The sequence below is a fragment of the Salvelinus fontinalis genome, chromosome 5 (assembly GCF_029448725.1).
Source record: "Salvelinus fontinalis isolate EN_2023a chromosome 5, ASM2944872v1, whole genome shotgun sequence".
NCBI lineage: Eukaryota > Metazoa > Chordata > Actinopteri > Salmoniformes > Salmonidae > Salvelinus > Salvelinus fontinalis.
The window spans coordinates 16,490,432-16,722,931 of record NC_074669.1 but is presented as its reverse complement, the minus strand read 5'-3'; the positions used below and the strand labels follow the sequence as shown (position 1 = coordinate 16,722,931).

At 43.1% G+C, this 232,500-nt stretch overlaps 3 protein-coding genes, 3 long non-coding RNA genes and 1 pseudogene across 10 annotated transcripts in view; 5 read left to right on the top strand and 2 right to left on the bottom strand.

The window, feature by feature from the left end:
* Positions 1–38,090: 38,090 nt before the first annotated feature.
* LOC129855216 (uncharacterized) lies at positions 38,091–59,515 on the top strand. 3 transcript variants are annotated; one of them, XR_008759447.1, is made up of 3 exons: positions 38,091–38,510; positions 56,462–56,521; positions 57,153–59,515. It is a non-coding gene; the product is annotated as an uncharacterized LOC129855216 (long non-coding RNA). The 3 variants fall into 3 exon arrangements; XR_008759448.1 differs by lacking the exon at positions 38,091–38,510 and adding an exon at positions 54,463–55,099; XR_008759446.1 differs by lacking the exon at positions 38,091–38,510 and having other exon boundaries at positions 54,462–56,521.
* Positions 59,516–82,475: 22,960 nt separating this feature from the next.
* Positions 82,476–83,643, bottom strand: LOC129855218 (uncharacterized). The gene is made up of 2 exons (XR_008759449.1): positions 83,496–83,643; positions 82,476–83,279 (listed from the first exon to the last, which is right to left on the bottom strand). It is a non-coding gene; the product is annotated as an uncharacterized LOC129855218 (long non-coding RNA).
* Positions 83,274–112,339, top strand: LOC129855215 (uncharacterized). 2 transcript variants are annotated; one of them, XR_008759445.1, is made up of 3 exons: positions 83,274–83,400; positions 83,643–86,779; positions 99,871–109,457. It is a non-coding gene; the product is annotated as an uncharacterized LOC129855215 (long non-coding RNA). The 2 variants fall into 2 exon arrangements; XR_008759444.1 differs by lacking the exon at positions 83,274–83,400 and adding an exon at positions 110,999–112,339 and having other exon boundaries at positions 84,915–86,779; positions 99,871–99,952.
* An 8,632-nt stretch (positions 112,340–120,971) lies between these two features.
* On the top strand, positions 120,972–174,382 carry LOC129855214 (peroxisome proliferator-activated receptor alpha-like). Of its 2 annotated transcripts, none has more exons than XM_055922629.1 (7): positions 120,972–121,146; positions 147,104–147,340; positions 150,591–150,748; positions 154,313–154,451; positions 160,533–160,732; positions 168,810–169,266; positions 169,474–174,382. In XM_055922629.1, the coding sequence occupies exons 2-7, from the start codon at positions 147,112–147,114 to the stop codon at positions 169,716–169,718; spliced, it is 1,428 nt and encodes a 475-aa protein (XP_055778604.1). In that variant the 5' UTR covers positions 120,972–121,146; positions 147,104–147,111; the 3' UTR covers positions 169,719–174,382. The 2 variants fall into 2 exon arrangements, with proteins under 2 accessions (XP_055778604.1, XP_055778603.1); XM_055922628.1 differs by having other exon boundaries at positions 120,972–121,151.
* Positions 174,383–186,051: 11,669 nt separating this feature from the next.
* On the top strand, positions 186,052–193,473 carry LOC129855213 (tyrosine--tRNA ligase, mitochondrial-like; annotated as a pseudogene).
* Positions 193,474–196,081: 2,608 nt separating this feature from the next.
* On the top strand, positions 196,082–199,680 carry LOC129855212 (cyclin-dependent kinase inhibitor 1B-like). The gene is made up of 3 exons (XM_055922627.1): positions 196,082–196,842; positions 197,283–197,412; positions 198,277–199,680. Exons 1-2 carry the CDS (start codon positions 196,392–196,394, stop codon positions 197,399–197,401), a joined length of 570 nt encoding a protein of 189 aa, XP_055778602.1. The 5' UTR covers positions 196,082–196,391; the 3' UTR covers positions 197,402–197,412; positions 198,277–199,680.
* A 16,428-nt stretch (positions 199,681–216,108) lies between these two features.
* Positions 216,109–232,500, bottom strand: part of LOC129855211 (potassium voltage-gated channel subfamily KQT member 1-like) — a 301,702-nt gene continuing 285,310 nt past the window's right edge. Inside the window, exon 19 of the mRNA XM_055922626.1 lies at positions 216,109–219,405. Within this exon, the coding sequence (XP_055778601.1) occupies positions 219,229–219,405 (177 nt within the window). The 3' untranslated portion in view covers positions 216,109–219,228. The remainder of the gene's footprint in view (positions 219,406–232,500) is intronic.

The window sequence follows — 232,500 nt, the reverse complement described above, 5'->3', positions numbered from 1 at the left end:
TCATAACCCACCATACCTCATCAATCCCACAAGACATGCCACAAGAGGTCTCTTCACAGTCCCCAAGTCCAGAACAGACTATGGGAGGCACACAGTACTACATAGAGCCATGACTACATGAAACTCTATTCCACATCAAGTAACTGACACAAGCAGTAAAAACAGAGGGGACTGTGAAGCAACACAAACATAGGCATAGACACACACACACACACACACACACGTACGCACGCACGCACGCACGCACGCACGCACGCACACACACACACACTGTAGATACTGTACTGTAGATATGTGGTAGTGGTGGAGTAGGGGCCCTGAGGGCACACAGTGTGTTGTGAAATTTGTGAATGTATTGTAATATTTTAAAATTGTATAAACTGCCTTAATTTTGCTGGACCCCAGGAAGAGTAGCTGCTAATGGGGATCCATAATGAATACAAATACAAATGCAAATCCCCATCATAACCCATCATACCCCATCATAACACAAAATATAGGCTTGTTTTACTCAAACACTATATAGCCTCAAAACATGGTTAAAACTAGATATAATGGATCATCAAAAAGAAAGGAGGACCAAGGCACTCTTCATATAATTCATTAAAATGCCTTTATTAGTATGGCATGTTCAATAGAAACAAAGTTTTTTTTAAACCGACATGTTTCAGCTGCATGACCTTCGTTGTTCCTGACTGTACTGTACTTTGATGACCAATTTACCCCTTTTACCAAAGAGCACCTTCTATCTACCAAAATCCACAATTTTTTTATTTTACCAGGTAAGTTGACTGAGAACACGTTCTCATTTGCAGCAACGACCTGGGGAATAGTTACAGGGGAGAGGAGGGGGATGAATGAGCCTGGGGATTGTAAACTGGGGATTATTAGGTGACCATGATGGTTTGAGGGCCAGATTGGGAATTTAGCCAGGACACCGGGGTTAACACCCCTACTCTTACGATAAGTGCCATGGGATCTTTAATGACCTCAGAGAGTCAGGACACCCGTTTAACGTCCCATCCGAAAGACGGCACCCTACACAGGGCAGTGTCTCCAATCACTGCCCTGGGGCATTGGGATATTTTTTAGACCAGAGGAAAGAGTGCCTCCTACTGGCCCTCCAACACCACTTCCAGCAGCATCTGGTCTCCCATCCAGGGACTGACCAGGACCAACCCTGCTTAGCTTCAGAAGCAAGCCAGCAGTGGTATGCAGGGCTGTCCTTCGTGGCTATAGTGTACCTTAGTAGCGCTTCCCTTCCTCCTCTTTCTACTAGATATAATGGATGGTCAGTCCTTGCATCCATAGCACTGTCTATGAACTGTCTATGAATTTGAGAGTGGTTGCATTTCTCCAGCCCCATCCCTCAGCTTTTTACTGAATCAGAGGCAGGGAAAACGCTTGTTATTGTTTCAATTGCTGATTGAAGCTTTAATCATACAGGTCAGCTGGAAGTCCAGCTCAGAACAACTGTACATTTGCAGAGTTTGAGTGATGATTTTCTTCCTTTGTTTAGATGTAGCATTCCCGACATGCAGAGTTAGATCAAGTACTGTGTGAATGTGTTCAGGACTTGAATGTTTTCAGCCATAACCCATTTAGTTGTCTTGAATGGAGTACTTGTGAGGTAAAGGCTTGGGTCATCTAATATAAGTTTGGATTGTTCAGAGAGCCATAGGGAAAACAGCATCACAAAGGCACAGCAGGTATATCGTTTCTGCATCTCAATCTGCCTGTCCATGCCTGGTATTCATTTTTTTTATATTGTATTGTCTACTTTCCCTCAACGTTTTACTTCTCTTAGAGCCTGTTCTGCTGGTGTAACCCACTCTGACTCCACCCCTTTTGTCCTTCGTGGCTCTGTCATTGGGGGAGACCGAGTTCCGTCTGTGATGCAAGGGCCCAGCTCAGCAGGGCAGATGTGTGATGATGATGATATAAATTATTATTATTATTATATTATGATGTCATCGCAGAGGGACACCAGAGCCTGTTTCTGTGGAGAATGAGGGAGGAGAGGGAGGGAGGAAGGGGGGCAGGGAGGGAGGAGAAGGAGGGAGGGAAGATATTTCTAGCAGGCAATGTTCTCTTAAAGAGCAACTGCCCCTAAAAAACAACTTCTCATTTAGAAAACAGCCTATGTGGCATCGATATGAGTCAGAAACAATTATTCTACTGTCAAAATAATTTACTACAAAGTGTAAATAGGACAATTTTGGTCATAAAGTCAGTCTCGTCTAAAACTGAGTTTTGTGAGACTTGTGGTCGTGACAACATCAGAACGTAAATGAAGGTTGGGTTTGTTTCAATCCTGCCCACATGCCCACAGCTGGTAGCACACAAGTAATCATCAATTGTGCAGCTGCACGCAACCCAAACATAATGCCCGTGATAAATTTGGGTTTACTTTGGATATGCATATAGGGCTAGTTATGGACCATCAGTAAATTACAAAATGTACATGGGACAATATGAAAATATTCCAATAGCTCCATGTTTCAATGACTTAAACACCTCAAACCAACTATAAATTGTAGAAATTCATATACAAATATTTTAAGCATTTAATGAGAAAACTAAAAAGTGTGTAACATGAAAATATTGTCTTAGTTACATTCTGTAATTTATTGAAGGTCCCTAACTAGCCTCGGAGATAGGCTATCCAAAGTCAAACCAATTTTGTCACGGTTGTACACCAGCCGGCTGAAGCTAATTGGCTAAATAACTCTTCCCACCTGCGAACACACACAAGAGACACCCACATCAAGCCAAACCCCGAAACCAACTCACTTTTGAATTCAGTCATGGCCTCTAGCATTTCGTACTTAACCAAATCTAAATTGAGGCCAAATCAGGAAGTGCACTTGCCCTTTAAATAGATACAGCACAGGAAAAAGTACAAATGCAACAATTAAAGAGTGAGATGGGTGCTTTGGGAATTGGTTTGGGTATTGAGAATGTTTAAGAAAGTTTAATATCTGTATCCAGATGATCTAATATAAGTAGTTTTATTAACCAAATTCATTAGCCAAAACAAATATTTTAAGTAATATGGAAATAGGAGTTTTAATTTGTTGTTTCTTATAGCATACCTACAGTATCAGAAACCAGTAATAGTCACAGCAATCTTTTTTTGAGTAAAACTTATTTTCATAATAAACATACAGTAGATGGATATGATTCTGTTGACATGATTGAGTGTCTTGAAACTCTTAAAAGTTTCTTGACCTTGCTGGACCCGTGAGTGTCTGCAGCACAAAGGAAGTGAGTGTTCTGGTTCTGCTCTTGGACAATGCATGTTTGTCATTACTGGGTGCAGAGAGGGGGTGTATGGGACATACAGTAATGTTATTGTGTGCCCATGGTGTGTCTGGCTCCATAACGTAAGTTCAGAGAGGTCATTCTTACTGTAGGGAGGGGGAATGTTGTTCTGCTACAAATCCACAGCAGGCCTAGCATAACCATTCATTACACCAGTGACATGCTGGTGTGTTTCTCTGGCAAGATTTTACTGTAAGTACAGGCAAGGATAAAACAACATTGGTCTGTTATACCACTTTAACCTAGACATTGAAAGTCCTCCTGCCTTTGAGTAATAACACGGAAAGTCCTCAAAAGGGAGTTTACAACTTTACATGAACGATCAATTAAATATAATAACAACGCTGACAAACCACAGGGCCAACACATCGGCTTGGTAAACAGAATGCTAGACATTTATCACAGGCGTCTTTGACAATGACAATGTATGACAAATGACACACAAAGTGTTGTGCAACATAACCACAGCTAGGCTGGTACCTGGCCAGACAGAGAGCCTAAATCTCGGGAGGTCTCGGGGTAGATGCTTGGAGGAACCCTGGAGTGGAGCAGATCTGAGCTGGCATAGAACAGATTTTTATTTATTTTATGTTTACCTTTATTTAACTAGGCAAGTCAGTTAAGAACAAATGCCTTCAATGAAGGCCTAGGAACAGTGGGTTAAATGCCTTGTTCAGTGGCAGAACGACAGATTTTTACCTTGTCAGCTCGGGTATTCAATCTTGCAACCTTTCGGTTAATAGCCACTAGGCTATCTGCCACCCCAACTGGTTGAGACATAAATGCCACTGGAAACAACGGATTAAGGTTGTTTAAGGTTAACAACACCATATGCCACACACACACACACACACACACACACACACACACACACACACACACACACACACACACACACACACACACACACACACACACACACACACACACACACACACACACACACACACACACACACACACACACACACACACACACACAGGACAATTTGACCCCCTCAATAATATACCATGACACATTTGATGGATTGGAAATTATTTTCCCACCGTAGCTATTGGCTTTCTGTGGCTTTACATTACACAGTACTACTCAATTCCTAATTTTATGATTGGATCCCCCTCACCCACCAATTATGCTTTTGGTTTGGCCCGTGGTTTGTAAAGGGAAAAAAAGTTGCGTACGGCTTGTAAGGAGAACTGAGCAATAGCTCCTCTCTTTATCTCTCTCTCCTCTTCTTTCTCTCCCTCCTCTTTATCTCTCTCTCCTCTTCTTTCTCTCTCTCTCTCCTCTTTCTCTCTCACTCCTCTTCTTAAAACATTTTACTGCAGTAGGCTAAATCAGGGTCACAGAGTATTTCTTGGTAGTCTTCAACAAATCTGGTTTGAAACAAAAGTATACACCTCACACACATGGTTATGGGCTTAAAAAAGGTTGGCATTTATTCAATTCTGAGTTTGCATACCAATATTACACTTTATATACTTCACAGAAGACTGAAATATGACAAAACCGCTTGACAAAGAAACACCAGATTTCCGTCAGTTTCATGAAAACAATTGTTTTTTATTAATTAGGAAATTATGAAAAATATTAATAATACTCCACCCATGAGGCCATTAGTTATTTGACTGCAGGAAAAGGATACAGAACTCATAATTCGGTGAACTAACTTGTGACAAATTAAGAAGTACAGTCCCATTTAACGCAGTAAATTCATAAGAACAAACAGGAATTATATAGAAAGGGATATTTTTCAAATGGAGAAAGATTTATTGCGAATTGAAGAGATGCACATCTCGTGTCTGACCGGTACTTCTCAAAACGAGTGATAATTCGTGGTGGTTATATTGGGCTCAATTTTGTGAGTTCAAAGACAGCTTTGGACGTATTATAAACTTGGAAACAATTGGTTTGTAGTAGGCTACAGAATTGGAGAAGAGCTGTTTCTCTGAACCTCAGGCAATACGTTCAAGCAAGCAGGTTCCTCTTCCAGTCAGACTCTGACCACCAGCAGCAACCTGTCCTCCATATTTATGATTAGAAAAAACATTTGAACGTCAAATATTGTGGGGGGTAAGCACTCATCATGTTTGTTTAACATAACAATCAACAAAATAATACTTCCAGAACCACCTATATATGTAATTTCAATTGAGAAAATCTACAAAATAAATTATCCCACCCTAGTCTTCATTGATAGGGATGCATCAAGGCTGTATCACATCCGGCCGTGATTTGGAGTCCCATAGGGCGGCGCACAATTGGCCCAGCGTCGTACGGGTTTGGCCGGGGTAGGTCGTCATTGTAAATAAGAATTTGTTCTTAACTTACTTGCCTAGTTAAATAGGTTAAATGTACAAAAATATACACCTACTCATTCAAAGATTTATTTGTACTATTTTCTACATTGTAGAATAATAGTGAAGACATCAAACCTATGCAATACCACATATGGAATCATGTAGTAACCAGAAAAGTGTTAAACAAATCAAAATATACTTTTTATTGGATATTCTTCAAACACCCACTCTTTGCCTTGATGACAGCTTTGCACTCTCTTGGCATTCTCCCAACCAGCTTCACCTGGAATGCTTTTCCAACAGTCTTGAAGGAGTTCCCATATGTGCTGAGCACTTGGGGGCTGCTTTTCATTCACTCTGCGGTCCGAATCATCGCAAACCATCTGAATTTGGTTGAGGTCTGGATTGTGGAGATCAGGTCATCTGATGCAGCACTCCATCACTCTCCTTCTTGATAAAATAGCCCTTACGCAGCCTGGAGGTGTGTTGGGTCAATGTCCTGTTGAAAAACAAATGATAGTCCCACTAAGCCCAAACCAGATGGGATGGTGTATCACTGCAGAATGCTGTGGTAGCCATGCTGGATAAGTGTGCCTTGAATTCTAAATAAATAACAGACAGTGTCACCAGCAAAGCACCCCCACACCATAACATCTCCTCCTCCATGCTTTACGGTGGGAAATACAGATGCAGAGATCCTCCGTTCACCCACACCGTGTCTCACAAAGACTCAGCATTTGGAGGTTAAAATCTCAAATTTGGACTCCAGACCAAAGGACAAATTTCCACCTGTCTAATGTCATTTGCTCATGTTTGTTGACCCAAGCAAGTCTCTTCTTATTATTGGTCTCCTTTAGTAGTTGTTTCTTTGCTGCAATTCATCCATAAAGGCCTGATTCACACAGTCTTCTCTGAACAGTTGATGTTGAGATGTGTCGGTTACTTGAACTCTGTGAAGCATTTACTTGGGCTGCAATCTGAGGCTGGTAACTCTAATGAACTTATCTTCTGCAGCAGAGGTCACTCTGGGTTCCCCTTTCCTGTGGCGGTCCTCATGAGAACCAATTTCATCATAGCGCTTGATGGTTTTTGTGATTGCACTTGAAGAACTTTTCAAAGTTTTTTTTTTTTTCAGTATGGAATAGACTTAATTTCTCAGAACAAGAATAGACTGATGAATTTCATAAGAAAGTCCTTTGTTTCTGGCCATTTTGAGCCTGTAATTGAACCCACAAATTTTGATGTTCCGGATACTCAACTAGTCTAAAGGCCAGTTTTATTGCTTATTTAATCAGTACAACAGTTTTCAGCTGTGCTAACATAATTGCAAAAGGGTTTTCTAATGATCAATTAGCCTTTTAAAATGATACACTTGGATTAGCTAACACAATGTGCCATTGGAACACAGGGGTGATGGTTGCTGATAATGGGCCTCTGTACGCCTATGTAGATATTCCATTAAAAAAGATCTGCCGTTTCCAGCTACAATAGTCATTTACAACATTAACCATGTCTACACTGTTTTTCTGATCAATTTAATGTTATTTTAATGGATAAAAAATTGCTTTTCTTTCAAAAACAAGGACATTTCTAAGTGACACCAAATTTTTGAATGATAGTGTATATATATATTTATTAATGTGACATTGCACAGCAGTTAGATGGTTTATTTTTTTCAATATAGAAGGGAATGGGGAAATTATATTTAATGGTGTTACCATCATTTTATTTTCATACATTTTGGAGTAATAATGTCACCATGAGGGTTTGGGTTGTGGGGAGGGTTTGGGTTGTGGGGAGGGTTTGGGTTGTGGGGAGGGTTTGGGTTGTGGGGAGGGTTTGGATTGTGGGTTGAAAATGCACCTCTGCCCTTCAAATACGTCACTCATTGTTTCAAGCCACACCCCGCCACACCCACCAAACGGAGCAAACGTAGGCTACCTCAAAGTCTGTTCAAGCACATTGAAGAATGTTTTTGGGAAATGTGTGGTTTAGTACAAGCCAACACGCAATGTAGCAAACGTTCAATCAAACTCAACGCACCCCAGAACTGACTCTCTCATAGTCATAGAAAAAAAGCTAACCATGTTTACTTTCTGAAATGTTCGAGTTAGACCAACAGTTAAATTATTGCAACTGTATTTCAGTTGCGGTTGCGATACTTTGACCAAATTATCAGGAATGTTTGACATTTATTTTCCCTTCAAAAATCCCCAGAAACAACCATTTCACAGCTATTTCTTCAAAAACAATCTCCTGGGGTGGCATGCCTCCAGACCCCCCTAGAAGGGTGTTGACCCTGGAACCCATTGACCCTGACCCCACCAATATGCAACACAAAAGTTACACTCTTGCACACACGCACAATTACAAACGTGTACATACACACATTACATATGCAGACAGATAGAGTGCACTCAAGTACGCACAAGCCAAGCCTAGAATTAAGTGATAAATATTTGTTTTCAGTCTAACTTTTATGGGGTCTTGTTTATGAATCTCTTCAGTCTGTACTCTCTTTTACCAATGTGAGTGCTGAGTGTTGAACCAACAGAGATTTAGCTTTGGTGAATCCCTAGGAAAACAGTTTATTTTAATGATTCGTTTACTTGAAAATAGTTTGATTTGACTGAGCTTCTACTTCCAGGGGTGAGGAAGTCCACAGAGGCCCGTGATGACCTAGAGTGACTGTTAGCTCATTTAAATGCCTGATGCTTGATAGCTTGTTAAGACACATCTGTCAACCAGCCTAAGCTTATCGATGTGTTGTGCTGCTAGTGAAAACAAACAAGAGACAGCAGAGACAGCTAGGGGAGGGAGTTAGCAGCAGCCTATGGGAGCTCATCCTTTAGAGTTAACCTTAAAATAGGTCACAGGAAGCAGAGAATAAGGATATAGAAGACAGCCCTCTGACTTGTTAGTGTGTCCAGGGTTTTGGCTGTGTGTCAACCTGAGCTATCATCCACTACATATGGGGCCAGGTTCAGCCACTGCCACATTGTGATAGTTTTTGCATGTTATTGCGCAAATTGAGTGTGAGACTGCGTTGCACAATGTGTGGGTAAGGATCCTCCATGTGTGGCCCCATGATCTCTTCTTCAACTGGGATAACCCACTCAGAGCAGGATAGATGACTCATTTATGGGAGGCTCTGCCTGTAGCTTTCATGATGTATTCTGCCAGTATGATAATGATGATAATGTAATCTGATCCACAGCACACCTTAGGGCTCAATCACTAGCTGAATGGTGTTGTTTAGCCTATAGGAGCTATACAGGCAGGTTCTATAGATCACTCTATAGATCACTGTGGTCCGTCCCTCCCTCTCTGAGGTGTAACATTTTGTGAACTTGATGAACCTGTTTGAGGAAAGTGCCTACCCAGCAAACCAGAATGTATTCTGTGAAGGTTTCTAGAACATTCGTTATGTCACGGTAAATGTTCTCATGTCACAAAAACACTCCAGTCATGGTAATGATTATACAATGTTTGTATAAAACATTCGCCTGATGTTACAAGAATGTTCCTATTACAAATTTAATCTGTTCTTTAAAGGTTCCCAGAATGTTTCATTAGGTTGTGGGAACAGTCTGGTGAGAAAATTATGGGGATATCACAAAAGATATCTTCCCAAAACACAAATGTTGTCCAGTTGTGCGGATGATTCTACAATGTTTATTTTAAAGTGCAAAAACATTCATATAATATTACAAGAACGTTCCCAGAAAACATTTTGTCTGTTCTTTAAGGGTTACCAGAATGTTTCATTAGGTTGTGGGAACATTGTGTGGACATGACAAGAGATATATTCCCAAAATACAAAGACTGTCCATTTGTGCTTAATTTTGCTGGACCCCAGGAAGGCAGCAGCTAATGGGGATCCATAATACATACAAATACAAATATGAGTTTGAAACATATTTTTTTGTGTGTCAAAATTGACTACAACGTGTAAATAGGATAATTTTGGTCATAAAATCAGTCTCGTCCAAAACGAAGGTATTGATGGGTGGGGTATGGATTACTTACATGCCCACTTTTTGCAGAGACGACAATATGTGTTCTGCCCCCAGCTGCCATGTGTTGTGGACATGTTGTCAAGTCTGCAACACATAAACACTTGCTCGGCAAAGGAGTGAAAATGGGCTTCTATAAAGTTGGTGCATACTTATAATGCATTCAACAATATTGTGCAAGATGGCAAGGAATGGGCCTCCCGAGTGGCGCAGCGGTCTAAGGCACTACATTGCAGTGCTAGAGGCGTCACTACAGACCTAGCGACTCCTTGTCTTTCGTGCTAGGCACATGCACGCTGACGTTGGTTGCCAGCTATACGGTGTTTCCTCCAACACATTGGTGCGGCTGGGTTCCTGGTTAAGCAAGCAGTGTATACAAGAAGCAGTGCGGCTTGGCAGGGTTGTGTTTCGGAGGATGTATGGATGTCGACCTTTGCCTCTCCCGAGTTCGTACGGGAGTTGAAGTGATGGGACAAGAGTGTACTTAACAACTGGATGTCCCGAAAAAGGGATAAAACGTTTTTTTTAAAGATGTCATGGAATGGATTACATACAACAAACGTACAGCATGATGGCTGTGACTGGTGTGGTGAGTAGCTAGCTATGCTACTGTGACACTGTGATGTAACTAGCTAAATACGTAACCTCTCCCTAATGTGTAATGTGATGTTATGTCATAGAGAGGAAGATTTGCATAGCTAGCATTGCACGTGATGATAAGGTTTGATAGGATTTAACATTAGCCAGCTTGCTATCAATAATGGTTCAACTTGAACTCGCTGCGATATAATTCACTTCACGTTTTTTTTCTCATTATATGTTTATTGAATGATATTTAATTTAATTCACAGGCTACTTACAAAACCTGGTGGATTTGTTGTTCAGCAGTGTCGTGGGAACCCCCCTACCAAATCAGGAGCAGAAGGCTGAGGCAGTACGTTGCCAAGCATCAGTCCCACTTCAGGTTGGTCATATTTGATCTGGTCATAGGTCAAAATACTATCACTTGTTCTTGAATTCGCCTAACAACCATTGATAATGTAGTCAGTGCTGTGTGTATCCACTCTACCTTGTTTTTCTACAGATGGAGGACAGTAGAGATGGTTTGTCATGGAGTCTCTGACTAAAAGACAGGTTGATACAGATGTCTGAACTGGGAGAGATCTTACACTCAGCATTACAATTATACAAGACACATCTATTACTTTTCATCGTCTTTTGTTATTATTGAATTGAATGGTGGGCGGTTTCCTCCTTGAAGAAGCTTGGCCAGTAGCTGCGGAGTGGTATGAGAAGAGTGGCATGTTCCTACATCTCACATCTGCCTGTATTTACTGAACTCTGCCTGCTGGACCCATGGGTCGACTCTGTCATATCCATATGGAGTGTCATGCACTTCACCACTCCTGCCACTTGACTGCATCTGTCCATAACCTGTAATACATTACATAGATGGAAGGGACTTCATCGCCCACTGGAGACTTGAAGACAGAACCTCACCCAGAGAGCTGTACATGTCAGTGTGCGGTTAGACAGCCAAATACTTAAAATAGACAATAGAAATATAATTGAATGTCATGCTAGTTCTGGGACAGCTGAAGTTGTACTCTACACACAACTTATTTACAATTTCTAGGTAAAGTGTAGGCATACTGTCTTTATAAGCAAATCAATTTGATAGCTTATTTATACTTATTTAACAAAAAATGTTTTGTCTTTGTGAAACAAACACACCCATCTTTTTTGTGTTGATAAATGTAATCTTCATTGAAGTTGGCCATGTTTGTGCAATGTCCACAGGCTGCTGATGGGAGGACAGCTCATAATAATGTCTGGAACGGAGCAAATGGAATGACATCAAACACATGGAAACCATGTGTTTATTGTATTTGATACCATTCCAGCTATTCTGCTCTAGCCATTAACACGAGCCCGTCCTTCCTAATTAAGGTGCCACAAACCTCCTGTGAATTACACCTGTAGGGATATTAGTTCTGGGATTTGTCCCCCGGGAAAGATCTGACAGGGAACGTAAGGAGAGACAAAACTAGCCAGTTATAGAATATTGTGTTGACATGACGTCGATGCAAGTTTCAACGGAAAGTATACACAGAAATATCACACAATCATATAATAAATGACGCAACATTTTGTGAAATCTGTGGCTAGGTTTCCATTCAATTAGCGACAGATTTTCATGTGAATATTTAAAAATCTGCTTAAAATCAATATGCGCATTTTCCCATCAAATTGACTTGTTGCGGATTAAAGGCTGTGCATGATGACATAGTGCACAGACGTAAAACGTATTAAAGAGCAGTGATCCTATCAAGAGCAGTGTGCGGGTATCTTATTTTTCCTCATCTTATTCAACTGTTGCCATGCACCTGCAACAAAGATAGCTCAGATGTGCGAGTGCCTTTTGAATTTTGACATTTTCAACTCAACTGATGGTTTTCTTACCAAAAATGTTGAGCGTGCCCACTCTGGTATTGGCACGTGCGCTCTAGGCAATAGCTTTCGGATATAGTGTGGTTATAGCCTACATAATACATAATAATAAGGTTATAATGAGCAAAAGAGCAAGATTATTTTTGTTTGTCAAATGGAAGCCAAGCCTGATCATGTCACCAGAATAAGTCCCTCAATATTCATTGGAGAGGAGCATCAAGCTCCTGTATATGTAATACCTGTAACATCAGGTGCATGTAATCTGCACCCTAAAAGCAACATTATAGAATCATCCGCACAACTGGACAGTTTTTGTGTTTTGGGAAAATATATTTTGTGATGTCCACACAATTTTCCCACCAGACTGTTCCCACAACCTAATTAAACATTCTGGGAACCTTTAAAGAACAGAGAAAATGTGTTCTGGGAACGTTCTTGTAACATCAGGCTAAAGTTTTATACAAACATTCCATAATCATCACCACGAATAGATAGTTTTTGTGTTATGAGAACATTTTCTGTGATTTAAAGAATGTTCTGGGAACTTTCGCAGAACCAATTCATTTTTGGGGGGATTACTGGTACATTGTGTTATTACATTACCTGGAAACCTAATGAGAACTTTTGCGGAATGTTCTGTGGTGGTTCTTACAAATGTTGTGCACAACATTTTATTGAACATTGGGAGAACGTTTACCAATCTCTGAATGTTTTTGGGATGTTATCATCCTAATGTTAGATAAAACCCTAAGTCGAACTTAATGGAAATCTTAGCTAATGTTCTGGGAATGTACCCGGTTTGATGGGTAAGCTGTGCCAACACATTTATGACACAGTGCCAATATTGCTGTGCAAAGCTCAAAGAGACTTACCCAGAAAGACTTACAGCTATAATCACTGCCAAAGGTGATTCTAACATGTATTGACTCTGGGGTGTGAATACTTAGGTTAACAAAATATTTCTGCATTTAATTTTCATGAAATTTGCAAAAATGTAAAAGAATATATTTTAGATTTGTCATTATGGGGTATTGTGTGTAGATGGGTGAGAAACATAATAGGTAACACTTTACTTGACACCCAGCGTCATAACACGTTATGAGACGATCATAACCATATTATAATATGTCATAACAGCTGACATAACTTGTCATAACCTGTCATAATATGGTTCATAACACTGTCAAGACACATATATTTAGACATGTTGTGACATATATTACATTATTTTATTGCTGGTTATGACACCTACATAAGAGTGTCAAAGCCCACAAAACCTACCACACAAGGCAAAACATTCCATTACGCCATAGCCTACTTATCAATAATATGTTTATGTCAATAAACATTTTCTGAAATTGATCATTTAAATTATCATTGTAGTTGCGCACACATTGATGTCAGACATGCACCTACCAATGCTCTGTTTCTGAAGACAGGGATGAATGCAGCAGCAGATATTAGGAGCAGGACAAAACACCTTATTTTTGACTGATGACTGACGTAAGGGCATGTATGTGACAGGTGTCAAACCCTGATTGTCTCCACAACCCTCCAGGTGTCGCCCATCTTCCCCATTATCTCCTATGCATTTATACCTGTTCCCTGTTTGTCAGTTGCTCCAGGTGCTCATTGACTCTGGCGCCGATGAGAGCTTTATCGATGCTACCTTGGTGTCGGAGCTTGGTATCTCCACTCAGTGCTGGATGGGCGCTCTATTGGCAGAGTCCCCCGCAATACAATTCCTATCGACCTACTAGTATCAGGAAATCTCAGTGAGTGTATGCAATTCCTGCTCATCGAATCTCCCTAAGTAACCGTGGTTGTGCTACTTGTGCTATCGTGGGTTGGAGCTCGTTCTGCCATGCTCATTGTCTCAAGTCGGCCTAGCCTGTCCCGGGACGTCTTCTTGTAGGCTTGAGAGAAGCCTCGGATCTCTCCACCATTCCCGCGGAGTACCTGGACCTTGGGGAGGTCTTCAAAAGGCCAGCGCTATTTCTCTCCCTCCACATCGACCCTGTGACTGCCCCACTGACCTTCTCCTGGACGCTACACCCCCTCGGGGGGCGGTTTTACTCCATGTCAGGTCCGGAGACCAAGGCTATGGAGGAGTACATTGAGAATTCGCTCGTTGCAGGGAGTATTCGCTCATCGATTATGATTATGATGGTCATAATGCTTCTTGACAGTGTCATAAAGTGTATTTTCTTAGTCCAAGTAAAGTGACGCAGGATGGTCATGATGCTTCATGACAGTGTCATAAAGTGTATTTTCTACAAGTTATTTAAAATATAATAAAAATGAAAACATGACTGTAAAGAATTAAAGAATTATTACAACAACAAAGGATTTAATAATGTATGTGATATCAACAGAGATGTATATTTTCCAGGTGATTTAAATATTGACTGGCTTCCATCAAGCTGCCCACTCAAGAAAAAGCTTCAACTGTAACCAGTGCCTGCAACCTGGTTCAGGTTATCAGTCAACCTACCATGGTAGTTACAAACAGAACAGGAATGAAATCATCAACATGTATTGATCACATCTTTACTGATGCTGCAGAAATGTGCTTGAAAGCAGTATCCAAATCCATTAGATGTAGTGATCACAATAGTGTAGCCATATCTTGGAAATCCAAAGTTCAAATGCTAGACCTAATAAAGTACATAAGAGGGCATACAAGAAGTTTTATAGTGATTCCTATGTTGTTGATGAGAAAATTATATTTGTTGGTCCGTGGTGTGTAATGAGGAGCAAACAGACATTGCACTTGACACATTTATGAAATTGCTTATCCCAGTTAATGATATGCATGCACCCATTAAGAACATGACTTTAAAAACTGTTAAATCCCCTTGAATTGTGAAATTGGAAAATGTACTGTTGTAGTCAGAAGTTTACATACGCCTTAGCCAAATACATTTAAACTCAGTTTTCACAATTCCTGACATTTAATCTGAGTAAAAATTCCATGTCTTAGGTCAGTTAGGGTCAGTTAGGATCACCACTTTATTTTAAGAATGTGAGATGTCAGAATAACAGAAGAGAGAATGATTTATTTAAGCTTTTATTTCTTTCATCACATTCCCAGTGGGTCAGAAGTTTACATACACTCAATTAGTATTTAGTAGCATTGCCTTTAAATTGTTTAACTTGGGTAAAAAGTTGCGGGCAGCCTTCCAGAAGCTTCCCACAACAAGTTGGGTGAATGTTGGCCCATTCCTCCTGACAGAGCTGGTGTAACTGAGTCAGGTTTGTAGGCCTCCTTGCTCGCACACACTTTTTCAGTTCTGCCCACACATTTTCTTTAGGATTGAAGTCAGGGCTTTGTGATGGCCACTCCAATACCTTGACTTTGTTGTCCTTAAGTCATTTTGCCACAACTTTGGAAGTATGCTTGGGGTCATTATCCATTTGGAAGACCCATTTGTGACCAAGCTTTAACTTCCTGACTGATGTCTTGAGATGTTGCTTCAATATATGATATTCCTCATGACACCATCTATTTTGTGAAGTGCACCAGTCCCTGCTGCAGCAAAGCACCCCCACAACATGATGCTGCCACCCCTGTGCTTCACAGTTGGGATGGTGTTCTTCAGCTTGCAAGTCTCCCCTTTTTTCCTCCAAACATAACAATGGTCATTATGGCCAAACAGTTCTATTTTTGTTTAATCAGACCAGAGGACATTTCTCTCAAAGTACGATCTTTGTCCCCATGTGCAGTTACAAACCGTAGCCTGGCTTTTTTAATGGCGGTTTTGGAGCAGTGGCTTCTTCCTTGCTGAGCCGCCTTTCAGGTTATGTCGATATATGACTAGTTTTACTGTGGATATAGATACTTTTGTACCTGTTTCCTCCAGTATCTTCACAGAGTCCTTTGCTGTTGTTCTGGGATTGATATGCACTTTTCGCACCAAAGTAAGTTCATCTCTAGGAGACAGAACGTGTCTCCTTGTCAAGTTTTGACCTCTTTCTTGTGCAATTCCCCACTTGAAAAGGACAATCCCTCCACATGAAGATTTTAACTGGATTTCACTCAATAAACAGCCATAGAATAAGTTGTTTGTCTTTTATTTACCATTCTTTGGTTGGCAGTAAACAGGTGAAAAAACTCAAAAAAGAGATGACAAATACAAGTTATTATTTGAGTTGAAAGACTAATTAAATACACAAAATTATCCACATTCACCTCAGATAAACACATTTCTGCCATTATAAAATACAAGGTTTCCACTTTTAAGCAAATGTTTCCCAAAATAGAAACCCACCATTTTTTATCAAATGAGCAGAATCAGTATATTTTTATCTAAATTTGCATTTTAGCCAAATGCATTCAAAATATTTTTAGTAGTAAAAAATTACATTTATTTTCTAATCAGTAGTTTTAAGCAGACAAATCTTACATTTTTTAGCCAAAGATTTTTTAGACTATACATTTGTTACTGAATTAAGAACTTGGTTTACTAAGATTTCTACAAAGTTTAAATTACTTTTAACCATTTCAAACAAGTTCTTTGTCAACAATGAATTTGGCTCTTCTTACTTTTCCTTTATACCCAACAGACATTTGAAGTTATAAAACCACTGCAAAAGTTCTATCAAAGTTAAGCGTTCAGAGTCTGTGTTTTCCAGAGTATCATTAGCAGTGCACTGTTTAAGTCAGTCTAACCAAACATGGCCAATATGGCGCTTACCGGCTGTCTTTCACAGTTTTGTGGAGGGCTTGGACTTGCACAGTCACCTTGATCACAAAGATGAAGTTTCCTTGGTCTTGTGGTTTTTCAAATGCTCCTTTCACTGCGGTCTAAAGACAACAGCAGAGCCAGGTGCTGGCACGCCCAGATTGCCTGGAAGATTTGTTCCACCTGGTTCACCACTGATTGAAGGAGGAGGAGTTTCACCACTGAGGAGCTCCCAGGCAGTTTGTCAGCACACCTCCCACTCAATCTTCCCACGGGAACCGATGGAAAGATCGTAAATCAGCACCTACATACTGCCGGTCAGCTCCGAGTTTGATCCTCAACTGGTAGCAAGACAACCAGGCGTCGAACATCTCTGTGCAGGACTGTGGTTTGCGTAGCTTCTTTCAGGACTTTGGCCGATGGTCGGTTTAGTGCGGGTTTTGTGACAGGAAGGCAGGAGCTTTGGACCACTTTGACGTTCACGTCTCGAACAATGCCCTTAGCATCTGGATTAACGCTCATCACCTGTCCTAGCTTGAATTGGCCCCTCATTGCATTTTGGTCACACAACCAGACAATATCTCCAACAGCAACGTTGCGATATGAAGTGTGCCATTTACTTCTCAGAAATAAGTTTGGGCCGGCAAGCTGGCTCCAAGACCTCCAGAATTTGTTGACCTGGTTCTGCATCGCTGAGTCTCTTGTAAGGGTAGTTCGCAAAGTCGAATGTTCTGATCTCACCGCTTGGAGAGGCCCGGCCCAGGAGAAGTGTGTTGGGTGACACATACTGCACGCTTTCTTCATGGCTCTGCACCCTGGCATCTATTGGGCATTCGTTGGCAAGGTTTGCAGCAAGTTGTAGTGTTGTCTGAAGCCCGCTGTAGCTAAGGCCAGTGTTGTTGCCCAGGCTCTGCAGTGCCTTCTTGAGAATGCAAACAGCGGCTTCAGCAGCCCCATTGCGGTGAGGTGAGTCAGCTGGGTGAATTGTCCACTCCCATTTGGTACCTTTTTGAGCCGACATCTCTTCTATTGAAGTTCTATTCTGAGCATCCAGGAACTGGTACAGCTCTCTTAGGACAGGTTTGGCGCCGATGAAGTTTGTCCCCGGGTCGGACCAGATTTTTCTTGGGTGCCCTCTAATTGCAGTAAAGCGTTGGTAAGCCATCAAGAAGCTCTGTCGACATTGTGTTGACCAGGTCTGCATGAATTGCCCTGCTGGCCATACAGCTGAAGACGACACCCCACACTTTCATTGAGGCCTGTTTCTTGATGTCATCTTTGACAAGGTACGGTCCGAAGAGGTCGACTGTAGTGAACTCGAACGGAGCTGCAGGTGTGGCTCTTTCAGCAGGTAAGTCAGCCATTACCTGTTCGCACCTTCTTGCTCTTGACTTTTTGCAGAAAAGGCAGTTATCCACTACTTTTTGGGAAATTTTCTTTCCTTGGATGACCCAGGCTTTCCTCCTCATTTTCAGCAGGGTTGCAGCCACACCTTCATGACCCTCATCGTGCGCCTCCCGTGCCAATAAAGTAGAGACCCATGCATTGAAAGGCAGAAGGGGAACTGCAGCGCCATCCTCCCTGAAGCCATGGATTCTCCCACCGCAGACTAGTAACCCAGATTCTGGCTCTCTGTACACAACCAAGCGGTCCGTAGTGGTAGTTGGGAACGTCACCCCCTCTTGAGCAGCAAGATAGATGTCTCTTATTGCCTCTTGACGTTCTGTGGCGGTGATAACTCCTTTTGTGGGAATCGCCTCCCACTTTGGATTTTCAAATGGATGGATTTTGGATTTGGATTTTGGATGGATTTTTCAATGGATTTTGTTGCAGATCTAAACTTTTTGGCGGCTCTCCAGATCAAAGCAACAGTCTTGATTAGACACTTTAGGCTACTAAAGCGCCTCTCATCCATCAAGTTTAGGACAGCTGCACCTGCAGGAAATCGTCCCACAAGACTTGGAAGACTTCTTTTCGCTTGGGCTCTGGTGAGTGCTACCACAAATGACTTCTTTTGCATATTGTTAATGCTCTGTCGAGCTGTCACAGACACATCTTTTGACGACATAATTGGCCACTCGCTCTCTGGAAGATATAGAAACTCTGGCCCTTGCTGCCACTCTGAATGGGCAGCAAGTTCCTTTGGCCCAGCTCCTCGAGTGATAATGTCGGCTATGTTGAGTGGTCCAGGGATCCACCACCAGTCCTGTAGCCGTGTGCTCTCTTGGATCTCTCCAATTCTATTAGCGAAGAAAGTCTGAAATCCATAGCTTTCTCGCTGGATAGCTCCAAGAACAGTCTGACTGTCTAACAAATGGTACCACCTTTTTATCTGGATCTGGGTATGCCGTTCAAAGTACTTTTTCAGGCGGCTTGCAAAGACTGCACCGCAAAGTTCTGCTTTGACTGCATCCCCCTTCTGGTCTAGTGGTGTCAGCTTTGCTTTTGACTCCACTAGGCGAATTGTTAATTGTTTGTTGCAGTTCCACCGCAGGTAGAGGACAGCACCATAGGAGCTTTCACTGCCATCTGAAAAAGTGACAGCGACTGGTTCAGTTGTTGCCTTTGGTGGAGTAAGAGCTCTTGGGAACATTACTTTGCTTAGCTGGACGTACTCCTCAAAAATTCCAATTGCATCTTTGCGGAGCTCATCCGACAGGGGAAGGTCCCATGTGTCCTTGACCATGCTGCACTTTGATTTTGCCTCTTGGAATGCTCTTCGGACCAAGATAGCCCCTCTTTTCTTTGATGGCGTTGTCAGGCCAACTGGGTCGTACAAACCAGCAACTTGACTCAGCAGTTCACGTCTTGTCAGTGGGTCTGGTGTCTGTGCTCGTACTTCTTCTAGTAGTAAGTCTTGCCCAAGTCTCATCTTTTTTTTCCGCCTGGAGAAGTTGACCCTCACCATGACATGCAACATGTCTTCATCCACAATGTAGCCGAGACCGAGCGCCTTGTCTTCCTCCTTAAGCTGATTTGGCAGGACAACAATATTTGGTGATGCCTTTTCGCTTTCTCCTTTATTTTGGCCTGAGAAGACCCAAGGCTTCAGTGCAAACCCTCCTGCTTTTAGAATCAGCTCCACATTTTCTGTGATGACTTCGAGTTTTTCACGGCAGTTGTGGGATGTCAAGATGTCATTGACGTCGCTGTGCTCATGTAATACTTGGCATTCATCTGTGAGGTGGCTGAATTGAGGCAGGTTAGCCGTCTCCCTCATGGCCAGTTGTGCTATGCACCCTGCTGGCTTGTCCCCAATATTCACTCTGGTTATGGCGTATTGTTCCACCTCATCGCCCCCTGAATCCCGCCACAAGAACCGGTGTAGATGGACTTCCCTCTCATCGAGCCACACAGAATTGTACATTTTTCTGACGTCTCCTAGAGCGGAGTAGGAGCCTTGGCGGAACTTGAGGAGGACAGCTCGAATCGGATTGAGAACGTCAAGGCCTTTCATCAGAAGGTCATTGAGACTTTGGCCTTTGTACTTCTGACTGCTGTTCCAGACAAGTCTTACCGGAGTTGTAACAGAGTGGGGGCTGGGTGCGATAAGATGACTAATATACCAGACAGGTCCATTCCAGTTGGTTAGATCCTCTTTGGTCAGCTTTCTTGCAGCCCGGCGGTCAACCATTTCGTGGACTTGAGCACCATAGGCTTTTTTCCACTGCGGTTCTTTGGCGAGCTGTCTCTCTGTTCTGAGAAAGGTTGCCTCTACTGCTTTTATATTGTTTGGCAATGTAGATGGGTCAATGAGCCATGGATACCTTGCATGCCAGTGTGGACTATCACTGTGGTCATCAGCACCAACATAAGTCAGGCCACCCTTAACAACTTCCAGCTCCCTTTCTTCAGCCAGAGTCATTTCTTTGCCACCAAGTTGACAACTGCCGCAGCGACATCCTCCACATTTTGGGGTGCAGGGGGCGCCAATGCTATCCCATCTCCACCACTCAATAAAATCCCGAGTGGAAATAGCAGAATAAGAAGACTTGATGGTAGGTTTGGCGCAGATATGTTCTTCATACATCAATGCTGCTGTTCTCATGGATCTGGCGAAGTGCGCTCTGGACTGGTGTGCTGTAACTGTAGCCTCTTCAAACAGACCAGGGTGTGTCCCTGCAATTGTCTTTCCCAATGGCCCATCCCATAGTACAAGGTCCCCAACGGTGCGTATTTTTTGTGGGACCAGTCGCCCTTCCTTATGGCTTATCAAAAGCTGTATCTGTCTTGGTCTAACAAGTTCATTTTGGGGGACATCTGGAAAGAATTTTTGGAGTCTTTTGGCTGTCACATGTTTGTGAATCTCTGCAATGCTGTTCAAACCATAGCAGAGGAGTTGGTGGGATCTGACATTGCCTTGCTCTGTGCGGACCCGGATCTTTAGGAGGTACCGTTTTGTGGTGACTTGAACTTTCATTCCTCCCACACCATGGACAACAAGGGTTATGGCTTCACTTCTAAGGTTCAAACGATCAGCTGCATCATGAGTTATATAGTTTGTATCCGATGCCAGGTCGATCAAAGTCCCAACTTTTTGTCCTGCATTGGCCGTGACCTCTAAGAGCATCATGATGACTGGCCACTCCACTATTCCATTCTCTGCTAGAAGACTCGGTTGGTTGGACACAAGAGAGGTTCTGGCTATAGTGTTGCAAAAGACATTGCAACACTTCTCTGCAAGTTCAGGTGAGAGACTTTTAATGAACTCTTCTTGGGCTTGGGTATAACGCTCTCTTGTGTCACCTCCCACTTTGCTGTTATTGGACCTCTGGACGACATTCCCTTTGGATGTACCAGCTCTCGGGCAAGGTAATAGTGGTGTTCTGCAGCACGCTGTTCTATGCAGTCTGGCCTCCTGCACAGAAACTTTGATTTACAATAGTCACCTTCTTTGTGAATCTCCAGGCATCTTTTGCAGGCTCCTAGCTTCCTGACAGCATCTCTTTTCTCTGACAGCTTAAGCGTGCGGAACTTTTGGCAGAAATATAGCCTTTTCTTATGCTTGCAGTCTCCGCAGACCACACATCCTTGAGCCTGGTCGTTTAGTTGGGTGGAGGTTCTGGTTCGAGCTTGCCGAGGTTCAGATTTCGGTTTTGGTTCCTCCTCTCTCAGTTGGTCCAGCTTCTCATAGATGGCTTCTTGACCTTGAAGAAACTTGTGGAGGTAGTCAAATCGCTTGTCTTCTTCAGCTTCATCACCTTTGCCAGCTACATGAAGAAGCCATTCCTTCTTCAGGCCATCAGGAAGTTTACTCTCTATTGTCTTTGTTACAAGAGGGTTCTTTATAGCACCGGTCTTGCCAAGCTCGTTCAGATCGACCAGGGCTTTTTCTACTGATTAGATGAGCTCAACAATCCTCCTGGGCTGGTTACCTTTAACTGCTTGGAGTCTTTGGAGCTCTTCTACTATCTCAAGGGCTATAGTAGTCTTATTTCCAAAGCGGTTCTCCAAGACCCGGAAAACCTCCTCAGCGGTTGTGTAAGTTGTAAGGTGAAGGTCTCGTATGGTCTTCTCATCCACACTGTCGAGAAGTTGGAACTTTTTAACCTCTCTGGATCCAGTAGGTTCTCCCTGCATCTGGAGCGCTTCCCAGTCTTTTTTCCACCGGTGAAACTCTCGCCGGATGCCAGAAAACTTTGGGAGGGCAGCAGGCTTTAATTTAATTGCTGGTTTGGCCACAGAACTGTTTGAAGTAGTACTCAATCTGCTGGTTTCTCCTCTAACATGTGCCCCTGTAAAGTCTGCTTGTCTTATTGTGAGATTTGGCAGGATAGTTTCAAGGCCTTTGATACGACTCTGGAAATGTTGTTGCTCTGCTGGGGGGGCCCAGCACTTCCAATGTTTATGCACCTCCTTCGCAGCCTTCACAAGTTTCTCTAGTTGTCCGATCATGAAGAGATATGCATCTGGGTTTTTACTTGGGTCCACAGCTCCCACGTTTTCTGCTTGCGACTCTGCTGTTGTAATTGCTTGTGTCAGTTCATATTCCCCGAAATTGGCCCACAATGTCTTTTGTATGAGGTCCTTTAGCTCTTGCAGTTTTTTCTCACACTCATTGGCTGTTTTGACCAAGTCAGACTTCTGCTGCTCGCTCAACTCCTCTGCATCAGAGTTTTCTTCAATACATTGTCCCTCTACATCATCGTTGGCTTCCAGGACTCTGCCAGCTTCTGCAGTGAGCTTCCTAAAATTGTCTCTGAGCTCCTCTTCTGACATCATTGTATGCATTCGTAGCACATTATTGGCCAGCCGGGAAAACTGACGCTTCGCTGATGTCCTTGCGGTCTTTAGCTGTTCCACCAGTAATGAATCAGCCATTTCAATCACAGCAGCAGGCGGGAACAGTCTTTACTTGTCTCTCTGGACACGTGTGGCCACTTTTCTGGTCCTTTTCCAGTCTTGAGCTGCGGTTTTTCACTGTCAAGTTTTGACCTCTTTCTTGTGCAATTCCCCACTTGAAAAGGACAATCCCGCCACATGAAGATTTTAACTGGATTTCACTCAATAAACAGCCATAGAATCAGTTGTTTGTCTTTTATTTACCATTCTTTGGTTGGCAGTAAACAGGTGAAAAACCTAAAAAAAAGAGATGACAAATACAAGTTATTATTTGAGTTGAAAGACTAATTAAATACACAAAATTATCCACATTCACCTCAGATAAACACATTTCTGCCATTATAAAATACAAGGTTTCCACTTTTAAGCAAATGTTTCCCAAAATAGAAACCCACCATTTTTTATCAAATGAGCAGAATCAGTATATTTTTATCTAAATTTGCATTTTAGCCAAATACATTCAAAATATTTTTAGTAGTAAAAAATTACATTTATTTTCTAATCAGTAGTTTTAAGCAGACAAATCTTACATTTTTTAGCCAAAGATTTTTTAGACTATACATTTGTTACTGAATTAAGAACTTGGTTTACTAAGATTTCTACAAAGTTTAAATTACTTTTAACCATTTCAAACAAGTTCTTTGTCAACAATGAATTTGGCTCTTCTTACTTTTCCTTTATACCCAACAGACATTTGAAGTTATAAAACCACTGCAAAAGTTCTATCAAAGTTAAGCGTTCAGAGTCTGTGTTTTCCAGAGTATCATTAGCAGTGCACTGCTTAAGTCAGTCTAACCAAACATGGCCAATATGGCGCTTACCGGCTGTCTTTCACAGTTTTGTGGAGGGCTTGGACTTGCACAGTCACCTTGATCACAAAGATGAAGTTTCCTTGGTCTTGTGGTTTTTCAAATGCTCCTTTCACTGCGGTCTAAAGACAACAGCAGAGCCAGGTGCTGGCACGCCCAGATTGCCTGGAAGATTTGTTCCACCTGGTTCACCACTGATTGAAGGAGGAGGAGTTTCACCACTGAGGAGCTCCCAAGCAGTTTGTCAGCACACTCCTTCCTGAGTGGGATGACGGCTGCGTGGTCCCATGGTCTTTATACTTGCGTACTTTTGTTTGTACAGATGAACGTGGTACCTTCAGGCGTTTGGAAATTGCTCCCAAGGATGAACCAGACTTGTGGAGTGTCACGCCCTGACCATAGAGAGCTTTTTATTCTCTATGTTGGTTAGGCCGGGATGTGACTAGGGTGGGTCATCTAGGTGATTATGTTTCTATGTTGGCCAGGTATGGTTCCCAATCAGAGGCAGCTGTTTGTCGTTGTCTCTGATTGGGGATCATATTTAGGCAGCCATTTCCCCTTTGTGCTTTGTAGGATCTTGACTATGTATAGTTGCCTGTTAGCACTATTGTTAGCTTCACGTTTCGTTTGAGATTTATTGTTTTTTTGTTTTGCTGTGAGTTTCACCTAGTAAATAAAAGATATGGAATCCAGATCACACTGCACTTTGGTCCACTCATTATAACGATCGCGACATGGAGGTCTACAAAAACATTTCTGAGGTCTTGGCTGATTTCTTTTGATTTTCCCATGATGTCAAGCAAAGGCACTGAGTTTGAAGGTAGGCCTTGAAATACATCCACAGGTACACCTCCAATTGACTCAAATTATGTATGTCAATTAGCCTATCAGAAGCTTCAAAAGCCATGACATAATCTTCTGGAATTTTCCAAGCTTTTCAAAGGCACAGTCAACTTAACGTATGTAAACTTCTGACCCACTGAAATTGTGATACAGTGAAATAATCTGTCTGTAAACAATTGTTGGAAAAATTACTTATGTCATGCACAAAGCAGATGTCCTAACCGACTTGCCAAAACTATAGTTTGTTAACAAGAAATTTGTGGAGTGGTTGAAAAACGAGTTTTAATGACTCCAACCTAAACTTCCGACTTCAACTGTATGTTTAAGTGGGATGAGACAAAACGAATGGCAAATAACTGTGGCTGCACAACCAATTGGCAAACATACTGCAAAATGAGAAAGCATGTGACTAACTGAATAAAATAATAAGAAACTACACTATGAAACAAAGATAAAATACATAAAGAATGATAGTAAGAAGCGTTGGAGCACAGTCAATTACATGTTGGGAAAAAAGACAAACTTAGCTCCATCATTTATTCAATCACATGGCTCATTCATTACAAAACCCGACTGATATTGCCAACTACTTTAATGATTTTTTTATTGGCAAGATTAGCAAACTTAGGCATGACATCCCAGCAACAAACACTGACACTGCATATCGAAGTATAACTGACCAAATTATGAAAGACAAGTATTGTAATTTTGAATTCCGTAAAGCGAGTGTGGAAGAGGTGAAATATTGTTGTTGTCTATCAACAATGACAAGCCACCGGCGTCTGACAACTTGGATTGAAAATTACTGAGGATAATAGAGGAGATATTGGCACTCCTATTTGCCATATCTTCAATTTAAGTCTACTAGAAAGGCCTGGAGGGAAGCAAAAGTTATTCCGCTACCTAAGAATAGTAAAGCCCCCTTTACTGGCTCAAATCGCTGACAAATCAGCCTGTTACCAACCATTAGTAAAGTTTTGGGAAAAATTGTGTTTGTGTTTGACCAGATTCAATGCTATTTTACAGTTAACAAATTGACAACAGACTTCAGCACGCTTATAAGGAAGCACTTACACAAATCACTGAGGATTGGCTAAGAGAAATTGATGATAAAAAGACTGTGGGGGCTGTTTTGTTAGACTCCAGTGCAGCTTTTGACATTATCTATCCCAGTCTGCTGCTGGAAAAATGTATGTTCTGGATTTACACCCCCTGCTATATTGTGGATAAAGAGTTACCTGTCTAATAGAACACAGAGGGTGTTCTTTAATGGAAGCCTCTCCAACATAATCCAGGTTGAAACATGAATTCCCCAGGGCAGCTGTCTAGGCCCCTTACTTTTTTCAATATTTTCTTTGAGTAAAGCCAGTGTGTGTATGTATGCAGATGGCTCAAGACTATACACGTCAGCTACTACAGCAACTGAAATGACTGCAACACTTAACAAAGAGATGCAGGTAGTTTCAGAATGGGTGGCAAGAAATAAGTTAGTCCTAAATATTTAAAAAACTAAAAGCATTGTATTTGGGACAAATCATTCACTAAACCCTAACCTCAACTACATCTTGTACTAAATAATGTCGAAATTGAGCAAGTTGAGGTGACTAAACTGCTTGGAGTAATCCTGCTTGGAGTAATCCTGAACTGATATGGTCAAAACATATTGATACAACGATAGCTAAGGGGAGATGTCTGTCAAAAGTAAAGCGCTGCTCTACCTTCTTAACAGCACTATTGTAAAAGGTCTGGGTGTAGCTGGTGCAGATGAGTCAGGCGCAGGACAGCAGAGATGAGTAATAAAAGTAACTTTACTCAAAATTACCAAATACATGTAGTAATACCAAGCCCACACAATATGACTAAAATATATAAAACAAACACGTACAAAAACCATGGGGAAAACAGAGGGTTAAATAATGAAGATGTAATTGGGGAATTGAAACCAGGTGTGTAAAACAAAGACAAAACAAATGGAAAATGAAAAGTGGATCGGCGATGGCTAGAAGGCCGGTAACGTCGACCGTCGAATGCCGCACGAACAAGGAGAGGGACCGACTTCGGCGGAAGTCGTGACAACTATCAACAAGGCAGGTCCTACAGGCTCTAGTTTTGTCGCACATGGACTACTGTTCAGTCGTATGGTTAAGTGCCACAAAGAGCCACTTGGGAAAATTGCAATTGGCTCAGAACAGGGCAGCACGGCTGGCCCTTGGATGTGCACAGAGAGCAAACATTAATAATGTGCATATCAATCTCTCCTGGCTCAAAGTAGAGGATATATTGACTACATCACTACCTGTATTTGTGAGAGGTATTGACATGTTGAACGCACCGAGCTGTCTGTTTAAACAACAAGCACACAGCTCAGACACTCATGTACACCCCACAAGACATGCCACAAGAGGTCTCTTCACAGTATATCTAGAACTATTTTCAGGTTAGCACGCAGACATTTCGTTGGTGACTTCCCATGAAAAATAACAATTGATCATAGAAAGCAGAAAATAACCACTAAGGGTTTTATTCACAATCTTTTCTGGTCCATCCTATTTTCCTGTCACTTGGCAGTTTGTTCTGGAGATCAAGAAACTCTCAAATTTTCTCTGTCCCAATTGGCAACCTATTCCCTATATAGTGCACTACTTTCACCAAAGCCCTTTGTGCGTCGGTCAAAAATAGTGAACTATATAGGGGATAGGTTGCCATTTGGATTTGGGGCAAACCTTTGACATGGCAGATTTGCAGATCCAGATCATGTGTTTCTCCAGCAGTGACAGACACACTATACCCCCCCACCCCCATACCCCCCACCCCCAGAGAAACACTCTGTTGGCATTAGGTAGTTCTGAGTGACACAGTAGTACACACAGCTCTACCATAGAAGCCCAGGCCAGGTTTATAGCTGTAAGAAGCAGCGCAGTGAAAGATTGTGTTTCTTTCCAAACACTGTCGCTCATTCAATACAGAACCAACTTCCTTTTAACATACAAACCCCTAGAACACGAGAGCCCTGTTGAAAGATTGATCATTAATATGACCAAGTTAAAGGATTTCTGGGCACTCTGAGGCCTGCGAAATTATAGTGGAATGCACGTCTATAGGGCCTGCGAGACAATTTTACCATACAGTTTAAAGTAATAAGATCTTAACTAAACTTTGGTTGTCTTAAGAGCTGACAACATGAAATTATATGTGTATCAGCAGACCATATATTAATCAACTGATGTATGGGGGGTTATCTTAATCGCCAAAATTCAATGTATTTCATCCATATTGAACTTTACCTCATGCTGTACTCTATAGACTACTCTGAGGCTGACCAACTCAGTGAGTGATGAAGTATATCTTAGAGGCCTGATAGCCAAATCCAGGGGAGTAATGGTGCTAGTGTTGGTAGTCTGCTGGTGAATAGAGCCTGGGTGTGTGTGTGCGTGTGTATGCAAAGGAACCGTGGGAAAGGTAGTGGCACGTCCACCCAACGCGACTGCCGTGAATTGAACTAATTTTATATTATGGCGGGGGGGGGGGGGGGGGGGGGGGGGTACGCCGTCCCTCCACCAGCAGATAATCCCTCATCAACTGCCATCTGGACCCAAAATGGAGGGTGCATTACAGGGAGAGACTCCCCCCAAGGAGACAGAGACACTGAGAGGAGGCACTGTTTAAATACCAGCCTGGCAACTGCCTCAGAGCTGGAGGAGTAGAGCGTAGCTTGGAGAGAGACTGTGAAGGGAGAAGGAGGAGACGGCTGGGGAGGGACAGAGAGGAGAGGGCTGCGGAAGGAGAGGGAGGAGAGGGCTGGGGTAGGAGAGGGAGGAGAGAGAGGACTGTGGAGGGAGAGGACTGGGGAGGGTGAGGGAGAAGAGAGAGAGAGGACGGGAGGGAGAGGGCTGGGGAGGGAGAGGGAGGAGAGAGGACTGGGGAGGGAGAGGGAGGAGAGAGGACTAGGGAGGGAGAGGGCTGGGGAGGAAGAGGGAGGAGAGAGAGAACTGGGGAGGGAGAGAGAGGACTAGGGAGGGAGAGGGCTGTGGAGGGAGAGAGGAGAGAGAGGACTAGGGAGGGAGAGGGAGGAGACAGAGGACTGGGGAGGGAGAGGACTGGGGAGAGAGAGGGCTGGGGAGGGGGAGGGAGAGGGAGGAGGGAGAGGACTGGGGAGGGAGAGAATGGAGAGAATTGGGAAGGAGAACGAGGAGATGTCTTTGAGATGGGGTCCTAGCCGCAGGAAGTATGGGGGCTGAGGTTGCTCCAGAACCCCCTGAAAAATCAGGAATACGATAAACTAATTAATTTTTTTAAACGATATAGCCGTCTGTAGCGGAGGCAACAACAACAAAAAATCTGCCCCTCCCTTATACATAGTTACAAAAGTAGTGCACTGTGCCTTTACTAGTTCTGTATTAGTGGACCGATTTAGCCATCTGTAGAGCGGGCAAATGCTTTTTTTCTGCACCACCCCCCATTGGGGAGGGGTAGTTGAGGGAATGCCTGCCCCCCACTCCCACAGCTATGGAAAACAAGAACAATAAGATTTTGTTTAGACTACGGGGCAGCGCGGCTTTCCCCTCAAGTTGCCCGTTGTCTCCCTGGTTCTTTCTTAAGCCTTCACAGGTTGACAAATCTAAGCACATATTTTGTCATACATGCATCTTTCATTGACAGGGGTGAGGCCCCACATAGGGACTCCTGCTAGGAGTGTAATGAGTGTGTTTTCAATAGATTATATCTCCCAGAGTTAACAAACTAGCATATCATGTGTTTCTTGATTTATGTGAGAAAGCTAAAAGCTAAGAATTTCGGAACTTGGATCGAATGCCAGTTGGTTTACGATCCTGTTCATCTTTCTGCAATCTGTTGTTAGAAAATCCCCCTGAGGGGTTTGTGTGGTCTGTGGGTGGGACCATTATTGCGTATGGATTCTTCAGGTGAAACCCCAACTGAAGATGTTTGTTATGCGACCTGTTGTATGCAGAAACCATTCCCATCAATGTGCAATTCATGCGATAGTCAGAGTTACTAAAGAAACAGAATTCCAACCTTTGCCACTTATACTGTGTCACGCGGGACTAGGTGGGTGAAAGAATCAGACGCAGAGAGAGCCGCTTGGGAAAAATATTCCTTTTTACTATTTCACAAAAAATGATAAGCCCGAACATCCAGGGCGCAGAGAAAGACTTGAAAAACCCAAAACACACACAAGTAACCAAAAGACAATCCCGCACAAAACAAGGGCGGGTCAAACTCCTAAATATAGGGAAGCTCATTTACAAAACAAAAACCACAGGTGTAACTAATAAGACAAAACAAACAGACAAACGAAAAAGGGATCGGTGGCGGCAGGGGAGCCAACTTCGGTGGAAGTCGTGACATACTGGTTAATAGTAGGCAGCAGACATGGAGCCCAAACTCAATAGAGAGTTGTAGCGTTTTTCTTGTGGCGCTGTCAATTGTCTCCTCTCCAAGGCTTAGTGTGACTGTGTATAGAGAGTCTCCAGACAGTTTGGAGTCAAAGGGGTAATTTAGACAAACATCTAACCATAGTTAGCAATAGACCACACCACTGCTCTGAGTTGGAATTCATACTGGTGACACAACCAACCCACTGGCAAAATCTGGTTTAATCAACGTTGTTTCCACGTCATTTCAACAACAAAAATGATATGCGATAAAGTTGAATCAACCTGCAAAACTGATCGGATTTCCCAAAAGTCATCAACGTAAGGGAATGTCATCTTTTTTTGACCCAACTTTTAACCTAATAACAATGACATGTTAACGTTTTTGTTTGATTTCACCAAATGCATATAAAAACTAGATTTTGAAATGATGTCTGTGCCCAGTGGGAACTCTATTGAATAGATTTTCAGGAGGAAACTCTGAGGCAGTAAGTTGTAACCCTTAAACTAAATATCTGGTGGTTTGCATCTTGATATGCAAGCCTGTTGTGTCTGACCTTTTGATTAGGCACCATAAGAAGCTCATTGTCTATAGTTAGAGCTACACAGCACATGGAACTAGGCAAAGCATGTGTCCACGCAATGGAAAGACAGGCTTTCTCTTCACCAGAATGATTGTGCTGCTGGATTAACCATAACAGATATGCATTAGACCTAAATTCACATTTATTTCCATTTCAACATCAAGGAAATCAACTAGTTGGAAATCCTAGATCTCAATCCCCTTTCATTTTGTTCCGTACTTGGCGTTCATTCGTTCCTGCAACATTGACTACAAGGCTTTAATAGTGAAATAAAGTGTAATTGAGGCTGAACTATTAACGTATAGCTGAAATCTCCTGAATATGCAACAGCATGTCCTATTGACAGCAGTGCCTTGGTCTGACAGGGCGCTCCACAGTTCTGTCTTTATTCTTCTGGATGGCTCCATGTCTGTATTGGATTGAGGGAGAGAAACGGCTGTGGGTCGGGTGGGCGCATGGTGGGGCAAAGCAAAGCCTTGTGGAGCTTCCAAAGTAGACTTTCCCTGTGGAGTCTGTGTCAGCGCTCCGTAATTCCATGCTTTCTCCCACCACATGTGTTCCTGGAGAACATGCCAGCATGGTCTAAGACTAGGGATATAGGGCTGGGAGACCTTCTTAATCCTTGCTAGTGATGATGGCAGGGTAGCCTAGTTGTTAGAGCTGGGCTAGTAACCGAAGGTTGCAAGTTCAAAGCCCTGAGCTGTCAAGGTACAAATCTGTTGTTCTGCTAACTGAACAAGGCAGTTAACCCACTGTTCCTAGGCTGTCATTGAAAACAAGAATTTGTTCTTAACTGACTTGCCTAGTTAAATAAAATAAAAACATGATGCCGCTAGTATTCCTTCCTGGTCACACCACCAAAGGACTATAGCACACCCTGCAACGTGCTTCTGAGCACGTCAACAACAACCTGACACATTCATGCAGCTCTAATAAAAAACAAAGCTATCAGCAAAGGATTTGAGAAGTTATCAGGAATTGTGGCATTGGAATGATCCTAAAGCATTTCATTATAAACACATAGAGACAGAGTGTTCCTTTTAGAATGGCACAGGGTCAGGAATCCCCAACCCTCTAGCTCTGTAAGTCCCTACAGTAATATACATGTTCTTTCTTTATACAGAGCACATGTAACTCTTGCCCTGAGTCCCTGGCCTGATGAACCCGATCACCCTGGGCCCGCCAAGTAATCCCCCACTCCTAAACTCAGTGATCTCATCACATGACCACGGGGCTGAACGACTGCCTGCTTGCGCAGTCTGGAGAAAAGACGTCACCAACAAACAGTCACACTCGGCCTGGGCACTCAATAAACCTTGTCTCTCTACATCGCTGCTAGGGTCAACAAGGTTGTTGTGTGACCTACCTTGCGACCTCGGCAAACACTGTATGGCCTACGCTAGGCCAGCAGGATCAAAATGATCATGCATTTAAGTGCAGAAACATGAGTCAGTCAGTTCAAAGCAGCTGGGCATGTTAGTATTAAAAGCATCATATAGTTTTAATAGCATCATGTTAGCTTAAATTACATCATCTTAGTATTTATAGCATCACAGTTTTAATAGCATCATGTTAGTATTAATAGCATCACATTAGTATTAAAAGCATCATGTTAGCTTTAATAGCATCATGTTAGTATTTATAGCATCACAGTTTTAATAGCATCATGTTAGCTTTAATGGCATCATGTTATTATTAATAGCATCACATTAGTATTAAAAGCATCATGTTAGTTTTAATAGCATCATGTTAGTATTAATAGCATCACATTAGTATTAAAAGCATCATGTTAGTTTTAATAGCATCATGTTAGCTTTAATAGCATCATGTTAGTATTTATAGCATCACAGTTTTAATAGCATCATGTTAGCTTTAATGGCATCATGTTATTATTTATAGCATCACAGTTTTAATAGCATCATGTTAGCTTTAATGGCATCATGTTAGTATTAATAGCATCACATTAGTATTAAAAGCATCATGTTAGTTTTAATAGCATCATGTTAGTATTTATAGGAGAATGAAGAAGCAGCCTGAGTGGGTCTACACCCACTTCACATGGGAGGAAAACATGTCCTATATTGTACACTGCTATTGAAAGTAACCATTTCAGACCTAGCCTTGGACTTGTCCTCCTGCAGAAGTCAGCTAGGGCTTGTGTTTTCTGTCTTTCAGGTCCCTGGTTAGTTTAAAGAGGCTGCTCGTGCCGCACTACAGCCAGGTGTAGGTTACTGTAGGCAAGGTGAAACTATCCGTGTGACTGTTCAAGTTTTCCTCTCAGCTCCCCTTGTCCAGATAAGAGGACCACTTGTGGTCATTTAGTGTGCAGTTTATTTGGTGTTTGAATTCAACTGAATAATATCCCGAATAATTTTAATTAAATCAATGTGGCTACTGAAAATAGAGTATTGAAACAAACAATAAATAGGCATTTTGTAAATAGTAGCAACCTTTTCAAATAAGAAGTATAACAGTTCATTTATAGTGCATGTCCTAAAAGGTTTGAGTGGAAATTGACAGTGGATATGAATCATGACAAATTAAATCTATTTGACAATAAAGTAGTCTAAAGTCACAGTAATAGTCACACAAATTATATTATCATCACTACCTGGTCTGAAATACTACTGTAGCTTACTGTGTAGTCATGGGTCATGCCCCGTTTACTTCAAAACTGTCACACCCTGATCTGTTTCACCTGTCTTGTGATTGTCTCCACCCCCCACCAAGTGTCTCTCATTTGTCCGCATTATCCCCTGTGTATTTATACCTGCGTTCTCTGTTTGTCTGTGCCAGTTCATCTTGTCTTGTCAGGTCTTACCAGCGTGATTCCCGTTTCTCCTGCTCGCAAGTTTGTTTTTCTAGACTTCCCGGATCTGACCTATCTGCCTGTCCTGACCCTGACCCTGCCTCTTTGTATAATACATATTCTGAGTATCTAACTATCCACCTCTTGTGTCTGCATCTGGGTCATAACCTGAGCCGTGATAGTATGAACTGGCCCTGACTAACCCAGCAGACTCTGACCAGCTCCGCAACGCTGTCTACTCCCAAGGAGCCACCATTGGAAGACACGAGGAGTTCCTTCAGACCTTGACGGAACACCATGACCATGCTTTCAATGCATTACTGGAGTTATTTTGCGGACTATCTACCAGGCACCAAGCCACTACGGTAACCTCCCAGACTCTCAGTAACCCCGCTACCAATGGCGTTTCTTCCCAGCCTACCTCGGCTTTCCGTGAACCTAGCTTACCTCTTCCGGAGCACTATGTTAGAGATCCAGGAACCTGCTGGGCATTCCTCTCCCAGTGCTCCATCATCCCTCGGATCGCTTGAAGATAGCTTACATGATAACGCTCACGTCCGGGAGAGAAATCGCCTGGGCTACGGCGGTGTGGAAGCAACAATCCACCATTTTCTCAGTCTGGAGGAGTTTGTGGCAGAGGTAAGGAAGGTGTCCGATTCTCCGTTGTCCGGAAAAGAGTCTGCTCGGGAAAGCTACTTCAACTGCATCAAGACTCTCGTAGTGTGGCAGACTACGCGGTGGATTTGTGCACTTTTTCCACTGAGAGTGCCTGGAACCCGGAATCCCTGTTCGACACGTTCCTTCATGATTTATCAGAGGTAGTTAAAGACAAGCTCGCAGCCCGGGAGTTGCCCATGGACCTCAACTCTCTCGTAGCCTTGACCATATGGATTGATGGGCGGCTACGGGAATGTAGGAGAGAGAGGAGGTCTGTCCCCAGTCACACTTGCTCGTCCAAGATTCCCACCACGTCTCCGAGGAATCCCGGAAGTTCCTGAAGTCTACAGGGCCGAGAGAATCCGACGGGAATCACGAGGGTAGTCGACTTGTCTCCTCCGGAGCCCATGCAACTGGGCAGGGCTAGATTGTCTCCTGTTGAACGCTTGTGCAGACTGAGCACCAAATGCTGTCTGTATTGTGGTACTACAGGACATTACATATCTACATGTCCATTAAAAGACCAGGCTTATCAGTAGGTACGAGTACACTGGTGTGCCATACGGGGAGTTTCCAATCTCCCCTTACTCGTAAACCCTTTTCATGCCATCCTGCCATCCTCCTCCAAATCTCTCCGGGTGCTCATTGACTGAGGCCGATGAGAGTTTTAATGGACACTACCCTGATGTCGGAGATTGATGTACACTACCCCTCTCCATTCCCATAGATGTCACTGCGCTGGATGGGTTCTCTATTGGCAGAGTTACCCACAATTAGATTCCAATCAACCTGCGAGTGTTAGGTAATCACAGTGAGTCTATACAGTTCCTTCTCATCGAATCCCCTTATGTACTTGTGGTTTTGATGGCTCCAGAGGCACAACTCCCTGATCAACTGGGCTAGTGGATCTATCATGGGTCTGAAGTCAGCGCAGCCTGCCCCGGAACATCTTTCTGCAGGCTTGGGTAAAGCCTTGGATCTCCTTTGTTCCTGTAGAGTACCAGGACCTCCAGGAGGTTTTCAACAAGGCTCCCGCCACATCCCTTCCTCCGCATCGACCCTACGACTGCGCCATCAACCTTCTCCCGAGCACAACACCGCCTCGGGAGGGGGATTTATTCCCTGTCGGGTACGGAGACCAAGACTGTGGAGAAGTACATTAAGGACTCTCTTGGGGCTGGGAGTATCTACCTCCACCGCCGGCGCAGTGTTCTTGTTTGTGGAGAAAAAGGACAAAACCCTGTGTCAGTGTATCGACTACCGGGGACTTAATGATATCAAGGTTAAAAAACGTTACCCGCTACCACTCATCTCCTCAGCTTTCGAGCTTCTCCAGGGGGCTACCAACTTCTCAAAGTTGGACCTTTGGAACGCCTACCATTTGGTTCGGATACGGGCGACGAATGGAAGACAGCCTTTAACACGGCTAGCGGGCACTACGTGTACCTGGTGATGCCATTCGGACTCACCAACGCTCCCGCAGTGTTCCACCTCTCCCAAGGTTCCTTTCGTGGGGTCTCCAGCAGCTGACCTGGGGTTCTCGGACCTCAAGCATCGATTCACTACAGCTCCCATCTTAATCCATCCGGACCATTCCCGGAGTGGGGTCCGTCCCAGCTTTCTACCCAGGACCAAAACCTGCATCTCTGTGCCTTCCTTTCCCATCATCTTAACCCTGCTGAGAGGAACTATGACCCTGGAAATGAAGAGCTACTCGCAGTTAAGATAGCATTGGTGGAGTGGAGGCACTGGTTAGAGGGGGCAGAACTTCCATTCTTAGTGTGGACTGACCATAAGAACCTGGAATATCTCCGCACTGTCAAGCACCTCAACTCAAGGCATGCTCGACAGTCCCTGTTATTCACACGCTTTAATTTCACTATCTCCTACCACCCTGGGTCCAAGAATGTCAAACCTGACGCGCTCTCACGCCTGTATTGCCCTGCTGCTACACCATCTGACACTGAGACCTTCCTCCCTACTTCCTGTCTGGTGGCTACACTCATCTGGGGTATAGAGGGCCGGGTCTGTAAGGCAAGCATTCCCGGCTAACCGGATGTTTGTCCCGGACTCTGCCCATTCTCCGGTCCTGGAATGGGCCCATTCCTCTACTCTCCGGCCATCCTGGTTCAGCCACCTGCACTGTGTGTGGGCAGAGTAAGACTCTTCTACTTTCTTCCCCAGTCTAACGGCCAGTCGGAGCGAGCCAATCAGGACCTGGAGACTGTGTTTCGTTGTCTCATCTCCGTCAATCCCACTACCTGTAGCCAGCAACTCGTGTGGGTGGAATATACACGCAATACCCTTCCCTGCTCGGCCACTGGCCTCTCGCCCTTTGAGTGTTCCTTGGGATATCAACCCCAGATCTTCCCTGAGCAAGAGGAAGAAGTCAGAAAACCCTCTGCCCCCTCCGCCACTGTCGCCGTACCTGGAAGAGAGCCCGGTACACTCTTCTCAAGACCACCTCCAGATATTGGCGACAGGCGGACCACCACCGGACCCTGCTCCCTGCTATAGTGTGAGGCAGAGGGTATAGCTGTCCACTTGGGATCTGCCCTTCTGGATGGAGTCCTGTAAACTTTCCCCCTGTTTTATTGGCCCCTTCCCCATCTCTAAAATCCTTAACCCCTCTGCTGTTCATCTTCTGTTGCCTCGCACCCTCCGTATACATCCCACTTTTTATGTGTCTACGATTAAACCTCTGTCTCATAGCCCTTCTGTTTCCAGGCCCACCCCTCTCCCCTGTGTTATCTATGGCCATCCAGCATACAAAATCTCAGGAAATCTCAGGACCCTTGTGAGTAAGCAAGTCCTGGTCAAAATAGTTCTATCAGAATAATTTCTCTGCAACTGCAGCAGTTTGATATGCATACCTCCACAAAACATTTTTAAAGCATTCCAACTCATAAACCACATCAAGTTATTCACTAGAGAGTTTCTGGGCACAAGGCAATGAAAATTGTGCTTTAATTTAACATAAGTGGTCTATGACATTAGGGACTATGACACCATAGTCCCTAAAACAGATGTGTTTTGAAAGGGAGAGGGATCAATAATGTGAAAAGAATCATGCATAGTCCTAAATAACAATGGTTTGGTTTATTAATGTATCAATTTGCCTAATATTGTTGAGACACATGGCAGAATTCATTTCTATTTAATTAATAGGCTAATTGTATAGCCATTGTCATTAACAACATTTTTTAGACAGGATGTAGGCCTAAGTGAATAGCCTAGATACAATCTAATGGAAAAAGCATTATGTACATATTTGATGTGTAGTGAATCCCGGAGATGTGACAGGTATCCTATTATTTTACGAAGGTATATGCATTGATGTTTTAAAAAGAAGGGAACAAGGATAAAATAAATAGTCTTGTCTGAGATAACCGACCATTTCACTGTTTACTGAAAAACATATACGGCATGGCGAACACATGCTGTGGGAGGCATGTTCTGCAAACAGGTGCAATATTCCCGCCTTTCAGTTTCACCTATAGAACACGCGTGTGCGTGCGCGCACGTAATTCTGTAATTCTGCTATTCATAGTCTATTTGGCGCGGAAACTTTGATCTAATATGTTGTGTGCAGCTTTGCAAGGGTAGACGTCTGTAGATGTCAATCAATGGCCATTGCATGGACAAACATAGAAACATAGCCTTTTCCACTAGCCCAGGCCTACCATATGCATCAATTAATATTTATATATTTAAAAAACTTTCGCTTTCATTCAGAGAAGGGCATGATCTGGCTCAGGTAGGCCACCCCACATCTCCAATGGTCTCCATTGATGATGTAAAAAATAACTTTTTTTTATCATGTGTGACTCTGTGGAGCGACCATATATTGCAGGCTATATGAAGTGACTACAGCAGTTTCAGGCTATGATTCAGTGTCGCTAGCCCGTGCTCGATTCACTGCTCGAGGGCTATTACACCGAGTCCACTCCGCTTGACAGTGCAAACAAAGCGGGATCGGAATAGCAAAAATGAGAACCTTTCCCCGGGATTAAACCCCCGTCCTTTTAAAATGTTCCATATCGTCGGTCGTCGTTAGTGGGTGTCAGTCACTTTGGTTACGTGCAGAACACACTGTTCTCCTGTGTCAAACGCGGCGAGGCAATGCCAAGGCAATACGAGGCTGTAACACAAGACTGCTTTCGTTTCTCTACCTCTACATGTGCTAAAAGTCCAACAAAGCATAACTACTTCAAAAACGAAGTAAAATGATGTCCTTTAACTTTTTCTTCCAGGACCTTTTACGCATGGGAGACCTGAAATCAACAACGGACAAATTGTAAGTCATTTTATTTTTATTTAACTTGCCATTGGACATTGATATATACTTTTGCATGTTTGCTATTTAAATAGAATAACATTTATAGGCCTACATGGATTTGAAATACAGTGTTGCAATATGTAGCAATATGTAGATCTTTAGTGCTGAACCAAAGGCTTAGATATGATGGTGGTGGAATAACCTTCTCTCCTCATTTAAAATAATGTAGGCTATTATAATATATTGCATTATGAGAATGGCAATGGCCTCTTGTTGAAGTGATTCATTAGTTGTTGAGGTCTTGCTTAATTCACTGGTGTCCAGGATTCTGTCAGTTAATGTAGCTTATAATTGTTTCCCTCACTAATTTCCTTAGTAAAATAGGCCTATAAGAAAAGAATATGGCAACATTCGAGATCTTCATAATGCTCCTTCTCTGTTAGTTTATGGTGTATAGGATATTCTGTGTAACCAAACACAATATGCTGAGGTTGGCTAACTATGCTCTGTGCAAATGTAATGTTTAAAAAGTGTGAGGTGTGCATTTAGATTATGTACAAGGCTAGTGAAATGATGCATGTATTTAATTTACTTAGTATTTCATTGTATGAAGCATGTGATGAATATATATTGTTAGAAGGACCTTCCACTTCACTTTGACCATTCCTCTGATTGAAGTACACTATACAAGTTTGATATACAGTGTACATGGTGTACCTCAGCGCCAAATTACCATATGGGCACACAGGGCACATGCCAGCGACCCCCAATGTCCAGGGAGCCCCCAACCCCCCCAGAAAAGTATCATAAAAAAATACCTTGGGTTGGCCCCCCCCAAATAGCATATGAACAAGTCATAATAAGCATTTGAACATGTCATAAGCGTTTCGCTTCACATGCGATAACATCTGCAAAGTATGTCTACTCGACCAATAAAATTTGATTTTGATTTGATAAGCAATGGCAAAATGTGTAGAATAGCAGGACATTTTCTTTACAACTGCAACAAGAAAAGCATGAGATGAGCTATAAAACAGCAGATTTGTCTCTCAGCCTCATGGCAAAATGTGTTGAAATATTTTCCTAAAAAACATTATTTAAATGTAGGGGGGTTGAGGGGGCCCATGGAGGTAGGTTCCTCGGGCCCCAAATGTGGTTGTCCGGCCCTGGTGTACCTTTGACAAACTAAAGATGAGAAGGAAACGTGTCGCATTAATATGTTACATATGGCCAAGATTGCATTGGTAGATTGTTTAATAATCTTAAGATATATGGCAAGCTGTCAGTTTCCTGAATCACACAGATGGACCTCTTTCTAAGAAAGCCTTAACACACAACAATAAACTTCCGCTGTGTATGGATTACCTGTTCTCCCCTGACACCTCTGTCCCAGCAGGCCGTGGCCAGGGGGGGAAAGGCAGGGAGGCCGCATTGGGATTTCTGTCCTGATAATATTGCTGGCTGCCAAGACATAATAATTTCAATAGCAATATTAAAACACACACATTGCATTGCAAAGGGAAATATAATCTGTTCTAAACTGTCTATTTTTACATTGTGCACTCACCCCTCTCATAATCCTCCTTTACCTTGGGAAAAGCTCTGGCAGACTCACATTTTCAAATAACATTTGACATGACATTTAATACTGTGGCAAAAGAGGAATGGGTGAGGGGAATCTGTTGCATAAAAAGTTGAACTCTTCATATAATTACAAGGATTATTCTCTCATGAGCATTAAACTCACCTATCAACTGAGGCGGGACACTCCCAGTAAAGACACATGTTGTCAAACAATTTGCAGTCACTGAATTTATTTGAGTTGATGGCTAACTAATGTTAATAACTTGGTGTGAGATATTGATATGTGTATTATTTCTACTTTGGCATTTAACTTTCATAGCCATATAATATTATTTCCAGTAATTTACATTCAACCTCTTCAGTGGAGAGCAGGGACAGACAGGCAGGCTCGCAGAGAGACAGACAGACACAGGTAGGCAGGCAGGCGATGGGCAGACAGGGAAACTTATTTTACATTTGTGTAGTTCAGTCCTTGAGCTGTTCTTGTCTAGTGATGTTCTGTATTATGTCATGTTCTGTGTTTTGTGTGGGCCCCAGGAAGAAAACAGACATACAGAGTGACGACCGAGCAGGTGAATAGTGTCAGGGAACATTGCCAGACAAGCACATAGACCAGACTCAGACTGTTGACTTTAGCTGACTGGTGGGGCACAACCTCTGTGCAGCCCGCTGTCCTTTCCTAAAGTCATCTGTCTCGTGTTGTGTAATGTTCAAGTAAAATACGTGTGGAAAGTCAATGCTCAGCACATACAGTATGACTAGTTACTGTACCGACAGTACTGGACGTTTGGATATGGCGATTAGTGTTACGTTGGCATGGTTTTTACTCTGTGTGTTTTTCTTGCTGGGTATCCTTGTGGTCTTTCCTATGACTTTGAAAATGACTTTACAAAGTAGTAAATGAGTATCTGTGTTTTATGTGTGTGATTCTGCAGCAAGCAAAGAATCTGCAGTATAGGCTTTCCTGTGTGTGTGTGTGTGTGTGTGTGTGTGTGTGTGTGTGTGTGTGTGTGTGTGTGTGTGTGTGTGTGTGTGTGTGTGTGTGTGTGTGTGTGTGTGTGTGTGTGTGTGTGTGTGTTTGTCTCCTCATCGTTTCCTTGTAGGAGCCGGCAGTGAGATGGATGAGCTACAGGACAAAATACAAACCCTCCAACTCAAAAAGGCCTGTGGTGCGGATGGTACTGTATACTAAATGAAATGATAAAATATACCGAAAGCAAATTCAAATAGACTATTCTTAAACTCTTAAACATTATACCCAGCGCTGGCATCTTCCCCAATATTTGGAACCATGGTCTGTTACTCCAATCCACAAAATTGTAGACAAATATGACCCCAATAATTACAGTGGAATCTGCGGCAACAGCAATCTTGTAAAAATCCAGCTGCAGTATCATCGACATTTGGCTTCTTACCAAAATACTGTACGACAGACCACGTATACACCCTGTACACCCTTGTTGAAAAACAAACAAAACAAAAGCAAAGTCTTCTCATGCTTCTTTGATTTAAAGAAAGCTTTTTAGCGAGCAAGCATTTTAGCCAAGTAGCCTAGGACAATAAAAACTAAAAGCGTGTACTCTATGACAGATTCACAGGCCATTTCATCAACATGAAAGAGAGGAGGATGGCATTGGCATTTCTCTACCAGTAGGTTGGGTCAATATGTCTTTTCTACTTGCACGAACGAACACACACACACACACACATACACAGAAATCGGAACCATGGACAGCCACATCATATTTAGATTATGTTGATTGGACTAAATAGTTTTTGGCATCTTTTAGTTATCACTGTATTAGACTAAGCATAAGTGATTTGATGATGTTGAAATTGAAATGGTGCTGGGGTAGAGGAAGCTCCTGTTTTCTTTGTGGTTCTAAATCAATAGTTGTTTAGTACTCCGAAACTGTCGGAAACATTAACTTGCTTGACCATGCTGTAGGTCAAGGTAACTTGTTTGTTACACGCAATATGCTTTGTGGACTTCAGAGGTTGCTCTATGGTTTTGTGATGAAACAAAGGTGTGGTTGAATGTATTCTGACACTGTGTCTTCTTATTGTCTCGGCCTTAGGCCTATGAACTAACAGGTTATAGAGCAAACAATGCAATTATCACAACACATAGGTTGTAAAATAGCTTTTTTTCTGGCTTGGCTTCCCCAGGGATTTTACACATGCAATGCTACTGGGTGTTGTGGAAAAACATATTACATTATAAAATCAATGTATACAAACAACAAGTGTGCAGTTAAAATTGGCATGAAATACACATATTTCTTTCCTCAGGGCCGTGGGGTGAGACTGGGATGTAGCTTGAGCCCCACCCTCTTCAACATATACTGTATATAAATGAATTAGTGATGGCACTAGAAGAGTCTGCAGCACCTGGCCTCACTCTAGTGGACTCGGAAATCCAATGTCTACTGTTTGCAGATAATCTGGTGCTTCTGTCCCCAACCAAGGAGGGCCTACAGAAGCACCTAGATTTTCTAAACAGATTCTGACAGACTTGGGCCCTGACTGTGAATTTCACTGAGACAAAATAATAGTGTTCCAAAAAAAGTCCAGTAGCCAGGACAACAAATACAAATGTTATCAAGACACCATTGCCCTAAAGCACATAAAGAATTATACCTTCCTCGGCCTAAACATCAACACCAAAAGTAACTTCCACAGGACTGTGAATGGTCTAATAGACAAGGCAAGAAGGGCCTTCTATGCCATCCGAAGGAACATAGAAGTCGACATCCCAGTTTGGATCTGGTTAAAACATACTTCGATCAGTTGTAGAACCCATATGGTTGTGAGGTCTGGGGTCTACTCACCAACCAAGAATTCACAAAATGTGACAAAAACTCAATTGAGACTTTGCATGCAGAGTTCTGCGAAAATAAACTTTGTGTACAACGCAAAACCCCAAACAATTCACGTAGAGCAGAATTAGGACGATACCCACTAGTTATCAAAATCCAGAAAAGAGCTGTTCAATTCTACAAATAAAGCATCTAAAAGGAAGCGATGTCCACACATTTAACCAAAAAGCCCTCACCTCCATAGAGATAGAGAAGACTCCCCTCAGCCAGCTGGTTCTACGGCTCTGTTCATAAACACAAACAAACCCCACAGAGCCCCAGGACAGCAACACATTTAGACCCTACCAAATTATGAGAAAGCCAAAACATTTGACACACTGGAAAGAATCAGCCCAGCAAACCAAAATTGTTTCTGTGAAAGTTCCCAGAACATTCGTTAAGTTGCGGTAAATGTTCTCATAACATAAAAACTGTCCAGTTTTGCGGTTGAATATACAATATTTGTATAAAACATTTGCCTGGTATTACAAGAATGTTCCTAGAACACATAAAAAAGGTTCACCGAATGTTTCATTAGATTGTGGGAACCGTCTGGTGAGAACATTGTGGGGACATTACAAAAGATACAGTGCCTTCGGAATGTATTTTTTCCCTCATAAATCTACACAAAATACCCCATAATGTCACAGAAAAAATGCTTTTTAGATTTTTTTGCAAATGTATAGAAAAAAAATGAAATATCCCATTTACATAAGTATTCAGACCCTTTAATCAGTACTTTGTTGACGCACCTTTGGCAGTGCTTACAGCCTTGAGTATGACACTACAATCTTGGCACACCTGTATTTGGGGAGTTTCTCACATTCTTCTCTGCAGATCCTCTCAATCTCTGTCAAGTTAAATGGAGAGTGTTGCTGCACAGATATTTTCCCGTCTCTCCAGAGATGTTCGATCGGGTTCAAGTCCGGGCTCTGACTGGGCCACTCAAGGACATTCAGAGACTTGTCCCGGGGCCACTCCTGCATTGTCTTGGCTGTGTGCTTGGGATCATTGTCCTATTGGAAGGTGAATGTTTGCCCCAGTCTGAGGTCCTGAGCACTCTGGAGCATAGTTTCGTCACGGATCTCTCTGTTGTCCGTTCGTCTTTGCCTCGATCCTGACTAGTCTTGCAATACCTGCCGCAGAAAACACCCCCACAGCATGATGCTGCCACCACCATGCTTCAGCATAGGGATGGTGCCAGGTTTCCTCCAGACGTGACTCTTGGCATTCAGGCCTAAGAGTTCAATCTTGGTTTCATCAGACCAGAGAATCTTGTTTCTCATGGTCTGAGAGTCTTTAGGTGCCTTTTGGCAAACTCTAAGCTGTCATGTGCCTTTTACTGAGGAGTGACTTCCATCTGGCCACTCTACCATAAAGGCCTGATTGGTGGAGAGATGCAGAGATGGTTGTCCTTCTGGAAGGTTCTCTCATCTCTACAGAACAACTTTATAGCTCTGTCAGAGTGACCATCGCGTTCTTGGTCACCTCCCTGACCAAGGCCCTTCTCCCCCGATTGCTCAGTTTGGCTGGGCGGCCAGCTCTAGGAAGAGTCTTGGTGGTTTCAAACTTCTTCCATTTAAGAATGATGGAGGCCACTGTGTTCTTGGGGACCTTCAATGCTGCAGACATTTTTTGGTACCCTTTTCGAGTTCTGTGCCTCGACTTGACTTAATCCTGACTCGAAGCTCTGCGGACAATTCCTTCGACCTCATGGCTTGGTTTTTTTCTGATATTCACTGTCAATTGTGGGTCCTTATTTAGACAGGTGTGTGCCTTTCCAAATAATGTCCAATCAATTGAATTTTCCACAGACTCCAAGTTGAGCTCAATTTCGAGTCTAATAGTAAAGGGTCTGAATACATATGTAAATAAGGCATTTCTGTTTTTTATTAGCAAAGATTTCTCAAAACCTTTTGTTGCTTTGTCATTATGGGGTATTATGTGTAGATTGTTGAGGAATTATTTTTATTTAATCCATTTTAGAATAAGGCTGTAACATAGCAAAATGTGGATTGGAAAAAGTCAAGGGATCTGAATACTTTCCAAAGCCTCTATATGTTCCCAAAACACACAAACTGTCCAGTTATGAGGTTGATTCTATAATATTGTTACAAGAACGATCCCAGAACACATTTTCTCTGTTTTTTAAAAGTTCCTAGAATGTTTCGTTAGGTTGTGGGATCAGTCTGATCAGTCTGGTGGGAACATTCTGGTGACATCACAAAATATATGTTCCCAAAACACACAAACTGTCCACTTGTGCAGATGATTCTACAATGTTTCTTTTAGGGTGGAAAAAACATTCAGCTGATGTTACAAAAAACATTCCCAGAACACATTTAGTCTGTTCTTTAAAGGTTACCAGAATGTTTTATTAGGTTATGGGAACAGTCTGGTGGGAACATTGTGGGGACATGACAAAATAAATGTTCCCAAAACATTAAAACTTTCCAGTTGTGCTGACATTACAAGAGATAGGTTCCCAAAACATATAATATTCTCAGTTGTGATGATGTTCGTAAATGTTTAAGTTAGGTTGCACAGGACATTCTTATAATGTTGTAGCAATGTTGACAGAACACCTGGTCTAAGTTCTTTAAAGGTCCCTAGAACATTTAAGTAAGTTATGGGAGTTGTCTGGGATGTTGTAAGAATATTTCTTGTGATATTCACATATGTTGCACAGAATATTCCAATGTTGCACAATGTTCCACAATTTCCAAATAAGTTTGTTTTTATGACATTCACAGCATATTTGTTTTATGTTTAACATAACATTCCATTGATGTTAACGCAATATACATTTTACCTTGGATGTCCTCAGAACATTATTTGTTTTTGACTTAATATTAACACATCATTCATACCATGCAAATTTGTAGCTCCTTAAAGCTGAAGAACACAGATAGGAATATGTCTCTCTCCAGATTTAATTGCAATTCACATATGAGGACTGTATTGTAGGCCAACTACAAAGTGACATAGACACACAGCCTTTTAACTTAACTCATAGGACATTTGAACAGCATTTAATCATACAGACACTTCAAATGTTTACAATCTGCAAATGTGTGATTTGAACCTGCAATGTTTGGTTCTCAAGCCAGGTTTTATTTCCTCTGCACCACCAGGGAAGCTCACTCACATTTTTTTTCTTCAGTATATAGCCTTGGCAGTATGGTCAATCAGGAACGCCATGCTTTCTTAGACACAACCAACCCAGGGAAATACTGGTAACTGGGTTATTCATTGTCACTTCACCAGTAGAGGCTGGTTGGAGGAGCTATCAGATGACAGGCTCATTGTAATGGCTGGAATGGAATTAATGGAGCAGAGTTAAACATGTGATTTCCATATGTTTGATACTGTTCCATTTATTCCATTCCACCTTTACAATAAGCCCGTCCTGCTACAGCTCCTCCCACCAGCCGCCACTGCACTTTACCCATCTTCTTTATACATTATGCTGCATACTTCTGGGCCCATATTTACAAGGTATCCAACACTATCAGTGCTGATTGGGATCACTTTTCAATGGCAAATCAGGAAAAATATAACAGGCGGGACCATATCAAGTGTCTCAGTTGGAATTATATTGGCTACGTTTTTTTAAAGTTCAACAGTCAATGTTAACACAATGTTTTATTTTTTTTACAGTTAGTTGAAATTGTACATTTCTGACTGGATTTATGGTTAAAGAATAAAACCTATGGGCTTCCCGAGTGGCGCAGCCGTCTAAGGCACTGAGGCGCTTTAGCAAGTCCTGTGGTGAGCTGGGCGCATGCACGCTGACAGGGGCGCCAGTTGTACTGTATTTCCTCTGATACATTGGTGCGGCTGGCTTCCGGGTTAAGCGTGCGTTTTGGCAGGCTTGTTTTTCAGAGGACGCATGGCTCTCGATCTTCGCCTCTCCCGAGTCCATGCGGGAGTTGCAGCGATGGGACAAGACTGTAACTACCAATTGGATATCACGAAAAAGGGGTACAATTTTACTGAGTTACAGTTCATTTAAGGAATTCAGTCAATTCAAATAAATGAATTATGGATTTCACATGACTGGGAATGCAAAAATGGAACTGTTGGTCACATCTCCTTTGCATAGAGTTGATCGGGCTGTTGATTGTGTCCTGGGGAATGTTGTCCCACTCCTCTTCAATGGCTGTGCGAAGTTGATGAATATTAGCGGGAACTGGAACATGCTGTCGTACACGTCGATCCAGAGTATACCAAACATGCTCAATAGGTGACATGCCTGGTTAGTATGCAGACCATGGAATAATTGGGACATTTTCGGCTTCAAGGAATTGTGTACAGATCCTTGCTACATGGGGCCATGCATTATCATGCTGAAACATGAAGTGATGGAGGCGAATGAATGGCACAACAATGGGCCTCAGGATCTCATCATGGTATCTCTGTGCATTCAAATTGCCATCAATAAAATGCAATTGTGTTTGTTGTCTGTAACTTATGCCTGCCCATACCATAATCCCACCGCCACCATGGGGCACTCTGTTCACAATGTTGACATCAGTAAACCACTCGCCCACACGACGCCATACACATGGTCTGCGGTTGTGAGGCCGGTTGGATGTACTGCCAAATTCTCTAAAACGACGTTGGAGGCGGCATATGGTAAAGAAATTAACATTCAATTATTTGGCAACAGCTTTGGTGGACATTCCTGCAGTCAGCATGCCAATTGCCAGCTCTCTCAAAACTTGAGACATCTGTGGCATTGTGTTGTGTGACAAAACTACACATTTTAGAGGGGCCTTTTATTGTCCCCAGCACAAGGTGCACCTGTGTAATGACCGTGCTGTCTAATCAGCTTCTTGATATGCCACAGCTGTCAGGGGGATGGAGAAATGCTCACTAACAGGGATGTAAACAAATTTGTGCACCAAATTAGAGAGAAATACGTTTTTTGTGTTGGAACATTCATAGCATATAAACTGTAAATGCATTAATTTACCCACATTTCAATATTCATATTTTGACACGCAATTTTATCATATTTTATTAATATCTGATATCAGTCCTCATTTAAGTAGGCCTATCTTCCATTATATGTCAATGAAGAAGACAATGTAAATTCATATATGTATATCATTTGTTTGATGATTTTAAAAGTCTATACAAATTCCAATATAACATTTGTTTACTTTAATGGGCAACTCAACCGGCTGCTTGAGATGTTTGCGATGCATTATCTATCAAAGTTTAAGTCACATAAACAAAAATTATTCATTTATAGCCTATACTGAGGCTAAATATCCATATTTTGCAGATTTCTTTCCTGACATTTTTTTCTTGGTATGACAAAACTCATCAAATACAATGTTACAATACATATGCACAGCATATGAATAGAATTGGAACATTTTAATAACTGAAAATATATATATACGTGTCCTAATTGATCATATTAGACTGAAAAATAAACTTTAAGGCCAAAGCTATGCCTTGGTGGCACAGATGATTAATTAGCTGGTTGCCAATCTGAAAATTGCAGGTTCAACCTTTTGAAGAATAAAAAACGGTGAAATTGAGGCTCAGATACACTCCACTAAAATAGAGGATGTCTATATTTCGTCCAGATTTATAAATCCAGTCAGAAATGCAGAATTTAGGTTAACTGTAAAAAAATAAACATTGTGTAAAAATGTAATATTCAATTTTTTTTTAAACGCACGCAATATAATTCCTATTTAAAGACGCTTGACATGGTCCCCCCGTCATATTTTGCATCATCTGAAAAGCAAAAGTGAATCTTGATCAGCACTCATAGTCTTGGATACTCTGTATATATGAGCCCAGTAGTTCAGCATATAAAGAGAATGGGTGAAGTGATGGTGAATAACCCAGTTACCAGTACTTCCCTGGGTTAGTTATGTCTAAGAAGGCTAAAAAGTAAGCATGGAATTCCTGATTGACCACACTGTTAAGACTATATACTGAAAAAAAACACATGTCCAGATAGTCAATGTAAATTGTGTTTATGTGATCAAGTGTCCATGAATTACATAATATGCAATCAAAATGCTGTGTGTCTATATCACCTTGTAATGGCATACAATACACTTGTCAAATCCACCCGGCTTGATTCTGTCTTTGGTAGCAACATTTGAAATTGTGTTTTTTACATTGGATAAAAGTAGAGACTCATAGCTAGAAAACGGTATATCATACACTACAGTTGAGAAACAATCGGAAAGTAATTCAAATCAAATCAAAGTTTATTTTTCACGTGTGCTGAATACAACAGGTGTAGACCTTACAGTGAAATGCTTACTTACAGGCTCTAACCAATAGTGCAAAAAAGGTATTAGGTGAACAATAGGTAAGTAAAGAAATAAAACACCAGTAAAAAGACAGGCTATATACAGTAGCGAGGCTACATACAGACATTGGTTAGTCAGGCTGATTGAGGTAGTATGTACATGTAGATATGGTTAAAGTGACTATGCATATATGATGAACAGAGAGTAGCAGTAGCGTAAAAGAGGGGTTGGGGGGGATTCGGGGGGGGGGGGGGGGGGACAATGCAAATAGTCCGGGTAGCCATTTGATTACCTGTTCAGGAGTCTTATGGCTTGGGGGTAAAAACTGTTGAGAAGCCTATTTTGTCCTAGACTTGGCACTCTGCTTGCCATGCGGTAGTAGAGAGAACAGTCTATGACAGGGGTGGCTGGAGGCTTTGACAATTTTTAGGGCCTTCTGCTTTGAAAATTGACAAACTTGTAACCTCACTTCATAAACTCAGAGAGTTGTCAGATTGTCCATTCATAAATCCAGAGCGTTTCGCTCTCGGCGCGTTTAGAGCGCACACTGGACACTTGCTGAGGAGTAGGGTTGATCTGAGCGTTCTGACCTAATAACAGCAGTAAAGCACCCAAGCTAACTGGCTAATGTTGGCTAGCTTGGTAGCTACTTCCAGACACAAATGAGAGAACAGCTCACTCTGACCATGTTACTTGCCCTAGCGAGCTGGGTAGGCTGTTTTTATGTTATCCAGAGTGTTGGTGACTGCAATTGTGCTGCTGGCAACAATTTAATTACGCCTTTTTGCCAAAGTTTACTGACACAGAGGTCGGGTGTTAAGTGTTTGTAAATTTGTAAGTTATTCTGCGTACTGACACACTCAAGATGAGAGTGCTCTGAAATCAGAGTAGATTTACCAGCTACGTCTATTGACAGTTGTCGCAGTGACATCATAAACATTCTATTGAAGTGGTTACTTGCATAGTGGAGTCTATTGTTTAGACATGTAGCTAGCTAGCTAGCTTAACAATGAACCATAATCCCAACTCATAATGTTACTACCCTGCATGAATCTACAGGTAGCTAACCAACCAGGTTCAATGTTGGCTAGCTAACATTAAACTATAACTAGTAATGCAAATGGCTCTGAGATACGAATAATATCACTACACAGATCATACACGTAACGTTAGCTAGCGAGCCAGCAAACTAACGTTAGCTAGCTAGCTAACAGTACACTTTAACTTGAAATGAAAACGACTTTCTGACAAAATTAGAAACATGTAATATCAAATTTAGCTAGCTAGAATATCTTACCCATGTACATGGATGGATGCTTCTCCCTTTCTGTCACGGATGCCATGGTTGCCCTTAGTTTGAAGATGGAATCCAGAGACAGGCGTTTTATACAACAGCCTTCTGTGTGTTCTCTTTTCGACTCCGTCTGCATATTATCAATCAAACGCCAGCATTTTCTCAATCTCCTTAGATTGAATCTCCTACAAATGTGACCCGTTTCAGGAAACTAGGCGTATGTCGCGGGTCACTACTTCACACGAGAGCCATTTGAACGTAATCTTTTTTTAAATTTTTTTAAGATTATGCGTTTTTTGCAGAAATGCCTTCTGGAACATGTGAACTTTCATGTGCCTTAATAACAAACTTGCAAGCCATCTGTTAATATGAATAAAATTGTCAAATTACGAGCCTAGTTGATTTAGCCACAGAAAAGTCAGCAACCTTCCCACTAGCCATGATTGGCTTAGATAATGAATGGGCTGGACATGCTGAGAGATGAGTTCGGATTGGTCTGCTGTATAGCACGCTTCTGTCTATTTGAGCTGGTCAGTATGTGTAGGTAATCCTGTCTAATGTAGCTTATTAAAAATATATTGCTTAGTAGAACTGCATAAGTGTTGCTCTCCACTTTCTGGAGGACCGAGTTTTGAAATCAGTAGAATTAGAGTATGTTAGCTAAGGAGATGGTGAAAACACTTTTTAAAATTATTATTTAACCTTTATTTAACTTGGCACGTCAGTATTGAACAAATAGTTTTTTTCAATGACGGCCTACCCCAGCCAAAGACATCGCTGGGCCAATTGTGCACCGCCTTATGATACAGCCTGGATTTGAACCAGGGACTGTAGTGACACCTCCTGTTCTGAGATGCAGAGCCTTAGACCACTGCACCAGTCGGCAGCTGTCTCTTGATTACATCTTCAAACAAAGGGCAACCATGGCATCCGTGACAGGGAGAAGCGTCCAACCATGATGTATACAGGTAAGATAGTCTAGCTAGTCTAGCTAAATGTTCTGGGAATGTTCTTGAAACATCAGGTGAATGTTTTGTGCACTCTAAGAGAAACATTGTATAATCGTCCGCACAACTGGGCAGTTTTTTGTGTTTTGGGGACATATCTTTTGTGATGTCCCCACAATGTTCCAACCAGACAGTTCCCGCAACCTAATGAAATATTCTGTCAACCTTTAAAGAACAGCCAAAATCTGTTCTGGGAATGTTCTTGCAACATCAGGTGAATGCTTTATACAAACATTGTATATTCATCAGCATGACTGGACAGTTTTTGTGTTATGAGAGCATTTGCATTTCTGTGAAAGTTTTGAGAACTTTCACAGAAGTCATTTTGGTTTGCTGGGAAAGCATTACTGGTACATTTCGTTATTGCATTACCTGGAATCCTAATGAGAACCTTTGGGGAATGTTCTGTGGTGGTTGTTACAGATATTGCGCACAACATTTTAGTGAATGTTAGGAGAACGTTTCAATGATATTTCATTCAAAACACGTTTTAAATGTTTTTGGGATGTTATCCTAACAAGAACTGAATTGGAATCTTAGCTAATGTTCCTGAGAATGTTCCTGGTTTGCTGGGAACCAAAAGAATAGAACATAAAAACAAACTGGAATGCTATTTGGCCCTAAATAGAGAGTACACAGTGGCAGAATACCTGACCACTGTGACTGACTCAAAATTAGGAAAATCCTTGACTATGTACAGACTCAGTGAGAATAGCCTTGCTATTGAGAGAGGCCGCCATAGGCAGAGCTGGCTCTCAAGAGAAGACAGGCTATGTGCACATTGCCCACAAAATGAGGTGGAAACTGAGCTGCATTTCCTAACCTCCTGCCAAATGTATGACCACGTTAGAGACACATACAGTATTTCCCACAGATCACACTGACCCACAAAGATGTTGAAAAAAAATCAACAATTTATAAACTCTGGTATCTTTTAGGCGAAATATTGCAATGTGCAATCACAGCAGCAACATTTGTGGCCAGTTGCCATGAGAAAATGGCAAACATTTGAGCACAAACAACATTGTAAATACTACCAATATGTATCTGTTTATATATCTTCCCCTACTATTCGTACTACAACTATTTGCACATTGCTAAAACACTGTACATAGCTGATAATATACATATCTTTATCTTTTCGAAACCTTTGTGAGTGCAGTGCAATGATTACTGTTAATTTATAATTGTTTTTATGTTGTTTTTGTTTCTTCTCACTTTTGTTTCATGTTTATTTCACTTGCTTGGCAATGTAAACAAATGTTTCCCATGGCAATAAAGCCACGTTGAATTGAATTGAAATATAGAGTGAGGGGGAGAGAGAGCACACTAAGTTCATCTGAGGACAGGGAAATGCGTTTCTTTCCAGTGTGAATCATTTTGGAAAAATGAGCCTCTGGACTGAATTGCCCCAGTTTGTCCATTCTGCTTTATTGTCTATTTTGGCTGAACTCACAGTTATTTGTTTTACTGCCCAAGAAAACTTCAGGTCCTTTAAAGATACAGCAGGCAAAGCCAGTTTCTGAGTCAACCACGCCCTGTAAACAAATAAAATACATCTCAGTAGAATGCTGCCATAGCTTCCTGTTTAGCTCTGAATTCCAAGGTAAACTATGCTAGTTCTCTGAGTCTGCATCCATCCAGAGCACAGGGAGAATTCCTGTTAGAGTTTGAGAGGCAGTTTAAAGAATACCCTTTTTTTAAAGGATTTAGATGTTGGTCAAATGGACTTTGCATGTTTAATACGTGGTGCAGGTTTTGGTTCCGATTTTTGATTTTTGATAAGTGAATTTCCACAATTAAAGACGTTGCCTTTGAATTCAGAAAGAACCTTGAGGCCATCGGTTGCTCATGTACTTATCAGTCAAGCAGTTAGGAAAACAAATGTCTGCAGTGCAGTGGGAAAAAAAGAAAGTGTGAGAAAGGAACATGGAGCGGGGCGTGGGGGGTAGAGAGACAGGGAGAGGGAGAGACAGGGAGGTAGAGAAAATCAGGGAGTGGTATGGGAGGGAGCACTGGTGGAAAAAGTACCCAATTGTCATACTTGAGTAAAATAAAAGATTCCTTAATCGAAAATGACTAGTAAAAGTGAAAGTCACCCAGTAAAATACTGCTTGAGTAAAAGTCTAAAAGTATTTGGTTTTAAATATTCTTAAGTATCAAAACAAAATGTAATTTCTAAAATATATACTTAAGTATCAAAAGTTAAATGTAAAATATAAATCATTTAAAATTCCTTATATTAAGCAAACCAGACAGCACCAATTAATTTGTATTTTATTTTTTATTTACAGATAGCCAGGGGCATACTCCAATATGTAATTTACAAACAAAGCATTTGTGTTTAGTGAGTCCGCCAGATCAGAGGCAGTAGGGATGACCAGGGATGTTCTCTTGATAAGTCTGTGAATTGGACCCTTTTCTTGTACTGCTAAGCATTCAAAATGTACTGAGCACCTTTGGGTGTCAGGGAAAATGTATGGAGTAAAAATACATTATTTTCTTTAGGAATGTAGTGATGTAAAAGTTGGCAAACATATCAATAGTAAAGTATAGGTACCCCCAAAAACTACTTAAGTAGTATTTCAAAGTATTTTTACTTAGTTACTTTACACCACAGGGAGGGGGAGACAGGGAGGTAGAGAGACAGGGAGCAATATTGGAGAGAGGAAGTAGAGAGACAGGGAGCGGAATGGGGGGGTGAGAGACAGGGAGAAGGAGGGACAGGGAGGGGAGAGAGAGGGGTAGAGGGACAGGGAGGTAGAGAGACAGGGAGCGATATGGGAGAGAGGAAGGTAGAGAGAACGGGAGAGGGAAAGACAGAGGTAGAGAGACAGGGAGCAGTATGGGAGGGGTGGGTAGAGAGAGGGAGAAGGAGGGACAGGGAGGGAGAGTTTAATTTTGCAGTCAGCCCCTTCTCCCACCACACAAACAAGGCTGCTGTCTCCCTCTCTGAGAGAGGAGAAGAGACAGAGGGAAGAGGGAGGGGAGGAGAGAGAGGGAGAGGGAGAGGGAGAGGGGAGAGAGGGAATGGCCTGTGTTGGGGTTTGGATGAGTCAGTGGTGGGCCCAGTCAGCAACAGCTGGGTCTCTAGTGTCGCTTTATCTCCCAGCCAATCCCAATGCTCTGCCTTCCAGCCTTCCAGCCTCCCAGCTTCCAGCCTCCCAACCTCCAAGCTTCCAGTCTCCCAGCTCCTAGCCTCCCAGCTCATAGCCTCTCAGCTTCCAGCCTCCCAGCCTCCAGCCTTCCAGCCTCCAGCTTTCCAGCCTCCGAGCTTCGAGCCTCCTAGCTTCCAGCCTGTCAGCCTTTCAGCCTCCTAGCCTCCAAGGCTCCCAGCTTCCAGCCCAGTCTGAGTTATGACAGCTCAGGGATGGCAAGCAGCCTAATTACAATGGCTGATTGCCTCTCTACTTGCCTCTCTATTTCTTACAAGGCGATTGTCATGTGCGTGAGCAGGTCTGGAGACCCGGAGGAATAGGAAGAGGGAGGATTTTCATTGGCTCGCCTCTCTTCCTCTCTTGGTTCAGGGCAAAGAGAAGTTTTTTTTATGACATTTGGCTGGAAGCCAGCGAGACAGGTGATTTTGTTGCACAATGGTAGATTATAGCTGTTCAGTCTTTGGCGCCATTACATTTGTGAGTTGTATCAAAGTAATGTCATGCAGGGGAGAGACTGGATTATGATTTTTTTTGCACAGTATAATTTCTGAAGTAATTGATCTTGAAACCATCTTATTTTACTGTCCTGGAAAGTTGGTGACTTCTAACCGCAAGAGATAAAGAAATATCCATAGGAAGCCTTTTAGAGGGTTTAGAAATCAGGGCAGAATTATTATTATTGAGCATATTTATTTCCAAAAGGACAGAAGTAAGGCCTTGAATTGGCCGTTTGTATGTAAGTCTGTCAGAGAGAGCACTGTGAAGTGTGATGTGTGTGTTAAGTGGGAGCTGCTTTGGGTTGGTCTGGACGGCTTTGTCTACTGCTTTGGCTTTTGTTCCTATAGTAATGAATTGTGGAGGCCTTGGCTTGAGTCGGCCTGTCTCACAGCAACTAAAGACAGAGTGCTGGCAAGGCAAAGGGAGAGAAGGGCAGAGAGGATCATGGGTGTATGTTTGTCTCTCTGGGGGCAGACAGACAAACAGACAGACAGACCACGCCGTGTCAGTCTAGCACAGTGAAGAATACTTTGTTCTGCATGCAAAGAGGATATAAACTTATTTGCTTTGTATCATATTATCTATTACCTCCAGATAACACAAAGATTGACCACGAAGATCACAATTGTTTTATTCACTATAATGAGGGATCCTGTTTTCTGCTAACAATCTCTGCAATACCGCGGTCAGCCTTGAACTTCCGTGGCTTCAGTGAGAGAGGGGCAGTTGTTCTCCCCTGAGCTAACCTGATTAAGCAGAGGTTGACGTTACTAAATCCTTTTGAACATCAAGTTCTGTTGTTGATTAATGAAAAGCCTGTTCCCCTGTATATTCATATGCAGACCGCTGCAGCCTAGCCATGTTGACCCTGTGACCCAGACACTACCTGTCTGCTGACATGGTTACAAGGATGGAGCAGGTTCAGGGGCCTGACTCCAGGGATCACTTTGCCTGCGTTAACAATCAGCATTGCACCCTCACGGCAGTAAAACAACCACCCTGCTGCCTCACGGGCCAGGAGAGACCGATCTAATCTCGAAGAGCTCTGCGAACAGTGAGCACTGGGTGTCTGACACCATTTGAAAGCGCTTCTTTGGTTTGCAATGGCCTAACGAACTGGCTCACAGTATGAAGCATTGGGCTTTGTTGTGAAGGGAAAATATCTTGTCACTTTTTCTGATGTTGTATTTCATCCGATGGATTGTTAGCACTGACTTTGTTGTTCAAAGGGCTTTGTGCTGTGACTTAGATACCATATTTAATGATATGTATTTTGTCCCCAGTGTTACATAGAGTGACCAGGATGAAGAGAGAACTGATTCAATAGACTAGAAGAAATGCAGGTGAGCGAATTATGCAAATTAGATCATTCTCGGTCTTCCTCATCCTGCTTTCATAAACAAACAATGGTTTCACCTGTTGAAAGATGTGAATTTACCCCCATTCTGTAGGAAGAACAGGGCATGCCGGCAATGTATCATTGTTTAATTAAATGTGTGTGTTAGCCTGAAACCATCAGATGGCACTAGAACCAGTTCTCTCTCCCTCTGAATGATTCACTGAGTTGGCCAAACCAGAGACCATAGCTTGGCTCTGCCTCATATCCACATATCAAACCTCGCAGTGTCACATTAGCCTATTTTTTGTAACAGGGACAGAAACTATTGCCACCCCAGGTCAAATAGAGCTTTATTTGGCACTTATGCATTGACCTGGACTGCCTGATGTTTCTTGTTGTATGGACTGGAGCAAGGTTGCCATGCCTTGTGGATATTCTTGTTACAAATTCTATGACTACTGATTGTCGTTAACATTTCTTTTACTTTGGTGACTGTACACTACTGTTTCTTCTTGCTTCATTTTCAAAGTCTGGCAAATTGGCTAGAATGCTCTGCAGTTTGAATACTCTAGGACAGATTATGGTGATCTAGTCAATTTGAAGAGGCCTCTCTCTCGCTCTCTTATTCTCTCCAGTGACTTGCACTGTTGCAGGTGTCCACCAGATGCTGCATGCAGATAGAGAGGCAAGCGAAGCCGGCAGAGAGGCAAGCAGACTGCACTGTCTCAGGTCTTGCCAGGAAATGCATTGGATGGAGATGTAACATCCACTTCTAATCAAGATCCTGTGGGCAGGATTGGAACAGCAAGTGGCTCTCCAGGGACAGTACAGACTGTAGGATCAAAAATGATTTATTTCTTTGTGCGTCATGCAAACCAATCAATTCTTGCCTCACAATTAAACATAATTAACATGAAGTGGCATGACTTGCTATGCTTTTTTTTTTTTACATGTTGGAAGTTACTGGTGTAGCCCTTCACACGTGTCTTTATACAGGTGGAAAATGGCAGATTTGGGCACTGATAAATGCCTAAATCGGAACATAATGGCTGTACAGTAACATGCTATACATGACGTCAAAGCTATTTCTCTGCGCTTCACAGTGCTGTATGGGTTTTGACTGACAAATCAAATACATTTTTATTTGTCACATGCGCCGAATACAACAGGTGTAGTAGACCTTACAGTGAAATGCTTACTTACAAGCCCTTAACCAACAATGCAGTTAAAAAAATACCCCACAAAATAAGAATAAGTAATAAAAGTAACAAATAATTTAAGAGCAGCAGTAAATAACAATAGCGAGGCTATATGCAGGGGGTACCGGAACAGAGTCAATGTGCGGGGGCACCAGTTAGTCGAGGAAATTGAGGTAATATGTACATGTAGGTAGAGTTATTAAAGTGACTATGCATAGATAATAACAGAGAGTAGCAGCAGCGTAAAAGAGAGGGGGGGGGGGGTCAATGCAAATAGTCTGGGTAGCCATTTGATTAGATGTTCAGGAGTCTTATGGCTTGGGGGTAGAAGCTGTTTAGAAGCCTCTTGTACCTAGACTTGGTGCTCCGGTACCGCTTGCCATGCGGTACCGAAAGGGTCTGTCACAGTAGAGCAACTTAAAGGCCAGTGCACTCAAAAATGACATTTCCCTATGTTTTATAGATATTTCCACACTATGAGGTTGGAATAATTCTGTAAAATTGTGAAAATTATGATAATGCCGTTTTAGTGTAAGAGCTGTTTAAAAAGATCACCTGAAATTTCAGCCTGTTTTGGTGGGATGGAGTTTTGGCCTGCCTGGCGATATCAACAGGCAGTATTAGTTAAGAGTTTCAAGCCACTCTGCCAATAACAGCAATTTGTTTAGGCTACATAACCCTCTCATTAGGCTCGTCCAATTAGGCCTTCACTCAGACCACTGCCAGACAGTCCTAGCAAAATTCCTGCTTGAGAAATTGCTCTTTGCACAGAAGCAATTTTTTATTTAAATTTTTTTAAATTAAATTTGGGGAAAAATAACAGTGAAGTACTTAATTGTTAACCAGAAATGATTTGATATTCAGATAAAAACGGCTGCATTGGGCCTTTAACAGTGAAGACAGGGACAAAGCCAGGCCTGCGCAATGCATGCTGGGAAGTTTGGCTGCCAGAGAAAGTGCCTAAGTTCCAGCCAGCGTGGCTGAAACCCTTGCTAAGGCTGAAAATGAAGTTTGAGAGTGGAAATGAGAGGAGCAACAAAAGAGAGAGAGCGAGAGAGCGAGAAAGAGAGAGAGAGCTAAAGTGCTCATGGCTGTAGGCTCAGTGTGCTCTTAAAGAGATATTACCAAAACATTCCTGAAGCATTGAGAAAGAAGGGGACAGTACAGTATAGCACAACTTAGCAGTATAGACAGCGTTTAGAATCTTGGTTTACTGCTTTTGTTGGGGAATATTTTTGACAGGGACATTTTCACTATTCAAGATTAAATAAGAATGTACAATGTACAATGTAACACATTGTTTCATAGGACTGACTACTTTTATACCTGAAGATGCACGAGGTGAAAGATTTGCACAAATAATTTACCATGTTATGTGCAATGTTAAGCATTAATGTGACAAGCTAAGGGGAAGGTTTTAGCACAGTTCATTTTGAATTAGTTTCCAAATCTAATGCTTGTATAAAATAAACAAACAGTCAACTATGTAACAACCTTTTATTCAATAGTCATATACAAGTTATTCAAATGTTCACAATAAAGTTTAAACATGTAATAATAATGTAATTCCATTTAATAATGTTTCCTATCAACAAAAAGATCCCCAAACTTTCTCTCCCACCTTCAAGATAAAAGTGGAAGTTGAACTTGAATTTGGAAGTTGAACTTCCATCACAGGTTGTGATAAAAAACAAGTCATTGAAACCATGAACAACAGATCAACTTTTTCCACATAGAATACACTGTACTGTATTATATTTTATTATCCGTATTGTATTATAATTAAAACATACTATATAGTTTTGTCTCCATTCTAAAGGGCCTTAATTTGTCTGTCAGAATAGTGTGGCCGATCCATTAGAAGGCCGTCTGTGAGTGAGTGTGGAAACGTGGACGTTGAGATGTGTGTGTAATGATGGGAGCAGCAGAGAGAGGAGGCTGAATAGAGAGACTGGCACCTCTGTGGCAGTCAGGCAAGGCAGCCTGGTAAGACTCTCGCTCTTAGTCTCCAGACTCTTTAGCCCCCCGTTTGGCTCTCACACATTGTGCCATTCAGCCCCAGACCGTATATTCACCCTGTTCTGAGACTGGGCAGCCTGCTATTGTGCCAGTGAGCTAATTTGAATAGCCTTCAGTATTTTGTGTGAGTAAGTCAGCGCTATTTGCATTTGTTCCAGTCACAAAGGTTTACAGGTCAATTGAGGCAGGCTGGAAAAATCGTACATGCCAAGGAGAGTGTTTTTCTTCTTCTTCTCTCTTTCTGTCTCTCTCTCCAACTCTCTTTTTCTCTCTCATTCTTTTTTCCTCTTCCTCATCTCCTATGGTTGTCAGGCACCTCATTATGCAAACTTCACCCCCTCCCTCCCTCCCTCCCTCAGACACAAACACAAACACACTCTCCCTCTCTCTGTTGATTATATGGTGCTAAGGGTCTGAAATACCTTTGTTGGCATCCAGAGTGCCAGCTGGGGATCAGATAGTGGAGAGAGGGGTGTGTGGTGTGCCAGCCTTTCATTCCTGCCCTGTTGACTGAACGAATGACAGACAGACAGGCAGGACAGACAGACCAGCTGGACAGACAGGACAGACAGACAGGCCGGATGGACAAACAGACAGGCAGGCAGACAGACAGCAGATGGACAGACAGAAAGGACTTACAGAAAGACAGACAGACAAAGAGACATGGTTGGTAAGGGATGCTGGTGCCAGGCCAGCAAACCAGGACAGCACTCAGACAAAACACACCTCATTACTTTAACCTACCTCTTTGGGCTCCTCATTATGGTTTTGTGTGTGTGTGTGTGTGTGTGTGTGTGTGTGTGTGTGTGTGTGTGTGTGTGTGTGTGTGTGTGTGTGTGTGTGTGTGTGTGTGTGTGTGTGTGTGTGTGTGTGTGTGTGTGTGTGTGTGTGTGTGTGTGTGTGTGTGTGTGTGTGTGTGTGTGTGTGTGTGTGTGTGTGTGTTGGTCAGTGGTTGGATGATGCTGAGAGGGTGGGCACAGCACAGGGAGGATGTGATGTCTGTGTGACAGTGGGAGCTGCCCCATCTCTTGGGAGGATAATGAGCACTTTTCTTAGAACAAAACACTCTTTACAGACTGACATGGGACCAGAATCTTCTATGTGGTAACATTCTGAAGCTCGACAGTAACTCAGTTAAAATAGAATATGTAACAGGACTGGAGGACCATTCACATGTCATACCTCCATTACCCAAAATCAAATCAAATGTTATTTTTCACATGCTTCGTAAACAACAGGTGTAGACGAACACTGAAATGCGTACTTACGGGTCCGTTTCCAATGATGCAGAGTTAAAGATGAAAAAGTAATACATTAAAAATAGAAATAGTGACACAAGGAATAAATAAACAGTGAATAACGAATAACAGTTATGAGTAAATATAAAATGGCAGTAATGATCAATTAGCTGATATAGCAACTATTTAATCTGAAACAGGGGAATCACTATCAGAACCCAAATTACTCAATCAAAGATTCTCACACTTCTATGAAGAACTGTAAACCTCTGATTGTAGATCTACACCAAGCCAGACTACTGTAAGACCTTTCTAAAATAATTAAGAACTCCTCTTTTCTCAACAGAGGAAGCCACCTCACTGGGAGGCATTGGACAGGATGAACAAAGGCAAATCAGCTGGATGGGACAGTATTCTTCCTGGAATCAATTAGGTCCACTATTGCTCAAAATGAATACTACAGCCGTTCACAAAGGTTCATTTAAGAGTCATGTGAATACAATGCTAATTTCGCTTTTATTTAAAAAAAAAAGTTAAGAATGCCACCCAGTGTTCTCACTATTGCCCCCTATCTTTGATAAACACAGATATTAAAACATTAAACTGTTTTCCAATATGTAGTCGTCCCATCTCAAGGGCTGTATTATATCTCAATGCAGAAAAATTCGGTAGGATGGTCAGTTTTACGAGGGTATGTTTGGCAGTATGAGTGAAGGATGCTTTGTTGCGAAATAGGAAGCTTGTCCACATATTCTAAGTCAGAACCGTCCAGAGTAGTGATCCTGTACGGACAGGCAGGTGCAGGCAGCGATCGGTTGAAGAGCATGCATTTAGTTTTACTTGCATTTAAGAGCAGTTGGAGGCCACGGAAGGAGAGTTGTATGGCATTGAAGCTCATCTGGAGGTTAGTTAACACAGTGTGTAAAGATGGGCCAGAGGTATACAGAATGGTGTCGTCTGCGTAGAGGTGGATCAGAGAATCACCAGCAGCAAGAGCGACATCATTGATGTATACAGAGAAGAGAGTCGGCCCGAGAATTGAACCTTGTGGCACCCCCATAGAGACTGCCAGAGGTCCGGACAACAGGCCCTCCGATTTGACGTACTGAACTCTATCAGAGAAGTAGTTGGTGAACCAGGCGAGGCAATCATTTGAGAAACCAAGGCTGTTGAGTCTGCCAATAAGAATGTTGTGATTGACAGAGTCAAAAGCCTTAGCCAGGTCGATGAATACGGCTGCACAGTAATGTCTCTAATCGATGGCGGTTATGATATCGTTTAGGACCTTGAGCGGGGCTGAGGTGCACCCATGACCAGCTCTGAAACCAGGTTGCATAGCGGAGAAGGTACGGTGGGATTCGAAATGGTCGGTAATCTTTTTGTTTACTTGGCTTTCGAAGACCTTAGAAAGGCAGGGTAGAATAGATATAGGTCTGTAGCAGTTTGGGTCTAGAGTGTCTCCCCCTTTGAAGAGGGGGATGACTGCAGCAGCTTTCCAATCTATGGGAATCTCAGACGATACGAAAGAGAGATGAAACAGGCTAGTAATAGGGGTTACAACAATTTCAGCAGATAATTTTAGAAAGAGAGGGTCCAGATAGTCTAGCCCGGCTGATTTGTAGGGGTCCAGATTTTGCAGCTCTTTCAGAACATCATCTATCTGGATTTGGGTGAAAGAGAAGTGGGGGAGGTTTGGGCGAGTTGCTGTGGGGAGCGCAGGGCTGTTGACCGGGGTAGGGGTAGCCAGGTGTAAAGCATGGCCAGCCGTAGAAAAATGCTAATTGAAATTCTCTATTATAGTGGATTTATCAGTGGTGACAGTGTTTCCTAGCCTCAGTGCAGTGGGCAGCTGGGAGGAGGTGCTCTTATTCTCCATAGACTTTACAGTTTCCCAGAACTTTTTTGAGTTTGTGCTACAGGATGCAAATTTCTGCTTGAAAAAGCTAGCCTTAGCTTTCCTAACTGCCTGTGTATATTTGTTCCTAACTTCCATTGAAAAGTTGCATATCACGGGGGCTGTTCGATGCTAATGCAGAACGCCACAGGATGTTCTTGTGCTGGTCAAGGGCAGTCAGGTCTGGAGAGAACCAAGGGCTATATCTGTTCCTGGTTCAACATTTTTTGAATTGGGTATGCTTATTTAAGATGGTGAGGAAGTCACTTTTAAAGTATAACCAGGCATCCTCTACTGACGGGATGAAGTCAATATCCTTCCAGGATACCCGGGCCAGGTCGATTAGAAGTGCTCGCTGAAGTGTTTTAGGGAGCGTTTGACAGTGATGAGGGGTGGTCGTTTAACCGCAGACCCATTGCGGATGCAGGCAATGAGGCAGTGATCGCTGAGATCTTGGTTGAAAACAGCAGAGGTGTATTTGGAGTGCAAGTTGGTTAGGATGATATCTATGAGGGTTCCCGTGTTTACGGATTTGGGGTTGTACCTGGTGGGTTCATTGATAATTTGTGTGAGATTGAGGGCATCAAGCTTAGATTGTAGGATGGTGCTAAGCATGTCACCGTTTAGGTCACCTAGCAGCTAGAGCTCTGAAGATAGATGGGGGGCAATCAATTCACATATTGTGTCCAGGGCACAGCTGGGGGCAGAGGGTGGTCTATAGCAAGTGGCAACAGTGAGATACTTGTTTCTGGAAAGATACATTTTTAAAAGTAGAAGCTCGAATTGTTTGGATACAGACCTGGATAGTAAGACAGAACTCTGCAGGCTATCTCTGCAATAGATTGCAACACCGCCCCCTTTGGCAGGTCTATCCTGTCGGAAAATGTTATAGTTAGGGATGAAAATTTCAGGGTTTTTGGTGGACTTCCTAAGCAAGGATTCAGACACGGCAAGAACATCCAGGTTGGCAGAGTGTGCTAAAGCAGTGAATAAAACAAACTTAGGGAGGAGGCTTCTAATGCTAACATGCATGAAATCAAATCAAATCAAATGTATTTATATAGCCCTTCTTACATCAGCTGATATATCAAAGTGCTGTACAGAAATCCAGCCTAAAACCCCAAACAGCAAGTAATGCAGAAGCACGGTGGCTAGGAAAAACTCCCTAGAAAGGCAAAAACCTAGGAAGAAACCTAGAGGAACCAGGCTATGAGGCGTGGCCAGTTCTCTTCTGGCTGTGCCGGGTGGAGATTATAACAGAACATGGCCAAGATGTTCAAATGTTCATAAATGACCAGCATGGTCAAATAATAATAATAGTAGTTGTCGAGGGTGCAACAAGTCAGCACCTCAGGAGTAAATGTCAATTGGCTTTTCATACCCAATCATTGAGAGTATCTCTACCGCTCCTGCTGTCTCTAGAGAGTTGAAAACAGCAGGTCTGGGACAGGTAGCACGTCCGGTGAACAGGTCAGGGTTCCATAGCCGCAGGCAGAACAATTGGACCTGGAGCAGCAGCACGGCCAGGTGGACTGGGGACAGCAAGGAGTCATCATGCCAATTAGTCCTGAGGCATGGTCCTAGGGCTCAGGTCCTCCGAGAGAGAGAAAGAAAGAAAGAAAGAAAGAGAGAAAGAGAGAATTAGAGAGAGCATACTTAAATTTACACAGGACACCGGATAAAACAGGAGAAATACTCCAGATATAACAGACTGACCCTAGCCCCCCGACACATAAACTACTGCAGCATAAATACTGGAGGCTGAGACAGGGCTGAGACAGGAGGGGTCATGAGACACTGTGGCCCCATCCGATGATACCCCCGGACAGGGGCAAACATGCAGGATATAACCCCACCCACTTTGCCAAAGCACAGCCCCCACAGCACTAGAGGGATATCTTCAACCAGGAGAAAGCCCTGCCTCCAGCTGTTTGCTTAGAAATTAGGAGGCCTGCGTCTTGTGACCGTAGCGTACGTGTAGGTATGTACGGTAGGACCAAATCGGAAAGATAGTTAGGAGCAATCCCATGTAATGCTTTGTAGGTTAGCAGTAAAACCTTGAAATCAGCCCTTGCCTTAACAGGAAGCCAGTGTAGGGAGGCCAGCACTGGAGTAATATGATTTTTTTTTTAAATTGGTTCTAGTCAGGATTCTAGCAGCCGTATTTAGCACTAACGGAATTTTATTTAGTGCTTTATCCGGGTAGCCGGAAAGTAGAGCATTGCAGTAGTCTAACCAAGAAGTAACAAAAGCATGGATAAATTTTTCTGCCTCATTTTTGGACAGAAAGTTTCTGATTTTTGCAATGTTACGTAGATGGAACAAAGCTGTCCTTGAAACAGTCTTGATATGTTCGTCAAAAGAGAGATCAGGGTCCAGAGTAACGCGGTGGTCCTTCACAGTTTTATTTGAGACGACTGGACAACCATCAAGATTAATTGTCAGATTCAACAGAAGATCTCTTTGTTTCTTGGGACCTAGAACAAGCATCTCTGTTTTGTCCGAGTTTAAAAGTAGAAAGTTTGCAGCCATCCACTTCCTTATGTCTGAAACACAGGCTTCTAGGGAGGGCAATTTTGGGGCTTCACCATGTTTCATTGAAATGTACAGCTGTGTGTCATCCGCATAGCAGTGAAAGTTAACATTATGTTTTCGAATGACATCCCCAAGAGGTAAAATATATAGTGAAAACTATAGTGGTCCTTAAACGGAACCTTGAGGAACAAAGAAATTTACAGTTGATTTGTCAGAGGACAAACTATTCACAGAGACAAATTGATATCTTTCCGACAGATAAGATCTAAACCAGGCCAGAACTTGTCCGTGAAGACCAATTTGGGTGTCCAATCTCTCCAAAAGAATGTGGTGATCGATGGTATCAAAAGCAGCACTAAGGTCTAGGTGCACGATGACAGATGCAGAGCCTCGGTCTGACGCCATTAAAAGGTAATTTACCACCTTCATAAGTGCAGTCTCAGTGCTATGATGGGGTCTAAAACCACATACATTGTTTGTATACAGGAAGGCAGTGAGTTGCAGCGCAACAGCTTTTTCTAACATTTTAGAGAGGAATGGAAGATTCGATATAGGCCGATAGTTTTTTATATTTTCTGGGTCAAGGTTTGGCTTTTTCAAGTGAAGCTTTATTACTGCCACTTTTAGTGAGTTTGGTACACATCCGGTGGATAGGGAGGAATTTATTATGTTCAACATAGGAGAGCCAAGCACAGGAAGCAGCTCTTTCAGTAGTTTAGTTGGAATAGGGTCCAGTATGCAGCTTGAAGGTTTAGAGGCCATGATTATTTTCATCATTGTGTCAAGAGATATAGTACTAAAACACTTGAGTGTCTCCCTTGATCCTATGTCCTGGCAGAGTTGTGCAGACTCAGGACAACTGAGCTTTGGAGGAATATGCAGATTTAAAGAGGAGTCCGTAATTTGCTTTCTAATGATCATGATCTTTTCCTCAAAGAAGTTCATTAATTTATTACAGCTGAAGTGAAAGCCATCCTCTCTCGGGGAATGCTGCTTTTTAGTTAGCTTTGCGACAGTATCAAAAATAAATGTTGTATTGTTCTTATTTTCCTCAATTAAGTTGGAAAAATAGGATGATCGAGCAGCAGTGAGGGCTCTTCGATACTGCACGGTACTGTCTTTCCAAGTTAGTCGGAAGACTTCCAGTTTGGTGTGGCGCCATTTCCGTTCCAATTTTCTGTAAGCTTGCTTCAGAGCTCGGGTATTTTCTGTATACCAGGGAGCTAGTTTCTTATGACAAAGGTTTTTAGTTTTTAGGGGTGGAACTGCACCTAGGGTATTGTGCAAGGTTAAATTGACTTCCTCAATTAGGTGGTTAACTGATTTTTGTCCTCTGACGTCCTTGGGTTGTCTGAGAATTTATAGCAGGACTTTTGATGCTCCTTGGTTGGGATCTGAGCAGATTATTTGTTGCGATTGCAAACGTAATAAAATGGTGGTCCGATAGTCCAGGGTTATGAGGAAAAACATTAAGATCCACATTTTTTCCCCCATAGGATAAAACTAGGTCCAGAGACATGTTGGACAAAACCCACTGAGTTGATGAAGGCTCCGAAAGCCTTTTGGAGTGGGTGTGTGGACTTTTCTATGTGAATATTAAAGTCACCAAAAATGTGAATATTATCTGCTATGACTACAAGGTCCGATAGGAATTCAGGGAACTCAGTGAGGAACGCTGTATATGGCCCAGGAGGCCTGTAAACAGTAGCTATAAAAAGTGATTGGGTAGGCTGCATAGATTTCATGTCTAGAAGCTCAAAAGACGAAAACGTCTGGGTTTTTTTTGTAAATTGAAATTTGCTATCGTAAATGTTAGCAACACCACCTTTGCGGAATGCATGGAGGATATGGTCACTAGTGTAACCAGGAGGTGAGGCCTCATTTAACACAGTAAATTCATCAGGCTTAAGCCATGTTTCAGTCAGGCCAATCAAATCAAGATTATGATCAGTGATTAGTTAATTGACTATAACTGCCTTTGAAGTGAGGGATCTAACATTAAGTAGCCCTATTTTGAGATGTGGGGTATCACGATCTCTTTCAATAATGGCAGGAATGGAGGATGTCTTTATTCTAGTGAGATTGCTAAGCCGAACACCGCCATGTTCAATTTTGCCCAACCTCGGTCGAGGCACAGACACGGTCTCAATGGTGATAGCTGAGCTGACTACACTGACTGTGCTAGTGGCAGACTCCACTAAGCTGGCAGGCTGGCTAACAGCCTGCTGCTTGGCCTGCACCCTATTTCATTGTGGAGCTAGAGGAGTTAGAGCCCTGTCTATGTTGGTAGATAAGATGAGAGCACCCCTCCAGCTAGAATGGAGTCCGTCACTCCTCAACAGGCCAGGCTTGGTCCTGTTTGTGGGAGAGTCCCAGAAATAGGGCCAATTATCTACAAATTTGATATTTTGGGAGGGGCATAAAACAGTTTTCAACCAGCGATTGAGTTGTGAGACTGCTGTTGTGAGAATCTGCTCTAGCTCATCACTCTCCCTAACTGGCAGGGGGCCAGAGACAATTACTTGATGCTGACACATCTTTCTAACTGATTTACATGCTGAAGCTATGTTGCGCTTGGTGACCTCTGACTGTTTCATCCTAACATCGTTGGTGCGTTATCTCTGTACTCTCTATACTCGCCAGTTTTAGCTTTAGCCAGCACCATCTTCAGATTAGCCTTAACGTCGGTAGCCCTGTCCCCTGGTAAACATTCTATGATCGCTGGATGATTCGTTTTAATTCTAATACTGCGGGTAATGTGTGTCGCCAATGACTAGGGTTTTCAATTTGTCAGAGCTAATGGTGGGAGCCTTCGGCGTCTCAGACCTCGTAACGGGAGGAGTAGAGACCAGAGAAGGCTCGGCCTCTGACTCCGACTCACTGCTCAATGGGGAGAACCGGTTGAAAGTTTCTGTCGGCTGAATGAGCGACACCGGTTGAGCATTCCTACCGCATTTCCCTCCAGAAGCCATGAGAAAGTTGTCCGGCTGCGAGGACCGTGCGAGGGGATTTATACTAACGTTACTATCTGTACTTACTGGTGGCACAGACACTTTTTCATCCTTTCCCATACTGAAATTACCCTTGCCTAATGATTGCATCTGATGCTGGGCTTGCAGCACAGCTATCCTCTCTGGAAGGCGATTGTTCTCCTGTATATTAATATTATGAGTACAGCGACTGCAATTAGAAGGCATCATGTTAATGTTACTACTTAGCTTCGGCTGTTGGAAGTCCTGACGAACCATGTCCAGATAAAACGTCCGAGGTGAAAAAGTTGAGTGAGGGAAAAACTAAAAATATAAACAGTAATTAAAAAGTAAAAACCGTAAAGTTGTCAGGTAGCAAAGTAAGGTTGGCAACAAAACGCACGGCAGCACGGTGCTTAGAGCCCCACCAGATGAAACCAAGGCTTTTACGGTTACAGAAGTCAACAAATGAGAGCACCTGGGGAGTAGGAGTGGAGCTAGGCACTGCAGGGCCTGGATTAACCTCTACATCGCCAGAGGAACAGAGGAGGAGTAGGATAAGGGTACGGCTAAAGGCTATCAGGACTGGTCGTTTAGTGCTTTCAGAGCAGAGAGTAAAAGGAGCAGGTTTCTGGGCGTAAGAGAATAGATTCAAGGCATAATGTACAGACAGAGGTATGGTAGATGTGAGTAAATTGGAGGTAAACCTAGGCATTGAGTAATGATGAGAGAGATATTGTCTCTAGAGACGTTTAAACCAGGTGATGTCACTGCATATGTGGGAGGTGGAACTAAATGGTAGGTTAAGGCATATTGAGCAGGGCTAGAGGCTCTACAGTGAAATAAGACAATACTCACTAACCAGGACATTAATGGACAAGGCATATTGATATTAGGGAGAGGCATGCGTAGCCGGGTGATCAATAGGGGTCCAGTGAGTGGTTGGGCTGGCTGGAGACACGGCGATTCAGACAGCTAGCAGGCCGGGGGCCGATGGGTATATATAGCTAACAGTCCAATCTGCTCTAGACAGCTAGCAGCTAGCAGGTCGCGGCTAGCGGGCATTCAGGTGTGTTCGCGATGTAGAGGCCAGTTGAGTACCCCCTTGAGCAGATTACGTCGTAGTCCAGTCATGAAGGATCGGCGGGGTTCTGTGCCCCGTACCGGCAGTAGAAGGGGTCCGGGTATTGTAGCCCAGGAGTGGCTGATGGGCCTCTTTAGCTAACCGGAAGAGAGGGCCTAGCATGGGCTAGCTTCAGGCTAATTGGTGCTTGCTCCAGGACCAACATTAGCCAGTACTCGTATAGCAGCTAGCTAACTGCGAAGATCCAGGTGAAAATGCCCAGAGCTTGCTGTAGGAATCCGGGGATATGGAGAGAAAATAGGTCCGTATGCTCTGGTTTGAGTCGCGTTATACAGACTGATGAGAGCTTTCCGAGCTAAAGGTTAGCTGATGACTACTAGCTAGTAGCTGGTGAGCTGGCTAGCTTCTGTTGGGGGATTTCGGATTCGAGGTGAATAATACTTTAGAAAAAAACAGATCCGCACCACATTGAGTGAGGCGGGTTGCAGGAGAGTGTTTTGAAGTTGAGTTTTAGAAAAAATATTTAAAAGATATGCGAAGAAAAAAATATAAAAAAATATATATACACTGGACACGACAAGATGAGGACAAAAGACGTCTGACTGCTACGCCATCTTGGACTTCCAAGGACTTACTTTATCTAGACAATGTATCTCAAACGCTCCCAAACGCATTGACGATCATAGATAAATTCGGCTTCATTTCACGATAAAATGTATCTAACCCAAACAGCCCTACTGCCTCTCAAGACCCCGATGGAGGACTCTCTTCTTATGGAATCCCAATCATTTCCCATTTTAAATATTTGGGAATAGATATATTTCCTTCTTTAGATAAAACCATTGCCAAAAACTTTAACAGAACGCTCAACTCAATTCCATCCAACCTCAGCAGAGCCGGAAAAATATCTGTTGTCAAAATGAATATATTGCTACGGCTGAACTTCTGCAGTTCAATGCTTCCCATGGCTCACCCTTCTAGCTATTGGGATACAATTCATAGTGCGTTTTCTAAATGTATATGGCAAGGTAAACAATCCTGGATAAAATGTACACATTTACAAAGAGTGAAAAACATAGGAGGACTATCCGTATCAAACTTTAAATCATATTTCCTGGCACTCGCATTTCGTCCCTTCCTAACCTGTTTTAGACATGATTATTCTGTCCCCTTGCTGAGTATAGAGAGAAATACGGTATCTCCTATTGCCCTGAAAGAGGTGGTCTTCACTGATACAGTTTAAGTCGGAAGTTTACATACACTTCGGTTGGAGTCATTTAAACTCGTTTTTCAACCACTCCACAAATTTGTTGTTAACAAACTATAGTTTTGGCAAGTCGGTTAGGACATTTAGTTTGTGCATGACACAAGTAATTTTTCCAACAATTGTTTACAGACTGATTATTTCACTTATAATTTACTGTATAACAATTCTACTGGGTCAGAAGTTTACATACACTAAGTTGACTGTGCCTTTAAACAGCTTGGAAAATTCCAGAAAATTATGTCATGGCTTCTGATAGGCTTCTGAAAGGCTAATTGACATCATTTGAGTCAATTGGATGTGTACCTTTGGATGTATTTCAAGGCCTACCTTCAAACTCAGTGCCTCTTTGCTTGACATCATGGAAAAATCAAAAGAAATCAGCCAAGACCTCATGAAAATAAATTGTAGACCTCCACAAGTCTGGTTCATCCTTGGGAGCAATTTCCAAACACTTGAAGGTACCACGTTCATCTGTACAAACAATGGTACGCAAGTATAAATTCCATGGGACCACGCAGCCGTCATACCGCTCAGGAAGGAGATGCGTTCTGTCTCCTAGAGATGAACATACTTTGGTGCGAAAAGTGCAAATCATTCCCAGAACAACAGCAAAGGACCTTGTGAAGATGCTGGAGGAAACAGGTACAAAAGTATCTATATCCACAGTAAAACAAGTCCTATATCGACATAACCTGAAAGGCGGCTCAGCTAGGAAGAAACCACTGCTCCAAAACCGGCATAATAAAGCCAGACTACGGTTTGCAACTGCACATGGGGACAAAGATCGTACTTCTTGGAGAAATGTCCTCTGGTCTGATGAAACAAAAATAGAACCTTTTGGCCATAAGGACCATCGTTATGTTTGAAGGAAAAAGGGGGATGCTTTCAAGCCGAAGAACACCATCCCAACCGTGAAGCACATGGGTGGCAGCATCATGTTGTGGGGGTGCTTTGCTGCAGCAGGGACTGGTGCAATTCACAAAATAGATGGCATCATGAGAAAGGCAAATTATGTGGATATATTGAAGCAACATCTCAAGTCATCAGTCAGGAAGTTAAAGCTTGGTCGCAAATAGGTCCTCCAAATGGACAATGACCCCAAGCATACTTCCAAAGTTGTGGCAAAATGGCTTAAGGACAACAAAGTCAAGGTATTGGAGTGGCCTTCACAAAGCCTTGACCTCAATCCTCTAGAAAATTTGTGGGCAGAATTGAAAAACCGTGTGCGAGCAAGGAGGCAAGGAGATGCCGCAGCCGTTTCGTGGGGCTCCTACGCCTCAGCCGATCGTCAATCTCCCACACCTGAGCCTGTTCGCCAGGCTCCCATGCCTCTGCCGGTTCTTCGGGCTTCTACCCCAGCCGGCTTGTCCAGCGGCCATGTCTCGGCCGGCCCGACAGGCTGGCCCAGGTGAGACGCCGAGTAGCGCCCCTAAAGGGGGGGGGGGGGTACTTTCATGCCTCCTCCCGCTCTCCCTCTCTGGTGCTCGACCAGCTGTTGTTAATAAAGAAATACACCTCCTCCTTTTGTCTTACCCGAGTCTGCCGTTCGGTCTTGACAATGCATCGAAAAACTAGCGAGATGTACAGTATATCCTTGTTTTGTTCAGGCACATGTTCGTCCAAATCGAGGTTAGTGATCGCTGTTCTGATGTCCAGAAGCTGGTGTCGGCCATAGAAAATGATGGCAGTGACATTATGTACAAAAAAGTTAAGATCAGAGTAAAAAAACACAAAACACAAAACAGCTGCTATATACTGCATCGCCATTGTCCGTAAGACACACCTCCTGCTGTGTGTGCGATCAGAGTGAATACGTGAAAGGAAAGATAGTATGATGAGTGAATATATATATGAGGTCATATGTAAAGTAGAGCATGCATGAGTCTCTACCAGTACCCTAATGTCACCCTAATAACCCCATTGTTTACCCTAATATTAACCCCAGTGTTTACCCTAATATCGCCCTACTAACCCCAGTGTTTCCCCTAATATCGCCCTACTAACCCCAGTGTTTCCCATAATATCGCCCTACTAACCCCAGTGTTTCCCCTAATATCCCCCTACTAACCCCAGTGTTACCCCTAATATCGCCCTACTAACCCCAGTGTTTCCCATAATAGCCCTCTAATAACCCCAGTGTTTCCCCTAATATTCCCTACTAACCCCAGTGTTTCCCATAATAGCCCTCTAATAACCCCAGTGTTTCCCCTAATATTCCCTACTAACCCCAGTGTTTCCCATAATAGCCCTCTAATAACCCCAGTGTTTCCCCTAATATTCCCTACTAACCCCAGTGTTTCCCATAATAGCCCTCTAATAACCCCAGTGTTACCCCTAATATCCCCTAATAACCCCAGTGATTCCTCTGTATCTGAATATCTGAACCTGACTTGGACAGGAGGGCAGGGCAACCCAGGTTGTCTTTACCACACCACCACACCCCTTCTTTTTCCCCTGGCCGACACATTGAAGGCGCTCGATACCAGATCCACCCCTTCTTCTCTCACTCCCTTACTCCTCCTCCCTCCCTTCTTCCCTCCCTCCGCCCCAGGCAGACCCAGTGGTGGGATCTCCGTTTGCGCACAAAGGAGCCTCCTCTATCTGCATACGCTGCACATAAAAGAGCCTTTTGTCATGGGCTCCGCACACATGATCGTCCGCCTTTCACCCCCTAGAAAAAAGACCACTCTGTCCCCGCCAACCAACTCCACCCCCAATCCCCCATGCTCCCCAATCCTCTCCAGCCCTCCAACCACTCCCTCCCTGCCAGAGTTTTGTCTGCGGCAGAACTTCTTAAACACTTTATTAGAAATAAAGAGAGGTATCAGTGAGCTAAACCTCACTTATTACTATTAAGTGATTTTCAACATCATCAAAATGCTAGTCAAGTCTTAATTTCTTAGTTTATGCAGCTCGAGTTTTGCTCTCTCATCCCCCCTCCCGCTCTCTCTCTCTCTCTCTGTTTCGCTCCCTCCCTCCCTCCCTCCCTCCTCTTGGCCCTTCTGTGCAGCACTCACAGTGAGTCACAGTGGACTACAGCATCTGCTGTCCTAAAATATAAATGCGCTCTCGTTTTTTGTTCTCCTCTCCCATCTCTGATATTTAAGTGAACTGAATGGGCACTAGTGGTTGGTACCATGCCATCACCCCTATTACTGTGGCAAAGGCACACTTGGGATTGCAGACTGTCTGAGAGCTGCCGGTTTTCACACTGTCATTGTGGAGCCGTCTGTCTTTTCATCCTCCTGCCTTGTAGGTCTGAGAGCAGGGGGAACAGCAAACTGGTATGAACCTGTCAGAAAGGACGACAGTTAGTGCCATTATGAGACTGCAGTCTGCACTCCTCGATTCCATGTGCTTTATTGATGAGGCTTCGACCCAGGTCTGACCTAATGAAGACCAAAGGGGTTCAAACATCCATAAAATACATCAGAGAATATCGATTGCAGTGTAAAAACATGGCCTTTCAGCAAAGGTGCTTTACTGTAGTTCTGTACTTCTGAGTGCGATGAGCTGTATTTCTCAAGAATTCAAACCAGTGGCTGCCATTTTGGCAGTGAATGATGACAGAGAGATATTCATTTGGGAAGAGTCAGAGTCGGTTGGGGAGGGGGAGAGAGCGTAAGTAAGGAGACAGGTGTACCACACACTGTCGAGTGCACGGGCCATAAAAATGCTCTCCTCAGCAGTTCCTTTGAAACACACACTGCCCTGATGCCTTCACTTTCAGTCCAAATAAGTGTAGATTTTACAACGCTCTTCCAGCCCGTCTTGCTATCGCTGCACAGCCTTTGCAGGAGTGGAAGGATAAGACTGACTTCTCCTCCGTTGTCCATACTGCACAGTGCCATGTCCTCTCCCTGACCCCTGTGGCATGACAGGTCAGGGGCTGTCATGTAGCTGGCTGGGATGGCCTGTCCACAACTCTACCCTACACCCTGATGGGAGGGCCAGGGAGTCATCTCTTTTCCATTGCAGACAGACAGACAACTCCCTGCTTTGAGGTCTATCGAGACATCAGTGGCTTAATTAACAGTGAGTGTGAGACAAGTTATAGAGTAAATTACAAATGTGTTTCTAAAAGTTTTGGGGGCGATACTCTAAAATATGGTATGGAGACTTCAACAGAGCAGCTCAGTTTACAAATGGAAATGTTGTTTAGTTTAATTTTATATTTTTGTTTTTCTCCAAATGTATGTTAATTACACCCATGTAGGTTACTGCACAGAACTTGTACACCATAGAACCGTAATGCAAAATGGTATGATATTTGAATTTACCTTTATATTATTGTACAACGATAAAATAAAATGTACTGTGATGTAATGCAATAGCACTGTTGTTAATAGTAAACATTGAACTGCTCACCAAAACATTGCCACGTTTCCTCACGTGTATTTTCATCCAACAGTATCAGTCTGTAAATCTATTGTGGTACAGAAATCAAACAGTCTGATCCATTTCAACTGCGATATTTCCTCAATGAAATGACCTCATTCTGGAGGTGTTGTTAACACTGGAGTAATGTTACTGCTGTAATTGATTCCACTGCCCCAGTAGAACCGTGCTCAGTACTGTTAGAGCAGCAGCTGGTAGAAACTTTACTGAAACAGCAGCTACATTGGACCGGCTGCTACACAGTTTCTTATGCATCTGTTACTTTCATTAGTTTCACTGGTGAGAGTGTGTCTGGGATCAGTCCTGTTCTGTGTCCCAGCCCTCTGTACTCTAATGAAGCCACGTCAGGTTGAGAGAACGGGAGTGTATCTGCCAAGACAGTGAGTGATTGAGGCTTTGTTAATGTCCTAGGGAGACAGTAAGCACAGGGTGTGTGTTACTAGATAGAGAAAGAGCATGAAGATTGTGTGCGTGTTAAGAGGTGTGTGTTATGATGCAGCGACAGCAAACAGGGAGTGTGTGTGACTGAAGTAGAGGAAAAGCACATGGAGAGTGTGTAAAGGAGAGCGAGAGAGTGTGAGGAGCGGCGATTAGGTGCGCCGGGTTCGGCTGGAGCCAGAAAATCCTCTCGCCGTCTTCTCGCCCCAGTCTGTGCCGGTAAAGGCACTGTGATGTTGCACAGAGTTGTCCTCGGCCTCGTTGGCGATGGGCAAAGGCCCCTACATCACCAGGCTAGCGCCAGGCTCGCCCGCTCTTGGCTTGGCACACAGGAATAATAAAAGTGAGTGGCCCAGGCTGTAGGCTATGTGAAGGGTGTGTTAGCAGCTAGCAGACCTCTCCTCCTCAGAGGACCACAGCGGGCAGAGGGGGAGCTCAGGTATGTAAGCCCCAGACTCACACAGGCTGGTGGTGCTGGTCAAGTGCACAGATGGGGAAAGGAGAATTGACTTGTATTGTTACGCTTCACCAGGTCAGGAGACTTTTGTCTTAGTGCTTTTCTGTTGTCGTTTCTTCTTTGAATGTATGTTACTGAAAGTTAAGGTTGGTTGATTTTTCTTTGTAAGAATGTGCATTATCTTTGAAATATGTATTTGTAAATGTGTTATATTGCATCATATCAATGATTATCACTGTTAAATGTTTACATTTAGCTGAGTATGGGCAACAAGGCCTAATATAATGGTAATTTTAAATGATTCTAAAGGCCAGTGATATTTCAAATCATATGAGCTTAGATCACATTTAAACAAAATAGAATCGGATAAAATAACAATGTTATCTTCATTGTAAAAACCTAACTCATGTCTATCCATTTAATACTACTGTAGAATTGAACATGCAACTCACGTGACAAAGGCAGTATAGGGCATTTTTCAATTAGAATTTCATGTTAACCGTTCTGCTCAAGGTCAAGATCAATTCATTTTGAACTGAACCCTGATATATTATAGCCCTTTTTATGGTGAGGAGCTCTGATTCTGACCTCTGCTGTAGTGGTGTGTCTGTACTCTCCACATAATGTCTGCTTCCTGAAGGGCCATGAGAAGAAGTCCTGACTCGTTGCAATCTGGGTGTCGCCCCGTTTATGAAGGTTGTCCATTCTGAGGCCTGATATCGGATAGGGTCCATTTTGTATTGCAAGCTCCCAAGCTTTCTCTCCCTCCCTCCCTCTCTCTCCTTCTCTCTTTCTCTCAGATTCCGGTGAGACACTGCGAGGTGAGTTTAGCGCTGATGGAATATCATATCTGTTTGTCTTGTTCTTACTTATTGAAAACCATCTACTTTACATTCAGTCACTGTGTTTATTTGTGTGTTTATATGTTTAATTATACAATAATATACCAAATCAAATCACATTTTATTGGTCACATACACGGGTTTAGCAGATGCTATTGCGGGTGTAGTGAAATGCTTGTATATGTGTAAGATATGAAGGTATGTATTAGAGCCTCCGTATTAGCTTCTGATTCAAGGTTTTGCATACAAAGGTGCCTAAACACCAGCTAAATGCTACTGAAGTTGGATGATGAATTGGCAATCGGCAATATAGTCTGCAAAATAATGTTTTTGTAATAATGTACAGGTGTAAATCTTAATTTGATCACCCTGTTGCAGGCTATCCTGCGATGTGTATTTAAGGTTTAAAAAGGCTTCTGAAGTTTGTAATTTCCACAAATTTCAAACTTGATTGTTCTATACTAAAAATGTATAAACTCCTACAAAAATGGCCATTAATTATAATTCACATAATAATTCAAATGTCCTGTTGTTGCATGATTATTTTCCTGCTGTAGCAAACTGGCTCAAATTAAGATCTTTCATATGATATAGATTTAAGTAAAATGACTTATCTTAAATATTTCCCTGAAAATAAAATGGTAAAATAGTTGAATTACTATTCCCCCGAAATACTCAATGCATAAAAAACATAACAAGATTACATTAATCTTCATGACTCTTGAATCTTGTAAGTTATTCCCACATACTTTGACCTTGACTTCTAATTCGAAACTTCACATTTATGAAAGCATCTCTGTGTGAAGAAAGCATCAATACAATAATCACATAGCTCATTGTTTAAGGACCATAGCATATTGGTTTGCTGGGATTTCACAGATCAATACATTCAGATATACAGATGTAGAGGTTAAAGTGTTAAATCTTACTGATAAAAGGTTCATACTTTTTTCATTATAAGTGAATATGTATCATTTGCAGCCTTGCTTACTGTGTCAAATGATACTGTTTCATAAATTCAATGATTATTTTCTACTTGTTAATGTATTATTTAAATTAAAGAGAGTGTTACTTGTTGCTTAGCAGGTGCATTCGAAAAGTGAAAGAGTTATTCAAAGAAAATAAGTTGGCGTGGAAGTAAATGAGTGATACTTTGCCAGAGTGGTGTGTGCGGGCTTATTTCCTTTGAATACATTTTTAATTGGAAAAATATGCTATTTTGATATTTCAAAGTCCTCTTTCAATATAATTGACATATAAATAATTTGTTCCCATCTTTTTTGAAATTCTGATCATGGGAAAATGCTTAACCTTCTTGTTGGCAGACACATTACTTATGACTTCCATTTTAGCTTTTAAAAAATGTAAATCACAATGTTTGATTGTAGATGAAGGACTTGCTATATGGCAGTTTATTATTGCATCATTTGTTACAATTACACGCAGATGCACCTGATTTGAATTCTACATGTGGTTGACACATTTTGACAGATTCTTTTGAATAGCCCAATTTAAGTTTGAAGTTATTTCTTCTTACCCGGTTGATATTCACTTTTGATTTGTAATATCAGTTATTATCTAATCAATGCACTTCCAATGATGTATTCATTCTATATTAATCATATAGTACCCCCTGTATATAGCCTCACTATTGTTATTTTACTGCTGCCATTGAATTTTTTGTTACTTTTATTTTCAATTTTTTACTCATCAATTTTTTCTTGAAGCATGGTTGGTTAAGAGCTTGTAAGTAAGCATTTCACTGTAAGGTCTACACCTGTTGTATTCGGCGCATGTGACAAATACAATTTGATTTGATTTGAAATGTAAGCTCTTTGTGGTAAAAAGTTCCACATTTTTCTATTCAGGTATGTATACAACATATTTTGTTCCAGTAACTAATTCATTATATTATTCATTGCTATAGCTACAGAGTTATTTGTTATGTATTGATATTCTTTCCAAAGGCCCTTCATTATACATATATTGAAAATGGTATTGTCATTAGAAAGACATTATATGTTCTATTTTCAATTAAATTGAATACTTTACTTTTATAATGTTATGTTGAGCTGTGAACCCATTTCTAAAAAGAAAACATATGTGACTAATAGAACATATTTCACAAATACAATTTTCTTTAAGATTGTACAATATTCAAGTGTAAATGTGTACAACAAAGCAAAATCTTAATTCTTAAACATCACCATCTCAGAAATGGATTTCCTCATACACATAATAATCACATTTCATATTTGTTTTTCAGAAGAAAATGCTATCATGACATTATGAGGTATTGCACATAACAGTACACCCAATGAAATGAAACCATGCTTGTTTAGTTTCAATAATGAATATGTAGGTGTAATCTGTCAGGAGATATAGGGTTAAGTCAGCTTCCACATTTTCACATTGACACAATTCATTTACGTCACCCACTCAATACATAAGTAATAATTGAAAATGTGTGAATAAGCATGTGCTGTTGAAAGGGTCTATCTATCATATCGTGTAATATTATCCATGATATCCACACTGCGCATGTCTTCTGTCCACCATTTTGTGATCAGAACTTTATCTAAATGCTCCCATTTTATGAAGTGCCGTGGAACACTTGCAGCTCAGTAACACGGAGGATCAATTTGAGAGAATCTATTGTTGTGTAGGGTGTAAATAAATTCCTTGACTCATGATCATTGTGAAATTAAATGTCAAAGATACACATTTGCTAATCATACATAAAAGAAAGACTTGAAATTAAACAAAATGCTCGGTATAAAGTTCAAAGGTTTCTTATATTTTGTTTCTCATGGCAATACTACTATTAAGTATTACTGTTTGTAATTCAGAATTGATACTCAGTAATTATAGTGATTGTAAAAACTTTTTTCAAGCAACGTTGCACCCATCCCTACCACCCTCTTGTAGTGTGTGTGTGTGTGTGTGTGTGTGTGTGTGTGTGTGTGTGTGTGTGTGTGTGTGTGTGTGTGTGTGTGTGTGTGTGTGTGTGTGTGTGTGTGTGTGTGTGTGTGTGTGTGTGTGTGTGTGTGTGTGTGTGTGTGCGTGCGTGCGTGCGTGCGTGTTATCCTTACACATAAACAGAGAGGGAGAGTGGCGGTCGCAGTCAGCTGCCTGAGGTGACGGGCCAGAGGTCAGGGGTGTTAATAAGACGTGATGTGTAGACCCTGTGAGTGACGTCCCTCGGGGATAATCCCCTATTCAGCATTAGTTAATGTGTTAGTCATCTTTACCTTCTTAAAGCAAACAGCACTGGGTTCCTCATTGGGCCTCCCGTATAACACTTTTGACCTCAGGGTCATGGCCTTTGTTCCCTGCTCGATGGGGAGTGCCCTCAGAGGTCAGGTGTAATAGAGAAGTTGTTTAGACACGTGCCGGGTTGAAGCAAGACCACCTCATAGACTCATTCGGCCCCTGTTCCTAGAGAGGGAGTCCAAGTCTTTCATCCCTGCGTACTTGGGGCCATCCGGCCTTGTGGGATGGTGCTATCCTCCTGATTAGCTTCCTATAAAACAGGGTCCCCAATTACGTTCAGTCACGGGACGATTTTTCCTTGAGTGGATGGTCGGGGGGCCGGAACATGGTTACAAATAATTTGTAGACTGCAAATTGAACGCAAGAATCCCAAACAGACAAAGTATTTGACAAAAACAGAATCATTTCAAACCTTGATTACATTGGGATACGATCACATACTGTATGCCTCTATTAATTTGTGGGAATACTTGGGAACAGATTTCCTAAATTAAAATCACTTTAAGCTGATTTCCTGGTGATTTTACAGTCTTTTATGTCCAACAATGAAAATTATATAGTTTTTATTTTGTATTATTATTTTTATTTATTTGTATTATTTTTGATCAGAAAAACCAAATAAAATCCCCCGAAGCTGGCCCGCAGGCCACCTGTTTTGGAACCCTGTTATAGAATATCAATTGTTTCTGTGTGATGTGTCAGCTGTATGTGCCTGGTATCCTGATTCATTGCAGTTTCTGATCCTGCACAGTCAGAAATCTGTCTTGTACTCCTGTTGGTGGTTAATGGGTAAAGGAGTGTAGATCATGTTTGCCTATGCGGTGCTACTGCCCACTGCAATTTCATATTCCTCAGCCTTCCTATCCTGGCTGTTTCCGCTATTTCTAGACACTAAAGACAAGCAAACAGGATCCTAATCATGTGTCCTTGACTCTCCTTATGTGACCTACATGGAATACCAATTGTTAGGTATGACAGCTTTGAAAAATGGTGTACAGAGACCTTGTGACTGTTACTCTGTGACTCCAAATTATGTATAAAAATGATGGAGCACAACACGTTTTAGAGTGAGACAAAAAACAACAACATTTCAATGAGATAAGTCAGAGAATGCCATGATTATGCCCCCTGTGCAGAAAATAAAGATGTAGTGTTGTACATAGATCTATCTTGTCTTTCTTTTGCAAAGATAATTTGTTGCATTTAGTTTGACCTTCCCTTGGCCAACCCTTTTATTTAGTTAATTACTCATAACACATGAGATAAGTGAGAATCCAACAGCCTACATTTTGCATGATCAGGAATTCTTATTATTCCAAAATAAACATTTGATGTATTACATATTTTTTGTTTACCATGATAAGATCCAACATGCATACTAACAAAAGTAATAATTTTCTGTAAGACCAGTTGGAGAAAATGATATTTGCATGATCTGTTTTTACCATAAATACTAGTGATATACTACTGGTTAACATTGAATGTATTTATTTATTGGTACAGCAACTACATATGAAATTGTTGGATACTATTTTAGTTGTTTTGTCATAGATTTTAAGTTATCTAAGACCACATAGCAATTTTCATATTGATTGTGCTTAATTTTTTCTGTTGAATTATGAGTTTGTTATTCCAAATAATTCCTTACAAATGTATAAGCAGCTTGTCGATTTAAGAGTTAAAAGACAAGACAGAGACAAAATGTGTGAGGATTTTTCCTGGAGTCGTTATAGTTCACTTTTTTACAAAACGTGTAGTACGGGAATACAAGGTTAAGTTTTGAATGTATCACAATACTTTACAATTCTGAATGAAGCCTGCAAATGACATGGCAGCGTCCGCCATTTTAATAAAAATGTCCTTGAATAGGACTGAATGACTGAATCGGTATTCACGTGTCGATAGCTAAGCCACATTTCCTGACGTGTTAGTTAACGTCCTACTCTGATCATTCTCTCCTTCACCATCCACTGTAGTGAGATGTGGATTTGTAGCATTTCAAAACCAGGAACATAGCTTTGACTAACAGGTTGGATATTTAATTTAAACTTTATTAACCATTTAATCTATTGTGATATTATCTAAAGATTCTACGAGTTAATGCTGATTGAGATACATAGCATTCCATAGCATATCGTCTTTATTAACAATAGGGTTAAGAAATCCCTTCAAATATACTACAGAAGGAATAGTTACATTTACCTCCCTGTCCTCCCTCCAAGCTATTTTTCTGTTGTACTAGGACATGTTTTTTTAATGGTATTGTTTGCCAAAGTTCTTATACACACCTGTGTAAGAAAGCATTCCTTAAAAAATATCTAAGTTAAAAAAAATATTAAAACGTGTCATCTTAAAATTGCTTAATTTATTATTTGAAAAGTGTTTAAAGAAAGCATGGTTAAAGTAATTTACACAACTTAAAATATAATAATTACGTATATAATTACATATATAAATACATTTTTAAATATAATTCATGACAGACAAATGCAACCAGAGTAGAGAAGAGGGGAACGAGGTAGAGGCACACAGTCGTAAAAGTTGGCATCCTCCCAAAACCAAAACCCTATCCTCAAGTGAACTTCTTGCAAATGCTGTGCTACATGCACACTAAGCTAAATTATTACTACAGACCGTTCCAAACCAACAACTAAAACAAACTCATAGTTCCATGTCCATTTCCCCCACTGTCTGTCCTCTACTGAAACTGAGCAGGATTGTGCATACAAAAATACATATTCTTAATATATATCTACAATATCCACAAACTGTATGTTTAAACCTATATGTTTCAACGCAAAGATGTGAGTTTTTCAATTGGTTAAAACGCATGGCGAGATGTGACGTGAAGCTGCAGTGCTTTGGATTGGGTTCTAGGGTTTTAGGGTTCTAGCTCATTCCAATGCAGACACATCCAACCCATTTTGTGTCACTTTTTAAAAAGAAGACTAGAGAGACTGTTAATAACGCCCGAACTTGGTTGCAACATGTCTTCAGTAAGTAAATACAAACAATGTTTTTTCCCTCTGCAGGTCCATTGAATGTGGCCACCTGTGTCTTATTGAACCTTGTCATGAAGGGTGGAGGAGAGGAGAGAGTCCTCGGAGTGAGCTAGCTGAGGAGCCTCCGGTCGGTCGGGTGTTGCTGTTCTAACGAGGGAGAGAGAAAAAGCCAGCGATGAAAGGAACCGGGTGGCTGTGTTAGGAAAAGTACCCCTCACAGACTCACTCCGCAGACAAGACGGGAACCCAGCAGCAGCAGCCATGTTGGGTAGTTTTGTCTGAGCTAACCTAACAGCATAAATGTCCTCCGCAAACCAACAGAAGGTTACACAGTAAAAGCAGCAAAATGAGAGTTTTCCCCACCTTTCCGTTCTGCTAGGGATGCAGTCCCCTGCTCTCCTCCTTTACTTCTCATGTGGCATTAAAGACACAAGGCATCAAAATAAGTCCTCAAGAGGAGACATGCAGAGATTTTACACGTTTCCTTTTTCTGGCTTTCTCTCTTTTTAGACCTCCTGATACTTCGGGGAAAGAGAGGGGGAGACGCGTGAGCCCAGCCTTTGCCGTTTTTTGGAACCAGAGCCAAAAGAGGCAGGAAGTTGTTTTACAATAGCCTTACAGTAATCTGCCACAAATGGAAAAAGCCAAATGCTGGTCGCAGAGTGGAGAAGGTGGCGGGACAGAGAGAGAGAGAAGCGGGGAGAGAGGAAAGGAGAGAAGGAGCATAAAAAACTGAGACAGGCAGACACGTGAATCAAAAGAATAATCAGTATGAACTAAGATGGAGGACTGGTCTGCCATGTTGTTTTGTAGTCCTGTAGTACATAATTGTGTGTGTGTTTGTGTGTGTGTGTGTGTGTGTGTGCGCGCACATTCACTCACACAGCAGGGTTTAGGGAGGGTGGAGCGCGTCACGATGCAGGACTCAAGACGATTCTAGGGTAAGGGATACTTTAGACCCAAAAACACTCAACAATCTTTTCCTATTGGTTTTAAATATGATACGTTTTTAGTCAGTACAGCCGTAGTTCCTGGGTTATTTGGATAAGCTATCCTCTGCCTTTATACCCAGGACAAATCAGAACCACTCGTGTTTTCTGTGAATTCACCATCACATTGTAATCACAGCAGCTGTTTTTCTTCCAGAAAAGCAGTGAGGTCTCATACAGAATGGTTATCAGGCTTTTGACTCCTTGACAAAATAGCTGTAAGGGTCGTGCAATGTTTAGCCCCTCGGAGTGATCGAGTCAGGGCAGGCGGAGGAGGGTCTTGCTGTACTGTAACTCTACAAACCCTGCTCCTACCCTGCCACGTGCTACACTACAGTATTATACGCAAGTAGCTTATGTTTTTAGTCTTCTCCATGCTGCTTCCACGCTAGCTGCTGTGTCATGCTAAAGAGTTTATACTCTGTCTTTGAGTCGTGGCTGGCTGCAGAATGTGATCCAGACAGGCTGTTGCAGCTTGACGACAGAGAGAGCGCTATAGTACTCTAATGTACGGTACCAGATAAGGTTAATCATTTAACCTGCTCTCAGAAGTGTTGCATATTTCAAGTTCCTTATCCACTCTGAGTGTTTGTCTGTTGATCTCTTTTCTCTCGCTTTTCTCCCTCTCTTTTCTCTTTTCTCTCTCTTTTCTCTCTCCTTCTCTCTCTTCTATCTCTCTCCTTCTCTCTCTATTTTCTCTCTCTTTTCTCTCTTATTTCTGCTCTTCTCTGTAGTTGATTGCCGGGGTGTAGTGTGTGCTAGTATGGCGTGAGTGTGTGCACTGCGTCTGCGCACTGCTGGAGGAGTGGATTTCTGTGTCATTCTTCCTCCTCTACCCCCTCCCACCCTTGCCTGCTTTCCGCCCTCCCACTCTCTCTCCCCTCTCTCTCTTTCTCTCTCTCTCTTTCCCTCTCGGCCTCCATCTCCCTTCCTTCATTCTCTCTCCCTCCCTCTCAAGTGCAAATACAGTTCCTTGCCGTGTTGGACGTGTGATCAAGAAGTGTCTGGCTCTCGCGCTCCGCCGCACCTCCTATTTCATCATCACTTGAGATTTTCTCTCCTTCACTCTGCGCTTGCTATCTCCTCTCCTCTATCCTCGCTCCTCTTCTCTCTCCTCCTCTCCTCTCTCCTCCTCTCCTCTCTCCTCCTCTCTTCTCTCGCTCGCTCCCCTTCTCTCAGCTCCAGCTGCATGCAAGGGAGAGACTCAGGCTCTGTGGGGAAGAAAAAAGAAAAAGAAAAGAAGTCTGCTGCTATTCCTGCAGTCAGGGCCTCCCCACAGCCCGCCCTTCCACAGAGGGACATTTTTTACTACTAGCTGGATTTTAACCCTCTGCCTCCAACTATCTGCACAGTGGCTCGGCAAAAACCTGGCAACAAGATGCTTTTTTGGGGCCTTTTCATAGTTTCGCGTGCCGATTTTTGCGGCAGTTTGTATCATGTTGTTATTTCTCCTATATGGTGTTATTTTTTTATCTGCATTGTTACCCAGAGTTGTGTATTTTTATGTGAAAGAATTTCTGTTGGCGTTTCTTTTAAATATCATCTTATTTTTGTCGTTGTTTTGTCGTTTTTGTCTCCCGCCACGTGATGGGCCTTCTTCCTCCTGGAGATGTGTGCGTACGGGCGCCATTCCATTTCTGCTGGGTTAAGCCCTCTTCTTCACACTCTTCCTCCTAGTGACTGTCTGTGGGTGACAAGCAGGAGAATGTTCAGTCTCTGAGTGTGTTGCACATCTGCGTGTTAAAGACATGCTCTTTGTGAGCGCCAGAAACTCTCTCACCTAGAAGTACTGCACCTCCCTCTTCTTCCTTGCTTTCACTGTGTCTTTTCCTCTCGCACCCTCTCTTTCCCTCCCTTGTTCTCTCTCTCCCTCTCTTTTGAATGATATGTTGGGCTGGAGCTCTTTCTGGGACAGGTGCCTCCCCCCCAAAAAATGACAGAATAATGCTGATTATTTTATTTTTTTCAGCGAAAACATAAGAAGTGACCGTGATTTTGTTGCACCGATGCATGATTGAGTTAAGTATTATAACTGATTTCAGGGGCTGAGACAGCTTGGGAAATGGAGGTTTGAATACTTACTGTAACTGCACTTAGTCTGGTAACGAACACATTCGAGTTGGGAAGACAGAGGGAGGGAAGAAGGGAGGGAAGAAGGGAGGGAAGGGAGAGAGGGAGGGAGTGGGGTTCCTTTTTCAGACTGCTGAATTATTCATGTGGGCAGCCAAGGCTGTGATTGGACTGGTTGTGCTATTTGCATGCATCAGACATGCTGTTTGTCTGTTTGCTAACATTCCTCATTCAAAGACTTGTTAACTAGCAGACGGCTTAGCTGGAGCCTTCCAGACAGCCTCATGGCCTCCTTTTGTTGCAGGCACGCCAGGCCTGGGCCCAGCCCATGGCGGCCAGGCGAGGTAGCAGCGGCCGTGGGTCTTTGCTGGGCTACGAGAGGGACTGCCTGGAGAGTCACTGGGCCTGCCTGCCTAGCTGCTTTACCAGAGCTGCCAGGGACACAGAGGATGATGGCTTTCTGTTCTCCTCAACAGATACTGTATGTGGATCCCGCAGGAAAAAAAGAGAAGAAGAGAGAACCTGCTTAGAATTTCACCTCCGGATTCGGAATGTTTCGGAATCGCCTCTACTGTGGAATATCTGTAGGTAATACCTGTTTCTCTATGTGTGAGTGTGTGAGTCTATTCATTGTGTACATGTGTTGAATTCCCTTTAGTATAATTTATGTTTATTACTCTTTGTAGCCTTTGTACAAAATAATGGAATTCATACGCACTATAGTTTTTATCTATTTCTTTTTGATTTTGATGCACATGGTCAATTAAAAAACGCAATCGGAAGCCATTGCATATAGTCGTGTATTGCACAAAGGTACTACTTTATGTTTGTTATGAAATTGTTTAATTCATGGCAAATTACTATATATATATATATATTACTACTCAAACTCAAAAAGTATAATACTGTGACTTCCACTAAAAATCTAGAAAAATCTGGGTTTTTCTTAAAACCAGAGGGATCCTTTAATGGTGCGTTGATTACTGCCAAGTTAATCTGATTTCGTGGTAATCATTGGGTCTGTGGAAGGCCACGTTTGTGGAGATGTTTAGTGTGAGTGATGCGGTTTTGGGTTAGGTGACAATGTGTGTGGAGTGATACATTGTGGTACCCAATTTGGTCAAAAATCTATGTAAATTCAGTTTGGTGTTGGAATTATGAGTTATTCTAATTTTGCCATATTTACAGGCTCATTTGTTGTTCATCGAAGACTTGATTTAAACTGATACAATGGATTTCTTCTACAAGGTTATTTTGAGCAACAGGAGAAGGCACGTGTGGCTCCTGTGCCTTTCTCATATCCCTTATTCTTCTCTGCAAAGCAGCATACATACCTACAAAATACATACATTTTCAATACACAATCGCAATTATAAACAAATAGTAACAAGTCACGTCCCTGCAATGCACAGACATTTCCCTTGGATAAATGATAATCTCTTTACAGATCTTAAGATAATATTGAAGCAAATAAGTCAATCTGACTGACAATTATTTCCTTCTAATTTACAATTTCACACTTATTCAGTGTGTCGGGATCTACTCATTATAATATGGTTGCTGTCATTTTGTGATACATTTAGCAGCGCTGAAATAAATGAGAACGTAATTATCTAGCGATAATATTAATTCATACTACATATTAGATGTTGTTGGCACAAAATGTAATTTTAGCAGATTACACTCAGTACCCTTAAATTGTAAGTAATTATGATATCATTATAATAACTGCAATATTTCACTTAATTGTTTCATGGACAATCAAACTGAGTATACACGCGTTTTCCTCAATGATGTGAAATGCCTATTTGTGAGGTTATGAGCAGTATTTCATGGTTTTCATGAAGAACAGGAATCAGGCTACATTAGACTTTGAACTTGCACTATTGTGTAGTGAATTTGTTGATTGATAAAAAACATAGGCCTTATTACCTCCTATCCACATTTTCAAATGATGAGCGGGAGGCCTGTACTGACAGGCTTCTATAGTAGTTTGCATTCAATCCATTACATATATGGAACTTTACGGTCATGAAGGTAGGGCTGATTTATCCACGGATATCCTGTATGTGCCCACTTGCTAACCCCCGATAGTGCATGAATTTGGCTGGCAGTTGAGTGAGCCACCCCGCCCCTGAGGCCTTTTTTGGCGGGGATTGCAGTCTTCCAGGGGTAGCTAACTCTGTTGCATGTGGAGGGGCAGATGGTTTGCAGTATTTTCTCTTACTCTCTCTCTCTCTCTTTCTCATTCTCTCTCTCTCTTTGTAACACTATACCTGCCCAATAATAGATCCCGGACAGCCCTTCCTTCACGTATGGGCATTGTAGTCTAGTATACTGTATGGTAGGTACACACAGATACAAAGAAGATTTGGGCGTACTCAGCACACAACTGTGCGCATGTACTGTACACACACACACACACACACACACACACACACACACACACACACACACACACACACACACACACACACACACACACACACACACACACACACACACACACACACACACACACACACACACACACACACACACACACACATAGGCCGGTAAAATGCGTAAAGCTGCACCGAAAATGTCAAAATGATTATTTCCTGTCAATTTCTAATAATTAACCATTGAATAAATGTTGCTAACTTGATAGTTAACTATCTTGCCGTATTACATGACTGTGTGTGTATCTGTGAACTGTATGTAAGCAGACAACATGCTTATTGTGTTGCAAAAAGAATGCCCCCGGCAAGTCTGTGTATTTGTACTTGAGCATTTGTACTTGAACTTGCATTTTCACTGGGATGTAGTGATGCTGGTCCTACAGATGCCATAGCATTTCAACATCATATCTGTATTTGCAGGGAAACCAAACTGAGGAGTAGTTTGTTATAGTGCTGTCCCACTGGGCACTGACGTCATTTCAACGTCTAGTTTTGGTTTGCATTTGGTTGGCTTGTTAAGTAATGTGAATTCAATGTGAAATCAACAAAACATGTCACCATATCATTGGATTTAAGTTAAAAGTTGGGTAAAAAAATGTTGAAATTCCCTTACGTTGATTACTTTTTTTCAAATCCAATCAGTTTTCCACGTTGATTCAAAGTCATCAAAAAAATGTTGTGGGGTTGAAATGACATGCCAAACAATGTTGATTCAACCAGGTTTTGCCCAGTGGGGTGTGGCTTGTAACAGATAGTGAAATCAAGTGATTGGATTATATATGAAATACTTTATTCAAAGGCCCCTACTTTGATGTTTGATTTTGATTATTTTCATAGCTACACAGAATAGGTCTACTGTGTTATATTTTCATTACAAAGAGATATTTTCACAAAACGTAATAGAAATCGATTACTGTTAATGCAAAGTGCTTTGATAGTATAGTAACAAGTAGCCAGTTCCTTCTTTTTTTAAAAGACGAGTTGCATCTCATATACTGTCCTGTAAAGTACATATTTTTAAGAAAACTGAACAAAATTTGAATTACAAGCTACCAGGACGCTGTCCCGTGTTGTGTACAGTCATTCAAATACATAAACAATACAAGGCAAATAGGCACATCCAATGCAGCAGTGACGGTATGCTGCTAGAATGTAAAGTGCTGCTCTTTGTACGGTGGTGCTAAACGTAATAACTGAAAAACTATACGGACAATTCCAGTAGACATTTGATCCTCGTTGAAAATAGAAATTGTGTCCCTCCCCCTCTCGGGTTAATTATTTTGTAGAATGACTGTGAGAAGGTCATTTCTGTTGACTTTTTAAAAGAAGATTACTCCAAAATATAATGAAAATCGAATTATGCCGACACCATCTATCTATAATCCCCCCCAAAACAATATTTTAGGGATAACTTTTTTACCATAGTCTTTACATGGCACCATACTACAGGATATTATCAGGCAGTGTGCTATTAGAAATAAGTAAGGTTTTTTCTGGATCCAACATTTTCTACATTTATAGAATTCCATGGGGCTGAGAAAAAAAAGCGACATTTTAAAGCACATTTTTCAGCAATTTTACAAATTTTTCCATGGCTAAATCTGTGTTATTATGCAGAAACATTATAACAAAATCAATTGTGACCCCAAGCATGTGCCCTGCGTACCCGGTTGGTAATGCGCCATGCCAAAAGTACTCCTAAATTCAATGTTTTCTTTTATTGGTTTAATAATTTTTATTTTTTATTTTGACGATTTCGAGTTCTCAAAATTATATTATTGAAAAATATATAAGTAAATTATATTTTCTACATACTTTCTGTCTGGTTTTAGTTATTTAAGTTCACACTGAAAGTGTTTTTTTCCATCCCGCAAAAAAATGTTTTGGGTGTGGGGTCAACAATTTGTTGGTGCACCACAGCTAAATGAAAACAGTGTGAACCCCTAAAACATGCAGTATATTCTTATCCCCTTTTGTTAATATATTGTGTTTTATTTTGATACATTTGGAGAAATTATATAGATCAAGGCTATTTCGCAGAATTGTAGGATAGAAATTAGGTGTGTGTGTGTGTGTGTGTGTGTGTGTGTGTGTGTGTGTGTGTGTGTGTGTGTGTGTGTGTGTGTGTGTGTGTGTGTGTGTGTGTGTGTGTGTGTGTGTGTGAGAGAGAGAGAGACTCATTACATGGTCATTACATGGTCATTACAGTAATATATATATATACATATTTGATAACTATAGTCTATGTTAGCTTTGTTCTTCTCTATTGGATGAGCTCATATTTTTCATCACAAAAATCATTTGGACTGAGATTCACTTCTGAGTAGTTAGAACGAGTGTGATCAATCCAATTCACCTGTACTAGAAAAATATCATTTTCAACTGTTAATAATAGGGATGCACCGCTATGACATTTTTGGCCGATACCGATATCCGATGTTTAACATTCTTGCAGCCTTTTAAGCATTCTAGTACAGTTAAATAGTTAAGACACACACATGGACACAGCGGTCTAAGGCACTGCATCTCAGTGCAAGAGGCATCACTACAGTCCCTGGTTCGAATCCAGGCTGTATCACATCTGGCCGTGATTGGGAGTGCCATAGGGCGGCGCACAGTTGGCTCAGCGTCGTCCGGGTTTGGCCGGGGTAGGCCGTCATTGTAAATAATCATTTTTTTCTTAACTGACTTGCCTAGTTAAATAAAGGTTACACACACACACACACACACACACACACACACACACACACACACACACACACACACACACACACACACACTGACCAAAAAGTTATTTTGTTGGCATTTATGCATGTCCCCATTACCAGTAAAACATAATCAAACCTATTTCTTTCACTTACTTGCTGTTCTGTTTTGTTGTTCATTTGTTCAGTCGTTTCATTCTCAACCTGGATTTCTCATACTATAGAAAGCCGTTTGGGTCTTTGCATGTCAAATAATACTATTTGACGTGTCACATAATACTATTTGACGTGTCAAATAAGCTTGTTGACCAATCAGGACCTGAATATGACTGCACGTCACATAATAATTGAGCACGTTTATACATTTTTTCGTAGTTATTACACATTGATTACACTATCACTAGTTGTCTCGCGCACCTACAGTGTTGGTCATAAAAAAAGCTAATAATCTGTTTCAGTAGCTATAGTTAGCTACCTAACTATCTAGCTAAGTGTCATCATCTAAAATAACCCTCATTTATGATACTGTTCTTATTTGATTAACGGTGGTCGGACCCATCTATGTGAAGTTAGCCACAATAAAGATTAGCCACAATAGTGGACTTTGCGGTTTGTCTTGAAAATAAAATTATGTCATGCAAATTATACAAATGAATACAAATAGTAGAATTATGCCATAATTGAATAGATCATGCTAAACGAGATTGGAATGTTGTTATATAAAATCAACAAAAGACAATAATTTGTTAATTTGACAAAAATCTGTTGAAATCACACTGGATGTATTATACTTTAGAATTGCATTGGGGACAAACTTATTTCACTGTACAGCCTTACCTATGGATTGTAGATCAATGACATGGGGCATCAGTTTACTCAGTGACACCCAGAGAACATCAGCGTTGTAGCTCTTATTGCCGGGACTCTGAAACAACTGTGAATTGAGCCATATTTATTGTCAACCTATGTGTATTGAACACTATTCCAGAGGAAAAACAATACTGTGTGAATGTTTTGGAGTCTGATAACTCTGAGGAGGATGTTGGAAAAAAAATATCTTAGGTATGAGTAGACTGATACCCCATTTCATTGATCCCCAATCCTTAGGTAAAGCTGTACAGTGCAATATGAATGTCAAGACACACAATAGGCTGACTGCGATGGGGATTTCACATGGTCACAGTCCTGCGATTAGAGCTACAATGCTAATATTTGCGTAAACACTTCACAGTTGTGTTCTGTGGGCATCACCGAGTACACTGATACCCCATTTCATTGCTTCACATTCCAACCTTGTTTAACATTATCTAGTCTAAATATTCCACCAATTCCACCAATATTCCACCAATTGTAACCTTCTGCATTACTTTCAAAGAGGAACCTTTATTTTGAAGGCAAACTGCAAATTCCACTATTGTGCCTAATCCTAATTGTGTCTAGCTTCACAACACATAATCCGGTCAGGTCGAGCCTCACTATCCAGATGAAGCTAGCTGGCTGCTTATAACGTTAGCTTTGGGAAACAGGGTTAAGTAGCTGGCTAGCCATTTATTTTCATGAACTGAAGTTCAATTTCAAAAGGCGAACAACAAGTGGCTACCTAGCTAATACTTACTCACAAGGATTCCTAAATCATTGCTAAGAATAATAAAAATGACTGCAGTTTCTACTGGTCATTGTTTTTTGAAGCTGGTTGTATTGGTGCTAGCTAGGTACCAAGCTAAAGCTAGCTTCCCCAGAACTTGTGGTCAAACAAATAATGCTTTATTACCACCGCGGTATTATAAACACATCGTTCGTGGCCAGTGTTTGCTTGTTTGCAGACTTTTTTGTACAGGTTTGACAGTGCTACTGATAGTAATGATGGCGCTTGGCTTGCACGTGCAAATTCAGAAAACACAACATTCTATAATAGAACTGTGTTATTTGACGTGTCAAATTAAAAGCTTATTTAACGTGTCAAATAGTGTTATTTGAATTTATTTTATTTCACTATTATTTAACCAGGTAGGCTAGTTGGAAACAAGTTCCCCTTTGCAACTGCGACCTGGCCAAGATAAAGCGAAGCAGTTCGACACATACAACAACACAGAGTTACACATGGAATAAACAAACATACAATCAATAATACAGTAGAAAAATCTATATACAGCATGTGCAAATGAGGTAGGATAAGAGAGGTAAGGTAATACATAGGCCATGGTGGCAAAGTAGTTACAATATAGCAATTATACACTGGAATGGTAGAATGTGCAGAAGATGAATGTGCAAATAGAGATAGTGGGGTGCAAAGGAGCAAGATAAATAAATAAATACAGTATGGGGATGAGGTAGTTGGATGGGCTATTTACAGATGAGCTATGTACAGGTACAGTGATCTGTGAGCTGCTCTGACAGATGGTTCTTAAAGCTAGTGAGGGAGGTAAGAGTCTCTAGCTTTAGTGATTTTTGCAGTTTGCAGTTATTTGAAGTGTATCTTTTTTGACACACGCAATGACACAAACGGCGTTCCATAGTATGTCATGAAGCTAATAGCAGTGACGCTATTACTGTGTAACTCAGCGGGCAACATGTATACCGGTGCTCAAACAGTCGGCAACAGCCAACATCACCCACGACAGAGAACGGTTGATTGTCAATGGCAGTGAATTCCATTGACGTTAATGGATTACGCCTTTGAGTTGTCTCGCAGAAATTCTTACTTTTTCATATGACCGCTCGACTTGTTGACTGCTCAATCCACACAGTAGACATGGTGGGCTAGTTTAGGAATGCTGTGTTGCACGTGTAGCACAACTTTTTACGTGGCGTCATTACGTCATGTACCTACGTTATATAGGAATGCACATCAACTTGACATCAGTTTTGCACATTGGTTTTAAACTAGACATCGGGCCGATACCGATGTTGGCATTTTTAGCTAATATCGTCCAATTCTGATATGTTCACCGATATATTGTACATCGCTAGTAAATAATTCACAGTCATCACAATTCTGCTTGTCTATCATTAGTCAAATATGTATATATCTCTGTTTAAGTTAATATGGGTCTTTAGTAGTAACTCAGGGTTTGGAAATATAGACTACTTCATATTGGCTCCCACATTTCAGCTAATGCTATTTAATTGTTGCCAATAGTTTGTAATTCTTACTGAATTTAGTTGTCACAATAAAACCATTCATTCTCAGTTGATTAAATAGATTTTGGTGGAAGACAGAGAATAGCATCTTGTTTGGCATCGCAAGCCTAGTGCAATGTGTACATTGTTACTTAGTGTAAAGAATAGGCCTACTGTACAATTCGGATTCATAATTCCTACGACGCTGGAAATCATAATTCATTTCAACACATAACGTTTTGGTTATTGAGAAATATGTGTTAATCTGAAAAGTATGTTTGTCCTGAGCAAATTGGATTGATGCTCAATGGCTGGAAAAAAGTTGAAATAAATGTAACCCTGTGCTGACAGGCCTACATTTTGTCCACAGTAGCTAGGTTTCAGCATATGATGTGTATTTTTACCCAAATGGTCTTTTGGGGCTCTGAGTCTGTGGTTTGACTCATGTGACACATTGTTCAATGTTTTCTTACCAATGGTACTCATTCTGAAAGTGAAGCATCCACCAGCACAACATAACCATAAACCACCAGTACTTTGCTTAATTTGTTAAATGGAGAAATTGGTATTTAGAATAATTTCATTTCTGTTCATTACAGAGGTTGTCGTATTAGTGATTTCCATCCAATATGTTTCATTCCAGCTGTTAAGCACAGATCTGAGGATGGTGGCCATCATTGAACCAAAATGCTCACCACAAATTCAATTTCTGCAATAACGAAGCTAGAAATGATTTGACTGGTTCAACTAGTATTAGTTGAAGGTCAACTTGGTTTTAGACGTGGGGGGACATCCATTATTTATTTTTATCCAGTCAGATAAACTCTTCAAACAGCCTACCCGACCACGAGGGGGCGTCTGACGGGTGCTAAAGCACACCGTTGCCTAGTTCTGTAACACATTTCAATGATAAAACTGGGGGGACAAAAATGCAATTTCAGAATGTGGGGGGGACATGCACCCCTGCTCCTTTTGACATTTAGTGCACTGTATCATTTTTTAAATGTTTTATTTAATCTGATCAGCAGACCAGTAAGCCTAAATGCAGTCCAGTGTTTAGTGTCATTTTCAATCTAGGAGTTACGAATATAAAACAATGTAGCTTTTAAATTGCCCACGCTGGGTAGAGCTTTATTTAGGTTTTGGCTAGCTGTTGGTGTTAGCAATGTCCATTGCAGCCATGTGCCTATTTCCTCAGCTAGATATGAGTACAGTATTTGATATATTTTTTTTTGCTTTATTTAACTATGCAAGTCAGTTAAGAACAAATTCTTATTTACAATGACAGCCTAGGAGCAGTGGGTTAACTGCCTTGTTCAGGGGCAGAACGATAGATTTTTACCTTGTCAGCTCAGGGATTCGATCTAGTGACCTTTCAGTTACTGGCCCAATGCTCTAACCGCTAGGCTACCTGCCGCCCCTGCCTATGAGTGCAGATATGAGTACAGTATTTGTTATGAGTATAGATATGAGTACAGTATGATGTACAATATCTTACTTTACAGGTTTTGTGACGATACTTAGGCCTAGATAAGTAGACTATATTTTTGAAGAGTTAACCCTGTGCTGTATGTAGGCCTATATCCCCATACACATAGGCATATGATGAGCTTGCAGTTCCACCTAGCCAGATTCTATGTAACTGACAGATTGCATAAGTTAACACTGTGGTTCGTTGATCATCAGCTGAAACAAGTCACTACTAGTTAGAAGAATCTAAATGGACTCAGATTTTCAACTCTTACTGTTATGACATTTAGTTGATAGGAGGAACAACCATGGTTCTTAGACCAGTATCATACTGACCAGTGAGTCACCAGGGACGACCAGTATTTAGCTATTAAATACACAGGATCCAGCGGTCAACAATGTTCCTAAATGTATGTTCTTTGTTTGTTTGTTTTCAGTACCATTTATGTTTTATTAATCTGGCAATTCTAGAGTTCAATTATATCCTGCCATGTGAATGAATTGGCTGGGCTGCCGGCTCAGTTATATAATGTGTAGACTAGCTTTCCAGGCTTACAGCACTGAGGGTGAAGGAGACTATAGACTAAAGAGTGGGTAACAGTGACCACCACCGGTCCTCTAGTCTCAGTATTAAGCAGGATTCTATACAATACACTGGGGCCAGAGAAGGCCGGAGCAGAGCAGAGACTGTGACGGTTTCCCCTCAGACCCCCTACCTCTCCCCTCCTTTCTCCTCACACATGGAAGCCATTAGCCCATTACGTCGCTCAACACTGAGGATTGGGGGCCATTTCATTCTCTCTGCCTTTATCGGGATGTCAGCTGGGACGTCACATGCAATTTATCCATGAAACCACACGAGCTCCGCAGAGACGCTGAACACAGTAATAATGACATAATGTTGGACTGGGGGAGAGTTTGGGGATGATGTAGATATTCCTCCCCAACACTATAAGTCCCCCGTGTAGGCCTTTTTGTCTTAACTTTGACCTGCACACGATCAGTTTACCTCTGCAGACCTAATGAGCAAGGTCAAATGAGCGAATCAAATCACCAGCAAAATAAACTTGTGTGTACTTAGTTTCTTGCAGTTGGGCTAGGTTCAGATAGTAGATAGTCATGTTTTAGAGAGTTTGTAATCGGTAGTATACTACGTCCAAAGGCCCCTATCGTATGCATCGTTTGGATGGATACTTGTTTTATAGACCTGCCAGGCTGAGCGATATTCCAGATAGCATTCGGGCTGAGAGTCTCTCCTAGCTTTTCTTCCAGCATTCATATATTCCCTCCCTTTTTTGGCCTCAGTCATCGCCATGGCAATTTTGTCACAGAAAAATTGCAGACTCTGCAGAAGTATAAAGTTAGAAGTAGGCTACTGGAGCAGAGTGTATTTCATCTACTCCAGTCCCTCCTCTTCTCACCACCATTTTCTCAAATGAAGCAGCGCTAGTAGAATAGTTGATTGAGTGAGTGTATTTACTAAGATCAAAATATCTGTAAATGTAATGTCTTGATTACATTTCTAGTACATCCTTGTAAATTATTGGATGGTGATATTGACATTTATGTAATTTATTGCAAAAATAGTTCATATTTGTATAGTAAAAGTTATTGTGAAAATGCATGTAGTCATAGATCAAGTGAATAGCCTCTCACACTGTCTAGGCAAAGAAAACCAATATGGACTAATGTTCTTCCTTGCAGTTTGAAGAATACAATTAAAGTAGTTTGGCATTATTTGTGAAGCCTTCATAGCTCAAATGGTTGTGTATTACTGTGCCATCCTACAGTGTGTCTTGGTTCACCCACACAGCACACATACACTGAGTACACAAAACATTAGACTGACCAGGTGAGTCCAGGTGAACGCTATGATCTCTTATTTATGTCACTTGTTAAATCCACTTCAATCAGTGTAGATGAAGGGGAGGAGACAGGTTAAAGGAGGATTTTTAAGCCTTGAGACAATTGAGACATGGATTGTGTGTGGGCCATTCAGAGGGTGAATGTGGGCCATTCAGTGTCCCCTGTCCTCCCCTGTCCTCTGCAGTCGGCACCTACTTCTTCAAGCCCTTCGACAGCCACATGATATTTAGCAACATTGATTGTACTAAGTTGCTTTTGGTATCTTTGTTTTGTTTTCAATCTACTACACTAAGCATATACAGTATAGCCTTGTTGATTTGATGATGTTTAAATGTTTAAGTGGAAATGGTGCTGGAATAATGGAGGCGGTGCTGCTATTGTCTTTGTGCTGACTTGCGGTAACTCCATGGTTCCAAATTAGTAAACTGTTCCAAATTAGTAAACTGCTCCAAATTAGTAAACTGTTTCAAATTAGTCAACTTTAGTAAACTGTCGAACATTAAGTTCCACTGCCTCTGCTCCACCCATGTTTCTCCGTGGTCACAGGAGTTGGGTTACTCACATCAGGGCCATAAACAGGCACTGGCGTAGAACCAGTTCACTCTACTGTAATTACAAACGTTAAAAACAATATATAAAAGACCCCTGGCTGCCTCAACAAGGCTACGTACTCCAACTGCAAGTAGTGCCCTTGTATAGAATGATCACCCTTCAGCAGCACGGCTAAGTGGAGGCTGTGGAGGCTGGCAATTGGTGCTCCTCTCCTCCGTTCCAGTAGGGACAGCTGATGCTACCACAGGGTTCCTCTTCTCCTCCTAGCTTTGTGGAGAGTAGACTATGAAGTTGAAGTAACCAGCCCCATCCTCCATCCTTTCCCCTTTTCACTGCCATACACTCGCTCTCACATGGGAGATCCATAGGCACACACACACACACACACACACACACACACACACACACACACACACACACACACACACACACACACACACACACACACACACACACACACACACACACACACACACACACACACACACACACACACACACACACACACACACACTTACACTCATATGCAGCGAGTCGTTGACATAACACAATACCAGGCTGTGGACATGATGGGTCCATACTATGCCTTTTAGAACAACTATATTAGCTGTTAGCTTTTCCCATAGGAAAACATGTCACAATTAGCCGCCTTGCCACCCCGAGTCACGCGTGCGCACTTATAATAGCGCGTCAACCAATGACTGAAGTAGACGGTAGCAGCGCACCAGCCAATCAAATATCTTAATATAGGTCAATATGCGCTATAGCGAGAGATAGAAAATCATTCATATTCAAAGTTTAGCTGTTCCACAAGGTCTTGTGGGAGTAAGGCTGGCTAATTGTGGCATGTTTATCTATGGGGAATGGTAACAGCTACTATAGTTGGTCTGAAATGTTTAAGCACAGGGTTAACTCAGACTTTATTAGTATGGATCCATTGAGGCCGGTGTGGTGGTGTGGGGGTTGGTGTTAGTCTTGGGGTTGTTGTCAGCATTAGTATTGGTATTAGTGGTGTTCCTGGGATTTGTGTTTGTGTTGGTGTTCGTGCGGATGCAGGTTATTGTGTTGGTGTTGACTGGTCATGCGGCACAGAAAGTTGCTGTGTGTTCAGTGTTCAGCAGAGGGAGCAGAGCGGGTGTGGTGTGGTACTTGCTTCACTAATGAATTTCCTTAGCCAGGCGAGACCATGGGGAGACTGTGGGGCGAGCTTATTAGTCAACATACTACAGAGACTGGAGGCCCTGGAACCAGACTGATCTCTCTCTCTCTCTCTCTCTCTCTCTCTCTCTCTCTCTCTCTCTCTCTCTCTCTCTCTCTCTCTCTCTCTCTCTCTCTCTCTCTCTCTCTCTCTCTCTCTCTCTCTCTCTCTCTCTCTCTCTCTCTCTCTCTCTCTCTCTCTCTCTCTCTCTCTCTCTCTCTCTCTCTCTCTCTCTCTCTCTCTCTCTCTCTCTCTCTCTCTCTCTCTCTCTCTCTCTCTCTCTCTCTCTCTCTCTCTCTCTCTCTCTCTCTCTCTCTCTCTCTCTAGGCTGCATGACTTAGGCCTCGGCCGATGGTACAGGACTTTTAGCCAAGCAGAGAACCCCATGGTCAGACAGATGGCCCTAGCAGTAAGTAACATATTGTAAGCTATTTTATATTATATCATATTGAATAGATTTGGATTTGTTTAGTATTTATGACTGCCCCCATCTTAATTTGAAACAGCAATTAGCAAGTGCAGGTGATTGAAACACACACACAAACACACCGTACCTAATCTTTAGAATCCATTGGGCCAACGAAGTTCAGCCTCATAGTCGACCACCACTATCTCTCTGCTGTGCCTGGAGCCATTACAAAATGGCCTCCACTCTCTGCCTCCAGCTCCTTGTAGCTCTCCCATCCATTTTGTGTGCTACTGTCAAAGTTGTCAGATAGCAAGATGAGAGGAGAGGGAGAGAGAGGGACAGTTCAAGTGAAGGGATAGGTGAGGCTAGGCTAGAAAGGACGTAGAAAAGAGGAGGGCACTAGTCCAGAGTTTCTTTTTTGGGGGGGGGTATTTCTTATTGGAGGTTTAATTGCTGACTGACTGACTAACTGCATACAAACAAGCAGCGCCTATGGAGCCTTCCCAGCTCCTCTTCTCGAAGAGCTGACCTTGGGCAGACGCCATAAATTGTTATTTTCTAGTGGCCCAAAATGTGCTACAGCCTGCAGTTGCCCCAGCCCGCTCTGTACCCCGCCCCGACTACCCCAGCAAGCCTGTGCCTGGCCCGGAAACACAACCTTCCTGTCATGCTTTCAGTGCAGAAGAATAGGAGCAGGGGCCGCTCTAGCTCTCTCCAACATCCCTAACTGTTTCCCCTACTCCAGGCTACAGCCCCAGCCCATGCCTATGCCCTAGTTGTAGTTGCAGGCCCCAGCCCTAGCTCCAACCTCAACCCCAGCCCCAGTTCCAGCCCTATGCCCCATGCCCCATCCTCAGCCAAGCCCCAAATCCCAGCTCCAAACCTGACCCCAACCTCACCCCCAGTACAAGCCCTATGCCCCATCCTCAGCCAAGCCCCAAATCCCAGCTCCAAACCTGACCCCAACCTCACCCCCAGTACAAGCCCCATGTACTGCCTACAGCTCTAGAAGTCAGCACATGCCAGGCATTCGATTACACATGCATAGGATGTATAGATCCCATGTTGCTTAGGCCTAAGACCACGGCTATAGGGAACCACACACCCCCTTATCTGATCTCTCTAGTAATGTGGGAAACAGCTTCAAAGACCCATGGGGGCAATACTTACGAACATTAGAAAAAGTTTAAGTTCAAGGTTAAGTTTAAGCATCAGCCAATTAAAATCGGCAACGTAGTTGGACGTCATTAGCTGTTCCCGTTACATAAGGTTGCACATTTAGCCCTAGGCTAACCTCAGCAAGTGTCCGTATCAAACCAATTAAAATCGTCAACGTAGTTGGACATGGTCCAACAGCACTTTCTGATAATCAAAGCAACTCCATCACATTTGACTGACTGGTCAAATAGCTCTTTGTGTAGAGTGCCTAGCTCCACGTAATTGTCCAGATTGTGGCAAGGGTTTGAATCTCACATTAGTTTTTTCCCCCTTTGAAATGTAGAATTACATGTATTGTGTTAGTGTGTTGAAAATGGACACCCTACCGCCAACAGCTTGAAAATGAAGATTAAGAATGAATTTAATAAGGAGCTACCTCGTTCTTCACTTTTGCAGACAAGCACACTGCTATGGCCAAATAATCATATTGCATAGGTTATATTACATGGACATGCACACCTAAATGTAGGCCTATAACCTTTTATATGCATTTGTATAATGATCTACTCTGTCACACACGTGTTATTTGGTTCAAAGACAAGCATTAAATCGAATCAAATCATCAAATCAAATGTTATTGGTCACCTACATATGGTTAGCAGATGTTAATGCAAGTGTAGCGAAATGTTTGTGCTTCTAGTTCCGACAGTGTAGTAATATCTAACAAGTAATCTAACAATTCCCCAACAACTACCTAATACACACAAATCTAAAGGGATGGAATAAGAATATGTACATATAAATATATGGATGAGCGATGGCCGAGCGGCATTGGCAAGATGCAATAGATGGTATAAGATACAGTATATACATATGAGATGAGTAATGTAAGATATGTAAATATTATTCAAGTGCCATTGTTTAAAGTGACTAATGAGTCTCTATGTAGGCAGCAGCCTCTCTGAGTTAGTGATTGCTGTTTAGCAGTCTGATGGGCTTGAGATAGAAGCTGTTTTTCAGTCTCTCGGTCCCAACTTTGATGCACCTGTACTGATCTCGCCTTCTGGATGGTAGCGGGGTGAACAGGCAGTGGCTCGGGTGGTTGTTGTCCTTGATGATCTTTTTGGCCTTCCTGTGACATAGTGTGCTGTAGGTGTCCTGCAGGGCAGGTAGTTTGCCCCCGGTGATGCGTTGTGCAGACCGCACCACCCTCTGGAGAGCCTTGCGGTTGAGGGCAGTGCAGTTGCCGTACCAGGCGGTGATACAGCCCGACAGGATGCTCTCAATTGTGCATCTGTAAAAGTTTGTCAGGATTTTAGGTGACAAGACAAATTTCTTCAGCCTCCTGAGGTTGAAGAGGCGCTGCTGTGCCTTCTTCACCACACTGTCTGTGTGGGTGGACCATTTCAGTTTGTCTGTGATGTGTACGCCGAGGAACTTAAAACTTTCCACCTTCTCCACTCTGCTGTTTCCTGAAGTCCACGATCGTCTCCTTTGTTTTGATGACGTTGTTGTCCATTTCATGAGGAGCTTCTTGTCGGAGCATCTTGCAGACCGACAAATAGGCAACTGACACTGCTACATAAATAATCAACGCTACTATAGTATAGGCTATATACATAGACGTGTAGCCCTATACTAAACTTGTATATGCATTAAAAGCAATGAACAGTGTTTTCCTTAACATTAACAAAAATGTTTAAAGCGAGGGGTCTCGAACCCACAGTTATGTCATATTTGCAAAAACGTAACGTTAGCAGTGCTGCATTCGTAACCAAGTGGAAAGTGGGAATTTACCCCAAACGAATGGAAAAAAATCCACTTGAACAGCCCTACAACTGGTGATTCCTTGTGGGAAACTTGTTTATCATCCTGAGCTTTTATGGTTTACGCAGCTTGTTGGTCATTAGCAAATTGGCATTTCTCAACGAGTTCAAAGCAAGTGAATGCATCCAACTGCTATTTACGACTTCACAACTGGTGCATTTCTGCCTCCCACTTGGTTACAAATGAAGCATAATTATCCTAGTCAAGGATGCGACGATCATGCAATATTGGCACTCTACACTTGAGACAGACCAAGTGAAGAGGAACAAAAGTAAACCTTGAATTTGGAGGTTTAAATGTACCTCTCTGGTGGCGATATTGACCTATTTTAAAAAATGCCATTGGTGTGTCAAGAAAAAGTGGGCAGTTTGTTACAGGAAATAATCACGGCCTCCGGGATTTCTCTAATGTTCGCAAGTATGGCCCCATTCATCTATGCTAAGACAACTGTGCATCGTTCCTTCACTAGCAATGTTAGCAAATTCAGATGGTGCTCTCTTTTTAGCAATGTGGGAATCTATAGCCTATAGGCTACTGCCCGCATAGACTAGAGCCACATAGACTAGAGCCACATAGACTAGAGCCACATAGACTGAAGCCACATAGACTAGAGCCACATAGACTAGAGCCACATAGACTAGACAGAAGCCTGTGTTCGGCTGTTGAACACCCTTCAGACACACTCTCTTTGGGGACAGACAGTCTCACCACCGTACTATAGCTCAATTCTTTAATCTGTTCTCGCTCTCTTTACTCTCCTTCCTCTAATCTGCCCATGGGCTCCAGTATGACACAGAATGGCCTCCATATTGTGTTTGTGGAATTAATTATAAATATCGCATTAACCATGCCTTATCTGTGTATCATCTATCCAGAGACATAAGCACCCATTTCCCCATGCATCCATACCCAGACCAGACCTTATGGAAATGATACTGTGAAGCTGCCTTGCCTCTGGTGGGCCCGTGTCTTTATGGTTACACAGAGCAGATGGCCACGCAACATGGTCACATATCTCACGCTAACACTCACTGGCACTGCCACATGCACACACACACACGCACATACAGCCATGCACACACGCACATACAGCCATGCACGCACGCGCGCACACACACACACACACACACACACACACACACACACACACACACACACACACACACACACACACACACACACACACACACACACACACACACACACACACACAGGCCTGAAGAAATATCAAGTTGGACTCAAAAGGTTTTTATTTTATCTCTGATATGCATTAGTCTGCTTTATCAATGCATTTTATGGTTGTCATGTATGACTAATTATACAGCTAGCTGGCATTGATAGCAATGGTTTACATGGCAGACCTTATCCTGACAAAAGATTGAACTGTACAATAGTTAACTGTAGCTAACTCTGTGGTAGCTAACTGTCGGCTATAGCTAACCATAGCTAATTGTATAGATAACTGTACAGTAGCTAACTGTAGCTAACTATATGGTAGCTAACTGTCGGCTATATCTAACCATAGCTAATTGTATAGCTAACGGTACAGTACAGTAGATAACTGTACAGTAGTAGCTAACTGTCCTAGCTGCTAGCCTGTTTGTCAAGGTTACTGTATGTACTGTAGTACACCTCCTGTTTGTCCACTCTGCCAGCCAGTGGTCCAGTAATGTTCAGAGCCAGGGAGAGAGAGCAGAGGAGAGGTATGTGTCCCACCCTCTATTAATAGACCTACGACAGATGCAGCTTTGTGTCGGCAGGGCACTCCGCAGCAGGCGCTAGCCTCGTCAGATGGCCAGGGGCTGGGGCACCGTCAAACTGAAGGAGGCAGCCGGCAGGCAGAGGGGTGGACGTTTCAGATCTGTTGACTTGTCTTAATGGACAAGAGGCCCTCTGGGTCACCAGGAAGATGCATGGGTAATAGGGTTAGGGTGTTAGCATGGTGGCTTATGGGAAGTAGTGGGACTGTGACCTTTACTGAGTGCATGTCTATGTGCATGCTTGTGTCCGTGTGTGTGATGAGAAGCAGCTGGAGGGTAAAGCTCCCTCCTCTGGGTGATCCCAGCTGCATGCCCTGTCGCTGCAATGACTGAGGCCATTGTTCTTCTACAAAGATGAGGCTAGTGCTAGATCAGCTAACTGGGGCTAGATCAGCTACCTGGTGCTAGATCAGCTAACTGGGGCTAGATCAGCTAACTGGTGTGAGATCAGCTAACTGGGGCTAGATCAGCTACCTGGGGATAGATCAGCTACCTGGGGCTAGATCAGCTAACTGGGGCTAGATCAGCTAACTGGGGCTAGATCAGCTAACTGGGGCTAGATCAGCTAACTGGGGCTAGATCATCTAACTGGTGCGAGATCAGCTAACTGGGGCTAGATCAGCTAACTGGGGCTAGATCAGCTAACTGGGGCTAGATTAGCTAACTGGTGCGAGATCAGCCACCTGGGGATAGATCAGCTAATTGGTGCGAGATCAGCTAACTGGGGCTAGATCAGCTAACTGGGGCTAGATCAGCTAATTGGTGTGAGATCAGCTAACTGGTGCGAGATCAGCCACCTGGGGATAGATCAGCTAATTGGTGCGAGATCAGCTAACTGGGGCTAGATCAGCTAACTGGGGCTAGATCAGCTAACTGGGGCTAGATCAGTTAACTGGGGCTAGATCAGCTAACTGGGGCTAGATCAGCTACCTGGTGTGAGATCAGCTAATTGGTGCGAGATCAGCTAACTGGGGCTAGATCAGCTAACTGGGGCTAGATCAGCTAACTGGGGCTAAATCAGCTAACTGGTGTGAGATCAGCTAACTGGGGCTAGATCAGCTACCTGGGGATAGATCAGCTACCTGGTGCTAGATCAGCTACCTGGGGATAGATCAGCTACCTGGGGATAGATCAGCTACCTGGGGCTAGATCAGCTACCTGGGGCTAGATCAGCTACCTGGGGATAGATCAGCTACCTGGGGATAGATCAGCTACCTGGGGCTAGATCAGCTAACTGGGGCTAGATCAGCTAACTGGGGCTATATCAGCTAACTGGTGTTAGATCAGCTACCTGGGGCTAGATCAGCTAACTGGGGCTAGATCAGCTAACTGGGGCTAGATCAGCTAACTGGGCCTAGATCAGCTACCTGGGGATAGATCAGCTACCTGGGGATAGATCAGCTAACTGGGGATAGATCAGCTACCTGGGGATAGATCAGCTACCTGGTGATAGATCAGCTACCTGGGGATAGATCAGCTACCTGGGGATAGATCAGCTACCTGGTGATAGATCAGCTACCTGGTGATAGATCAGCTACCTGGGGATAGATCAGCTACCGGGGGCTAGATCAGCTACCTGGTGCGAGATAACTGGTGCTAGATCAGCTAATTGGTGCGAGATCAGCTAACTGGGGCTAGATCAGCTAACTGGTGCGAGATCAGCTAACTGGGGCGAGATAACTGGGGCTAGATCAGCTAACTGGGGCTAGATCAGCTAACTTTGGTTAATCCTACTTCCATACAGGCCATATTAACTCTGGCTCTGGGTGTGAGGGTTAAGGATTTGCTGGATCGCTGGATCGCACTTATGTGATTTTTCTATCATATCGTCAACATGTACAGACAGACACACATTTACAGCACAACCAGGACGCCACACAAGGCCCATATCAGCACCAGAGGTTATAGGGAGGTCAGCCTGTCTGACTTTGACCAGAACCCCCACCCCCCACCCAGTCATGTGTAACTGGACCTGGCCTGGCAACCCCCTCCCAGTTCTCTGCTCTCCTCTCTCTGGGCTGGTATAAATAGATGTCCATGCCTGCTCCCTCCCTTAACCCAGGGGGCCAAGAAGCCATTCTTCCCTTTTTAAACACTCTGACGTGTCTGTCTGGATGCCTCCTGTCTGCACCTGGTTACCTCTCTGGACTACACACACACACACACACACACACCAATAGACACACACACCCACACACACACACAAGCACACAAACACACACACACACAAACACACACACACACACACACATTAGTCTACAGAAGCTCTGTGGCAAGGGGAGTGCAAACAGGGGTGTACGTTTGAGGAGAAGGGCTTTCGTTTTGACTGTAGAGACGCTGCCTGTCTTTAACCGACCATGTAAATGTCCCACTGGTGACCTGGCCTACACACTGAACTCTGTGTCCAGGCACTTCATGCCCTCCAGCTCAGGTTTCCACACTAAACCGGTCAGTGAAATTCAGCTTTATTGTGCGAATATTGATTGACATACTGCATGAAGACATTCATTCCAAAAGGCTATATCTCTTTTTGCAGAAATGTTGGTAAATTAGCTTTTATGGTTTAAAAAACATTTTGAAAGAGATTAGTGCTTTTTTCACTATCTAATCATGGCATAGGGTTGTTCAAAGACAGACATGTATTTGTTAAAAATCTATCACTTGATGGATTCATTTTAGAGAAACAAATAATATAATTTTTTTGCAAAACATTATATCCGCCTCACTCTCAGAGAAATAAGTAGTACTGCTGGGTTTTAGACAGTCAAATGTAACAGATGAAAAAGTAATTAAAAACAGTAATATGAGATCTGGATTTAAAACATTTACATTTCACAGTTTAGTCAAATGTAAGTCCAGAGCAATTAACAGTATGTGCATTCATCTAAAGATATCTAGGTGAGACAACCACATATCACAGTCAAATATACAGGATACCTACATTCCATTCCAGCTGTTCCAGCACAATGGATATATAGCGTTTTGCAAAAATACGTTATAACAATCATACAAATCTAAAATCTAGGAATTAAAAATCGGAGAACAGTAATATTTTACACACATGAAGAAACCCATAAGTAATAATTTCTGATGAAAAAACACAAATGTGAGAAATTTGTGGATTTAGCATTTTGGAAATAAACTTCATATTGACTGTAGCGTTAATGCTCATTCACCTTGTCTTGGTGTACTGATAGCATTATGGTGGACAGCTAATGGAGGAGGCAGGTCTGTGAGCCTCTGCCTGTAGACTGACAGCTAATGGAGGAGGCAGGTCTGTGAGCCTCTGCCTGTGGACAGACAGCTAATGGAGGAGGAAGGTCTGTGAGCCTCTGCCTGTAGACAGACAGCTAATGGAGGAGGCAGGTCTGTGAGCCTCTGCCTGTGGACAGACAGCTAATGGAGGAGGAAGGTCTGTGAGCCTCTGCCTGTGGACAGACAGCTAATGGAGGAGGAAGGTCTGTGAGCCTCTGCCTGTAGACAGACAGCTAATGGAGGAGGCAGGTCTGTGAGCCTCTGCCTGTAGACAGACAGCTAATGGAGGAGGCAGGTCTGTGAGCCTCTGCCTGTGGACAGACAGCTAATGGAGGAGGAAGGTCTGTGAGCCTCTGCCTGTAGACAGACAGCTAATGGAGGAGGCAGGTCTGTGAGCCTCTGCCTGTAGACAGACAGCTAATGGAGGAGGCAGGTCTGTGAGCCTCTGCCTGTAGACAGACAGCCAATGGAGGAGGCAGCAGGAGACAGAGGAGGGATATCAGTTACAGATGCTCCAGTTAGGAGTGAACCAGTGTTTGCTGAGGTTGCATTCTTTTAAAAAGACCCACTCTGGGCCTCCCAAGTGACACAGCAGTCTAAGGCACTGCATCGCAGTGCTAGAAGCGTTACTACAGACACAGGTTCATTCCCGGGCTGTGCTACAACCGGCCGTGGCCGGGAGTCCCATAGGACGGCGTACAATTGGCCCAGCATCGTCCGGGTTAGGGGAGGGTTTGGCCGGTTGGGCTATACTTGGCTCATTGCACTCTAGCGCCTCCTTGTGGCGGGCTGGGTGCCTGCAGGCTGACCCCGGTCGCCAGTTGAACGGTGTTTCCTCGACACATTGGTGCAGCTGGCTTTCGGGATTAGCTGACAAGTGTTAAGGAGCGCGGTTAGCGGGGTCATGTTTCGGCGGACGCATGACTCCACCTTCGCCTCTCCCGAGACCGTTGGGGAGTTGCAGCGAAGAGACAACATTTTAAAATTGGGGAGAAAAAGGGGGATAAAATACAACAACAAAATAAAAATAAAAAAAGACATTCTCTCTCTTCAGGTGACCCCGCTTCTGCTAATCAGGGTGGTTTACATTCTATTGCATGACCATGTCTGGTGCTTTTGAGTATGTGTGTGTGTGTGCGTTTGCGCTTGTGTGGGTGTGTTTGTGTGTGTGTGTGTGTGTGTGTGTGTGTGTGTGTGTGTGTGTGTGTGTGGGTGTGTGTGTGTGTGTGTGGGGGGGGGTGTGTATGTGTGGGTATGTTTGTGTGTGTGTGTGTGTGTGTGTGTGTGTGTGTGTGTGTGTGTGTGTGTGTGTGTGTGTGTGTGTGTGTGTGTGTGTGTGTGTGTGTGTGTGTGTGTGTGTGTGTGTGTGTGTGTGGGTGTGTGTACGTGTGGGTATGTTTGTGTGTGTGTGTGTGTGTGTGTGTGTGTGTGTGTGTGTGTGTGTGTGTGTGTGTGTGTGTGTGTGTGTGTGTGTGTGTGTGGGTATGTTTGTGGGTATGTTTGTGTGTGTGTGTGTGTGTGGGTGGGTGGGTGGGTGGGTGGGTGGGTGGGTGTGGGTGTGTGTGTGCGTCTCACTGGATGTTGTCATCTGGCCCAAGTTCAAAGCAATTCCTTTACCATCACAACATGGATCATAACTCAACAGCCATCTGCCATATTAGAAGATAGTGTCAAGTCAGAAAGCTAAGGTCAAGTGTATTCACCTTGTGAACCCAGAACTCTCCTTTACAGTAAAGTGAATGTGTGTGTGTGTGTGTGTGTGTGTGTGTGTGTGTGTGTGTGTGTGTGTGTGTGTGTGTGTGTGTGTGTGTGTGTGTGTGTGTGTGTGTGTGTGTGTGTGTGTGTGTGTGTGTGTGTGTGAGTGTGTGTGTGTGTGCCTGCGTAAGTTTGTGAGTGTATGCGTGTGCGTCCGTGCGTGCGTATGTACCTAGAAGCCAAGCCTCCAGTGATCCACATCCCAGAACAGTAAGCAAGGCTATGTTTAATAATGCAGGCGGCAAAATACTCCTCACTACTGAGCAGACACAATGATCCTCTCAAGACATACTGTGCTGTACTACTGTAGTACTGTACTACTGTGCTACTGTACTATACTACTGTGCTTTGTACTCTACTGCTGTACTAATGTACTGTACTGCTGTATTACTCTACTGTACCACTGTCCTACTGTACTCATGTACTACTATACTGCTGTACTGTGCTGCTGTACTACTGTACTGCTGAACTGTACTACTGAATTGCTGTACTACTATATTGTACTACTGTACTACTGCATTGCTGTACTACTGTACTACTATACTGTACTACTGTACATTGGTACTACTATACTGTAGTACTGTACATCGGTACTACTGTACTGTAGTACTGTACTGTACTACTGTACTGCTGTACTACTGTACTATACTACAGTACTACTGGACTGCTGTACTACTGTACAACTGTACTACTGTATTACTTTACTGTACTACTGTACTGTACTACTGTACTGTACTACTGTACAACTGTACTACTGGACTGCTGTACTACTGTACAACTGTACTACTGTACTACTTTACTGTACTACTGTACTGTACTACTGTACAACTGTACTACTGGACTGCTGTACTACTGTTCTACTGTCCTGTACAACTGTAGTACTGTATTGTACAACTGTACTACTGTACTGCTGTACTACTGTTCTACTGTACAATTGTAGTACTGTATTGTACAACTGTACTACTGTATTGTACAACTGTACTACTGTACTGTACTGTAGTCTCCTGCTCCTATCAGACATAGGGGATATAGCAAGACATCCAACAGGATTATATGACCGAACAGCAGGCATTGTGACAGTGAGTGAGAGAATGTGTGTTCGTCCTTGGCTGCTTACTCATGCATTAACACACAAATTGCATTTTATTTTCATTTCACCAGGCAATTGATTGAAAACACACTCATTTACTGTACGTCAATGACCTTTTTCTTGCATTTTGTTACTAGAAGGCAAAGCTCAAGTTGATGTTTTGCCTACAACTAACTGATTTTTCCTGTTCGGTCCTTTCAGACAGAGCTACCTGACAAGCTGCTGTGAGCATGATGGAGGGAGGAGGAAGAAAGAGGAGGGGGGGGAGAAGGAGGAGGAGGGAGGAGGCCAGTGTATTCCTCTCTCTCTCTCAGTGCATTCGGGAGCAGGTGAGAAACATTAACAGCAGCTGCTGCACTGCTCTGCACATGTGGTTGAGGGCTTGAGCTAGTCCATCCCACTGTCTGTCTGTCCACCAGTGGAAACTCACTCCTCTCTGGGAAATGCCTAGTGTACACCAGTTACCAGGAATACATTTAGTAAACGTTTCCTGGACACACATTAAGCCCAGTCCTGTACTAAATAGCTCTTTAAATGGAGATTCTCTATTAAATATGCTTTTTACTTCTGGAAAACTGTCCCTTTGACACTTCAGACAATCCCAGTATCTCTGTGTCAGACTGGTTAGAGGTGAATGATTCTGTGATTATGTGCTTATGTTTAATTCTTTCTAAACAAAAGAAAGAAAGAAAGTTCCACACTCTGCTCCCAACAATTGAACGAGTAAACATAACCAACGGTGCAGCACGCAGAGTTACAACATTAATGCTTGAACCAGGTTGCTTTTCACTATGTTTCAATTCTAACCATTTTTCTGTGTTTACTGAGGTGTTGTTGAAGCTGTCTTCCTGACTTAGCTGACTGGGAACATGGTACTGGAGGACCAGAGTAGACTGACGGGTCTATCACTGTCCTTTGGGGTGAGGTAGTAGGTTGTATAGTTTTAGGGTCATACCCTTCCTGTCAGATAACTATACAACTTACTGTCTTTCCTGAGGTGGCTGTAATATCATCCATCATCTCTGCAGAGCTCTCGTCACTTGGACCTCGATAGGAATATGTATTATGTACTAATTCATGTTGATAACATGTTTGTAATGTCATGTATATTGTATCTATGCATCATTTGGTTCTGTTTTGGCTCTTTGTATACTATATCCATTATTTTGCCATGAAACTGCTCTGCCTCTCTGATGTTCGCACGGGGTGAGGTAGTAGGTTGTGTGGTTTCAGGGTAGTGATTTTGCCCCCTCAGGAGATAACTATACAATTTACTGCCTTCCCTGAAGGGCAGCAAGACTACACCAGACAACAGCAGAGGCCGCCGTTGGCACCACATGAGAATCTAGCATTGAAAATAGGTATCTATTTAGGTATCTAGGTATAACATAGTTATCTATCTGTTAATCAGCTCCAGAGGACACAGGAGCATTTCAGGTAAAGTCTACTGACAATCTATGATTACCATGTTGCTAACATGTTATTGAATAACTTTGAAATTGTATGTATTTAAATGAGTAATAAAAATTATTATTTTATAAATGTCGTCCGTACCTTGTCTTTCTTTTTGCTGTGTTTGGATTTGTTAAATGGTAATATTCAAATGGCAGTCACACATCTGTGCTATCTTTTTTTGCAGGTGCATGGTAATAAGATGAGAAAAAACTGCAACCCCATTCGATGCATTGAACGGATATGGGTGGAGCTATGTCTACATAAGGGTGCTAATTTTTTTAAACTCACAAAAGCTCTGACTAAGGCCTTGAGGCCGTAATGTAAAGTTTATTGAAGAGCAGTGATACTATTTTAATTTAACTAGGCAAGTCAGTTTAGAACAAATTCTTATTTACAATGACGGCCTACCCTGGCCAAACCCAGACGATGCTGGGCCAATTGTGCGCCGCCCTATGGAACTCCCAACCACGGCCTAATGTGATACAGCCTGGATTCAAACCAGGGACTGTAGTGATGCCTCTGGCACTGAGATGCAGTGCCTTAGACCGCTGTTCCACTCAGGAGCCCATACTAGCAAGAGCAGTGTGCGGGTTTGTTCTTTTTTCTCATCTTAAATGATCATATGAAAGTCTTTGATGCGTATGTGCATCAAATGAGGGTAAGAGGGACCTGCTAAATGACAAAAACAAATGTTTTCATTAACTGTTCTTGCTTCATTAAAGCTCATTTGAAAAAAACTGCAGAGTGAAGTATAATTCACCTCAACAAACAGGAGGTCAAGTACAGATTTGAAACGTATGGCAGACCAAGGGTTCCGGATCGCAAGTACACGTGCCAGTAAACTACTCAGGCACAATTTGCATTGATATACAGTGTCTTCGGAAAGTATTCAGACCCCTTGACTTTTTCCACATTTTGTTACGTTACAGCCTTATTCTAAAATGGATTAAATACAACAAAATCCTCAGCATTCTACACACAGTGCCCCATAACGGCAAAGCAAAAACAGTTTTTTCGAGAAATCCTCTTTCCATTGATCATCCTTGAGATGTTTCTACAACTTAATTGGAGTCCACTAATTTACTTAATTGGAGTAAATTCAATTGTTTGGACATGATTTGGAAAGGCACACACCAGTCTATATAAGGTTCCACAGTTGACAATGCTTGTCAGAGCAAAAATCAAGTCATGAAGTCGAAGGAATTGTCCATAGAGCTCCAAGACAGGATTGTGTCGAGGCACAGATATGGGGAAGGGTACCAAAACATTTCTGCATCATTGAAGCTCCCCAAGAGCACAGTGGCCTCCATCATTCTTAAATGGAAGATGTTTGGAACCACCAAGACTCTTCCTAGGGCCGCATGACCAAACTGAGCAATCGGGGGAGAAGGGCATTGGTCAGGGAGGTGACTAAGAACCCGATGGTCACTCTGACAGAGCTCTAGAGTTCCTCTGTGGAGATGGGAGAAACTTCCAGGAGGACAACCATCTCTGCAGCACACCACCAATCAGGCCTTTATGGTAGAGTGGCCAGACAGAAGCCACTCCTCAGTAAAAGGCACGTGACAGCACTCTTGGAGTTTGCCAAAAGGCACCTAAAGACTCTCAGACGATGAGAAACAAGATTCTCTGGTCTGATGAAACCAAGATTGAACTCTTTAGCCTGAATGCCAAGCGTCAGGTCTGAAGAAAACCTGGCACCATCCCTACAGTGAAGCATGGTGGTGGCAGCATCATGCTGTGGGGATCTTTTTCAGCGGCAGGGACTAGGAGACTAGTCAGGATCGAGGAAAGATTAATGGCGTAAAGTACAGAGAGATTCTTGATGAAAACCTGCTCCAGAGCATACAGGACCTCTGACTGGGGTCGATGGTTCACCTTCAAACAGGACAATGACCCTAAGCACACAGCCAAGACAACGCAGGAGTGGCTTCGGGACAAGTCTCTGAATGTCCTTGAGTGGCCCAGCCAGAGCCCGGAATTGAACCTGGTTGAACATCTCTCGAAAGACCTGAAAATAGCTGTGCAGCAACGCTCCCCATACAAACTGACAGAGCTTGAAAGGATCTGCAGAGAGGAATGAGAGACCCCCCCCAAATTTTTTATTTTTTTACCGTTATTTTACCAGGTAAGTTGACTGAGAACACGTTCTCATTTGCAGCAACAACCTGGGGAATAGTTACAGGGGAGAGGAGAGGGATGAATGAGCCAAGTGTAAACTGGGGATTATTAGGTGACCATGATGGTTTGAGGGCCAGATTGGGAATTTAGCCAGGACACCGGGGTTAACACCCCTACTCTTACGATAAGTGCCATGGGATCTTTAATGACCTCAGAGAGTCAGGACACCCGTTTAACGTCCCATCCGAAAGACGGCACCCTACACAGGGCAGTGTCACTGCCCTGGGGCATTAGGATATTTTTTAGACCAGAGGAAAGAGTGCCTCCTACTGGCCCTCCAACACCACTTCCAGCAGCATCTGGTCTCCCATCCAGGGACTGACCAGGACCAACCCTGCTTAGCTTCAGAAGCAAGCCAACAGTGGTATGCAGGGTGGTATGCTGCTGGCCAAATACAGGTGTGCCAAGCTGGTAGCGTCATACCCAAGAAGACTTTAGGCTGTAATCGCTGCCAAAGGTGCTTCAACAAAGTACTGAGTAAAGGGTCTGAATACCTATGTAAATGTGATATTTCATTTTCTTATTTTTAATGCATTTTTGCAAAATATTCTAAAAACCTGTTTTTGCTTTGTTGTTATGGGGTATTGTGTGTAGATTGATGAGGGGAAAAACGATTTTATCCATTTTAGAATAAGATTAGAATTAACAAAATGTGGAAATGTCAAGGGGTCTGAATACTTTCTGAATGCACTGTAAATAGCATTTGCCGTCCCCCAAATGTATGAGTGTGTAGTTTCTCACTCCCTCAGTGCAGCGTAGATTAGTATGGAAGCTGCACCTCTTCCCAATCCTCCCACCGGCCACCATATTGAACTGACTTGAGCCTTGGCCCTTGTGACAAAGGAGAGGGAGTTGAATACTAAGACACATGAGAGAATGGCTCTCTGTCTGTTCACTCTGTCTCAGGGAGACACTGAGCATTTAGACTACATTATTCATTTTCTGTAGATAAAGTGGTAACAGTGACTGCCTGTGGGATGAGGTCATATCATTCGTACAGTGACTGTCTTCATCTGCACCCTTTTCAAGGCATTCACTTGAAAAAAAGCCACAAAGTGGGTGTCCTCTCACACCTCCATCTGAAATATGACTTTCCCCTATTATAAACAGAATCTTATTTAGTCACAATCTGCATTTGGATAAATTGTATTCCACTTTAATACTTGAAAGACAATTTACTGGGATGAACAAGCTCTATTCCACCTTATTACCTTATCCCATAGGGCGGCGCACAATTGGCCCAGCGTCGTCCGGGTTAGGGGAGGGTTTGGCGGGGCTAGAAGGTCATTGTAAAATGAGAATTTGTTCTTAACTGACTTAACTGTCAAATTTTTAAATATGAACATTGAAATTTAAATCTGCTTTGAATTTAGAAAGGTGATTATATTGCCATCTAGTGCCTGCTTGTAGACCAGAGCCACTCAACAATCACACAATAACATACAGTCTCTACATTGCTCCTGTATATATATATATATATATGTCCCTAATTGCTAAACAATTTCTCAGCACAATCTATTTTGCAGTTAAATTAGATTTTAGAGTGCATCTGAATTTAAGTAAATTGAATTGTGATGCACAGTGTGCATTTCAGCAGCAGGTGGGGGTAGAGGGCCATTTTACTAAGTCCAGACCCACATAGGGAAAAGGGGGATACCTAGTCAGTTATCCAACTGAATGTATTCAACTGAAATGTGTCATTTAACCCAACCTCTCTAAATCAGAGAGGTGCGGGGGGCTGCCTTAATCGACATCCACTTCTTCGGCGCCTGGGAAACAGTGGGTTAACTGCCTTGCTCAGGGGCATAACGACAGATTTTTACCTTGTCAGCTCGGGGATTCAATCCAGCAACCTTCCGGGTACTGGCCCAACGCTCTAACCACTACAGGCCAGTAGTCCAGACACTGATATTTAATTGATATTGATTGATATTGATCTCTACTAAAAAATGTCATTATTTCTACGCAGTTTGCAGCAAAAAGACATTACTCCAATGGGTGAACTCGCTAAATAGTAGAAAGCAGGTCATTCAATCAACGTTCCTACCGGTCCTAGACTATCACGACATCCTCTATATCAGGGATGGTAGGTACACTGATCTTGTTTGTTGTTGCCTAGTGCTTCCAAAAGCCTGGGGCTGGCTCTGCCTGTGTGTGAAGGGTATGTGGGTACTCCGACCCGCTGAGCCACTGCAGCCCCTCATGATGCGTTCAGAATTTTTGTGGCCCCCACCCCATCAATGTTTCCCATCCCTGATCTATATGAATGCAGCTGCCACTTCATTAAAACTGTTAGAATCAGTTTACCATAGCGCACTTCGCTTTACTACGGGAGACAGGTTCAGTACACATCACTGCATTCTTTACCAGAAGTAGGCTGGCCCTCTTTGAAGTCACGCTCTCTTTTTTATTTATAAAGCTCTCTTACAAAAACTCCCACTGTATCTAACTTCTAACTTCGCTATAACCTTTAGGCATACGAGTTACCGTTCACGGTCTCAGGGATGGCTAACTCTGGAAATACCTTTGTTCTCCTCAGAGTTAGTTAAATCTGCTTTTAGTTTGTTTGCACACCATGTATGAAACAATCTACAGAGTTCATACAGCTGGATGCTCTGGTGCCTCTGTGGCAGTTCAAACTGATTGGGGCCCTCTTTGCTGATGAATGCAATTGTGTTTCTTGAATGTATTTGAAGTTTTTGTATATTTGCATTATATTGTATTTAGTAAATTATTTGTATACAGGGTTCCCTTGTGAAAGAGAGACTGGTCTCTATTTTAAAAGAGGGACTCTGTTAAAATAAAGGTAAAATAAATTAAATAAAAACTGTAATTGAAAGGATGACAAGAAATAGAAAGTGTGGGATTCAGTCTGACTCCAAAGCCTGCCGTGGTTTGACGGTACCTTTATGCTAGGCATTTATGAGCCGTTTGTAAGCAAATATCTGTGCAAAAGGATAATAGAGTACTGCATCTCATCTCCTCATACTGATTCATGATCCTATACTTTTATGGTCAGGAAGATCTGATCACAATCAGATCTTAATGCGTCTTTTAATCGTCTACACCTGTCTAAAAATGTGGGCACAGTCAGAATGCGGAGAAAATTAGGATTAACGATGCCTGTCAGGTATAAACAGGGTTTTTTGGGCAAAACGAGGTGAATGAAGTAGGTTTGAGGAATTAGGTTCAGGACATTGTGCCATTCTGTCTCAAATGGGAGCCAATGGGTTGTTCCTCAATGAAGAAGTTGTGGGGAAACATTCTGTGTCAATCCCCCAGATTCAGATTGTGAAACCAAATAAAGAGGTGCAGACAGAAAAAATCCAATGCCCGACACTTTTTGACAACCCCTCTGAAAAGTGTTGAAACGAGCCTTATCTTCTAATGTTCCTTTGCTCACAGCGAGGAACCTCCAGTGCAATGGCTGGTGGCTGGGGCCTTGGAGCCACTCCAGGGAACCTCCAGTGCAATGGCTGGTGGCTGGGGCCTTGGAGCCACTCCAGGGAACCTCCAGTGCAATGGCTGGTGGCTGGGGCCTTGGAGCCACTCCAGGGAATGCAGAGAGCTGCCGATTACCGCTTGTCACGAGGCTCTCTCTGTGTGTGTGTGTGTGTGTGTGTGTGTGTGTGTGTGTGTGTGTGTGTGTGTGTGTGTGTGTGTGTGTGTGTGTGCGTGTGCGTGTGCGTGTGCGCGTGCGTGTGTGTGTGTGTGTGTGGGAAGAGGAGAAGGGTATCTGGGCCAAGGTCTGATGGAGCAACACACAGCACTCTGCCAATGGCACTGGACACAGTGTGATGGAGTCCAGACCAGGGACAGAACATGAGGAAACAGGCTGCAGGAGAAATCAGTGGAGGGTTGTTGCACACTTAGCACCTGGCAAGGCCAGTACAAACACAAATGGTCCATTAAGGGAATGTTTCCTTTTTTACACCAAATTTACATTTTTATGTAAATGGGATGTTATGGAAGGTTCCAGAGACCTTTTTCATGATTTCACAATTTTGAGAAATGTACCCCAAACAGCAAATCACATCCTCATCCTCATTGTGTACTATGGGGCCCCTGAAAAAACATGAACAAAGGATCCAAAAACACCCAGATACACTTTTAGAACCGGATAAGCTATCAGTATAGTGATGCATGTCTTAAGATCGTAAGATGTTGAACACGTGAAATTGTGTCATTCCAAACTTTATCCGCAACGTTATAGGCCTATTCCATTCTGTTGCGACTCCAGCGATACCACTCAGTCTATTTTACATGTAACTGCCAAAATAAAGGTAACATTGTGTAAATGAGGGATACAAAGTGCTGCTAGCAGCTCTCACAGTCTCACATCAGAATAAGACATTCGTCCATTTTTCTCAAACGTCAAATTTCGAAGTTGTTCCAAATGTCAAATTTCGAATTGTTTAAGGTTAAGTTTAGGCATTAACTCCACATGTTTAAGTTTAGGCATTAACTCCGAATGGTTAAGGTAAGGGTTAAGGTTTGGGATAGGCTTAAAACAAAAATAAAAACCACAACTTTCTATCGCTGGATCCAACTTGCAACATTTAAAATCAGATGTTAACGCCCATCCACCATCCCAGTCCACAACACCCTTTCACGGGTGACCTGGCTGCTTAATACGGCGTTGGGCCACCATGAGCCACCAAAACAGCTTCAATGCACCTTGCCATAGATTCTACAAGTGTCTGAAACTTCCTGTGGAAGCACCCCATGCTTTCCACAGCGAAAATGCTTTACGTTCGGGTTTCCTTTATTTTGGCAGTTACATACAGCAGACTATGCGGAAAATGGAACAGTTGGATGGGGAAACGGCTTGAGTTGTGCAAAAGGGAATATAACATTGCGGATAAAGTTCGGAATGACACAATTTCATGTGTACAACATCTTAACATCTGCATCACTATACTGAGCGCTTTGTCGTTTCTAAAAGGACGTATTTGGGTGTTTTTGGAGCCTTTGTTAATGTTTTTCAGGGCTCCATATTACACAACGAGGACGAAGAAGTGATTTGTTGTTTGGGATAAATTTCTCAAAAACATGCGATATCACAAAAAAGATGTCTGGAACCTTCTATAACATGCCATTTATATCAAACATAGAGATTTGGTTGTAACAAAGGAAACTTCTTCTTTAATGTTGAACTTATTGCAGCAATTTATTGGAGGACTTCATGGCTTGGCTAGCTGTCAATATTATCATATTAAAATGTATCTAAATCAGTTAAACTGTGGGTAACTTAATACACCCCGGCATTATGTATTTGGCATTCCTCACAGTGTGTCACGGCCGTTTTCCCTTTATTTAAAATGATGCCAACAAAACAATAAACCATACAAAACGACCGTGAAGCTTAAGGGCTATAGTGCCACAAACAAAGACAACTACCCACAACGAAAGGAGGGAAAAAGGGCAACCTAAGTATGGTTCCCAATCAGAGACAACGATAGACAGCTGTCCCTGATTGAGAACCATACCCGGCCAAAACATAGAAACACAAAATCATAGAAGTAAAGGACATAGAATGCCCACCCAAATCACACCCTGACCAAACCAAAAAGAGACATAAAAAAGGCTCTCTAAGGTCAGGACGTGACACAGGGATACTGTATTGACTGGTTTTCATATTATTCACAGAAGCGTGGCTGAAGAATTTAGGCAACATAAAAACTGTTATTTTGAATTAAGTGTATTTTTTAAAAGATATTTTATACAAGCTGCTCTTTGACAAGTTCCTCCATCCCTGCCCTGGTATGCCCGTGTTGTTTGCACAGTAGGCTATAGTATGACCTTGTCAAAAATGCTATGGGCATTTTGGCCAGTAGGTTGCTGGTTCGTATCCCTGAGTCGACTAGGTGAAAAATCTGTCTATGTGCTCTTGAGCAAAGCACTTAACTTTCATTGCTCCTGTAAGTCGCACTGGAAAAGAGCTTCTGCTAAATGACTGAAATGTAAAATCAAGTCCTATGTCTTGGGCCAGTGGTGAGCTGTGGAGGCAGGGGGGCATGACACATGACATGTAGTAGAGTCACGTGACGTGTCCGTGTGTGATGACATTTCAGGGGTTGTCTGACCACAGGATGTGTGCCTTCTGCAGCACTGAATACGGGAGTAAGCGCAGCACCCTTCAATGCAGAATAAGACCCTATTTTATTATGATAAGAGGAATGCCCAGTAGTACAGGAACAACAATAGGAGCTGTAGGTGATGTTTATAACCCTGTAATACATGTACATACATATAAAAACATTTAGTAACTGTAGATATAAGAATATAAGTTATTAAAATAGCCATATTTCTGGTCTTCACGCTTCTGTGAACATTTGTCCTACTACATTGACCAACGCAGCAGCTAGTGAACATGAGTTGGATTATTGCCTTGCTCCCTAATGTCGTTCCTTTGTTAGGGGGCGTCCTGCTCAAGGGAAAGACGGGCTCTTTCTATTCGCTGAAAAGATAGGTGTGTCAGGGGGGGGTTGTGGTTCTTTCACATCAGCTGTCAATCATTACGTCAGTTCCGGCTGGTGGGCAGTGGCCCTATGTGGGCGATTTTGACAGCAGCAGAGTTGTTTAGCAGACAAACAAGGACGTGTTGAAGGGGCCAATTCTTTCCGTCCTTGTTCCACCCGAACTCGCACTGACAGCTTCTCAACGCACGGAGGTTTCTGACGGGATGTCGGCTTCGGATCGGGCGGTCCATTGTAAGGTAGATCGATTTGATAGGTTTATTATCACACATTGATGTGACTCTCAATGCATTGCTTGCTTCATGCCTGATATCGCAGAATTTCTAGACTGTATAGTTTTGACATTGAATTGAAGTGTTAAGATTGAAATTTGCTGGTGTTCATCGACTGATATTTTTAAGGAATTTATCCCATTCATGATAGTTTCAGCAAAAAAACAGAAAAATCAATGAATGTTTGTTGCAACAAGATATCTGGGGCCATTGTTATTGTACAGTCGAGTACGCCTGCGCATCCGACGTATGTATATGATACATGATTTTTGGGATGTAGGCCAATGGCTATTGATAGCTCCAGGGGTCCGTACTGCAGGGGTCCGCGAATATATATATATATATAAATCAAAAAAATTAAGTGGTTTTGATTATTTGATTATTTCAATGTTTTAATGAATATCGCTAGCAACAACAGAATAAATCCGTGTTGAATGACATACCTACAATTGAGGAGAATGTTTTCTTTCTAATGATGGCAACTTTATTTCTCAACTCCTAATATTGAACAAATTGAACTAATTGAAGCCAATTACACTCGCTGGAGTATCTGACATCTGCTTTGAAAAAGTACTCGCTACCAGTACGGCAAGGGCTTTCTTGACTTGGACATACATGTTTTCCAGCACACGGCTAACCTTTGTTTAACCAGCTAAATAGCTGTTCTTAGCGAAAATGTATTTGAAGTTACCTTTCTAGCTAATAGGCTATGTTAGAGTTTACACTTTCAATTATAATGTGGGGAGGTAAAAATAATAATAAAAAACGACCAAATCTATTTATTTTATAATGTGAATTACTTCTCCTTGACATTCTCATTCACTTGACCATAAGACAAGTCATGCATTTAAAAATATATATTGTTGCTAATGTATGATGGGTCCCTGGGTCGCCAGTTTGCCTGAGAGGGGGTCCCTGGGCAAGAAAAGGTTAAAGGGTTAGGCTACTTCTATAAATAATGTATTGGAAAATTGCCATGAGAGTTTTGTAACATGTGAGCTTTGTAACATTCTTATACATAATTAGGCTGCAAGTTGCATATGCATGACATTGTTGAGTTTACTACAATGTAATTGTTTTTATTTTTCCCAGCTTAGGCTACCTTTTGGACAATGCACACTTATTGAAACAAAGTAACAAATTATTTCCCTAGTGGAGCCTATCCTTATCCTGATAATTGGAGTTTGAGGTTTGTGTTTATTTTTATGATAAACACAACTTGTAGAAAATGTTTAGGATTTTTCTCTTTCAGAATAACTCAGTAGTAATACTTTTTATCATAATGAGTATAATATTATGTTGAGTATGACTAGCCTACACTTTGACTTTGTCTTTAAATGGCAAATAGGGGTGAGAGGTGGTGTTGAGGACAGAATCAGTAATGATGCTAAAACGTGTGTCTGGGAGGTCAGGTTTTGGGAGAAAGCTTGGAGGCCTGTTGATAGTGAATGTGTATTACTGCAAGGGAAGATGACGCATGTGTTGAGAATTGGCTCAGTGCTCAGGGTGATCATCCTTTTGTTCTGGCCTGCAGGTTTGCCTCTCTTCTAATCATGAGGATATTTCCAGGTTTGCTCTGTTTCTAGAATAAATGTGCTTCATTCACACTATCTATAAACGATATACTATTATACTTATCTATACTTTTCTATGTGTGTATACAGATGGGATAAAATGGTCCCACATGTGTGTCTAAATGGTCAGGTCTTTATAATGGGCTTCATAATACGTTTATAAAGGGTTTGTGAAGGATATATAAGTACAATATAAAGTTATTTCTAGACTGCTGATGGTTAGTTCATACCTACATTAAGTACGTAACTTGGTGCCGAAATGACTTGCTTTTTTAACAGATCAAAGTTATGCACATTACACAACATATATATTAATCAAACTTAATTGTAACCTAGTCTGTGTATAATGCTTGCCGTGCAATGATCTCTTATGAAGGGAATCAACAACCTACCAATAGAGCCTTTCAGTGCCAAATTGCACACTTCCTCTGTGAGTCTGAAACTTGAACCAAATCCTGCCGTTCCTGTCCCTGCCCCAGTCCTCCAAGCTACAGGAATGCTGCCCGTGTTTTTACACATCCAAGCTGCCTGGGATTTTTATCCACTTGTTACCTTCTTTTAGTCATCTAAAAAAAATCTGAATTTGGTACTCATACAAGTTGCGGTCAAATATATTGGCACCCTTGCACTTTACAACGGAGTGCAATGGAGCAGAATGTTCTGTATTCTCTTTTAAAAACTGGTTGAATGGCTATATATATATATATATATATATATACTGTGTATATTTTATGTAGTACTTTTACCCCCTTTCGTGATATCCAAGTGGTAGTTACAGTCTTGTCCCATTGCTGCAACTCCAGTACGGACTTGGGAGAGGCGAAGATCGAGAGCCATGCGTTCTCCGAAACACAAGTCTGCCAAGCAGCACGCTTAACCCAGAAGCCAGCCACAACAATGTGTCGGAGGAAACACCGTCCAGCTGGTGACCGAGGTCAGCTTGCAGGCGCCCGGCCCGCCACAAGGAGTCGCTAGAGCACGTTGGGACAAGGACATCCCGGCCGGTCAAACCCTCCCCTAACCCGGATGACGCTGGGCCAATTGTGCGCCGCCTCATGGGTCTCCCGGTCATGGCCGGCTGTGAGACAGCCTGGGGCCGCTGCGCCAATCGGGAGGCCCTTGAATGGCTATTATGACCCTGTAGGCACCTGCAACTTACCACAGGTGAGGTAAATTAGACATACACGAGAATCACCTGCCTCCAAATAAATTAATTCTCATTTTGAATAATTTAGTCCAGGCCATTTTTTGCTTTGAAGTGAAAAATCTAAATTATAGTTATTTTTTTTCTTATTCCTTAACAGTTATAAATCAAAAAAAAAATACATTTTTTATTTTAACTTATTTTTTAAGAAATAGTGAATCGTGCAAGGGTGCCAATATATTTGACCACAACTGTTGATCACAGTATTCTCTGTGAGGTTTGGTAAGGATAGCCAGGACAGACACTGACTGCACTGTGTAGTGGTAGTTGAGGGTTACATTAGTCTCTCTGGTTGCTGCCCTGGGGCCCTTCTTCATACTGCCAGGGCCATGTGGACGTGGAGTTTGCCTTTAGTTCTAACGTCACCCTTCCATCAGTGAAACTTTCCACCTAGACCAGCTTCATGCCGCTGAAAAGTTTCTACTTGTTTTAAGGTCCAGCAATAATCTGCCATGGTTGAGGCCTCCCGGGTAGCGCAGTGGTCTAAGGCACTGCATCGCAGAGCTAGCTGTGCCACCAGAGATTCTGGGTTAGAGCCCAGGCTCTGTTGTGACCGGGAGGCCCATGGGGCGGTGCACAATTGGACGTACTAGCGACTCCTGTGGCGGGCTGGGTGCAGTGCATGCTACCAGGTCGCTAGGTATACGGTGTTTCCTCTGACACATTGGTGCGGCTGGCTTCCGGGTTGGATGTGTGGTGTGTTTCGGACCTTTGCCTCTCTTGAGTCCGTACGGGAGTTGCAGCGATGAGACAAGACAGTAGGGGAGAAAAGGGGGGTAAAAAAAAAAGATCTGCCACCAAAATCATAAAAAGAATGGAGTTTTTTCATGCATTTCATACAGCTTCCAGCACTTCCAGCTTCCTACTTACTTCTTATGTGATTATACAGTTGTAAGCTAAGGTCCCTGAGGATCGCGTTTTCAGTTGCAATAGGCAACTGAAGTCTGGCAGTGTGGTGCCAGGACAACAACCTCTCTCTAAAATGTGAGCAAGACAAAGGAGATGATCGTGGACTACAGGAAAAGGACCTCATTAACATCAACAGGGCTGTAGTGGGTCAAGAGTTTCATTTAACTAGGCAAGCCAGTTAACAACAAATTCTTATTCACAATGATGACTTAGGGGTTAACTGCCTTGTTCAGGGGCAGAACAACAGATCTTTACCTTGTCAGCTCAGGGATTTGATCTAGCAACCTTTCGGTTCCTGGCCCAACGCTCTAACCACTAGGCTACCTGCCACCTTGGTGTCCACATCACCAACAAACTATCATGGTTCAAACACACCAAGACAGTCTCCCCCTCAGGAGACTGAAAAGATTTGGCAGTGGTCCCCAGATCCTCAAAAAATTCTACAGCTGCACTATCAAGAGCATCCTGACCGGTTGCATCACCGCTTGCTATGGCAATTTCTCGGCATCCGACCGAAGGCGCTACAGAGAGTAGAGCGTACGGCCCATTACATCACCTGGGGCCAGGCTTCCTGCCATCCAGGACCTATTTACTATGCGTGTCAGAGGAAGGCCCCAAAAATTGTTAAAGATTCCAGTCACCCAAGTCATAGACTGTTCTCTCTGCAACCGCACGGCAAGCGGTACTGAAGCACCAAGTTTAGGTCCAAAATGCTCGACTAACCTGTACCCCCGCACATTGACTTGGTACCGGTACCCCCTGTATATAGCCTCGTTATTGTTATGTAATTTTATTGTGTTACTTTTTATTACATTTTTTACTATAGTTTATTTAGTAATAATTTTTTAAACTCTATTTCTTGAACTGCATTGTTGGTTAAGGGCTTGTAAGTAAGCATTTCACGGTAAGGTCTACACCTGATGTATTCGGAGCATGTGACAAATATATATATATTTTTTTGTCAATTAATCTGATATTTATGTATGAGCTATTCCTCAACAGCCCTTCAATGTGCACCTGCAAAACTGTTCTCTTCCCTGCGCCAATGATAGAGTTTAAGCTGCCTGTTGAGTTGGTTACTGCATGCACTGAAAGAACCCAATGGATCTTTTTTACTTTTCTAAAAGGTATAATTTATCATCAGAGCTTTTCATGCAACTTCACATCACACTCCACAGAGATATAGTTTAGAAACACTGCAGATGAATAGTTCCTACATAATGTCTTTGACCCACAATCTCAGGACTCAGTCCCTTCCTCACCATGTGTTGTACATGTTTAGTCTATTCCTAAAGATCTATGGGAGACTTCTCCTGCTCTGTCCTTAGGCACTCTGTTTCTATGTGGCTTTGCTGCACTGTGAGAGACTTGTCTCTACTCTAGGAACCTGAGACCTGTAATCAGCTTGTGCTTGGCTGCTTTAGACAGCTGCATAGAGACACAAAGACAGAGGAAGAAAGAGACAGACAAAAAGAAAGAGAGACAGAGGGGAGGGATTTCTCTTTTCTCCTCAAACAGGACTTTCTGGTTTCCTCTTAACTGCGTTCTTTCTTACATTTATCACCGGTCTTTCTCTGTGAGTCCATAAAGAACATGTTGTCAGTAGGTTTGCAACAAGAATCCTCTTTTGGAAGCCTGGTATGCATGTTCATTAGGTGACTTTGTTGAGACAGTTGAGAGTCATTTCTGAAGAGAAATGACACCATACACCAGTAAGAGGCTTCTGCAATACAAAGGATCTGTTCATGGAGGTATTGGCATGCGTATGAGCGTGTGTATGTGTTGAGGCGTGCGTGTGTGTGTACGTGCATGCGTTCATGCACATGTGTGCACTTGTTTGTACATGTGTGTATGTGTATCTATGTACTTCCCTGTCTGTGCATGAGTGATCTCTCTCTCTAGTAACCATTGGATTAGCTCCAGAGCAGTAGTGCGCGGTAAGGTCTGATGCCCGGTAAGGTCTGATGCCGGGTAAGGTCTGATGCCCGGTAAGGTCTGATGCCCGGTAAGGTCTGATGCCGGGTAAGGTCTGATGCCGGGTAAGGTCTGATGCCCGGTAAGGTCTGATGCCCGGTAAGGTCTGATGCCCGGTAAGGTCTGATGCCGGGTAAGGTCTGATGCCGGGTAAGGTCTGATGCCCGGTAAGGTCTGATGCCGGGTAAGGTCTGATGCCGGGTAAGGTCTGATGTCCGGTAAGGTCTGATGCCGGGTAAGGTCTGATGCCCGGTAAGGTCTGATGCCGGGTAAGGTCTGATGCCCGGTAAGGTCTGATGCCCGGTAAGGTCTGATGCCCGGTAAGGTCTGATGTCCGGTAAGATCTGATGCCGGGTAAGGTCTGATGCCGGGTAAGGTCTGATGCCGGTTAATGTCTGATGTCCGGTAAGATCTGATGCCGGGTAAGGTCTGATGCCGGGTAAGGTCTGATGCCCGGTAAGGTCTGATGCCGGTTAATGTCTGATGTCGGTTAATGTCTGATGTCCGGTAAGATCTGATGCCGGGTAAGGTCTGATGCCCGGTAAGGTCTGATGCCCGGTAAGGTCTGATGCCGGTTAATGTCTGATGTCCGGTAAGATCTGATGCCGGGTAAGGTCTGATGCCCGGTAAGGTCTGATGCCGGGTAAGGTCTGATGCCGGGTAAGGTCTGATGCCCGGTAAGGTCTGATGCCGGGAAAGCTCTTTCTATACCCTTCTCTCACTGGCACACACACACACTCATAAAGTGGATTTTTGCTACGGTGTTTATCGGTATGACAGGATCACAAAGATAACCATCAAACAACCACAACCAATCATCAAACAGCAGAAGATAGGCAACGCAAACATTAGACACACATTCACAGGCCCTAATAGCTTGTGCCCTGCACGAACAGGGGACTTACAGCACTACAGACAGCAGCCCAAATGCCAGCAAGTAGGCCTACATGTAGACAGCACTATACATACTCAATGCCTAGTAGTCAGCGCTACTGATTGAGATATATACTAACACAATAGACATGTAATGTAATAATGGTAGACGGCGCAACTGATTGAGATATACACTACCGTTCAAAAGTTTTAGAACACCTATTCATTCAAGGGTTTTTCTTTATTTTTACTATTTTCTACATTGTAGAATAATAGTGAAGACATCAAAACTATGAAATAACACATATGGAATCATGTAGTAACCAGAAAAGTGTTAAACAAATCAAAATATACTTCATATTTGAGATTCTTCAAATAGCCACCCTTTGCCTTGATGACAGCTTTGTGTTGAAAGTGCGTTGGCCGATGGACAGAAACAAAATGGTGCAGTATGAGGCCATGTGGCGGAGAGTGATGTACTGTAGGCACTGGAGAAGGGGGTGTGAGCAGGTGGGTCTAGGTGGGATGTTGTGGATGTTTGTGTGTGGATTGTTTGTGTTGTAAAAAAAATAAAAAGGTTAATAAAATGTAGATGTTTATTTTTTTTAACAAATGCATTCATTGAAAATTCCCTTACAGACCTTGAGCAAAAAAAGGATGGTGGCGGTCATTAAATGGGTTGCTAACTGTTCATTATTTTCTGCAAAGACATATGTAATAGTTCCACATAGTTGCCCCTGGGTCTGTTTGATGAGCTGGCACTCTCATCGTTGCCACGAAATGCCAACTCCTGTTTACCTACGTAGGTAGCATGATGTAGCATTAATTAGCTAGGTCTTTCAAAATCTCGCGGTTCTCTTTTACCTTTGCATTGTGCTGACGTTCAATCTCTGTTATTCATTCAATGCCAGATCTATTTTAAGAGCTATATGGCTTTGGATGTGAGACACAGATTTTTCATGCTTGTTGAGTGCTGTAGGCAAGTTGTCCAAGTCACAGTAACCAGATGTTGTCCACACGCTGTCACTGGTGGAGAACAGCAGGCAGGGGAAGATGTAGAGTCGGCTGCTAGCAGCTCTGCCACAGAGACAGTTTTTTTGTTGATACCAGTGAGATTGAAATGATCATGTTATTTCTGGCCCTTCCTTTGATGTAGGTCCCTAAACTCAGGTGTTGGTCTTCCTTATCACCCCCTGTTTCGCTACAAAATCCAACTTTGGAAACTGTTTCAGATGCAATATTTCAGCCATCCTGATCAGCTTATTTTAGCTAGCAGTAAAATGAACGTAACTGTCAAAAGGCTGCAGATAACGTGTGACGTCCTCAGGCAGGAGCGAGTATGTATTATTCGAGTGCAATGAAAATGAAGGGGACATATTGACACATGAAAGGCAGCGAAGCTGGCAGTATAGGGTAGAAACACACATGCGCAAGTCATGTCAGTGCTTTGAGTTTGGAGTTTGAAGGGCGGGAAAAAGGCACACGTTGAGGCAGACTTTCCCCTAGCATCCTTGCGCATTTTGTACCAGATCACCACAAGTGTTCATTCATTTTTACAGGGTAGGCACTGCCTACCCTCCCTACCCTGACCGCACATCACTACTCCAGGACTTCCCACTGGACACAGACGTCTATTCAGCGACTATTCCACATTGGTTAAAACGTAATTTCATAGAAATTATATGGAAACAACATTTATTCAACCAGTGTGTGCCCAAAGAGTTATGAGAGATACCATGTGTTTTCCCCCTCGGAAAGTCCTCTCAAACCACAGGCTGACCTTCATCTTCACCACCAGGTTCCCTTAGGTATGCATCCCAAATGGTACCATATTCTCTTAATGGTGCACTACCCTATGGGCCCTGCTCAACAGTAGTGCACTGCAAAGGGAATAGGGTGCCATTTTTGACGAAGCCTAGATCTTCCATGGTAAAATCCCTCAGTCCCATCTATAGGATTGGGTCACAGACAGACTTACTGTAAGCTGCTCTGGACAGGAGCTTGTCTGAGCTAAGGATGGGGAGGAGCCATCATCATCATCATGGCCCATTGATGTCAGCTGACTGACTGTCAGGGTACTTTGAACCCCAAGGGGCTTAAATCTATGGTTGCCGGATTGAACTGGTTTTCCTATGATGCTTGTGATGGGCTCACTTGAGTGGCTCTTTCTCTCTATCTCTGTGCTCCGTAGTGTTGGACTCGGGATATACTGTATCTGGCAGGTTGGAGCGGAGTGTATGTGGCCGAAGGGGTGGGAGGTGGGGTTTAGGTATCCATGTGGCTGGTGAGTCGGAGGTGGAGGTGGGAGTGGGGTTGGGCTCGGCCACGTCTCGCTACGTGAGGCCTGTCTACAGAAATCAGTCATCTAGTTTCAGCCTCTTCTGCTCTAGTAATGTCTGATTCCATTACTGGGTAAAGCCCTGACCAGGCTTCGTAGATGTTCCGCCGTAGACGTTCTACTGTAGAGCCCCACTGTAAAGCCCCACTGACCAGCTCAGAGTGCCACTGCAGCCTGATCAGTTGATTGGATGAGCCTAGGTGTAAGTGGAAATTATTTATCAACACTATGTTGTGGAGAAGGGCTGTTCCTACTGAATTCGGAAGTATTCAGAACCCTTGACTTTTTCCACATTTTGTTACGTTTCAGCCCTTTTCTAAAATGTATTAAATACTTTTTTCCCCTCAGCAATCTACTAAAAAACAGAAATACCTTATTTACATAATCAATCAATCAATAAAATGTATTTATGAAGCCTTTTTTACATCAGCCGATGTCACAATGTGCTGTACAGAAACCCAGCCCCTTTGCTATGAGACTCGAAATTGAGCTCAGGTGCATCCTGTTTCCATTGATCTGAGATGTTTCTACAACTTGATTGCAGTCCATCTGTGATAAATTCAATTAATTGGACATGACTTGGAAAGGCACACATCTGTCTACATAAGCTCCCCCAGTTGACAGTGCATGTCAGAGCAAAAACCAAGCCATGAGGTCAAAGGAATTGTCCATAGAGCTCAGAGACAGGATTGTATCGAGGCACAGATCTGGGGAAGGGTACCAAAAAATATCTGCAGCATTGAAATTCCCCAAGAACACAGTGACCTCCATCATTCTAAAAAAATGGAAGATGTTTGGATCCACCAAGACTTCCTAGAGCTGGCTGCCCAGCCAATCTGATTAATCAGAGGAGAAGGGTCTTGATCAGGGAGGTGACCAACAACCCGATGGTCACTCTGACAGAGCTCCAGAGTTCCTCTGTGGAGATGGGAGAACCTTCCAGAAGGACAACCATCTCTGCAGCACTCCACCAATCAGGCTTTTATGGTAGAGTGGTCAGATGGAAGCCACTCCTCAGTAAAAGGCACATGACAACCCGCTTGGAGGTTTCCAAAAGGCACCTAAGACTCTCAGACCATGAGAAACAAGATTCTCTGGTCTGATGAAACCAAGATTGAACTCGTTGGCCTAAATGCTAAGCATCACGTCTGGAGGAAACCTGGCACCTTCCCGAAGGAGAGAGTCTTCATTGTTGTTGCAGCATCATGCTGTGGGGATGTTTTTCAGCAGCAGGGACTGGGAGACTAGTCAGGATCGAGGCAAAGATGAAGCAACGTACATAGAGATTCTTGATGAAAACCTGCTCCAGATGGCTCATGACCTCAGACTGGGGCAAAGGTTCACCTCCCAATAGGACAACGACCCTAAGCACACAGCCAAGACATTGTAGGAGTGGCTTCGGGACAAGTTTCTGAATGTCCTTGAGTGGCCCAGCCAGAGCCCGGACTTGAACCTGATCAAACATCTCTGGAGACCTGAAAATAGCTGTGCAGCCACACTCCCCATCCAACCTGACAGAGCTGGAGAGGATCTGCAGAGAAGAATGGGAGAACCTCCCCAAATACAGGTGTGCCAAGCTTGTAGCGTCATACCCAAGAAGACTCAATGCTGGAATCGCTGCCAAAGGTGCTTCAACAAAGTACTTAATAAGTCTGAATACTTATGTAAATGTGATATTTCATTTTTTCATTTTTTTTATAAATTAGCAAACATTTCTAAAAACCAGTTTTTTCTTTGTCATTATGGGGTATTGTGTGTCGATTGATGAGGGGGAAAAAACAATTGAATCCATTTTAGAATAAGGCTGTATCAAAATGTAGAAAAAGTCAAGGGGTCTGAATACTTCCGATGCACTGTATATTCCATGGAGCTTAATTAAAACTGTTTATAAGGGTGATACTTAAGAGACATGGTTGGCCAGGAGTGCTAGTGTTTTTCAGTGGTTCTGTTTCAATAGAAAGAGGAGTGGGAAGCCCTAGTTTGAGAAATTGACGCCTCACAAGTCCTCAACTGTCAGCTTCATTAAATAGTACCCGCAAAACACCAGTCTCAACGTCAACAGTGAAGAGGCAACTCCGAGATGCTGGCCTTCTAGGCAGAGTTGCAAAGAAAAAGCCATATCTCAGACTGGCCAATAAAAATAAAAGATTAAGATGGACAAAAGAACACAGACACTGGACAGAGGAACTCTGCCTTGAAGGCGAGCATCCCGGAGTCGCCTCTTTACTGTTGACTTTGAGACTGGTGTTTTGCGGGTACTATTTAAAGAAGCTGCCAGTGGAGGACTTGTGAGGCATTTGTTTATCAAACTAGACACTCTAATGTACCTGTCCTCTTGCTCAGTTGTGCACCGGGGCTTCCCACTCCTATTTCTATTCTGGTTAGAACCAGTTTGTGCTGTTCTGTGAAGGGAGTATTACACAGCATTGTACGAGATCTTCAGTTGCTTGGCAATTTGTCGCATAGAATAGCCTTCATTTCTCAGAACAAGAATAGACTAACGAGTTTCAGAAGAAAGGTCTTTGTTTGTAGCCATTTTGAGCCTGTAATCAAACCCACAACTGCTGATGCTCCAGATACTCAACTAGTCTAAAGGCCAGTTTTATTGCTTCTTTAATCAGAACAACAGTTTTCAGCTGTGCTAACATAATTGCAAAAGGGTTTTCTAATGATCAATTAGCCCTTTAAAATGATAAACTTGGATTAGCTAACACAACGTTCCATTGGAACACAGGAGTGATGGTTGCTGATAATGGGCCTCTGTATGCCTATGGAGATATTCCATGAAAAATCTGCCCTTTCCAGCTACAATTGTCATTTCCAACATTAACAATGTCTACACTGTATTTCTGATCAATTTGATGTTATTTCTACGTGACCCCAAAAAATGAATGTGAAAAAATGTGCTTTTCTTTCAAAAACAAGGACATTTCTACGTGACCCCAAACTTTTGAACGGTAGTGTATATAAAGGGAAACGGTTACAGTTCAAATAATCTTAGCACCTACTTGGCACATAAATGCTGTTAAGAATAAATAGAATGAATTAGGTGACAAAATTGTAGTTTATGTGTGTTTGAGAGGCACACACACTGTTACGATGTTGAAGTGTGAAATTCGGCTGGCCCAGGAACAGTTTGTCAACTCCAACCGTTACGGTTAGTGAACCAGTGAGTAGGGGCAACCTAAACTATCACAACTCCCCAGGCTGCAACATTAGCTGTAACAGTGTGTAGCAAACTGGGCCTATGGATGGAAGCTGTCTCATTCCACGAAGAGTGTCTTTTGGGTAGTGCAATTTTGTCGAACACTACTGTACCGCTCCGCTTTCCGCTGCATGCCTAACTCCCAACCCAACAAACATGTTGGCTGACTTGGCAGCCACCCCGGGGGAGTACAGGATTCCAATGTCATGCTGGAAAATGTAACAGGACCCACACAGCTGATCTAGCAGGGAGAAGCGCTCTCAACGTCCATCTCCCAATGTGTGTCCTTGTGGTAGTATTTACTTCAGAAACAGACAGAATTCACGCAGCGATCAAGATGGGACCTTGTTCTGTCCTCAGCCCCCTGTTTGTTTTTTCATGCACATGCTGTTCCTGCTGTAATACGGAGGGTAGAAAAGCTCATTGTTGCGTGTCTGCTATTGTTTTACCCCTGTCGGCTGTGCTTTAAGGCATTGAACAAGCAAGAAAAAATGAGGTGAGCTTTAAATGTGTGACCAGTGACCATCATTCACATGCTCCACAGTATGAAGATGGCCTTCACCGAATGCTGCCCTTCATGCAAGGACAGCAAACTATGTTCCCTCCTCACTTTCCTTCGCTTTGCACAACTTACCCCATCAATATCAGTCAAATGCTAAGTTTTACCGTAAAGCTTTCTTATCAGTGTTACATATGCTATTCCATCCTCATCAGTCAGACGGATGATGAAGTTTGACTAGCAGCTGCTAGCCAGGAGTCCTGCCAACCCAATCCACATGGGCACAGACTGATGATCCTGGTACATAGATATGGGGACATTGTCTGCCCTGACCCTCCTGTGCCACTGTTTCCAGGCCTGAGCTGCTTGGCACAGTGGGGACAGCATCTGGTTAGGGGAAGGGAGGGACACATTCCTGCACGTCTCTCAGCTGGGCAGGGGAGGAGGTATGTGCACTTGTCTTGTCCGCCTCTCTCTTCCAGCTGTGTATCTGGGAGAGTGGATACAATCCGTAAAGACAGAGGAAGTAGTAAACAGTGAACATTGTAAACAGATCATATAAACCTACTTTACAGTAAGTGACTCATGTGGATGTGGGCAATAGTATATTATGGTGTTGATATTTGGCCTGTGGCTATTGTACTGCTCTTATAGTGAATAGTGACTGCCTGTGCTGCACATATACAATTCCTTCCTCTTCAGCTAGTCCTCCAGATGTCCAGTGGATAAAACAGCTTGGATAGATTGGTTTTCCCACTCTGAAATGTACAGTACATTTTGGACAGAGTGTTTTTTTAACGCTGCTTTGTGTCGGATCCTGCTGACTGATTTGGAAGTAAGCTCGGCATGGCAGCAGCCAAGAATTTGGAACAGAGCTGAGGTGTACTGTGGCTTAAGTTGTTGTTAAGTGCTTCTTGGAGCAACAGAGAGAGAGAGAGAAAGAAAGGGGTAAATACAGGGGGAGAGAGTGAAAGAAAGGGGTAAATACAGGGGGAGAGAGAGTGAAAGAAAGGTGTAAATACAGGGGGAGAGAGAGTGAAAGAAAGGTGTAAATACAGGGGGAGAGAGAGTTAAAGAAGGGGGTAAATACAGGGGGAGAGAGAGTGAAAGAAAGGTGTAAATACAGGGGGAGAGAGAGTGAAAGAAAGGTGTAAATACAGGGGGAGAGAAAGTGAAAGAAAGGTGTAAATACAGGGGGAGAGAGAGTTAAAGAAAGGGGTAAATACAGGGGGAGAGAGAGTGAAAGAAAGGGGTAAATACAGGGGGAGAGAGAGTGAAAGAAAGGGGTAAATACAGGGGGAGAGAGAGTTCAAGAAAGGTGTAAATACAGGGGGAGAGAGAGTTAAAGAAGGGGGTAAATACAGGGGGAGAGAGAGTGAAAGAAAGGTGTAAATACAGGGGGAGAGAGAGTGAAAGAAAGGTGTAAATACAGGGGGAGAGATAGTGAAAGAAAGGTGTAAATACAGGGGGAGAGAGAGTTAAAGAAAGGGGTAAATACAGGGGGAGAGAGAGTTAAATAAAGGTGTAAATACAGGGGGAGAGAGAGTTAAAGAAAGGTGTAAATACAGGGGGAGAGAGAGTGAAAGAAAGGCTGCCACCGGTTCAACTCTAAACATGTCTGGCATAGCGGGACAGTTAAGAGGTGTCTCTTGATGTCCCCTGTGTGTGTGTGTGTGTGTGTGTGTGTGTGTGTGTGTGTGTGTGTGTGTGTGTGTGTGTGTGTGTGTGTGTGTGTGTGTGTGTGTGTGTGTGTGTGTGTGTGTGTGTGTGTGTGTGTGTGTGTGTGTGTGTGTGTGTGTGTGTGTGTGTGTGCGTGTGTGTGTGTGTTGTTACCCCATGTACCCTCAGTGTCACTAACCACACCACATCTGCACCGACGTGGACGCATCATAAGTAGGACCTGTTTGCCCATGACTTCCCTCTCCCTCTGTCTCACCTCTTGTAGTGTGAGTGTTGTTATCATTCTGACACTGGACCTGCTGGCAACTCAAGTCCAGTGGAGGAGTTTATGTAACGTTCGATGTAATGTTTTCTTTCCCAGTGCTTCTATGCACCAGCAGCTCACTGCACATGACAATTGGTTGTAAGGAGAGGCAATGGCACGTCTTGACTAACTATAATGGTCTGACCCAAATCCTGGCCCCTCATCAAATGAAGCAAGCAAAGTAAATATCTTAAGCAAATTACAGGTCTAATTTTATTCTGTTTGGAAATGAAAATTGTTGGGAAAGAAATTACTTCAGCACATTACGTTGCTTCCTCCTTATGACTCCATCAGATTAAATGACCGTTTAAATGCAGTGAAGTGTATTAGGGTCACAGATAGTGGTGTCCCAGTAACCTAGCTGCTACTGTCTACTACTGCCTCCCTTTGACACACACCCCATTTAGCAGAGCACTGAGTTTATGTTCATGTTCAATAAACTGTCCTGTCCTTGACATGGGTTAGATAAACAACCCATTAGTGGTATGTTTGAACCTTTAGATATCACACCACATGGATGACCCCATCATAAACTTACTCAACTCCAGCAAAAAGAAAATCCCCCAGCCAGGGCAGTGTCCATCACCTTACCCAGTACCCTGCCCTTTGACCGGTCTCCTTAGAGATGACAGAGCGCTAAGGAGCCGGCGTATCACTGGGCTCAGATAAGGACCACTCTGCTGTTTGTTCATTGGGCACGGTTCGACTCCAAGACCTTTAAAGAAAACACTGCAAACCCATTGGTTGCGTCCGAAATGGCACCCTATTCCCTACAAAGTGTACTATTTTTAAGCAGAGCCCTATGTGGACCCTGGTCAAAAGTAGTGCACTATATAGGAAATAGGGCTGGCCAAAGCTCTGCTTTTCTATCAGCCAGCCCTATCTCCCCATATATCCCTCAGTGTAGTGGGTTGGTGAAGCCAAATGTATTGCATTTGAGACATATTTTGTATTCAATGAGAATTAGACCAGCATGATTTGATAAGTGATTGTCGACCATTGAATTCTTGTTTTTCTGGGCCAGCAATATGTTACTGTGTGTTCAGTTGAGTTTTACCTGCAGCAAACACGCCTATACACACCTCTGTCTTGATCTGATGCCAGCGTTGTTATCATGTTCTTGACTATCAGACTGCTGTTCTATTTCCTCCTTAGGGGAACCTAAACCAGGGGCTGTCTTAGTCCTACATCAGTATTGGCTCAGACTGGTTAATGCCTGTTTTTAGTCCTACATCAGTATTGGCTCAGACTGGTTAATGCCTGTTTTTCAGTACATGGATCCATTCTGGTCACCTGTCTTAAAGTGTAGCTCAGTAGCTGGGTACCTATGTGTAGCTGTGGGTCGCTGTGGGTCGCTGTGGGTGTCTATAGATAGTGTGTATAACATCCTGTTCCAGGGTTCAATATCCTAGCAGCAATTCCCTCTGAGACAACCGGCAATAATACAGCTGAACCACAAAAGCTCAGCTTTCTCTACTATGGTTCGAAGGCAACAATGACTTCACACAGCTCAGGCTAGAAGACCTCTGCTACATACACCCCCATCCCATGGGAGAAAGAGACTGTCTGCAGTCTGCATTCCTGTGTCATGTTTAGAACATGTCCCTATAACAGCTCTCCCCCAGCATGTGGTCTGCTTTACAGGCTCTCAGGACAGGGCTTTCGGAGGGCTCTGCAGCGGAGAGAGTGAGAGGACTCACGCAGGGGTCGGGCATTCTGCCTGCTCACTGATGATACTAGAGCAGGGGTATCAGGCCAACCAGACTGCATGTGGGCTTACACTTCCTCTGTTCTCTGTTCATTATCATGTTGCTAATACACCTTCCTGAGACTCATTTATACATCATATTGGAGAGCAAATGGAACCAGAAAACTGATAATAGATTTCAGTGGTTTTAGATTGTTGTCGCCTTTTGAACATGATCTATGTGCCGGAATTGTCATGACATTGTCATGGGGATCTCAGTGGCTGACGGGAGAAGTCCTTTTGTCAGTCCCCGGGGATAGAGCTGAGCCCTCCCCTCCCCCTCACATTCCTAACCCTAATATACAGTATTGTTTAACTATCCTTGTGGGGACACACAATTTACCATTCAAAATCCTATTTTCCCTAAACCCAAACCATAAACCTAACTCTAACCCTAATCTTTACTAATGACATACCACTCGCCTTGAGTAAAGCCAGTGTGTCTATGTGTGCAGATGACTCAACACTATACACGTCAGCTACTACAGTGGGTGAAATCACTGCAACACTTAACAAAGAGCTGCAGTTAGTTTCAGAATGGGTGGCAAGGAATAAGTTAGTCCTAAATATTTCAAAAACTTAAAATCATTGTATTTGGGACAAATCATTCACTAAACCCTAAACCTCAACTAAATCTTGTAATACATAATGTGGAAATTGAGCAAGTTGAGGTGACTAAACTGCTTGCAGTAACCCTGGATTGTAAACTGTCATGGTCAAAACATATTGATACAACAGTAGCTAAGATGGGGAGAAGTCTGTCCATAATAAAGCGCTGCTCTACCTTCTTAACAACACTATCAACAAGGCAGGTCCTAAAGGCTCTAGTTCTGTCGCACATGGACTACTGTTCAGTCATGTGGTCAGGTGCCACAAAGAGGGACCCCTGAAAATTACAATTATCTCAGAACAGTGGAGCACGGCTGGCCGTTCAATGTACACAGAGAGCTAACATTAATAACATGCATGTCAATCTCTCCTGGTTCAAAGTGGAGGAGAGATTGACTTCATCACTACTTGTTTTTGTAAGAAGTGTTGACAAACTACTAGCACACAGCTCAGACACCCATGCATACCCCACAAGACATGCCATGACCAAATGTCTCTTCACAATCCCCAAGTCCAGAACAGACTATGGGAGGCACACAGTACTACCTAGAGCCATTACTACATAGAACTCTATTCCTGTCACGCCCTGACCGTAGATTGCTTTGTATGTTTCTATTTTTAGTTTGGTCAGGGTGTGATGTGGGTGGGTATTCTATGTCTGGGTATTCTATGTTGTAGGTCTAGGTTTTCTGTTTCTGTGTGTTTGGCCTGGTGTGGTTCCCAATCAGAGGCAGCTGTCTATCGTTGTCTCTGATTGGGAGCCATATTTAGGTAGCATGTTTGTGGGTTTCCTGTTTAGTGTTTGTTTCACCTTTCAGGACTGTTCGTTTGTTGTTTTTGTTTTGTCTAGTGTTGCGTATTTTTATTAAAGAATATGAACACTTACCACACTGCACCTTGGTCCTCTTCTTCTCCTCCAGACGACAAGCGTTACAATTCCACATCAGGTAACTGATGCAGGCAGTATAATCAGATTAAAAAAACAGATAAAAAACACCTTATGGAACAGCAGGGACTGTAAAGAGACACACACAGGCACAGACACACAGGCACAGACACACATACACATGATAAGACACGCACTCTACACACATGTACATATGGATGTTGTATTGTAAATATGTAATAGTGGAGTAGTGGCCTGAGGGAACACACTAAATGTATTGGGTAAAGTGTTATGAAATGTAATGTCATGTAATCTTTTTAATTGTATATAACTGCCTTAATGTTGATGGCCCCAGGAAGAGTAAGCTAATGGGGATCCTTAATAAATACAAATACAAACTCTAACCTTAACCCCAAAACCTAACCCTAATTCCTAACCCTAATTCTAACCCTAACACTAATTCTACCTTAACCCTAAACCCCCTAGAAATAGCACTTGACCTTGTGAAGACTAACATAATGACATCAGTTGGTCAAATATTTGTTTGTTTACTATTCTTGTGTGGACTTCTGTTCCACACAAGTATAGTTAAACATGTCCACACAAACACACAGGCACACACACATGCATGCACGCAGATGACCTTGCCTGTCCTCGGTGCAGTGTGTGCAGTGCCTTCCTCAGCAGGCTTGGTTGAGCAAGCACAAGAGGGGCTTGGGCTCTGTTACTGTTGGAACCACCTCCCTCCTCTCCCTCTCTCTCTCCCTCCTCTCCCTCTCTCTCCCTCCTCTCCCTGTCTCTCTCCCTCCTCTCCCTCTCTCTCTCCCTCCTCTCCCTCTCTCTCCCTCCTCTCCCTCTCTCTCCCTCTCTCTCTCCCTCTCTCTCCCTCCTCTCCCTGTCTCTCTCCCTCCTCTCCCTCTCTCTCACTCCTCTCCCTCTCTCTCCCTCTCTCTCTCCCTCCTCTCCCTCTCTCTCTCCCTCCTCTCCCTCTCTCTCCATCCTCTCCCTCTCTCTCTCTCTCTCCCTCTCTCTCCCTCCTCTCCCTGTCTCTCTCCCTCCTCTCCCTCTCTCTCTCACTCCTCTCCCTCTCTCCCTCCTATCCCTCTCTCTCTCCCTCCTCTCCCTCTCTCTCTCACTCCTCTCCCTCTCTCTCTCCCTCCTCTCCCTGTCTCTCTCTGTCTCCCTATGTTATTTTTTTTCTGTTACTGTCACTCTCTCTATTTGCCTCTCATGGCCTGCCTTAATCTGACTCCAGCGCTCTGATTCAGTCCATCTGACCCACCCACCCTCTCATCTGTCTGCCTAGGTTAAAGTAGTACATGGCTGATATGGGGAGCCTGTAAAGATGTACAGTAGGATATTGATTTGAGCCAGTTGCTACAGCAGCAAAATAATCCTGCAGCAACAAGAAATGTGAATTATTATGCGGATTATAATTAATGGAAAAAATGTTTAGGGGTTGATACCTTTTTCGTTAGGGCAAATCAAGTCTGACATTTTAAAGTGGAAATTACAAACTTTAGAACCTGTTTTAAACCTCGGATACATAACAAGTTTGCATTTCCTGCAGTGCAGGAAAATTCTCAGCATCAAAAGAGTGATCAAATTAAGATCCTACATCTGTATAGAGTGACTAATCATGTGTTTGTTTACCCCTTTTTCTCTGTTGATGACATGCTGTGAATGCCAAACCAACCCTTTCGCCCCTAGCAACTCGCTCGGAGGGCCCTCCATTGTTCCGTGTTGCTAACAAAACTCTGAGGGTGACTTCAAGAGTGGTGAGGGGATCAAATAAAACCATCAACTTCGGAACACACTTGTGACTTGAATGATGCAATTCTTGTTCCGCAATTAAATAATAAAACAAGCATGAAATTCAAATGAGGAAATTTCACCTGGCGTTCGACAAGAAATACAGTGCATTCGGAAAGTATTCAGACCACTTGACTTTTTCAACATTTGTTATGTTACAGCCTTATTTTAAAATGAATGAAATGTTGTTTTACCCTCATTAATCTACACACAATACCCCATAATGACAAGCAAAAATAGTTTTTTAGAAATTTGTGAAATTTGATAAAAATTACTAAATTTAACTATTACATTTACATAAGTTTTCAGACCCTTTACTCGGTACTTTGTTGAAGCTGGCTGTGGCTGTGCCACTCAAGAACATTCAGAGACTTGTCCCGAAGCAACTCCTGCGTTGTCTTGGCTGTGTGCTTAGGGTCGTTGTCCTATTGGAAGGTGAACCTTCACCCCAGTCTGAGGTCCTGAGCGCTCTGGAGCAGGTTTTCATCAAGGATCTCTCTGTACTTTGCTCCGTTCATCTTTGCCTCGATCCTGACTAGTCACCCAGTGTCTGCAGCTGAGAAACATCCACACAGCATGAAGCTGCCACCACCATGCTTCACCGTAGGGGTGGTGCAAAGTTTCCTCCAGATGTGACACTTGGCATTCAGGCCAAAGAGTTTAATCTTGGTTTCATCAGACCAGAGAATCTTGTTTCTCATGGTCTGAGAGTCTTTAGGGGCCTTTTGGCAAACTCCAAGCAGGCTGTTGTGCCTTTTACTGAGGAGTGGTTTCCGTCTGGCCACGACCACAAAGGCTTGATTGGTGGTGTGCTGCAAAGATGGTTGTACTTTTGTAAGGTTCTCCCATCTCCACAGAGGAACTCTGGAGCTCTTTCAGAGTGACCATCGGGTTCTTGGTCACCTCCCTGACCAAGGCCCTTCTCCCCCGATTGCATAGTTTAGCCGGACAGACAGCTCTAGGAAGTGTCTTGGTGGTTCCAAACTTCTTTAACTTAAGAATGATGGAGGCCACAGTGTTCTTGGAAACCTTTAATGCTGCAGACATATTATTTGGTACCCTTCCCCAGATCTGTGCCTCGACACAGTCTTGTCTCTGAGCTCTACGGACAATTCCTTTGACCTTATGGCTTGGTTTTTGCTCTGACATGTACTGTCAACTGTGGGACCTTATATAGACAGGGTGTGACTTTCCAAATCATATCTCCTGAGTGTCGCAGCATTCTAGGGGACTGCATCTCAGTACTAGAGGCGTTACTACAGACCCTGGTTCGATCCCGGGCTGTATCACAACCAGCCGTGATCGGGAGTCCCATAGGGGGCGAACAATTGGCCCACCATCGTCCAAGTTAGGGAAGGGTTTGGCCAGGGTAGGCCGTCATTGTAATTAAGAATTTGTTCTTAACTGACTTGCCTAATTAAATAAAGGTTAAATTAAAAAAATGTCCAATCAATTGAATTTAGTGCAGGTTGACTGCAATCAAGTTGTTGAAAGATCTCAAGGATGATCAATGGAAACACGATGCACCTGAGCTCATTTTCGAGTCTCATAGCAAAGGGTTTGAATACATTTTGCAAAAAAATCTAGAAATCTGTTTTCTCTTTGTAATTATGATGTATTGTGTATAGATTGATGAGGGGGAAGAAATGTACTACATTTTAGAATAAGGCTGTAGCATAACAAAATGTGGAAAAAGTTAAGGGGTCTGAATACTTTCCAAATGCACTGTAAACCTCAGTAACAGTTAAGCATTTCATTTGGGATGTATTTCATGTTTCAAGCCTCAACATCAGACACAAACCAATACAAGAATTCGATACGTCGCTCCGTTATGTTTTGTGAAATTGTTCAAACTCCAAAATGATGCGTGCATTTTGGGATACCACTTCGCTCTGAAGCCTGCAGCGGAGCTTGCTCGGTCAAAGTGGCTAGCTATCGGAGGGTCTAATTAGCCCCTACACCCTCTATAATTTTCACTCCCTCAGTTTTGGCGGAGGCTCACATGAACAGAGGCGCACATGAACACACAAAGGGGAAGGGGAAGGGGGTGATTTGGGATTCAGCCATGACTAGGGCATAGTGGAGAAAGGCAGTACTGTACAGCATAGCCGCTGCTGGTGGGGTCATGCGTTCAGTGATGGTATCAGTAGTCATGTCTATAAGTAGACTAAACATGCAGGCTCAGCTGTGACCAGGGTCTATGTCCCTGTGTGACAGGTCTCTGTTTACACAATGGGTGTTTCTCAATATGCATACTACCGTGCTCCACACTCTCATGCTCCGAGTGCCTTCTCCCACGACATTCACTTGAGTACGTTCTTGTAGGACGAGAGTGTGGAGAACGCATAAAACAATACATTTGAGAGTCACTCGCACTCCTCCTACTGTATTACCTCACACTTCACCTCCCCGTTCACTGAACTTTCTTCCAGCCAGGACAATGGCAATAGATACAAAACAAGATATACACAAGCAACCGTTTTACTTCATAACTGTCAGCTAGTTATATGTGAATCGTAATAATGTAGATAACCAGATAGTTTAACAGGCAAAAATGACCTAAAATGAATATTATGCAAGATAGGTGTCAATTTAATATTTGTTAGCTAGCCAGTTAGCCAATGTAAACATGCCAAAATTAACACAGCAGGTATTTATTAACGTATCAACATAAAATATTGTAGTCAAGCAACATATGAGATGTGAATAAACAACATTTCATTTCGAAATCAGAGTGTAATTTCTCTCGCTTCAGCTCAAATAATGGCCGCCATTGATTTCAAGAATTGTTGCCAAATTTTTTACATGGTTGCATCACATTTCTTTGCATACTTTCCATTGAAGCTTGCATCAATGTACAAACGGAGTACACATTTGAATAGTGCCCTCCGTGCTCCGTTTTGCAAACTTTGATTTGGACTCATACTCTGACCTTCCCGTGCTCCAATTTGTGTGCTCGGAGCATTTTAAGAAACACCCAATGTCTGTACTCAGTCAGCCAGCCAGCCAGTCAGCTAGTCAGTCACTCAGCCAGTCAGTCAGTCAGTCAGTCAATCTGATAGTCAAACAGTTAGTCAGTTAGCAACCAGTCAGTCAGTCACTCAACCAGTCAGTTAGTCAGTCAGCCAACCACTCAGTCACTCCACCAGTCAGTCAGTCAGTCTGTTAGTCAAACAGTTAACCAGCCAGCCAGTCAGTCACTCAACCAGTCACTCAGCCAGTCAGTTTGTTAGTCAAAAAGTTAGTTAGTCAGCCAACCAACCAACCAGTCAGTCAGTCAGTCTGATAGTCAAAGAGTTAGTCAGTCAGCTAACCAGTCAGTCAGTCAGACAGTCAAACAGTTAGTCAGCCAACCAGTCAGTCAGTTAGTCTGGTAGCAATTAAGCATGGTAGCATTTGAGAGGGAACAGTTTGGAGATTATGGGAAAATGATTAGACCATGTTGAGGATGCAACAGTTCACCTGACACAAGACATTACACTGTTGATTTTATGTGCATTTTACATTTACTGTACTTTTTGCCACATTTGTTGATAACAAAATCTGGAAATATTCTGAAACATTCAGTAACATGATAAGAATATTCCTGGAAAATGTGTTGTAGGTGCAACATAAGACAATACAAATGACAAGGGTTTGAGTGAGAGGACTAACTGGTGTCTCCAAGTGGCCACACACCTCTCCAAAGTGTGCACAGTTCCTAAGTCATTTCAATGCACTTTTATGACTCAAAGAAATCTTTTTTAGCTATTTTAGCTCTGCTGTTGAGGAACTAGAGCAAGCAATGTAGTTGTTTTGTGTGGAACACAACCCTGCATCAACGCCATCACACAATTACTGCTGTTGCTTACGCAATCCAAAGAACGCACCATTATAAATCGCAATCTATGTCAGGTGGGCATCGTTTGAAAGCTTGTTCTATTGCCAACATGACTAGCTAAGTTATTAAATATGATCTTAGAGCGTTAGGCTTTCACGGGGCAATTCAGTTTTGGTGCGCATAGAAAGGAGTCATGCGTGAACTCAGCTGTGTTCCGCGTCAAATGTTCTTCACAATAGACAAACATAAGCTCATTCTGTTCAGAACAACCCAGGGCATTTTTTACATGTATTTAATCTTTATTTAACGATGCAAGTCAGTTAAGAACTAATTCTTCATGACGGCCTACCCCGTGACTTCCAATCACGGCCAGCCTGGAATCGAACCAGGGTCTGTAGTCACACCTCTAGCACTGAGATGTAGTGCCTCAGACCGCTGCGCCACTCGGGGTCCCAATGACACCATGTCATATGACACCATGTCATTATGTAACTATACATCAAACACGTTGACACTGTATATGACATAAGTTTTATGATATGGAAATGTGAAGTGCACATTTGGACTCACAGGTTTTTGGCCAGCTTGTTTGACATCAAAGCGTTTTTTATTATAATCCTCAAAGTCTCATCTTTCAGAATACATCCTGTCATCTTAATGTACAGCATTTCCCTCACTCAGACACCAACAAAAGTTGCTCAATTAGCGGGAGGGATGGGGGCAGCTTCTTGTCGCATGTGGTGTTCAAGTTCAGAACAGCTGTCAGTCAAAACACATACAGCGCTGTGAAGAGCAGAGCCTGAACTCTGACGTCATTTATAGCATGTTACTGTACAGCCACTGCGTTCCGTCGGCCAAACCCTCCTCTAACCCAGACGACGCTGGACCAATTGTTACTCTTGAAACAAATTGTTTATTATCTACATTGGCACAGCAGTGTCTAGCCTAGGTACTGTTGTACTTGGTACTGTGGTTGCCATGGAGAGGCCCAGTGTTGTAATGACATAGTGATGAGTGAATGTCCTGAAACAGGATGTCCTCTAAATGAAGACCTCTGGGAGCAGGAGGACTATGTTAAAGAGGCCAGCTCTATTCCTCCTGGGTAAATAAACACTCTGTCTTTTTCTCTCTGTGTTCAAAACACCTGCTGCAGTGTCAGCTTAGACCTACGGCTAGACACTATGCTTCAATGAAATACCATGCATTTCTCTCATCTGTGACCTTGGAGTACATTGAGAGGTGTGGGGCTGGAATTCATCTTTGAACGTGAACATGTACATACTGTTAGACACGTCCATTAGACAGAGTCATTGACCAGAGCACAAAATAGACATGAGTACTGTATGGGGTCTGTTAGGTTAGACTTAGACTCCATAGGATCAAGACCTGGCAGCTTACTGCAGGTTGGTCTCAGATGGAGCAGCTGCTGTCTCCTAGCTCCATGCCCCCCTCGCAAATGCTCAGCACCCACACCCCTCTCTCTACACCAGGCCTGACCAGGGAGCTTTACTCCAGCTTGACCCAGTTATAGTGTGGATATATGGGTTGGTGCCCCTACAGACTGATCTACGGTCAATTTCAGGTTAGGATTTGTTGAGGATAAGCTGATCCTAGATCTTTGACTTAGGGTAACTTCTACCTGGAACTATGAGGTCTACCCCTCAAACGTCCACCACTTCATCCAATTTAGCCCAGCGCAGGGCCCTACATTCCACTACATTAGGGTTAGAGGTTAAGGTCACGGTTAGGGATAGGAGTTAGGTTAAACGGTTAAAGGGTGAAGGATCGGGTTAGATTTTCCATTTACTTTGTTAAGTCTATGAGACCAGGCTGAACAGCTTGAGTTCTACCCTTTGCGTCAAGGATACACCTCATTAGGAACTCCTATCAGTGTTGTTAACACTTCATGTGTTGATGCGATGTTTGTTGGGGATGGAAAGAGTGCAATGATGTAAGAACAGGAGTGAAGATTTTCTTGTTTACTCTTTCCTATGATCTGGACATTCCATTAAAGGCTCAGTGCAGTCAACATGACGTTGTTTTTTTTGTGTCATACTGTACAATAACTGATGAAACTAACACTGTAAAAGTGTGATTTTCTTTATCGGTGTCCTTCATAATTGCTGGCTGAAAATACAATCTACACAGGACCTTGCCTGGGTGGAGTTTCGGCTTGGCTGGTGACATCACCAGGAGATAAATTAGTTAATAGACCAATAACAAAGAGAGTTCCAAACCTCTCTGCCAATAACAACTAGTTTTCTGTTTTTCCCTCACAACTCAGACCATAGTCCTGGCCAAATTCTTTCTTAAGAAATAGTTTTTTGCAAAAAATCGATTTTAGTTTTTTTTGTCCATTTTAATGGATAACTATCATAGTAAGTTGTTGCCCAGAAATGATTTGATATATAAAACGGCTGCATTGGGGGCTTTTACTAACCCTCTTTCTCTCTCTCCCTTCCTCTCCCCGTTTCTCTCTCTTCAGTTTGATGAATGATCCTCCCCCTGGTCCCGTCCTCCGTCATGGTCGACATGGAGAGCCACTGCCGGCCGCCGTCCCCCCTAGAGGATTCGGTGCTGTGTGGGGACTTCATTGGGGGCATGGAGGAGCTGCAGGACATCTCCCAATCCATCGACGGTGACGCCCACAGCTCCTTTGACGTCCCTGAGTACCAGTCCCAGTCGAGTAACGGCTCTGGCTCTGAAGGATCCACCATTCTAGGTATAGAGCCATACCTTCAATGGTTCGAAGTAGTGTGATAGTAGTGTGATGGTAGTGTGATGGTAGTGTGATGGTAGTGTGATGGTAGTGTGATAGTAGTGTGATGGTAGTGTGATAGTAGTGTGATGGTAGTGTGATAGTAGTGTGATGGTAGTGTGATGGTAGTGTGATGGTAGTGTGATGGTAGTGTGATAGTAGTGTGATGGTAGTGTGATGGTAGTGTGATGGTAGTGTGATGGTAGTGTGATGGTAGTGTGATGGTAGTGTGATAGTAGTGTGATAGTAGTGTGATGGTAGTGTGATAGTAGTGTGATGGTAGTGTGATGGTAGTGTGATGGTAGTGTGATAGTAGTGTGATGGTAGTGTGATAGTAGTGTGATGGTAGTGTGATGGTAGTGTGATGGTAGTGTGATGGTAGTGTGATGGTAGTGTGATGGTAGTGTGATGGTAGTGTGATAGTAGTGTGATGGTAGTGTGATGGTAGTGTGATAGTAGTGTGATGGTAGTGTGATAGTAGTGTGATGGTAGTGTGATGGTAGTGTGATGGTAGTGTGATGGTAGTGTGATGGTAGTGTGATGGTAGTGTGATGGTAGTGTGATAGTAGTGTGATGGTAGTGTGATGGTAGTGTGATAGTAGTGTGATGGTAGTGTGATAGTAGTGTGATGGTAGTGTGATGGTAGTGTGATGGTAGTGTGATGGTAGTGTGATGGTAGTGTGATGGTAGTGTGATGGTAGTGTGATGGTAGTGTGATGGTAGTGTGATAGTAGTGTGATGGTAGTGTGATGGTAGTGTGATGGTAGTGTGATGGTAGTGTGATGGTAGTGTGATGGTAGTGTGATGGTAGTGTGATAGTAGTGTGATGGTAGTGTGATGGTAGTGTGATGGTAGTGTGATGGTAGTGTGATGGTAGTGTGATGGTAGTGTGATGGTAGTGTGATGGTAGTGTGATAGTAGTGTGATGGTAGTGTGATGGTAGTGTGATGGTAGTGTGATAGTAGTGTGATGGTAGTGTGATAGTAGTGTGATGGTAGTGTGATGGTAGTGTGATGGTAGTGTGATGGTAGTGTGATGGTAGTGTGATGGTAGTGTGATGGTAGTGTGATAGTAGTGTGATGGTAGTGTGATAGTAGTGTGATGGTAGTGTGATAGTAGTGTGTTGTGCTTGGTTTATTGACTACTGCTGTCTCACACACGCTATGCCTTCCCTTTAACTTCTCTTCCCTTATAGAAGCGTTGAGACTTCCCTCATAGAAACGTTGAGACTTCCCTCATAGAAACGTTGAGACTTCCCTTATAGAAACGTTGAGACTTCCCTTATAGAAACGTTGAGACTTCTCTTATAGAAACGTTGAGACTTCCCTTATAGAAGCGTTGAGACTTCCCTCATAGAAACGTTGAGACTTCCCTTATAGAAACGTTGAGACTTCCCTTATAGAAACGTTGAGACTTCTCTTATAGAAACGTTGAGACTTCCCTTATAGAAGCGTTGAGACTTCCCTCATAGAAACGTTGAGACTTCCCTCATAGAAACGTTGAGACTTCCCTCATAGAAACGTTGAGACTTCCCTCATAGAAACGTTGAGACTTCCCTTATAGAAACGTTGAGACTTCTCTTATAGAAACGTTGAGACTTCCCTTATAGAAGCGTTGAGACTTCCCTCATAGAAACGTTGAGACTTCCCTTATAGAAACGTTGAGACTTCAAGTGCCTTATACTTAGGGACATGTTTTTTCCTAGTGGGCCTGTCTAATAGTTTCTTAGTTTTCCTAAAAGTAATAATGAGTAGTCTACGGTGTAGTAATCCTGTCGTAAACCAGCCCAAAATCAAATCAAATCAAAATGTATTGGTCACACACACATATTTAGCAGATGTTATTGCGAGTGTAGCAAAATGCTTGTGTTCCTAGCTCCAACAGTGCAGTAGTATGGCTATGTTGTTATTGTTTGACCATGTGTTTTCTGATCATTCAGGAGCCCTCCTCACATAGCTCATCGCTAATTCACCCTGACTCAGAGGGCTCAGAGAGGACACTCGGCTTGTTTAACCTCTGACCTTACCCAGGGTGACAGAGATGCTTTTGGCAGAGGGGTTAACTGTTATGTTACACCCCCCCCCCCCCAACAGATTGTCTGTCTGACCTACATTACACCCCAAGGCCACTCTTCTCGTCCCCACACTTCCACAGAAGACTTCCTCAATCCACAAACATTCCTCAACTCACAATCTGTGTACCAAATGGCACTGTATTACCTATAGAGTGCACTGCTTTTGACTAGGGCCCTAGTCTATATAGGGAATAGGGTGCCATTTTGGACACAGACACACTATATTTGTGTAAACATTAACTTGTTTGTGTCCAATAGAAACCACCTGGATGTGTTAGCAAATATGTTACTACATAGTAGTTAGTATGCAACAGGCATTGAAAGAGTGACGGGTGTTAGAATTTAAATCTAGAGGAAAAGAGGGGATGGTGTATTGGCAAAATGGAAGAGGGGGAAGAGGTTTTAGGGGAAGAGGAGTGGAGGGGGGAGCATCATGGAAAATAGCATTGATGATGTCATGGAAAAGTCATGGAGAAGTGTTGGCTGTTTATGGTTGTTGATGGAGTGGTGAGTGAGGGAGGAAGAGGGAGAAGCAGACACTGAGTATCTGTGATATCACATTATTTTCCTGTCTACAGTGTAGGCTGTAGAGTGTGGTCTGTGGGACACGTGCAGTTGGTCCAAGGCCTTAATATTTCTAAGCCTGTTTTGGCTCCTCTCACCCAACTCATGTGGGCTGACTTAGTGCTGCTCTGTTTGGCACCATTCTTGAAATGCTGTGTGTTTGGTGTGTGTTTGGTGTGTTTCGTATTCAGGTATTAAAATAGACACAGTGTGTGTATCTTGGGCCAATATTCGACTCATCCCCTGAATTTAAAAGTGTTGCTGACCCACTCTCAGTGGTGTGCATGGCGGTCTGTACGTATTAATAGAGATGTAATGGAACACATATTACATGTGCTCTTCCTCTGTGTCGGGCCAAAGGCCTGAGAATCCAGTGACTTTCCACTGGTACAGTACTCATCTGCCAGCTAGAGCAAAGAGGCTTCACAGTTAAAAGGTTCATTTGTTTATTGTTTCACAATAGTTATGAGTGGGTGTCTATTTTCTGTGCAATGAGTTTATTGATGTGTGTGTGTGTTGTCTGTGCATGCATAAGTGTGTTCATGAATGTGTACTCTGTGTGTGTGTGTTCTACAGATGCTCTGACCCCAGCCTCCAGCCCATCGTCGGGGGGGTATGGGGCGGTTGCAGGGCAGGAAGAGTTCTCCTCCTCCTCGCTCAACCTGGAGTGTCGGGTGTGTGCCGACCGCGCCTCCGGATACCACTACGGAGTTCACGCCTGTGAGGGCTGCAAGGTGAGATGGACCAGCCATCACACACGTCCACATATGCGGAGCACACAAGCGCATGCACGCACAAACATTAAAATATGCATACATAACCATACAAACGCACACACCTAGTCAGAGTGAGACTTACTGGACCAACCTTCAGACAACAGTCTAACGATAATGACTGAACACACAAACAGGACACAAGAATGTTCCCTCCATCACAGTGTGGATGCTCTCTTGGTTAATTGTTTATGAGCCTGTTGAAGAGCAACCCAAAGCTAATGTGTTTTGTCACAAGTCACTGGAGGACCGAGCAGATCTTAATGTGCCACTGGAAAGCCACTAGATCACACGTGACTGTAAGATAATGTAGTTTTCCAATGAAAACATAACCCAGTCTTTAGCTGTGACCCAAAAGGAACTGGTAATGGTGACTGCATGCCTAGGCCCTAAGGAGAAGAGTCCATTCTCACCCTGCTGTGAAAGCCAGGCAAATATAATTGGTTTTTCATCCACTACACTTCCTACATACTCTTTCACTCTGAACGCGTGGGCGATGTCTTCTGGACCCATGGCCAGCCCATCTATCCCTGTGCCAGGACTTTGTCTGAGTATGGATGTCACTTGGCGAAGTTGGCGGTGCTCCTCCCCCTCATGTCAACACACTGTTACACTGAGTTCCAGATGGCAGGCGATAGCAGAGCAGAGTTGGCCGCAGTGTTCCCTGCCCTGCCCTGCCCTGCCCTGCCCTGCCCTGCCCTACCCTACCCTGCCCTGCCCTACCCTGCCCTGCCCTACTCTACCCTGCCCTGCCCTACTCTACCCTGCCCTGCCCTACTCTACCCTGCCCTGCCCTGCCCTGCCCTCCCCTTCCCTCCCCTCCCCTTCCCTCCCCTACCCTCCTCTACCATTCCCTACCCTTCCCTACCCCCCTACCCTACCCAACCCTACCCCCCCTACCCTACCCAACCCTACCCTCCCCTACCCTACCCAACCCTACCCCCCCCTACCCTACCCAACCCTACCCTCCCCAACCCTACCCAACCCTACCCTCCCCTACCCTACCCAACCCTACCCAACCCTACCCCCCCCTACCCTACCCAACCCTACCCTCCCCTACCCAACCCTACCCTCCCCTACCCTACCCAACCCTACCCTCCCCTACCCTACCCCCCCTACCCTACCCAACCCTACCCTCCCCTACCCTACCCAACCCTACCCCCCCTACCCTACCCAACCCTACCCAACCCTACCCTCCCCTACCCTACCCAACCCTACCCAACCCTACTCCCCCTACCCTACCCAACCCTACCCCCCCTACCCTACCCAACCCTACCCTCCCCCTACCCTACCCAACCCTACCCCCCCCTACCCTACCCTCCCCTACCCTACCCTCCCCTACCCTACCCAACCCTACCCCCCCTACCCTACCCTCCCCTACCCTCCCCTACCCTTCCCTACTCTCCCCTCCCCTCCCCTCCCCTACCCTACCCTACCTTACCCACCCTACCCTTCCCTACTCTCCCCTACCCTCCCCTCCCCTCCCCTACCTTACCCACCCTACCCTTCCCTCCTGGTCATAGCTGGTCATAGCTGTCCCAGAGTAAAACTGGTCATAGCTGTCTCAGAGTAAAACTGGTCATAGCTGTCCCAGAGTAAAATTGGTCATAGCTGTCTCAGAGTAAAACTGGTCATAGCTGTCTCAGAGTAAAACTGGTCATAGCTGTCTCAGAGTAAAACTGGTCATAGCTGTCTCAGAGTAAAACTGGTCATAGCTGTCCCAGAGTAAAACTGGTCATAGCTGTCTCAGAGTAAAACTGGTCATAGCTGTCCCAGAGTAAAACTGGTCATAGCTGTCTCAGAGTAAAACTGGTCATAGCTGTCCCAGAGTAAAACTGGTCATAGCTGTCTCAGAGTAAAACTGGTCATAGCTGTCTCAGAGTAAAACTGGTCATAGCTGTCTCAGAGTAAAACTGGTCATAGCTGTCTCAGAGTAAAACTGGTCATAGCTGTCTCAGAGTAAAACTGGTCATAGCTGTCTCAGAGTAAAACTGGTCATAGCTGTCTCAGAGTAAAACTGGTCATAGCTGTCTCAGAGTAAAACTGGTCATAGCTGTCTCAGAGTAAAACTGGTCATAGCTGTCTCAGAGTAAAACTGGTCATAGCTGTCTCAGAGTAAAACTGGTCATAGCTGTCCCAGAGTAAAACTGGTCATAGCTGTCTCAGAGTAAAACTGGTCATAGCTGTCTCAGAGTAAAACTGGTCATAGCTGTCCCAGAGTAAAACTGGTCATAGCTGTCTCAGAGTAAAACTGGTCATAGCTGCCTCAGAGTAAAACTGGTCATAGCTGTCCCAGAGTAAAACTGGTCATAGCTGTCTCAGAGTAAAATTGGTCATAGCTGGTCATAGCTGTCCCAGAGTAAAACTGGTCATAGCTGTCTCAGAGTAAAACTGGTCATAGCTGTCTCAGAGTAAAACTGGTCATAGCTGGTCATAGCTGTCCCAGAGTAAAACTGGTCATAGCTGTCCCAGAGTAAAACTGGTCATAGCTGTCTCAGAGTAAAACTGGTCATAGCTGTCTCAGAGTAAAATTGGTCATAGCTGTCCCAGAGTAAAACTGGTCATAGCTGTCCCAGAGTAAAACTGCAGCTATGTGTTCTACAAGCGCCCGGCTCCTCAGCTGTCTGGTCATCTGAGAGTGACCCCTGCATAGAGAAAGAGACAGAGACATGAGGCACAGACAGAAACAGAGACAGAGACTGAGACATAAGATTGTGAAAGAGACAAGAGGCAGAAACAGAGACAGAGACTGAGACATGAGACTGTGAAAGAGACAAGAGGCAGAAACAGAGACATGAGCAACAGACAGGCCTGGCAGGAGGCCGTTGTGTCTGACAAGCATTCTGCCCTCACGTCACCCTTGAGGGGTGTATGTGCGTACTTGCGTGCGTGTGGCGTGTCCTTGCAAGCGTTAATGCATGTCATGTGTAGGGACACATTAAGGAGATCTTTCACAAGAATTATGAAATCAACATCTTGGGATGGGGCTGGCTAAATGTTCCTCTTAAGCAATTCACTACCCCCCCTCCCAACCCCAGTCCAAGCCCTAAACCACTCAGGACAGTACGTCTAAAGCTGCCCATAACCAGACACTGCTGTTTGTCAGAGTTGTGTAACACTAGTGAAATCCCATTTGGAAGGTGATAAGCATGTATGTCCAGGCTGATAGTGTCATGCTCCAGTCATTGGGTCCATTCTCTGTATTTCATTTTTTCTACGGAGAAAGTGTCTGTTGGCTGATTGGAGGAAAATGGTGTTTCCTAGTGGCATGTTGTAGGTCAGGATACTGCCTTTGCTTTGCTGATAGTTCACTTAGGTTGAGAGAGTCTTAGATGATTAAAGTTTGCGCCGAGGTTGAGAGATATAAAGATACCAGGTATAAAATGGCAATTGTTTTCTTTTACCAAGTCACAATACTGTATGTGGTTGAGTTCCCCTACTGAGTCGAGGGTGAGTTTTATCATGAGTGCAGTCTATTGGGTCTCGACCTGAACATTTATCTCTCTCCTGTTTCTCTCCCTGCAGGGTTTCTTTCGGCGGACCATCCGCCTCAAGCTGGAATATGATAAGTGTGAACGCCGATGTAAGATCCTGAAGAAGAACCGGAACAAGTGCCAATACTGCCGCTTCCAGAAGTGCCTGTCTGTGGGCATGTCCCACAATGGTGAGGATCACAGACAAAGCCAGCGCCCTGAGTACTGCTTACTGCTTACAGCACAACCTGCCAGTAGCAACCAGAGAAGAGCACACACACACATGTACGCCGTTCAAAACCACACTCTTGTAGGAACAGGAAGGAGTGTGCACGCTCACACACACAATAACACGCACGCACACACACACACACACACTCACACGTACTGTACACCATTCAAAACCCCATTATGGGGACGGTTGCTTTTCAAGATGAATGAGTGACAGCTGTGAATCCTATAGCATTCATTCATAAACCCTTGTAAACATTTGCACCATTTCATATTTTACTTTATCTAGAAGAAAACGATGCATAAGTCTCCCTGTCTCTATGTGGTCTGTATCCGGTCTCTGCACGGTCTCTGCGCAGTCTCTACGCGGTCTCTATGCGGTCTCTGCGCATTCTCCGCGCAGTCTCTACTGTCTCTGGCGGCCTCTGTGCGGTCTCTGTGTGGTCTCTGTGCGGTCTCTGTGCGGTCTCTGTGCGGTCTCTGTGTGGTCTCTGTGCGGTCTCTGTGCGGTCTCTGTGTGGTCTCTGTGCGGTCTCTGTGTGGTCTCTGTGCGGTCTCTGTGCGGTCTCTGTGTGGTCTCTGTGTGGTCTCTACACGGTCTCTGTGCGGTCTCTCTGCATGGTGGTGTGTAATTGTGAAGGTCAGTAGAACGGTAAGGTGGGGCTGTATTGCATTGGCTGAACCCTGTCACCCTTTAGGTGTGAACAGAGACAAGCAGTGTGAGTCTCAGTCTGGGCCTACAGGTCACGTGACCAGGGCTGCCCACTGATCACTGAACTGACCTAGTGGGTCATTTAGACTGATAGTGAGATGTGCAGTGTAGAGCAGAGGCTCTTTCAATAGGATACATTACTTGTGGAACCTTACTAAAAACAGGGTCCAATGTCCAGACAAAAATCACAGACAATCACGCTCATACAGACAGACAGACAGACAGACAGACAGACAGACAGACAGACAGACTATTAGCAAAATAAACATAATGATCTTTCCTTAATATAGTTAATCTATGAACAATAACCTTGATATAGGATAATGAGGTCAAAGAATTTCACTGCACCCGCTATATAATCTGCTAAACTGTTTACGTGACCATTACAATTTGATTTGAAGTCTTTGGCCCTATTTGATGGATGATGTTTACCTGTGTGTTTTGTGTCAACATACAACATGGCATTCTGACCATCAGGTCCATGTCCTGCCGTTTACAATGGACTGAAATAGAATTAAGGGGGGACTTTGTGCCTGGTGGAGTGATGTGAAGAGGGGCTTAGCAAGGTCACTGTAGTAGATGGTCAGAGTTGACGGACGAACAGACAGACAGACAGACAGACAGACAGACAGACAGACAGACCAAACGACCTGGGGACTGGTGGCAGTAAACTCATGGACACAATTCAGGTTGTGATACTGCTGAACTGAACACTATCATGCTGGAGAGGATGCCTATTTTCTGTGTATTTTAGTATTTTCAAATAATGTGGCCCAAATCAACTACTTATTTTATATACAGTACCAGTCAAAAGTTTGGACACATCTACTAAGGGTTTTTCTTTATTTTTACTATTTTCTACATTGTGGAATAATAGTGAAGACATCAAAACTATGAAATAACACATATGGAATCATGTAGTAACCAAAAAAGTGTTAAACATATTTTAGATTTTAGATTCTTCAAAGTAGCCACCCTTTGGCTTGATGAAAGCTTTGCACACTCTTGGCAATCTCTCAACCAGCTTCACCTGGAATGCTTTTCCAACAGTCTTGAAGGAGTTCCCACAAAACTTTCAGCAGCATTGAAGGTCCGCAAGAACACAGTGGCCTCCATCATTTTTAAATGGAAGAAGTTTGGAACCACCAAGACTCTTACTAAAGCTGGCCGCCCGGCCAAACTGAGCAATCGGGGGTGAAGAGCCATGGTCAGGGAGGTGACCAAGAACCAAAGCCCTTACGGCCTGGAGCTGTTTTGGGTCATTGTCATAGTTTTGATGTCGTCACTATTATTCTACAAATGTAGAAAATAAAGAAAAACCCTGGAATGAGTAGGTGTGTCCAAACTTTTGACTGGTACTGTATGTGAATTTGTTATTATTATTATTTTTTTGTTATTTTTATTTTGAATAAATTAGCAAACATTTCTAAAAACCTGTTTTTGCTTTGTCATTATGTGTAGATTAATGAGGGGAAAAAACAATGTAATCCATTTTAGAATAAGGCTGTAACGTAACAATGTGGAAAAAGTCAAGGGGTCTGAATACTTTCCGGAAGGCACTGTATATATATTGTTGGAGGGAAATGCTTCACAACTCCTGGCAATGGGAACCCAAAGGGGTCACATTGTCTCTCCCCCGGCTCCCACCTAACCCTAATGGTAGAACCTATCACAACTCAGCCCCCACCTAACCCTAATGGTAGGTTCTATCACAACTCAGCCCCCACCTGACCCTACTGATAGAACCTATCACAACTCAGCCCCCACCTAACCCTAATGAGAACCTATCACAACTCAGCCCCCACCTAACCCTAATGATAGAACCTATCACAACTCAGCCCTCACCTAACCCTACTAATAGGTTCTATCACAACTCAGCCCTCACCTTACCCTACTAATAGGTTCTATCACAACTCAGCCCTCACCTTACCCTACTAATAGGTTCTATCACAACTCAGCCCCCACCTTACCCTACTAATAGGTTCTATCACAACTCAGCCCCCACCTTACCCTACTAATAGGTTCTATCACAACTCAGCCCCCACCTTACCCTACTAATAGGTTCTATCACAACTCAGCCCCCACCTTACCCTACTAATAGGTTCTATCACAACTCAGCCCCCACCTTACCCTACTAATAGGTTCTATCACAACTCAGCCCCCACCTGACCCTAATGATAGGTTCTATCACAACTCAGCCCCCACCTAACCCTACTAATATGTTCTATCACAACTCAGCCCCCACCTTACCCTACTGATAGAACCTATCACAACTCAGCCCCCACCTGACCCTAATGATAGAACCTATCACAACTCAGAGGTATACAGACAGGTATGGTGACAGGTTGTTACCGGACCAAGCCATCCACACATAATGGATGCAAATCAAATATTTAAAAAATAAATAACAACAAATGGCAACAGCGTCAGTAAGCCAAACAATTTTCAAGTCATACGGAGGATCTGGCCCTAGTAGAAGGTCTATCAAGAGTACCCAGGTGGAATGAAACACATCATTTTTCCCTTTTAAAGTATAACATATTTTTTTCTAGTTTTAAAAAGTGAATCAAATTGTTTAAATGTCGACTGTGCAATGGACGGTGGACGTTTTTCTACTTAAGAACTATACGTCTCTTGGAGATGATAGTAGAGAAAGCAAGTGCATCCTGCACTGGTCTGGACACCATTATGCCAGTAGGTGGTAGACCAAAAAAGGCCACCAGAGGGCACAATTATACATTGACTCCAAAAACTACACTGGTTACAAACGTGGCAAAAACACTTGATCAAAACATATGCGTAAGATCTGCAGAAGCGTCTCTACATCGGTCACATACAGGGTCGAGATTTGTCTACATTTTATTTAGCCTAGACAGGTGCATGTCTAGCACAAAATCAACTGCTTCTATTGGAACTATTTGAAAGTATTTTTTAATAATTCACTATAAATAGCCTACTATTTGAAAGTATTTTTTAATAATTCACTATAAATAGCCTACTATTTGAAAGTATTTTTTAATAATTCACTATAAATAGCCTACTATTTGAAAGTATTTTCAAATACATGGGTTAAATGCATGAGAGTGTATTTGAGTCAGTGTATTTCAGTATTTTCAAATACTTGCCACGTGTATTTCCAAATACATTCTAATATTCAACTAGTCTTTTCAAATAAAATAAAAATAAATACTTCCAAATGTCTTTTAAAGTCATTGAAATAACATAAATGGTATCTGAACCCAGGTCTGGGCCTGATGGTCAATATTAGTATTCCTTTCAAAATGTTTATGTGGGACCAGCACTTGTGTGTTCAAAACAAGTTTCCCCTCAGGAACAATAAAGTGGGTGTTCACTTATCTTATCTGTACTTCCTATATATGTACATGCAGTCCTCTATCTGTAGATACAGTCCTCTATCTGTACATACAGTCCTCTATCTGTACGCACAGCCCCTCTATCTGTACATACAGTCCTCTATCTGTACATAAGGTACTCTATCTGTACATACAGTCTTCTGTCTGTACATACAGTCCTCTATCTGTACATACAGGCCTCTATCTGTGCATACAGTTCTCTATCTGTACATACAGTCTTCTGTCTGTACATACAGGCCTCTATCTGTACATACAGTTCTCTATCAGTACATACAGTCATCTATCTGTACATACAGTCATCTATCTGTACATACAGTCATCTATCTGTACATACAGTCATCTATCTGTACATACAGTCCCTCTATCTGTGCATGTGTATTGTGTTTCATATGTTTATTTATTTATATTTTTTAACATTTTAGGGGTGTTTCATATGTTACCTAAATGTAACAGTATACAGGAGAATGACATGGGAGAGGGTCATAGAACATATAGAACCTGATACACTGAGGCTTTAGACCCCCCCTTTTCTCTCGCTCTCCCCCTTTTGCATAAATCATGCATGGATTTCAATGGAAGATTTGCACAAAAGTCTGAGTTCTGTGTGCAATTTATTCTGGTAGTCACTCTTGCCTTGGTAGACTTTTGTTTGCCTGATGGCCAGCAGGACTACAGCACTCCAGAAGAGACGTTATAAATGCCTCCCTGCTCCTTAAGCCTTTCAGCAGCATAGATTGGGTTGGTTGTTGTTTGTTTGGCAGACGTTCTGACAGATTGTTGTCCCACACCGTCTCTGTGCTCTGCTTTAGTGAGTCAGAGACTCATCCTCTCATCCTCCGCTTAGTCTGATGTTCTTATCCCGAGTCTCCTGGGCCCCACTCAGAGCATCTCTCACTTCCTCTTTCTCTAATGACAGTTGGCTGCTGCCTCAGGATCCCCATCCTCTTGACGTGGGTTCAACTACTATTTAAATGTTTCAAATACTTTAAGCGTTTGCTTTAGTCTGCCAGGTAAGCTCAATCGAGCCCAAGCGAAGTATTTGAAATGATGTTGAATAGTATTTGAACCCAGGTTTGCCATCCTTCCCAGGGATCTGCCAGGTTTAGAGGAACCATTCACTTATACAGTAATGTAATCTAATATGGCCCCATTCTGAACACCGGCTTGTTTTACTGTATTTTACCGGTCAGTGAATGTGTGTGTGTGTGTGGTGTGGTTAATCACAATAGAACACATTTGTGCTATAGAAGCCAGTGAAATCTGAGCCCAGCTGTATCCCTTTAGAGTACCATAAATATATGTAATAGGTGCACCTGCTGTTGTGTGTGTGTGTGTGTGTGTGTGTGTGTGTGTGTGTGTGTGTGTGTGTGTGTGTGTGTGTGTGTGTGTGTGTGTGTGTGTGTGTGTGTGTGTGTGTGTGTGTGTGTGTGTGTGTGTGTGTGTGACACACACACAGAGGGAAGGGGTTATTGGTAGTGCAACTGTAATCTGATTAGCTAGACACTTAGGATCAGAGTCACACACACACGCACACGCACACTAGCTACCTGATTTGTCCCTTTTTCTTTACCGTGCTAACACATTAATCCTCAACTAGCCCTCATCCTGCCCCCAATTCTCTCAACTGTTCCTGAAACATACAGGACATTAAACTCATGTCTCCAGGGATCCATAACCTGTCTTGATATCTAGAAAACCTAAAACAACAGTGTTCATGATTTGGCAAACAGTACTCAATTGTCTTGAACCTCCATATCTTTCTTATGTTGATTTGATAAACAATATACCGTACAATTGGCATGCGTCTGCATATCTGTCTCAGCAGATACAACAGATACATCTTTGTCCGTTGCAGTTTAATTAAATAAAAATGAGACGTATTCCTCACTGCCATGCTGCACCTAATGTGTTTTCTTCCTCTCCTCTGTGCAATCTCCTCTCTGCTCTCTGTTTAGCGATCCGTTTTGGTCGGATGCCCCAGTCAGAGAAGCTGAAGCTGAAGGCAGAGATCCAGACGGGGGACAGGGAGGTGGAGGACCCCGAGCAGGCCGACCAGAAGACCCTGGCCAGGCACATCTATGAGGCCTACCTCAAAAACTTCAACATGAACAAGGCCAAAGCCCGCACCATCCTCACCGGAAAGACCAGCACTCCAGTAAGAGCAGTGTGTGGAAGTGGGGGGGGGGGGGGGGGGGGGGGGGGTCGGGGCTTGCTTGCATGCATGTGAGCATTTTGGACCAAACTGAAACTCACTGTCCAAAGGGAATAATTCAAATATTGGAAATGCCATACTATTTCTTCCAACCCTAATGATTACACCATGTCTTTTTAGTGCAACCAAAAGGGTCCAATATTATATTTTGAATGATTCCCTTTGGAGTGTGTAGGCTGCATTTGGATCCAGTTTAAATGTGATGAAATGGGCAATCAAACAGTTCTTATGTGTCAATATAACCTGGCAACAACTACCCGATAGGAGCCAAAGAATCATGCAACGACAGAATTACATTTCTAGGACACATCTGTCTGACTATACTTTATGAAGATGACCCTGACTCATAAAGGACCATTATTAACAGTGTTTGGAAACCACTCCCTCCATCTTTCTTTAAAGATTATGCCCTTAGATCTGTGGACTCCAAGAGTAGACTATATGGGTGGGATAAGGGTTATGTTTCTGGTGAATTGGTGAATTCCATCATCGATGGGTGTAGGTGTGGCAAGGGTCATAAAGAAGATGTCAGAAAGGGTTCAGTCAGTAAGAGGTCAGAGGTCACAGGTCAGTTGAAACACACATCCACATGTAACACAGACCAAACTGTTACTGTAGTTCAGTGGTGAGTCTGTAGTTCCTCTGTTCAGTGGTTCAGTTTCATGCATGTTAACATTAGAAGCCTCCTCCCTAAGTTTGTTTTATTCACTGCTTTATCACACTCCGCCAATCCGGATGTCCTAGCCGTGTCTGAATCCTGGCTTAAGGAAGGCCATCAAAAATCCTGAAATTCCCATCCCTAACTATAACATTTTCCGACAAGATAGAACTGCTAAAGTGGGCGGAGTTGCAATCTACTGCAGAGATAGCATACAGAGTTCTGTCATACTATCCAGGTCTGTGCCAAAACAATTTGAGCTTCTACTTTTAAAAATCCACCTTTCCAGAAACAAGTCTCTCACCATTGCCGCTTGTTATAGACCCCCTTCAGCCCCCAGCTGTGCCCTGGACACCATATGTGAATTGATCGCCCCCATCTATCTTCAGAGTTCGTACTGTTAGGTGACCTAAATTGGGACATGCTTAACCTTTCACGGGTCCGGGAGCACCCCCCACCCCCCCCACACTGAGTAGCATCGCTAGCATAGCGTCACAATTAAAAAGTAGCATCTAAATATCATTAAATCACAAGTCCAAGACACCTAATGAAAGATACAGATCTTGTGAATAAAGCCACCATTTCAGATTTTAAATGTTTTACAGGGAAGACAAAATATGTAAATCTATTAGCTAACCACGTTAGCAAAAGACACCATTTTTCTTTGTCCACCATTTTTTCTCAACACCAGTAGCTATCACCAATTTGGCCAAATAAAGATATTGATAGCCACTAACCAAGAAAAAACCTCATCAGATGACAGTCTGATAACATATTTATGGTATAGGATAGGTTTTGTTAGAAAAATGTGCATATTTCAGGTATAAATCATAGTTTACAATTGCACCCACCATCACAACTCGACTAGAAAAAATACAGAGCAACGTGTATTACCTAATTACTAATCATAAAACATTTCTTAAAAATACACAGCTCACAGCAATGGAAAGAAACAGATCTTGTGAATTCAGACAACATTTCAGATTTTCTAAGTGTCTTACAGCGAAAACACAATAAATCGTTATATTAGCATACCACATGTGCAAACGTTACCAGAGCATTGATTCTAGCCAAAGAGAGCGATAACGTAATCATCGCCAAAATGTATTAATTTTTTCACTAACCTTCTCAGAATTCTTCAGATGACACTCCTGTAACATCAGATTACAACATACATATAGAGTTTGTTCGAAAATGTGCATATTTAGCCACCAAAATCATGGTTAGACAATGATAAAAGTAGCCCAGCTGGTCAGAAAATGTTGTGCGCCATATTAGACAGTGATCTAGTCTTATACATAAATACTCATAAACTTGACAAAAAAATACAGGGTGGACAGCGATTGATAGACAATTTAATTCTTAATACAATCGCTGAATTACATTTTTTAAATTATCCTTACTTTTCAATACAGGTTGCGCCAAGCGAAGCTACACCTAACAAAATGGCGGCATAAGCGTTTCACATTTTTCGACAGAAACACGATTTATCATAATAAATTGTTCTTACTTTGAGCTGTTCTTCCATCAGAATCTTGGGCAATGAATCCTTTCTTGGGTCTAATCGTCTTTTGGTCGAAAGCTGTCCTCTTGCCATGTGGAAATGCCCACTAACGTCGGGCATGAACTGGAAACGTGCCCAGCGGTTCAAAGTGTCTCAGAAAGAAATGCCTCAAAATCGCACTAAACGGATATAAATTGCTATAAAACGGTTCAAATTAACTACCTTATGATGTTGTTAACACCTATAACGAGTAAAAACATGACCGGAGAAATATTACTGGCTAAACAAAAGGTTGGAAGGAGGCGAGTCCGACGTCCTTCGTGCGTCAGGCGCAGGCAGCCAAAGGAAGTTACTTCCGGTATTTGGTGATTTATAGAGGCACTGATTGCGCAATCGACTCCATTCAAAGCGTCATCACGTACTGACATCCAGGGGAAGACGTAAGAAGCAAGGAGGCCTACAAACCTGACTCAGTTACACCAGGTCTATCAGGAGGAATGGGCCAAAATTCACCCAACTGATTGTGGGAAGCTTGTGGAAGGCTACTCGAAACGTTTGACCCAAGTTAAACAATTTAAAGGCAATGCTACCAAATACTAATTGAGTGTATGTAAACTTCTGACCCACTGGGAATGTGATGAAAGAAATAAAAGCTGAAATAAATCATTCTCTCTACTATTAATCTGACATTTCACATTCTTAAAACAAAGTGGTTGATCCTAACTGACCTAAAACAGGGAATCTTTACTCGGATTAAATGTCAGGAATTGTGAAAAACTGAGTTTAAATATATTTGGCTAAGGTGTATGTAAACCTTCGACTTCAACTGTATGTACAAAGAAATGTAAATTGAAAAAAGTTCCAAATAAACAAAGTGCAGCTAGTTTGCAGTCTTTCCAGTTTAAATTTGAAGTGATTGTTTTAGCTGTGTTGTTGGCTAGCTCCTCTGAACAACAGTGTCCTCCTGTAGGCTTTAATAGTCACCTTGGGAACAACATCCCCTATACACTTCCTGATTAACTCAGTCACCGTGTCCGTGTAAACGTCAATGTTATTCTCATAGGCTACCCAGAACATATCAGAGTCCTTGTGATCAAAACAATCTCGAAGGATGGATTCTGATTGGTCAGACCAGTGTTGAATAGACCTTAGCATGGGTACTTCCTGTTTGAGTTTCTGCCTATAGGAAGGGAGGAGCAAAATGGAGTAGTGATCTGATTTGCCGAAGGGAGTGCAGGGTAGGGCCTGGCTGTTGTGGTATCGGCTTGAGGGGGAATGTACAGTTTCTGTATGTTATCACAATCACACCATGAGTAGTTAACCATGAAACATACACCCCTGCCTTTCTTCTTCCTGGAAAGTTCTTTACTCCTGTCTGCATGGACGGGAACAGTATATCCCGAGAGAGCCATGATTCCATGAAACAGAGTATGTTACAGTCCATTATGTCTCTCTGGAAGGAGATACTTGCCCTGATCTCGTCGACTTACTTGTCCAGAGACTGAACATTAGCGAGTAATACACTCGGAAGCGGTGGATGGTGTGCCCTCCTCCTGAGTCGGACTAGAAGTCCACTCCGAATACCTCTTCTCTTCCGGCAACGTCTTGGAGCAGCCTCTGGGATAAGTTCAATTGCCCTGGGGGATACAAGTAAAGGATCCAATTCAGGAAAGTCGTATTCCTGGCCGTAATGCTGATGAGTTACCACCACTCTGATATCCAAAAGTTATTTCCGGCTGTATGTAATATTTTTTTAAACGTTCTGGGCTTATAATGTAAGAAATTACACACCAAAAAAACAAAATACAGCAAAGTTGCTTAGGAGCTAGAAGTAGAGCTGCCACTGTTTGCCGGCGTGCCAATATATCTTGCAAACACCGGCTTCTCTGGCATTATCCCTTGAGTATCCACTTAGAGTTCAGTAGTCTAGTCCAGTTACTAGTTACTGGAGTTAATGATAGTCTAGTCCAGTTGTTAGAAGTGATTCAGTCCAAGCAGCTAAGAGCATGGTTTGATCTTCTCCAGGTTTCCCAATGAGCTCATGGTATCACAGTGTTGTAAACAGTGAGCAGAAACTGTGGACCAACTACACTGAATGGATAGACACTCAGCTTAGCTTTAGCATAGCCTTTAGCATAGCCTTTAGTAATGCCTTGGGGGGAGAGTGGGTTAAGTTGAGCCCAAGGGGTAAGTTGAGCCACCCTTGTTTGTAGGAAGACATACAGTGCATTCATAAAGTATTCAGACCCATTTATTCAGGACATTTAGAGACATTTAGAGACTCCTGTGTTGTCTTGGCTGTATGTTGACGGTCACTGTCCTGTTGGAAGTTGAACCTTCGCCCCAGTCTGAGGTCCTGAGCGCTCTGGAGAAGATTTTCATCAAGGATCTCTACTGACTAGTCTCCCAGTCCCTGCTGCTGAAAAACATACCCACAGCATGATGATGCTACCACCATGCTTCACCGTAGGGATGGTGCCAGGTTTCCTCCAGATGTGACGCTAGGTATTCAGGCCAAATAGTTCAATCTTGGTTTCATCAGACCAGAGAATCTTGTTTCTCATGGTCTGGGAGTTCTTTAGGTGCCTTTTGCAAAACTCCAAGCAGGATGTCATGTGTGTGGCTTCCATCTGGCCACTCTACCATAAAGGCCTGATTGGTGGAGTGCTGCAGAGATGGTTGTCCTTCTGGAAGGTTCTCCCATCTCCACAGAGGAACTCTGGAGCTCTGTCAGAGTGACCATCGGGTTGTTGGTCACCTCCCTGACCAAGGCCCTTCTCCTCCGAATGCTCAGTTTGGCGGGTGGCTAGATCTAGGAATAGTCTTGGTGGGTCCAAACTTCTTCCATTTAAGAATGACAGAGGCCACAGTGTTCTTGGGAACCTTCAATGCTGCATAAATGTTTTGATACCCTTCCCCAGATCTGTCTCAGAGCTCTAAGGACATTTCCTTAGACCTCATGGCTTGGTTTTTGCTCTGGCATGCACTGTCAACTGTGGGACCTTATATAGACAGGTGTGTACCTTTCCAAATCATGTCCAATCAATTGACTTTATCACGGGTGGACTCCAATCAAGTTGTAGAAACATCTCAAGGATGGTCAATGGAAACATGGATGTACCTGAGCTCAATTTCGAGTCTCATAACAAAGGGTCTGAATACTTATGTAAATAAGGTATATCTGTTTTGTATTTTTAATACATTTTCAAAAAAAATGTTTTAACTGCTTTGTCATTATGGGGTATTGTGTGTAGATTGATGAGGGACATTATTTATTTAATCAATTTTAGAATAAGGCTGTAATGTAACAACATTTGGAAAAAGGGAAGGGGTCCAAATGCACTGTACACAAAATTAATCATGTGACCAAATATTTAGGAAGAGGTCATAATTTCATGGAGTCTGTGGAGGAAGAAACCACATTGAAAAAGTGATAAGAAAGTTAGGTCCAAAAAACTGATTTTCGCCAAGTCAAATTAATTTATTGTGTTAGAGGTTTGATGATGCTTGTATCTAAACCACTAGGACCCCTGGGGGTACTTGGCCTATCAGCTGGGTGTACTTGAGAAGACTCATGAGACCATAGACATACTGGTAAAATGCACATGAAGGGTACTTCAGGGATACTCCGGGCAGAGCCAAATTCAGTTGGTGGTGATCTAAACCAAAGTAGATCATTTTAAGATAGTTCTATACATCAGTTGGGGTCTTAATAAACTTCAATATGAGGTCATAAACCTAGCATGAAAGTTTATCCCTGTAGCTGTGTGAGCTAATATAGTTAAAAGGTTTGCCTTGGGGTAAATTGAGCCTTGGGGTTAGTTGAGCCAATGACCATGGAGAAAATTTGGACAATGTTGTAGCCAATGGCAAGTTAAGCAAATTAAAGTGTTTTCTTACCAGGCGTAATGCAAGGCATTATTGCAGGGATATGAGGTAACAACAGGGCCTGGCCTATGTTAAAAGTGTAATAAAAAGTTTTTTTACACCCCTTTTGCACTCAGAACAGCCTCAATTCGTTGGGGCATGGACTCTACAAGGTGTCGAAAGTGTTCCACAGGGATGCTGGCCCATGTTGACTTCTTTGCTTCCCACAGTTGTGTCAAGTTGGCTGGTTGTCCAGGTGGTGGACCATTCTTGATACACACAGGAAACTGTTGAGCATGAACAACCCAGGAGCGTTGAAGTTCTCGACACACTCAAACCAGTGTGCCTGGCACCTACTATCATACCCCATTCAAAGCCACTTAAGTATTTTGTCTTGACCTTTCATCTTCTGAATGGCACACACACAATCCATGTCTCAATTGTCTCAAGGCTTAAAAATCCTTCTTTAACTTGTCTCCTCCCCTTCTTCTACACTGATTGAAGTGGATTTAACAAGTTACATCAATAAGTGATCATAGCTTTGTCATGGAAATCTTTTGTACACTCAGTGTATATAGATATCTATTTTATAAAAAAATACTATATTTCCCTTGACAGAGTGATGCTGAATGTAAAAAATGTCTCAATTTACCCAAACACTCCAGTACACAGTAAAAGAAAAGCAAACGCAATCAATTGTTTAATCAGCATTATTCTGTGAGTTGAGTGGACTTCAAATGGGCAAGAATTGGAGCTAATGTGTTAAAGTTTGTTCACTCAACTGTATATTGGTTCAGCAATATTCCCAAATGTTGAGCAAACACAATCCTATTGCAGCTTGTTGCCTCACAATTATACGTTGAATACTTGTTCATTCTTTTTCCAGTGTATGCCTTCTGCATACAGTATGCACAGATTGAACACATTTTCTGTTGTTGATCAAGCGGCTCTGGCTTTCACCCAGTTGCCACCATCAACAATACTATTTTGGCATGCATTGCCAGTCAAATGTTGGGAGCGTATCATATTGTGAGTTGAGTAAACTGTGTGTAGCATGTAGTTTATGGATTGCGCAGCATTAACGTATCAGAGCTCTGGGTTTGATATACAGGAGCAAGTTCTGGATTGGCGTCTGTGGGAACTTTCACCACTGCATCTCTGGTAATGTAGCCTACTTCCAAAACAGCCCCACCAAAACAGTGACCCAGAGACAGTTGTTTAGCAGCCTTACACTCTAAAAACAAACGTGTTCTTTTTTAACCCGTTGCAAAGTAGAGTTAGATAACTGTTGAGTTCATTTAAGTAAACACAGTCTTTGTGTATTTCCTGTTGGAAACATGTTGAGTTGGTGTCTTTGCAGTGCTTGTTGAGGAAACACAGGCAGCAGTGTTTTTGTAAGACATGGCTCCGTGTCTAAGGGTACACACGTGATTACTGTATATTAGATTTACCTGTTGTTTGTTTTGCTACAGTGTAGGACATCACAGCTAATCTAGACCCTGTTTGCCCTGTCCCTAAACATATTTCAGTAGAAACAAGTTAACCTCGCCAGATTCATAATGGCAATAAAATACATTTTAGGTTTTGAGACGGAGGAGTTCTTAACTTACTCTAGGGCCAAGGACAGGGCTCCGAATATGTCACAATAAGGATTTAAACTTCCTGAAATAACATATTTCCTTTCTGTCAGTAAATGTTATATAGGCTATCTATCCCTACATGTAGGCAGGACTGTTTTTGTAACATATGGTTCCTCACTCTAGTAGTAGTAATATTGCAAATACCTACCTTTTCCACCGGGTCATTTTAGGGGCAACTGTTTGAAATAGGGCCATTCCTATCTACCAACATTGCTACATAATGGGCTGTCATTCATTACACATGACTACAGACTATGGCCTAGATTCAATCCGGAGCGTGGAAGATCCGTGCTTTAGCTCAAACAAAATGTATGTCTCCTCACCACCCTGTCTCCCTTCATGCCCCTGCAGCCATTTGTCATCCACGACATGGATACCCTTCAGCTGGCAGAGCAGACCCTCGTTGCCAAGATGGTGGGCCCGGCTGGGGGCCATCTGCTGGAGAAGGAGGCTGAGGTACGCATCTTCCACTGCTGCCAGTGCACCTCCGTGGAGACGGTCACAGAGCTGACTGAGTTCGCCAAGTCTGTCCCCGGCTTCTCCAGCCTGGACCTGAACGACCAGGTGACTCTGCTGAAGTATGGAGTGTACGAGGCGCTGTTCGCCCTGCTGGCCTCATGTATGAACAAGGACGGCCTCCTGGTGGCCTACGGATCGGGCTTTATCACCAGGGAGTTTCTCAAGAGTCTGAGGAGGCCCTTCAGCGACATGATGGAACCCAAGTTCCAGTTCGCCATGAAGTTCAACGGGCTGGAGCTGGATGACAGTGACCTGGCCCTGTTTGTGGCCGCCATCATCTGCTGCGGAGGTAAGAGAGAGAGAGGTAGAGGCTGGGATCTGGGGTTAATGACCACTAATTGGTAGTTACCACTAATTGGTAGTTAATTACTAGTGTTATTACTTATCTTCTTGATGGATTTGCTCTTCAGCTCTATGCCAATCATAATGTCTCTTCTTGGATTGGCATAATCCACCTTCTTTCTCTAATTTTGCTGTCCTCTTTCCTCTCCCTCAGACCGTCCCGGCCTGGTGAACGTTGGCCACATTGAGCGCATGCAGGAGAACATTGTTCAGGTGCTGCGGCTCCACCTGCTGGCCAACCACCCAGACGACACCTTCCTCTTCCCCAAGCTGCTGCAGAAACTGTCCGACCTCCGGCAGCTGGTCACCGAGCACGCTCAGTTGGTCCAGGAGATCAAGAAAACAGAGGACATGTCGCTCCACCCCCTGCTGCAAGAGATCTACAGAGACATGTACTGAGATACTGAGCCCAGAGAGGAGGGTGGGGGCTGGGTCACACACCCACCTCACCCTCCATTTTGGGGACATGTACTGAGTCTAGAAAGGAGGTTGCCCTCCATTTTGGGGACACATGCGTGAACAGTCTCTCTGAATAGTCCTACAATGAAAGGTTTGAACCACTGGACCCCCAGATGCAGGGTTGCTCATCTTTCAGACAGGACCGGACAGGACAATAGGACTATATTCTGGGCACCTGTAGTGGGGTCCACTACTCCCACAGGAACCTATAGGGCCATATTACCTGTGTGGACGGGCAATGTGAAGCTGAATTGAGTGTCTTGTTCCAGTGTTTGTCCTAACTAGAGAACATGCATTGGGCTGGGTTTAGACACCTTTGGCCAACATCAGAAAGAAATACACGGCTCAAATAATCAATTGCTTGTTTAGATAACAGTGGCTGTGTTTAGACAGGCAGCCCAATTCTGATATTTTTTTCACTAATTGGTCTTTTGACCAATCAGATCACCTCTGAAAAAGATCTGATATGAAAAGATCTGATGTGACTGGTCAAAAGACCAATTAGTGGGAAAAAGATCAGAATTGGGCTGCCTGTCTAAATGCAGCATATGATTCAGTCAGACTATAGCCACCAGAGTCCCTGCTAGAGGGGATCCCTTTCCTATACGGTACACACATCTCTGACCTAATCAGGCCCTTGAGTGATGAACAGCAGGACGTATCGACAGAATCACCACTCCAGCAGTATCTTTATAACTATGTCATTTTGTAACGAACTTCAGAGTGAGAGAAAAGAATGATAATGTTGCACAACTATTTTGCAGTAAAGACACCCAAGCGAATTCAATGGCGAATACAGACTTCAGATGTGAGTGACTGTGTCTCACAGTAAGGCAGCTTTTCAGCGATTGGATGTTCTCCCCCAGTGAGGTTATGGGGTTGCATGGTCAATGAGGTCCTCATGAGTGTCTGTCTCTCTCGCTGCCGGTGTGTGTATCTCTCCTATATTCAGTTTCCTAATACATCACACTGTACCAGGTTACTGTCCCTCAGATGTGGCTGCAGCGGCTCAAAATTCAACTCACAGTACAAGTAAATATAACATATTGCTAAATTCATTTTGGGAAACCTCTCCTGTGTGTTTTCAAGCTCTTGCTCCTGCTTAGGCTATAACTTATCATGTCTTAGAAATTTGAATTCCTCCGGGGGGAAAAAACGACTTTAGCTATAATTGTTCATTTAACATTTGCATATTTGCTAATGTTATCATGAATGAGGCTACAGAGTTTCAGAAAGTGCTCCCCCTATATCCCACTGAGTTTTTAGTCTTTTGCTCTTTTGGGCAAAGACCCACAGCCTCAGTTGGAGGGACACATTATTGGATGCCACAGGTCTCCATTGTTCAAACGTCAGTTACTCATCAGTCATATTTCAACCGCGAATTCACTATGTGCTTTTTAGTGATGGTTTTCACATACCGTGCCCTTCATCTCATTTTCCTCTCCTATCTAGACCAAACTCTAACATGGAGGCTTTGGTGTGCATTATATTCATTTTATAAAACCAAGGTAAAGCTCAATGATTACAAATATTTTTCATTTTCAATACTTTCACAAACAAAAGTAAACAAACTACCGTGTCAATAGTGTTGCCCCCACCAGTCAGAACATGGCTCCATCAGGACATTTGTTTGTAAGTGGTGTGATTTCATTCAAAACAGACTGATTTCAAAATTTGGAAATTACCAATCAGAAATTCACTGTGTAAATGCACCCACAACGCAACACTAAAGCGCACAGTGTGCTTACGAGATATGATATGAGACTCTTTTATAAACTGTAATATTTGGCACTCCATCTTGTTTTGTATACTGGTATTAAAGGGCTAATATGACTTCAAACTATATTAAAACCTTAACAAAGGCAGATTGAGAGCAGATTTACAGCATTTTAAGCCATTAACAAGATCTCTCTCTCTCTCTCTCTCTCTCTCTCTCTCTCTCTCTCTCTCTCTCTCTCTCTCTCTCTCTGTCTGTCTGTCTGTCTGTCTGTCTGTCTGTCTGTCTGTCTGTCTGTCTGTCTGTCTGTCTGTCTGTCTGTCTGTCTGTGGGTATTTTGTTACTATTTACACCTGGTTGTTTTAGTCTAGTAGAGATTAAATACTAAAACTGCCTCATCAAACCAGCCATCAATCCTTCACAGAACTGTTGGGAATGTTTCAAAGACAGAATGAAATAATCCTTCATGTGTGCATGCTTTTCTGATGGAAAGGATATACAGTGCGTGTGTGTATTTTCTGTGAGGGAATGTATTTTGTTCTTTGCTTACCGTAGCAAATTCTCATGAATCAATGTTTTTTGGGGGTGTAATGGACCTAGCTTCACTCTCTGCACCACGTTGTATTAATGCTTTGTACATAGATTCAGTGATTATGTGATTGCTTGCCCCAACTATAACCAGAGGTATGCAAGATACTAACTATTATTGGGTATGTTTTGTATTCCTTTTTGTCTGGTAAATACTTTTCAATGTTTTAAATGGTACAGAAATGTAGGTATGTTTTTGATTAAGCGCTACCTAATTTGACAATGTTATAATTGAGTTGGATCATATTTTTATACTAAAGCATATATATACATATATATAAACATATGTACATATATATATATATATATATATATATATATATATATATATATATATATATATATATATATATATATATATATATATATAAAAATGAGTATATCAGAAATTTTTCGTTGAATAACTAGGTTGAAAAATGCAATGTAAATGGAATAGCTAAGTATCTGGTGATACAACCATAGATGTGATTCCCAATGGGGACATTCGTTTGGTTAATTCCCACACTAGAGAGAGTTAACATGTTCTCTATGTGCTGTGCTTTGCTGTAGGGATACTAAAAGCACTCAAAGCAAATATCAAGACTTGAACGCAAAACCTTTCATGGGTAATTGACACTATATTTTCACTCAACAACATGATCTGGATATAGTATTTGTCTTGAACATGCATAAGTAAATCATCAGTGTTAAGACTGGTAATAAGCTATCATGGCACAGATCCTACATCAATACTGCAGGTTTCCTTCTATGCTATGGTCTCAGGTGGAAGATTAGGTAATAAAGGGGATGATTGGGGCGTAATTTCACTATTCAGAACATAAATGCTCCATAACTGCCTCATTATGTTCTTCAAGCCAAACGGTTTGTTGTTTTTGTGGCCGTACTATATCCCTTCTCTGTTTTGATACATGTACAGTATATAGAACATTACGCACTCATAACTTGTCCACAATGAACAGTGATTTCATTACAGCTAAATGCAGTAAAGATGCAGTATATTGTTTATTAGAAACTGGGTGTTTCGAGCCCTGAATGCTGATTGGCTGATATATCAGACCATATACCACGGGTATGATGACAAAACATGTATTTTTACTGCCCTAATTACGTTGGTAACCAGTTTATAATAGCAATAAGGCACCTCTGGGGTTTGTGGTATATGGCCAATATACCACGGCTAAGGGCTGTATCCAGGCACTCCGCGTTGCGCATTGGAACATCTCTTAGCCATGGTATATTGGCCATATACCACACCCCCTCTGGCCTTATTGCTTAATTAACATGCTTCCGCTGTATCACTCGCTGCTGTGTTCTAACTTACTTAATTATAATCATGCCATATGTTAGATGACTGAATTTCAAGCTGCCTGTAATGGCAGTTCTACAATATCTATTGCTCTGGATTGTCAGACCTCTGCAGAATGCAACGCTGCTTTAGTCCACTAGATTCTAGAATCACAAGGTGAACAGAACACATTAGGGATTACACTCAACCCGTGCCTTAACCTATGACATACAACACTAGACACAATCGAGTAAAGTAAAGCTGCCCACAGTTCTGTGTCCCCAGCCAGAAGCTACTGGTATGGATATGATACTACACAGTACAGGGATACACAAAGAGAGGATATGGCGTCATGACAGAATTAGGGAAGGTTTCAAAATTGTGATAGGCAGACAGACCATTGTTGAATCTGTAGAACATAACGACTGTTTGGAATTACATTCCTCCACATTAGAGAGGTCGCTCTCTTGCAATAGTGTAAATACAAACAAGATTATATAAGGGTTCAAACACTAGAGCAAAAACCCAGAGGAGAAGTTATGTGATTGGTAAATTGAAGATGTCTGCTACCCTTAAGGATCTATATTGTTTTGTGTTGAATTGACAAGGGACTTTTGACAAGTATCAGGGAAAATATTGTGTCCCTTAGTTTATACTAGCTCAGGACATAGCGAGGTACTGTTCTTCTTTTTTTATTTTTCAACTGAGTTTATAGTGCCCTGCCATACAGCACACATATAATAATAATAATAATAATAATAAATACAACTCTGCAGAAATGATGAGTGCAGAAGATATAGGAAAAGGTTTGTATTTTGTAGTAAAGAGTTGATGCAGTGTTTTTATGGCTAGTGTCATGCAAAGAGACTGGAGACAGTCTTTGGATGCTTTGTTTATGTATACTGTGGCTTGGTAACAATAAAGTACATGTTTGATGAATGTTTATCTAGTAATTTAAACAACAAACAAGTTGACTTTGAATAGATTGACAAATAAAATTATTTAAAAATCCAACGTTATATTGTCCATCTATTTCAAGTAAATAAGAACATCTGATTGATGGTGAGAGCTGAATAAATGAAAGACGGCTGCATATTGGTAACTGACAAAATAAAGGAAACAGAAACGCCAACATAAAGCTTTTTAATAGGGCGTTGGGCCACCAGAACAGCTTCAATGCATCTTGGCATAGATTCTACAAGTGTCTTGAACTATATTGGAGGGATGCGACATCATTCTTCCACAAGGAATAGTTTTTTTGATGGTGGTGTAAAACTCAGGCGCCGCTCCAGAATCTCCCATAAGTGTTCAATTGGGTTGAGATCTGGTGACTGAGACGGCTATGACATATGGTTTACATCGTTTTCATGCTCATCAAACCATTCAGTGACCACTCGACCTGTGGATGGGGGCATTGTCATCCTGGAAGAGACCATTCCCATCAGGATAGAAATGTTTCACTCTAGGTTGAAAGCAATCACTCAGAATGGCTGTGTATTTATTGGCGTTTTCCTTGCCCTCTAAGAGGTTGAGTGGAACTAAACCATGCCAGGACAATACACCCCACACCATAAAAGCTCAAACAATTCAAGTGTTTTCTTTATTTTGGCAGTTACCTGTAAATGTATGAGGCCATGGGATGTTGAGATTGAGGACTCCATCTGCTGGTCTTCAGATACAACTGCAAATGATGTCTTAAATTGTGCCATCTCTCAGACGCACAAAACATAAATGGTATCATAGCGTCTGTCAACAGACTGTGGGATCAGGATGCGACAACTAAAGATTAACTTTGTTTTACGGTACTCAGATCTTTTGTCACTGATCATTTTTCACAAATCACGATTTTGCAGGTGCTCGCATCTTTTACATTTCAGAAGGGAAGGTTGACATGTGGCCCATAGACTTTCCTGAAACTTGCACAGAGATTGGGTGGGGCTACGGCCCTCGTTCTAGTATATTTTCTAACATACCTGCCCCCAGAATTAAATCGAGCAACTGACGCAATTAAACACGATTTCTGTTCTGGGTTTCGAAGTGTGTACACTACATGACCAAAAGTATGTGGACACCTGCTCGTCGAACATCACATTCCAAAATCATGGGCATTAACATAGAGTTGGTCCCCTCTTTGCTGCTATAAAAGACTCCATTCTTCTGGAAAGGCTTTCCACTAGATGTTGGAACATTGCTGCAGGCAATTTCTTCCATTCAGCCACAAGAGCATTAGTGAGGTCCGGCACTGATGTTGGGCGATTATCCCTGTCTCACTGTCGGTGTTCCAATTAATCCCAAAGGTGTTCGATGAAGTCAAGGTCAGGGCTCTGTGCAGGCCAGTCAAGTTCTTACACACCGATCTCGACAAACCATTTCTGTTTTGACCTCGCTTTGTGCACAGGGGCATTGTCATGCTGAAATGGGAAAGGGCCTTCCTCAAACTTTTGCAACAAAGTTGGAAGCACAGAATCATCTAGAATGTCATTGTATGCTGTAGCGTTAAGAATCCCCTTCACTGGAACTAAGGGGTCTAACCCGAACCACAAAAAACAGCCCCAAACCATTATTCCTCCTCCATCAAACTTTATAGTTGGCACTATACATTGGGGCAGGTAGCGTTCTCCTGGCATCCGCCAAATCCAGATTCATCAGTCAGAATGCCAGACGGTGAAGCGGGATTCATCATTCCAGAGAACGCGTTTCTACTGCTCCAGAGTCCACTGGCGGCGGGCTTTACACCACTCTAGCTAACGCTTGGCGTTGCCCATGGTAATCTTAGGCTTGTGTGCGGCTGCTCGAACATGGAAACTCCTTTCATGAAGCTGGCGACGAACAGTTCTTGTTCTGACCTTGTTTCCAGAGACACTTTGGAACTCGGTCGTGAGTGTTGCAATCCGAGGACAGAAGATTTTTACGCACTTTCACACTTGGCGGTCCCGTTCTGTGAGTTGTGTGATCTACCACTTCGCGGCTGAGCCGTTGTTGCTCCTAGTTGTTTCCACATCACAATAACAGCACTTACAGTTGACTGGGGCAGCTCTAGCAGGGAAGAAATTTGATGAACTGACTTGTTGGAAAGGTGAAATCCTATGACGGTGCCAAGTTGAAAGTCACTGAGCTCCTCAGTAAGGCCAGTCTACTGCCAACGTTTGTCTATCGAGATTGCATGAGTGTATCCTCGGTTGTATACACCTCTCTGCAACATTTGTAGCTGAAATAGCCAAATCCACTCATTTAAAGGGATGTCCACATACTTTTGTATATACAGTTGAAGGCGGAGGTTTACATACACCTTAGCCAAATACATTTAAACTCAGTTTTTCACAATTCCTGACATTTAATCAGAGTAAAAATGCACTGTCTTAGGTCAGTTAGGATAACCACTTTATTTTAAGAATGTGAATTGTCAGAATAATAGTAGAGAGAATGATTTATTTCAGATTTTATTTATTTTATCATTTTCCCTGTGGGTCAGAAGTTTCCATAAACTCAATTAGTATTTGATAGGATTGCCTTTAAATCGTTTAACTTGGGTCAAACGTTTCGGCTAGCCTTCCACAAGCTTCCCACAATAAGTTGGGTGAATTTGGCCCATTCCTCTTGACAGAGCTGGTGTAACTGAGTCAGGTTTGTAGGCCTACTTGCTCGCACACGCGTTTTCAGTTCTGCCCACAAATTTTCCATAGGATTGAGGTCAGGGCTTTCTTACGAAGCCACTCCTTCGTTGCCCGGGCGGTGTGTTTGGGATCATTGTCATGCTGAAAGACCCAGCCACACCGGCCTCCCAGGTGGCGCAGTCGTCTAGGGCACTGCATCGCAGTGCTACCTGCGCCACCAGAGTCTCTGGGTTCGCGCCCAGGCTCTGTCGCAGCCGGCCGCGACCGGGAGGTCCGTGGGGCGACGCACAATTGGCATAGCGTCGTCCGGGGTAGGGAGGGTTTGGCCGGTAGGGATATCCTTGTCTCATCGCGCTCCAGCGACTCCTGTGGCGGGCCGGGCGCAGTGCGCGCCAACCAAGGGGGCCAGGTACACGGTGTTTCCTCCGACACATTGGTGCGGCTGGCTTCCGGGTTGGAGGCGCGCTGTGTTAAAGAAGCAGTACGGCTGGTTGGGTTGTGCTTCGGAGGACGCATGGCTTTCGACCTTCGTCTCTCCCGAGCCCGTACGGGAGTTGTAGCGATGAGACAAGGTAGTAATTACTAGCGATTGGATACCACGAAAATTGGGGAGAAAATGGGGTATAAAAAAAAAAAAAAAAAAAAAGAAAGACCCAGCCACGTTTCATCTTCAATGCCCTTGCTGATGGAAGGAGGTTTTCACTCAAAATCTCACGATACATGGCCCCATTCATTCTTTCCTTTACACGGATCAGTCGTCCTGGTCCCTTTGCAGAAAAACAGCCCAAAGCATGATGTTTCCACCCCCATGCTTCACAGTGGGTATGGTGTTCTTTGGATGCAACTCAGCATTATTTGTCCTCCAAACACAATGAGTTGAGTTTTTACCAAAAAGTTATATTTTGGTTTCATCTGACCATATGACATTCTCCCAGTCTTCTTCTGGATCATCCAAATGCTCTCTAGCAAACTTCAGACGGGCCTGGACATGTACTGGCTTAAGCAGGGGGACACGTCTGGCACTGCAGGATTTGAGTCCCTGGCGACGTAGTGTGTTACATTTACATTTACATTTAAGTCATTTAGCAGACGCTCTTATCCAGAGCGACTTACAAATTGGTGCATTCACCTAATGACATCCAGTGGAACAGCCACTTTACAATAGTGCATCTACATCTTTTAAGGGGGGGGGGGGGGGGGGCAGAAGGATTGCTTTATCCTATCCTAGGTATTCCTTGAAGAGGTGGGGTTTCAGGTGTCTCCGGAAGGTGGTGATTGACTCCGCTGTCCTGGCGTCGTGAGGGAGTTTGTTCCACCATTGGGGTGCCAGAGCAGCGAACAGTTTTGATTGGGCTGAGCGGGAACTGTACTTCCTCAGTGGTAGGGAGGCGAGCAGGCCAGAGGTGGATGAACGCAGTGCCCTTGTTTGGGTGTAGGGCCTGATCAGAGCCTGAAGGTACTGAGGTGCCGTTCCCCTCACAGCTCCGTAGGCAAGCACCATGGTCTTGTAGCGGATGCGAGCTTCAACTGGAAGCCAGTGGAGAGAGCGGAGGAGCGGGGTGACGTGAGAGAACTTGGGAAGGTTGAACACCAGACGGGCTGCGGCGTTCTGGATGAGTTGTAGGGGTTTGATGGCACAGGCAGGGAGCCCAGCCAACAGCGAGTTGCAGTAATCCAGACGGGAGATGACAAGTGCCTGGATTAGGACCTGCGCCGCTTCCTGTGTGAGGCAGGGTCGTACTCTGCGGATGTTGTAGAGCATGAACCTACAGGAACGGGCCACCGCCTTGATGTTAGTTGAGAACGACAGGGTGTTGTCCAGGATCACGCCAAGGTTCTTAGCGCTCTGGGAGGAGGACACAATGGAGTTGTCAACCGTGATGGCGAGATCATGGAACGGGCAGTCCTTCCCCGGGAGGAAGAGCAGCTCCGTCTTGCCGAGGTTCAGCTTGAGGTGGTGATCCGTCATCCACACTGATATGTCTGCCAGACATGCAGAGATGCGATTCGCCACCTGGTCATCAGAAGGGGGAAAGGAGAAGATTAGTTGTGTGTCGTCTGCATAGCAATGATAGGAGAGACCATGTGAGGTTATGACAGAGCCAAGTGACTTGGTGTATAGCGAGAATAGGAGAGGGCCTAGAACAGAGCCCTGGGGGACACCAGTGGTGAGAGCGCGTGGTGAGGAGACAGATTCTCGCCACGCCACCTGGTAGGAGCGACCTGTCAGGTAGGACGCAATCCAAGCGTGGGCCGCGCCGGAGATGCCCAACTCGGAGAGGGTGGAGAGGAGGATCTGATGGTTCACAGTATCGAAGGCAGCCGATAGGTCTAGAAGGATGAGAGCAGAGGAAAGAGAGTTAGCTTTAGCAGTGCGGAGCGCCTCCGTGATACAGAGAAGAGCAGTCTCAGTTGAGTGACTAGTCTTGAAACCTGACTGATTTGGATCAAGAAGGTCATTCTGAGAGAGATAGCAGGAGAGCTGGCCAAGGACGGCACGTTCAAGAGTTTTGGAGAGAAAAGAAAGAAGGGATACTGGTCTGTAGTTGTTGACATCGGAGGGATCGAGTGTAGGTTTTTTCAGAAGGGGTGCAACTCTCGCTCTCTTGAAGACGGAAGGGACGTAGCCAGCGGTCAGGGATGAGTTGATGAGCGAGGTGAGGTAAGGGAGAAGGTCTCCGGAAATGGTCTGGAGAAGAGAGGAGGGGATAGGGTCAAGCGGGCAGGTTGTTGGGCGGCCGGCCGTCACAAGACGCGAGATTTCATCTGGAGAGAGGGGAGAGAAAGAGGTCAAAGCACAGGGTAGGGCAGTGTGAGCAGAACCAGCGGTGTCGTTTGACTTAGCAAACGAGGATCGGATGTCGTCGACCTTCTTTTCAAAATGGTTGACGAAGTCGTCTGCAGAGAGGGAGGAGGGGGGGGGGAGGGGGAGGAGGATTCAGGAGGGAGGAGAAGGTGGCAAAGAGCTTCCTAGGGTTAGAGGCAGATGCTTGGAATTTAGAGTGGTAGAAAGTGGCTTTAGCAGCAGAGACAGAAGAGGAAAATGTAGAGAGGAGGGAGTGAAAGGATGCCAGGTCCGCAGGGAGGCGAGTTTTCCTCCATTTCCGCTCGGCTGCCCGGAGCCCTGTTCTGTGAGCTCGCAATGAGTCGTCGAGCCACGGAGCGGGAGGGGAGGACCGAGCCGGCCTGGAGGATAGGGGACATAGAGAGTCAAAGGATGCAGAAAGGGAGGAGAGGAGGGTTGAGGAGGCAGAATCAGGAGATAGGTTGGAGAAGGTTTGGGCAGAGGGAAGAGATGATAGGATGGAAGAGGAGAGAGTAGCGGGGGAGAGAGAGCGAAGGTTGGGACGGCGCGATACCATCCGAGTAGGGGCAGTGTGGGAAGTGTTGGACGAGAGCGAGAGGGAAAAGGATACAAGGTAGTGGTCGGAGACTTGGAGGGGAGTTGCAATGAGGTTAGTGGAAGAACAGCATCTAGTAAAGATGAGGTCAAGCGTATTGCCTGCCTTGTGAGTAGGGGGGGAAGGTGAGAGGGTGAGGTCAAAAGAGGAGAGGAGTGGAAAGAAGGAGGCAGAGAGGAATGAGTCAAAGGTAGACATGGGGAGGTTAAAGTCACCCAGAACTGTGAGAGGTGAGCCGTCCTCAGGAAAGGAGCTTATCAAGGCATCAAGCTCATTGATGAACTCTCCAAGGGAACCTGGAGGGCGATAAATGATAAGGATGTTAAGCTTGAAAGGGCTGGTAACTGTGACAGCATGGAATTCAAAGGAGGCGATAGACAGATGGGTAAGGGGAGAAAGAGAGAATGACCACTTGGGAGAGATGAGGATCCCGGTGCCACCACCCCGCTGACCAGAAGCTCTCGGGGTGTGCGAGAACACGTGGGCAGACGAAGAGAGAGCAGTAGGAGTAGCAGTGTTATCTGTGGTGAGCCATGTTTCCGTCAGTGCCAAGAAGTCGAGGGACTGGAGGGAGGCATAGGCTGAGATGAGCTCTGCCTTGTTGGCCGCGGATCGGCAGTTCCAGAGGCTACCGGAGACCTGGAACTCCACGTGGGTCGTGCGGGCTGGGACCACCAGGTTAGGGTGGGCGCGGCCACGCGGTGTGAGGCGTTTGTATGGTCTGTGCAGAGAGGAGAGAACAGGGATAGACAGACACATATTTGACAGGCTACAGAAGAGGCTACGCTAAAGCAAAGGAGATTAGAATGACAAGTGGGCTACACGTCTCGAATGTTCAGAAAGTTAAGCTTACGTAGCAAAAAATCAATAAAATTACAAATCTTATTGACTAAAATGATATAGTACTGCTGGCTGGTGAAGTAGCCTGGCTAGCAGTAGCTGCGTTGTTGAAAGTGAAGCTGGCTAGGTGACCTCGACAGTTTCTCTAAATTTCTCTAAACTACACAATTATCATGGATACAAGGACAGCAAAGACAACTAGCTAACACTACGCTAATCAAGTCGTTCCGTTGTAATGTAAGTTTCTACAGTGCTGCTATTCGGTAGAAGTTGGCTAGCTAGCAGTGTTAGCTAGCAGTGTTGGCTAGGTAGGAGGACAGCAGCGCGGCAGGCGAAACTAGCTGGCTAGCTAACCGATAATTACTCAAAGTTACACAATTATCTTAGATACAAAGCTAGCAAAGAAAACTATGTAGCTAGCTAACACTACACAAAACAAGTCGTTCCGTTGTATTGTAATCGTTTCTACAATGCTCTTCGGTGGCAAGCTGGCTAGCTAGCAGTGATGGCTACGTTGCGTTAATTTCGAACGAAAATAGCTCGCTAGCGAACCTCAATAACGACGCAATTATGTTTGATAAAAGACGGCTATGTAGCTAGCTAAGATCAAACAAATCAAACCGTTGTACTGTAATGAAAATGAAAATCAGACCGTTGTACTATAATGAAATGTAATGAAAAGTTATACTACTATTCGGTAGACGGTGGACGTTAGCTAGCTGCTGGGCAGATAGCAGTGGACAACGAGACGACGAAATACGATAATTACGCAGTTATCTTTGATACACAGACGGCTATGTAGCTAGTTAAGAAGAAATTGCTAAGGTTGGACAAATTAAATCGTTGTACTATAATGAAATGTAATGAAAAGTTATAAAAGTTATACTACCTGCAGAGCGAATGCAGAGCGAATGCAAATGCGACCGCTCGCCCCAAACCGGTAGGCTTTGTTACTTTGGTCCCAGCTCTCTGCAGGTCATTCACTAGGTCCCCCCGTGTGGTTCTGGGATTTTTGCTCACCGTTCTTGTGATCATTTTGACCCCACGGGGTGAGATCTTGCGTGGAGCCCCAGATCGAGGGAGATTATCAGTGGTCTTGTATGTCTTCCATTTCCTAATAATTGCTCCCACAGTTGATTTCTTCAAACCAAGTTGCTTACCTATTGCAGATTCAGTCTTCCCAGCCTGGTGCAGGTCTACAATTTTGTTTCTGGTGTCCTTTGACAGCTCTTTGGTCTTGGCCATAGTGGAGTTCGGAGTGTGACTGTTTGAGGTTGTGGACAGGTGTCTTTTATACTGATAACATGTTCCAACAGGTGCCATTAATACAGGTAACGAGTGGAGGACAGAGGAGCCTCCTAAAGAAGAAGTTACAGGTCTGTGAGAGCCAGAAATATTGCTTGTTTGTAGGTGACCAAATACTTATTTTCCACCATAATTTGCAAATAAATTCATTAAAAATCCTACAATGTGATTTTCTGGAATATTTTTTCTCATTTTGTCTGTCATAGTTGAAGTGTGCCTATGATGAAATTACAGGCCTCTCTCATCTTTTTAAGTGGGAGAACTTGCACAATTGGTGGCTGACTAAATAGTTTTTTGCCCCACTGTACATACTACCTCAATCAGCCTAACTAACCGGTGTCTGTATGTAGCCTCGCTACATTTATATCCTCGCTACTGTTTGTAGCCTGTCTTTTTACTGTTGTTTTATTTCTTTACTTACCTATTGTTCACCTAATACCTTTTTTGCACTATTGGTTAGAGCCTGTAAGTAAGCATTTCACTGTAAGGTCTACACCTGTTGTATTCGGCGCACGTGACAAATAAACTTTGATTTGATTTGATTTGACTCAAATTATGTCATTTAGTGATGTCAAGCTAATGTCATCAAATGATGTCAAGCAAAGAGGCACTGAGTTTGAAGGTAGGCCTTGAAATACATCCACAGGTACACCTCCAATTGACCCAAATGATGTCAATTAGCCTATCAGAAAGCTTCTAAAGCCATGACATCATTTTCTGGAATTTTCCAAGCTGTTTAAAGGCACAGTCAACTTAGTGTATGTAAACTTCTGACACACTGGAATTGTGATACAGTGAATTATAAGTGAAATAATCTGTCTGGTAATAATTGTTGGACAAATTACTTGTGTCATGCACAAAGTAGATGTCCTAACCAACTTGCCAAAACTATAGTTTGGCAAGTTATCCGCCGCAATTGTTGCAACCCCTATTACTAGCCTGTTCAACCTCTCTTTCGTATCGTCGGAGATCCCCAAAGATTGGAAAGCAGCCGCGGTCATCCCCCTCATCAAAAGGGGAGACACTCTAGACCCAAACTGTTACAGACCTATTTCTATCCTACCATGCCTTTCTAAGGTCTTCAAAAGCCAAGTTTACAAACAGATCACCGACCATTTCGAATCATACCGTACCTTCTCCGCTATGCAATCTGGTTTCCGAGCTGGTCATGGGTGCACCTCAGCCACGCTCAAGGTCCTAAACAATATCACAACCACCATTGATAAAAGACAATACTGTGCAGCCATATTCATCGTCCTGGCCAAGGCTTTCGTCTCTGTCAACCACCACATTCTTATCGGCAGACTCAACAGCCTTTGTTTCTCAAATGACTGCCTCGCCTGGTTCACTAACTACTTCTCTGACAGAGTTCAGTGTGTCAAATCGGAGGACCTGTTGTCCAGACCTCTGGCAGTCTCTATGGGGGTGCCACAGGGTTCAATTCTTGGGCCGACTCTTTTCTCTGTATACATCAATGATGTCACTCTTGCTGCTCTTGATTCTCTGATCCACCTCTACACAGACGACACCATTCTGTATACTTCTGGCCCTTCTTTGGACACTGTGTTAACTAACCTCCAGATGAGCTTCAATGCCACACAACTCTCCTTCCGTGGCCTCCAACTCCTGCAAGTAAAACTAAATGCATGCTCTTCAACCGATCGCTGCCCGCACCTCCCCGCTCGTCCAGCATAACTACTCTGGACGGTTCTGACTTAGAATATATGGACAATTACAAATACCTAGGTGTCTGGTTAGACTGTAAACTCTCCTTCCAGACTCACATTAAGCATCTCCAATACAAAATTAAATCTAGAATCGGCTTCCTATTTCGTAACAAAGCATCCTTCACTCATGCTGCCAAACATACCCTCGTAAAACTGACTATCCTACCGATCCTTGACTTCGGCGAAGTCATTTACAAAATAGCCTCTAACACTCTACTCAGCAAATTGGATGCAGTCTATCACAGTGCCATCCATTTTGTCACCAAAGCCCCATATACTACCTACCACTGCGACCTGTATGCTCTCGTTGGCTGGCCCTCGCTTCATATTCGTCGCCAAACATACTGGCTCCAGGTCATCTTTAAGTCTTTGCTAGGTAAAGCCCCGCCTTATCTCAGCTCACTGGTCACCATAGCAGTACCCACCCATAGCACGTGCTCCAGCAGGTATATTTCACTCGTCACCCCCAAAGCCAATTCCGCCTTTGGCCGCCTTTCCTTCCAGTTCTCTGCTGCCAATGATGGGAACGAATTGCAAAAATCACTGAAGCTGGAGACTCATATCTCCCTCACTAACTTTAAGCATCAGCTGTCAGAACAGCTTACAGATCATTGCACCTGTACATAGCCCATCTGTAAATAGCCCACCCAACTACCTCATCCCCATATTGTTTTGTTTTTTTGCTCCTTTGCACCCCAGTATCTCTACTTGCACATTCATCTTCTGCACATCTATCACTCCAGTGTTTAATTGCTAAATTGTAGTTATTTCGCCACTATGGCCTATTTATTGCCTTACCTCCCTAATCTTACTTCATTTGCACACACTGTATATAGACTTTTCTATTGTGTTATTGACTGTACATTTGTTTATTCCATGTGTAACTCTGTGTTGTTGTTTGTGTCGCACTGCTTTGCTTTATCTTGGCCAGGTCGCAGTTGTAAATGAGAACTTGTTCTCAACTGGCCTATCTGGTTAAGTAAAGATGAAATAAAATGTTTAATAAAATAGTTTGTTAACAAGAAATTTGTGGAGTGGTTGAAAAACAAGTTTTAATGACTCCAACCTAAGTGTATGTAAACTTAAGACTTCAACTGTATAGTGTACGTTGTGTAACATTGCCTTGGTAGTTTCATAACTTCATAACTAATATTTCAATTCTTATGGCAGGCCCTGATTCGTTATGGGGGTGCTTAGTCCCTCCTAGCCCCGGTAATCAAACCCTGCACTTGCTGATCTGCACCACAGGATAAAATTAAATTGTTCTCACTCTCTATATACATTGGTCATCTACATTGTCAGCATGCATTTTATATCATTATAAACACCAAAAAGTGAATCCAGTACTAAGCAGGTAAGGGTATGACTTTTCTTTCCTTGGATTTTATCATTATTCCCCCTTTCCAAGTTACACCAGATGTAAATTCGGGACATTCATCCACACAATAGGTAACCAAAACATTTTTTTTTAATCGTCAACCTAAAAGGATAATAAGAGGATGATGTGACATTAAAATCACAAATGATAAGAAAAAGGTCACAGGTCAGAAGGAACAGGCAAGGTATAGTAAATTTACACAATACGCTAGATGGCGCTATATTCTTACCATCATACATCAGTCCCGTCTTTCATCTTCCTGTCCAGTGTGTCGCACAGTTTCCGTTATGGAGGCGTCTATTAAGACGTGTTGCTTGTACACCTCGGCATGATTCTTGTATTATTTCGATAAGCACACTCCCACGGATAACGTTAAGATACAGGTTTCATCGCTCTGCAACAGCCCAGAGTGGATTTATATTTATATTATCTCTAAATAAACGGGGCATTTTGAAGGATGGTTTCCCTGAAAAAGCAGCCCAAGATCAACTTCCTCAGCTACTGCAGTCTTGGTGCCAGACCAGACAGCCTTCATGTGAGTCATTTACTCGCCATCATCGGGCTACTGAGTTTTCAAAGCGCAGGACACGCTGGCGTCGCTCTAATCGGTGGTGTATCAGCACTGGTAGGAGACCCGAGTGGGAAAACGAGCGCGAGAGAGCGTGCAGCGAATCCTTACCAACCATGAACTAACTTTCCACAACGACTCTAAGAAGTTTGGCACTGTAACCGTATTGAACATGTTAACTTTGTACAAAGACTGGAATGGTTGCTTTTCTGGCAGACATATCCGAATGGGGACCCTGCTCAGTAGGCATGCAGTGACCAGTCCAGGTTGAAGAGTGCAGAACGCATGAGCCTTACGAGTTCTCTTACCAGCTGTTTCAAGCCTATGACTTCTACCACCTGAACCAGAATCACAGCTGTAAGATCCAGCTTGGAGGGACAGAACAACTGGGCAACCAGATGTCTGGGCACAAGTTCATACACAAGTAATGTTGCGTCATTGATTGGACACACACACATTTCCAAATATATTGACCAATTATCACATTGATTCCGGATATTGTAGCCAAGCATCTAAAGCAGGGGTGTCAAACATACGGCCCGCGGGCCGGAACCGGCCCCCAAGGAGGTTCGATCAGGCCCGCAGGATAATTTGAAAGTGGAAAAAATGCATAAAAGACATGGAATTAATATTTTTAATTCGCTGCAATTCATGGATTATCCGCTAAGGGGCGCACTCTTTCCATCAGAGTAGAAGACAAGCCGCATCACTGAGACAGACTGAAAACAGCAGACGGTATCAATGCGCCATCTGCTGCTTGTTACGACGTTGTTAATACCTTGGTCTCTACCTCTCCGCTACACCCTCATTAGCCAAAATGTCGTTATCCAAACGGAGAAAAGTAGATAAGGAGTGTAGAATTTTCAAAGAAAAATGGACCACGTCCTATTTATTTACAGAGATGCACGGAAAACCTTCGTGCTTGGTGTGTTTGCAACAAGTTTCGGTATTGAAGGAATATAATATTCGACGCCACTACGAGACTCATCACAGCGAAAAATATGACGGCTTGCAAGGACAACTGAGAAGAGATAAGATTAACGAATTGCTGGCGGGTCTGAGGAAACAGCAGTCAACTTTCATCCAGAGCCGAGAAGTCAGTGAAGCAGCGGTAAAAGCCAGCTACCTAATTGCTAGCGAAATAAGGCTCACAAACAAGCACTTAAATGACATTCTGAAAGTGACAGCTAGTCAGGACATGACACCTGGTGTTGATGCACTTGTACAGGCCAAAAGATGCCAAGTTTCAGGAACAAATACAAGTCCAGACTAGACTAACACCTTTAAAATGCTGCCTTAGATACTGTTTGCATTGAAAGAATACAGCTCTGTGAAGATGAATCCTTACTGTGGTGATTTAAAAAATGTGCACTTTAATGTTAGTCAGCAGCTTCAAAACAAAAGTTGTGTGATGGAATTCTACTGTTCCTACAACTCCATAAATTTTCAGTATGTATTGTATGTGTATGTATGTTTCATGTATGAAGTTTACAGATTTACAGGACAGGCGAACACTTTCTTCATTACACATTTAAAATCACTCTCCTTAGTTTGTAAGGTGTACGCAGGGATTACATTTAGATTTTATATGCGTATGTGTAAGTGGTTTAAAAATTCCTTTCTTTAAAAGTCTCATTTAATCTTAAAGTGCATTACTATATTTTTCAGTACCAATTAAAGTTTTGTGCCTTTGTACAATCAGTGGGATCAGTTGCAATGCATATTTGTGAATGATAAAAGTAAATTGCACATTTGTCTAAGGAAATATGAGGTGTTTCATGAAATGTTTTGTAAAAGGATAGTTCATTAAATTTCAATATTTTCCTAATGTTCTTGTGCTTCTTTACACCAAAACAAAGGAAAGACATGATATTTTGGTTATTTATAGCAGAGTATGGTATAATTTTAATGGTCCGGCCCACTTGACATCTCCCTAGGCCGTATGTGGCCCACGATGCGAAATGAGTTTGACACCCCTGATCTGAAGGATGCATCAGACACTAAAGTGATGCATCGTGCCCATAAATAACATATAATAATAATAATAATAATACAAATTAATATAATAAACATGCACATACTTGCCTCAACATCAACTGACCAGTGATGGTCTCTTTGATGTCCATTGTAATCCATTTCTCCACGACAGGGTGACTGAACAGGAGGTGTATTGGCTGACCCTCCCACTGGTGGCCAGCTCTGTGTTGGACAAACTGGAGAAGACGGCAGTGTGGCTGAACAGGGTCAAGACATCTCCGTTTGAGCTTTATCAGTTCTTCCTCAGGCAGCCTGACAGCAGTGTGGAATGGTAGGTGGCTGGAGACCAGGGTTGCCAGGCGGCCCATGACGACCTAGAATGTCTGCACAATCACCACTCAAAACCCACCCACAAGGCCTTAAACTAGCCCCCCAAAAATGTTCATAGGGAGGGAGAAGTATGTAGCTAGCTAGTGCTGTTAGTTGTTCTCACATCACTTGTCATTACTTGTGTGTGCGTGCTGGTGCTGCTTTCCTCTCACTCACTCAGCTGCCTGTGGCCTGCAACACTCAACTCACACCCTTCCGGCCCTCCCCACCACTCACTCAGCTGCCTGTGGCCTGCAACACTCTCAACTCACACCCTTCCGGCCCTCCCCACCACTCACTCAGCTGCCTGTGGCCTGCAACACTCTCAACTCACACCCTTCCGGCCCTCCCCACCACTCACTCAGCTGCCTGTGGCCTGCAACACTCAACTCACACCCTTCCGGCCCTCCCCACCACTCACTCAGCTGCCTGTGGCCTGCAACACTCAACTCACACCCTTCCGGCCCTCCCCACCACTCACTCAGCTGCCTGTAACACTCTCAACTCACACCCTTCCGGCCCTCCCTACCACTCACTCAGCTGCCTGTAACACTCTCAACTCACACCCTTCCCCACCACTCACTCAGCAACAGCCTGCTCCACTGCCTGATAGTCTGCAGCATCAGGTCACAGTGAAATCAATCATGTTTTTTTCAAGAGAAATGCCATGGCAGCTGCGGTGCAATTATGAAGTAGCCCCAAAAAACGCAACTAATACATTTTGACCCGCAACATCTTTTTTAAAGTAGACAAATTTTGCGGGAAACATGTGGACATGGAAACCCTGCTGGAGAATCCAGTGGAACTGGTCCTGCTTATCAGAGCCTTCTATTTAGAACTAAACAGAGGGGTGTCCTAGGTTTGAGGAGTTGGCGAGGTAACTTTGGTCAACTATGAGTACAATTCGGGATATCCGGTCATACGAAAGTGACTCACCTTTTAGCAAGCAAAATTTCTATGGCAACAAATCCTTTAGAACTAACCTGCTCCGGGGCAGGCTAACTCCACTTAACCTGAATGAAATTACTTTTCCGCGGGTTGAGAACCAATGAAATCAGATTCCCTCCCTCCTGCAAAGATTGCGTCGTCATCCCCTGCACGATTAAGTGCTTTGCCTGACTATTTACCTGACTTCAGAGCCCAGAAAGTATTATTTACCTGACTTCAGAGCCCAGAAAGTATTATTTACCTGACTTCAGAGCCCAGAAAGTATTATTTACCTGACTTCAGAGCCCAGAAAGTATTATTTACCTGACTTCAGAGCCCAGAAAGTATTATTTACCTGACTTCAGAGCCCAGAAAGTATTATTTACCTGACTTCAGAGCCCAGAAAGTATTATTTACCTGACTTCAAAGCCCAGAAAGTATTATTTACCTGACTTCAAAGCCCAGAAAGTATTATTTACCTGACTTCAAAGCCCAGAAAGTATTATTTACCTGACTTCAAAGCCCAGAAAGTATTATTTACCTGACTTCAGAGCCCAGAAAGTATTATTTACCTGACTTCAGAGCCCAGAAAGTATTATTTACCTGACTTCAGAGCCCAGAAAGTATTATTTACCTGACTTCAGAGCCCAGAAAGTATTATTTACCTGACTTCAGAGCCCAGAAAGTATTATTTACCTGACTTCAGAGCCCAGAAAGTATTATTTACCTGACTTTATTGCCCAGCACTGCTGAATACATTTCTATCCCTTTCACATCATTTAGCAGATGCTCTTATCCAGAGCCACTTACAGTAGAGTGCATACATTTTCGTACTCTTTAATACTGGTCCCACGTGGGAATCGAACCCTCAATCCTGGCGTTGCAAGCACAGTACTCTACCAACTGAGCCACACAGGACTCGGTTGGTAGAGACTGCAAGACTTCGGTCAGCATGCATGCACGGGAAAAAAAAATTTGCTTGCCACACACCGTCCTGTCATCGTTTGTGACAGACAAGTGGCGTTTTAGGTTATTTGTGTGCGTCTTGTCTTTGTAAATGTGTGTGACAAACCTACTATGAGACACTTTGTGAACACGGGACCTGATATTAGTACCTGAGTTTAGCCTATCCATGGTGATGTCTGAGACTGAGTCAGTGTTGGTTGGTTGTGCTACCTGCAGGTATCTATATTTACAATTGGCTCATTCATCCCCCTCCTCTCCCCTGTAACTATTAACCAGGTCGTTGCTGCAAATGAGAACGTGTTCTCAGTCAACTTACCTGGTAAAATAACGGTAAAATGAATAAAATAAATAAATAAATAAATCTGAAGCTGTTCACCTTCCTACCTCTGGCCGAGGTGGAGCGGGTGATGGAGCAGCAGAGACAGGAGCCAGGTAAACGGGCCGCAAACAAACCTCTCGCCGCCGAAGTCACCAAACTGGTCCACGACAATGAGGGCAAAAGGTGCTGTGTGTGTGTGTGTGATCACACTCAAGACAAGGCCTGAGTAACTTCAGACTAATGGATTGAATTGACCCCTTCACAAAGTCATGATTATAAATTGCCTTGGGATTGATCTGATGAAATTATGTAGTGAAAGTGTGCATCTTGACAAATGCGTGAAAAATTATGCAATAGATAATTAGTCAGAGAAAGACTATGCATATGTCATTTGGGTGTCATTAATGAGGTGTCGCCTGGTACAATTAGTAATGCTGTGTGTGTGTATTTCTCTCCAGGTGCACCAATGCCCGGTACCACAGTAACCTTCAGGCCCTGGAGCAGATGCGTGATGCTGAGCTGCAGGAGGTCTTCAGAGATGCCCCCTTCCATGAGCTGCTGCTGGAGCCAGGGACCACAATACTGGATGCCTACCGCAGGGCAGAGGACATCCCTCGGGGGCCCAAAGTGTAGGGCTCTGGCTTTATATTCCTCTGTTCCTTATCATCCCTGACATGACTACCTCACACGGAGGGTCACTCACTCTATTTCACCACTTCCACCCCATTGGCTTTTTCACACTTTCTCTATATTTCTCCTTTCTGCTAATTTATCTTTTTATTGCCTCATTCCCTCTACTTCTCTCTCAAATCTGTCTTGACTTTAAAACATACAGGGCATTCGCAAAGTATTCAGACCCCTTCACTTTTTCCACATTTTGTTACATTACAGCCTTATTCTAAAATGGATTACATTGTTCCCCCCCCCCCCCCCCTCCCTATCAATCTGAGGTTCTGAGAGCTCTGGAGCAGGATTTCATCAAGGATCTGTCTGTACTTTCCCCCATTCATCTTTCCCTCGATCCTGACTAGTTTCCCAGTCCCTCCCGCTGAAAAACATCCCCACAGCATGATGCTGCCACCATGCTTCACCGTAGGGATGGTGCCAGGTTTCCTCCAGATGTGACACTTAGCATTCAGGCCAAAGAGTTCAATCTTTTTTCTCATGGCCTGAGAGTCCTTTAGGTGCCTTTTGGCAAACTCCAAGCGGGCTGTCATGTGCCTTTTACTGAGGAATGGCTTCTGTCTGGCCACTCAACCATAAATATCTGATTAGTGGAGTGCTGTAGAGATGGTTCTTCTGGAAAGTTCTCCCATCTCTACAGAGAAACTCTTTAGCTCTGTCAGTGACCATCGGGTTCTTGGTCACCTCCCTTACCAAGGCCTTTCTCCCCTGATTGCTCAGTTTGGCCAGGCAGCCAGCTCTAGGAAGAGTCTTGGTGGTTACAAACTTCGTCCATTTAAGAATGATGGAGGCCACTGTGTTCTTGCTGCAGAATTGTTTTTGGTACCCTTCTCAAGATCTGTGCCTCGACACAATCCTGTCTAGGACCTCTTCGCACAATTCCGTCAACCTCATGGCTTGGTTTTTGAACTGTCAACTGTGGGACCTTTTATATAGACAGTTGTGTGCCTTTCCAAATCATGTCCAATCAATTGACTTTATCACAGGTGGACTCCAATCAAGTTGTAGAAACATCTCAAGGATGATCAATGGAAACAGGATGCACCTGAGCTCAATTTCGAGTCTCATAGCAAAGGGTCTGAATACTTATGTCAGACTTTTATTATTATTATTTTGGGCGGCAGGCAGCCTAGTGGTCTGAGTGTTGGACCAGTAACCGAAAGGTTGCAAGATCTAATCCCCGAGTTGACAAGGTAAAACTCTGTCGTTCTGCCCCTGAACAAGGCAGTTAACCCACTGTTCCTAGGCCATCATTGAAAATAAGAATTTGTTCTTAACTGACTTGCCTAGTGAAATAAATTAGGTTTATTATTTTGAATAAATTAGTAACATTTTCAAAAAAACTGTTTTCGCTTTGTCATTACAGGGTATTGTGTGTAGATTGAGGATTTTTTAAATTTAATACATTTTTGAATAAGTCCGTAATGTATCAAAATGTGTTAACTGTTTTTCTGTGTTGTGCTGTGTCTGTGTTGTGCTGTCTCTGTGTTGTCTCTGTCTTGTCTCTGTGTTGTGTTGTCTCTGTGATGTGTTGTGATGTCTTTATGTTGTTTCTGTGATGTGTTGTCTCTGTGTTGTGCTGCAGGTATCGCATGGTTTCAGAAGGAGCTGTATGGATCAACCACAGTAAGACAGACAGCCCAGAACAGGTACTCATCCCCGGCCAGCACATCCTGGCCAATGGACTCTCTCCTCAGAGTGGGAAAAAATTACTTCCACATCATCAGGTGGCTCAATCTGTGAGTGGAGCTGCGACTATATCACTTCTATGCACTGTTTGTGTACTTGAGGTAGGACAGCAAGCTGGGAGGCTTAGGTGAAGAGAGCTGGATATTGGAAATAGACCTGTATTATTTCAATATATCCCTGCTGATATCTAGGAGAGGATTTAGTGCACTATAAATGTGTGGATTCAATGATGCTGTAATACACTGCTCAAAAAAATAAAGGGAACACTTAAACAACACAATGTAACTCCAAGTCAATCACACTTCTGTGAAATCAAACTGTCCACTTAGGAAGTAACACTGATTGACAATAAATTGCACATGCTGTTGTGCAAATGCAATAGACCAAAGGTGGAAATTAAAGGCAATTAGCAAGACACCCTCAATAAAGGAGTGATTCTGCAGGTGGGGACCACAGACCACTTCTCAGTTCCTATGCTTCCTGGCTGATGTTTTGGTCACTTTTGAATGCTGGCGGTGCTCTCACTCTAGTGGTAGCATGAGATGGAGTCTACAACCCACACAAGTGGCTCAGGTAGTGCAGCTCGTCCAGGATGGCACATCAATGCGAGCTGTGGCAAGAAGGTTTGCTGTGTCTGTCAGCGTAGTGTCCAGAGCATGGAGGCGCTACCAGGAGACAGGCCAGTACATCAGGAGACGTGGAGGAGGCCGTAGGAGGGCAACAACCCGGCAGCAGGACCGCTACCTCCGCTTTTGAGCAGGAGGAGCACTGCCAGAGCCTTGCAAAATGACCTCCAGCAGGCCACAAATGTGCATGTGTCTGCTCAAACGGTCAGAAACAGACTCCATGAGGGTGGTATGAGGGCCCGACGTCCACAGGTGGGGTTTGTGCTTACAGCCCAACACCGTGCAGGACGTTTGGCATTTGCCAGAGAACACCAAGATTGGCTAATTCGCCACTGGCGCCCTGTGCTCTTCACAGATGAAAGCAGGTTCACACTGAGCACATGAGCACATGTGACAGACGTGACAGAGTCTGGAGACGCCGTGGAGAATGTTCTGCTGCCTGCAACATCCTCCAACATGACCGGTTTGGCGATGGGTCAGTCATGGTGTGGGGTGGCATTTCTTTGTGGGGCCGCACAGCCCTCCATGTGCTCGCCAGAGGTGGCCTGACTGCCATTAGGTACCGAGATGAGATCCTCAGAGCCCTTGTGAGACCATATGCTGACACATGCACATTTGTGGCCTGCTGGAGGTCATTTTGAAGGGCTCTGGAAGTGCTCCTCCTGCTCAAAGGCGGAGGTAACGGTCCTGCTGCTGGGTTGTTGCCCTCCTACGGCCTCCTCCACGTCTCCTGATGTACTGGCCTGTCTCCTGGTAGCGCCTCCATGCTCTGGACACTACGCTGACAGACACAGCAAACCTTCTTGCCACAGCTCGCATTGATGTGCCATCCTGGATGAGCTGCACTACCTGAGCCACTTGTGTGGGTTGTAGACTCCGTCTCATGCTACCACTAGAGTGAGAGCACCACCAGCGTTCAAAAGTGACCAAAACATCAGCCAGGAAGCATAGGAACTAAGAAGTGGTCTTTGGTCACCACCTGCAGAATCACTCCTTTTTTGGGGGTGTCTTGCTAATTGCCTATAATTTCCACCTTTTGTCTATTCCATTTGCACAACAGCATGTGAAATGTATTGTCAATCAGTGTTGCTTCCTAAGTGGACAGTTTGATTTCACAGAAGTGTGATTGACTTGGAGTTACATTGTGTTGTTTAAGTGTTCCCTTTATTTTTTTGAGCAGTGTATATAACATATATTTGGTGAAAGGCTTTTGTCTTGTTAGTTGTATGTTACGTACTGTGTATGTAAACGGTTTTATTTTTGTGATCGTTAGATATTAGATAACCGATTTGCCTAGTACCTAATTTCACAACAAGGGGTCAGTGCAGTCTTCCCTTTAAATGAGAACTGAGTTAAAGCTCCTTCAGACACCCTGTAGCAAAGCTTGATTTATAAGACCCTAGTTACATCGAGGAATTAAATTTAAATTGCAAAATATCTTACAGCTAAAATAGATGAATATTTTGACATTTTAAAACGGGCAATAGCAATAGGTAATTAAAAACAGGTGGACAAGATGTGTAGGCTTGTCACATTTAGAAATGGGTGAAATAAAAAAAATGATTCACTCTTACTGTAGTTGTTCTATTGCAAATGGCCAATGAGTTATAATTTAAGTAGTTATTAATTGATGTTTGATAATTAATTGTAAATTGTCTAATTGTGTTATCCTGCAGAAAATATTGTTTTCCCAATGAGAAATGCTTGCATTTGCTGGGGTGTACACTGGTGACCTTGACTGAGTTAAGATAAGTCAATATTCGCATCTGTATCACGGAGAGAAATAACTGGTCACCACCATGCAAAATAATAAAAATGTTAAGCTTTTATTAGCTTTTTAGAATGCTTGACAGATTCATGACAATGACAACCTACTCCAAACGACGAAATGCTTCACACTGGCTTGTGTATTTTCAATTGTTTCAAATCATTACGGTGGTATTACAATTCCACATTTATTGAAAAACTATTATAATTCTCAAATAAAATTAGATTTCCCTCTGTATATGTATTGTTCTATTTTGGTGCTAAAAAACTATGACATGAAGATCGAGACCACTGACATTAAAATATTTTGTCAACATAAACAAATGAATAATGCATACATTAAGTTTCCTTATAATGGCCCTTTATTTATTTACATCATAGCTAAAATGTTAGATACCTATAGTGATTATGGCTATAGCCGTTACAAAGTAACATGTATAGAAATGTGACAATGTTGCAAAGCCTTTGTAACGTGCATGATCGCCTTAAGAGAATTGGGCGGGCCTACGTTTTTTTAACCAATGAATTACCTTCTTCGTTTTAAATAGCTCTCTGTGTCAATCAGTTTTTTCCCCAGTCAGCCTCCCCTCAATCGCCATATTGGGTACTGAAAAGGTTTGTCTGTTATTTCTTCTCTCTTACTACGAGAATAAATTGACAGGAGTGGCTTCAGTTACTGCACATTGTTTTGATGATCTGACTACTTTAGCTCGCATTGCCATATTGGAAATTACCGTTTCTATCCAAACCTATGCATGGCATAAAAGTGTTGATCATTCGTTTTACGCTTGTGTTGGATCGCGGTGAGAAAGGAGGAAATACGAATTTTTAAGTGTTCTATTTGGACGTTAATTGATTCACCGAAAATGTCAGATGTTCGACTTTCAAATGGAAGCCCGACGTTGGAAAGGACGGATGCTCGGTTGTCGGATCACCCAAAACCGTCAGCCTGCAGAATCATTTTCGGCTCGCCGGATCGCGAAGAGTTAAGGCGGGATTTAAAGGGACATTTGCAGGAGATGGAAGCGGCAGCCTCAGCGAAGTGGAACTTCGATTTTTCAAGCCACACACCTCTATCGAACGGGAGATTCAAATGGGAATTAATGGATTGTAAAGACATTCCAAATTTCTACACCAGAACGCAACGATCAGTGAAAGACGTTTGCCCCTCTGGGAATAACAATATGGATCTAAATGGGAATCATAGTTGTGTGGTGGTGACTCCCCGGCAGTCTGACAACACCGAGAGGTCAGAGAGCCAAATGGAGAGTAAAGAGCAGTGCACCGGGCGGAGAAAAAGACCAGCCTGCCACGAATGTAGGCCTACGCCTTTGATGATTATCTATAATTTACATCATTCATAGTCTGGCTACTTTGAATTTCTGCCTACTGTTTGACGTACTGGCCTATTCAGCTATGTAATTTGTATCAGCCAGGCTCGACGTCAAATTGTAGCAGACTGTAGGCCTAGTTACCAAATAGATGGGCCCACTTATTAGTTATTCTAAAGAAAAGCGTTACAACAATTCTAATCGTTTTCATTAATGTTTTCAGTAAGCAATATCGGTAGTCTATGACTACCTGCTAGTCAAGTTGTACAGATAAGACCTGATAGGCAAATCACTATAGATAGGGAAATGTAGCAGCCTAAATTGCCTTATTCATTTAAATAATGTAGAGTGGACTATTCACAATACTTCATTTTCGAGAATAACATTTTGACCTATATTCTGAATAAAATTGTCTTTCTCTTCCAGACCCCTCGTCCCAAAATAAAAGGTCACACAGTAGTTCGAATGAAGTTACGCCTTGCCCAGTCTTGACGCATTCCGTAGAACGCACACCCAGGAAAGCCAGTCCCAGGACTCAAACGTGAAGATGACAAGGGTGAGATAGTTATCTGCTACTTTTGTCTAGCTTTAGTGAGATATGTTATACTGGTGTGGACTTATTTTCCCAAATAACCCAATATTTTTTTTATTGCCTACACAAAGCAGTGTGTGTAAAGCTGAACACATCACGTTGGTCTTCCTGTAAGCATTTCAGACGTGTCGTTTAAATAACGTGTTGAGCAGTTGTGATTTTCCCACCTTGTAACCTATGCGCAATTGCCAACTAAGTAGCTATTCGTTTTTTGAAGCTCGAAATGTGTGCTTAACTATAAAGTTGTGACGTTCAGTGCGGTCTAGTAAAGGGTTAAAGTCCAAAAGGCTACACAAAATATAGGCGACATTACTACAACCACTGGCACGGTGAGGTTCATTTTCCGACGAAACTGTAAACAAGTCCTCAGAACAACACTATAGTAACACGTCAGCAACCACTGCCCTCGTGAGAGGGAGAAGGGGCCGGTCTCCTCAGCAGTGCACTATGCACGCTAGTCCCCTATCAAAACATCTGGCCGTTCTAGTGAATGAAAGCACAGTATGCACGTTTTTGAATAGGCCTACATTTTTACGCTAACTTGCAATGAAGTGTGTGTGTGTAGCTATGAAGAGAATTTATCATTTGGAAAATGAAAGTGTTCTGCTGCTTTGAATGAGTCAGTAGGGTGTCTGACCTCAGTAGATTACTAGCATTAGCCTGTTCTTAGCATTGTTTTGTCATGTCAAAACTATTACATGTTGCCACATCTACGTTTGTCTGCAAAAAGAAGTGGCCAGGAATGGTTTTGATGCATTTGTATGTGGTCATGTTTACTGGTGTAAATTAGCATTGGTCTCACAACTTTGTTTTTATTTCTCTCTGCAGAGCTGAAAATGTATTTCCCCTTTTTGTCATGGAAACCCAAGTGTTCGGTGATTTCGAAGAGGAACTACAAAGAAAACGAAACATATCAATTCTCCCTAAGGATGGGGACGCTGTGCAAGCACTGAATATAAACACTAAAGTTCTGGCACTCATAAAGTTACTGCCTCTAAAAGCAGTCGATGTAGCAGTGTGCAATTAGGTTTTATTTCCTTTTTTGCTTTTTTTTTTTTTTACTACCTGTGTATATATTTATTTTCATATGTAGCACATGAAACATATTATGATTGGGGAGGGGGGAAAAACTATGTAAAAGGCATGAATTTGACTTGAATAATTGCCGTGTAGTTTTGGTTCCAAAATGCTGTTTATAAATCCTGATCCATTTAAAAAAAATGATTGGATTAAATAATTGTTCCTCATCAAAGTATCCTCATAGGTCATCTGTATGTAGGGAGAGATTGATGGTACATAATGTGTATCCTTGTTTTTTGGGTCATTTAAGTGTCACATAACGTGGGTTCTCAGCCACCCCACGAAAACAATGCCTCAAATAATGATACATTTCTGTTATGACTTAAAAAGTAATATGTGAAGTCAGCCAATATTTATTGTATTTTGTTAAATCTGTAGGCCTGTCGGTCACTTAAATTCTGGAATATTTTGTTTTTTTACAAGTCTTCCTCTTCACCATTTTTTAAAGAAGTGTAGCTAATTTATTTTTCTGAAGTGGTGTAGGGTACTAATTTGCTGAAGGATAAAGTATCAGTTAACTGTACTGGTAGTATTAATCAACTTCATCCTCTCCCTGACATACTCGTGTCTGTCAGTTTAACGGTTCTTAATAATTATAAAAAAAATACGATTAGGCCTTTTTATATTTGAAATGTCCTACAATACCAAATACATGGTTGCTTCAATATGTCTGTGTCGACGCTTTCACCATCAGGTTGCCTTGGCATTGTACTCCTGTTTGATACAGAAAGATAATTTAATTTGTTAATCTCCCCCTTCTCCCAGACATTGTTAGTGCAGATCATGCAAATGTAGCTTCTAAAATAACTTTAATTTCGCCCAGTTACAATCAGCCTTTGTTCAGGGGCTAAGAATTCTCAAAGTAGTCACTCTGCCCGTGTAAATCTATTAAGTGTACATAACTTTGTAAAAACACTGAGAAATTATACTAACTTATTTATGTCAAGCTTTTTTTATGTAGAATAAAATGGGGTTTTGATCAAGGTTATCCAAAGTGGCATTTACATATTTTTTTGTAAGCATATTTTTGGTAGTTTTTATTTTATCAAAAAAGGTTGCAACCTGAGCCTGATTTAAAAAATATTTGATGTGCATTTTTCAATGTGTGATTTAAGATGTGTTGCAATCAATTAAAACAGAAGATAAATCGTTCTGATTTGTTGGTCATGTTTGCACTGTTGAAAGGAACCTTCAGCTTACACACGGTCACACTCTTTCTCTCAGCGAGTATACAGCATAACGATTTTAATGTATTTCGATTACGCTAATACATAATCCATATCCGTGTCCTTCATAACTTGATGTTTCATACTATAAATTGCACAGAGAAACTGCATGTGCTCTCATGGGGCGGGAGGAATCGCATAGGAGGTATAATGTTTCTATATAGCCCACTAGTGAATCACAAGTAAAAATGCCTCTCAGGACTCCAGGCAAAACGACCTTAAATGTCAGTTTAATAGATTGCTGAGATTGTCATACCTCGGTTCTCTTCATACCCACTGCTTTTGGGTTGGGAGTTTATACATTATCATCCTGGAATAAATGCATGAAGAGATTTAACTCCTTAAAAACAGTTATTTGTGTAGTTCTAGTGCTTTTCACAGCAGTTAGGAGTAGATATAGTATTTCAGTAATTGATGTCATTTTTTTTATCAATGTGGTGTACTGTATTCTCTTCGGCTCGCGGACAAACTGGAACTAACCCGTGCGCATTCGGTACCATTTGGCACATTACGCATGTTTCAAGCTTGAAGTAGCACGTAATAGGGTCCGGTAAATACAAACGATGTTATTGCTTCTACGGTTGCAAAATCTGTCCATTTTAAAATAGTTTAGCCTGTGTTAATCCACTATAGCATTGCTGACCAAATATGCCACCGTCTGCGCAGTGGCACTCCCAATATGATGAAATCGTAAAGTATTTTGAAAAATGCCTGGTGATTGACGTTTGGGCCCTCCAATCCGGTTATGGCTAAGTAAAGCACACCACTGTTGCAGCCAGTTACATTTGTCTTATGGAAGGTTTGAACTGCAATGTTTCTAGGGGTGAAAAAACACTCCCCACAGGTCCACAGTTGAAATTATATAAGGTTAGTCACTGCATTAATTTAGTTATATTTCGTCACAGAGAATGCGCTAGTGTAGCCTACATCCAACAAGTACTGTAATTGCATGCATATAGATGTTTTACCTGTAGTTTGAGTTAATTATAGAAAAAAGGATGTAGAAATGTATCCCTGATACTGTAATGAGCTTTTTTAATAAAACAACTCTATCATATACAGTGCCATTTTATTGATTTCTTTATAGATCAAAGCTATGCAAACAATATTTTGATGTAGATTGTTTACTTGCCTTATGTTTTAGTATATTTGCTAATGAGTTGAAACTAAAAAGAGTTTACTCATGTTTTTATCATTAAGGCACAATGGTGTATATATATTCACATTTTTACACCATAATTATATTTTGTCTCACGTGTTACTGGGCTACATCAAATACAATTCCAGCCTCATTTGGAGAGTTGTTTGCAACAATTTATAGGCCTACTATTTTGTACAACTATAAGCTTTTTTTACCAACATGTTCACCCACACAAATAGCGGTCAGCTACATAAAGGAATTCTATAGCAGCAATTATTATTATTATTTTTGGTAATTCATCTTTACATTGTAAAGATTAGCACCAAAGCAGAGCCATAAAAACATGTTCACTGCTGAATTATATTTTGTCTTTCTCTGACTAATTATCTATTGTATCATTTTTCATGCATTTGTCAAGATGCACACTTTCACCACCAAATTTCATCAGATCAATCCCAAGGCAATTTATAATCTTGACTTTGTGAAGGGGTCAATCCAATCCATTAGTCTGGAATTACTCAGGCCTTGTCTTGCGTGTGAGTGCGCACACACACACACACACACCAAAGATGTATTTTTAAAGAGAATATTTAGTGTTGAGTTGGTAAAGGGCTCCCTCCTCTCCTCACCCCACTGCAGCCTTAGAGCACCAGGAAGGCCTCACTCCACTGCAGCCTTAGAGCACCATGAAGGCCTCACTCCACTACAGCCTTAGAGCACCATGAAGGCCTCACTCCACTACAGCCTTAGAGCACCATGAAGGCCTCACTCCACTACAGCCTTAGAGCACCATAAAGGCCTCACTCCACTACAGCCTTAGAGCACCATGAAGGCCTCACTCCACTACAGCCTTAGAGCACCAGGAAGGCCTCACTCCACTACAGCCTTAGAGCACCATGAAGGCCTCACTCCACTACAGCCTTAGAGCACCATGAAGGCCTCACTCCACTACAGCCTTAGAGCACCATGAAGGCCTCACTCCACTACAGCCTTAGAGCACCATGAAGGCCTCACTCCACTACAGCCTTAGAGCACCAGGAAGGCCTCCCTCCACTACAGCCTTAGAGCACCATGAAGGCCTCCCTCCTCTCCTCACTGCACTACAGCCTTAGAGCACCATGAAGGCCTCACTCCACTACAGCCTTAGAGCACCAGGAAGGCCTCCCCCCACTACAGCCTTAGAGCACCATGAAGGCCTCCCTCCACTACAGCCTTAGAGCACCATGAAGGCCTCACTCCACTACAGCCTTAGAGCACCATCAATCAATCAAGTTTATTTTATATAGCCCTTCGTACATCAGCTAATATCTCGAAGTGCTGTACAGAAACCCAGCCTAAAACCCCAAACAGCTAGTAATGCAGGTGTAGAAGCACGGTGGCTAGGAAAAACTCCCTAGAAAGGCCAAAACCTAGGAAGAAACCTAGAGAGGAACCAGGCTATGAGGGGTGGCCAAACCTCTTCTGGCTGTGCCGGGTGGAGATTATAACAGAACTATGCCAAGATGTTCAAAAATGTTCATAAGTGACAAGCATGGTCAAATAATAATCATGAATAATTTTCAGTTGGCTTTTCATAGCCGATCATTAAGAGTTGAAAAACAACAGGTCTGGGACAGGTGGCGGTTCCATTACCGCAGGCAGAACAGTTGAAACTGGAAAGCAGCAAGGCCTGGCGGACTGGGGACAGCAAGGAGTCACCACGCCCGGTAGTCCCGACGTATGGTCCTAGGGCTCAGGTCCTCCGAGAGAAAGAAAGAGAAAAGGAGAAAATTAGAGAGAGCCAAGATTTAAAAAATGTTCATAAATGAACCATGAAGGCCTCCCTCCACTACAGCCTTAGAGCACCATGAAGGCCTCCCTCCACTACAGCCTTAGAGCACCATGAAGGCCTCCCTCCACTACAGCCTTAGAGCACCATGAAGGCCTCCCTCCACTACAGCCTTAGAGCACCAGGAAGGCCTCACTCCACTACAGCCTTAGAGCACCAGGAAGGCCTCCCTCCACTACAGCCTTAGAGCACCATGAAGGTCTCACTCCACTACAGCCTTAGAGCACCAGGAAGGCCTCCCTCCACTACAGCCTTAGAGCACCATGAAGGTCTCACTCCACTACAGCCTTAGAGCACCAGGAAGCAGGATGCAACAGGAAGACACCTGCAGCAGCTCTTAAGGGGCTCCTGATTCATTCTGAAGTGTGCAGGTGGGTAACCTTAGCTCTGCTGTTTACCCCCCACTCAGAGCTGGGCCCATTGTCCCTGTGTGTTTGGCTTTGTGCAGAGGGCCATTGTGAGGTGCGGGCGCTCGGCACTGTTGTGTCTGGGGCTCCCATTCAGACAAAGGGCCTGCCGGCTGAAACACTGGAGTGGATGAAGGGTGAAAAGGAAGTGGTGTCTGCAGTTTGAGAATACCACACTGAGAGGACCGTTGGGGGTGGTTTGTGTCATTAAGTCATATTGACATGGATATTGGTCAAGCTCAACATGGGGTTATAGGTGGCAAACATTTATTACACTAATTGGTTGGTTCATTTAAAACAGGAGCCCCTGTGTTTTTTATAAAGGTCACCAGGAATAAATTGTATAATTGGAATTGTATAATTTCTGTATAATACATTTCTATCCATCTAAATGGTAAGTTTGACCTTGCAGGTGATCCTGGCTATTCTCCAGAGGCCCAACCAAAGGCTGGACTGGAAATGTTCAACATAAAAGTAGCTTACACTGTTATTACATTGTTATTATCTGTGATTTGACAAACAAGGTTTCAGGTTTAGACAAAGACAGTCATCCAATGAGCCATACATGATGGGTCCAAATATATTGTCAACTGTCTGCCACCTTTCATATACCCAGAACTGTGGAGGCCAAAGAATATAGTCAATTTGTAAGTCCAAACTTTCAGCTTCGCTATCTCCCTGAAATGTTTTAAATTCACACACAAAACAACACATATTTTTTTAAACTTTATTCTTATTCACTTTAACCACCACAAAGACCACTATGAAGTTGGGTAAATAGCAGATATCCAGTGTATCAGAAATTGAGAACATTTCTTTGTCTCAGTGTTATATGTACCAAGCTAGACAGACTGAATCACAGTTCCTAGCTATATCAACAGCAACAGGTTATCTTTTCCTGTTAACCACCCCAGCACTTAATATAAAACCACTGGTTCCTCCCCATGTTTCCTGAACTGGCCACAACCAACGTCATAACCCAATCTGCTGGCACAATTTCCTACGAAGGAAGAGCGCCTACAAACACGTGCATGTGTTCCTTTTTCTCTGAAACACAGAGCACAATGATGACAAATCCGTTGTTGGAAATGAGTGATTGGAGAGCGAGAGAAAGAGAGGGGCATGCAGACAGGGATGTATGCTGTGTAGAAATGAGATGCTGTATAGCATCAAATGGTAGATGTACAGATGTGTCTGTGGCATGTTTGGTCTTGGTGGGAGCGATGGGTAGGTCATAACGCTCATTAAACGAGCGCACCTGCCGCTTCATCAAAAAGCCTTTATCTGTTATCGCCGCAAATCTGCTCACTCTCAGATAGAACGGCGAAAACAAGTTAGGCACACTCTGTCCCTTTCCTACATACCTCCTACCCCATGACCAGTATGTCTGTCTGTCTGTGGTACCTGGCCTAATCTCGTCAGGAATGTCTGACAGATGCATTCAGATGCTGTTGGCCGGAATGGAGGGCCTCTCAAACATCTGAGCAGTGCAGATAGGCAACAGAGTTGTGACAGACAGGGATTGGAGGGAGCTAAGAGCTAATGAAGTGGCAAGCTCATGGATATCATCAGGGGTGAAGACCTGCAGATGACTGCTAGAGAGGAGGACCACACTTGATAAGACCAGTTGTTCTACAGTACATATACAGGGCAGAGATATTTAAACAGGTTGTAGTCAGAGGAACTATTTGTTCAGTGGTAGGTGGAGGGTGTACGGTTCACATTTTGAAAAATGTCCACACTACTGAAGCAATAAGAGGTTCAACCACTGTGTATTACTATGCTGTATACAGCTGTTTGTTGAAGATAAATATGACAGAGGTTAAATGTAATCAGAGTTGACATGCTTAGCTGGTCTGTCGTTTACTGGCATGATGATGAGACAGAGTGTGGTGGTGTGTGACGTCACTTCACCACAATGATGCAAAACGCAGCAACATTCTGAAGAAGTGTATGTGGCAATCATTCCTGTCAGTCAAATCAGTCAAATGCTATTACACAGCAGTAGTAGTAGTAGTAATAGTAGTCATAGTAGTAGTCTTAGTAGTCATAGTAATAGTAGTCATAGCAGTAGTAGTAGTCTTAGTAGTCATAGTAGTAGTCATAGTAGTAGTCTTAGTAGTCATAGTAGTAGTCATAGTAGTCTTAGTAGTCATAGTAGTAGTCTTAGTAGTCATAGTAGTAGTCTTAGTAGTCATAGTAGTAGTAGTCATAGCAGTAGTAGTAGTCTTAGTAGTCATAGTAGTAGTCATAGTAGTAGTCTTAGTAGTCATAGTAGTAGTATTCTTAGTAGTCATAGTAGTAGTCATAGTAGTCATAGTAGGAGTCTTAGTAGTCATAGTAGTAGTCATAGTAGTAGTCATAGTAGTAGTCATAGTAGTAGTATTAGTAGTCATAGTAGTAGTCTTAGTAGCCATAGTAGTAGTAGTCATAGCAGTAGTAGTAGTCTTAGTAGTCATAGTAATAGTAGTCATAGCAGTAGTAGTAGTCTTAGTAGTCATAGTAGTAGTCATAGTAGTAGTCTTAGTAGTCATAGTAGTAGTCATAGTAGTAGTATTCTTAGTAGTCATAGTAGTAGTCATAATAGTAGTCATAGTAGGAGTCTTAGTAGTAGTCTTAGTAGTCATAGTAGTCATAGTAGTAGTAGTAGTCTTAGTAGTAGTCATAGTAGTAGTCTTAGTAGTCATAGTAGTAGTCATAGCAGTAGTAGTAGTCTTAGTAGTCATAGTAGTAGTCATAGTAGTAGTCTTAATAGTCATAGTAGTAGTCATAGTAGTAGTATTCTTAGTAGTCATAGTAGTCATAGTAGTAGTAGTCATAGTAGGAGTCTTAGTAGTCATAGTAGTAGTCATAGTAGGAGTCATAGTAGTAGTCATAGTAGGAGTCTTAGTAGTCATAGTAGTAGTCATAGTAGTAGTCATAGTAGTCATAGTAGTAGTAGTAGTCTTAGTAGTCATAGTAGTAGTCATAGTAGTCATAGTAGGAGTCTTAGTAGTCATAGTAGTAGTCATAGTAGTAGTCATAGTAGTCATAGTAGTAGTAGTAGTCTTAGTAGTCATAGTAGTAGTCATAGTAGTCATAGTAGTAGTCTTAGTAGTCATAGTAGTAGTCATAGTAGTAGTCATAGTAGTAGCCATAGTAGTAGTAGTCATAGCAGTAGTAGTAGTCATAGTAGTCATAGTAGGAGTCTTAGTAGTCATAGTAGTAGTCATAGTAGTAGTCATAGTAGTAGTCATAGTAGTAGTATTAGTAGTCATAGTAGTAGTCTTAGTAGCCATAGTAGTAGTAGTCATGGCAGTAGTAGTAGTCTTAGTAGTCATAGTAGTAGTAGTCATAGCAGTAGTCGTAGTAGTCATAGTAGTAGTCTTGGTAGTCATAGCAGTAGTAGTCATAGCAGTAGTAGTAGTCTTAGTAGTCATAGTAGTAATAGTAGTCATAGTAGTAGTAGTCATAGCAGTAGTCGTAGTAGTCATAGTAGTTGTAGTAGTCATAGTAATAGTGGTCATAGCAGTAGTAGTAGTCTTAGTAGTCATAGTAGTAGTCGTAGTATTCATAGTAGTAGTAGTCTTAGTAGTCATAGTAGTAGTAGTCTTAGTAGTCATAGTAGTAGTCGTAGTATTCATAGTAGTAGTAGTCTTAGTAGTCATAGTAGTAGTAGTCTTAGTAGTCATAGTAGTAGTCGTAGTATTCATAGTAGTAGTAGTCTTAGTAGTCATAGTAGTAGTCGTAGTAGTCATAGTAGTAGTAGTAGTCATAGTAATAGTAGTCATAGCAGTAGTATTAATCTTAGTAGTCATAGTAGTAGTGGTCATAGTAGCAGTAGTAGTCATAGTAGTAGTAGGAGGAGTAGTCATCGTAGTAATAGTAGTAGTTATAGTAGCAATAGTTCTCATAGTCGTAGTAGTAGTAGTAGTAGTAGTCATAGTAATAGTAGTAGTAGTCATAGTAGTAATAGTAGTAGTCATGGTAATAGTAGTAGTGGTCATGGTAGTAGTAGTCATAGTAATAGTAGTAGTAGTCATAGTAGTAGTAGTAGGAGTAGTCTTCGTAGTAGTAGTAGTAGTTATAATAGTAATAGTTGTCATAGTAATAGTAGTAGTAGTCATGGTAGTAGTAGTCATAGTAATAGTAGTGGTAGTCATAGTAGTAGTAGTAGGAGGAGTAGTAGTAGTAATGATGGTAGTTACTTTATTGTCCCAGATAGAAAGTTTATTGTGGAATACAAAAAAAAAAATTCACAGTAACAAGAACATTTCAAGAAGATTGAGATGTATACATAAATACATGACTATATATGAGGATAAGGAACATATTCATAGTAATCCAGTAAGCGTTGAACATGTCATAATGAAACAGAAGCCCTGTTTACACCTGGTTCTAACATGTCCTTTGTCCTGATCTTATCCACATTCTGATTGTGCCCACAAATTTTGACAGGTGTAGACGATTAAAATACGCTTTGGGGTAAGATTGTGATCAGATATTATAAGTAGAAACGTACAATATCAGGACGAAGGACGCATGTTAGAACCAGGTATAAACGGAGCTAGAGACACCAATAAATAAATTACCTCACATCTGGCACATCCATAGAGGAAGAAGGGCCAAGGCACACTAAAAAGCCACTCTCTCTCTTCCCCCCTAAACACCACAGCCAATCTGTTTTGTGTCACAATTAAAATAAATCAGCGTTTCTTGAAACTGCATTAAAACACTGTTGAGTGTTCCTTTGATCAATCAAGCAGCCAATGACTCTAGCTGATTCAGGCTATAACTGAGGCCTTCCCAGGCTACCAGGCAGCACTTCAAAAGATAGTAGAGGTTTATAACGCACATCTGCAGCACTCAGAAGAAGGCTTTTCTTCTACATGCGGGTCTCTTGCATCTTTGTGTCCCTAGGAGCCACAGCAGGCCTGAATCCTCGCTTAGTGGGGTCCAGAGAAGATGGCTGCTGTAGGGAGGAATGAACATGTTCTCAAACACACAGCATGATGAGAAAAATAGAACACGCTCCTCTCTTTCTGTGTTGGGACTTACTGTATCTCCATTGGCCACAAGTACTTCAATATTCACTCTGTTATGTGTTGGCAGCAACCTGTATGCATCAATACTTGTGTCTTTTTAGTAATTTTACATAATGGGAGGTACATCAAACATGGAAGTAAAGCTTAACCCTTGTATATTTATTGGCTATTGTATCAGAATGTGTTGTATGTGTCATAACGCCATGCCTCCTCCTAGCCTATGGCTCCCTGTCCCTTCCTGTCCTCTCTGGCCCTGCCCAGTCTCTGATTCCGCTGTAGCTCCTAGCTGCAGCTGTCCTCCAAGCCTCACATACTGTTCTGGCTGGCCAAACCCCACCGCACCACTGAAGTCCTTCCAGTTCCAGCCAGGAATCTCAGGCTGTCTGGGGGAAAAGTCCCCAATACTGTATCCAGGGGTGCAACTTTGGTTTTAGAAGTGGGGGGGACATTATATATTTCATCAAATAGGGCTATCTTCCTTACACCATCCCTACCTTGTCACAACACAACTGATTGGCTCAAACACATTAAGAAGGAACACCTGTTAATTGAAATGCATTGCAGACTACCTCATGAAGCTGGTTGAGATAATGCCAAGAGTGTGCAAAGCTGTCATCAAGGCAAATGGTGGCTACTTTCAAGAATCTCAAATATAAAATATATTTGGATTTGTTTAACACTTTTTTGGTTAATACGTGATTCCATATGTGTTATTTCATAGTTTTTATGTCTTCACTATTATTCTACAATGTAGATAACAGTAAAAATAAAGAAAAACCCTTGAATGAGAAGCTGTGTCCAAACTTTTGACTGGTACTGTATATAAATATTTTTTAATCCAGTCGGATAAACACTCAAAACAGCCTATCCGACCGCTCTGAGCCATCCGCATGGTCCTAAAGCACACCGTTGCCTCGTTTCGTATCACATTCCATTGATAAAACTGGGGAAACGTCCCCCAGTGAAAGTTGCACCCCTGACTGTAACCTAGATAAGCAATGGACAGCCTCTCTGTCCCCTGGCCTCTTTACATAGCATGTGTGCACTACCCCGGACCTCTCCTCCTCCTGCACCTCCTTCTCCTCAGCAGCTGCTGTTGGCTTACTAGGCCAGTCTTGGGTGGGGTTATTGTGGCCGGCTGGCATGCCCTGGCCTGGACATGAAGCAGAGCAGCGTGGGGCGTTGCAGAGGGATCTTGAGATCTGGTTGTTGATGATGTTGTTGTTGGCTATTGGTTGTTGAACTTACCCTGGTTACTGGGAAGGACGAATACCAGACATATGGCCAAAGGAAATCTCAGAGGGCGAAGGTCACAGAGGGCCAAACTAAACCTTTAACCTCTTGGTGATTTGTCTCCCAGGGGTGATGTAGCAACTAGCTATACCAACCACAGCAGAAGTCAAAGCTCATGCACTGTATCGGTTCCTCTTGTAAATGATTACATGGAAAACCATTATCCTGTGCTCAGCAGAAGGAGGCTGGGGCGAGGGAGGCCTCTTTTTAAGTTGTAGTGGGTCAAAGGCCAGGTTCCCTAAGGACAGTACTTACTGCGGCCTGCTTTACACATTACTATGTTACACATTACGTGAATGGTGTATGCCATTTTTATTCCCCTTTACTTGCTTTTTTAGCATGAAGCACATTGTCCTGCACTGGTTTTGTGTGACATGTATATATTTTGAAGGAGCCCTTGGGTGAGGGGATTTTGAATGGGAATTTGAATTATGCTTCAACACTAACAGGGGCTGAGAAGCCTCAGTAGCAACAAAACCAACTGTCTCTAACCCAACCGTTGCCCTCCACTATTTAGGGACTCTCGATGGAGTGTCTAGCATCAGCTGCTGCTGACACTGTCTGTGTCCCTCTCCTACACACATGCAGGCGCACACACACGCAGTCTCTCTCGCTCTCTCTCTCACACACACACACACACACACACACACACACACACACACACACACACACACACACACACACACACACACACACACACACACACACACACACACACACACACACACACACACACACACACACACACACACACACACACACACACCTGTTCTCTGATATCTGCTTTCATATGGCGTTGATGGGCCTCCATAATGCCTGCCTACCAGACAGGTGGCCCTGCTGGGGCCTCACTGTGGGCTAGCATGGCCCCTTAGGGTGCTGCAAGGCCCCTCCTCCCGGTAGACTTAAAAAACATATTGCATGTCTCCACTATTCTCAGTCCAGCCTAACATGCATAAGGAGATCTCACCTACAATCTAATGTTAGTGAAGACTACATGACTACACAGGAATAAAAACAATTGGTAAAGGAATGTTTGGGAATTAAATGAACCCAAAGCCTACTTGGTAGCTGGGAGTGGTGAATTTCCACAGTATACTTCACGTGATAACCCATTGATATAGATATACAGTAGCTCTCTCAGATTCTCTAACATTCCATCATGAATATGGGGTATAGGGTTTATATGAGGGTATAGGGTACATACGAGGGTAAAGGGTATATATGGGGTATAGGGTATACATAGGGTATAGGGTATATATGAGGGAAATGGTATATATGGGGGTAAAGGGTATATACGGGGAATAGGGTATATATGAGGGTAAAGGGTATATATGAGGGTATAAGGTATATATGGGTATAGGGTATATATGAGGGTAAAGGGTATTCATGAGGGTATAGGGTATATATGAGGGTATAGGGTATATATGGGGTATAGGGTATACATATCTTTATTTAACCAGGTAGGCCAGTTGAGAACAAGTTCTCATTTACATCTGCGACCTGGCCAAGATAAAGCAAAGCAGTGCGACACAAACAACAACACTGAGTTACACATGGAATAAACAAACGTACAGTCAATAACACAATAGAAAAGACTATATACAGTGTGTGCAAATGAAGTAAGATTAGAGAGGTAAGGCAATAAATAGGCCATAGTGGTGAAATAACTACAATTTAGCAATTAAACACTGGAGTGATAGATGTGCAGAACATGAATGTGCAAGTAGAGATACTGGGGTGCAAAGGAGCAAAAAAATAATAATATGGGGATGAGGTAGTTGGGTGGGCTATTTACAGATGGGCTATGTACAGGTGCAATGATCTGTAAGCTGCTCTGACAGCTGATGCTTAAAGTTAGTGAGGGAGATATGAGTCTCCAGCTTCAGTGATTTTTTGCAATTCGTTCCAGTCATTGGCAGCAGAGAACTGGAAGGAAAGGCGGCCAAAGAGGAGTTGGTTTTGGCGGTGACCAGTGAAATATACCTGCTGGAGCGCGTGCTACGGGTGGGTGCTGCTATGGTGACCAGTGAGCTGAGATAAGGTGGGGCTTTACCTAGCAAAGACTTATAGATGACCTGGAGCCAGTGGGTTTGGCGACAAATAGGAAGCGAGGGCCAGCCAACGAGAGCATTAAGGTCGCAGTGGTGGGTAGTATATGGGGCTTTGGTGACTAAACGGATGGCACTGTGATAGACTGCATCCAATTTGCTGAGCAGAGTGTTGGATGCTATTTTGTAAATGGCATCGCCGAAGTCAAGGATCGGTAGGATAGTCAGTTTTACGAGGGTATGTTTGGCAGCATGAGTGAAGGATGCTTTGCTGCGAAATAGAAAGCCGATTCTAGATTTAATTTGGGATTGGAGATGCTTATGTGAGTCTGGAAGGAGAGTTTACAGTCTAACCAGACACCTAGGTATTTGTAATTGTCCACATATTCTAAGTCAGAACCGTCCAGAGTAGTGATGCTAGACATGCGGGCAGGTGCGGGCAGCGATAGGTTGAAGAGCATGCATTTGGTTTTACAAGCGTTTAAGAGCAGTTGGAGGCCACGGAAGGAGAGTTGTATGCCAATGAAGCTCGTCTGGAGGTTTGTTAACACAGTGTCCAAAGAAGGGACAGAAGTATACAGAATGGTGTCGTCTCCGTAGAGGTGGATCAGAGAATCACCAGCAGCAAGAGCGACATCATTGATGTATACAGAGAAACGAGTCGGCCCAAGAATTGAACCCTGTGGCACCCCCATAGAGACTGCCAGAGGTCCGGACAACAGGCCCTCCGATTTGACACACTGAACTCTGTCTGAGAAGTAGTTGGTGAACCAGGTGAGGCAGTCATTTGAGAAACCAAGGCTGTTGAGTCTGCCGATAAGAATGCGGTGATTGACAGAGCCGAAAGCCAGGTCAATGAATACGGCTGCACAGTATTGTCTTTTATCGATGGCGGTTATGATATCATTTAGGACCTTGAGCGTGGCTGAGGTGATACCATGACCAGCTCGGAAACCAGGTTGCATAGCGGAGAAGTTACGGTGGGATTTGAAATTGTTGGTGATCTGTTTGTTAACTTGGCTTCCGAAGACCTTAGAAAGGCAGGGTAGGGTAGATATAGGTCTGTAGCAGTTTGGGTTTAGAGTGTCTCCCCTTTGAAGGGGATGACAGCGGCAGCTTTCCAATCTTTGGGGATCTCAGACGATACGAAATATGTTTTTTACAGGCTAGAGGTTAAAGTGTATATATGGGGTATAGGGTATACACTACCGTTCAAAAGTTTGGGGTCACTTAGAAATGTCCTTGTTTTTGAAAAAAATAAATAATTGTCCATTAAAATAACATCAAATTGATCAGAAATACAGTGTAGACATTGTTAACTGATGATTTATAACAGAATATCTACATAGGCATACAGAGGCCCAGTATCAGCAACCATTACTCCTGTGTTCCAATGTCACTTTGAGTTAGGTAATCCAAGTTTATAATTTTAAAAGGCAAAAAACCCTTTCTCAACATCAACAGTGAAGAGGAGACTCAGGGATAATGGGCTTCTTGACAGAGTTGAAAAGAAAAAGCCATATCTCAGACTGGCCAAGAAAAGAAAAGATTAAGATGTTTCTAAAACTAGACATTCTAATGTACTTGTCCTCTCGCTCAGTTGTGCACCAGGGCCTCCCACTCCTCTTTCTATTCTGGTTAGAACCAGTTTGCGCTGTTCTGATCTTTAGTTTCTTTGCAATTTCTCGCATGGAATAGCCTTCATTTCTCAGAACAAGAATAGACTGATGAGTTTCAGAAGAAACGTCCTTGTTTCTGGCCATTTTGAGCCTGTAATCGAATCCACAAATGCTGATGCTCCAGATACTCAACTAGTCTAAAGAAGGCCAGTTTTATTGCTTCTTTAATCAGAACAACAGTTTTTAGCTGTGCTAATATAGTTGCAAAAGGGTTTTCTAATGATCAATTCGCCTTTTCAAATTAGAAACTTGGATTAGCTAACACAATGTGCCATTGGAACACAGGAGTGATGGTTGCTGATAATGGGCCTCTGTATGCCTATGTAGATATTCCATAAAAAATCTGCCGTTTCCAGCTACAATAGTCATTTACAACATTAACAATGTCTACACTGTATTTCTGATCAATTTGATGTTATTTTAATGGACAAAAAATGTGCTATCCTTTCAAAAACAAGGACATTTCTAAGTGACCCCAAACTGTTGAATGGTAGTGTATATGAGGGTATAGGTTATATATGAGGGTATAGTGTATATACAGTCCCTTTAGAAAGTGTTCAGACCCCTTGACCTTTTTCCACATTTTGTTACGTTACAGCCTTATTCTAAAATTAATTAAATTAAAATACATCTCAGCAATCTACACACAATACCCCATAATGACAAAGCGAAAACAGGTTTTTCATATTTTTGCTAATTTATTGCAAATAAAAAACAGAAATACCTTATTTACATAAGTATTCAGATACTTTGCTATGAGACTTGTAACTGAGCTCAGGTTCATTGATTGGAGTCCACCTGTGGTAAATTCAATTTATTGGACATGATTTGGAAAGGCACACACCTGTCTATATAAGGTCCTACAGTTGGCAGTGCATGTCAGAGAAAAAACCAAGCCATGAGGTCGAAGGAATTGTCCGTAGAGATCCAAGACAGGATTGTGCCGAGGCACAGATCTGGGGCAGGGTACCAAAACATTTCTACAGCATTGAAGGTCGGCAAGAACACAGTGGCCTCCATCATTCTTAAATGGAAGAAGTTTGGAACCACCAAGACTCTTCCTAGAGCTGGCCGCCCAGCCAAATGGAGCAATCGGGGGAGAAGGACCTTGGTCAGGGAGGTGACCAAGAACCCGATGGTCACTCTGAAAGAGCTCCCGAGTTCCTCTGTGGATATGGAAGAACTTTCCAGAAGGGCAACCATCTCTGCAGCACACCACCAATCAGGCCTTTATGGTAGAGTGGCCAGAAGGAAGCCTGGAGTTTTCAAAAAGGCACCTAACAACTCTCAGACCATGAGAAACAAGATTCTCTGGTCTGATGAAACCAAGATTGAACTCTTTGGCCTGAATGCCAATCGTCAGGTCTAGAGGAAACCTGTTATCCCCCTATGGTGAAGCATTGTGGTGGCAGAATCATGCTGTGGGGATGTTTTTCAGTGGCAGGGACTGGGAGACTAGTCAGGATCGAGGAAAAGATGAATGGAGCAAAGTACAGAGCGATCCTTGATGAAAACCTGCTCTGTAGCTCTCTTTCCTCCTGTTTTTCAACAGGACAATGACCCAACACACTGCCAGGTGGCGTAAGGGCTATTTTACCAAGGAGAGTGATGGAATGCTGCATCAGATGACCTGGCCTCCACAATCCCCCGACCTCAACCAAATTGAGATGGTTGGGATGAGTCGGACCACAGAGTGAAGGAAAAGCAGCCAACAAGTGTTCAGCATATGTGAGAACTCCTTCAAGACTGTTGGAAAATCATTCCAGGTGTCATCCAGCTGTCATCAAGGCAAAGGGTGGCTTTTTGAAGAATCTCAAATATAACATATATTTTGATTTGTTTAACACGTTTTTGGTTACTATATGATTCCATATGTGTTATTTCATAGTTTTGAAGTCCTCACTATTATTCTACAATGTAAAAATAAAGAAAAACCCTTGAATGAGTAGGTGTTCTAAAACTTTTGACTGGTAGTGTATATGGGGGTATAGGGTATATATGAGGGTATAGGGTATATATGAGGGTTTAGGGTATATATGGGGTATAGGGTATATATGAGGGAATATGGTATATATGAGTGTATAGGGTGTATATGAGGGTATATGGTATACAGTATATGGGGTATAAGGTATATATAGAGGTATAGGGTATATATGGAGGTATTGACTAGCATGTCTCACTGACCACACAGAGCTACATTCTATTCAACTTTCTTCCTGGCTCTCTCTTGATGTTCCCTTTTAGCTTGTGCTCTTGCTCTTGCTCTTGTGTTCTTCTGACATCAAACCCTCGTTTGACGTGGGGAGTCAGAGATGAAAGTGAAGTAGCAGGGTCTCAGTGGTATAGAGCTGAGCTGGCTCAGTAAACACCAACTAGACCAGGGGGAGACCGTGATATAAACCAGGGGAGGACAAAGGCAGCATAACACCATGGCTTGGCTGTGGAGACAAGGATCTCTGGGTAATTGAAAATGGCTCTGGGCTGCTCCTCTACTCCCTCCACCTCCTCCCAGTCTGCCTTCTCCTGCCCTTCTCCCCTCCCTCCATCCACCCCTCCCTAGAGACCTCTCTCTCCCCGCTCTGGCCGTGCTGTTTTTGGGACATCCCCAGTATTTCTTGGCCTTTGAAGGGAAATATAATTGAGTGGTAATTTGAGACCTATTCTCTTTCTTTCTCTGTCTTTCTCCCACATGCCTCCCTCGCTCCTCAATGGATATGGAATATTGAAGTTCAAAGTGTAAAAGTGCAGTGTAAAAAAATAATGAATTGAAGAATTCTAACCGTTGTGGGATTGAGAGGATATGGCTTACCTTGACCTGATGTGGCCTGCAAATCGAACGGACAGCCAAGAGAGAAGAGTTGAATCCAAGGAAAGGAAATTATAGACTAACTGGTAATCAAGACACACTGAGCCCAAGGAGAGCCCAGAAAATGAAATTAAATGGATTTTTATTTACACCAGATTTACAGAGGGTTGTGAATATAATTTACAGTCATTCCAATCCATTTTACAACACTTCTCTTTATTTCTCATCATCACTCTGCAGACCAGGAGTATTCCCAGGTTGATCGTTTGTTCCACATGATAATAAATATAAGTCAATGTTGCTATTTACAACTCTTATAAAACTGTACAGGAGAATGGTCAAACAGCCAGTATGTGAAGCAGTTATCTCAAAGAAACTGGCTTTAAAAAGCAGCCTGTTATATAAAATACATATTCCAAATCTTCAACCACGGCAAAATAATAAAACATACTGAACAAAAATGTAAATGCAACAGTGTTGGTCTCATGTTTCATGAGCTGAAATAAAAGATCCCAGAAATGTTCCATATGCACAAAAAGCTTATTTCTCTAAAATGTTGTGCACACATTTGTTTACATCCCTGTTAGCGAGCATTTCTCCTTTGCCAAGATAATCCGCTTCTTCACCTGCGGGATTGTCTGAGACCAGCCACCCGGACAGGTGTGGCATATCAAGAAGCTGATTAAACAGCATGATTACACAGGTGCACCTTGTGCTGAGGACAATAAAAGACCACACTAAATGTACAGTTTTGTCACACAACACAAGTTTTGAGGGAGTGTGCAATTGGCATGTTGACTGCAGGAGTGTCCACCAGAACTGTTGCCAGAGAATTTAATGTTAATTTATCTACCATAAGTCGAATCCAATGTCGTTTTTTGAGAATTTGGCTGTACGTCCAACCGGCCTCACAGCCGCAGACCACGTGTAACCATGTCAGCCCAGGACCTCCACATCCAGCTTCTTCACCTGCGGGTCCGTCTGAGACCAGCCACCCGGACAGCTGATGGAACTGATAAGTATTTCTGTCTGTAATACAGCCCTTTTGTGGGGAAAACAAATTCTGATTGGCTGAGCCTGGCTCCTCAGAGGGTAGGTCTGGCTCCCAAGTGGCTGGGCCTATTCCCTATCAGGCCCACCCATGACTGCGCCCCTGCCCAGTCATGTGAAATCTATAAATTGGGGCCTGATTTATTTATTTAAATTGACAGATTTTCTTATATGAACTGTAACTCAGTAAAATCGTTGAAATTGTTGCATGTTGCGTTTATATTTTTGTTCAGTATATATACTAGTAGTTCAGTGTTTTTCTCTTCCTCCCCCCTCTCTCTCGTTTCACCCCTCCTCTGTGTTGCCATCTTTCGAGGAATGTGCACACTATAATTATGGAAGGGATTGCACACATAGCTTAGTTATTGTTTTCTATTTTCAACTGGCTAAACCCAGCTGGGTCCTGGCCGTACGACAAATACATGGAGTGAGAACAAAAAGAGAGACATTAATTATATTCAACGCTTTAAAGGGCTTTAAAGTCAAAGCTGAAGCTTGGTACGTCTCTCTCTCTTAGAAGTAGCCTGATATTTCAGACCTTCACACTGAATTATGGAGTGAGCCGTTCAAAGCCTACTGTTTAAATTGCACACATGTTCCAGTGTTCTTTTCATTAGTCAACTCACATACATTGCTATCTTCCCTTACCAGGAATTCAGCACTTAATTAGCAATAGACAGATAAATAGTCAGCGCTCTAATGGGGCAAATTAATTACAAATTGCAGACTGCAGTTTAAGTCCAAAGAGGGAAAATGAAAGTGTTTTAGCATTGAGAAGGATGGGTGGGGTGAAGTGGTTCATTGGAATATCCTAGTGAAAATCTTGGCACGGGGTGTTGCGTCAACTTTAACTTCGTACCATAACTCTCCGTACTGTTCTTTCCCTCTCTGTATTTCTGTAATACTGCGTTCTGCCTTGTCACGACTGTTCTGCTATTTTTATTAGCTTAACCATAGCTGTAAATCAGCGGAAGATTAGTTCCTGCAGAGCTGTTTCACCACTATACTTTGCTCCAGCAGCCTAGGCCCAGCCACTAACAGAGGCAGACCCTGGGCAAAGTCAACAGATAGTCTCCTGGTCCTTCTCTATGTCACTCGATTACTACTAACAAACATATGCCGGCAACTAAATAATGTAAGGTGAGATGAATTGGTGCCTATATAGAAATAGTGGTGCTGTATTTTGGTTTGAATAGTGCCAAGATCAGGATTTGATCTCTGCTGGTCTCCTCATTCTCTGTGCTGTACCCTTTAACAAGTGCTTTACCGCTTTGACTGCACAACCTCCAAATAATATCATAAGTGTGATGGTTTGCTTGGAAATAATATTTTAGTGCTTGAATGTGCCTCGCTGAATGAATACAGTTGAATACATTCTCATATCTTACGTGATAATGTGCTAGTGAAAGTGAGTAGTGAAAGTGTCAGGCTAATCTTATAAAACAAAAGGGAATTGAAGTATGCTTTTGCTACAATGTATGCTGTGGAAGTTTCAGTACACTCTTAGAATAAAAGGTTCCAAAAGCGTTCTTCGGCTGTCCCCATAGGAGAACCCTTTTTGGTTCTACCTGGAACCAAAAGGGTTCTACCTAGAACCAAAAAGGGTTATTCAAAGGGTTCTCCTATGGGCACAATCGAAGAACCCTTTAAGCTTCTAGATAGCACTTTTTTCCTAAGAGTGTAGTATGTTTTCATAGTTCTGATATTAAAGAGGGAGAAAGAGAGAAGAAACTTCTGAAGAAGAGGAGGACCCCGTATGCCCATTCACCATGATGGGAGGAGGGACGATGGGCGGCATCACTGTATGTCTCTAGCTGTCAGTATACTGCTGCCATGTCCCTCTCAGAGTTCTCTATAGCCCTCACTTTCATACAAGCACGCCTCTTCAGCAGAGGAGAACAGAAGCAGGAGCTGAGTTGTTCACGTTCTCTCTCTAAGGTCAGCGGTCAAAGACAGCGATGTAAAGATTTTGGGGGTTATAAAACAGAGGGCACTAGAAGTAGCCAATCGACACCATCTTTTTAATAAGGTAAGAAGAGTGCTCCCTTTTCTTTATTGGAGTCTGTGCCCTCCTGGTCAAGCAGCTGACAATGAATTTTTAAATGATTTATCTTCACATTGCAACTGATATCTCACGGTTGGTCCTACTGGTCCCTGGTGGTTCCATCCCCGGCGCCTGTCTGCCCACTGTGACATCACCGTCCCTCGTCCAAGCTGACGCCCATGTTCTGACGCCTCATGATGCTGATGCGAGAGCTGTAGGGGGCTGGGAGTGGAGGGGCTGGGGCCCTCTGGAGCAGCTCTGCCTTGGGTTTGTACTGGTCCACCAAGATCTTCAGCACCGCCTCCATCTTATGGCTCATCTGGTCCATCTATTTATACAATACACAGCAAACAAAGATACATGTTTTAGGTTATAGATCGGTGACTATAGTGAGGACATTTAACAAACAACAGTGAGGGTCATGTTAAAATGTCTATTCTAATGAGCCATTTACTTTATGTTCCAATTCTTATTTTTTACTATTTCTTATTGTTGTTGCATTGTCGAGAAGGAACCTGCAAGTAAGCATTTCATTGGACGGTCTATACCATGTGTATCCTGTACATAAGACTAATACAACTTGAAACTTGAAACATGTTATATACATTCGTGACTGTAGATTCACACTGCTGTAGTAATTATATGTGCGGGACTAGTCAGTCATTGAGGACATTTCAATGGGTGAAGCATTTGAGCAGTGTCACTGAGTTTCAGCCTTTCTTTTGTCCGCCAGGCCTCCAATACTGAATACACATATTCAAGTCCACACTAAAGATACACCTCTTCACACAGGCTTATCCGGATTATTTGTCGTCTTAACTTTTATACTCCCTTTAGTTCACTTCCGGATTAGTCTGTCCTTATTCTTTTATTTACTTATGTGACTTTGGGTTTTGTGAAAAGCGCTTAAAATAAAATGTATTATTATTATTATAATATGGCCCCATCCCAATGACAGACCTCTAGTGTATAATAACATGTTTGTCTGTCTGTCATGGTATACCTGCAGAAGCCACTCATTAAAGCAGCTGGCCCGGCTCAATGATCCAGGAGTGGGAGGGAGGGTTTTTAGTGCACACGCACGAACGCATGCACACGCACGAACGCACACGCATGAACGCATGCACACACAAACACACACACGCACAAACGCATGCACACACACACATGCACTCACACACATGAACGCATGCTCACACACACGCATGCACACGCACAAATGCATGCACAGGCACAAACGCATGCACACACACCCCAGGGACTCAACCGTAAACACAGGTGTGTCTGTCACCCAACAGACAGAGGCATCTCAACCAGGGAACCTCCTTAGTGTTTCTAACCCCTGTGTGTACAGCCAGCGCCCACGCCCTGTATGGCAGAGGTAAACAAGCCAGGCTGTCTGCCGACACACAGACACACACGCTTGCGCGCACACACCTTTCTAAACATCAAATAGTTTTTTTTTTACAGATCTTTATCATCCTGCCCTCTGCCTTTACATTGAAGTTATGTAGTTATACTTTCAGGAATGCATTATCTTTGGCTTAATTTATCACTACTTGTTAACCTGATTTATAAATGTAATAATCATTGAGATAAGTGGACAGACAGACAGACAGACAGACAGGCAGACAGACAGACAGACAGACAGACAGACAGACAGACAGACAGACATCCGTTCATTTCAGTCAAAACTGATAGTGAGGAACTGCAGTATTTTGTCTGACATTCACATCGCAGAATCCACTGGTATGTTTGTGTGTTGAGGATTGGGCTCCTTGCTCTTTTAGTGAGTGTGCTTGACGGCCATGACACTTTTATGGTACAACAGGACATTGAGCATCAGTCATTGTTCTTGAGATATGAAACCATGGATGACGCCTATTCAATTACATCAAATAAGATCAACGCATGTATATCAATGACTCACAGGTATCATAGACTCGTCAAAGTAGGAGGAAAAAACGAAAGAACAAAAAGTTAGAACAAGCCCTGGATTAGACTACAAGGTTAATCATGACCTAAATAGCTGTTTTAAAACCTCTCTGGGATATTCGGGACGCTAGCGTCCCACCTCAACAACAGCCAGTGAAATTGCAGGGCGCCGAATTCAAAACAACAGAAATCCCATAATTAAAATTCCTCAAACATACAAGTATTTTACACCATTTTAAAGATAAACTTGTTGTAAATCCAGCCACAGTGTCCAATTTCAAAAAGGCTTTACGACGAAAGCACACCAAACGATTATGTTAGGTCAGTACCTAGTCACTGAAAAACACACAATTTTTCCAGACAAAGAGAGGAGTCACAAAAAGCAGAAATAGAGATAAAATTAATCACTAACCTTTGATCACCTTCATCAGATGACACTCATAGGACTTAATGTTACACAATACATGTATGTTTTGTTCGATAAAGTTCATATTTATATCCAAAAATCTCAGTTTACATTGGCGCGTTATGTTCAGTAGTTCCAAAACATCTGGTGATTTTGCAGAGAGCCACATCAATTTACAGAATTACTCATAGTAAACATTGCTAAAAGATACAAGTGTTATGCATGGAATTTTAGATCCACTTCTCCTTAATGCAACCGTTGTGTCAGATTTCAAAAAAGCTTTACCAAAAAAGCACACCATGCAATAATCTGAGTACAGCGCTCAGACAACAAAACAAGCCATACAGATATCCGCCATGTTGTGGAGTCAACAGAAGTCAGAAATAGCATTATAAATATTCGCTTACCTTTGATGATCTTCATCAGAATGCACTCCCAGGAATCCCAGATCCACAATAAATGTTTGATTTGTTCGATAAAGTCCATCATTTATGTCCAAATACCTCCTTTTTGTTTGAGCGTTTAGTACACAATCCAAACTCATGAGGCGCGGGCAAGTCCAGGCGAAAGTTCAGACGAAAAGTCATATTACAGTTTGTAGAAACATGTCAAACGAAGTATAGAATCAATCTTTAGGATGTTTTTAACATAAATCTTCAATAATGTTTCAACCGGAGAATTCCTTTGTCTGTAGAAATGCAATGGAACGCAGCTAACACTCACGTGAGCGCGCGTGATCAGCTCATGCCAGACTCCTGACTCAATCAGCTCTTATTCCCTCATATTTCACAGTAGAAGCATCAAACAAGGTTCTAAAGACTGTTGACATCTAGTGGAAGCCTTAGGAAGTGCAATATGACCCCATAGACACTGTATATTCGATAGGCAATGACTTAAAAAACTACAAACCTCAGATTTCCCACTTCCTGGTTGGATTTTTTCTCAGGTTTTTGCCTGCCATACGAGTTCCGTTATACTCACAGACATCATTCAAACAGTTTTAGAAACTTCAGAGTGTTTTCTATCCAAATCTACTAATTATATGCATATTCTAGCTTTTAGGACTGAGTAGCAGGCTGTTTACTCTGGGCACCTTTTTATCCAAGCTACTCAATACTGCCCCCTAGTCCCAAAGAAGTTAAGAAAACGGAGTACTCGCTGCCTGGTCAGGGGGCAGAACATACACTATATATACAAAAGTATGTGGACACCCCTTCAAATGAGTGGATTCGGCTATTTCAGCCACACCTGTTGCTAACAGATGAACAGAGCACACTGCCATGCGATCTCCGTAGACAAACATTGGCAGTAGAATGGCCTTAGTGAAGAGCTCAGTGACTTTCAATGTGGCACCGTCATAGGATGACACCTTTCCAACAAGTCAGAGTGTCAAATTTCTGCCCTGCTAGAGCTGACCTGGTCAACTGTAAGTGCTGTTATTGTGAAGTGGAAACGTCTAGGAGCAACAATGGCTCAGCCACAAAGTGGTAGACCACACAAGCTCACAGAACAGGACTGCCAAGTGCTGTCATCTGTCCTCGTTTGCAACACTCACTACCAAGTTCCAAACTGCCTCTGGAAGCAAGGTCAGTACAAGAACTGTTCGTCGGGAGCATTATTTACATTTTGGTCATTTAGCAGATGCTCTTATCCAGAGCGACTTACTAGTAGCGAGTACCTACCTTTTCATACTGGTCCCCCGTGGGAATAGAACCCTCAACCCTGGCGTTGCAAGCACCATGCTCTACCAACGGGACCCTGAAATGGGTTTCCATGCCCGAGCAGACACACACAAGCCTAAGATCAACAAGTGCAATGCCAAGCGTCGTTTGGAGTGGTGTAAAGTTCACTGCCATTGGCGAGTGATGAATCCCGCTTCACCATCTCGCAGTCTGACAGACCAATCTGTGTTTGGTGGATACCAGCAGAACGTTACCTGCCCCAAGGCATAATGGTTTGGGGCTGTTTTTCATGGTTTGGGCTAGGCACCTCAGTTCCAGTGGAGGGAAATCTTAACGCTACAGCATACAATGACATTCTAGACGATTCTGTGCTTCCAACTTTGTGGCAACAGTTTGGGGAAGGCTCTTTCCTGTTTCAGTTTGACAACGCCCCTGTGCACAAAGCGAGGTCCATACAGAAATGGTTTGTCGAGATCGATGTGGAAAAACTTGACTGGCCTGCACAGAGCCCTGACCTCAACCCCATCGAACACCTTTGGGATAAATGGGAACGCCGACTTCGAGCCATGTCTAATCGCCCAGCATCAGTGCCCGAACTCACTAATACTCTTGTGGCTGAATGGATGCAAGTCCCTGCAGTAATGTTCCAACATCTAGTGGAAAGCTTTCCCAGAGGAGTGGGGGCTGTTATAGCAGCAAAGGGGGTACCAACTCTATGTTAATGCCCATGATTTTGGAATGAGATGTTTGACGAGCAGGTGTGAATTGTCTTTTGGCCATGTAGTGTATAACAGAGTAATAAACATGTCAGCAGTAATCTATACTTATCAGCATTCCTGTGGTTTTTAGCATGGATCAGGAAATCATTTAATTTCTTTGGGCTGAACATGGTTAGAATATTGAACAAGGTTAGGGTTAGGGCTAAGGTTAGAGCTCTGAACAGGGTTAGGGTTGGAGTTAGGGTTACGGTTAGGTTTAGGGACAAGCCTTTCTCATTACAGTGTTTTCCTCCTTTTACAGGGCTCTAACCCTAACCCTAGCTTTATGTCCCCATCCTGGTTCAACATTACTCTAGCCTCAACTACAACTACAACCATAACCCTAAACCTAGGTTCATGTCCCCATCCTGGATCAACATAACCCTAGCCTCAACTACAACCCTAACCATAACCCTAGCCTCAACTACAACCCTAACCCTAACCCTAGACTCAACTACAACCCTAACCCTAACCCTAGCCTCAACTACAACCCTAACCCTAACCCTAGCCTCAACTACAACCCTAACCCTAACCCTAGACTCAACTACAACCCTAACCCTAACCCTAGCCTCAACTACAACCCTAACCCTAACCGTAGCTTCATGTCCCCATCCTGGTTCAACATTACCCTCGCCTCAACTACAACCCTAACCATAACCCTAGCCTCAACTACAACCCTAACCCTAACCCTAGACTCAACTACAACCCTAACCCTAACCCTAGCCTCAACTACAACCCTAACCCTAACCGTAGCTTCATGTCCCCATCCTGGTTCAACATTACCCTCGCCTCAAATACAACCATTACCATCACCCTAGCCTCAACTACAAACATAACCCTAACCCTAACTTCATGTACCCATCCTGGTTCAACATTACCCTAGCCTCAACTACAACCATAACCATTACCCTAGCCTCAACTACAACCATAATCCTAACCCTAGATTCATGTCCCCATCCTGGTTCAGCATTACCCTAGACTCAACTACAACCATAATCCTAACCCAAGATTCATGTGCCCATCCTGGTTCAACATAACCCTAGCCTCAACTACAACCATAACCCTAACCCTAGATTCATGTCCCCATCCTGGTTCAACATTACTCTAGCCTCAACTACAACCATAACCCTAGCCTCAACTACAACCCTAACCCTAACCTCAACTACAACCCTAACCCTAACCTCAACTACAATCCTAACCCTAACCTCAACTACAACCCTAACCCTAACCTCAACTACAACCCTAACCCTAGCCTCAACTACAACCGTAACCCTAGCCTCAACTACAACTACAACCACAATCCTAACCCTAGGTTCATGTCCCCATCCTGGATCAACATAACCCTAGCCTCAACTACAACCATAACCGTAACCCTAGACTCAACTACAACCATAACCCTATGGTTAGGGAGGGGGGGATAGCTAATGATGACGCTGTCAACCTCCTTGTTTCAAAGGACATATGATACAGGGACAGATGATACAGGGGCAGCATCAACTGTCCCCAACCCCCCACCACCCCACCCTCCCAAACAACACATGACCACAAACAGCCTACCCCACACATTCTCTGTGGCACAATAAATGGCCGTTAGGATAACACAGTAGCCTGAAAAACACAACCATTTTCAGTTGAATGTTCAACTGAAATTAAGCGGGGCTAAACGTGTGCAGGTGGGGGACAACAGAGCTAGACTGGGAGCCCACCCCGCCAAGCCTAAGCAGAGGTAGGTAAAACACTGTTCTGAGAAACATAGTGGCCCAACCCTCCCTCTGCAACCCTGTCTGTCCCAAAGTGTCTCCTCACAGGGGTATCACAGTGGTGGGAACATGGGCTTGGTGGGGACTGACCGGAGACAGGGGACCAGGACACAATGGCTGTGTTAACAGAGGAACACCCTTCCATTCCTAGCTTACCTTAGCTGTATTATCTGCAGGGCAGCCTAACCCAGCCGCTAAACAGTGCTGAACGCCAAACACCCCTTTCTCTGTTTGTTTGTGCTTGTTTGTCACTGAGAAGACAACAACAACAACAATAACAGCGAACCATTCAGTCCAGTCCAGAGCTCAGGCTTGTCACAATGACTTGGGACTCAGTTTATCCAATTCATACTCATGTGTGACCCTAGTCACCCTACTAAACACTAGTAATCAAAAATAAACAAGAGAAAAAAACTGTCTAAAATGATAGTAGCTGTTGTTACAGTTCATTTGCCCATCTAACATATGTCATCAGGTCAGTTCTCTACTCACAGACAAGACACTAAAAGACTGGTCCGCCTCGTCTAATCGGATGGTCCAATTTTAGTCTAAATAAAGGCCATGTCTGCGTCTGAAATGCCACATTAAGTCGGTCTTATTAGGTGAAATCATAAAGTAGGCTCTTATTCAGGAGTTAAACACAGGACTGAACACGAACAAGGGTGTCATATATATTGGGGTCTTGGCTAAGTGAGCAGATAACTCACTGAATATATACCAGATGAATGAAACCACAATATCCACTCTCTCTTTCTCACCCACTCACCCTCTCTGACTTTCTTTTTCACTATCTTCTCTCTTTCTCTCCTTTCTTCTTGCTTTCTTTCTTTCTCTCTCGCTCTCTTTCTCTCTCTGCAAGGGGGGGAAACAACCATCTCCAGGAATTCCTTGGCATCTAATAGGAGTCAGCCTCATTCAAAAACAAGATTCCCATCATCGAACTGCTGTAGCTCTCCATCGCAACTGACAACGAAGAGAGAGGAGGGACAAAATGGTGGGAGACAATGGGCAAAAGAAAACATTTACACACATCACAATCAGTGCCCATCATGGTATACGTGACATTTATTTTCCCTCTGGTGACCCTTGACTGGAGCCCCTGCGTATCAGCCTAGACAGCCACATCCAACAGCCGGTGCCCCCCCCCCCCCCCCCGTCTCTCTCTCTATATATATATATATCCCGACCCTGGGTCTGAAGCCGAGGGAATGTCAGTGGAGCTTCCTGTAAAGAACAACAACACAAGGTCAGGTCAGGTAAGCTCGGCACGGCCCTGAGGGAGCTTCTGCCCAGGCCTACGCTGCCCTGGCTGCCTCCTCATTGTGTGCAGTTTCCCCGACCACAGCCACTGACCAAGCCTTACCTCCCCTCATCTCCCCGCCTCCCAGCCTCCCCACCTCCCCGCCTTCCAGGGTTGGGCCTTGAGAAGAGCAATGGAGCGAGGAGAGAGGCTGAGCGCATATGAAGCCTCAGACAACCTATGGGATCTAGTGTACCATATTACCTCCTAGACATCTGCCTTCTCACTCAGCACACAGAGAGAGAGAGAGAGAGAGAGAGAGAGAGAGAGAGAGAGAGAGAGAGAGAGAGAGAGAGAGAGAGAGAGAGAGAGAGAGAGAGAGAGAGAGAGAGAGAGAGAGAGAGAGAGAGAGAGAGAGAGAGAGAGAGAGAGAGAGAGAGAGAGAGAGAGAGAGAGAGAGAGAGGGGGGGAGAGGGGGGGGGGGGGGGAGAGGGGGGGAGAGAGGGAGACGGGCTGTTTTCTGATGTCTGCTTCTCTCTCGGAGCATAGGACAGAAAGGGCCTGAGGAGACAGAGGGAGGAGGGAGTGATGGAGGGAGGAGGGAGGGATGGCGGGAGGAGGAACAGACAGATCGACATTAAACCTAGCCCAGCATTCGTCTGGCTTGGAGTTAGTTCTTCCTCCTTTCTGTGTGTTGACTGGGAGATTGTTTGTCATGAGATTTTTCAGATACTCATATCTCATCACTTGTGTATATTTGAAGTGTGTGCATGTGTGTGTGTGTGTATGTTGATAGTGTGTTGTGTTTTGCTAAAAAGCTGGTACAATCTGGGTAAAGTGTGTGTGTACTGTACGTGTGTGTGAGATTCAGAAGACTTGGGTCAAGGGTTGTGTTTTGATTTGAGCAGTGCATCTGCATGTTTTGTGTGTTTATTGGAGTCCAGTGCAGGAGAGAAAGGAAACTACGACCAACTGGAAGCCGAAGGAGTACAGCTCAGATTCACAGAGCCGGCCGACCCCTGCCAAGATAAATGGATTCAGTTTAACATTGGCAGTTACAATATGTTCTTTGTATTTGTAAAAAGGAGAAAGTGGAGGAGGGGTGGAGGGGGGGGGTGGTGTAGGGTTTGAGCAGTGGGATTTGGTGCTAGGGGGAGCTTAAAAGAACAGGAAATCAAGCGAGAGCACCTGACGCACATGATAAATATCAAGGCCTTTGCCACGTGCCATTGCACTGTAACCAAAGCCTTTCCAGGGGGGGGAGCAGGCACTCGCCACCACCTGATCTCCTTTGCTGAGTGGGCGTGCTCTCAAAGCTGCTTTTGTTTCAGAGCGTTCCAGAGCTACTTTCACAAGGAGGTACAATCACCTTCCATACGGGGCAGGTGGCCTCTCTCTCTCTACCCCACCCTCTCTCTCCTCCCCTCATCCCTCTCCTCCCCTCATCCCTCTCCTCCCCTCATCCCTCTCCTCCCCTCATCCCTCTCCTGTCTCCACCGACCTTAGCACTTTGTTGTTGGGAGTGCCCTTTTCCTAGTCCACAGGTCTGTGCCATCAGGGCCCATATACAGGGTGTACAGAGGGACAGGGGCATTTTACTTTATTTACTGATCACCCTGTTAAGACATGATGGAGGAGCTGTGAGAGGGAATGTGTGGGAACAGTTAAGACTTTCATGTAGAGTAAATTCAGATGGAGAGAGAAGTTTGATGGCTTTCAAGTCCCGGTGGAGGTCCATTAGAGGTGGTGGTCCATTTTTACCTTGAGGGATGTGAGAGACGGCGAAATGTTACTGAACACTAAATACATGCGGTGGAATAAACAGGCTAGTAGCTGGATGAAGAGGTGAATTATGAGACGTGTCCTGACTGATGAGGTGGTGGTGTGTTAGGGAACGCTTTCATGTTGTTGTTGTTCTCACAGTAATGTGGATGCATGTTGACTTGTAAGTCTGCATCACTGAATGAGAGTCTGTTATGGCCCGATTCAGACTTAGGAAATCTACGCCTTTTTTATGCACGACTTACCTTATGCAGATGCATAAGGGGCTTTGCAGGCGTGGTTCCCTTGCACGCGCTGATTACATTTAATTAAAGCTGAAAACTCTCCCACTCGCTGGCCACCAGATTTTCTTGTGGAGTTTTCATTCAATAGGGTTTTCAGTACAATAATCTAAAGCCATCACTTTAAATGTGGTGTACCTTTCATTTTCATTTCATTTACTGACTTACTAGAATAAATAGAGAGACTAGTTCAGAATATTAGGGATATTAATACAGTGACAATATATAATTAAAACATTTTAGAAATCATAAATCAACTCAGTAGGTTTGGCACTATACTGTCATTTGCTAATGGCTACATCCTTGCAAGTTATAAGGCCAGCATAAACTTCACAGTGGAAAAGGGGCTATGTTGATGTGCTTCAGTTTGTTGCCATATGACTGGTTTCACATTTGTCTCCAGCGATCATACGGTAAAATAGATCTGTCATTTATATTTCCAATCCCCTTATCCAAACGGCTTAATCATGTACCTGGCTCTTATCATTAGCTCTTATCATTAGCTCTTATCATTAGCTCTTATCAATAGCTCTTATCATTAGCTCTTATCATTAGCTCTTATCATTAGCTCTTATCAATAGCTCTTATCAATAGCTCTTATCATTAGCTCTTATCATTAGCTCTTATCATTAGCTCTTATCATTAGCTCTTATCAATAGCTCTTATCATTAGCTCTTATCATTAGCTCTTATCAATAGCTCTTATCAATAGCTCTTATCATTAGCTCTTATCAATAGCTCTTATCAATAGCTCTTATCATTAGCTCTTATCATTAGCTCTTATCAATAGCTCTTATCATTAGCTCTTATCAATAGCTCTTATCAATAGCTCTTATCATTAGCTCTTATCAATAGCTCTTATCATTAGCTCTTATCAATAGCTCTTATCAATAGCTCTTATCATTAGCTCTTATCATTAGCTCTTATCATTAGCTCTTATCAATAGCTCTTATCATTAGCTCTTATCATTAGCTCTTATCATTAGCTCTTATCAATAGCTCTTATCATTAGCTCTTATCATTAGCTCTTATCAATAGCTCTTATCATTAGCTCTTATCATTAGCTCTTATCAATAGCTCTTATCATTAGCTCTTATCATTAGCTCTTATCATTAGCTCTTATCATTAGCTCTTATCAATAGCTCTTATCATTAGCTCTTATCATTAGCTCTTATCATTAGCTCTTATCATTAGCTCTTATCATTAGCTCTTATCATTAGCTCTTATCAAGTTGTACATTACAGTGCATGGAGAACCGTGTTATTCTATTGGAACAAAGAAAGTAGATGTTGTTCCACTTGGAACCAACAGGTTGCTCCACCTTATTCATAGTTTCATCGTGCGTGAAGGTGGTGGAATTCCGAGGGAATTAAGTGAAGGTCAGAAGAGGGCGTATCTGTAGACACCTCCGCCACACCTTCCATTTCTTCCATTTCCACCCCAAAGGAACAGCGGGTGAATAGCATCCTATTCTCATGCTTAAGTTCAAAATCAGAATATGCGTAGAGAGAAGTACATAAAAAGGGAATTACGTTCCATTTACGCACGCTTATCTCGGTTCGGAATTCCCCCGCCATGTTAGTGAATAAATGGATCTATATACTGTACCTCTCGGCCACAGAATGAAATATAACACCCAGACCAAGTCAACCTCCATTTACTGGGCTCCACCAAGCTGTCACCACACATGGGGATGCCACTCCAGTCTGGCTGTCATAAAACGTATCATAATCGTTCTTATTTCACAAAGCTGCCCGTAAAGTTGTGTGGATGTGGAATAAAACCAGGGACCTGGGAGAGGGGTCCTGTAAAATATTGGGCCCGATGCCTTTTTTAACATGTGTCCTTAGTGACAGCTGGGAGTCCTCCTCTCTTTACTGGTCCCCAGTGTGGTGGTCCAGGGCAAGAGAGGGGCGGCACACACACACACACACACACACACACACACACACACACACACACACACACACACACACACACACACACACACACACACACACACACACACACACACACACACACACACACACACACACACACACACACACACACACACACACACACACACACACACACACACACACACACACACACACACACACACACGGCTGTCTTTCTAGGACCATGATGTTTCTCCGTAGAGCCTTTACAATGCTACTGCACTTCAATGTGTATTCAGGTCTGAAATGAAACTTTAGTTGAGTCAACCTCCCTGATGAAACTGACAAAAAGCATTTCAACCATAACTGATATCAGAACTGTGTTGAGAGGAAACAATTTGTTCAGCTAATGTCACAATGACTCCTGGCACCTCTCTCAGCCGTCATCAACATGAATTGGACAAACGTCACGTCTTCTGTTCGCCAGCCTGACCACTAAGCCCTGCCCTACCCTGTCAACCTGTTGCTGAGCCTGTCTGTGATTCACTCTGTCTGTCTGTCTGTCTGTCTGTCTGTCTGTCTGTCTGTCTGTGTCGCCAGAGTCACAAGGTCTGTTGGCAGCTGGCAGCTAAACCACTGTTACCAACCAGCCATGCGCGTGCCACAACAAGGGAGAGACACAGGGCTGGTCTGTCAGCTGACTGCAGTGCCACAAGTGTGGTTTAAATGTCAAAGTACAGGGACACATGGGGCTTGGGGGCCTGGAGGCTATTTGACTGTGTGCCTGGGGTCCAGGGCGTCACCCCGAGCTAGTCCTGAGCCCTCCTGTGTGGCCAACAGGAGAGGCTTTATAGGGGTGAGGTGGCCCCTGGACCAGCTGCTACCACACATTATGTGCCAACAACAACCAGTCGTGGTAGCTAGCCACACCACATGCCTGGTGACAAGGGACGTGCTGTTTAAACAAAATAGTGTTTGGGTGACCAACCAGTCGCTTGCATGCCACAAGACTGCACTAGCTTGCTAAGCTAAAGCTTATGTGTCTCTGAATCACCTCTTGTCATCCCTGACTAGTCTTTGTCTTGTTGGCCTATTATAGTAAATCTCATGGAATAAATGGCATTACAGGTCAAAGGTTAATGAGATACTGACTGCTACATCTGTTGGGCGTCATTAGCAACAAAGAAACTCTTGTCAGAGATGATATCAGACACAGATAACGCCTGCCTGCCTGCCTGGCGTTATCTGACTGATCTGAACACCCTGACTGATCTGAAGGGAATCACAAGTCAAACACAGTGAAGTACACAATCTAGTCAGAGCCAGTCAGTGTAGGGTAAACAGAGTCAGAGAGAGCCAGTTGTTTGGGGGACAGAGGAATGGTGATGTTGGTGGGACCTCCAGACAGACAGAGTGGGGTCTGGGTCTGGGTCTGGCGTGTGCCCGACCATCAGCTGTCACCCACTGACTCCAGGCAGAGACGTGCCCAGACTGTGACCCTGCCTGGCGCTCAAGTTGGTGCCAAGGCCAGCCAGCGTGCCAGCAGATCCAGCCCGCCCGTCGCCACTGGAGAGCTACCGCCTGCCCCATAAGATGTATTAAATCAGATAAAGCCAGTTTTCTGCTGTATGTCCTCCTAGGTACAGCTGGCCCAGAGAGAGACGGAGAGAGAATACACAGTGGAACCATCATTCATGTACA

Excerpts from the sequence above, each read along its gene's own strand:
- LOC129855214 (XM_055922629.1), top strand. The coding sequence starts at position 147,112 with ATGATCCTCCCCCTGGTCCCGTCCTCCGTCATGGTCGACATGGAGAGC. Across the intron at positions 154,452-160,532 it reads TGTGGGCATGTCCCACAATG|CGATCCGTTTTGGTCGGATG; the intron begins GTGAGGATCACA and ends CTCTCTGTTTAG. Across the intron at positions 160,733-168,809 it reads CCGGAAAGACCAGCACTCCA|CCATTTGTCATCCACGACAT; the intron begins GTAAGAGCAGTG and ends ATGCCCCTGCAG.
- LOC129855212 (XM_055922627.1), top strand. The coding sequence starts at position 196,392 with ATGTCAGATGTTCGACTTTCAAATGGAAGCCCGACGTTGGAAAGGACG. Across the intron at positions 196,843-197,282 it reads AAGACCAGCCTGCCACGAAT|ACCCCTCGTCCCAAAATAAA; the intron begins GTAGGCCTACGC and ends TTTCTCTTCCAG.